The sequence below is a fragment of the Tamandua tetradactyla genome, chromosome 10 (genome assembly GCF_023851605.1).
Source record: "Tamandua tetradactyla isolate mTamTet1 chromosome 10, mTamTet1.pri, whole genome shotgun sequence".
NCBI classification, from domain to species: Eukaryota; Metazoa; Chordata; class Mammalia; order Pilosa; family Myrmecophagidae; genus Tamandua; species Tamandua tetradactyla.
The window spans coordinates 107,214,480-107,498,780 of NC_135336.1; the positions used below are offsets into that span (position 1 = coordinate 107,214,480).

The window sequence follows — 284,301 nt, forward strand, 5'->3', positions numbered from 1 at the left end:
CAGTGAGAGAAGTCTCATCCAGTAGTTGAAGGTCTTCAGGCAGGGCTGATGATTTCTGCGGTCAGAAAGAGAATTTCCATCTCCTTTGAACCAGCGTCTCCAGAAAAACCCATCCAAGTACTCTTTGGAATTCTCAACTTGTGGCTGTCCTACAGAATGCAGACTCGCCAATCACCGTAGTCCTGTGAGTCAATTTCTATAGTGAAATATAATATTACACACACATACATGCACAAGTATATATTTATGTGTGTATGTATATATCCTATCTATCAGGAGAACCCTGATAATACATCACTTTGGGAGGGATTGAAATCTTAATGTTTAGTCTCCCAATCTTTGAAAATAGAATGTCCTTCCATTTATTCAGGTCTTCATTTAGCAATGTTTTGTAGTTTTCTGTGTACAAGCCCTTTACATTCTTGGTTAAATTTATTCCTAGATATCTGATTCTTTTAGTTGCTTCTGTAAATGGAATTATTTCCTTGATATTCTCTTCAAATTTTTCATTAATAGTGTCTAGAAACACTGATTTTTGCATTGACTGTGTGCCCTGCCACACTGCTGAATTCACTTAGTATGTCGTTTTGTTGTGGAGTTTTAAGATTTTCTATATATAGAATCATGTCATCTGCAAGTAGGGAGATTTTATTTCTTCCTTTCCATTTTGGATGCCTTTTCTTTCTCTTGCCTAGTTTCTCTGGTTAGAGCTCCCAGTACAATGTTGACTGACTGTGGTGACAGTGGGCATCCTATCTTTTTCCTGATCTTAGAGGGAAAACTCTCAACCTTTCACCTCTGTGTACAATATTAGCTGTGAGTTTTTCATAATGCTCTTTATTATTGAAGAAGTTCCCTGCTTTTCTTAGTTTTCTGAGTGCTTTACTCAAGAAGGGGTGCTGGATTTTCAGATTCCTTTTATGCTCGTTTGAGTTGACCACGTGCTCGCTCCCCTTTGTTGTTACTGGACTATATGACATTGGTTGAGCCTCATGTGTTGAACTGCCCTTGCATTCCTGGGCTGCAACGCACGTGACTCAGGTGAATGCACATTTTAGGATCTCCCCTGCTCTTCAGTTTGCATAATCCACATGCAACAATTGCTGCGAAATCTGCCATCCCCAAGGGGAGAATGGTGCCTTTCGAGCTTTTTGTCTAAGTTTAGATCCTGACTTCATCCTATGAAGACAGAGAAACATCTGTGGCCGTTGACATAGTGATTGAAGAATCTTCCACTATCAGTGACACCCCTTAAGCTCCCACCAGCCACCACACTTAATCTTCTTGGGGTCCTTTACACACAACGTGTTGCTTTTCTCCTGCATCTTTCAGAACTCTCTCCTTGTCTTTGACTTTTGACAGTTTGACTACTGTGTGTCTAGGCATGGCTCTCTTTGAGTTTATCCTATCTGGGGTTTGCTGGGATCCTTGAATGTGCATATTCATGTGATTTGTTAAATTTGGGAAGTTTTCTGCCTTCATCTATTTGAATACTCCTTCTGCCCCTTTCTCACTCCTCCTTCAGGGATTCCCGTGTTGGTGCCCTTGATCCTGTCCCACAAGTTTCTTAGGCTTTGTTCACTGTTTCCTTCTTTTTTCTTTCTGCTCTTAGCCCTGAATCATTTTATTTTAATTGTGTTGTCTTCACGCTCACTGCTTCTTTCTCCTGTCACCTCCAATCTGCCATTGAGACTCTGTAGTGGAATTTAATTTCATTCGTTGTGGTCTTCAACTCAAGCATTTCTGCTTGGTTCCTTTTAAAGGTTTCTACCTCTTTATTTAGACTGTCATATTTTTTTTTCATGATACCATTAGTACTTCCTCCATATTTTCTTTTGTCTCCTTGAGCATATTGAAGTTCATTTTTTTTAGTATGACTGTATGATCTCATTTGCATGAATACATATAATAAGCAAGCTTCATGAGACAGGTCACAGGTTACCAGGGGCCATGGCGGTGGGGAGGGGCAGTGGGTGTGGCAGAGGGGGAGTTATTGCTTAATGGACACAGGGTTTCTGTTTGAGATGATGAAATAGTTGAGGTATGGATGCTAGTGATGGTAGCACAATACTGTGCCACTGAAAGTGGTTAAAATGAGAAATTTGAGTTGTACATTTGGTACTACAACAAACAGTACACAAGAAGATTAAAGTGAAAAAAACAGCTCTGTCTTCAGTTTTCCACCTCTCTTCCTGAGAGGTACATAGTGTGAGATGGAGGAGGTGTAACTGAGGAAATAGGATTTAACACGATTGTAACCCCTGCCTCACTGTATCGCTATTTCTTTTTAGTGTCTAGTGTCTTAGAATAACCAGAAGGAAGTTGTTGGGCTGTAACCCAGGAGCCCTGATCTCTGATGGTGCTTGTGTGACTACACTGAGAAAACAGTCAGTGGCCCACGTTGGCGTGGGTGTCCTGGATGCTTGTTCTGTTCGCCGGCACCACCTTCGTCAACCCTGTTGTGAGTCTTCAAGTCGGGCCCAGAGCAACGCCAGTGGTCAGTAAGGAGGGGGGAGCGTGGGGTGTTTGGGGTTTTCCTTTTATTTCTTTTTCTGGAGTCATGCTCATGTTCTATAAATGATCAGGTGATGAGCGCACAGCTGTGTGACCATTCACTGTACGCCTTGGATGGAGTTTATGGTGTGTGATCAGATCTCAATAAAATTACATTTATAAAAAAACGAGATGACCTGTGTTACCAGTTTCTTGAGTATCTTTGGAGACAAATTGTAGGCCTAAATAGGTGTCTGAATTTGTGTCCATTCTTCACATAAACGGGGGCACATCCTACTGTAGAAGAAAAGTCTTCAGGAGACTTCCTGAGTTGGCATACTATCTCTCCACCTTTATTGTGATTATACATTCCATTGTGGAACGGTACAGGTCTGTTATTTTGCAGAATGTCACTCAATTTTACATGTCTGGTGTTTCCTTATGATTAAATTATGCGCCCTTTTGGCAGTAATACCACAGGAAGGATGTCGTGTCTTTCTTAGATGCTTCGTATCAGGAGGGAGGCACCTCACCAGAGTCCCTGTTAGTGTTGATAAAGCAAATTTCAAACACTTGGTTAAGGTGGAGTCTGTCAGGTTTCTCCAATACAAATTTACCGATTTTCCTTTTGTAATAAATAAGTAATCCGTGGGTACATTCTTTGAGACAACACATACCTTGTTCTTCATAGAACGTTCATTTTGAGAGTTTTACATCCACTGATGATTTATGCCTGAATCAGTTATCACTGTGATGATTGAAAGTGATGCGTATTCGTTTTATTGTCACCGTACTCAAACTCTGCTGAACTCTAGATCCAGGCTGGGTGAGGAGAGCTGTGACGTGCCTCTTGGGCTTGTCTCTGCCTGCTGAAGTCTTGCTTCCCATTTCCAGAATGCTCAGAGGAAGAGTGCGTTCCCAGGCAGAGTGGGAAAGAGTTGGGTCTCCAGATGATGACATCTGATACCCTGAACTTGTTGCTGTGCCTGCTCCTGGCCTCAGGGAAATAGTTGCTAGTGAGGTTGGTGATATTTTGTGCAGCTTCTGTGCCTTGAACTCTCTCTTCTCAGAGCTCTTGTGCCTTGTCTTGTATTTTTTCCTGGCTCTCACCTGGTTCTCTTTTTCTCTGGACATGGAATCTAGATCTTCAGTTTTGAAACCAAATTTGGACCCTTGACTCTGAAACCCCAATTTTTTAGCAAGTCATTCTCTGGAATCCATCCCAGGGTCAGGGTTTTTCTTGAGTGCCTTGATGAGCGCACGTAACTGGGGAGAGGTACAGGTGATAAACACCGTCTGGCTTCTCTAACTAGCGTCTCTGCAGGGGCATCTGGCCTGTGGGCTTGGCTTGACCCAAGGCCTGCCCCGGGTCTGTCCTCTGGAATGAGTGTGTAGCTCTTCGATTCTGAAACCAAATCTGGATTCTAGGCTCTTCGGTGTTAATTTCTAAAGCCCGTTTTTGTTTGCTGGCATAACCTGGGTATAAGGTTTTTGGTTGAAAGTATGAATGAGGATTTTCAGCTGATCCGCTGTGGATTTGGAGCGACGGCGCCTCTCACGTGCAGCGATGAGCTTCTCTGTGAGGTTTTTGGGCCATGACGAAAGAGATTCCTGGTGTTTCAAACGTGGGACTAGGAGTTGAAGTTTTTTTTTTTTTTTTTTTAATTGTTTCTTGTATGTCCAGACTCTGGTCTTCCTCTTCAATGGTTTCTGGACTTTTACCTTGTTTCTTTGGATGGGCATGATTTCTGGTTCTCTTCGTGTTATACTCTTTTGCAGAGTGGACGTCTGAATATCTTAAAATGTTAACTCTGGGACTTGGTCCCTGAGCTGTCTGTTTCTTAAGTGTCTGTCCAGCTAGTGATATGATAGAGATTTCCTTGGGTTCCAGAAGCAAGGAAAAAAAGACCAACAAAGAAATCAAAGCCAATGAAAAAACAAAGCATCTCTCACAGACTTGGAAGAATGTCTCTGTTGTTAGTGGTGTCCTTCGGAGTTTAGCCTTTCGGTCAAGAAGATTAGCCTGAGCTGAATGTAAGGGGCGGAGTCTCTTTTCCTTTTCTGAGTCTTGTTCTGTGCTGTGCTTGTGTTTCCCTATTTGCAGGGATTCGAATGCCCCCTCCTCTCCGAATGAAACCGACCTTCTCCCCTCTGGGGGCTTTACTGTGTGATGTAAAGCAGCGACCCTTTGCCCCAGGCTGGCTTCACTTCCTGTTTCTTACACTGCTGCAGCTGTCTGCAAGCCGCTCTGCCTGAGGGCCAGGTTTCGGGGCGCAAACCTCAGACGTGCTTCCTGGTTTCATCTTTTAGGCTGCCACCGATAAATGGACCGACGTAGAGGCACCTTTGTGTCCACACAGGGGCCACTGTGCTCCCTCCGGAACAGGGCCAGGGACCCACAGAGGGGCGCAGGCCGGCTCCACCCTGCACGGAGGAGGGGCTGCAAGAACGCACAAACTTCTCCTACCATTTTATTAGTTTTTTAAAACTTTTTTATTGTATAATATAACATACATACAAAGCAAAGAAAGAAAAAAGTGATAGTTTTCAAAGCCTCTTCAATAAGTCGTTACAGCACAGATCCCAGAGTTTGTCATGTTTACCATATGATCTTAGATTTTCTCTTTGAGGTGCTTTAAACACTGGAGGCTAGAAGGAATGTATTTTTTAAATCCACAAAACTGATTTTTTTCCTCTTTTTTTGGTAAAAATAACATATATACAAAAAAGCAATAAATTTCAAAGCACAGCACAACAATTATCGTAGAACAGATTTCAGAGTTTGGTATAGGTTAAAATTCCAGAATTTTTACCTCTAGCTGCTCTAAGGTACTGGAGACCAAAGGAAATATCAATTTAATGATTCAGCAATCATACTCATGTGTTAAATCCTATCTTCTCTGTATAACTCTACCATCATCTTTGATCTTTTATCCCTCTCTTTAGGGTGTTTGCGCTACGGCCATTCTAATTTTTTCATGTTGGAAGGGGCTGTCACTAATATGGGGCAAGGAAATGGAACTAACTAGCTGATGTTCTGGAGAGGCTGGGCTAGGTTTCAGGACTTATCTGGTCCAGGGACCCATCTGGAGGTTGTAGGTTTCTGGAAAGTTACCCTAGAGCATGGAACCCTTGTGGAATCTTATAAATTGCCCTAGGTGTTCTTTAGGATTGGCTGGAATGGTCCTGGTTGGGGGCTGGCAGGTTATGACAGGTAGCAAGGTCTACCTGAAGCTTGCGTAAGTGCAACCTCCAGAGTAGCCTCTCGACTCTATTTGAACTCTCTCTGCCACTGACACCTTATTTGTTTCACTTCTTTTCCCCCTTTTGGTCAGGATGGAATTGTTGATCCCACAGTGCCAGGGCTGAACTCATCCCTGGGAGTCATCTCCCACGTCACCAGGGAGACTTTACCCCCTGGGTGGCATGTCTGACATTCTTCTACCGTTTTTTTCAGCTGCATTTTCTTGATTTGGCGGTCATCCAGTTACGACAATCCATTAACTGTTTTCTAAAGTTTTGACAAGCACGGCTCTGCCAGTTTTTGCTAGTTGTTCAAAACTCTTCTGTGGGGAACAGCCTCCTGGAGCGTCTCTGCTGCCGTCTGGCCGACTGGAAGTCAGCAACCGAAACATGGCGAAGTGTTTCTCACACATGGTGTGCGCGTCCCAGAGGAGAGCTGGCTGGCGTTGGCACGGGACGATCTGAGAGGTGCTGGCTGGTGCTCTGGAAGCTGAATGTGGGGGCGGAAGGTGGGAAATATGCAGCTCCCCCCTTGCCTTCTGCGGTGTCTACAGCCTGAGATAGAGTCCCGGGTGCTGAGGGGTCCCCGCGGCCTGGCACGGCCCTGTGGGTGGTCTGGGGTCACGACCCGCCCAGCCCTGATAGCTGCAGTTCTTACTGGTGTCATCGAGGATGGCGAAGAAGAAAGAAGGAAGGACCGATGGAGGACGCGGGACAGACCCCGTGGCGTCTCCTCTCTCACTGCTCATGCTTCTTGGAACAAGCCAACCGCAGCATCTGTTCTGCCTTTCGAGATGGTCTCTGTGATTCCCTGATTCGCAGGGATATTTCTGGCATAATCTCTAGGAACACAGAAGGATCCCGACATTGGAACAGAAGAGATGAAGAGGTGCGGGTGCAGGGCACGGGGGGGGGGGGGGCGGGCGACGTAAAGGCCCGAAGTTTCCAGGGCAACGTGGTGGCTCCAGGACGCGACCACCTCCTCCCTCCCCAAGCCCTTCGCAAGCACAACGTGCATAAGACACGGCTGAAGAAGATCGAAAGGAAAAGGATATCTTGTGACCTGAACGTTGCGGGACACTCCACCCTCAGTGTCCACACCGAGGGTTTTACTGGCACCCGGCCGGGCCCCGAGATGCGTCCACGCTGAGCCCGGGGCGAGCAGCTCCCGTACAGGCCCTGCAGCCTTCCTCACCATCTCCTTCTTAGAAGTTTCCAGATGCTGAGTTACGTGGTCTCTGTAGCCACGGGGCTCCCTGTGCCAGGCCAGGCCCGAGCTGGCCTTCCGGAAGGGCTGACCCAGTGTGGCGGCCAGCTGCGCCCACGGGGCAGCTGCCACCGGGTGGGCGGGCAAGCGGGCGCGGGGAACCTGTGGTGAGCAGGTCCGTGAGGCGGTGCCGCTGTCGGGGGCAGGAGACCCTTCTCTTGCCAGCGTGCTGGTCTGTGTCCAGATTTGCTCCTTCCTTTTTCTGATATGGATGCAAGATCCAATTGGGCGGGTTGAGGCCCAAAATGCCGCCTGCCACCCCCCCACGCAGCCTCTCCCAGCTTCTCCCCAAAACACCAGTGAAGACTCAGTACACCAGGGCCCTGGGGCATGAGAGTTATGTTAACAACCCTGTAATTAAAGCACAAGGAATTCCTGAGCCCAACGGGTCTGCCCCTCAGCTTGTCATAAAGGCAAGACTGTGGGGATTTAGAACCTAAGTCAAGAATTAAGAAGTAAAATCTTTCATATGGCAAAAAAAAAAAATCCCCTGCACAAAATAAAAAGGCAAATGATTTCAGGGCAGGGGGTTCATTTCATCTTTACGGAAAATTATGGTAAATAGAGTGAACACTGAACCATAAAGAGGGCTTTCGATACCGCGTGTGGGCACGGTCAGCCCCCCCTGTGCCACTTGCTGCCCCCCACCCCATCCTCGCAGCCCCCCCTGCCCCTGCAGCCCACGACAGCACCTGGCGGGAGTCGGTGCCGACACCTGCCCCCACCTCTCCCCCCCAGGGGTGCACTGGCTCAGCCCCCACACCTGTCATCTCCTACACTGGGCTGGTCATGGGGCCCCCAAATAAAAGTCACTTGACCTTGTGGCTTATTCTGGGGAAGCAAACTACGGCGCACCCCAAAATAAAAGTAGGCAAAATACCCACAGAGAGACACAGAAATGTTTAGGAAATGGACCTTCTGATAAGAGACCCTGCTTCCCAGGGAGCTGGTGAGGCTGGACAGGTGGACGAGGCTGGGCAGGTGGACGTGTCCAGGCCGTGACAGCCACACTCAGGCGTCACCTGGCCGGGGGAAGGCCCCGCTGTTCTGTGGCTGTGGATGGAGGTCGCAGCCTGTAAGACTCCTCTGCGGCTGGTCGGCCTGCGGTCAGCTAAGGGCTGCGCCTTCCGCCATGGGTGAGGGTTCATTGAATTAGCTGGGGGCTTAAAGAGCGCGGTCAGTAGTGAGCGCTGCAGCCCAGTGCACCCCAGCGCACCCCAGCGCAGCACCTGGAGACGCAGAGAGGCATCGCCCTGGGGAAAGCTGTCAGAGCCCAGAAACTGGGCCGGGAGCCCAGCAGGCGTCCACCATGTGCCTTCCATGCGACAGGGAAAGCTGAAGGAAAGCCTTTTGTCCAAAGAACTATAAATTTGTAACTAACAAGTTCCTTATTAAACGCTGATCCACATCTGGTGTGTTGTGCTCTCGCAGCTTTAGTGAACTAAACACGGCGCGCAGTGGCAGCCCAGGTCTTGGGGAGCAAGGCACAGCCTCGCCCTCTCAGGAAGCCCCTGGGACGAGCAGCTGGGGCTGGAAGGGGCATACATGTCTCCGCCACCCCAGGCCGTCCGAGGAGGGAGCCGGATAAATGCAGAGTCCCGGTGGGTGCACGTGTTCAAGGCAGAAGCCAGGACAGCTGCAAGACAAATGCCCAACAGCAACGGACTGTTTGTGTGAACAGTCGCAGTCTCCACGGTGAAATACCACGCAGGCATCACAAATGATGACCGAGTTCATGTTTGCCGACACAGGAAAATGTTCACAATATATAAGTGGAAAAAATGGGCGACAAAACAGGACATTGGGCAGTGACTGTAATGTGTAAATACTCCCATATAGATGTAGTTTTTGCATAGGAAAATGCCCAGGACAACACAGCAAACTTCCAGCTATTGCTACTGAGGAACGGCGGGGGCTCTGTAGTACTCGCTTTCTGCTTATCTGTTTCCTTTTTCATGGTAAACACGGATTAGTTTTGGGATTTTCAAGGCTCTGGCCTCACACCTGTGGGCAGGGGGATGCCTGCCGGCCGCCGAGTACTTCTCGATTTGCCTGTCCACAGCAGCCACGAGGGCCAGGCGCTTCCCACACTCACGGTGTGGCTTCCACACCCGTGGTCTGAGCCACAAGGCACAAGCATCCAGCGGCCGCCACAGGGACCCACTCCACCAGGCCGAGCACACTCGGGGTCAGGACACGCCCAGGCCTTTCCTCCCCTCTGCCCGCTCCACCCTTGGGGCTCTTGTGGCCCGAGTCCCAGGCGGCCAGCACCATTAGCCTTAGAGTCCCAGCCAAAGTCCCAGGGAAGATGCTCATTGGCTGGGACTGTGTCACATGCTCATCCTAAGCCAATCACGGTGGTAGGGCTGGGAGTGAAAGGCCCTGATTGGCCAGGCCTGGGTGCTGTGGCCGGGGTGGGGTCAGCCCAAGGGAGCCGAGTAAGGTGAGCATGGAGAGGGCGTCCCCACAGGGTAGCAGGGGGCTGCAGCCCAGAGCAGGGACTGGGCCTGGGGCAGGCCAGGCCACAGGTGCCGATGCCCATGCCGAGCGGATGCACCTCTGTCCTCTCCAGCCCTGTGAGTGGTGACACTGCTGCCCCATTTCACAGAGGGGGACGGCGAGTGGCAGGTCCTCGGGTGATGGCCTGAGGGACAGTGGGACCAGGGTCAAGCTGCCCTGCTCACCCTAGGAGCCGAGGCCATGGCAGGAGCTGGACCAGGAGGCAGAGGTCAGGGCCCTTGGCGAGGTCAGGGTGGCTGTGGAGACAGGGCAAGGACAGCCCCTACCTGGGTCACGGAGCCTGGCCAGTGTCCAGACGTGGGAAAAGGGACAGAGGCCAGGCCAAAGGGGTATGGATGGGGACGTGGGAGCCAGAGAGTCCCCTGGCCCCACCCCAGCTGCCACCCCAGCAATCTCCACTCCCCAGACCCTCCCCTCAGCCACACCACACTCCAGGGGAACACAGGAAGGTGGCCAAAAGCAAGCCACCGCTAGACCCTGCCGAGACTCGGTGCCCTGAACCCGTCCGCCCCCCAACACATGGGCACTCCGAGAACCCAGCTGGGCAAGCTATAACACCCCTGACTCAGTGCCCTGACCCCTCCAGACACACGGGGCACTGCGAGAATGCAGCTGGACACACCCCTGGGCTTGCGGGGCCAGGCATCTCTGGGGCCGAGACCCTAGGCACAGGCAGCCCCTTTGGGGCTCAGGTCCCTCCTGGTGTGACCAGAACACGCCCCCCCCATCATGCTGTGACACGGGACGGAGACACCAACGTAGGTGAAAGTGCTTGAGGAAGAGTGAGCCCCAAGTGTGCAGGAGTCATCCTGGCTTTACCCTTTGTGCAAGGTGCGGCGTCAGCTGGCCACAGGCCCCCACACACTTGCACTGCCCTTTCCCCAGGACAGTGGTGAAGCAGAGTGTCCCTGGGGCCCTGGCACCGCGGGGGTGGGGGGTGGGGGGCAGGGGGACAAGCCAGGCACACGGGGGTCTCACCCACCTGGCTCAGCGCAGCTGCCTTCTATCCGACCTTCTCTCCAGCCTTCTGTCTGGCCCCTTGACTGGTTCTCATTGCTGACTGCACGAGGTCATTTGGTCACTCTGGAGAAAGAAAGCCCTGGGCTGCAGGGAGCCAGGGGACTGAGACCGGGTGAGCGTCTGTCCCCCACCAGGCGTCAGGATGTCCCCAGGTCAGAACGAGGAAAACGTCCTCCAGGCAAACACAAAGACACAGCCTCACGGTGCACATTTCTTAAAACAAACTGCCTGTGCACACTGCACGCTCTCAGGGATGGCCACCTTTCTTTTCTTTCAGCAACAATAGAGAGAAACTCTGCTCCTACTTGGGGATGTGGCATCACCTTGCACCTGCCCTCCCCACCTGCTTGTCAGGCCTCTGAGTGCCTGTGTTTTAAATGCAGCAGGTGGGCTTGGTCTCTGGGCTCCCGGCGCAGGGTCCCGCAGGCAGCTGGGCAACCAGCTCTCACATGTGGGACCCTGAGGCTGACCGAGCCTGCGGGTGCTGTGGGGGCACTTGAAAACTGAGCTGGAGCTCCAGGAGGAGGGGAGACTGATAGAGGAGACTCCCCACCCAAAATGAGAGCCCACAGAACTACACCTGCTGCGTAAGGATTGGCTGGCCCCCCACACCTGCCTCCCGGGGGGCTGCCATCTCTCACTGCGGCAGAATGTAGGAGGAAAACGCTCCCTGGTGTTTGTAGTCACCAACTGACCTTCTTGAAGTTGGCATCCCACATTTACCTGGAGGGGTCCAAAAAGCCCCAAACCAAGGATGTAGTTTAATGTTGTCCTCAGCTGTGTCCAAGACACAGGAAATCATAGTGAAAACATCAGAAAATATACCAGGACACACACAGTGAGCTAAAAGACACAACAGAACATGATTCAAAAAGACTCTAACACTGGAATTTTCAGTGTAAAATATAAAATAAGTTAAATATGTTTAAATAAATAAAAAGGAGGTTTAAAACACATAGAACACTTGACAATAAAAAAAGAGATTAAACCAAATTGAGAGAGAAACAAACAGAACTTCTAGAAATGAAAAATAGAATGAATGAGAAAAAGCTCAATAGAGTAATTTAATCACAGTTAGATAGAGCTGAAAATAGAACTAGTGAAATGGAAGATTGATCAGAAGAGATTATCTGTAATACAGCTTGGAGAAATGAAAACACAGAAATGTGAAGAGCACAGGCTAAGAGCAGGGAAAATGGCAAATATCAACAATTAAACCTAAAAAAGTAGACTAGACTACATAGGACCATTCGAATACTCTCTAATGGGACTAGAAGCACCCAAGATAGAACTGAGATATAATGAATGAGAGCACATAAAACAGGGTAAGACTAACTTTAGACTTAGATAAGTAAAGTTGGAAAGTTAAGTAGCCAGTAAGAGACCAGAAAACTGTATATAACTTCCAAACAAGTTAAAGGTAAGGAGGAGGAGGGAAGGAATGAGAACAAAATAATCTATTCAAAGAAGCAAGAAAGAAGAGAAAAAGAAACATAGAGAAAGTGAGACAAATAAAAAGAATAAAATAAAAAGGCAAGGGTGCAAAGGTAGTTAGTTCAGTGGTAGGATTCTCATCTGCTATGCAGTTTCATTCCCAGACCATGCACTTCCCAAACAAATAAAAACCCAACCAAACAAAAATTGAGCAAATGGTGCTGCAATAAGGGGTTATGCACATGGAAAAACAATGAAATGTGACCCCCGCCATACAGCATACAAAAAATAAAATTAAAATTAAAAAGAAGAAATAAATCCACATATATTAAATCCAATAAATGTAAATTGACCAAATCCTTCAGGAAAAGACACAATTAGAAAAGAAAATAGGTACCTTGCTATAAAATGCCCAGCCCGGGCCATGGTTCACGATAATGGTGATTCATACTATGGGTGCCTTATTAGACCAAAGATGCAAGTTGGGTCTTTTTTTTAAGTGAAAAAAAAAACACCTTTTTTTATTGTGAAATATGACATATATATGAAAGAAGAAGAGGTAAGAATTTTCAAAGTACATTTCAACAAGTAGTTATAGAACAGAATTCAAAGTTTGGTATAGACTACCATTCCACATTTTCAGGTTTTTCCTTCTAGCTGCTCCAAAGCACTAGAAGCTAAAAGAAATATTACAGTGATTCAGCAATCATACACATTTGTTAAATCTTATCTTTTCTGTTATAACTCATCCTTCTCCTTTGATCTGTCTCCCACTCTCTAAGGATCTTTGGGCTATGCCCATTCTAACTTTTCATGTTGAAAAAGGGTGTCGACAATATAGGATGGGGGATGGAATTAGTTGATATTCTTGGAAAGACTGGCCCTCCTGGGTTTCATGACTTACCTGCCCCAGGAACCCTCTAGAGATTATAGGTTTCAGGAAAATAAACTTAGCACATGAGACTCTTGTAGACTCTCAGTTGGAGTCAACAGGAGTGGTGTTGGTTGGGGTTTGGCAAACCATGGCATTTGGCTCTACCTAACTGAAGCTTGCATTAGAGGGGCTTCCAGAAGGGCCTCTCCACCCTCCTTGAGCCCTCTTAGCCACTGACACCCTGATCCGTCACCCTTCTTTTGGTCCAGAAGACATTGTTGACCCCATAGTGCCAGGGCTGGGCTCGTCCCTGGGAGTCATGGCCCCATTGTCAGGGAGACGTTCAGCCTTGTCCCACACAGGGGGAGGGCAATGCTTTCACTTGCAGAGTTGGGCTTAGAGAGACAGGCCACATCTGAGCAACAGCAGAGGTCCTGGAAGTAACTCTTGGCCTTGTTATAGGTAGACTTAGCTTCTCCACTGCAGAAGTAAGTTTTATAAGGGCAAGCCTCAAAATCAAGGGCTTTGCTTATTTTCTTGGGAGTCCCTGATATTTGAAAGGGTGCTAGGGGTTTCCCAGATGGGAAGTTTAATAATTCCATATGTTTTCTTTGGGCCCTCAAGGGACTCTACTAATACTTTCATCAGCCCACCAGTCTGACAAGTATCCGGGTATTACATTAAGCTATGCAGAATTACAAGACCTCGTTTCCGTTCTGGGTTCCATGTGTTTGGGATGTTTAAATGAGCTAACCAGACAGGTTGATTTAAATTGTGTGTTACAGAAAATTTAGGATTCAGACATAATAAACCTCTCTGCCTTTGGTCTCATACAGTATGTGAAGGTCTAGAGTGCACACACTACCATCTCTTACATACTATTCTGATTTACCTTAGACCCAGCCAGATTGGCTCTGTTTTATCTCTAATTGAAGCCTGTCTCTCTCTAGTTATTTTACCTGTTATTGTTTGTAGCAATGCTGACTTTTAAGGGTGCAAAACGCCTGCTCTGAATCTCAGGTGTCGCAGAATTACAGTTCCAGGGAGGTAGCAGCTCAGACACACTTAGCTCGGAAATACACTTACAACTTCAGACTGAGCGTGGCTGCTACAAGACCTTACAATCTAGGCCACAATTTTCCTATAAATATATTCTGAAAGAGACCATGGCATATTTGTTCTTTAGTTTCTGGCTTATTTTGCACAACACATTGTCTTCAAGGTTTATTCAGTTCCTTGTGTGCCTCACGACATCATTCCTTTTTGTAGCTGCATAGTATTCCATTATATATATAGCTGAAAGGGAAACTGTGATATATATGTATCACAGTTTTATATATCACAGTTCGCCTTTCAGCTTTGCAATCATTATACCTTCGGCCCCTCCTTCCACTAGGCATCAGGGATAACGTCCAAAATAAACAAACCGTGTTGCACAGTGCCCTCACTTGGTTGAACAATTAGCAGTTCTCTCCATTTTAGACTACTTTCATTGGTCCAAAGAGACAAGAACTGACAAACACAGCCTCCCCCATTGTCAAATCAACACCGGCCCTCCCGCTTGTCCCTCCCCGATTATTTGCCCCTGGTGGTGCCGTGGTACTGTCGACGTCTTCGTCTTAACTGCAGGCCAGAGCATGCGATACTAGTTCCCCATCCCCCTCTATGATCGACTCTGTAAAAGATCCCACCTTCGAAGGAGTCCACGGGAGAACTTATTCATAATGTGGAGTTGGTCAGTGGGATACGTGGCACTTCACATCCCCTTTCAGTCATATACACCTTCAATATGACAGTGTTACTTATAAACCCACAGATTAGCCACCATCACTTCTATCTGTTCCCTCACATTTAAGTTCAACCTCACTGGGCAGCCTTTCCCCGTCTCTAGCGTCTGTGTCCCTCCAGGTCTGCTGTGTTCTGCAGTGAAACCTCTGACGTTACCTTTGCCAGAGTCACTCTAGTGAAGCCATGCAGTCTGTCCTTCTGTCTGAATTACTTCACACAGCATTGTGTCCTCCGGGTCCATCCACGTTATCATGTCCTCCAGGACCTCATTTCATCTCACTGCTGCGTGATATTCCGTCCTACGTCTGCCCCGCAGTTTGTGTGTCCTCTCGTCTGTTGATGGGCACTTGGATGGTTTCCATCCTTTGGTAATTGTGAATAATACCACTATGAACATCGATGTGCAAATGTCTGTTCACATCACTGCTTTCAGCGCTTCTGGGTATTTTCTGAGATTTTGTATTGCTGGGTTGTAGGGAAACTCAATATTTATTTTTCTGAGGAATCACCAAACTTCTTCCCACGAGCTTTGAATAAGCGTTCCTATTTCCCACGTCCTTGCCAACAGTTTGTAGTTTCCTGCTTATTTAATGGCAGCCATTCTTATGGCGTGAAGTGGTGTTTCACTGTACTCTTGATTTGCATTTCCCTTATAGTGTGTGAAGAAGAGCTCTCTTCATGTGTTGTTTAGCCATTTGTATTTGCTTTTCAGAAAATTGTCTATTCGCATCTTTAGCCCATTTTATAAATGGGTTGTTTCGCTGTTGAGTTGTATAATTTCTTTCTGTAAATAGGCTATCAAGCCTTATCCAATATGTAATTTCTAAATCTTTTCTCGATGAGTTAGCTGCCTCTTTGACAAAGTCTTTTCAGGCACAGAAGGTTATGATTTTAGGGAGTTTCCATTTATCAACATTCACTTTTGTTGCTTGTGCTCTGGGTGTAAAGTTTAAGAAGCTACGTCCTATTATTCGGTGTTGAAATGGTTCCCTACATTTTCTTTTAGGAGTTTTATGGTTCTGGCTCTTATATTTAGATCTTTAATCCACTTTGCTTTAATTTTTTTTGTATAGGGTGTAAGGTAGAGGTCTTCTTTCATTCTTTTAGCTATTGATGTCCAGTTCTCTGATGCTCATTTATTGAAAAGACTATTCTGTCCCAGTTCCGTGGATTTGGGGGCCGTGTCGAAGATCAGCTGACCACAGATTTGGGGGTCTGTCTCCATACTCTTGATTGGTCAATCCTTCTCTCTTGGTGCTGTTTTGACCACTGTAGCTTTATAGAGAGCTTCAAAGTCAGGAAATGTTCATCCTCCCACTTCACTTTTCTTTTTCAGGATATCTTTAGTTATTAGAGGTCTCTTTCTCTTCCAAATAAATTTGATAACTAGCTTTTCCAAGTCTTCAGAGTAGGGTTGTTGGAATTTTTATTGATAATGCATTGAGTCTGTAGATCAATTTGGGTAGAACTAACGTATTAACAGCATTTAACAGAGTACACATTTTCACACATGCAGAACAGAACACCTAATGAATAGAAAATTAAAATGTCTCAAAAAATCTCAAAGTATTGTTGTCATAGTGGCCACATACTCTGGCCACAACGAAATCAAGAAATTAGTAACAAAAAGACAAATATTTGGAAATTAAGAGAATGTATTTCTAAATTATGTGTGGGTCAGGGAAGAAATCATAAAGGACCTGAGAAAACATTTAGAACTTGATGATAATTAAAACACTACCTGTTTTACTTGTGGGATGCAGATAAAATTATGCCTGAAGGGAAATTTATAGCCTTAAGTACTCAGAATAGAAGACAGCCTGGAAATTTACGAGGTAAGCGTCCAATTATAGGAAACTATGGGCAAAAGCCAGTGAAACAAGACAAATATGCAATAGGAATCTATGAGGCCACAAATTGATTCTTTGAAAATGACTGATAAAACGGACAAACCTCTGGTAAGTCTGCTCAAGATAAAAGAGAAGGCACAAATAAGGACAGGACTGCAGTAGCATCAATGATTGCGATGGAGATATTATGAATGACTTTATACTAATATGCTTTAAAATTTGAATGAAGTTGATAAGACCCTAGAAAAACATAACTCACAGGAGAAGCCAGAAGAAAAATAACCTGAATAGTCCTTGTTTTGGTTTGCTAACGCTGCTGGAATGCAATCTCCCAAAACGGGTTGGCTTTTACAGTGGGGCTTTATAAGGCTGTTAAAATGTCCAAATTAAGGCATCAGCAGGAGGACCCCTTCTCTGAAGAAAGGCCGCCGGTCGCTCTGTCACACGGGCAGGCACGTGGCTGGCCCTGGCTCCTGGGTTTTGTTGCTTTCAGCTCCTGGCTCCAGTGGCCTCTCTCAGCTCCTCTGGGGGCTTTTTCTCTCCAAGCTCTCTGGGCGTTTTCTGTCATTTATCACTTCGTAAAGGACTCCACTAAGAGGTTTAAAACCCACTTTGCATTGGGTGGGTCACAGTAACCTCACCAAAGGTGCCCCACAGCAGGCCTGCACCCACAGGGATTGATTAAAAGAACGTGGCCTTTTCTGGGGGGCACGCAGCTCCAAACCAGCACGCTCCAGCCTCCGGGTCCCCCAAAGTTACTTCTGTTTGCAAAATGCATTCATTCCGTCACCATAGCACAACAGCTTAAGTCCTATCAGTACCAGTGTTAAGTGCAAAGTCTCCTCATAATCAGTCACAGGTGTGGTCTGACCCGGGGCAAAATCCCCCTGGGGCTGTGGACCTGTGAATCTTAGAGCAAGCTGTCCACTTCCAAAATAAAAAGGAGGGGCCACCACGGAGGGAAGCCTCCCAATGCCATTGGAATAAACTGGAAGGAAAATAGGGGTCACCAAACCCAAAAAGTTCCGAAAAGCTGCAGGGCACACTCCATGATATTTCCAGGCCTGAAAGTCATGTACAGAATGATGTTAGAGCCCCAGGGCTCCAGAGAGCAGCATGCCCACCCTTCCAAGGGCTGTGCCTCGGCCATGCTCTCTGCAAATGCTGGAGGGCGGGCTCAGCGTGAGCGTGAGACAGTGTGCTCTCGGCCCCACCCTCCCCAAGCATCTGGGCAGCAGGACTCTCGGCCATCTTGGGGCACACTCTCAACCCCTTAGAAGACTGGGGTGGTGGCCAGGCCCTCCCCAGTGCCTGGGAATGAGCCCCACCCTCTCTGAGGCTGGGGCCGTAGCACTGTTCCTCAGTGCCGGGGCAGAAGGCCAGTCTGTGCTCAGCAAACTCGGGGGCCAACACACCCTCTCCGCGTGCCCGGGGGTCCGTCTCCTGGCCCGAGGTTTCTTGACTGCACACCTTGCTTCCATGGCTCTGCCTTTGAAGTCATTTTGCCTTAAATCTGTCCCTTTTAGTCCAGGCTGGCAGTGCCTCTGTTCATACAGATCTCGCAAAACACTCACCGGTTTTGCATGCAGTGCACAGGGGACCCCGCTGTTGGCCTGGACTTCCCACAACTCGGTCCTGGGTGACTCCACTTCCAATGCCCACGCACACGGGATGGCTGGCCGCTGCCAGGTTTGGTTAAATCTTCCCATGGGGCCCTATTCTTTGGGGACTCATTTTTCAAAAGCTCAGTATTTCCCCAACTCTCAATTTATGGCTTCTTTGTGCCCTTAAAAAAGAAGGCTAAGGAGCCACTGGCGAGTCTCACCTGCCTGCTGTGAGCAGGTGTCTCTTGGGTCGTCCTGGGGGGGTCTGTGGCCCGGGACCCCTCTTTAGCTTCCGGAAGCCCACCTTTCAGTTGAGCCTTTGCAGGCCACGCTTAGTGGCGCTTCTGCAGATGTTGATGTGCGCCCTCCCCAAACTGGGGCTGGGCGCATTCTCAACCTTCCGAGGACTCCCCAAGGCCACAGGCACTCACCTCGTGGGGGGACCCCAGGGGCTTGAGCCATGTCCCCACAAGATGCGCCCCAGTCCTAGAACTGGGCCTGGTGGGTGGACTCTTGCGCGTGGGGTCTGCGGAGAGAGGACACAGAAGCCTCCCACTGGGGGAAGGGGGCGAGTTACTGGCCCCGTTCCCTCCCCCCCACCCCACCCACGCCCCGCCAGAGAGCCCCAGGCCTGGCCCCGCCCTCGGTGCTGGATGCAGCCTCCTCCCACCCCACCGGCAGTGCTCCAGGTCCGAGCGCAGCCGCGCGGGGCGCGTGTCAGGCAGCCCTGGCATTCGGTGACACGCGCGAGGCTGCCCGGCGGCCTTTGGGGTCAAGGTCCTGCTCGGGCTTCCTCCACGTGGGGGCCCCGCGGAGCCCTGGGCGGCCTGTGTCCCGCGCGGCTCCGCCCTCCCGACCTCGTGGCCCGCCGCCCCGTCCAGCTCTGCATTCTTCCCTCGGAGTCCTGGGGGAATTTCTGAACTCGCCTTCAAATTCCTTGGCGCGTTTTCCTGTGGTCACCAAGCTGCCCTTGGCTGCTTCCGCTGTGTCCTGGCGTATGGCCATCGCACCCACCCTGGCCGCAGTGCTCCCGTCTTAGATGGTTTCCTGCTTCAGGCCCAGGGCTCTTTACAGCCGCGGGTGCAAATGCGCCCCTCGCCTGTCACGTCCCCTCACTCTGCCGCTGGGGCCTGTCTTGCTGCCTCCTCCTTCCTGGACAGGGTGGCCCCCGTCCAGTCCCGTGTCCAGTCGAGCTGGGGAGGGGTGGAGCTGGTGGGTGTCCTGCCACCCTGGGCCAGGGCTGCCTCTGGCCGGAGCCGTGGTCAGCGGATGGAGTGGTGGGGCCTCCCCATGTCCTCGAGGTGGACAGCTTCCCCCTTGGGGGTGGCGCCAGGCCTGGGTTCCTTGCACTCAGGGCACGATGGCGAGTGGACCTTGGGGGCCCCTTGCTTTGCTCCCACTTCTCTGGTGGGTTGCACTGCCCAGCGTGGGTGGCCTCGGAGCAGGGCCGGCAGGCTTGGGGCGGGGGCGGGGTGGGGTGGGGTATCACCGCCCCTTCTCTTGGCCTTCCCGGGTGCTCTGTGGGCTCATCACCCTGGCACCTGTGGTCCCCAGTGGAGGGATGACGCGTCCAAGGGCTCCAGGCGAGGCGCCGAGCCGCTCATGGGGTGGGCTCCGACGCTGGGTGCCAGAGCTGGGTCTTGAGGGGCAGGTAGGGGCACAGGATCAAGCCCAGGCCCCCGACCCCTCCTGGAACGAGCGGCTCGGCCCACGCCCACAGGACAGACACGTGCCGCGAGGGGGGCGTGGACGGGGGTGGGGGCGCTGGCGCCGGACTGCCACGGGGTTCCCCGCCCTCCGGGGCCTGCGCAGGGGCTCGGCCCTCCCCCAGGGGCCGGTACTGGGTCTGCGGCCGCGAGGTTCTTGGCCCGGAGGCTGGCTTCTCAGGAAATGTTGGGTTGCACGTTTATTTTTGGCTTCTGGAATGCGACACTTGGTGCTATTTGGGTTTTTTAAGAGGGGCCAACTGAGAGCCACGTCCCTCGACCCACACCAGCCCCGGCGGCTCCGTCCCACCTCGCAAGGGTGAAGCTCGCCCTGTTCCTGCAGGGAAGCTGAGGAGTGGGGGGCCAAGGGTGCCAGGTCCACGGGGCAAAGGGCGTGCAGGGCCGGGCCCCACCCGAGGCCCCCCCCCCCAGGCCTGGGGTCCGAGAGCCCACCAGGGGGCCTCTCCATCGACCCTCAGGGTAGCCCCAGAGCCCCCCACCCCGCCGGACCACGAGGAGCCACCAGCAGGAGTGCTGCGGCGCCTTCTCTGCTGGACTCTGCCTTGAAGAAGGTTGGGTGTGGGGGCCAGCCTTGGGCGGCGCCTTGCGACCCGTGCGTGGGGGGCAGAGACGCCCCGTGGGACTGGCGCCAAGCGCAAGGGTCTTACGGTGCGGTGGGGGAGGAGTGGCCGCGAACCCCATCTCTGCCCAGGCCCCTCCCACCGCATCTCCCCCGCAGGCCGGGCAGCGTCGGCCACCCCAAGCGCCCAGGTCTTGTTTTCGGTGTTTGCATTTTCAGAGCCCGAGAGGACAGCAAGCCTGGACTTGGAGGCAGGGCCTGGCTTCATCTTGGCTCTGCCACTTAATGGGGTTTGGGGGGAACCCCATGTGAACTCCGATCCCCACCCCCTCCCCGGGGAAAAGCCTAAACGGGGTGGGGTGGGGGTGGTTCCTGGAACAAACAGGTAAGGCCAGGTCAGAACCTGGCAGGCTGTCCTTGGCCTCGCCTCTGCCCTGGGTTGGGGGCAATCCCCCTTCTCTGCCCACAGCTTTAATAAGACACAGAGTTACAGCACCTCCCAGAGAGCCAGTGGGGTGCGGGCCCAAGGCTCTGGGGTTTTGGGGGGCTCCCTCTGGCCTTCAGGGAGGCGGGGCAGGCTGGGGAGGACGGCTGCTGGACTACAGAAGAGTCTTTCCATCTGCCACCAGCTGCCACCACAGCACAGCCTGGCGCCGACTGTCAGGGCTGCTTGGCTGCAGGATAGGGTGAAGCAGCTGTGCAGGCTGGCGCGGTGGCCTGGCCCTGCCTCCAGGGCGCACACACACATGCATGTGCACACGTGTACTTCCATGTATACACAGAGATGTGCACACACAGAAGCATACATGTGTGCACATATATGCAAACGTGTGCAAGGCACACAGTGCACACACATGCATCCATTGCACACAGAGACATGTGTGCACATAGACATGGGTGCACACAGACATGCATGCACATGCAGACGTGTACACACACATGCACACATACACTCACACACACACGTGCCCAACAGACATGTGCATGCACACGTGCAAGCATGCACTTGTGTGCACAATGCATACATGCATGCACATGCAGACACACATGCACACACAGACATGCACACACCTGCAGATGTGCACACATGTACACACATAGATGCCGTTGGCTTCCCATCTCATGAAAGATCAGGTGATGTGGGGTCTCCGCCGACCCTGCTCCCTGCACGGGGCACTGCACCCTCCTGCCTCAGCTGGACTGTCCATGCGCCCTGTGGCCCATACCTCTTGTGCACTGGACGCCATCACCTCTGCCCTCCAGGGACCCCTGCCTCCCCGTGCCCTCCCTGCAGGAGGATTCTCCTGCTCACACACTTGGACGTGCTCTGAGAAGCCCTGTCGTGAGGTCTGGTCTCCACGTGCCGTCCCCGCCTCCTGCTTTCTGTTCTTCCCGAGCCTCCTTGGGCCCCACGCCTTCCATCCACCACAGCCTCTTGCCCAAACTCACCAGCCACCTCCCCGCAGCCACGTTCAGAGATGCCCCCTGCCACTCCCTTCCCGCTTCACGAGACCCTTCCTCGTCGCCTGGCTCTGGGGCACAGCAGGTTTTCCGTGAGGGGTTCCCCACGTGCAGGCTTTAAGAATGCAGAGTCTGGGACAAAGCCAAGACCGTCTGCCAAAGCCGTGACTCTTTTAGACCCAGGACACACACCTGCCGGCCGTCCTGCCCACCCCATCCCTGAAACTGCCTCATCAGCATTTGCGGCCTCTCCCAGGCCCCCCCAGCAGTGCCCTCATCGCGATGCCCATCTCTCTTCCTTGGCTTCACAGCAGGCCCTAGAAGGCGAGCCTGCCCTCGGAGCAGTTCCTCCTGCTTTGTGACCCCGTGTGCCTCTGCCCCAGCCAGGCTGTCCTCACAGACCCCAGGCTGGCCCTGCCTATGTCCCTGCACCTGGTGCCAGCTCTCCTCTGCCGGGGAGGCTGAGCACATGCGGGCTCTGAAAGCTGGCGCTTTGGGTCGTACAGCTGGACTTTGGTGGTGAGGGCCCTTTCTACTCGTTGGGGTTATCCATATTTTCTAAGAGCACCTGGGCAGGGGCACAGCAGGGCCAGGTTCGAGGTGGGCGGCCTGGAGTCTGTGAGGACAGCCAGAGCCCTGCAGGTCAGGGACTGCAGGAGGAGCCAAGAGGCGGGGGAGCCCTGAGAGAGCTGGGGGCCGCTGGGGTCCCCGACCCCGGGGCGAGGGGCAGTGGGCAGAGAGCAAGTGGCAGGGAGGCCACAGCAAGGGCCCAAGGGGCGGGTGGTGGGGGGCTTGGGGAAGGGGTACTTTAAGTGGGGTGGGGGGTTCCTGCGGGATTGGGTGCAGCATGATAGAGAGGTAGGCGGGAGGAGGCCTCCGAGGGTCTGGCAGGGTCCCTGGAGGGGCCACGCCATTCACTTAGTGGGAGAAGGGAGAGAAGTGCCCAGGGGGGGACGGGAATCTGCTGATATGCGGCCAGGTGTGTGGGTCCTCCAGCAGCCCCCCACAACCCCACCGTGGCTTGGGGAGGATGGAAGCGCTCGGGGCAGTGGGCAGCCGTGCTCCAGTGGCCACTCGGGGGCTGGATTCCCCCCGCCGGAAGCACCCCCAAGGCCTCACCAGCCCCTGTGTGCGGGGTGGGGGTCTGGGGCTGGGTCTCCGCGGAGTGTGCCGCCCTCCGTCCTCAGGCAGGAGAAGTGGCCTTCGGGGAGCAGCTCAGCTCTGCCCCGCACACCGCCCAGGAAGGAGCGGCCTCTGCTGCGGGCCGCCAGTGTTAGTGCTTTAGACAGGTAAGAACTTTCATGGAACCCTCAGGAACTTCCTGAAGACACCACAGTACAGGCTGCTCCGAACAAAGGAGCAAAAGAGGGCAAAGAGTTTTTTGAAATTTGAAAATAAAAGTTTAGTGGGAAGGCTGAGAGATATCGAGGGAAAAATCTTTAAAAATGCACAGAAAATAGACAAAGGCCAGGGCAGATGAGAGAAAAATTAAGAAGTATGGCGGCTTGATGCAGCTACCCCCAAAGCACCTAACAGAAGTTCCAGAAAGAGGAAAGAGAAAATTTAGGAGAATGAGCAGAAGAAAATTTCCCCACGTTGAAGAAGGGTGATCAGGCTGAAAGTCCAGAGTGTGTGAGATCACATGAGGGCAAAACATGCACACCCACACTCACACGGCACACACACACCCTGCACACACCCACACAGTGCTAGGTTGAAGCCGTTACGTACCCAGAAAAGGCCATGTTCTTTTATATATGTGTGTATATATATATATTTTTTTTTAATTAAGAAATCTTCACACACACAGAGTCCGTACATGGTGTACAATCAGTGGCTCACAGTATCATCACATAGTTGTGTATTCATCACCATGATCATTTTTAGAACATTTGTATCACTCCAGAAAAAGAAAAAACTCACACATCCTATACCCCTTACCCCTCCCTCTCATTGACCACTAGTATTTCCATCTACCCAATTTATTTTATCCCTTGTCCCTCTTATTATTTCTTTACTCTTTTTCCATATATTTTTACTCACCTGCCCATACCCTGGATAAAAGGAACATCAGACACAAGGTTTTCACAATCACACAGTCACACTGTGAAAGCTGTATCATTATACAATCATCTTCAAGAAACATGGCTACTGGAACACAGCTCTACATTTTCAGGTACTTCCCTCCAGCCTCTCTAATACACCATAAACTGAAAAGGGGATATCTATATAATGCATAAGAATAACCTCCAGGGTAACCTCTCGACTCTGAAATCTCTCAGCCACTAGCACTTTTTTTTGTCTCATTTCTCTCTTCCACCGTTTGGTCAAGAAGACTTTCTCCATCCCACGATGCCAGGTTCTGGCTCATCCCGGGATTTCTATCCCATGTTACCAGGGAGATTTACACCCTTGGGAGTCATGTCCCACTTAGCGGGGAGGGCAGTGAGCTCACCTGCCGAGCTGGCTTAGAGAGAGGCCATGTTCTTTTAATCCGTTCCTGTGGGGGAGACCTACGGGGGGGACACGTTTTGATTAGGTTATTTCTGTTGAGATGTGACCCACCCCATTCAAGGTGGAGCGTAATCCTTTATGGGAGTATGAAGGACACAATGAGCTGAGAGAGCTCAGAGACAAAAGATCCTGGAGGAACTGAGAAAGGAAGCCGCCGGAACCAGAGTGACGGCAGTGAAGCTCAAGAGAAAAGGACCAGCAGACGTTGTGATGTGCCTTCCCACGTGGCAGGGGAGCCCGGGTGCCAGCGGCCTTTCTCCAGAGACAGTAGCATCCTCTCGACGCCTTAATTTGGGACATTTTCATGGCCTTAGAACCATAAACTATAAGCTAATAAATACCCATTCTGGTATTTTGCCTTCTAGCAGCTTTTTTTTTTTTAATTTAATTTATTTTATTTTTTTAAATACCAAAAAAACACCAAATAAACGCAAACATTCCTAGTTTCATCATTCCTTTCTACATATATAATCAGTAACTCACAATATCATCACATAGTTGCGTATTCATCATCATGATCATTTCTTGGAACATTTGCATCTATTCAGAAAAAGAAATAAAACGAAAACAGAAAAAAAATTTATACATACCATACCCCTTACCCCTTCTTTCACTGACCACTAGCATTTCAAACTAAACTTATTTTAACATTTGTTCCCCCTATTATTTATTTTTATTCCACATGTTCTACTCGTCTGTTGACAACTTCCAGCAGCTTTAGCAAACCCAAACACCCCCTCACCTCACCCCGCACACCTCACACACCCACACTTCGCACACCCCACATGCCCACACTTTGCACACCCCACACGCCCACACTTTGCACACCCCACATGCCCACACTTTGCACACCCCACACGCCCACACTTCGCACACCTCACATGCCCACACTTTGCACACCCCACACGCCCACACTTTGCACACCCCACACGCCCACACTTTGCACACCCCACACGCCCACACTTTGCACACCCCACACTTCACACACCCACATGCCCACACTCACACTTTGCACACCCACACGCCCACACTTCGCACACCTCACATGCCCACACTTTGCACACCCCACACGCCCACACTTTGCACACCCCACACTTCACACACCCACATGCCCACACTCACACTTTGCACACCCACACGCCCACACTTTGCACACCTCACATGCCCACACTTTGCACACCCCACACGCCCACACTTTGCACACCCCACACTTCACACACCCACATGCCCACACTCACACTTTGCACACCCACACGCCCACACTTTGCACACCTGCTGGAATTTTGGAATATCACATATAAAGAGAAGAGCCTGACAGTTTGCCAGGAGGATGAACTATCACTAAAGACGATGTCTATGGAAAATGCCTTCAAGTTTCTGATTATAAATGATTTATTCTATACCCAGCCACAGAATCCATTGAGACAAAGATGACACTTTAGGATGTGCAGGAACTCAGAATGTGACTGGAAGTGAAATCTGAAAGGAAGAGGAAACCCTGGGATCTGAGACAGAGCGGCCCCACCCCGAAAGGCAAAGAGGAGAGAGGCAGGGCGCTGGCTGCGGCACAGCACAGAAAGCAGCTGTCTGAGTAAGGCAGGGGTCGGGCTGCTCTCAGGACTGCTTCAGACGCAGGTGGGGTCCTTTCAACAACAGCTTAGTAAGTGGGTGAAGGCATATTTCTGTCATTGAGAAAAAAAAATACAATTAGAAACTCCAAGATAAACAAAACTTGCACAAGCGATTCTAAGTCCAAATATGAAGCAACTAAAATGTGGCAATCGCCTGAGCCTTTGATGAGACATGTGCAATGAGGGAATCCACTTGATGCCAATGGCACATGCTCCATTTTTAGGATTTCATTTCTTTTCTACAAACTCGAATCAAAGCATGAAAGAAAGTGTACTTCTCGGGGTTATGGGTTTGAATGAGAGTAGAGCAAGCCCCGTCTTGAAGAGTGGGGCGTGCAAGGCTGAAGCGGTGAGCACACTTTGAGAAGGCGGAGAGTGTCCACAGGGAAAGCCTGGGCGAGGCGCCTGGGCCTGCTGGTGGTCTCTCTGGGGGTTGGCTGTCCCCTCAACCCCAACCAGCCCAGGGCAGGAGGTGCTGCGGGCAGCTGCGGGGCCTGCCACAGGGACGATGTGATTCCACAAAGCTGCCGTCCGGTGGCCGCTGGCCCTGAGAGGAAGGAGCGTGAGCGCCCTGTCCTCACTGGCACCCGGGCCAGGAGACTGTCCAAAGCTGGCCTGGATTTCGCGTCCACTGCAGCCGGCCGGCCAGGTTGGAGCTGCCCCTGCCCTCCGGGGAGCTGTCCGAAAGCAACAAGGAGACAGGGGCGCGCGTTTGGGAACCCCAATTTCCAGAAACAGAAATGAGGAGAACTGAGACTTTGGTGGCTGGAGGGAAGGGCTGCCAGCGCCCGGGGGGACGGAGAGAAGGTTCAGGAGCCCGAGAGGATGGGGGACGGCTCTGGAGGCCGCAGGGGAGACACTCCCCCCCATCTGCTCTCAGGCAGGGGGTTGCAGGGTCAGAAGGAAAATCAACATGCAGGAATAGCCAGGAACATTTTGAAGAGGATGAGTATTTAAAACATGTTATAAAGCCTCAATTTTCAAACAGAAAGAAGTGCTGAATAAAGAGAGAAACGAGGACATGGCAGGGGAGGCGGTCCAGACACTGACCCTGAAACCCATGGGGCCACGGGCTGGGTGGGGGCTGCGTCTCACACCCATAGGGGCGGAGCGAATGGGCTTGGGACTCCTGGACGGCCACACAGAACCCCAAATGCACCCATCACGTCGGAGCACAAGGTCAATCCCAAACGGAGCCAGGAGGTAATAGTTAAGCAATGAAATCTTAAAAGTATTTTCTAACATGCCCTGTCCCCTCCCCTGTTGCCCTCTAACCGGTTCCCTGTGTCTGCGGACTTGCTATTTCTAGACATCTCTAGACAAGACGTCAGGGCAACTGCCAGGCGCCTGGCTTATTTCACGGGCATCGTGCGTGCAGGGCTGTCCATGGGGCGGTCCATGGGGCAGCCTCAGCAGAGCCCCTCTCTCCCTGCTGGCCAGGGAAGGCCCGTGCTGTGTAGATGCCGCATTTTGTCTGTCCGCTCAACCACTGGCCGCTTCAACCTCTCGGTGATGGTGGACGACGCAGGTGGCCCGTGTCTCTCTGTGCCCCATCTCCCGCTCAGGGTAGCACGCTGGGGGCAGAACTGCCGGGCTCCCACATGGACCCCGCAGGACACGCTCCCGCAGGCAGCTGTGCCCCGTCCTCTCCAGCCATGCCGTGCCCCACAGACGCTGGGCCAGCAGCTGGGGCCTTAGGACCAGAGCTGCGTCTCTCTCAGGGCGGGCACCTTGTCGTCTTCTTTAGGACCGTTCTAATTTTTCTGACCTAGTCTTTCTCCTTTTTTCTATTGTCTTTTTCTTTTTTATTTGCAGAAGTCTACATGTTAGAGAATTTAGGCCTCTGTCTGTGAAAAGAGTTCATGTCCAGCTTCTTTTTTGACTTCAGTTATAGTCATCTTTGCTGTGCAGAAGTTGCATTTTATTTTTAAGGAGTCGACTTTGCCAGTTGTTCATAGCTTCTGGGTTTTGTCTCATAGTTTAAAAAGCATTTTCCCCTTCCAGAGCTTTAAGGAATTTTTCCATTTTTTAAAATACTTTGAATGCAGAGAAACTGGACCCCTCCGCTCCAGAAAGAGCTTTCGACGCTATTTGAAATCTCTTAGCTACTAAAACTTTGTTTTGTTTCATTTATCTTCCCCCCTTTTGGTCAAGAAGGTTTCCTTATTTCCCCAATGCCAGAGCCAGGCTCATCCCCTGGAGTCCTGTCCCACGTTACCAGGGAGATTCACACCCCTGGGAGTCATGTCCCACATAGTGGGTAGGGCAGTGAGCGTACCTGCTGAGCTGGCTTAGAAAGAGAGGCCACATCTGAGCAACGAAAGAGGTTCTCTGGGGGTGACTCAGGCATAATTATAAGTAGGCTTAGCTTGTCCTTTGCAGGAATAAGTTTCATAGGGGCAAGTTCCAAGATCAAAGGCCTGTCTCATCAAATTAGTCTTGATTATTGATGGTGATTGTATACTTATATAACTTTTATGGTGTGATCATCTGATTGTGAAAACTTTGTGACTGACACTCCATTGTATGGTCAGATGAGTAAGAAACTAAAGAAAAATAAATAAATAATGGGGGGGGCAAGGGGTATGGGATGTTTTGGGTCTTTTTATTTTATTTTATTTTTTTGGAGTCATGAAAATGTTCTAAAATTGGTTATGGTACTGAACTCACAACTATTAAGATGATACAGTGAACTGCTGATTGTATACTTTGGATGATTATATGGTATGTGAATATATATCAATAAAATTACATAAAACGTAACTTATGCTAAATAAAATGGCAGGAGGAACTCATGGCTCCACCCCCTTCCTACTTCGGTGATGAGCCAGCCGGCTGCCCCCGGGAGGGCCCTGCCCCTGTCCCAGAGGGAGAACGGTAACCGCTGGGATTCCTGTGTGTCGCATGGCAGCCTGAAAGAGTCAAAGCAGCCTGGGGCGAAGGATCACTGCTTTGCATCATACGATAGAGCACCCAGGAGGGGAGGAGGCCTGTTTCCTAGGGACTAGAGGGGACATCCGAATTCCTGCCAGTGGGGGACTTCACGAGGCCAGGAAAAGACTCAGGCTCAGGAAAGATGGAGAGGCTCCTGGCTCCACGTTCCCCGCAGCCTGTCCTTGACAGGAGGCCTGACTCGGCAGGGAAGCACCAGCCAGCACACAGCCAGTCCGCAGGGACAGTGAAAAGTGCCTTTTGCATTGGTTTATTACTTTTTGTTCATTCCGGGCACTCAAGGAAATCTCTGTCATACTACTAGTTGGATACAAGTTAAAGGAGGAGACAGCTTGGGGACTAAATGCCAGAGTTAACACTTTAAAATATTAAAATGCACAGTTTGCAACAAAGTATTTCAGGACAAACAAAAAACAGAAAATGATGGCTCCTTCAAAGAACAAGATAAAAATCCAGAAACCACCACCAAGAAGGACCAATTTTGGGCATATTGGACAAAGACTTTTAAAAAATGACCTTCAGTAGGCTGAAGTCTGTAAAAGAAACACATGGAAGGGACTAAAGGATATCAAGAAAGAATGAATGAACAACGTGAGAATTTCAGTAAAGAGATAGATACTGTAAAAAGCAGCCAAAAGGAAATACCAAAAGGAAATACCAGAGTTGAAGAAAACAATGACTGAAATTAAAATTTCCCTAAAGGGTGTTTTAGCTTCCCAACTGCTAAAACAACTATCATATGAAGGGTTAGCTGAAAACACGGCATTTATTGGTTTACAGATTTGAAACCAGGAGTCGTCCCAATCAAGGAATGCAAGGCTCTTTCTCCAAGAAGGCTGCGGTGTCTCGGGCCGTGCTGGCGCCCCTTGGCCCTTGGCATGTCCATCTCGTGGCAGTGCCGTGGGGGCGTCCCCTCCTGTCTCTCCAGCTGCTGGCTGCTCCCGGTGGCCTCCCTCTGTCTGATGTCCACTCTGCTTTACAAAGGACTCCTGCGAGCCACACGCAGGCCCGGCCTGGCTCACTGCAGCTGCATCCTGACTGAAGTAGCGCCTTGAGGAGTGAGTTTCTATGAGGGGTCCGCGCCCACCACGGCACAGTCCAAGACCAAGAACATGTCCAGACGGACGTCCAAATTCAGCCCACCGCAGAGGGTTTCGATAGCAGACTGGAGCCGGCAGAAAGCAGAGTCAGTGAGCCCAGAGACAGACAATTGAAGTGATTGAGGCTGAGGACCAGAATGGCAGACAACTTAACAAAAAGCAAAGACAGACCCATGCACGTTATGGGATTCCCAGAAGGAAAGAGAAAGGGGCAGAGGGAATATTCGAAGAAATCATAGCAGAAAAATACCCAAATGTAATGAAAGACATGAGTATGCACATTTAAAAAGCCCAGTGAACCCCTACAGGGTACGCTAGAAGAGAACCACGCTCTCATACATGAGTCAGACTGCTGAATTCCAAGGACAAGAATTCCAAGGACAAGGAGTGTTCTAAAAGCTGCAAGAGAAAAGCAAAATTTTATGTACAAGGAAGTACCAATAAGGCTAAGTTCATCAGAAACCAGGGACATAATATTTCGAGTGCTGAAATAAAACAATTGCCAACCAAAAAAAATCTGAGGGAATTTGCCACCACTGGCCTGCCCTACAAGCAATGCTAAAGCAAGTGCTTCAGACTGGAGGACAGCAGAGGGGATGAGGAATTACCACCAACCCCACAGGAATGAGGAGGGATGTGAGAGGGTGCTGCTCGCATCCTAGAAACACAGAAACTACCTACACCGACTCACAAAGAAACAGAAGATATCAACAGACAGATGGAAAGAGATCGGATCAATAATATAAGCTTCCTAACAAGAAAAACCCAGGAGAAGATAGCTTCATTGGTGAATTTTACCAAATATTCCAAGAATGAATATCAATCCTGCTCAAATTCTTCCAAAAATTGAAGAGGAAGGAACATCACTTAACTCCTATGAGGCAACATCACCCTAATAACAAAACCAAAGAAAGCACGAGGAAAGAAAATTACAGACCAATATCCTTTACAAATATAGATGCAAAAATCCTCAACAAAATATGAGCATACCAAATCCAACTGCACATGAAAAGAATCATGAACCGTGAGGAAATGGGATTTGTCCCAGGTATGCAACGTGGTTCAACATAAGAAAATCAATGAATTTAATACACCACATTAAGAGAATGAAGGGAGAAAAAACCCACATGATCATACCAATGGATGCGAAAAGGGCATTTGATAAAATCCAGCATTGCTTCTTGACAAAAACACTTAGAAACGTAGGAATATTAGGAAACTTCTTCAACACGATAAAGGGAATATATGAAAAATCCGCTGCTATTATCATGCTAAATGGTGAGAGACTGAAAGCTTTCTAAGACCTGGAACAAGATGAGGGTGCCACTGTCACCACCGCTTCACCTTTAATCTGGATGGTCTACCCAGAGGAATTAGGTGGAAAAAAAAAAGAAAGAAAAGAAGAAAAGGCATCCAAATTGGAATGGAGAAAGTATAACTTTCTCTATTTGTAGGTAAAATCATCCTATATATAGAAAATCCTGAAGAAGTCCACACCAGTGCTGCTAGAGCTATTAAACTAATTCAGCAAAGTGGCGAAGTGGTGGGGTGCAAGGTCAGTGTGGAAACATCAGTAGTGTTTTACACACTAGCTGTGCAGGGCCCCATACAGCTGAAATCTTGAAAAAGAAGGATGAAATCGGAGGACTCACATTTCCTGGTTCTAAAACTTCCTACGAAGCTACAGTCATCAAAACATCCTGGTACTGCCACAGTTACTGCCTACAGATCAGTGGGATGAGATCGAGATTTCAGAAATAAGGCCTCACATATAGAACGAATTGACTTAAAAATTAATTAAATTAATTGTAAAATTTACATAATCATCCCAACCATTCTGAGTGGAAAAGTCTTTGACGCTAGACACACTGACAATATTGTGTAACTTTCACCCCCATTTCCAGACTATTTCCATCATCCCGGACCCAGTGATTCCCCGTCCCTTCTGCCCCCATCCCTGGTAATCACTATTCTGCTTTCTGTCTCTATGAATTTGCTTACTTTAAGTTTTCGTATGAGAGAAATCATGCACTATTTGTCCTTTTGTGTCTGGCTGATTTCACTCAACATGAGGTCTTGAAGATTTGTCCACGTTGTGGCATATAACAGCGCTTCATTTCATTTTCTAGCTGAGCAGTGTCCCATGTTTCTCTGTAAACAATGTACCAAACAAACAAACATTGCAGCAAATTTTGTTTATCCATTCATCTGTCGATGGACACTTGGGTTGCTTCCACATTTTGGCTATTGCAAACAATGCTGCAATGAACATTGGTATACAAGTATCTCTCTGAGTCCCAGCTTTCATTCTTTTGGGTTTATAACTAGCAGTGGGGTTTATAACTAGCAGTGCAATTGCCAGGTTATAAGGTCATTACACAGCCACAGTGGGTGCACCATTTTACATCCCCACCAACAATATACAAGGGCTCCTACTTTTTTGCATCTTCTCCAAACACTTATTATTTTCAGTTTTTAAAATAATAGTCATCCCAGTGGGCGCAAGTAGTATCTCATTGTAGTTTTTATTTGTTTTTGCTTAGTGTCTAATGATGACGAGCCTCTTTACATGTGCTTGTTGGCCATTTGAATATCTTCCTTGGAGAAATGTCCATTCAGATCCTTGACCTATTTTATAATTGTGCTGTTTGTCTTTCTGTTGTTGAGTCGTAGTTGTTCTTTATATATTATGGATACTAAGCCCTTATCATATATATGGTTTGGAAATAGTTTCTCCAATTCTGTAAGCTCTCTTTTCATGTCTTGCTAATATTGTTTGATAAACAAATGTTCTTAATTTTGAAGCATCCCATTTTATCTATTTTTCTGTTGCTGCTTGTGCTTTTGTTGCAAAATCTAAAAATCCATTGCACTTATGCCATTACTGCCCTTTTTGTACTTTTTTAAATTTTGATTTCCTTTTTCTTTTCCTTTCATCTATATTATAAGTTATTTTACTAGTGGTTCCTTTGTAATTACAATAAATATCTTAAATTAATAACACCCCAGTTCAACTAGTGCCAATCTAGTTTCAGTGGCGCACATACTCTCTATCCCATGGATTTCCTTCCTTTCCTCTTAATGTTGTTTCTGTCTCAGATTACACCTTTATACATTATATGCCCATTAACATATAATGTTAACACATAATACGATGTCAGTTTACTCATTTGTCTCTTAAGTCATATGGGGGGAAAGCCGTTACAAATCACTAGTAGAATAATACAGAACGTTATCTTTGCCTGTTTCATTACCTTCACCAGCGTTCCTTATTTCTTCCTTGGCTTTGAACTACTGTTTAGTGTTCTTTGTTTTAGTAGGAAGGACTTGCTTTAGCATTTTAAAATTAATATTATTTATTGTTAAGTATAACATACATACAATGCAAAGAAAGGAAAAAGCAATAATTTTCAGAGCACTCTTCAACAAGCAGTTACAGCACGGATCCCTCAGGGATGATTTCTGGCAAATTCCTTTTTCTGCAAATGGGCCACACTTTCCTGCTTCTAAGTGTGTCTTTTAAGCTTTTTGTTTGGAACTGGGCATTCTGAGTATGACGTGGTTGTAACTCTGGAAGTCTGGTTCCCCCACTCCTCTCGGATGGCCTTTTTGTTTTTATTGCATTGAGGGCTGGACACGTCAATCCAGACTTTTCCCAACTGCTTTTGCTCCCAGTTTGGGAGTGGAGGGAGAAAAGAGGAAAACTCAGGACCTACCTCTTTCAGCCCCCTCTGCTGCATTTCCCTGCGGTGGGTGGAATAGTCACTGCGCCCAGAGAGACGCCCCCGGGATCTGCAGGAGCTGAGCTGAAGCAGCCGTCCGCGTTCCGAGCACTTGCTCCTGGATTTGGGAGAAAAGCCCTTACGGCCCCGCCTAGCACCCACAAGTGCACCTCACCCCACGCCACAGGCCCCTCGCTGTCGGAGGACAATGAGAGCCGCAGGGAGGGGTGGCATTGACTGATATTTACCAGACCTTTCCTCCAGCTCTCCCCTGGTGCCCTGCGGTGCCCCACGAGACGTTAGGATTTCAAAGTAGTTGAATCACACAGTTCCTACCAGGCCAATCGTTGTTTCTGTGGAGTGACTGGTTCCTGGGGTCTCTTATTATTCCATTTTCCCAGAATCCACCAGTTTTCTTTGGGGGGGCGTATCGGCTGGGAATTGAACCCCGGCTTCCCACACGGCAGGTGAGCTCTACCATGGAACCGCCCATGCCCCCCACCGATAGGTGTTTGACAAGGATGCAAAATCCTCTCCACGGGAAAGAAGAGTCTCTTCTACAAATGGTGGTGGGAGACCGGGATCTCCGTATGCACAGGAAGGAGCGTGGACCTCTCCTTCACAGCATGCGTAAAATTCACTCAGAATGGATCAAAGACCTACGTATAAGAACCAAAACTATAAAATTCTTAGAGGAAAACAAGGAAACACCATCAGGATCTTGTTTTAGACGATGGTTTCTTAGCCTTTTCCCAAAAGCATGAGCAACAAAAGAAAAAACAGGTAAATAGGATTCATCAACGTTAAAGATGTCTGTGCATCAAAAGGCTTCACCATGAAAGTAAAAAGACAGTTCACAGAATGGGAGAAACTACTTGGCAACCACATATCTGATAAGGACTTAACATCCAGAATGCAGAAAGAAATCTTTATACTCAACAACAAGACAAACAACCCAATTAACAAATGGGCAAAAACTTTGAATAGAAATTTCTCCAAAAGTGTGCAAATGGCAAAAAAAGATATCATTAGCTATGGGAAATGCAAATCAAAACCGCGGTGAGATGCCACTTTGTACCCACTTGAGTGGCTACTATTAAAATATAATGGAGGGTGCACGGGTGGTTCAGTGGTGAGAATGCCCATCTTCCATGCGGGAAACCCGGGTTCGATTCCCAGACCATGCACCCCCACAATAAAACAAAATAAAAAATAATAAAATAAAATGGAAAATAATGTGTGTTGCAGAGGATGTGGAGAACTAGGAATGCTTGCTCGTTTACGGTGCAGCCGCTGTGGAAGATGCTAGTGGTTCCTCAGGAGCTAAGGATAGAATTACGCTATGAGCCTGCAATCCCACTTCTAGATACAACCCCCAAGAACTTAAAGCAGGGACTCAATATTTGAAGTGTCCATCAACTGATGAGTGGATAAACAAATACGGTCCATCCATACAGTGGAACATTACTCAGCCATAAACAGGAATCAAGTTCCGATGCACGCCACAGCATGGATGAGCCTTGAGGACATCTGCTGAGTGAACTAAGCCAGATACAAAAGGGAAAATACTGTCTGCTCTCACTGATCTGAAATTATTAGAATAAGCAAATTCATGGAGTCAGAAACCAGAATACAGGTTATCAGGGAGCAGGGTGGCTGTAGGGAATGGGGAGTGTGATGGGATCTGGTGTGACTTCACCAGAACTTGGCCAGAGGGTGCTGCCCAGTGGTCTGGTCGGGCGCGCACTGGCCTGCCTGTTGCTGTGAGGATATTTTGTGGCTGGTGTACTTAACCGTCAGTCAGTTGACGGCCTCTGTGGCTGATCCCATCTGCAGTCAACTAAGGGTGGGTCTCCAGCAACGACAGCATCCAGCCATCTGGGTTTGATCCAATCAGTTGAAGGCTTTTAAGGGAGAAGAGGGAATTTCTCTTCAGCCAGCCTCTCCTGTAGAGTTCGTTGAGATGCTTCTTCGGAGTCGCCAGTCCAAACGGGCTGCCCAGTGGATTTGGGACCCCTGCATCCCCATGGCTGTGTGAGGCCCCTTTGTAATCTCATACTCACAGCTCTCTCCTGGGGCTCTGCTTCCCTGAGAGCCGAGACAATGCTCACTCGGCACAGGGATTCCATTTGGGGTGATGGGAGAGTTTTGGTAAAGGAAAACGGTAAAGGCTGTAGTGAACATCACTGAATTACTTATTTGAATGTGGCTAATGGGGGGAAATTTTAGGGTATTTACATGTTACCAGAATAAAAGAAAATAAACAAACAACCCTAGGCCTGAACTACACACACAGTGAATCTGCATGTAAACTATGGACTATATGGTTAATAGTACAATTAAAATAATATTCTTTCACCAATTGTAGCAAAGCTGCCACACTAATTCAAACTATTAACAAGGAAAACTGTATAAGGGATTTATATGGGAACTCTGTATTTTCTGCATGATTTTTTGTAAATCTACAGCTTCTCTAAAAAACTTAAATTCAATGAGGTGGAAACACTGTTGCATCAGACAATACAACGAAGGAACAGTAGTTGAAAAATATATTCATATGTATGTCGCTACTACAGCTGCGCCTTAGCCAGGCTCGCCGGGGAAGTGGAACCTCGAGGAGAAGGCTGTGACTGGGAGATCATGAAGGTGTTTCAGCAAGGGGGGGGAGCGTGTCCAAGGTCAGCAGGGCAGGCGACAGGCTGGCAGCGCCCACGAAGTCCTCAGCGGAGGCCCCAGGAGAGGCTGGCTGCAGTGACATCCTCTCTTCTGACCCTCTGTAAGGGCCTTCGGGGGACGAGATGACGGGCCACCCTCTGCAGTAGCCCCCATGGCCGACTGCAGATATGCTCAGCCCTGGACGCCACCAACGCGCTTGACCAGACAACCTGGCCCCATCCCCTGGCCGAGCAGTGTCACCTCCCCGTGAAACCCCACCCCATCCAAGCTCTGCTGCTGCATTTCGGGGCGCAGTGAGGCTCACCTGTGCTCATGTCTCCTGCATACCGCTCGCCGGGGTGGGGGCTGGGCCCTCCTGACCGACGTCCCTGCCTTCTGCTGCCTCAGGGACACACAGGCCACCTCCCCCGGACACCCTCTGGAAGGGGCAGGCGACCTGGGAGCGTTTCAGGGGTATGGGGTGGGGAGGAGGGGAGGAGCGAAGCCAGCCCAGGGCCCACTGCCCGGCATTGCCCTTTGAACCCCATATATATGCAGGTGTAGGATATTATCTGGGGGAAAGTTTTCTGCCACTAAGCATAAAAGTGTGAAGATCCTGACGCTACTGAGGGGCAGGGAGGGGGCTGGAGAACAGGGGCTGGGGGCTGGGACAGGGCCCAGGGCTGGGGTGGGGCAGGGCCGGGGTGCAGTGGGGGCAGGGTCGGGGTGCAGTGGGGGCAGGGTCTGGGGCTGGTGGGGGCAGGGCCTGGCGGGAAGGGGGTGGGTAGGGCAGCGGCCTGGGGCCCAGCCTGGGCCGGACGCCTCCGGGAGGTGGGGTCTGCTGGCCCAAGGGCACACAGAGCAAGCCAAGGACAAGTGTCCTGGGGGTTCTGGAGAGTTCCTGGGTTTTCTTCTCTTTAATGGCAAAGTCGGGAGCGCGTGGCCCTGGAGAGGCTGCTGCGGCGCCTGCCCCTGCATGTGAATCCGGTCCTTAAGGTAGGAAACCCGCCGCAGGCTGCAGAGGCTGCTTGTCTTGAGGATCTACCAATGGTTGTTTGCAGCCTGAAGTTTTCAGTCTCAATCCACATTTTACAGTTGAACAGATTCCCATTCGTTTTTGCATTCGTGTAGGGGGTGAATTCCTTTCCCTTTGGAAGCATCTTGGTTGTTTTGTTTTGCCCACAGAAGAATCTAAAACAGCTGAGACTTAACAGTTGAAAATGTCATGGGTTGGTCTTCTCTTCGAGTCCCCAGGGCAAGTCTGGGAGGAAAAAGGGAAAATAACAAAATTGTCAGTAGATTGAAAAACCTCTTGGCTGTGGTGAGTTGGGAATTCCACCAATGTTCTGAGCTGTCTCTGTGGCCAAGTTCTGCGGTGAAGGCAGCAGCTCCCGAAGGCCCTGCACGGGTTGAGGCGGGGCCCTGCAGCCCAGAGGAGAGACCCGCAGCTCCTGTGGCTGACAGCCCCCCACCTTCCCGCACTGCCGCCACAGCAGAAAGAAATGAAGCGAGTTCAGTCTGAGTCTGGCTCCTGCCAAGACGATGATCTGCTCAGGCTGCTGCTGGCTGTGTCGGGAAGCAGCCTGGGACTGTCACCAGAAGCTCCCGGGCTCAGAAATGGGGGGGCTGGGGAAGGGGGTGGTACCCGCCGGACCCAGCCTCAGGCCCAAGAGAAACCAGTGACACTGATCCTTGCTTGTATTTATCATTCTGATATCTTGTTCAGCATGGATTTTCTTTTTTGCCTTTTTAAAATATTGCATTAAAATATTATGTATCTAGATTCTAGCATGTTTGGAGCCCCCTTAAGTTTGTACCCAAAAGGAGTGTCACACCTGCCTCATCCTATTCTTGGCCCCAGTGGGTCAGAAGGTGGTATGGGAACTGTGTGTGTGTGTGTGTGTGTGTGTGTGTGTGTGTGTGTGGCGTGCATGCGTGGGGGGTGGGAGCGACAGCCTAGGGTGGGGCGGGGTCGTTGAGCGAGGGTGAAGCAAGGGAGTCGGTCTGAGTCTGCCTCGGTTTCCACTCGCCCTCACTCTCCAGGGTCTCCATCAGCGAGGTGACAAGCAGCCAACACAGGATGACAGGTGTCCAGACAGAAGGGAAGGGGTCTTGCTTGGCGGGGCAACGGCCCCCCCCACTACCACCTCACTGCAGGGCTGCGGGACAACACTTGTCCCCCCCCCAGGTGCCCTTCTTTCTGGGAGGCCACGGAGTGACAGCCGCCAGCTCCCTGGAGCCCGCCGGCCCCTGGGCTCCTACTCCCACCCACCCCAGCTCATCAGGGCCTGCACCCTGGGGCCTCCCTGCGGCCCCCTCTGTGCCCCATTGACCGAGGACACAGGTCCACAGGCCCAAACCCCAGACATCCCTGCACTGCACCTGCTGGGGACACTGGAGCCCAGGATGCAGAGGCCCCTGGAAGCAGAGAACGAGAACAGGCCACCGAGAATTTAATATAAACCTTGTAAATATACCAAGAAAATTAGGACCAGAGCGATCAGAAAAGGTCACAAAATCAGGCAGAAATGTTAGGTGCAAACATTTAACCGTTGAAACAAAGAGCAGAGCGGGTGGGACAAACGGAAACGACACAACTGGGGAGCGAATAGCGGGTGTGAGGCACGCTGGGGGGACGCCTCCCGAGAGCGGAACCAGGAAAGGAGCGAGAAACAGGACAGATGCGACAGAAGTGGAGCTGCCCACGTGCAGGAGACATGTCCCAGGAGAGGACAGTGAAGGTGGAAAAGAGGAAATAGAAGTAGAAATAATGTAAATGAATTTTCCAAAACCAAAGAAAGACCAAAAGGGCCAAAGGGGGTTCCTTTAGCTTCCTCGGCTGCTCAAGCAAATGTCAAGGAACAGCTCAGCACAACCAGTGCTCGTTTACCAGCTGTGGTTCTGAGGCCGCCGAGATGGCACATCAGGGCACCAGCTGCAGTGGGCTGGGGTGGCCGGAAGGCAGCTGGCCGGACATGGGTCGGCTTTTCCAATGGGATCTATTAGGTTACAAGTTTACGGTTCCAGGGCCATGAGAATGTCCAAATGGAGGCATCAAGAGGACACTGGAGCCAGGCGGTGGCGTCTGGGCCTGCTCTGCCAACTGGGAAGCATCTGGCCACATCTGCTGGCCTGGCTCCCGGCCCACTGCCCTCAGCTTCTGATTCCAGCACTTTCTGTCCATGTCCTGCGGGTCCTCTCTTAGTCTCTGGGACGTTTTCCTGTCTAAGCGTCCAGATGAAATTCTGGATTTCATCTCTTAATGCAGCATCTGGGGCATTTTCTGTCTCCAGGTGTCTGTGCTTTCTCCAGAATGCCTTCGTCTTAAAGGACACCAGTAAGGGGAGTGAGAACCATGCTGGATGGGGGGAGGGTCACATCTCCATGGAAGCAATCGAATCAAAAGGTCCCACCCACAGTATGTCCACACCCATAAGATGGGATTAAAAAAGCATGACTTTTCTAGGGTACATAACAGTTTCAAACCAGCACATTCCACCCTGTGAACCTCAAAAAGACATGTTCTTACCATACACAAAATTTATCCCATCACAATATCACAAAAGTCTTAAATCATTTCAATAACAGTACAAATGCAAAACAAAGTAAAAAAACAGTACAAAGTCTTATCAAACTCAGATACAGGCGTAGCTTGTCCTAAGACAAAGTTTTCCTCCAGCTGTCAAACTGTGAAACTCAGAACAAATTATCTGCTTCCAATATACAAAGGACAGACAGCCATAGGAAAAACATTCCTATTTCCATAGGGAGAAATTAAGAGGAGAACAGAGGGCAACAGACCCAAAACAATTCTGAAAACCTGCATGGCAAACTCCATTAGATTTTAAGGTCTGAGAGTCATTTATAGGATGCTATCTTAACCTTGGGGTTTGCAAGAGTAGCAGTCCCACCCTATCCAAGGGCTTATGCAGCAGCCTTGCTCTCTCCAAACTCTGGGGTGAGGGTTTTAATATTGGGGAGCATTGAGGAGACCACCTTGTTCTCAGCCCCACCTTCCTCAAGCATCTGGGTGGCACCTGGACTCTCTGCCGTCTCTGGGGCACACACTTGACCCCTTCAGAACAATGGGGTGGTGGCCAGGTGCCTCTCCCTCCTGGGGAATCTGCTTCAGCCTCTCTGAGGCCTGGGGCCCTAGAACCCTTCCTGAACATTGAGGTGAAAAGCCTGCCCTTACCTGTGGGGCAAACTCACTTTCTCCATGTACATGGGTGGAGCTGCTCTCCTGGCCTGATTTCTTGGTGCCACACCTTGGCTTCCATGGTTCTACCTTTGAAGTCATTTTTCCTTCAGTTTATCCCTTTTCTGTCCCTTTCAGTCAAGAGTGGCAGAGGTTCCATTCATACAGATCTCACAAAAAATTTGTTGGCTTGACATGCAGCATATAGGGGTCAAAATTGTCAGCCAAACCAATCTCTCTAATGAATACAGATGCAAAAATCCTCAATAAAATTCTAGCAAATCGTATCCAACAACACATTAAAAGAATTATACATCATGACCAAGTAGGATTCATCCCAGGTATGCAAGGATGGTTCAACATAAGAAAATCAATTAATGTAATACACCATATCAACAAATCAAAGCAGAAAAATCACATGATCATCTCAATTGATGCAGAGAAGGCATTCGACAAGATTCAACATCCTTTCCTGTTGAAAACACTTCAAAAGATAGGAATACAAGGGAACTTCCTTAAAATGATAGAGGGAATATATGAAAAACCCACAGCTAATATCATCCTCAATGGGGAAAAATTGAAAACTTTCCCCCTAAGATCAGGAACAAGACAAGGATGTCCACTATCACCACTATTATTCAACATTGTGTTGGAGGTTCTAGCCAGAGCAATTAGACAAGAAAAAGAAATACAAGGCATCAAAATTGGAAAGGAAGAAGTAAAACTATCACTGTTTGCAGACGATATGATACTATACGTCGAAAACCCGGAAAAATCCACAACTAAACTACTAGAGCTAATAAATGAGTACAGCAAAGTAGCAGGTTACAAGATCAACATTCAAAAATCTGTAGCATTTCTATACACTAGTAATGAACAAGCTGAGGGGGAAATCAAGAAACGAATCCCATTTACAATTGCAACTAAAAGAATAAAATACCTAGGAATAAATTTAACTAAAGAGACAAAAAACCTATATAAAGAAAACTACAAAAAACTGCTAAAAGAAATCACAGAAGACCTAAATAGATGGAAGGGCATACCGTGTTCATGGATTGGAAGACTAAATATAGTTAAGGGACTTCCTGGAAGATGGCGGCTTAGTAAGACGCGCGGATCTTAGTTTCTTCTCCAGGACACCTACTAGGGGAGTAGAAACGATACAGAAAGCGCCCAAAGCCACAACAGAGATAAAAAAGACAGCGTACCCCATCCTGGAACGGCTGGCTGGCTGAGAGAAGCAGCTCGGGTGAGATCGCCGAGGCGCGCGGGCCTTACCGGGCGGGGTGGCAAGCGGCCGGAGTTACTCCCTTCCCCCTTCCCGGGCCGGCTGGGAGAATTGGAGAGGCGGTCCCCTGAAACAAAGACGGCTGGCGCCCACACCACGCACAGCCCCCGGACCAACTGAGAGAATTGGATCGGAAACCCCCAGGTCGCGGAGAACGGTGACGGGTGGGGGAGGCCCCTTCCAAACCCGTGACTCCCGGGGAACGTGCACTCTCTCGGGCGGGCCGCTGCCGCTGGCGCCCTCCCGCCACGCTTGTTGCCCAGGGCCGACTAGGAAATTCGGACGGGCTCTTTCCCTGGCTGCAGCAACCAGCAACCCTCCCTGCGTTCGGACCCCGGGTCGGCTCAAGCCTCTTCGGCTAGCGAACCCCCAGGACGGCGAGAGTTTTCCAAAGTTTAAGGTCCCACAGCACCTTTTACTGGTGGGACCCGCAGACAAACGGGTGCCACGAGCGCCACCTACTTGGCAAGATAAGAAAAACAGAACCCAGAGATTTCACAGAAAAATATTACAACCTTGCTGGGTCCAACACCAAGAGAAATCTGAATAAATGCCCAGACACCAGCAGCAGAAGATAACTGTCCACGCTCAAAAGATTGAGAATATGGCTCAGTCAAAGGAACAAACCAATAGCTCAAATGAGACACAAGAGCTGAGACAACTAATGCTGAATATACGAACAGAAATGGAAAACCTCTTCAAAAATGAAATCGATAAATTGAGGGAGGACATGAAGAGGACATGGGCTGAACATAAAGAAGAAATAGAAAAACTGAAAAAACAAATCGCAGAACTTATGGAAGTGAAGGATAAAGTAGCAAACATAGAAAAAATAATGGATAGCTACAATGATAGATTTAAAGAGACGGAAGATAGAATTAGTGATTTGGAGGATGGAACATCTGAATTCCAAAAAGAAACAGAAACTATAGGGAAAAGAATGGAAAAATTTGAACAGGGTATCAGGGAACTCAAGGACAATATGAACCGCACAAATATACGTGTTGTGGGTGTCCCAGAAGGAGAAGAGAAGGGAAAAGGAGGAGAAAAACTAATGGAAGAAATTATCACTGAAAATTTCCCAACTCTTATGAAAGACCTAAAATTACAAATCCAAGAAGTGCAGCGCACCCCAAAGAGATTAGACCCAAATAGGCGTTCTCCAAGACACTTACTAGTTAGAATGTCAGAGGTCAAAGAGAAAGAGAAGATCTTGAAAGCAGCAAGAGAAAAACAATCCATTACATACAAGGGAAACCCAATAAGATTTTGTGTAGATTTCTCAGCAGAAACCATGGAAGCTAGAAGACAGTGGGATGATATATTTAAAATACTAAAAGAGAAAAACTGCCAACCAAGACTCCTATATCCAGCAAAATTATCCTTCAAAAATGAGGGAGAAATTAAAACATTCTCAGACAAAAAGTCACTGAAAGAATTTGTGACCAAGAGACCAGCTCTGCAAGAAATAGTAAAGGGAGCACTAGAGTCAGATACAAAAAGACAGAAGAGAGAGATATGGAAAAGAGTGTAGAAAGAAGGAAAATCAGATATGATATATATAATACAAAAGGCAAAATGTTAGAGGAAAATATTATCCAAACAGTAATAACACTAAATGTCAATGGACTGAATTCCCCAATCAAAAGACATAGATTGGCAGAATGGATTAAAAAACAGGATCCTTCTATATGCTGTCTACAGGAAACACATCTTAGACCCAAAGATAAACATAGGTTGAAAGTGAAAGGCTGGGAAAAGATATTTCACGCAAATAACAACCAGAAAAGAGCAGGAGTGGCTATACTAATATCCAACAAATTAGACTTCAAATGTAAAACAGTTAAAAGAGACAAAGAAGGACACTATATACTAATAAAAGGAACAATTAAACAAGAAGACATAACAATCATAAATATTTACGCACCGAATCAGAATGCCCCAAAATACGTGAGGAATATACTGCAAACATTGAAAAGGGAAATAGACTCATATACCATAATAGTTGGAGACTTCAACTCACCACTCTCATCAAGGGACAGAACATCTAGACAGAGGATCAACAAAGAAATAGAGAATCTGAATATTACTATAAATGAACTAGACTTAATAGACATTTATAGGACATTACATCCCACAACAGCAGGATACACCTTTTTCTCAAGTGCTCATGGATCATTCTCAAAGATAGACCATATGCTGGGTCACAAAGCAAGTTTTAACAAATTTAAAAAGATTGAAATCTTACACAACACTTTCTCGGACCATAAAGGAATGATGTTGGAAATCAATAATAGGCAGAGTGCCAGAAAATTCACAAATACGTGGAGGCTCAACAACACACTCCTAAACAACGACTGGGTCAAAGAAGAAATTGTAAGGGAAATTAGCAAATACCTCGAGGCGAATGAAAATGAAAACACAACATATCAAAACTTATGGGACGCAGCAAAGGCAGTGCTAAGAGGGAAATTTATTGCTCTAAATGCCTATATCAGAAAAGAAGAAAAGGCAAAAATTCAGGAATTAACTATCCATTTGGAAGAACTGGAGAAAGAACAGCAAGCTAACCCCAAAGCAAGCAAAAGGAAAGAAATAACAAAGATTAGAGCACAAATAAATGAAATTGAAAACATGAAAACAATAGAGAATATCAATAAGGCCAGAAGTTGGTTCTATGAGAAAATCAATAAGATTGATGGGCCCTTAGCAAGATTGACAAAAAGAAGAAGAGAGAGGATGCAAATAAATAAGATCAGAAATGGAAGAGGAGACATAACTACTGACCTCACAGAAATAAAGGAGGTAATAACAGGATACTATGAACAACTTTACGCTAATAAATACAACAATTTAGAGGAAATGGACGGGTTCCTGGAAAGACACGAACAACCAACTTTGACTCAAGAAGACATAGATGACCTCAACAAACCAATCACAAGTAAAGAAATTGAATTAGTCATTCAAAAGCTTCCTAAAAAGAAAAGTCCAGGACCAGATGGCTTCACATGTGAATTCTACCAAACGTTCCAGAAAGAATTAGTACCAATTCTCTTCAAACTCTTCAAAAAAATCGAAGTGGAGGGAAAACTACCTAATTCATTCTATGAAGCCAACATCACCCTCATACCAAAACCAGGCAAAGATATTACAAAAAAAGAAAACTACAGACCAATCTCTCTAATGAATACAGATGCAAAAATCCTCAATAAAATTCTAGCAAATCGTATCCAACAGCACATTACAAGAATTATACATCATGACCAAGTAGGATTCATCCCAGGTATGCAAGGATGGTTCAACATAAGAAAATCAATTAATGTAATACACCATATCAACAAATCAAAGCAGAAAAATCACATGATCATCTCAATTGATGCAGAGAAGGCATTCGACAAGATTCAACATCCTTTCCTGTTGAAAACACTTCAAAAGATAGGAATACAAGGGAACTTCCTTAAAATGATAGAGGGAATATATGAAAAACCCACAGCTAATATCATCCTCAATGGGGAAAAATTGAAAACTTTCCCCCTAAGATCAGGAACAAGACAAGGATGTCCACTATCACCACTATTATTCAACATTGTGTTGGAGGTTCTAGCCAGAGCAATTAGACAAGAAAAAGAAATACAAGGCATCAAAATTGGAAAGGAAGAAGTAAAACTATCACTGTTTGCAGACGATATGATACTATACGTCGAAAACCCGGAAAAATCCACAACTAAACTACTAGAGCTAATAAATGAGTACAGCAAAGTAGCAGGTTACAAGATCAACATTCAAAAATCTGTAGCATTTCTATACACTAGTAATGAACAAGCTGAGGGGGAAATCAAGAAACGAATCCCATTTACAATTGCAACTAAAAGAATAAAATACCTAGGAATAAATTTAACTAAAGAGACAAAAAACCTATATAAAGAAAACTACAAAAAACTGCTAAAAGAAATCACAGAAGACCTAAATAGATGGAAGGGCATACCGTGTTCATGGATTGGAAGACTAAATATAGTTAAGATGTCAATCCTACCTAAATTGATTTACAGATTCAATGCAATACCAATCAAAATCCCAACAACTTATTTTTCAGAAATAGAAAAACCAATAAGCAAATTTATCTGGAAGGGCAGGGTGCCCCGAATTGCTAAAAACATCTTGAGGAAAAAAAACGAAGCTGGAGGTCTCGCGCTGCCTGACTTTAAGGCATATTATGAAGCCACAGTGGTCAAAACAGCATGGTATTGGCATAAAGATAGATATATAGACCAATGGAATCGAATAGAGTGCTCAGATATAGACCCTCTCATCTATGGACATTTGATCTTTGATAAGGCAGTCAAGCCAACTCACCTGGGACAGAGCAGTCTCTTCAATAAATGGTGCCTAGAGAACTGGATATCCATATGCAAAAGAATGAAAGAAGACCCATCTCTCACACCCTATACAAAAGTTAACTCAAAATGGATCAAAGATCTAAACATTAGGTCTAAGACCATAAAACAGTTAGAGGAAAATGTTGGGAGATATCTTATGGATCTTACAACTGGAGGCGGTTTTATGGACCTTAAACCTAAAGCAAGAGCACTGAAGAAGGAAATAAATAAATGGGAACTCCTCAAAATTAAACACTTTTGTGCATCAAAGAACTTCATCAAGAAAGTAGAAAGACAGCCTTCACAATGGGAGACAATATTTGGAAATGATATATCAGATAAAGGTCTAGTATCCAGAATTTATAAAGAGATTGTTCATCTCAACAACAAAAAGACAGCCAACCCAATTACAAAATGGGAAAAAGACTTGAACAGACACCTCTCAGAAGAGGAAATACGGATGGCCAAGAGGCACATGAAGAGATGCTCAATGTCCCTGGCCATTAGAGAAATGCAAATCAAAACCACAATGAGATATCATCTCACACCCACCAGAATGGCCATTATCAACAAAACAGAAAATGACAAGTGCTGGAGAGGATGCGGAGAAAGAGGCACACTTATCCACTGTTGGTGGGAATGTCAAAGGGTGCAACCACTGTGGAAGGCAGTTTGGCGGTTCCTCAAAAAGCTGAATATAGAACTGCCATACGACCCAGCAATACCATTGCTAGGTATCTACTCAAAGGACTTAAGGGCAAAGACACAAACGGACATTTGCACACCAATGTTTATAGCAGCATTATTTACAATTGCAAAGAGATGGAAACAGCCAAAATCTCCATCAACAGAAGAGTGGCTAAACAAACTGTGGTATATACATACGATGGAATATTATGCAGCTTTAAGACAAGATAAACTTATGAACCATGTAATAACATGGATGGACCTAGAGAATATTATGCTGAGTGAATCCAGCCAAAAACTAAAGGACAAATACTGTATGGTCCCACTGATGTGAACGGACATTCGAGAATAAACTTGAAATATGTCATTGGTAACAGAGTTCAGCAGGAGTTAGAAACAGGGTAAGACAATGGGTAATTGAAGCTGAAGGGATACAGACTGTGCAACAGGACTAGATACAAAAACTCAAAAATGGACAGCACAATAATACCTAATTGTAAAGTAATCATGTTAAAACACTGAATGAAGCTGCATCTGAGCTATAGGTTTTTGTTTTGTTTTGTTTTGATTTTACTATTATTACTTTTATTTTTTTCTCTATATTAACATTCTATATCTTTTTCGGTTATCTTGCTAGTTCTTCTAAACCAATGCATATGTACTAAGAAATGATGATCATGCATCTATGTGATGATGTTAAGAATTAATGATTGCATGTGTAGAATGGTATGATCTCTAAATGTTGGGTTAATTTCTTTTTTTCCGTTAATTAAAAAAAAAAAAAAAAGAGAAGGGATAATTGGAGATGAAGGGATACAGACTGTACAACGGGACTGGATATAAAAACTCAGAAATGGACAGCACAATACTACCCAATTGTAATGCAATTATGTTAAAACACTGAATGAAGCTGCATGTGAGGTATAGGTTTTTTGTTTTTGTTTTTTTTGTTTTTTTTTCTTTCTATTATTGTTTTAATTCTTATTCTGTTGTCTTTTTATTTCTTTTTCTAAATCGATGCAAATGTACTAAGAAATGATGAATATGCAACTATGTGATGTTATTAAGAATTACTGATTGTACATGTAGATTGGAATGATTTCTAATTGTTTTGTTAATTCTTTTTTTAATTAATAAAAAAAAAAATCTAAAAAAAAAAAAATTGTCAGCCAATAGGACTTTCCATAAATCCTTTCTGGATAACTCCATTTCCAATCCTGGCTTGTACTGAAATGGCTGACTGGTTCCAGATTTGGTTAAATCCTCACATGGAGCATTATTCTCTGGGGAATCATTTTCCAAAGATCAGAATTTTTCAATCAATTTCTGGTTTCTTTGTACCCAAGAGTTCAGTTTGCAGCTTATCCCTTTCTTCATACAGTTTACTATACGCTGCAAGGAGAAACCAGGCTGCATTTTCCATATTTAGTTTGCAAATCTCTTCAACTAAATATCCTTGCTCATCACTTTCAAATTCTACTTTCCATCCAACACCAGGATTCAATTTTGCCAAATTCTCTGCCACTTTGAAACAAGTGTCACCTTTTTCCCAGTTAGCAATGCCACATTCACCATTTCTGTCTAAGGCCTCATCAGAAGTATCTTTAGAGTCCACATTTCTAACAAGAGAACTCTACAAAGCAATTCAAGCTTTTTCTATAATGCATCTCATAATTCTTTGAGAACCTTCCCCTTATTCATTTATAAAGCCATTCCAACTTGTTTGGTATTTGTAAACTGTGGCACCCCACTTCTCTGGTACCAAAATCTGTTTTGTTCTGCTAAAGCTGGTGGAATGCAATATACCAGAAATGAATTGGCTTTTACAAAGGGGATTATTAGGTTGCAAATTTACAGTTCTGCCAGCTGGGAAGACCTATGGCTGGTGTCTGCTGGTCCTTGCTCCTGGTCCATTGCTTTTAGCTGCTGGTGCCAGTGGCTTTCTCTCTGTGCCCTGCAGTTCTTCTCCTAGCGTATCTGAGACATTTCTCCTTCTAAGCATCTATGGGTCATCTCTTGGTTTTTCTAGGACAAACTCTGGATTTCATTTTTCAGATTAGCATCTCTTAGGGCATTTTTTGTCTCCAAGTATATGTGCTTTCTCCAAAATGTCTCCCTCTGAAAGGACTCCAGTAAGCAGATTAAGACCTATTGTGTCTACTTGAAATATTGTGTACCTCAGAAAAGCCATGCTGTTTAATCCTGATTTAATATTGTTGAGTGGGATATTTTTTATTGTTTCCATGGATATGTGACCCACCCAACTGTGTATGAGAACTTCTGATTAGGTGGTTTCCATGAAGATGTGTCCCCACCCATTCAAAGTGGGCCCTTTACTAGAGCCATCTAAGAGGGAATGATTTTAGAAAATGCTTCAAACCCAACACGAGACTCAGACATTTGGAGATGCGAAAGAAAACGCCCCCAGGGATGCCATTTGAAACTGGGAGCCAGGAGAGAAAGCTAGCAAACATTGTCATGCGCCTTCCCAGCTGGCAGAGAACATGAACATCATTGGCCCTTTCTTGAATCAAGGTATCTTTCTCTGGATGCCTTAGTTTGGACATTTTTATGGCCTTAGAACTGTAAACTTGTGACTTAATAAATTTCCTTTATAAAAACCAACATATTTTTGGTGTATTTAATGCATATCTGGCAGCATTAACAAACCAAAGCAGATTTTGCTACCATAGAAGTGGGGTACTGCTGCAGTCTATGAATACCAAATATGATGGAAGGGTTTTTTAAATGGATAAGGGGAAGATTCTGGAAGTGTTGTGAGGAGCTTGTTAGAGAAGGCCTAGAAGGCTTTCAAGAGACTGTTGGTAGAAATATGGACTCTAAAGATACTTCTGATAAGGCCTTAGGCAGAAGTGGTGCACGTGTTGTTGCAAACTGGAAGGAAAGCAATCCTCATTTTAAAGTGGCAGAAAATTTAGCAAAATTGACTACTGGTATTAAACAGAAAGCAGAATTTAAAAGACACTAGCTGGGATACTTAGCTGAAGAGATTTCCAAACTAAATGTGGAAAGTGCGGCCTGGTTTCTCCATGCAGCTTATAGTGAAATGTGACAGCAAAGAGATAAGCTCATGAGAACTGCACTCTTGGGTAAAAACAAACCAGAAATTGATGGTCTGGAAAATTCTGGGCCTCCAGAAAGGGAGGATAGTGCCCCACGGGAGGATTTAACCCAACGTGGACCCAGTCAGCCGTTTCAGAAACTGCCAGCACTGCAGCCGGAGTTATCCTGGAAGTGTTTGTGGAGCTCCTGTGCTCTGAAGGGATGATCTCAACCTCCTGCCCAGGAAACCAACAGCAGTGTTGTGGGATCTGCATAAATGGAACCACTGCCCATCTGGACATGGAAATATGTAAGAAGGTTAGAAAATAAAGTGTTAGAAAAGATATACTGGCAAATATGAAATTTGGTGTAGCAATTTTAATATGGAATAAGATAAAAATTCAGGGGGAAATATCGTAGACATTTAATACTGCTGAAATGAGCAATAAAACAGGAGGTATATCACCAAAAACATTTGCATCTAAAAATAGGACCCCAGCATATTTAGATGCAGGGAGAAATGGATAAATCAACAGTTGAAATAAAAACTTTACAGACCAATTTGGAAAATGATAGATCATCAGGCAAAAAATAAATATTGCTATAGAAGGTATGAGTTACAGGAATCCTAAGGCTAGGCCAAGTGATGGATGGATATTTAACTCAACACTCAATAAGCAGAGAGTAGTTGAGTGTTTTGAGAACATTTGGGACATTAATAAAATTTATTGTGTGCTAGACCCCAAAAGAAAGCTCAATAAATTCAATACAATCAAAATCATACAGACCATGTTCTAGGATGATGTGCCAGTGTGAATCTGTGGTGGACCCCAGAAAAGCCAAGTCCTTTAATTCTCATTCAATATTGCTGGCTGGGAGCTTTTTGATTGTTCCCGTGGAGATGTGACCCACCCAATTTGTGGATGGTAACTTCATATTAGATGGCTTACATGGAGTTTGAGTCCACCCATTCCAGGTGGGTCTTGATTAATTTGCTGGAATCTTTTAGAAGAGGAAACATTTTGGAGAGAGTTCCTTCTAGAGCCACAAGAGAGCCATGAGCCAAAGACCTTTGGAGATGAAAGGAAAACAACTCTGGAGGAGCTTCATGAAATAAGAAGCCCGGAGAGGAAGCTAGCAGATGTCACCATGTTTGCCGTGTGCCTTTCCAGCTGAGAGAGAAACCCTGAATGTCTTCGGCCTTTCTTGAGTGAAGGTAACCGCTTGTGGGTGCCTTAATTTGGACATTTTTATAGACTTGCTTCAACTCAGACATTCTCACAGCCTTAGAACTGTAAACCTGCAAGTAGAACAGATGATAATACACTAAACCCAGACATGGATAGCAAAAAACCTTTTAATAAATCCCATGTCTGAAAAATAAATACTATATTGCTAATTAGTCCATAGATTAAAGAGGAAATCATGAAATTCTTAGAATGGTAAAAAAAACATTCTCCTTTACATTTATCTTTAAAAGATCACTTTGGACTTTGTTCTGGAGAGTCGGGGAAGCAGGTAGAAGTGATTCTGCATCAGTCAGGGTTCTCCAGAGAAAGAGAGCTGGCAGTGTGTGCGTGCGTGTGTGTGTGTGTGTGTGTGTGTAAAGAGTTTGTATGCACACATTTACCCGAGTTGGCTTGTGGGAACATGCAGGCCATTGAGTTGAGACTCTGGAAACCGGGCAAAGGTAGAGTGGAACTCTTGAGTGCAAACCCCGGGGATTCCGGCAAAGTTGATGAAGAAGACTTGAGGAATTCCCGGAACTCAGAAGCCTCGGTTCCCTCTGCTCAGCCCCCCAGCTGGTTGGGTAAGAATGGCACAAGTGCTCTGCTTAAGGTCCAGTGATGGAAGATGCCAGCCCCCTCTGTGAAGTGTTCCTGCGGTGACGACAGGCCAGTGTTAGCCCAAACGGCGGCCACCCTGACCCCACCGAGCAGGCACAGAGAGTCACCTCACGGGTCCACGGAGAACCTCAGGCTGGCTCTGCCGGTTCCCACTCCGGGACCTGCAGCCACCACTCCTCCTTTCTGAAAACTCAGTCTGTCCTCTGGTTTTAAATGGGAATATTATTACTTGCTTTGCCTATATCCCAGGTTTTTTAAATCACTGAAATTGCATAGTTATATAGTTATATTTATTACTAAGGCGATAAATGTGTGGTCAAATTTTGTGATTATCATTATTTTCACATATTCATCCATATATTTATTTTCTGAAGTTTCACTCATAAAAAAAGAGGTTACGGTTTTTTTCAAGAACTAGAGCCAATAATAAACACCTGCTTTTTTGTGTTGCTTAATCTATAGAAAGAAACGTCAGTATTTTCACTTTTATTGAATGTTACTCCGATTTGGAAAACTGTTTATGTTCACGTCGCAGTGGTCAGGGAAAACAAAAGTCAAAATAATCTAAGAAGATTCATTGCAGGAATTCAAGGAAGGGTCAATACCAGACCTTTTCTGTAACCCGAGGACTGTGCCAGCATTGCAGAAATTTCAGAACAGAGAAGGACCCAGAGTCACCTTGCCGAGAGGCCTCTACCCACGCGGTGCAGCTGAGCTTCTCAACGGCCCCGCTCCGCCGCGTCTACACTCACCACGACGCGGAACGACGCGGAACGAAGGGAGCGTGCCAGAGAAGGGGTAAAGGAAGGGAAAACTGGCATTAATAGAATGAAAAATAAAAATCAATAGTTACACAAAAGCATTTGACAAGGTTCTAATGCCTGTTCATGATTAAAAAAACAAACTTTTTGTAAATGAGAAGTAGAAGGAAACTTTGTTAGCCAGAAAAAAAGTGCCCAGTACTTATGGCAAACATTACAATCAATGAGAAACACGTTCCTTTCAGGTTGGGGAGAGACCAGGAAGCCAAGTGTCACTGCATCTTGGAAACATGGTGCTAAGTCCTGACCAAGACTCTAAGGAGAGGAGAATATATGAGACATGTGACAATTGGAAGGAGACAAATGAAAGTCATATGCACAGGGGAATGGATTATCTAGAGAGGAAAGTTAATGGAATGCACGCACGACTATTCCAACTAAGAATCCATTCCAACAAGCTTACTGGACACAAGATCCAAAATGCAATAGAATTTCTCTCCATTGGCAATTAGCAACTAGAAAATACGAGTTAAAACATGGCACTCAAAATAGCAAAAATCAGGGTGATTCTAGGATTCTCTTTGGCCAGGAGCTTTAAGAAGAAAAATTTTTAAATTATTTAATGACATAAAAGAAAATGCAAACAGTCATTTCATGGTCTCGGATGGGACAACTTAATATGCTAAAGCCATCAATTCTCTGCAAATTAATCTATAAATGTAATACGATCACAATCAAAATTCTAGTTGAGTTTCTTTTGAATAAAAGTAATTCTTTCGTTTTCAAAGAAAGGACAGGGATCTACACACCTAAGCCGACCTTGAGAGAGAAGAACCGCAGCGAGGACTGCTCCACTGGACGTTGAAACAGCGACGCTTACGGGGGCCCCGGCCGAGGGACGCGGGAGGGAAAACTCCGAGACAGGCCCAAGTCGAGGGCGATCTGTAAAACCCCGGGCGGTTCCGCCTCGCCCAACGAGTTGCCCCAAACAAGGAAAGTCGGAGAAGCTGCCGCGGCCACGGGCAGCCTGAGGAGGCGTGGGAGTAAATGTCGTGCAGGCCCTGGGAGGGGAGGAGGACGGTAGGGGAAAACCGAGAGAATCGGACGACGGCTGGACCCGGGTTTCAGGATGTGCCGGAGGGGCGCGCGGGCTGCGGGACGGGGTCCCCTCTGGGTCCCCTCTGAGTGCGGCGCTGACGGGAACTCACTACCCTTGCACCTTTTCTGTAACCCGAGGACTGTGCCAGCATTGCAGAAATTTCAGAACAGAGAAGGACCCAGAGTCACCTTGCGGAGAGGCCTCTACCCGCGCGGTGCAGCTGAGCTTCTTGAGGGCCCGGCTCCGGCCGCGTCTACACTCACCACGACGCGGAACGAAGGGAGCGCGCCAGAGAAGGGGTAAAGGAAGGGAAAACTGGAGCATTTACCCTACTTTTCATACACGGGCTGTGCGCTGGGACCACCAAACGGAACAGCAGAAGCAGCTCTTTAGGACCCTACTCCAACCACAAGTGGGACAAGATGCAAGGAGGAGGACGTGGCTGCGTCGTGAACTCCGCGCTCCAGGAGACACACGCGATGAAGGCTGCATAGCTGCTGACAGCACAGAGCACGGCCTGCGAGGGTCACAACGGAAGCTGTCCCTGTCCCCGCACCCAGCTGTGAACTGCCCCATGCTTGTGCTCTCACACCACCCTGACCACCCTACGAGTATGTGCTCACATCACCCAACCTGCTCCGTGCATGTGCACTCACAGTGAGTGTGCACTTACACTACCGGGTTCATGTGAGTGTGCATCGACACAGTCCTGATGGGTGTGTGTGCTCACACAGCCCTGATCACCCATAAGTGTGCACTGACATTGCCCTGACCATCCGTGAGTGTGCCTTCACACCACCCAGACCACCCATGAGTGTGCACTCATGCCGCCCAGACTACTCGTGTGTGCTCACACTGTCTAGACCACCTGTGAGTGTGCACGTGCATTGACACAGCCCAGACCACCCATGAGTGTGCACTGACACCTCCCTGACCCACCTGTGTGTTCTCACTCTACCCAGCCTGCCTACGAGTGTGCACTTATACCACTCTGACTACCCATGTGTGTGTGCTCACAGTGCCCTGACTGGTGTGTGCGCTCACACCACCCTGAGCACCCAGTGTGCTCACATTGTCCAGACCACATGTGAGTGTGCACTGACACTGCCCTGACTGCTCATGGGTGTGTGCGCACATCACCCAAACCCCCTGTGAGTATGCATGGACACTGCCCTGTCTGCCCATGAGTGTGCACTGAGACTGCCCTGATCACCCATGAGTGTGTGCTCATACCTGGGGGCAAACCTGCTGGTTAGACAGCCCAGGGGGAGGGAGGGAAGGAGGGAGGGGGAAGGGGAGGGAGGGAAAGAGGGAGGAGTGGGAGGGAGGAGGGAAGGGGGAGTGAAGGAGGGAAGAGAGGGGAAGGGAGGGGGAGAGAGGGAATGAGGGAGGGGGGAGGGAGGAGGGAAAGGGGAGGGATGTAGGGAAGGAGGGAGGGAAGGAGGGGGGAGGGGGAGGGAAGGAGGGAGGAGGGAGGGGGGAGGGAAGGAGGGAAGGGGAGGGGGTAGGAGGGAGCAGGGAGGGGGAGGGAGGCAAGGAGAGCCGCAGTTCCAGACCGGCTCCGGGTGGCCACGAGAGTGAAGCGAGGCGGCGCTGTGGGCTGCCGGTGGCAGTGGTGAAATGAGACAGGACGCATGGGCCTGGCCGCGGCCGGGCAGGACTGTGCGTGGGTCAGGCGGGTGGCTGTGGCGGCAGCTCCTGCTGCCTCTTCTTGCCTTGGCCAGCCCTATGCCGGATGGGGCTCCTCTGGCCGCGCTTCATTTTACAGTAAAAGATGAAAAGGTAGGACAATCTTTCCAAAAACGGCAAAGGTGTAACAACTTTCCTTTTAACTAGAATATTTAGTTCAGTTAACTACCCCCTCCCAATTAAAAAAAAACCACGAAAATTGTTACATTTAATGAGTTTTATTTACATGTTGAAATTCCAGTTTATTTATTTATTAACTCTTTTCATTGTACAATATAACATATATACAAAGCAAAGAAAGAAATAAGCTGTAGTTTTTAAAGCCTCTTCAACAAGTAGTTACAGGACAGATCCCAGAGTGTGTCAGGGGCGACCACACCATCCTCTCAGATTTTAGCTTCTAGCTTTTCCAGAACACTGGAAGCTAGAAGGAATTTTTTTTTATCATCACAATCAACTTTTTTTTCTTTTTTGTGAAAAATAACATATATACAAAAAAGCAATAAATTTCAAAGCCATACCACAACAGTTAGTTGTAGAAAAGATTTCAGAGTTTGGTATGGGTTACAATTCCACATTTCCAGGGTTTTCCTTCCAAGCTGCTCCAAGACAACTGGAAACTAAAAGAAATATCAATGTACTGATTCAGCACTCCTACTCCTTCGTCAAACTCAGCCTTCTCTGTGTAACTCCATCACCTCTGATCTTTCTCCCTCTCTTTAGGGGTGTTTGGGTTGTGCTCATTCTAACTTTTTTATGTTGGGAGGGGCTGTCGATAATACGGGGTAGGGAGATGGAACTGTCTGATGTTCTGGAGAGGCTGGGCCTTCTGGGTTTCAGGACTTACCTGGACTAGGGACCCATCTGGAGGTTGTAGGTTTCTGGAAAGTTACTCTAGTGCATGGTACCCTTGTGGAATCTTATATATTGCCTTAGGTGTTCTTTAGGATTGGTTGGAGTGGTCCTGGTTGGGGGTTGGTAGGTTATGATAGGTAGCAAGGTCTACCTGAAGCTTGTGTAAGAGCAATCTCCAGAGTAGCCTCTCGACTCTATTTGAACTCTCTCTGCCACTGATGCTTTATTAGTTACACTTTCTTCCCCCTTTTGGTAAGGATGGAATTGTTGATCCCATGGTGCCAGGTCTGGATTCATCCCTGGGAGTCCTCTCCCACATCACCAGGGAGACTTTCACCCCTGGATGTCATGTCCCACGTAGGGGGCAGTGAATGATTTTACTTGCAGAATTGGCTTAGGCAGAGTGAGGCCATATCTGAGCAACAAAAGAGGTCCTCTGGAGGTGACCCTTAGGCGTACCTATAAGTAGTCTAAGCTTCTCCACCACCTACATAAGCTTCACAGGGGTAAGTCTCATGCTCGAGGGCTTGGCCTATTGACCTGGGTGTCCCTAATGTTTGACACAGTGTCAGGTTTCTCCAGCGGTGAAGCTTAGCAGTTCCATATTTTCTCTGCCGTCCGTCTCCGCCAAACAATTCAAGAAGTGCCTGGTGATGCTTCTGCAGAGTTGCTCGACTGGGCTTGGCTGGCCCTCCTTGTCGCGTCTCATGGGTCACACGCCTGCCCCAGCAGACACGTGCGGCACTGGTAGAGCAGCTGAGTCACGGTGCCCGAGGCTGGCTGTGGGCGTAGTTTGGGTGGGGGACCATCACCCCTGGACTCTGGCAACCCCCCTTTGTGGCCGACGGGACCCCGGTGGACCCCGCAGGGCAGCTGGGACACACAGTCGGGGCAGTGCAGTGAGCAGCAGGGGTCTGGGCACCCCGACAACCCCGGAGCCAGGGTGGCGAGGGGAGGCCATCCGCTTCAGGGGTTACTTTTCCGTGAACTTAACATGCGGCCAAGGAGGGTGCAGAGGACTGCAACGACCCTGGTCCATCTGTGCAGGGCGTGCATGCAGCCCGTCCCCCTGCCCTGTGGCCCCCGTGGCCCCTGCAGCTCCCGGCTGAGCCGCAGACCCGTCTGCTCTCCCCCTTGGCTAAACGTGCTGTGATTTCGGGGTAAATATAAATCAGTGAACTGTTTCCTAAATTAAAAACTAAGCTCCAAGCTGCCCCTGCACCCCTGAGGGAGACGTGCCGTGAAGATCCACGCAGCCTTGGCCGCCTCTCGGGAGGGTGCCTGGCCAGTGGGCCTGGTGGCCGTGCTCAGCCATGGTGTATGTGCGTGGTGTGCGTGGTGCGCGTGTGTGCACACGTATTGTGCAAAGTGCACATGGTGCGCATGGGTGTGCGTGGTATGCATGGTACGCATGGTGCACGGGGTGTCCGTGCTGTGCGTGTGCGCACGCGGTGCGCAGAGTGTGCGTGGTGCGTGTGTGGGGGTGTGTGCGTGGTGTGCATGGGTGCACGTGGGTGTGCGTGGTGCGCATGGTACACATGGGTACACGTGGGTGTGCGTGGTGTGCATGGTGCGTGTGGATGCATGTGGTGCGCGTGGGTGCGCGTGGTGCGCATGAGTGCACATGGACGCGCGGGGCCGGGGCTCGGGGGCAGTGTCGGGAGACCAGTGAACCGGGGCGCCGGGTGGACCTTGGAGCCTTCAGCTTGGAGGTGCCGCTCCCTGCAGCTGCTGCAGTTCAGGCCCTGTTGGCCGCCACTTTCACAGCCCCGTGCCCAGCTGGGCCGGCGGAGAGAGGGAAAGATGTAGGGGATAAGCCGCACCTCGGGGCCCGTGGGAAACACTCAGAAGCGCCCATTTAAAAAGAAAGGAGGAGGGGAGAGAAATAATGGCTGGAGACTCCCACTTTTGGTGAAAGATGTAAATATATAGATTTTTTTAAGAAGCTCAGCAGACGCCAAGCAGAACAGGTGCAAAGAAACCCCCGCGTCGCAAGTGGAAGCTGGAGGGAAGCGGCCCCCAGACGCCCGGAGGAAGGAAGGCTACCCCCACTCTCCTTCAAGGACCAGGGAGAAGTGAAGGAAGCCATCCACAGACAGCGGGAAAAGGAGAGAATCTGCCCCTGGCGGAGGTACAGGAAGCGGGGAGGGAGGCACGGCGCAGTGGGAGGTGACAGCGGAGAGAAACCCGCAGGGCAGGGAGGTTGGACAGCGGAAAACATCAGTGCAGGCTGGTGGAAAAGGCTGTTTCTCTCTGAATTTCTTGGACGTTCACATGCCTTTTAAAAACAGACAGTAAACCCCTGTGAGGTGGATTAATTACTCAGGCCGGCGTCAGGTGCCCGCGGGTCTGAGGGGCCGGTGGCCAGTCTCACGGCCACACGAGGTGGACACCCTGACCCAGCAGGTGGCGGGTTGACTGCTGAGGACTGACCAAGCAGAGACCTGGGCGCCCCTGCAGTCAGGGAGCGGGAGAAGGACATGCAACGGCGCATTCCACGCGCATCCACAATGAGCGGTCCCAGGATGGAGCACACTGGGCAAAGGTGGCAAAGTCAGAGGCTGGTCTCCTCTGGATGAGGAGAGACTGGCCGTGACCTGAGGGCACTTTCCGGGGAGGTAAAATCGCTCCACGTGGTGATGAGGTTGTGACCACAGGGGTGATTTGTAACAACTGGGTAGCAAAGGTCTGTGCACCTCAACGTCTATACAGCTACGTAAATGACTCTGAAATAACAGTAATTGAGTGCGGGGCGAGGACTGGGCCGAGACGTACATTACACAAGAATAGGAGAACAGTGAGACTGAAGCCGGAAAGTGGACACGCGGCGTTTTATACACAATTCTGCATACTTGCATATGTTCAAATTCTTCCATAATACACACACACACATTTAATTTTAAAAGAAAATGTTCAAAACACTCAGAGATTCAGCATGTGCATAATTGCTTCCCTGCTGGATAAAATGGCGCAAGTGGAATAGAGCAAACATTTAAACATATAATTCAAGGGTGTTCATAAATAAGAGTCAAACGGACAGGTTTTAAAAGTAACACTGGAGCTCAAGAAAAATGAACCCCGTAGAACTGTCAACACCAAAACATCCATGAAGTTCACCAGACTTCAAATAATTAAAGCATAGGTCTTTTTAGCAGCATGGCAAAAATTCAAGTAAACTATAAGGAGAAAACTCAGTCTGGCCTCTCCAACTCCTCCACAATAGCAATCACTATTAGAGGACCACGGGCCACACCTGCAGGTGTCAGGGTCTGTGGTGTGAGCACCGATTTTACATCCAGCTCAACTGTCATTTGAGTGCAAGGCGACTGACAAGCATTTTTTGCTCATGCAAAAGCTCAGGGCATCGTATTTCTATGACCTGGAGGCTAGACTTCAGCCAACTAAGAAACGAATGGAAAAACACTATAAAACAACTGGCAGTGAACTTGGAATCTACTTAGCTGTAGGACTGTTTAGTTTCCTTGGCTGCTCAAGCAAATACCATGCAATAAGTTGGCTTAAAAAATAGGATTTTATTAGCTCTTAGTTTGAAGCTAGAATTCCAAAATTGAGGCATCAGTAGGGCGATGCTTTCTTCCAGCGTTGGCGGTTCTGGGGCCCCTGAGCACGGCCGCCTCTCCGGCCTCACCCTCCTTTTCTGGGGCCACTGATGCTGCGCCAACTGGCTGCTCCCTCTGGCTTCCTCTCTCTGTCTGAACTTCATGCTCCTATAAAGGATTAAGACCCATCGTGGTTGAGGCTGAGCCACGCCGTGACTGAAGTGGCCCCGTCAAGGGGTCCTGCTCCCCGTGGGTTCCCCCCGCGAGACTGGCTGAGGGTTCAGAACATGCTTTTCTGGGGTACCTGGTTCCAAGTACCACAAAGACGGAGGCTAGAACAATGTAATGCATTTCTGACAACGCAGAAGTCATGAAGCTAAAAGCAGGTGAGGGCGAAAGGGAGAAAGGAGGCAGGGAGCAGGAAAAAGTCTGCTGGTTTCCCCATCTGTCCAGGGCCAAAAGAGATTATTTAAAACTGATAAGGCAAATGATAGAAGTACAAGCAAGCTTAGCAGTGGGTTCAGCACTGATGGAGGAGGGGAGGCAATGAGCCCTGAATCAGTGCTTGCTGCTGAAAGACAGGAGAATAAAATATCATAAAAGTCAAAAAATTAATCATTCGAATTAAAAAAATAAAATAAATATACCTCAAGTTGTTCTTTGAAAATACTAGGTGTTTATTTTATATGAACTGTGATGAGAGTAAGAAATATTGCCAGTATGTAGATATCCCTTTCTTGCAGGTCTTTTTTCTTTGTAGCCAAAAGGTGGGGTGGTTAAGATTGAGTAGTCAGAAGCTCCGCCCAAACCAAAACAAACCGAACGCTCCCACCTCGTGATTGCGCAGTGATATTCTCAGAGGAACTCAACAGAATAGAATTTTAGAATGGCTTCTTATCCCTTCACTGAAGATAATTTTTCTTATGCCCAAGTGATGTGGTGAACATTTAATATTTTCCTACAGAATACATTTCAACATTTAAAAAGTCCCAGGACTGAGAAATTGGCTGTTTGCTACACAAAATCCACGCTGTGGGTTTCTCAGATCTGGTTGTGGACTCAGGACATTCCACCATCCGAAGAAAGTAAGTCCCTAAAATAGATTCCCATCGCTGGATGACATATTTATGTGGCAAGAAGTAATTTACAAGGAGAATTCCATATTCAGTAGCTGCAGTTTGAAGGCCTATTGGGGGTTTTCTATACTAACAGACTGTTGGGTGGAAACGTCTGTCACCCCCCAAAGCAGTTGATTTACTTACAAGCCCAAATCTTCGTCTTCTGACCAGGAGAGCCGATCTGATGTCCCTTCGACCTGAAAACAGTTAGGTAAGAGGGATGGTTGCTTCTTCCTGGGAGAGTGTCGCAATTTCTGGGGTGACAACTGCGCAGCGGAGCCCCGGCTTGTCCCACCCAGGCCAGCTTCGGGGATCCTGGCGGCCGCTGGGCGCCCCCCGGCTGGCCACGGTCCAAGCATTGGCCTCCTGGCCAAGGGCCCTTTCGCACAGCTTTTGTACAAACTGAGAATGTAGTGTTCTGTTACAAAAGAATTTGGAAAAATAAGTGTGGTCAGAGGAAAGTTGTATGGGGATCAAAAATTATAAAAGCAGAAAACATCCCTCTAATGAAAACCAGGAAATTTTGTTTAAAAATATTTAAAGCCATTCAAAGATACACAGCATTTGTCATAAAAATTTGACATTTTTATAATATTGACATTATCTTTGGTTGTAAGAACCACATAGACAAACACTTTCAGTGATTTTGTGGGTCTAAAATTATGGTTTTCTGCATGCACATAAAGAATTATACTACATATATTTGCACATGGGGAAAACAGTTCACAGATGCCAGATTTGTGGGTTCACCAATGACCTTGTTTCCTGATTTTAATGGCAAATTTAAAGTTAACTGCTATGTTTATATGAGAGCTCTTCATGAATTCATGCCTTATGTCACTGCCAAATTCAAACTTTTCCTTCCTTCTTTTTTCTTTCTTCTTATTTTTTATAAGTGGTGGGTTTTTTAAGACAATCACGCATACAATACAAAGTTCCCACAAACTTCCCTGTGATTAACACTCTGCTTTAGTGGGGTGCATTTGTTACAATTAGTTTCTAGAAAGTGCTGTAACTTCTCAAATGTTAAAACAATCAACTATTACTTTTTAAGGTGCTTCGGTGCTCAGGTGGTGGAAACTGCTGGCGGCCTCCCATCTCGCGCCCTTTCCAGCCTCCCTTGCAGCTGGGTGGGCTCTGGCACAGCTCCAGCTCTGTGGGCACAGAGCGGGTGCCCACGACCTCTCCCACCTCTCCGCCCCCTGCACCCCGCTGGGACAGGAGGCACCCCCAGAGTCACCTGGGAAAGTGCTATGGGAGATGGTACAGCCACCATTAGCTGTACCCCTTCCCAGCTCACCACCCTCCCGGACCACCCCTCACCCTTCAATCTAGAAGCTCCTTCGATGTTCACATGAGCCGTAAATATGACTCTGGTGTTTAAGCCGTTATGCATTTTGGGTCTGTTTGTTACCAGTTAGCCTTCCCTTAATCAAAACAGCAGCAACTGCTAGGGTCTCTTTTCACTACTCTATTTTGCTAAATATGTTTGTGTTTTCTATTTCCCTCTTGCCATTCATTTCGGATCTGTAACTGGAAGTGCTTTAGAGACTCTCTCCCCAGATGCTGAATTTGTGTACAGCTTTGTTTCAGTGGGTTTCCGCTGCTTTCCCGAGGCTCAGCCCGCACTCGCCACACTTTGCCTCCATCCTGGAATGCGCAGTAGGCGTCGGTGCCAGAGCCCCGTCCTGACCTGCTGCTCTGAGTCCAGAACATTTTGTCCCTGGGGTGGGGAGGGTGGTGTCTGAGCACACCACAGGGGCTTGATGGAGGCCAGGTGACCAGTTCATCTCCAGCTGGACAAGGCAGAAACTCCAGCCTGTCGTGAGCTGTGGGTTCTTGCAGGGGGATCTTGCAGCCCCCCCACACCCCCACCCTGCCAGGATGCTCCGCCCCACCCTCTAGCAGAGCTGAGAGCTGCAGACAGCGGCGCCCCACACCGCAGGCGTGTGAGCTGAGTGGAGAAACCAGCTCTAGCGAAGGCATTCTAGGTAACGATGGGAAAGCATCTTCATCACTTATGCCGAACAAGTCATAACTATTCACCGCGCAAAGACACAGCATCAGTAAGGAGAAGGGCCAAAAATCACTCATTGCATCAGAAAGAAATGCCGACCCACACGGCTCTACGAACACACACCGCCGTGCCAACTGGGGCTCAGTGCGCCCGGCAGCGTGGGAAGGCTGAATCCTAGTGCACTATTTTCACGTGACAGTGGTCTCATTAGCACTTTCCAATGTCAATAAATGTAGATCTACTGGGTCATTTTAACAGAATGCTGTTGTTTGAATAAATACAACTTATTAATCAATCCTTTATGGCCACTTAGGGTATTCAGATTTAAGCTATTACAAAAATGCTCTGGAAACATGAAGGAGCATATATCTCAGGGCACATCGATCCTTACAACCTCAGGATGAGCTCTGGGGTGTGAACTTTTGTATAAAAATGCACACACTTTCAAGGTTTTCGATAGGGACAAATTATCCCACAGAAGCAAGTGAAAAAAAGCTCCGATGTTCCCTAACTTCTCCCTGCACCAGGAATGAGGGTCATTTTAGGATTTCCTAATCTGACAACCACAGAACCGTGTGTGGTTATTCTTCTAATTTACAGTTTCATTAATCACGTTGATGCTTTCCCTTCTCTCTTGTTACCTACCTCTTCTGTCCTTCCTCCTACTTTTTTTTTTCTTTTTTCTTTTTTTTTATTAATTAAAAAAAGAATTAACAAAACAATTAGAAATCATTCCAATCTACATGTACAATCAGTAATTCTTAATAACATCACATAGTTGCATATTCATCATTTCTTAGTACATTTGCATCGATTTAGAAAAAGAAATAAAAAGACAACAGAATAAGAATTAAAACAATAATAGAAAGAAAAAAAAAACAAAAACAAAAAACCTATACCTCACATGCAGCTTCATTCAGTGTTTTAACATGATTGCATTACAATTGGGTAGTATTGTGCTGTCCATTTCTGAGTTTTTATATCCAGTCCCGTTGTACAGTCTGTATCCCTTCATCTCCAATTATCCCTTCACTTTTTTTTTTTTAATTAACAGAAAAAAAGAAATTAACCCAACATTTAGAGATCATAACATTCTACATATGCAATCATTAATTCTTAACATCATCACATAGATGCATGATCATCATTTCTTAGCACATTTGCATTGGTTTAGAAGAACTAGCAACATAACCGAAAAAGATATAGAATGTTAATATGAGAAAAAAATAAAAGTAATAATAGTAAAATCAAAACAAAACAAAACAAAACAAAACAAAAACCTATAGCTCAGGTGCAGCTTCATTCAGTGTTTTAACATGATTACTTTACAATTAGGTATTATTGTGCTGTCCATTTTTGAGTTTTTGTATCTAGTCCTGTTGCACAGTCTGTATCCCTTCAGCTTCAATTACCCATTGTCTTACCCTGTTTCTAACTCCTGCTGAACTCTATTACCAATGACATATTTCAAGTTTATTCTCGAATGTCCGTTCACATCAGTGGGACCATACAGTATTTGTCCTTTAGTTTTTGGCTGGATTCACTCAGCATAATATTCTCTAGGTCCATCCATGTTATTACATGGTTCATAAGTTTATCTTGTCTTAAAGCTGCATAATATTCCATCGTATGTATATACCACAGTTTGTTTAGCCATTCTTCTGTTGATGGAGATTTTGGCTGTTTCCATCTCTTTGCAATTGTAAATAATGCTGCTATAAACATTGGTGTGCAAATGTCCGTTTGTGTCTTTGCCCTTAAGTCCTTTGAGTAGATACCTAGCAATGGTATTGCTGGGTCGTATGGCAATTCTATATTCAGCTTTTTGAGGAACCGCCAAACTGCCTTCCACAGTGGTTGCACCCTTTGACATTCCCACCAACAGTGGATAAGTGTGCCTCTTTCTCCGCATCCTCTCCAGCACTTGTCATTTTCTGTTTTGTTGATAATGGCCATTCTGGTGGGTGTGAGATGATATCTCATTGTGGTTTTGATTTGCATTTCTCTAATGGCCAGGGACATTGAGCATCTCTTCATGTGCCTCTTGGCCATCCGTATTTCCTCTTCTGAGAGGTGTCTGTTCAAGTCTTTTTCCCATTTTGTAATTGGGTTGGCTGTCTTTTTGTTGTTGAGATGAACAATCTCTTTATAAATTCTGGATACTAGACCTTTATCTGATATATCATTTCCAAATATTGTCTCCCATTGTGAAGGCTGTCTTTCTACTTTCTTGCTGAAGTTCTTTGATGCACAAAAGTGTTTAATTTTGAGGAGTTCCCATTTATTTATTTCCTTCTTCAGTGCTCTTGCTTTAGGTTTAAGGTCCATAAAACCGCCTCCAGTTGTAAGATCCATAAGATATCTCCCAACATTTTCCTCTAACTGTTTTATGGTCTTAGACCTAATGTTTAGATCTTTGATCCATTTTGAGTTAACTTTTGTATAGGGTGTGAGAGATGGGTCTTCTTTCATTCTTTTGCATATGGATATCCAGTTCTCTAGGCACCATTTATTGAAGAGACTGCTCTGTCCCAGGTGAGTTGGCTTGACTGCCTTATCAAAGATCAAATGTCCATAGATGAGAGGGTCTATATCTGAGCACTCTATTCGATTCCATTGGTCGATATATCTATCTTTATGCCAATACCATGCTGTTTTGACCACTGTGGCTTCATAATATGCCTTAAAGTCAGGCAGCGCGAGACCTCCAGCTTTGTTTTTTTTCCTCAAGATGTTTTTAGCAATTCGGGGCACCCTGCCCTTCCAGATAAATTTGCTTATTGGTTTTTCTATTTCTGAAAAATAAGTTGTTGGGATTTTGATTGGTATTGCATTGAATCTGTAAATCAATTTAGGTAGGATTGACATCTTAACTATATTTAGTCTTCCAATCCATGAACACGGTATGCCCTTCCATCTATTTAGGTCTTCTGTGATTTCTTTTAGCAATTTTTTGTAGTTTTCTTTATATAGGTTTTTTGTCTCTTTAGTTAAATTTATTCCTAGGTATTTTATTCTTTTAGTTGCAATTGTAAATGGGATTCGTTTCTTGATTTCCCCCTCAGCTTGTTCATTACTAGTGTATAGAAATGCTACAGATTTTTGAATGTTGATCTTGTAACCTGCTACTTTGCTGTACTCATTTATTAGCTCTAGTAGTTTAGTTGTGGATTTTTCCGGGTTTTCGACGTATAGTATCATATCGTCTGCAAACAGTGATAGTTTTACTTCTTCCTTTCCAATTTTGATGCCTTGTATTTCTTTTTCTTGTCTAATTGCTCTGGCTAGAACCTCCAACACAATGTTGAATAATAGTGGTGAGAGTGGACATCCTTGTCTTGTTCCTGATCTTAGGGGGAAAGTTTTCAATTTTTCCCCATTGAGGATGATATTAGCTGTGGGTTTTTCATATATTCCCTCTATCATTTTAAGGAAGTTCCCTTGTATTCCTATCTTTTGAAGTGTTTTCAACAGGAAAGGATGTTGAATCTTGTCGAATGCCTTCTCTGCATCAATTGAGATGATCATGTGATTTTTCTGCTTTGATTTGTTGATATGGTGTATTACATTAATTGATTTTCTTATGTTGAACCATCCTTGCATACCTGGGATGAATCCTACTTGGTCATGATGTATAATTCTTTTAATGTGTTGTTGGATACGATTTGCTAGAATTTTATTGAGGATTTTTGCATCTGTATTCATTAGAGAGATTGGTCTGTAGTTTTCTTTTTTTGTAATATCTTTGCCTGGTTTTGGTATGAGGGTGATGTTGGCTTCATAGAATGAATTAGGTAGTTTTCCCTCCACTTCGATTTTTTTGAAGAGTTTGAAGAGAATTGGTACTAATTCTTTCTGGAACGTTTGGTAGAATTCACATGTGAAGCCATCTGGTCCTGGACTTTTCTTTTTAGGAAGCTTTTGAATGACTAATTCAATTTCTTTACTTGTGATTGGTTTGTTGAGGTCATCTATTTCTTCTTGAGTCAAAGTTGGTTGTTCATGTCTTTCCAGGAACCCGTCCATTTCCTCTAAATTGTTGTATTTATTAGCGTAAAGTTGTTCATAGTATCCTGTTATTACCTCCTTTATTTCTGTGAGGTCAGTAGTTATGTCTCCTCTTCCATTTCTGATCTTATTTATTTGCATCCTCTCTCTTCTTCTTTTTGTCAATCTTGATAGGGGCCCATCAATCTTATTGATTTTCTCATAGAACCAACTTCTGGTCTTATTGATTTTCTCTACTGTTTTCATATTTTCAATTTCATTTATTTCTGCTCTGATCTTTGTTATTTCTTTCCTTTTGCTTGCTTTGGGATTAGTTTGCTGTTCTTTCTCCAGTTCTTCCAATTGGACAGTTAATTCCTGCATTTTTGCCTTTTCTTCTTTTCTGATATAGGCATTTAGGGCAATAAATTTCCCTCTTAGCACTGCCTTTGCTGCATCCCATAAGTTTTGATATGTTGTGTTTTCATTTTCATTTGCCTCGAGGTATTTACTAATTTCTCTTGCAATTTCTTCTTTGACCCACTCGTTGTTTAAGAGTGTGTTGTTGAGCCTCCAGGTATTTGTGAATTTTCTGGCACTCTGCCTATTATTGATTTCCAACTTCATTCCTTTATGATCCGAGAAAGTGTTGTGTATGATTTCAATCTTTTTAAATTTGTTAAGACTTGCTTTGTGACCCAGCATATGGTCTATCTTTTTTTTTTTTTTAAATTTTTTTATTAATCAAAAAAAAGGAAAGAAATTAACACAACATTTAGAAATCATTCCATTCTACAAATGCACTCAGTAATTCTTAGTATCATCACATAGATGTATGATCATCATTTCTTAGTACATTTGCATCGATTTAGGAAAAGAACTAGCAAAACAGCAGAAAAAGATATAGAATGTTAATATAGAGAAGAGAATTAAAATAATAATACTAATAATATATATATATATATATATATATATATATATATATATATATATATATAAAGGAAAAAGAAAAAAACAAAAACAAAAGATACAAACACACACACAAACAAACAAAAAACCATATTTCAGGTGCAGCTTCATTCAGTGTTCCAACCTAGTTACATTACACTTAGGTATTATTGTGCTGTCCATTTTTGAGTTTTTGTATCTAGTCCTGTTGCACAGTCTGTATCCCTTCAGCTCCAATTACCCATTATCTTACCCTGTTTCTAACTCCTGCTGGTCTCTGTTACCAATGATATATTCCAAGCTGATTCTCGAATGTCGGTTCACATCAGTGGGACCATACAGTATTTGTCCTTTAGTTTTGGGCTAGACTCACTCAGCATAATGTTCTCTAGGTCCATCCATGTTATTACATGCTTCATAAGTTTAGTCTGTCTTAAAGCTGCATAATATTCCATCGTAGGTATATGCCACAGTTTGTTTAGCCACTCGTCTGTTGATGGACATTTTGGCTATTTCCATCTCTTTGCAATTGTAGATAATGCTGCTATAAACACTGGTGTGCAAATGTCCGTCTGTGTCTTTACCCTTAAGTCCTTTGAGTAGATACCTAGCAGTGGTATTGCTGGGTTGTAATCCATTCTGCCATTCTATGTCTTTTGATTGGGAAATTCAGTCCATTAACTTTTAGTATTATTACTGTTTGGATAATATTTTCCTCTACCATTTTGGCTTTTGTATTATATATATCATATCTGATTTTCCTTCTTTCTACACTTTACTCCATACCTCTCTCTTCTGTCTTTTCGTATCTGACTCTAGTGCTCCCTTTAGTATTTCTTGCAGAGCTGGTCTCTTGGTCACAAATTCTCTCAGTGACTTTTTGTCTACAAATGTTTTAATTTCTCCTTCATTTTTGAAGGACAATTTTGCTGGATATAGGAGTCTTGGTTGGCAGTTTTTCTCTTTTAGTAATTTAAATATATCATCCCACTGTCTTCTAGCTTCCATGGTTTCTGCTGAGAAATCTACACATAGTCTTATTGGGTTTCCCTTGTATGTGACAGATTGTTTTTCTCTTGCTGCTTTCAAGATCCTCTCTTTCTCTTTGACCTCTGACATTCTAACTAGTAAGTGTCTTGGAGAACGCCTATTTGGGTCTATTCTCTTTGGGGTGCGCTGCACTTCTTGGATCTGCAAATTTAGGTCTTTCATAAGAGTTGGGAAATTTTCAGTGATAATTTCTTCCATTAGTTTTTCTCCTCCTTTTCCCTTCTCTTCTCCTTCTGGGACACCCACAACACGTATATTTGTGCGCTTCATATTGTCATTCAGTTCCCTGATCCCCTGCTCAAGTTTTTCCATTCTTTTCCCTATAGTTCCTGTTTCTTTTTGGAATTCAGATGTTCCATCCTCCAGTTCACTAATTGTAGCTTCTGTCTCTTTAGATCTACCATTGTAGGTATCCATTGTTTTTTCCATTTTTTCTTCTTTCTCCTTCACTCCCATAAGTTCTGTGATTTGTTTTTTCAGATTTTCTATTTCTTCTTTTTGTTCAGCCCATGTCTTCTTCATGTCCTCCCTCAATTTATTGATTTGGTTTTTGAAGAGGTTTTCCATTTCTGTTCTTATATTCAGCATTAGTTGTCTCAGCTCCTGTATCTCATTTGAACTATTGGTTTGTTCCTTTGACTGGGCCATATCTTCAATTTTCCGAGCGTCATCCATTATTTTCTGCTGGTGTCTGGGCATTTGATCAGATTTCCCTGGGTGTGGGACCCAGCTGGTTGAAAGCTTTTTCTGTGAAATCTCTGGGCTCTGTTTTTCTTTTCCTGCCCAGTAGGTGGCGCTCGTGGCGCTCGTCTGTCTGCACGGCAGTCGGCCCGGGAAACCGCGCGTGGAGGCGGGGGTCGCTGGCCGCCGCGGCTTGGGAGAGTGCCGGTCCTAATTGCCCACCTGGCCCGAAACGCCAAGCGTGACGGGAGGGCCCCGCTATCCAACGTTCCCAGTCAGACTGGGGAGCCACGTGCGTGGAGGGTACCCCAGTCGCCAGCCGCCCCGGCCGGGAAAACGCGCGCCCCTCGGGTATCTCACCGCAGCAGATTCTCCCTGCCCGTTCAGCTGTTCCAGAATGGGGTACGCTGTCTTTTTGGTCTCTGTCGTGACTCCGGGAGCTGTTTCGTATTGTTTCTGTTTCTTTAGTTGCTTTTCTGGAGGAGGAACTAAGACCCGCACGTCTTACTAAGCCGCCATCTTCCCATATGGTCTATCTTTGAGAATGATCCATGAGCACTTGAGAAAAAGGTGTATCCTGCTGTTGTGGGATGTAATGTTCTATAAATGTCTGTTAAGTCTAGCTCATTTATGGTAATATTCAGATTCTCTATTTCTTTATTGATCCTCTGTCTAGATGTTCTGTCCATTGATGAGAGTGGGGAATTGAAGTCTCCAACTATTATGGTATTTGTGTCTATTTCCCTTTTCAGTGTTTGCAGTGTATTCCTCACGTATTTTGGGGCATTCTGGTTCGGTGCATAAATATTTATGATTGTTATGTCTTCTTGTTTAATTGTTCCTTTTATTAGTATATAGTGTCCTTCTTTGTCTCTTTTAACTGTTTTACATTTGAAGTCTAACTTGTTGGATATTAGTATAGCCACTCCTGCTATTTTCTGGTTGTTATTTGCATGAAATATCTTTTCCCAACCTTTCACTTTCAACCTATGTTTATCTTTGGGTCTAAGATGTGTTTTCTGTAGACAGCATATAGAAGGATCCTGTTTTTTAATCCATTCTGCCAATCTATGTCTTTTGATTGGGGAATTCAGTCCATTAACATTTAGTGTTATTACTGTTTGGATAATATTTTCCTCTACCATTTTGCCTTTTGTATTACATATATATCATATCTGACTTTCCTTCTTTCTACACTCTTCTCCATACCTCTCTCTTCTGTCTTTTTGGTTCTGACTCTAGTGCTCCCTTTAGTATTTCTTGCAGAGCTGGTCTCTTGGTCACAAATTCTCTCAGTGACTTTTTGTCTGAGAATGTTTTAATTTCTCCCTCATTTTTGAAGGACAATTTTGCTGGATATAGGAGTCTTGGTTGGCAGTTTTTCTCTTTTAGTAATTTAAATATATCATCCCACTGTCTTCTAGCCTCCATGGTTTCTGCTGAGAAATCTACACATAGTCTTATTGGGTTTCCCTTGTATGTGATGGATTGTTTTTCTCTTGCTGCTTTCAAGATCCTCTCTTTCTCTTTGACCTCTGACATTCTAACTAGTAAGTGTCTTGGAGAACGCCTATTTGGGTCTATTCTCTTTGGGGTGCGCTGCACTTCTTGGATCTGTAATTTTAGGTCTTTCATAAGAGTTGGGAAATTTTCAGTGAAAATTTCTTCCATTAGTTTTTCTCCTCCTTTTCCCTTCTCTTCTCCTTCTGGGACACCCACAACACGTATATTTGTGCGGTTCATATTGTCCTTGAGTTCCCTGATACCCTGTTCAAATTTTTCCATTCTTTTCCCGATAGTTTCTGTTTCTTTTTGGAATTCAGATGTTCCATCCTCCAAATCACTAATTCTATCTTCTGTCTCTTTGAATCTATCATTGTAGGTATCCATTGTTTTTTCTATCTTTTCTACTTTGTCCTTCACTTCCATAAGTTCTGTGATTTGCTTTTTCAGTTTTTCTATTTCTTCTTTATGTTCAGCCCATGTCTTCTTCATGTCCTCCCTCAATTTATCGATTTCGTTTTTGAAGAGGTTTTCCATTTCTGTTCGTATATTTAGCATTAGTTGTCTCAGCTCCTGTATCTCATTTGAACTATTGGTTTGTTCCTTTGACTGGGCCATATTTTCAATTATTTGAGCGTGATCCGTTATCTTCTGTTGGCGTCTGCGCATTTAGACAGATTTCCCTGGGTATTGGATCCAAAAGTTTGGAAGATTTTTCTGTGAAATCTCTGGGTTCTGTTTTTCTTATCCTGCCCAGTAGGTGGCGCTCGTGGCACACGTTTGTCTGCGGGTCCCACCAGTAAAAGGTGCTGTGGGACCTTAAACTTTGGAAAACTCTCGCCGTCCTGGGGGTTCGCTAGCCAAAGCGGCTTGAGCCGGCCCGGAGTCCGAACGCAGGGAGGGTTGCTGGTCACCGCAGCCAGGGAAAGAGCCCATCCGAATTTCCCAGTCGGCCCTGGGCAACAAGCGTGGCGGGAGGGCGCCAGCGGCAGCGGCCCGCCCGAGAGAGTGCACGTTCCCCGGGAGTCATGGGTTTGGAAGGGGCCTCCCCCACCCGTCACCGTTCTGCGCGGGCTGGGGATTTCCGATCCAATTCTCTCAGTTGGTCCGGGGGCTGCGCGTGGTGTGGGCGCCAGCCGTCTTTGTTTCAGGGGACCGCCTCTCCAATTCTCCCAGCCGGCCCGGGAAGGGGGAAGGGAGTAACTCCGGCCGCCCGCCACCCCGCCCGGTAAGGCCCGCGTGCCTCGGCGATCTCACCCGAGCTGCTTCTCTCAGCCAGCCAGCCGTTCCAGGATGGGGTACGCTGTCTTTTTTATCTCCGTTGTGGCTTTGGGCGCTTTCTGTATCGTTTCTACTCCCCTAGTAGGTGTCCTGGAGAAGAAACTAAGATCCGCGCGTCTTACTAAGCCGCCATCTTCCAGGAAGTCCCCGCCTCCTACTTTTTAGTGAGTGTTTTCTTCTTTGAAACGTGAAAGCCCTTGAGCCTTTCAGGAAACCTCTGCCTTTCCTGTGTCCCAGGCATTTCCTGGGTTTGCCGTCTGAGTTTTGGCTTGGTTTCTGCCCCTCGCGCTGGCTGTCTTTTCTCTAGTGGCGCCCTGGGGGGCACAGGTAACCTGAGGGTGAGAGACCCCCCCAGGGCAGCCGCCTGTCCCACCACGGGCCAGATGCCCTCCCAAAGGCCCCAGCCCACGGACGCCCTGCCAGGTGCCCCCCGCGTGCCCTCACCGGGCAGTCAGGGTCCCATGGGTGAGTGCATGGAGGGCGCTTCCGGCCACTCAGGAAGCGCTGGACCACATGGCGCTGGACAGTCTGCTCCAATCTTAGGGCTTCGCTCCCCAGGCATGATTGATGCTTTCCACGCCCCTTAAACTCTCACCAGGGCAGCGCATCTCAGCAGGCCAGGGCTGGGCATCCTTCCTGAAACTCCAGCTGCTGTCTGACTTCTCCGCTCTGATGGCAGAGGGGCCCAACGGGAGTCCAGAGGCAACTGCTGACCTTCCCTTGTGGGTGGCCTGTGCCCCCCAAAACTGTTTACTGAAGCCGGACCGCCATCCCCCGTGAACGCGGCGTCGTCTGGAGACCCGGCCTCTGCGGACAGAATCTGTTGGGAAGACGTCATCCAGGATGAAGAAGAGGGAAATCTGGACACAGAGACGGACAGACAGAGGGAGATGACCAAGGGGTCATGGAGAGCTGAGCCATCACCTGAGGGCTGCCAGGGGCGAGGAGGCAGGAGGGACTGTGGCCACCCCCAGCTGGCAGCTCGGCACCCCAGCTAGAGCCCCCACCTACCTCGTTCCTGGCAGGGACTGGGGTACAGGTCTTCCTCCGGGGAGTGTGGGCAGCAGCACCCCTCCCTGCCAACTGGAGCCCATTCCTGAGGCAGGCTGGGCACCCTGTAGGCCGGATACCCCATAGGCCAGGCACCCCATATGCCAGGTGCCCCATAGGCCAGGTGCCCCATAGGCTGGGCTGTGCAGCCCTTGGGGGCTCCAGTGGCTACGTGGAGCCGTCACTTGCCTCCCACTGCTGACGGCCGAGCCAGACACAGGGAACCCCGGAAACTAACGCAGGTCAAGTCGTTCCCTGTGGAGTCTCCCCTTAGGCAGTCACAGTCGGGGTCCTGGGTGAGCCAGCACCCCAGGCTCTGTCCCTCCCCCTCCCCTGGCCCCACCCTGGTCCTCGCTCTTCTCTCCCAGGGACCACCCCCGGCCCCCGCCCCGCCCCAGCCCACCCCATGTCCCTGGCCCTCACCCCAGGACGAGGGTCTGTCCCCCCGCCCTGCCCATTATTTTCCTGTGTCCACCTCGCTCTGGGCAGAGGGGCCGACCCTCCTTTCCCCAGGCCTCTCTCCTCGCAATGGGCTCCTTTGCTGCGTGAGTACATCGTTAGCAGAGGAGAGTGCGGCGCGGGGCGGGGGCAGAACCTGCGGTGCTTTGTAGACGCTGGGGGCTCACCCCCGCCGTGCACACAGCCTTGAGGTCCCGCAGGAGGCTGGGGAGGCCAGACTGGGGGGCTCTTACCACCCCCCCTGTACGCGGTTCCATGTCTGGAACTAACTAGAAACTATGCAAACAATTAAGTTAAAAATGCTCAATTAAAAATTGAGACGAGGCCACCATGTAAGTGTGTGGACAGACACACGGGGGACGGTCACAGCCTCGGGTCTCTGGAAGGCGCAGTACAGATGGGGCGGCCACGGAGGGCTGGGGGGACGGATGCCGTGTGCATGCCCCCTCGCTTGGTGCCTGGCCCTGGGCGTGGGCGAAAGTGCCCCCGGGGGATGGAAACATGGATGTGGCTGTCCCACCCCCTGCCCGCCCTGTCCCCCCTGCTCAGCACCCATACGGGTCTGTTGAAAAAGGACCAGCCTGCCACCAAGGGGGATGAAAGAGAAGCCCTCTCAGCCTGCCTGTCTCGGGGTAACGTCTCCACCTGATGGCACCTGCCCAGCCCCCTGCTGCAGACCCCTCGGACAGCAGCTCTGGGACCAGGTCAGACAGGAGGGGCTCGGACAAAAACAAACACGGGGCGGTCCAAGGAAACTGAGCCAGAAAGTCAAGGTTGGGGGCAGGGGGCAGGGAGAGAATGTGGTGCACCTGAGCTGGGTCCTGTGGGAGACACCAGACACCTGAGCTGGGTCTGCTGGGCACAAGAACTGGGCAGATGTGCTGGGCAGGGGAGCCAGGCAGGTGTGCTGGGCAGGGGAGCCGGGCAGGTGAGCCAGGCAGGTGTGCTGGGCAGGGGAGCCGGGCAGGTGTGCTGGGCAGGGGAGCCAGGCAGGTGAGCCGGGCAGGTGTGTTGGGCAGGGGAGCCGCCCGGCAGGGCTGTACCTGGGTACATGTGTGTGAGCAGGGCAGAGCGAGGCAGTGCCGCAGCTCAGCCATCCGTGAGGCACATCTGGGAGATGGCTGCGAGGGAAAGGGAAGTGGGCAGCCCTCACAGCTGACTCTTGCTCGGCCCGTTAAGGCAGTGAACGCCGCATCTAGTCTAAAATTGTCCTGGAGCCAACTCACACTCGAAATCAGACAGCTCACTTAGTCATTCAGCAAACATCCTACTGAACTTTTGCCGTGGCCAACAGAGGGACGGCTGTCCTTTCTTCCGCACTGGAACGGGGCTCTCCTGCCGAGGCTGGCGTGGGGGCGGAAGGGGTGCTTGGCTGGGGTGAGGCAAGGCTAGGGCAGGCCCCCGGCCACGGCCAGCCCGGGAGGGACGGGCCTCGACCGGAGCAGTGCCCCGTGAGTGCGTGGAGGCCGGGTGGCTCCCTGTCGGTCAACATCGCACCAGGGGCCGCAGGGAGCTGAGCACAATCCCTGCCCTGGGCCTTTGGAAAACTGTGGGTCTGGAGGCTTGCCCAAAACTCAGAATAAGAAATAAAACAATAGGAATCAGAGGCTGACACTCCCGACCAAGACGGGGTTCCAGGGCCAGGCAAACCCTCTGCCCGAACCAACAAACAAAACCAGATGGAAAGACACGAACTGCGGGTTTGAGACACTGGGGCCAGTCCACGGAGGAGGGGTCTCTGAGGGGGGGTCCCTGAGGGTGGGCTGAGGAAGCTGACTCGGGCTGGTCCCTCAGCACCGAGGGTCCTCAGGGAGGGTCTGCAACCTTGGGGTCAGAGGGCCCAAGAGCTGCCACTGGCCAGGGCCGGAGCTGTCGGATGACTCCCTGACAGCATCTCCCCATCACCCAGGCGGGGGCTGCGGGGGCCACCCAGGGGCCTCCACTCTCTGGGGAGCACAGTTCAGGCCGGGGCCGGGCAGCCAGGCAGGTTCATTCTGAGGGAGCCTGGGGGGCAGTGCGCGGGACCCCCACCACCCCTGGGGAGGGCGGGCCAGGAAGCAGGTGGCGCCCACGACGGGCAGCGGTGGGCGGGAGGCGGCAGGCGGGAGGCCCGGGCGGTGAGCCCCTCAAGGCCGAGGCTGGGGCTGGGGCCGGGGGGAGCGCGGTGCGCCCTGACTGCAGTGTGGCCGCGAGGACCCATCGCCCTGGCCCTGGGGCCCCCGGTGCCCTTCCCTCCCCAAGGCTGCCCCACGCGCTGCGGGTGTAGGACCAGGAGGCACCCCCGAGGGCCCGGCTGTGTGCGGACTGGGAAGCTTGCGGGGAACGGGGCCTGTGGACTGGGTGCTGCCCACTATGGCCTGCCCACAGGGGAGCCCGCCCTGTGCGGCCCCTTCACACCCGGCCCTGATCAGCGGGAAAAACCCCACTACAGCCAGCCGGGCACCCCCCAGGCTGCATGGTCAGCGCGCACCTCTTCCTGCACCTTTCGGCCTCTTCTATTCCAGGAAGCCCAGGGTTGAGGGGGGTGGGTGACAAAGGAGCCGTCGGGCAGAGGGCACCGGCAGCTGCTCCAGAAACCTAAAACCTCAACCAAAGGTGTGGGCTTGTAGGAGACACACATCCAAGAAATTCCAAGAAGCATTAATTTGCTGAATGCTGACTCCAAGCCCGCAATTTACCTCCTTTGGGATTTGAAGCTCTCATGTACCCTAGAAAGTCCTTTAATCCTCGTTCGTATTGCTGGGTGGGAGCTTTCTGATTGTTTCCATGGAGATGTGACCCATCCAACTGTGGGCGGAGCTTTTGATTAGGTGGCTTCCATGGAGATGTCTCCACCCATTCAGTGTAAATGGGGTTTGCTCACTGGAGCCCTTTAAGAGGGAACCGTTTTGGAAAAAGCTTTAGTGCTTACAGAGCCCCAAAGCCAGAGACCTTCGGAGATGAGGAGAGAGAGGGAAACGCCCCCGGGGAAGCCTTGTGAAATGAGGAGAGAGACCTAGCAGACGTCGCCATGTGCCCTCCCAGCTGACAGAGTTATTCTGGAGCCATCGGCCTTTCTTGAATCAAGGTGTCTTTCCCTGGACGCCTTAGTTTGGACATTTTCATGGTTTTAGAACTCTAACCTTGCAACTTAATAAATTACCCTTTTTAAAACCCATTCTGTTCCTGGTATATTGCATTCTGGGAGCTTTTACAAGCAAAAACACCTGCTCCCAACCCTTTCCCCCAAAGCTCCCTGAGTGCCCATCAACCCTACTTTTCTCCTCTTGTACAGCTTTATCTGGTGTAGTGTGAGGGTGACGTTAGCCTCATAGAATGAGTTAGGGAGTGTTCCCGCTTCTTCAATTTCTGGAAGAGTTTGAGCGGGATTGGTACTAATTCTACCTGGAGTGACTGGTAGCATGCACTAGTGAAGCCATCTGGTCCTGGGCTGGCTTTGTAGGGAAGGTTTTGATGACTGGTAGGTTTGTTGGTGTGTTTCTAGGAATCTGTCCATTTCATCCAGGTTGTCTCATTTGTTGGCCTACAGTTGTTTGTAGCATCCTCTTATGATCCTTTTACCCACTTTACTTTTGCGGTGTTGGTAGGAATGCCCCCCTCTCATTTCTGATTTAATTTACTTGCACCTGCTCTCTTTGTTCTTTGTCAGTCTTGTTAAGGGCTTGTTAATTGGATTGATAACTTTGTCTTTTGTTCATTTTTTCTATGTTTTTTTAAATCTCAACTTAATTTATTTATGATCTAATCTTTGTTATTTCTTTCCTCCTTCTTGGTTTGGGGTTAGTTTTCTGTTCTTTTCCTAGTTCCTCCAAGTGTGCCATTAGATCTTTGATTTTAGCCCTTTCTTCTTTTCAATGTAGGCATTTATGGCTATAAATTTCCCTCTCAGCACTGCCTTTGCTGCGTCCCATATATTTTGATATGTTGGGTTCTCATTTTCATTCATCTCAAGATATTTATTGATTTTCCTTGCAATTTCTTCCTTGACCCACTGATTGTGCAAGAGAGTGTTATTTAACTTCCATATACTTGCGGATTTCCCAGTTCTCCACCTGTTGTGCTTCATTCCACTATGGTCAGAGAAGACGCTTTGTATAATTTAAATCTCTCTAAATACACTGAGACTTGCTTTGCGCCCTGGCTGGTGGCCCCTCCTGGAGACGGATCCATGTACCCTTGAGAGGAAAGTGTGCCCTGCCATTGGGGGTGCGGTGCTGTGCACAGGCCTGTTAGCTCAAGTTCATTTATCGTATCGTTCAAGTTCTTTGTTTCCTTATTGATCTTCAGCCGAGATGTTCCATGTATTGACAACAATGGTGTATTGAAATCTCCAACTGTTATTGTAGAGGTGTCTGTTACTCCTTCAGTTTTGCTAGTGTTTGCCCCATGCATTGTAGGGCGCTGTGGTAAGGTGGATGAGTAATTGTGGCTGTTATTTCTTCTTGGTGGGTTGCCTCTTTTATTAATATACAGTGTTCTTCTTTGTCTCTTATAACAGCTTTTGAGTTAAAGCCTGTTTTGTCTCATATTAATATAGCTACCCCAGCTCTGCTTATTTGCATGGAATGTCTTTTTCCATCTGTTCACTTTCAACCTGCTTGTGTCTTTTGGTCAAAGTGAATCTCTTGTAAACCACATATAGTTGGATCCTGGTATTTTTCTATTTCTATGAACTGCGTCTTTTGATTGGGGACTTAAACCATTAACACCCATTGTTGATACTGTAAAGGCAGTACTTACTTCACCATTTTGTCCTTTGGTTTATATATATCGTATCTTTTTTCTTTTTTTTTTTTGTCTCTCTCTTCCTTTATTGCATCCCCCTTTATGGTATTGTTGATTTTTTTGTGAAGTATCTGACTGATTCCTTTCTCATTTATTTTTCTGTATGCTTAAAAAAATACCTTCTTTGTGGTTACCCTTGTGTTTATGTCATACAGCCTACGTCTATAATTTACTAATTTGAAAAGATATCAACTTAGCCTAAAGGCTTACAGTTTCTCTGCTTCTACATCCCTGTTTCCCATCTTTATGTTGTTTTGTCACCCTTGACCACGTCACAGCACATTGGCAGGAAATGTGCCTTTTTCTTGTTCACTTGTGTGCTGATTCTCACGGGCTCGGATGCAGGGCTGTGTAGTGAGGGCCCAGCACCATTGGCTTTTCCAGTGGCCCTTTTAACCCTACTGAAGGTTCTCACCTCCTCACACTGCTCCCAGCAAGGCTGGCCTGTCTTTTCCGTTCAGTCTGAAGAACTCCCTTGACTAATTCTTTTAGGGTGGATACTTTGCTGATGAACTCTCAGTTTCTGTTCATCTGTGAATATTAAAAATGCCCTCATTTTTAGAACTTTTTTAGTATATAATAAAACACATATACAAAGCAAAGAAAGAAAAATGAATAATTTTCAAAGCACACTTCAACAAGTAGTTACAACACAAATTCCAGAGTTTGTCACGGGCTACCATTCCATCAACTTAGATTTTTCCTTCTAGCTGCTCCAGACACTGGAGACTAGAAGGAATATCACTATAGAGATTCAGCAGCCACACTCATTTGTTAAATCCCATTTTCTCTGTTACACCTCCTCTTTCTCCTTTAATCCTTCTCTCAATCTGTAGGGATCTGTGAGCAATGTCTCTTCTGACTTTTTATGTTGAGAAGGGGTGTCCACACTAAAGATATTGGGATGTCATTATTCAGTAATCCTGGAGAGGCTGATCTCTCTGGGTTTCAGGATTTATCTGACCTGGAACCCTCAGGAATTACAGGTTCCCAGAAAGCAAACCTAGTGCATGAAACCTTGATAGAGTCTGAGTTCAGTCTCTAGGTGTTTTAATGAGCCAACAGGAGTGACGTTGATTGGGGTTTAGCAAACCACAGCAGTTGGCAGAAGTTTGCATAAGAGTAGCCTCCAGAACAGCCTCTTGACTCCATTTGAGTCACTGATGTTCTATTTTATTATACTCCTTTTCTTCATTTTGGTCAGGAAGGCTTTGTCCATTCCACAAGAAGCCACGCCCCACATTGTCAGGGAGACTTTCACCCTGGATGTCATGTCCCACATAGTGGGGAGGGTAATGATTTTCCTCACAGAGTTGGGCTTAGAGAGAGAGAGGCCACAGCTGAGCAACAAAAGAGGTTTCCTGGAAGCAACTCTTACTCCTCGTTTTGGGTAGGCTTAGGTTTCCCCTACAGAAATAAGTTTCATGAGGGCAAACCTCAAAATCCAGGGCTTGGCCTATTTTCTTGGGAGTCCCCAGTGGTTGACAGGGTACCTGGAGTTTCCCACATGGGAGAGTTTAATAGTTTCATATGTGTGTGTGTATGTGTGTGTGGGTGTGTGTGTGTATATATATATTTTTTTTTTTCCCCTTCAGATACTCAAAGTACTTTACGAACACTTTTTAATTACCAGCCCACCATAGCCCACCATAGTCTGGGATGTATCTGGGTATTGCATTAAGGTACACAGAATTACGGAGCCTTGTTCCCGTTCTGGACTCCAGGAGTGTGGGTTTTTAAATGAGCTCTCCAGACAGGCTGATTAGATTATGTGTTACAGGAAATTTAGGTTTAGATATAATAAACCTCTCAGCCTTTGGTCCCAGTAGGTGAAGGTCTAGAGTGCACACACGACCGTCTTTTACCCTGTGTTCTGATTTACCTTAGACCCAGCCAGACTGGCTTTGTTTCGACCTCTAATTGAGGGCTGATCTCGTTTTTGTTTGCTTTAACTGTTATTCTATGTAGCTATGCTAGCTTTCAGGTCTGCAGCTCTCCATTTCTGGATCCCAGGTGTCACAGAGCTACTCAAGGTCCAGGGAAATGCCAGCTGATACACACGTAGCTCAGCATCTCAGAATCCAGAAATACATCCACAACTTCAGACCAAACGTGGCTGCCCCGACGGCTCACGATCCAGACTCCTATTTTTTAATAAGTTTTTTCTGAGCGAGACCTTAGCATATTCATTCTTTTGTTTCTGGCTTATTTTGCATAGCTCATTGTCACGAAGGTTTATTCAGTTTGTCCTGTGCCCCTCAACTTCCCTCCTTTTTATAGCCGCACCAAATTCCATCTTATAAACGTATCATTATTCACCATTGTGCTTCTCAGTTATTGTATCCTGCAGTTCCCTCCATCTATTGGGCATCATGGATAATGTCCAAAATAAACAACCAGGTCTTTTAGAAAAATAATTTTATTGATGAATCTTCACACAGATACAGTCCATTCATGGTGTACACTCAGTGGCTCACAATATCATCACATAGTTGTGTATTCATCATCATGGTCATTTTCAGAACATTTGCATCACTCCAGAAAAAGAAATTTTAAAAAATAAAAAAAAACTCATATGTGCCATACCGCTTACTCCTCCCTCTCATTGATCACTAGTATTTCAATCTGTTCAATTTATTTTACCCCTTATTCTTCCTATTATTTATTTATTTTTATCAGTATTTTTTTACTCATCTGTCCATAATCTGGATAAAAGGAGCATCAGACATAAGGTTTTCACGATCACACAGTCACATTGTAAAAGCTGTATCATTATACAATCGTCTTCAAGAAACATGGCTACTGGAATACAGCTCTACATTTTCAGGTACTTCCCTCTAGCCTCTCCATTACACCATGAACTAAAAAGGGATATCTATATAATGCATAAGAACAACCTTCGGGATAACCTCTCGACTCTGTTTGAAATCTCTCAGCCACTGAGACTTTATTTAGTCTCATTTCTCTCTTCCCCCTTTTGGTCAAGAAGACTTTCTCAATCCCTTGATGCTGAGTCCCGTCTCATCCTGGGATTTCTGTCCCACATTGCCAGGGAGGTCCACACCGCTGGGAGTCATGTCCCATGTAGCAGGGAAGGCAGTGAGTTCACTTGCAGACTTAGCTTAGAGAGAGAGAGGCCACATCTGAGCAACAGATGAGGTTCTCTGGGGGTGACTCTTAGGCATAATTTTAAGTAGCATTAGCCTACCCTTTGCAGGAATAAGTTTCATAGGGACGAACCCCAAGATCAAAGGCTCAGCCTATTGATTGGTTGTCCTCACTGCTTGCAAGAATATCAGGAACTCCTCAAATGGGGAAGCTGAATGTTTCCTCCTTTCTCCCCAGTTCCCCAAGGGGACTTCACAAATACGTTTCTCTTCTCTGCCCACATTCCTCTGGGATGTATCAGGGCATCACACTGACCTGCACACACTGACCAGCAAGCTCGCATGCCCTGTTCAAGATTCCATGTACTTATGGTGTTCAACTAAACCGACCATACAAGTTAAGTTAGGAAATGCACTACCCAAAGTATAAATTTTGTACCAAATAAACCTCTCTCCCTTTGGTTTCCACCTAAGTTGAAATTTTAAAATATGGACGATATCATCTTTTACCCAGTATTCTGATTTACCTTAGTCCTATCCAGATCAGCTTCATTCATATCTCTAGATAAAGTCTGATTACTTTTTCAACTTTTTAAACAGTTCCTATATGGGGTAATGCTGACTTTCATAGCTACAGAGCTCTAACTCTGAGTCTCAGGTGTCACATAAATACCCAAAGTTTCTGGGAACGACCAGATTTATACAAACAGCTCAGTGTCTCAGAATTTAGAAATAACAGTTACACCTCCTGAATATATGTGACTGCTGTAAGAGCTTACAATCTGGGACCCTTTACAATAGGCCCCACCCTGATAACCCACGCTCTCGACTTCAATTCACCAAGTTTGTACGTTATAGTTAGTCCACATGAGTGAGGCATGTTAACATTTGTCTTTTTGTTCCTGACCTTTTGTTCAGCACGCAGTCCTTAAGGTTCATTCACCCAGTTGATGCCTCACAACTTCATTCCGTCCTGCAGCTGCTCGGTAATCCGTTGTATGTACACACCATAGAACAAATCAGGTTTAATAGTATCTTCGTTTGATTGTACAATCAGCAGCACCCTCAGTTTTAGACAACTTTCATTGGTCTATAATGACAAAGAACCGAGAAACATATATTTCAGACATCATTTTGTCTTACTGCTGCATAATAGTCCATCATATGTAGATACTGCATTTTGCTTACTCACTTGTTTGTTAATGGGCATTTATGCTGTTTCCATGTCTTGGCAAGTGTGAATAATGCTGCTATGAGCATCAGTGTGCAAATGTCTGTTCGTGTCACTGCCCTCAACTCCTTCTAGGTATATACTGAGTATTGGTATTGCTGGGTCATAGGGCAACTCAGTATTTAGTTTTCTCAGGAATTGCCAAACTGTCTTCTACAGCAGCTGTACCATTATACATTCCCACCAGCAGTAAATAAGTGTCCCAACTTCTCCGCATCCTCTCTGACAATTATGGTTTCCTATTTGTTTAATAGCATCCATTCTTATACATCTGAGGTGGTACCTCACTGTTATCTTAATTTGCATCTCCCTTATAGCTAATGAAAATGAGCACTTCTTCATGTACTTTTTAGCCATCTGTATTTGCTCTTCAGAGAAGTGTCTATTCATACCATCTGCCCATCTTATAATTGGGTTGTTTGTTCTTTTGTTGTTGAGCTGTATAATTTCTTTATGTACACAGGATATCAAGCCTTTATCCAATATATGGTTTCCAAATATTTTCTCCCATTGAGTTGGTTGCCTCTTCATCTTTTTTAAAAATTCCTTTGACGTGTAGACGCTCTTGATCATAAGAATTTCCCATTCGTCTATTTCCTGTCACTGCTTGTGCTTTAGGTGTAAAGTTTAAGATGCTACCTCCTGTTACTAGATCTTAAAGATGTCTCTCTGCATTTTCTTCTAGGAGTCTTATGGTACTGGCTCTTACCTTTAGGTCTTTAATCCATTTTGAATGAATTTTTGTATAGGGTGTAAGCTAGGAGTCCTTTTTCAGTCTTTTGGCTATTGATATCCAGTTCTCCCATGTCTGTTTATTGAAAAGACTATTCTGTTCAGTGGATTTGGAGGCCTTATCAAAGATCAGATGACCAAAGATCTGGTGGTCTATCTCTGCACTCTCGATTCTATTCCATTGGTTGATACTTCTATCTTTGTGCCAGTACCATGCTGTTTCGACCACTGTGGCTTTATTGTAAGCTTTAAAGTCAGGAAGTGATAATCCTCCCACTTTGTTCTTCTTTTTAAGGATAGTTTTAGATATTCAGTGTCTCTTTCCCTTCCATATAAATGTGATGGCCACCTTTCCAAGTCTTCAAAGGAAGTTGTTGGGATTTTTATTGGTATGGCATTGAATTTGTAGATCAGTTTGGGTAGAATTGACATCTTAATGACATTCAAACTTCATAGCCATGAGCAAGGAATGTGTTACCTTGTATTTGGGTCATTTTTTATTTCTTTTAGCAAGTTTTTTTTTTTGTAATTTTCTGTATCTAAGTCCTTGGTATCTCTGGTTAGGCTTATTCCTAAATACTTAATTCTTTCAATTTGTTAAATGGGCTTTTTCCTTAGTTTTCACCTCAGATAGGTCATTGCATGTGTATAGAAACATTGTTGATTTTTGTACATTAATCTTGTATCCTGCCACTTTGCTGAATTTGTTTATTAGCTCAAGTAGCTTTGCCATAAATTTCTGAGTTTTCTAAGTACAAGATTATGTCATCTGCAAATAATGAAAGTTTTACTTTTTCCTTTCCTAGTTAGATGCCTTTTATTTTTTTCCTGTCTAATTGCTCCAGCTAGGACTTCTAGTACAATGTTCAATAATAGTGGTGACAGTGGGTATCCTTGTCTCATTCCTGATCTGTTTTAAGGGGAGTGCTTTCAGTCTTTCTCCACTGAGTATGATGTTGGCTATGTTTTTTTCCATATATGCTCTTTATGATATTGAGAAAGTTTCCTTTGATTCCTAACTTTTGAAGTGTTTTTATCAGGAAAGAATGCTGGATTTTGTTAAATATTGTTCAGCATCTATCAGTATGATCATGTGATTTTTCCCTTTCGATCTGTTAAAGGGCTGTATTATGTTGATTGATTTTCTTATGTTGAACCAACCTTGCATTCCTGGGATAAATCCCAGTTGGCCATAATGTATAATACTTTTAATGTGTCATTGGATTTGATTTGTTAGCATTTTGTTAAGAATTTTTGCATCTATGTTCATTAGGGAGATTGGTCTGTAGTTTTCCTTTCTTGTAGCATCTTTATCCGGTTTTGGTATTAAAGTGATGTTAGCTTCATAAAATGAGTTCAGTAGTGTTGCTTCTTCCTCAATTTTTTTTTGGAAGATTTTGAACAGGATTGGTGTTAGTTCTTTTTGGAATGTTTTATAAAATTCCCCTGTGAAGCCATCTAGTCCTGGGCTTTGCTTTGTGGGAAGATTTTTGAAGAGATTTTGATTAAATCTCTTTACTTGTAATTGCTTTGTTGGCATATAATTGTTCATAATATTCTCTTATGATTTTTAAATGCCTTCATGATCAGTGGTAATGACTCCCCTCTCATTTCTGATTTTATTTGTGTCCTCTCTTTTTTTCTTTGTTAGTCTAACTAGGGGTCCATCAATTTTATTGATTTTCTCAAACAAACAATTTTTGGTTTTGTTGATTATTTCTATTTTTTTTTATTGTTTTCCAGTTTGTTTATTTTGGTTTTAACCTTTATTATTTCTTTTATTTGCTTTGGGGTTAGTAGCTGTTCTTTCTCTAATTTCTCTAGGTGAGCAGTTAAATCATTCAGTATTGCTCATTCTTTTGTTTTTTAATATAGACATTTAGTGCAATAAATTTCCCTCTCAGCACTGCTTTTGCTTCATCCATGAGTTTTGATATGTGATATTCTCATTATCACTCATCTCCAGATATTTACCAATTTCTCTGGCAATTTCTTCCTTGACCCACTGATTACTTAAGAGTGTGCTTTTTATTCTTCATATATTTGTGAAAGCTCTGGCTCTTTGATGATTATTAATTTCCAGCTTTATTCTGCTCTGATAAGAGAAAATGCTTTGGATAGTTTCAATCTTATTAAATTGATAATGTCTCAGTTTGTGACTCAGCATATGATCTATCCTGGAGAACATTCCATGTGCACTAGAGAAGAATGCATGTCCTGGTGTTCTGGAGTGTAATGATTTATATATATCTATCAGGACTAATTCATTTATCCCATTGTTTAGGTTCTCTATTTCCTTGTTGATCCTCAGTCTTGTTATTCTATCTATGGTGGAGAAGGGTGTATTGAGGTCTCCCATTATTACTGTTGATATGTCTATAGCTCCCTTCAGTTTTGCCAATGTTTGCCTCATGTGCTTTAGAGCTCCTTAATTGGGAACCTAAACTCCCTAATTTTTGAAGGACAGTTTTGCCAAATAAAGAATTTTTGGTGAGCAGTTTTTGCTTTTCAGTACCTTAAATATATCATACCACTGTCTTCTCGCTTCCATGGTTTCTGATGAGAAATTGACACTTGGTCTTACTGAGAATCCTTTGTATGTGATTAATTGCTTTTCTATTTCTGCTTTCAGGATTCTCTCTTTATCCTTGGCATTTGATATTCTAAGGTGTCTTGGAGTAGGTCTTTTAGGATTTATTCTGTTTGCACGTACTGGACATGCATATCCATGTCTTTCATAAGCATTGGGGAATTTGGGGTCATTATTTCCTCAAATATTCTTTCTGCCCCCTTTCCCTTCTCTTCTCTTTTTGGGGTCACTCATGACATATATATTTGTGTGCTTCCTGCTGTAACTCAAGTCCCTGAAATGCTGCTCATTTTTTTCCTATTCTATTCACTATCTGTCCTTTTCATGGTATGATAGTTTGTCATGACTCATTCAGGACAATAATTATGTTCACTAATTATTTCTTCTGCCTATTCAAATCTGTTTCTGTATGCTGCTAGTTGTATTTTAAATCTCCACTATTGTGCCTTTAATCTCTATAATTTCTGTTATGTTTCTCTCTGTTTTTTTTTGTATGCTGCATGTCAGGGGCAAATTTCATTATTTTTCCATGTAAGTATCCCATTATTGCAGCACCATTTGTTGAATTTTTGTTTTGCTCTTATTTGTTCGTTTGCTTATTTTTTAGAAAGTGCATGGACCGGGAATCGAAACCAGGTCTCCTGCGTGGCAGACAAGAAATCTACCACTGAACTACCCTTGCACCTCTTGCTATGTTTCTCTTTATACTTTCACATTTTTTCTTTATGCTCACACATTGTCTTCTCAATATCCTTTATCCATATTCCTTCATCTCCTAAATTGATTTAGGAGATTTGTTTGAACATCTTTGATTAGTTGTTCCCTCTTCTGAGTCTCCACTGAAGTTTTAATTGGGTCCCATATCTTCCTTTCTCATAGCATGGTTGTAATTTTTTGCTGATGTCTAGGCATCTGATTATCTTGATGACTTAACTCTGAAAGCCCATTTCTCCTTCTTGTCTTGGATTTTATTGTTAAATGGCTTTATGTTAAGGCTCTCATCTGATACTTGGTCCTACTTATTCTAGACCTTTAGAATGACTCATGTTTGTTCAGATGTTCTCAGCTCTTCAGCATCTGATTCTTGCCCTAGATACACATTTCAGTTTTTGTGATTACACTTTTTGAGAAATTGCTTTGCCTCCAGGAGAAAGCTTCCTTTTGTCAGTTCTTCCTCCAGGAATCTTGACCTGTTCCATTTGTTTTTGTGCAGATTTTTCTCTCCAGCTCCTATGATTTGCTTAATTTCTCTCCTTCACTCACTGCCCTGTTTTTCTTATACTTTTTGGTTCTGGGACCCATACTAACTTACAATAGTTATCTTCTGCCTGGGGAGCCAGATGGGGTCAAGCCAGAAAGAGGGGCCCTCCAGAAATTCCGTGCTGCGATTTGATGGTCCAGCTCACTAAGCATGGATTAAGTGAGGGCACAACGGTTCATACCAGCATTTCTATCACAGTTTTTCTCTCTCCCCGACCCCTAGGGCCCCTTCTGTATGTAGCATCCTCAGCAGTTGTCCTTCCCTGGGTCTCTGCAGACCTGGATCCCTGTGCCTCAATAAGCATGGGGTTCCAGCTCACTGTGCGGGGTTCCAGCTCACTGTGCCGGGTTCCAGTTCACTGTGCCGGGTTCCAGCTCAATGTGTGGGGGTTCCAGCTCACTGTGCCGGGTTCCAGCTCACTGTGCGGGGTTCCAGCTCACTGTGCGGGGTTCCAGCTCACTGTGCCGGGTTCCAGTTCACTGTGTGGGGTTCCAGCTCACTGTGCCGGGTTCCAGTTCACTGTGTGGGGTTCCAGCTCACTGTGCGGGGTTCCAGCTCACTGTGCAGGGTTCCAGCTCACTGTGTGGGGTTCCAGCTCTCTGTGCGGGGTTCCAGCTCACTGTGTGGGGTTCCAGCTCACTGTGTGGGGGTTCCAGCTCACTGTGCGGGGTTCCAGCTCACTGTGTGGGGTTCCAGCTCTCTGTGCGGGGTTCCAGCTCACTGTGTGGGGTTCCAGCTCACTGTGCCGGGTTCCAGTTCACTGTGTGGGGGTTCCAGCTCACTGTGCGGGGTTCCAGCTCACTGTGCGGGGTTCCAGCTCACTGTGTGGGGTTCCAGCTCTCTGTGCCGGGTTCCAGCTCACTGTGTGGGGGTTCCAGCTCACTGTGTGGGGTTCCAGCTCTCTGTGCCGGGTTCCAGCTCGCTGTGCGGGGTTCCAGCTCACTGTGTGGGGGTTCCAGCTCTCTGTGCCGGGTTCCAGCTCACTGTGCCGGGTTCCAGCTCACTGTGCCGGGTTCCAGCTCACTGTGTGGGGGTTCCAGCTCACTGTGCCGGGTTCCAGCTCACTGTGAGGGGTTCCAGATCACTGTGCCGGGTTCCAACTCACTGTGAGGGGTTCCAGCTCACTGTGTGGGGTTCCAGCTCACTGTGAGGGGTTCCAGCTCACTGTGTGGGGTTCCAGCTCTCTGTGCGGGGTTCCAGCTCACTGTGAGGGGTTCCAGCTCACTGTGAGGGGTTCCAGCTCTCTGTGCGGGGTTCCAGCTCACTGTGTGGGGTTCCAGCTCACTGTGTGGGGGTTCCAGCTCACTGTGCCGGGTTCCAGCTCACTGTGCGGGGTTCCAGCTCACTGTGTGGGGGTTCCAGCTCACTGTGCCGGGTTCCAGCTCACTGTGAGGGGTTCCAGATCACTGTGCCGGGTTCCAACTCACTGTGAGGGGTTCCAGCTCACTGTGTGGGGTTCCAGCTCACTGTGAGGGGTTCCAGCTCACTGTGAGGGGTTCCAGCTCACTGTGAGGGGTTCCAGCTCACTGTGCCGGGTTCCAGCTCACTGTGCGGGGTTCCAGCTCTCTGTGCCGGGTTCCAGCTCACTGTGCCGGGTTCCAGCTCACTGTGCGGGGTTCCAGTTCACTGTGTGGGGTTCCAGCTCACTGTGCCGGGTTCCAGCTCACTGTGAGGGGTTCCAGCTCACTGTGCCGGGTTCCAGCTCACTGTGCCGGGTTCCAGCTCACTGTGTGGGGTTCCAGTTCACTGTGAGGGGTTCCAGCTCACTGTGAGGGGTTCCAGCTCACTGTGCCGGGTTCCAGCTCACTGTGCGGGGTTCCAGCTCTCTGTGCCGGGTTCCAGCTCACTGTGCGGGGTTCCAGCTCACTGTGCGGGGTTCCAGCTCACTGTGCGGGGTTCCAGCTCACTGTGAGGGGTTCCAGCTCACTGTGCCGGGTTCCAGCTCACTGTGCGGGGTTCCAGCTCTCTGTGCCGGGTTCCAGCTCACTGTGCCGGGTTCCAGCTCACTGTGCGGGGTTCCAGCTCACTGTGCGGGGTTCCAGCTCACTGTGCGGGGTTCCAGTTCACTGTGTGGGGTTCCAGCTCACTGTGCGGGGTTCCAGCTCACTGTGCGGGGTTCCAGCTCACTGTGTGGGGTTCCAGCTTGCTGTTCAGGGTTTCAGCTCACTGTGCAGGGTTCCAGGTTATTGTGCAGGGTTCCCCCTTGCTATGTGGGGTTCCAGCTCACTGTGTGGGGTTCCCCCTTGCTGTCCGGGGTTCCAGCTCACTGTGTGGGGTTCCAGCTTGCTGTGTGGGGTTCCAGCTTGCTGTGCGGGGTTCCACCTTGCTCTATGGGGTTCCAGTTCACTGCAAGTCACCCTACAGTCCCAGTCTGAAGAGGGAGGATCTGGGTCCTGCTGCCTCTACCACATCCAAGCTGAGTGGGCCGAGTGGGGAGGGGAGGAGTGGAAATGGTCCAGTGGCCCTGGACAGAACCTGAGATTTTTCTTTGTCTTTGTTTCCACATCTGTGGAGTCCATCTCCCGTCTTTACCATCCTCCAGAGCTCTAAGCAACTGGGATCTGTCCTCTAATTTGTTAAACTCCTGGGGAGGCTTTTCAGGATATGTCTTACGTCCCCACATTGATCCCCATGTGTGGTTTAGATGTGCTACAGTTGCTGTCTTGAGATTGTTAATACCTTTGTCCTTGAATTAGCATTTGTTTGTGACGACCAGTGGGGCATGTGCAGGACTCCATCCCAACTGGACGCAGAAGGCTGGCCCTCCACGTGGGCAGGGGCTGGGGTTTGGGCTGGAGGCCCTGTGTACCGAGTGTGGGGTGGACCCTGGATGTCTGAGAGTCTGCACTGTCCTGTGCATGCCCTGCACCCTGAGGAGCACAACATTAAATCGCAGCTGAAAAACACCATGGCTGGTGAAGAGAAACAAAGACCCAGATGCGCACGGACCATGGAGAAAGGAAAACATTTTCTCCTGCTTTTTGAACAAGGGGCCTGTGCTGGTTTGACGCTGTTATTTACCCTGGAAAAGTTGTTCCTAATCCAATCATGTGGGGGAAGACCTACTGTTTGGGGTGGGATCTTTTCGATAATGCCATTTCCACAGAGGTGTGCCCCACCCAGTTGTGGGTGGGACCTTTTGATTAGGTGGTGCCCATGGAGATGTGTCTCTGCCCATACAAGTGGATCTTAACCTGACTCCTGGAGACCTGTAAGAGGGAACAATTTTAGGAAAAGCTCATAGCCGACACAGACAGAGATATTAGAGATACAGGAAAAAAATGCCACTGGGGAAGCTGTTTGAACTAGAAGCCAAAGGACCAGCCCACAGGCCTTCCCAGCTGACAGAGGTATTCGGGATGCCATTAGCCTTTCTTGAGTCAAGGTATCTTTCTCTGCATGCCTTAGTTTGGACATTTTTATGGCTTTGGAATCATCACTTAATAAACTCCCTTTATAAAAACCAACCCAGTAAAACAATTAAAAAGATAAAAAAGAATGCTTTGTATTAATGAAAGGAAAATTCAACAAGAAGATATTTAAAAAAAAAACCCAACCTATTTCTGGTATATTGTATTCTGGCAGCATTAACAAACTAAAACAGATTTTGGTACCAGAGAAGTGGGGTGCTTTGGTTTTCAAATGCAAACATGTTGAAATGGCTTTTTAAATGGGTAAGGGGAAGATTCTGGAAGAGTTCTGAGGACCTTGACGGAGAAGGCATAGGACGCTTTGAAGAGACTGTTGGTAGAATTATGGACTCTAAAGATACTACTGATGAGGCTTTAGACAGAAATGATGAACATGTTATTGAGAACTGGAGGGAAGGTGACCCTTGTTTTAAGGTGGCAGAGAATTTGGCAAAATTAAGTGCTGGTATTGGATGGAAGGCATATTTGATAGTGATGATCTTGGCTATTTAGCAGAAGAGATTTCCAATCTAAATGTGGAAAATACAGCCTGGCTTCTAAGTATATATATCTAAAGCTTATAGTAAAACATGATAGGAAAGAGATAAGCTGAGAACTGAACTCTTGAGTACAAAGAAACCAGAAATTGATGGTCTGGAATAGTCTGGGCTTCTAGAAAGGGAGACCCTCGAGAATGATGCCCCGTGTGAAGACTTAACCAAACCTCACATTTAACCATGGAACTAGTCAGCCATTTCAGAAAAGCCAGAATTGGAAGCGGAGTTATCCAGATAGGATCTGTGGAATTTGTGGAGTTCCTATTATCTAATGGCGTGATCCATGCATACTGCACGGAAAACCAACAATTTCCTTGTGAGACCTGTATAAGTGGAACCCCTGCTAATCTGGACTAAAAAGGACAAATTGAAGGAAAAATAACTTCAAAGGCAGAACCACAGAAGCCAAGAAATCTTGGGCTAGGAGAGTGGAGCCAGCCAAGCATGTGGAGAGGGTGAGTTACTCCAAGGGTGTGGTCCTCCCACCTCGATGTTCAGGAAGCGTTTTGGTGCCCCAAGCCTCAGAGAGGGTAGCGCACACTCCTTGGGGATTGGGGGGAGCATCACTGCTATCCATCTATCCTGACGGGGTTTAGTGTGTACCCCAGAAGTGGAAGAGAGCCCAAACGCTGCCCTGATACTTAGAGAGGGTGGAGCTGAGAAAAAGGTTGTCTCCCCCAAATCCCCAAAGGTTGCAAGCCTTACCCCAGTGTTTGGGGAGAGCAGTGCAACCGCGTGAACCCTTAGAGAAGGTGGGACTGCTGCGCTACACTCCTGAGGACAAATGACTGACAGACTCTGAAATCTATTGGAGTTTGTCCTGCTGGTTTTAGGAACTGTTTGGGTCCAGTGACCCCTGTGTTCCTACCAATTTCTCTCTATAGAAATGGAGATATTTATCCTACAACTGAATCTCCTTTATATATCGGCAGCAGATAACTTGCTCTGAGTTTTCACAGGTCCAGAGTCAGAGAAGAACTTTGCCTTAGGGCAGGCCATGCCTGTAAGTGAAATTGATGAATTTTGTACTGTTTCTGACTTTGCATTGTATTTTTATTGTTACTGAAATGGTTTACGGCTTTTGTGAGATTCTGATGGAAGGAATGTATTTTGTATATGGATAGAGCTCTGCCACCAAAGTAAGCCATGCCCCAGCCCTCCCCACCTGCATTCAGCCACCAGGTGGCCCAGGCCTGTCTCTGGGTTTGTGATGAGGAGGAGGCAAAGTCAGGGGCTTTGGTTGACCTGGCCAGAGGGCAAACAATGCCTCCAGCTCAGCGAGTCTCAGCACAGGCCCAAATGCATTCAGGTAGAAACACTCAGGAATGCTCACTTCTCTCCCAGCTGCTGAGTGGAAGTCCATCAGGTAACAGGGACACACTGGGGAGATGAAGAGATCCACAATCACTTAATTAAGTCACAACAAAAAGGGAGAGGCAGATCCTCCCTGAAGAGAAAATAACAGACCCAAAGGTGGGTGGTTCTTGGGTTGGAGGTGATGGCAAGGTGACCAGGAAGCCAGGCTGGGTGGGAAGCTGTGTCCCCCGTGCCCTGGCACTCTTGGGCATGAAGATTTAAATGGCTTTTCAGGTCTTTTGCATGCCAGGCTGGCATTTCTTCTGAAAGCAGTGTCACGGCAGGCCGGTGACCCCTGCCACCCCCCACCCCTGGCCGGTCCTCTCTGGGTTCAGCGCATGTGGCTCACAGGGCCGGCAGCCCAGACTTGCCCAAACAAGAAGAAATAGAGAACTGAACCCGTCCACGGCCAGTGGAGAAGCTGAGCCCATAATTAACAATTATCCACAAAGCAGGCCCCAGGCGTAAATCCGAATTCAGTAGCTGATTTCAACAAAGCCTAAGAAAGACTTAACATGCGTCTCACACGAAACTCTACCAGAGAACAGCAAACAGGCAACAGCCTCCCTCTCACAGGTCTCGTGGGCCCTGATATTGAACCCTGATAAGGACATCATAAGAACAAATAGAGAGTGAATTTCTCTCAGAAACATGGATAGAAAAACCCTCATGAAAATATCAGTGAATCAAATCTCATACTATATATAAAAAGGATAAACGATCGTGCTAAGTTGGGCCTTCTCCAGAAAGTCAAGGCTGGTTTGATATTGGACTTCAGTCGGCACATTCACCATACGAACAGAACAAAGGAGACAAACGATACGGTCATCTCCAGAGCTGCAGAAGAAAACACGGACACGGTCCAACACCCATTCCTGAAAGCAGAGATGAAGGGACCGTCCTGGTCTGGTAGAGGATGAACAAGCCCCAGCTGCCTCCTCCCTGCTGGGCAGGGCTGGACGCCCCCCCTGAGGCCAGCGACGCAGAGAGAATGCCACTGTCACCACGTCCTGCCCGCGCTGTGCGGACAGCCCCGGCCAGGGAGGAACCAAGAAGGCAGTGAAGGAGAAGACAGGAGGGCAAGAAACAAAAAGTCGTTATTCACAGACAAAATGACTGTGTATGAATAAAATTCAAAGCACTCTACAGATGACTTTTAAAATTAAGTGAACCTGGAAAGATTGTTGAATAAAAGGTCAATGAACAAAAACCAATTGTGTTGTACAGAAAGCGGGAACAAACGGCTACAAAGTAAAAATAGATAATGGTTATAAGACCATCCAAAGCACCAAACCCTGAAGAATAAATGTAAGGAAATGAGCACAGACCCTCTACTGGGAAGAGCCCAAGCCATGGAGGAGGGAGGCGGGTGAGCTCGGGCTCTACCTGGGCTAGGGAATTCACCACCAAACTGATCTCCAGCCTCAAAGCCTTCACCTGCTGCCGGCCTTCTCCCTGCCTCCAGCCTCTCACCTGCCTCCAGCCTCTCACCTGCCACCATCCTCTCACCTGCCTCCATCCTCTCACCTGCCTCCAGCCTCTCACCTGCCTCCAGCCTCTCACCTGCCGCCATCCTCTCACCTGCCTCCATCCTCTCACCTGCCTCCAGCCTCTCACCTGCCGCCAGCCTCTCACCTGCCTCCAGCCTCTCACCTGCCTCCATCCTCTCACCTGCCTCCATCCTCTCACCTGCCGCCATCCTCTCACCTGCCTCCAGCCTCTCACCTGCCGCCATCCTCTCACCTGCCTCCAGCCTCTCACCTGCCTCCAGCCTCTCACCTGCCTCCAGCCTCTCACCTGCCTCCAGCCTCTCACCTGCTGCCATCCTCTCACCTGCTTCCATCCTCTCACCTGCCGCCATCCTCTCACCTGCCTCCAGCCTCTCACCTGCCTCCAGCCTCTCACCTGCCTCCAGCCTCTCACCTGCCGCCAGCCTCTCACCTGCCGCCATCCTCTCACCTGCCTCCAGCCTCTCACCTGCCGCCATCCTCTCACCTGCCTCCAGCCTCTCACCTGCCTCCAGCCTCTCACCTGCCGCCATCCTCTCACCTGCCTCCAGCCTCTCACCTGCCTCCAGCCTCTCACCTGCCGCCATCCTCTCACCTGCCTCCATCCTCTCACCTGCCTCCAGCCTCTCACCTGCCTCCAGCCTCTCACCTGCCGCCATCCTCTCACCTGCCTCCATCCTCTCACCTGCTGCCATCCTCTCACCTGCCGCCATCCTCTCACCTGCCTCCAGCCTCTCACCTGCCGCCATCCTCTCACCTGCCTCCAGCCTCTCACCTGCCTCCAGCCTCTCACCTGCCTCCAGCTTCTCACCTGCCTCCAGCCTCTCACCTGCCTCCAGCCTCTCACCTGCTGCCATCCTCTCACCTGCCTCCATCCTCTCACCTGCCGCCATCCTCTCACCTGCCTCCAGCCTCTCACCTGCCTCCAGCCTCTCACCTGCCTCCATCCTCTCACCTGCCTCCAGCCTCTCACCTGCCGCCATCCTCTCACCTGCCTCCATCCTCTCACCTGCCGCCATCCTCTCACCTGCCTCCAGCCTCTCACCTGCCTCCAGCCTCTCACCTGCCGCCATCCTCTCACCTGCCTCCATCCTCTCACCTGCCTCCAGCCTCTCACCTGCCGCCATCCTCTCACCTGCCTCCATCCTCTCACCTGCCTCCAGCCTCTCACCTGCCGCCAGCCTCTCACCTGCCGCCATCCTCTCACCTGCCTCCAGCCTCTCACCTGCCTCCAGCCTCTCACCTGCCTCCAGCCTCTCACCTGCTGCCATCCTCTCACCTGCTTCCATCCTCTCACCTGCCGCCATCCTCTCACCTGCCTCCATCCTCTCACCTGCCGCCATCCTCTCACCTGCCTCCAGCCTCTCACCTGCCGCCAGCCTCTCACCTGCCGCCATCCTCTCACCTGCCTCCAGCCTCTCACCTGCCGCCATCCTCTCACCTGCTTCCATCCTCTCACCTGCCTCCAGCCTCTCACCTGCCGCCAGCCTCTCACCTGCCGCCATCCTCTCACCTGCTTCCATCCTCTCACCTGCCGCCATCCTCTCACCTGCCTCCAGCCTCTCACCTGCCGCCAGCCTCTCACCTGCCGCCATCCTCTCACCTGCCTCCATCCTCTCACCTGCCTCCAGCCTCTCACCTGCCGCCATCCTCTCACCTGCCTCCAGCCTCTCACCTGCCTCCAGCCTCTCACCTGCCGCCATCCTCTCACCTGCCTCCAGCCTCTCACCTGCCTCCAGCCTCTCACCTGCCGCCATCCTCTCACCTGCCTCCATCCTCTCACCTGCCGCCATCCTCTCACCTGCCTCCAGCCTCTCACCTGCCGCCAGCCTCTCACCTGCCTCCAGCCTCTCACCTGCCTCCAGCCTCTCACCTGCTGCCATCCTCTCACCTGCCTCCAGCCTCTCACCTGCCTCCAGCCTCTCACCTGCCTCCAGCCTCTCACCTGCTGCCATCCTCTCACCTGCCTCCAGCCTCTCACCTGCCTCCAGCCTCTCACCTGCCACTGGATCTCACTTGCCACTGTAGGACAGTGACTGGCCTGACGCCTGCGTCACCCGGTGAGGTTGCACACGTGGGCTCCTGTGAGCACGAGCAGGGCTTCCCTGGGCCTGGACGAGAGCACGCACACAAGCCTTAGTCACCAAGGCAAAGACGGGCTGCAGTGGGCTGCTGTTCATAGTGGAGTGAGACCTGTACATGGGCTCGCTGCTCTGGAGGCGGTGTGGCAGTGAAGACACACCGGTGACCACAGCTTGCACACGCGTGGACAATGCCACGTGGCAGTGAGTGGAGGAAGCCAGGCATAGAAGGACGGCATTGTCCCACCTCTGTGTGCACAGAGGAAAGTGGGCGTCCCTGGTTGGGGTGTCGGAGGCCAGGACCGAGTCCGTGGAGGGGGCCGGGAGGGCCAGAGGGCGCTGGGGGCGGCCGTGCCCCTCTGCACCTGCACCCCACCTCTCGCGGGCGCCCCTTTCTGTGGGAGAGTCGGCTCCAGCCAGGGTCGTGTGCCCTTAAAGCTGGAAACTCTGAGGTCTGAAGGCTGGAAGCCGAGGCGTCCCGAGGAGAGGCTTTAAATAACCACCGGGACAGCTAATTTGTCACCACCCCGACTGCCACGCAGCACAGTTCAACCTCGGGTCCCCTCGGCCCAGTTCGGGGAGAGCGCCCCTCCCCCTCCCCTCCCCCTTTCACCCTCCCCTCCTGCCCCCCTTCACTTCCCTCCCGTCCCCTCCCCCTCACCCCTCCCCTCCCCTTCCCCTTCCACCCTTCCCCTCCCCCTCCCCTCCCCCTCCCCTCCCCTCCCCCTTTCACCCTCCCCTCCTGCCCCCCTTCACTCCCCTCCTGTCCCCTTCCCTTCACCCTTCCCCTCCCCTCCCCTTCCCCTCCCCCTCCCCTCCCCTCTCCCCTTCACTCCCTCTGTCCCCTCACCCTCACCCCTCCCCTCCCCTTCCCCTTCCACCCTTCCCCTCCCGCTCCCCTCCCCTCCCCCTCCCCTTCCCCTCCCCCCCCTCCCCTCCCCCTTTCACCCTCCCCTCCTGCCCCCCTTCACTCCCCTCCTGTCCCCTTCCCTTCACCCTTCCCCTCCCCCTCCCCTCCCCTCCCCTCTCCCCTTCACTCCCTCCGTCCCCTCCCCTCCTGTCCCCTCCCCTTCTCCCTCCCCCTTCCCTCCCCACCCCTCCCCTCCCCCTCCTCCCCCCTGTCCCCCCCCCCCCCCCCCCGTCAGCCTCTCAGAAGATACCCACACAGTAACTAAGATGCAGGTCTGGGGAAAGGAGGGCGGCCTGGAGGCCCTGGGCTAGCCTGGGGGTGAGAACAGCGCCCCCGGAAGCATGCTGACTTTGCATCTGATGGAACAGGAGACCCACCTCCATTCCCTGCCCAGCGGAGCTGCAGGTCCTGTTTGATCCGCAGGGGTCTCTACTCCCGCTTACGCCACCACAAACGCGGGGTGCTGGGCAGTGCCGGCGCCCGACTGCCGAGGACCGGGGCAGCTCTGTCCCCCTGGCCGGGGGGCGGGGCCTGCCTGAGCGCCCACCGGCTGACCTCCAGGCAGTGCCATGGCGGAGCGGCACCTCGGCCTGGGTCCCCGTTGCCAACTGCGGCGTGGCCCCGCGCGGGCTCGGGAGACGCCAGGCCAGAGCCCTGGGAGCGGGACGGCTAGTTCCAGACTGTTTTCCCACCCCCAGCCCCATGCCGCCCACACGTGCTCCCGGGGACAGCCCCGTACCCAGGCGCCCCCGCTGACCTGCTGCTTTAGGCTGAGAGTGAGTGTCTGTGACACGTCTGGCCTAGCGAGGGCCCTGAGCACACCTGACTAAGGCTGAGGCCTCCCCACCCTGGGACGGGATTTCCCAACAGAGAGTGGTGCCTCCCGTCCCCCAAATGCTCCTGGTCAGGAGATGGACGTATTACGTGTGCACGCGTGTGTACATATACACAGCACACGTGGACATCCACCTACACCCGTGCTGCGAGCTGACCTTGTTTCCAGGCTCCACGTTTTATTCCCAACATCCATCTCCGCTGCATGTGGCTGTAGCAGGTGGCAGCTCGCCTCGCTGCGTGTGCTCACGGTGTGCTCCTGGTGTGTGCCCGTGGTGTGCGCTCACGGTGTGTGCTCATGGTGTGTGCTCGTGGTGTGCGCTCACTGTGTGTGCTCGTGGTGTGTGCTCACGGTGTGCTCCTGGTGTGTGCTCGTGGTGTGTGCTCCTGGTGTGTGCTCGTGGTGTGCGCTCACTGTGTGTGCTCATGGTGTGCGCTCATGGTGTGTGCTCCTGGTGTGTGCTCATGGTGTGTGCTCCTGGTGTGTGCTCACTGTATGTGCTCATGGTGCGTGCTCACATGTGTGCTCGCAGGATATACTCATGGTGTGTGCTCATGGTGTGTGCTCATGGTGTGTGCTCACGGTGTGCTCCTGGTGTGTGCTCGTGGTGTGCGCTCACTGTATGTGCTCATGATGTGTGCTCACATGTGTGCTCGCAGGATATACTCATGGTGTGTGCTCATGGTGTGTGCTCACGGTGTGCTCCTGGTGTGTGCTCGTGGTGTGCGCTCACTGTATGTGCTCGTGGTGTGTGCTCATGGTGTGTGCTCCTGGTGTGTGCTCACTGTATGTGCTCATGGTGTGTGCTCACATGTGTGCTCGCAGGATATACTCATGGTGTGTGCTCATGGTGTGTGCTCACGGTGTGCTCCTGGTGTGTGCTCGTGGTGTGCGCTCACTGTATGTGCTCATGGTGTGTGCTCGTGGTGTGTGCTCCTGGTGTGTGCTCCTGGTGTGCGCTCACTGTGTGTGCTCATGGTGTGTGCTCCTGGTGTGTGCTCACTGTATGTGCTCATGGTGTGTGCTCGTGGTGTGCGCTCACTGTATGTGCTCATGGTGTGTGCTCACATGTGTGCTCGCAGGATATACTCATGGTGTGTGCTCATGGTGTTGCCCATGGTGTGTACTTGTGGTGTATGCTCACGTGTGTGCTCACGTGTGTGCTCGTGCATGCTCACAGTGTGTTCCCGTGGTGTGTGTACACGGCAGACTCCAGCTTTTCACGGTGAAGGGAGAGACAGGTACCGCGGCTGTGGTGAGGTCACACCCACAGGTGGTGCAGGTCTCCAGAGCACAGGTAAGGCTCCTTCCTGGGTGGGCCCTCATCGGGAGGTGCTGGGTGCTGGGTGCACACATACTCAGTTCAGGAGATGAACCGAATTGGTGGCCAAAGGGTTGCCCCAGTTATTCCCCACGAGCAGCGCTTCAGAACCCAAGTCTTGCTCATGCCCGCTGAGAGCCCTGCCCGTCTGTGGCTGTCACTGAGGCCCCCCCTGTGAGCTGTGCTTCTGTTTCCGGACTGAGCCCCAGCACCTTCCAGGTGCCCGCTGGCCAGCATGATCCCTGGTCTGTGAAAAGTCTGCTCGTGTTTTCTGCCCAGTTTTTGCTTTTTTTTTCTTTTGCCTTTTCCTATTGGATTTGTAGTTCTTCATATGCCTTGGGTACAAATCCTTTCATAGTCACAGTGTGTCACAAGTCATTTTCTCCCTGTTTGCTGCTTGTCTTTTTATTTTAGTGCATCTTTTGACGAAGGGAAGTTCTCAATTATAATATGGTCTTATTTATCAATCTTATTTTCGATGGTTAGCACTTTTTTGTACTTTTGGCAATCCTTCCCTCCCCAAGGTCATAAAGATATTCACACGCTTCCTATGAAAGTTTTTTAACTTCTGTTTTCCTTAATCCACTTGGAATTGACTTTTGCGTAGGTGTAAGGTACATACCTCACTATATATTTTTTTCCCAATGTGCCAACACCATTTATTGGAATCACTCATCTCTCCATTACTCTTTCACACGCCAACACACAGACAGCTCTGTTTCTGGACTTTGTTTTGTCCTTTGTTCCCTTTGCCCACCGGGGGCCAATGACGAAGGGCTTTGTTTCCTAGAACTTGGCAGTGGACCCCACCATTTGGTGGTGCAGATGCCCTGCCTTCCTCTTCTCTGAGAGCATCTCAGCTCTTCTAGGGCCTTTGCTTTTCCATAAAATATTTTAGAATCAGTCAGTCAAGTTGCATAAAAGTCCCTGGTGGAGTATGGATAAACATTCCACGGGTTTTAAGAACTCTTTAGGTGAATTTAGGGGACAAGTGGCACCTGTATGATACCGAGTCTTCTTATCCATTAAAATAATGTATCTCCAAAAATAAAATAAAGATGGCGTCTCTACATTTACTTGCTCTTCAATACATTTTTACAATTTTTTCTTCAATGACTTTTAATGAGATATAATCATCCGAAGTGTTTGATCAGTGGTTCACAGTACCATCAGATGGCCATGCATCCATCAGCACAACCGATTTTTAAACATTTTCATTACTCCATAAACGATAATAAAGTAAAGGGTGCACGGGTGGTCCCATGGTTAGAATGCCGCCTTCCATGAGGGAGACCCGGGTTCGATTCCCGGACCATGCACCCAAGAAGAAAAAGTAAAAAAGAGCACCCAAAACATCCCATACTCCCTATCCTCCCCCATCACTGTTTTTTTTGTCTCTTTTTCCTTACCCGTCTGTCCACACACTGGATAAGGGGAGCGCCAGTCACAAGGTTGTCACAATCTCACGGCCACACCTCAACAATCAAGGCTCTTGGATGACAGTTCAACAGTTTCAGGCATTTCCCTCCTGCTACTCAAAAACTAAAAAGAGACCTCTATAATCTGCATAAGAATAACTTCCAGAAACTTCTATTTGAAACCTCTCAGCCACTGAAATCTTACCTTGTTTCATTTATCTTCCCCCTTTCAGTCAAGAAGCCTCTCTCGGCCCCACGATGCCAGAGCCAGGCTGGTCCCAGGAGTCCCGTCCCACGTCGCCAGGGAGATTTACACCCTGGGAGTGGTGTCCCACATAGGGGGGAGGGCAGTGAGGTCACCTGCCGAGTGGGCTTAGAGAGAGAGGCCCCATCTGAGCAACAAAAGAGGTTCTCTGGGAGTGACTCAGGTGTAATTATAAGTAGGTTTAGTTTCTTCTTTGCGAGACTAAATTTCATGGGGGCAAACCCCAAGACTGAGGCCTGGTCCAATCGAATTGGAGGTCCCCAGTGATTGTGAGACCATCAGTATCTCCCCCAGGTGGGGAAATCTAATAGTTCCACCTTTTTCCTCAGTCCCTCAAAGCTACTTGGCAAACACCTTTACTCTCCCACCCCGTTACTGTGGGATGTATCGGGGCATCACACCAACCTGCAGAGCCAGCAGATCTCACCCCGTTCATTGTTCCCAGGAGCCTATAATCGCCTTCTTTGAAGAGCATATACTTCTTTTGTTGTGTTTATTTTTAACTCATACTTTTTGGTGCTATCACAAATTGTATCATTTTCTACCTTGTTCCTTATGTAAAGAAATCATTTTGTATGTGTGTGTGTGTGTGTCAACTTTATACTCAGTGATACTGTTACATTTTTAATTAAGCATAATATTTAAACTGTATATTATTTTGGATTTTCTGCATATGCAATCATTACCTGTGATTAGGTTTTGTTTCTTCCTTTCCAATCTTATGCGTTTTATCCCACTTTCTCTGTCTTGCTTTGCTGTGTGAACGCTACTGCAGTGCCACACAGAAGTGGAAAGAACAGCCGTCCTTGTTTTGCTCCAGATTCAAAGAGAATATTCCTGACATTTCTCCATTAAGCTTGAAGTTTGTTTGAGGTGTTCTCACAGACACCTTTTATCAGGTTAAGGGAGTTCCCTTCAAGTCCTGGTTTTGGAGGAGTGTGTTTTTGTAGACACAAACGATGTGAATTTCATGAAAAGTCTCAGTGCAGCTATCATGGTGGTGGCTCAGGTGTTCTTTGCTCTCAGGATCTCCTACATTAATAGATTTTTTAAGGTCAACCCACATCTGTATTTCTGGCTGCTAAAGCAAATGCCATGCAAAGCATTGGTTTAAACTATTGGGATTTACTGGCTCTTGGTTTTGAGGCCAGAAGTCCGAAACCGGGACGCCAGCAAGGCGGTGCTTTCTTCCTGAAGACCACTGTGGGACTGGCAGCTGGCGGTCCTTGGTTCCTGGCCTTCCCGTCACACGCAGTGCATGTGGCAGTGCCTCCTGGCTCCTCCAGGTTCCCCTGACGTCCAGCCTCCTTCCACGGGTTTCCCTCTGTGAGTCTGAATTTCATCCTAGTAACTCGATTGGGCCTGTGCGGAAAGAGTGGGCCACATCTCACCCGAGGCATGGATTCCGTTTAAGAACGTGCTTTCCTAAGGCACACAGCTCCAGGACACCACACTGTGTAAACCCAACCCGGTCATAATGTTCTTATTATCAGCTTGTGTATAGCTGGATTTTGGCTTGCTGAGTATTCTGCTTCGGATTTAATAAACTTAATAAACTTATTTGGGATTTTGTTTATGAACCAAGTGTTCTGCTTAGGATTTAATAAATGTATTTGGGATTTTGTTTATGAAATTAGCCCACACTCTTTGTGTCATTTTCCTGGAATTTGGACTCAAGCTTATGCTAACCTCCAAGTAAATTCTGTCTCCAACACTGCACTGAATTCATTTTCAAGGTCACCATGACCCCTGTTGGCAAATCCAATGGATTTTCTGTCCTACTTTATTTGAACTCTTATTTTACCTACCTGACTTATCTTTTCTTCCACAAAGCCACCACCACTCAGGGCTCTGATGCCAGCCCCATCCTGTGCCCAGCTCTAGTGGGTGACGGTCCTCAGGCCTTGGGCCCGGGCTGCCTCCTTCCCTCTCCCTCTCTCAGCATCTCGTCCATCCCCATGGGTCTCAGATGCACCCAGCCAGTCCCCAGAGCTTGACTGGGATAGGGCTGAATGTCTGATGGTGCAGACTTCTTCCCGTCATTTCTTTTTGGCTTCTCCCATCTCACTCTACAGAGCGCCTTCCTCCAACACGTGCCAGAATTCCAGGCCTGGTGCCTGACCCTTCTCGCTCTCTCCCCCTCCCCCCCGTCTAGCGAGTCTCTTGCCACAACACGCCTGAACCCTCCTCCGCACTTCTCCCCGTTGGCACCTGCTCCAGGCCACGTACTCTGACCGGTGTGCGCTCACTTCGGAGCAGACACTGCGAGCCCCAGCGAGCCCCGACGTGCCCCGCGCCCCCGCTGGGCACGCCCCGCACCCCTGCACCCCTGCTGGCCACGCCTGGACTGTGTTCTATGCTTCTTCCAGGCTCAGCCTGTGGACTGGGTGGGAGCTGGTGCAGCCCTGGCCGTAAGGCAGGGTCAGCGGACATTTTCCATCATGGGCCACGTACATTTCTGTCGCATTCTTTTTTCTTAACAAAGCTTTATCGATGTGAATTCTTAGTGTGTGGGCTGCACAAAAACTGGCCACAGGCCTGGAGTGCCCACCTCAGGTCCCACACCTTGGTTCAACTGTTTCCCGGTGGCTTAGGGACACAAGGTCAAATGGCCCAGTCGGGGTTTCTCCTGGCCTGGGAACTGCAGCGCTGGCCGCTGGCCGAGGGGACGCCCTCTCACCCGAGTCATGTGGTCTGCAGAACCTCTGCGTCTTCTCGGTCAGCCCCGCTGCCCCGGCCACGCGTCGTTCAGGACTCAGGCAAAGGCCCCTGTGCCGCCCGAGCTCCCCGTCTCTCCCAGCACAGCAGCGGGGCAGTCCGGCCACTCATGCGGGGACGCACAGCGCCCGGACCCTCTCCCTTGGGACTCTCCTGCACGCCAGCATCGGAGCCACCTGGGGAGGGGTGCGACTCCCCTAAAAGGTGCGCGACAGCTCGAAGAGGGCATACTTCTGTCACGTGGTGAGCACGCAGCAGGACCCCTGCCGGGCACTAATGCCTCTGCTTGAGGATGCTCCCCTCCACCTCCCCACGGGACCATGGGCCCCTGGTAAGCCGGGCGTCCCCCTCCCCGTGCTCACCCCACGCAGCCCACCCTGCCCGTGCACTGCCGAGCCACCCGCACCTGCTCGTCCCGCCTTTGCCTGTGAGCCCTGCAGTCTCCCCAAGGCTGGCCTGGCAGGAACCCTGGGTCTCGGCTCAGAGACCTGCTGTCCCAGTGCCACCCTGTCTTCCCAGGAGACCCGCCCAAGTCTGCCCTGAGGCTGCAAGCAGCAGCATAACCGTGTAGGTTCAGTGTGTGTGCACACGTGTGTGTATGTATACGTGTGTGTGCACGCTCCCCCTGCACACCGGGACCCACCACATGTGCTCAGAAAGGCTTAAACACCATCTGCGTTTTGCCACTCCATGCCTCTCATGGATTTTCTTTTTTTTTTTTTGCATGGGCAGGCACCCATGGAACCCAGGTCTCTGGCATGGCAGGTGAGAGCTCTGCCTGCTAAGCCACCGTGGCCCACCCTCATGGATTTTTAAAAAGGACAATTCCATGTCTCATAAATGATTGCAATATATTGATTACCTTTTATTGGCAGGTTTCTCTTCCTGACTTTTTAAAAAACAAATCAGCACTCAACTTTTAGACTACACTCTACACGTACCTGTGAGCGCTCTTTCTCCACCATACTTTCTCCAACAATGGAGCAAGTTAACATGTTTAGGTCACAGTTTGGTCGTACACAGGGACTGTAGGGAAATGGGCCTCAGGAGGACCAGAGGCTGTCCTTGGAGCCCAATGACAGACATCCAGGATTGAAGGTCGCAATGGGTCACCCAAGGGAGCAGACCATGACCGCGACCTGGGCAGGCCCAGCAGGCCAGCCGTGGGGCACATGGTGACTGAGCAGGTGGCTCGCCCGGTTAGGACAGCTGTGAGCACGGGGAGCGAGCAGGAGGGCCAGGGGGGCATGCATCCAGCTCAGCGACGCGGCCAGGGCACACCTTTCCATCCAGGAGTGGCTTTATACCCGAAAGCTTTTCCCCAAGTCCAGGGCAGTTCAGTGGCTGGGGGCTGCCCCCTTCACCCCCTCCCACTAGTTCCCAAAAGAGCTTCTGACCGTGGTCGAGGGTCCAGTTTGGACGTCTTAAGCTCTGGACTCTTCTGGAGGTCTCCCTTCCAAGGTCACCTGAGATGCCACAGGCCCTAGTAGTGCCTCAAGCAGTTCCCACTTGTGTCCTCAGCTGTGACACGTGGTCAGGCCTCCAGACCAACTGAAGAAAAAGTGCCCAGGGTGTGGACAAGGTCTGCCCAGCAGCTGGGGTCTCCCGTGTCACAGGAGACCCGCATACAGCATTACTGGAGACCGAGGGGGGTGAGCATGCTACCCTCTTTGCTAGGGCACTTACACTTCCCTTTTACAACTGGCATGAGTGTGAGCCTGGTGGGGAGACAGCACTGTGGGCACCCAGGACGGCCACGGGGCTTCCTCCAGGACTCAGCCCCCAGGTGCTGCGGGGCGCAGGCCCTTGCTTGCGACAGCACACAGATCTCGGCCTGGGTGGCTGAGTCCTGCGGGGAAGCCTCGTTGCTGCCCTGGGGGGCCTCCACATCAGCATGGAGGTCGGATTTGGGACTGTCCTCCTGAGTTGGGGAATGCACAAGGGAAGCTGTTCCTGTGGGAAGGTGGCTCCAAGGGCTGCACGGAAGGGGCAGTGGCAGGGTCCGGCTAGTTTCCGAGGGGCAGCGCCATCCTGCTCCACGGCTGCTCCTGGGAGAGAGGTGGGGACGCATGGAGTAGTGCCTGGGGAGAGGCCCTGAGGGCTGCACAGCTTTTCCCCTATATTAAACATAACGGCAACTAATGCCTGTGGAGACCCTCTGCAGTGCCCTCCTTCCTTGTGTTTGGCCAACTGAAGTGGCTGGAGGGCACTGTGCCCTCTCCTACTGCTTGGGGGTCCAAGAGGCCTGGACCAGCTGCCCTGGCTGGCTGAGCACTTGGGGCGCTGCGAGGCCCTGTCCCCCCCATAGGTGAGCGAGCCCAACCCAAACCACCCAGCACAGGAACACGAGCTGTTATACGACAGTTTCATGCCACCAAGGTTTGGGGCAGTTTGCTACCCGGAATGGGTAAAGTCCTCAGGCATACATCCGCTTACTAAAGATGGGCTCCTAGGAAGCATCCGAAGCCCTGATTTTCAGCCTAGCTGCTGAGCCTCCCCTTGGAGGCAGCACCCATGGGACCTGCCTGCCAGCTGCGGCACCTGGAAGCAGAGGTGGGCCAGCACAGCACCTCCCCTGCCCCTAACTTTTCTCCAGATCCCTGACCCCCGGGGCACCTGCGCCAGCCAGGCCTGCACCGGAAGCTGCCTGTCTGTCTGACCGAGGAGGCAGGCGAGGAAAGTGGAGCAAGAGGCTGGGGGTCTCAGGGCCTGAAGCCTGACTGCTCCACGCCCCCTGCCCGCCAGCCACCCCCCTCCCGTCACCAATAGGTGACGTCCCCCTGCTCCCAGGCGCTCCGGGCCTGGCCCCCCTTTGGCCTCGGACCTTCTATTCTGGACAAAGGTGCAGCAGGAGCTTAAGTGCGGCCGACACTCATCACCCGTGTACAGGTTTCTCGGTAAAACAAAAGAAAAGTCAGTAAATGTAAAAAGGGAAGGAGTAAATGCACTGTGGCACCGGAAAGAAGCCTTTGCTATCAAACTGAGAAAACCCCCCAGCGCCTGCAGGCCCGTGCGCGTGGCGCGAACGCTCGGGGACGCCAGACAAAAGCGGGGGCAGCTCTCCGCCGCTGGGGAAGGGGCGCTGCCACCGCCGGGTCGGCTCCGGTGATGTCGCCCGCAAATGCTCCTTTATGGGGGGGGGGCTGCAACCGCGCGACAGACTCCCCAGCTGGGCCCACCCGCCCCTCCTCGGGGGCGCCCCACGTGGCCGCGGGTCGCCTGGCTGGAGAGGGGCTCGATCGCCGCGGGGACCCCGCTCGCCCACCGCCGCTTCGCAGTCCAGGGGCCCCGGCCACGGCGCTCGCCGCGCGGGCAGGCTTTGACTCGACCCGATCCGCGGGCCCCACCCCGGGCGCCCGGGGTCACCAGTTAAACCGCGGTATCCCGGGCACGCGAGGCCGACGCGCGCTTCTCCCTCCTCCGGGCTTTCCACACGCACGACCGCGCCGACGGCCACGCGGAGGGGCCCCCGCCCGGGTCCAGACCCCGAGCCCCCAGCGCGCCCCGCCCGCCGCCTCCCGTTGCCGCAGGACCGGGGCAGCCCCTGCTCCCCGGGCCCGAGCGTGGGCTCCGGGCGCGGGCTCCGGGCGCGCGGTCCGGAGGGCGTCCGCAGGACCCCGCACAGACCGGCGCGGGAGTGCGCACGTCGCGGCGCCGCCGATCGGCCCCGCCTCCCCGCTGCGTGCGCGCGCCGCGGGGCGGGGGCGGCGGGAGGGGGCGGAGCCGCGGGCGGGGGCGGCGGCGCGGGAGGTCCGGGCCGCGGGAGGCCGCGCCGCAGCGCACAGGGCCGGTCGGAGCGCGGCGCGGGCCATGCGGCTGTAGCTGGGGCGCAGCGCGGAGACCCGAGCGTACCCTGCGCGCCTGCGGGCCGAGGTGAGGGCGGCGGGGCCGGGCGGGCGCGCGGGCTGCGCTGCGGGACAGAAGCGCTGGGGCGGGCGGCGGCGTTTATGTAAGCGGCGGCCGGGCAGGTGGTTGGAGGCCGGTGCGGGGCTGCGGGACTGCGGGGCGGGGGACTGCCAGCCGGGATTCGGGCCGGGACGACTGTCCCCCGCGGGGAAGCTGCACCCGGGACGGCCTGGCGTCCCCTTCCCGAGGGCGCCGCGTCTGCGCGGGATGTCCTGCGCCGGGGGAGGCGATGTGCGCCCCAGGGAGGCCAGGCTGCGCCCGAGGATGTGCGCCCCGGGGAGGGTATGTGCGCCCCGGGAGGACGGTTTGCGCCCGAGGATGTGCGCCTGAGGAGGGCAGCTGCGCCCTGGGGAGGAGATGTGCGCCCGGGGGGGGCAGGCTGCGCCGAGGATGTGCGCCCGGGGATGAGGTTGCGCCTGGGATGAGGCTGCGCCCGGGGGAGGGGAGGTTGCACCCCGAGAAGGGGCTGTGCGCCCGGGACGAGGGTGCGCCCCCGGCTGGCCTCGAGTCCCCTGGCGAGGGCGCCGCGTCCAGGCTGCTGTGTGCCGCGGGCGGCGGGGGCGGGGAAGATCCCGCGGGTGCTGGCGTCTGGCTTTTGGGGACTCGAGGTTAATTCTGACGCGCCCACAGCGGCAGTGGGGAAATGACGGCGTTGCGGCAGGTGAGTGGGAAGGTGCCGAGTGGGGCTGTGGACACTGGAGCGTGCTCGGGCCCCGATTTCCACCCCGGGACCCGCGTCGCGCGGTTGGTTCGCAGTTAATATTTTTAGCCAGCCGGCTTTGGTTGTGACTTGTGATAAGGGCATTTCATTTCCTTCCCCAGCAAACCGTAAGTATGGCAAAAAGTGGTTTGACAGCCAGTTTCCTTCTTGGGTTAAAGCGCTGTGATTAAGGTGATCCCAGGGCAATTTTTGTTGGGAATGTTGGTATTTATTTATTTCTCTTTGTTCCCTCCTAAATGTACCTTTGCCTTTTATTTCTTTGAAAGGTGTCACCAAAGTTGCATTTTTCAAAACCGTGGACTATTTTGGAGAGCATTGTTTAACAATGTAAAACTTAATTCTGGTCTGATGACTACTCTGGGAAAATTGCGGTGCCTCCAGAAAATGTTGAGGGTTTCCTGAAAGGGGGAAGGGAGGAGGAAACCAAAAGGCAAGAGGTTGGCTGGACCCTTTCCCCCGGGTTGTGAGAATGAACTGCGTCACTGCAGGTGTGCCCCCTGCCCGTGGCAGGACCCCTTGTGGCCCCCCAGGGGCTGGTCCTGTCCTGGCTGAGGTGCCCTTGTCCCCGAGGAGGCCCCGTTGAATGTTTGCCGGCCGCAGGGTGCAGGCTCGGTGGCTGCGTGTGTTCGGCCCGGTGAGCCCAGGTCTGCAGCTGTGCTTATGGGGGAGGGAGGAGGTCTTTCCGCAGGGGCAGTGGCGGAAGAGCCCTGGGCCAGCTCCGAGAAGTGGTGGCACGTGGGTCTGAGGTGCATGAAGTCACGCTGGGGCCCAGGGCAGGACGTGGCTTATGGGGGGTTACGTCATGGAGAGAAAGCGGCCTGGCTCCCGGCCCCCCCTCACTTTGTGAATGTACATGTCGCAAGGCCTTGGAACTGCTTCCAGGCTCTTGGAATAAGAAAATTCTTGAAACTTGCATTTGTCAAACGAATACAGAAAGCCAGGTTAATTCGTTCGGTCAGGACCCATCTCTGGCCTGATGGGTGCTGGGCACTCTGCGTCCAGGGGTGCTATCCCCCCAGAAGCCAGCTGGCAGTTGGGCAGTTGCATGTTGTTTCACTAACCTCTCCTAGTGTTAAGGTTTGTGGTTATGTGTTTAAAAAGATAAGCATGCGTGCAGCATAACTTCGGAGGAGGTAGGAAAGAGGGTGACACTTCACCCCAGCCCGTGCGCCTCCTTTGCCCTCCGAGATACAGATGTGGTTACTGTATTTTGAGAATATAAATACATTGCTTTTACTGTTTGCTGTGACAAACAAGCATTGCTGCAGTAGGTATTCTTATAATACATGGTGCCAGCCGGACCTGCTGACCATTTTTATCAATCACCCAAGTTATTCAGTGCCATGGTTGTGTTTTCATCAGTGGAAACCTGTGATGGGGTTGGGGATACTTAGGACCACAGGATGTTACTTAAATAGGCAGGAGGTAGTTGGGAAATACACCTTGGAGACGAATAGGTGAACTTATAAATTTACCAACCCATAAAAATCTGTGTAAGAAACATTGCCCAAATGCGGGGTGGAACAGAAACGCTTTGAAGGTCCAGTGTTACTGGAAAACTGGGTGGTTTTCTGGGTCGACTTTTTAAAATGGGACTAAGTCCATCATTAGGTGTGATAGGGATGGTGGTGTTCAAATAAACTTATTTGATGTGCCTGTGAAACGGGCGATGGTGGCGATGAAGCCTGAGGCCTTCACTCAGAGATGGAGCGGTGAGCCCGGCTGCTGCTTCCACAGTCCTGACTCTTCCCCACATTGTGTTTGAACCTCATCCCCTTCCCCTGGCAGGCTTATTTCATGGCTGGGACCACGGGGCGTCCAATTGTGAGTGGGTTATCTGCAGTTTAACAGCACACCCCGTGTGCCCTGTCCACCAGTGTGTTCACAAGATGCTCTCGGAGTGAAGAAAGCAAACCTGGTTTCGGTTCCACGCCTTTGTGCCGGGGCTAAGGTTACGGAGGGGAGGGCCGCTAGGAAAGGGACGACAGCGCTGGCAGGCGCCTCATGCCACAGAAAGTCCCTCAGTGCCACCCAGGGGCCAGGGGCTGTCCAGGCCGTTCTGAACTAGAGTTCTGGGAGGTTCTGGGCTGTTCTGGGTGGTTCTGGGTGGTTCTGACAGCTCTGGGCCGCTCTGGGTGCTGGTGACGTGGGCGAGTGTGCTCAGCGCCCTGCCACTCTCTTGGGGTTTGCACTGTGGGAGGAGGGAGCACAGCCCCTCGAGCCCTCGCCAGCCCAGGAGCTGGGAGGGCGCACAGCAGGTCTGGTGGGAAGAGGCCCTGGATGACCAGGGACTGTGGCTGGCTGGGACGGGATGCTTTGAGCAGAGCCCCTGGGTGACAGCCACGAACCTGGAGCACCCTGCGGCTGCAGAGATGAGAGGCGGGAAAGGACTCGGGGGGTCAATGGGGCAGATGGCGTGGGGCCTCTTGGCTGCAGCAGGAAGTTCAGATTTTAATCGAGGTGATGGGAGCCTCACGTGGCCTTTCTCTGCTGTTCCTTCTCTCTCTGTGGGGTTTTAATAAGGGGCTGGCATGATGCACTTATCTTTAAAAGCCCCTGCCCCGGCTGCTGTGCTACGGGGCGGATGTTCCCAGGGTGTGTGGTGGTCCACTATATCTAAAGGCCTTACGTTTAATAACTCGTGTCCTTCTCAGAGCCACCCTAAAGGGAGACATTGTTACTGCTATTCGCATGGTACATTTGGAGAAACCCAGGCACAGAGGGGTTAAGTGGTTTCCCCAAGGACACACAGTAAGCGGCAGAGGCAGGCTGGGGTCCGGGAGGAGGGGCAGGGAAAGTGGTCTGCGAGGAGGTTACTGGGGAGGTGTGTCTGGGGGAAGCCGGCCGGTGGCCTGGTCCAGCTGGAGGGGCTGAGATCAGAGTGGCTTTTCCGCCTGGGTGAGCTGCTGCCTGTTAGATGTCACATTGTCACTTTCTGTTCTGTTAAAGGGGAAGTGCTGCCAGTGGAGCTGTCGTGTTTGCTGCTCCCTGCACGTTAATTCTCGCGCGTGGGCGCCCTAGGCTTTGAGTGTAGAGGCCTGAGGTCGCGGTGCCTCTGGGCCTTCCCAAAGGAGGAAGACTGATGCGAAGCCAGGTCAATAACCTGACGTTTCTTCCCGTGGAGAATCAGGTTCTTCCGGACCACTGGTGCCTCGGCGTGGCCGCGCATGCCGCTGGGTGTGTGCCGTGCTCTGGGTGGAGGGGGCAGCGCCGTGCCCTCCTCCAGCTCTGACCCCGTGGCCTTGCGGGCGGCGCTGGGGTGGGCTTGGGGCCGCCTGGGGGGACTGGCCCATGGCTGGGCTGGAGCCTCCTGGGCCTGAGGTGCCCGCTAGGCTGGTGATGTCTCAGCCCCGCCACCGCCCCAGGAGCCGCGCCCAACGTCGGACAGGGACCAGGTCATGTGCCCACGGCTGGTCTGGCAGCTCTTCTGTCTGGCCCTGTCGGGATTTGCATCCCCGGGTCGCTGACCCGAGCTGTGGGCAGCCTCGTTCCAGTGGGGGGAGTCTGGGGGGGCCCTGTGGGGGGAGCCCATAGCGGGGAGGCCATGAGGAGGAGCCCGTGGAGGGGCCTGTCGGGGAGGGACTGTGAGGAGGGAGCCCGAGGGGGATGTATGCGGGCAGGCCCATGGGGAAGCTGTGGGGGGGCCTGGGGGTCCCGCGGGGGGGGTCCCGCGTTCAGGGTGGGAAGCGGGTGTGGATTTGGGGGGCCTGGGGGTCCCGCGGGGGGCCCGCATTCAGGGTGTGGATTGGGGGGGCCTGGGGGTCCCCGCGGGGGGGCCCGCATTCAGGGTTTGGATTTGGGGGGCCTGGGGGTTCCGCGGGGGGGGGTCCCGTGTTCAGGGTGGGAAGCGGGTGTGGATTTGGGGGGCCTGGGGGTTCCGCGGGGGGGGGGGTCCTGCGTTCAGGGTGGGAAGCGGGTGTGGATTTGGGGGGCCTGGAGGTCCCGCGGGGGGGGGGTCCCGCGTTCAGGGTGGGAAGCGGGTGTGGATTTGGGGGGCCTGGGGGTCCCGTGGGGGGGGTCCCGCGTTCAGGGTGGGAAGCGGGTGTGGATTTGGGGGGCCTGGGGGTCCCACGGGGGGGCCCGCATTCAGGGTGTGGATTTGGGGGGCCTGGGGGTCCCGCGAGGGGGCCCGCATTCAGGGTGGGAAGCGGGTGTGGATTTGGGGCGTGGCGCCTGGAGCAGCGTGGCTCAGTGGATTGACCCCGGTGGGCCCCTGCGGCCTCCGTCCTGCCCCTCCTGGGCGCGTGGCCTTGAGTAAGTTCTTTGATCCCCTGTGCCTCGGTTTCCCTCCCCGCAGACGAGAAGGGTGAGCGTGGCTTGTCGTGGGGCTGGCGTGTTGTGGCACTGCAGCTGCAGGCGGGAGGCGCAGCCCGAGGTGGGCTCAGAAGAGGCTGCGGCCCATCCGTGGACTGGGAAGGCGTTTGGGGAACAGGACTCGGAGCAGGGTCCATGGGAGGGGCCCAGCACGGCCCTGGAGCAGGCAGGGAGCCGGGAGCTGGTGTCTTGGGCGTGGGGTTGGGGAAGTCCCCCTGGGCAGCCCCCTCACCACTGAGGGACCCGGCTGTTCCCACGGGCGCAGAGTGGGTGTTGGGCCCCAACCAGCGGTTTCCCAAGGGCTGGGGGCAGGAGGGCATGGGCAGGTTTGGGGGGGCAGGCAGCTCCTCAGAGGGGTCCAGACAAGGGGGGGGCTGGGGTGCGGGCGTGAGGGCCACGTATGTGCTGAGGGCTGCGGCCTGTACGGAGTGGGGGCACATCCGTGCAGGCGGGGAGGGTGGGTGGTGAGGGCCCCATCCTCTAGAAAGGCTCAGGGGCTCAGGACAGGGGGCTCGACTGTACCCTGGTAGGACTCTGGGATCCACGGGAGACGCTCGCAGATTCTTAAAGGGGAGCTGAGGTCTCCCGGAGCATCATAAAAGACGACGCGCTTCCCTGGAACGGGGTGTGAACTGAATGTGGCTGTGTCCTCAGCCCAAAGCAGTGGGGACCTGGGGACCCCGTCTCTCACGTGTCCTCCCCGCTGACCCGCCTGGGCCCACCGTCAGAAATGCGTGTGCAGGGGTCATTTTCTAGGTTCACTATGCCTGAGAGTGTTGGCACTGTCACTGCCGGCGGCACCTCTGCTGGGGGCTCCTGGGAGCGCGGTCAGGACCCTCCTACCCGGAGGGTCCAGAGGGAGCGCCGAGGCTGCACCTGGCCCCCCGCCCCGGCAGGCGCCAGCTTTCTGTCCTGCCCCCTTGCATGGCCGGGCAGGCGGATACCCCAAATTCCTCTGAGCCGCTGGCCGGTGGGGTGTGCTTCTCTGCCCCGCGGTGCTTGCTTGGGGGGTCAGCTGGCTGGCAGGGGCTTGGGGAGGCCCCCGGCCTGTGGACCGGCTGCACCCTCTGTGCGTTGCTGCCATCGGCTGCAGGAAGTGACCTGTAAGTGGCACAGGTGCCTGCACGTGGTCTGGTTTGTGTTTGCAGCCGTCCGATTTTTTCTCAGGTTGGAGTTTTGAAATACGAGTTGCCTCTGACATCCAGCCAATGGGATGGCATTTAAGTGGCGTTTCCCAGACCCCTGCCTGTGCCACTGCGGTGGGAGCACGTCCACGCACGCCCACTTGGTGACAGCTTGCTGCCGCCTTCCCTGCACGGGGCGTGGAGACTGGGCGCCTGGTCAGCTCGGCCTTCTGCGCTCCCACCCCGCGGGGGACAGGCACACAAGTCACCAGGGAGGCAGGACCAGGAGTGACTGGGGGAGGCAAGACGCGGGGCAGGAGGCGTCTGAGAGGCTGCCGCCACCCGAGGCTGGGGGAGGACGCCTCACGGGGCCTGGAGGGAAGGACACAGCGCCCGCTCCAGCAGGACAGGACAGGCTGCCCCAGGCAGGGAAGAGCCACCCAATCCCCGCTTGCTGGTGGGACCAGGGGTGAGTGGGGCAGTGGGGCAGGGCAATCATTTGCCGTTGGGAGTGGTTGTGGGGTCCCTGCGGCCCTCGAGGGAGTGAGGGGCAGCCTGCCCAGCGACTGGCCCCTCTGCGGCCCTGTGGGGAATGGTGTGGGGGGCTGGAGAATGGGGGGCCCGTCGCTGGGGAGGGGGCACGCTTGGGCGGTCTTGGTAGTGGCTGGGGCAGGATCTGGTGGCAGAAGGGAAGTGGTGGGGTCTGGAGAGGCTCCTAGAGCTCTGGGTCACGATGGTGCTGTGTTCCAGAAGGATCCGGGGTGCCACGTGGTCTGCGTGTCACGCCGGCCCTGCCGGGCAGCATCTGTGTGCTCGTCATGCCGCCCGCACGTTGCTGAAGCCCGTCGACATGCGTCTGGTGTTTCAGGGGTGCGGCTAGCGCCCTGTGCCCTCCGTGGCTCCGGCTTCCAGGAGCTGCCTTGGGCCGCCAGGGACCTCGCCTGGGCAGGCCCGGGAGGGGAGTTTAATCCCACTGGGCCTGGAAGCTTGGACGCCACGCTCAGGCCTGTCGCCGCGCCGGCTCTGGCTGGTCCCAGTGGATGCGCCGGCTGCGGCGTCCCAGGTGCCTCTGTGGAGCTGGGGTGGGACAGCCAGGCCGCTGCCCACTCAGGTCCCAGCGCCCGCCCCTGCTCGGTGCTACCACCCAGGTCTCCAGGCCCGTGCATCCGGGGCCCTCTGCCCCAACACCCCTGGCTGCCCCTCTGGACCCCGTGTTTTCCAGTCCCTCCTGCCCCCCGTCCATCCGCACTGTCCTTCTGGCTCCACTTCTACCCTGCTCCTGCCCCCCGACCCTCCCCTGCTGCCCCTCCTGTCCCCCCCTCCCAGCCTGTCCAGCCTCTGGGCCTCGGCTCCAGCCATCTCGTGGGACGTCTCGTGGCCGTCCTGCGCGCACCCTCACCTCACCCCTGCCGCGCCCCCACCCCATTAGTTGTCACCCCCCAACTCCTGGCCCAGCCGGCGGGGTCCCAGTTCCCCGGCTCTGCCTGTGGTGGGGGTGCTCAGGCAGCGCTGCGCCGAGAGCAGGCACGTGCACGCTTGCGGATGACGGGGGGACTTGGCCTGGGTGCCTCCTCAGTGGCAGGACTGATGTGAGTCTGTCTGTCTGCCTCCAAAGACATGAGCCTTTCCTGCCCCCGTGCTCCTGCGCCTCGTGCTGAGCCGCCCCGCGTCGGTGCCCCATATGCTCTGTTATCCCCAGATTTCTGTGTTTCGCTCCGTAGGATGAGACGTTGACAAAACATGCAAAATTACCATGAAACCATAAAGGGCAACACAGCAGAGGAGTCTGTGGGAGCAGGAGCCCCGGTCCCGGGGGGTGCCACCCGCCGCCCACCCTGTGCCACTGGGCGGGGCTCTCTCCCTCTGGCCGGGCTGGGGCAGCCGAAGTCCGAGCACCGGCCACGTCTTCACAGGAGAGGGCATGTGGGTAACTCTGGGAGGTTTCTGGGAGGAAAGCTGCCAGAGGAAACGAAAACTAAATTCGATCCAAGTGTGGAGGCTTTAAAAGATTAAAAAGTGGAGCAAATGGGGCTCAGAACTGTGTGTGGAAGAGAAGCAGCAGGTTCCAGGGCTGGGGGGCGGGGGCTTCGGCCCCAGCCTGGAGTTGGCTGGACGCTGCCATCTCGCCGCTGCCCCTGCGTGGGCCCCGAGGGTGGGTGGGTCGGTGATTGCTGGGAGACTGTGAGTTGGGGATGAAGAGACAGGTCCCGAGAGTTGGGGGGCTCATCGTTCAGCCGATGCATGGGTGGCGGTTGAGGACCCGGCTCGGCCTGCGTCGAGGTGACCAGGACGTGCAGGGTGGGCTGCGGCCCCACCTCTCTGTCCCCTGGGGCTGTTGCAGCTGGTCGGGGCCGACCCGGGAGGGACAGCGTGGCTGTGACCCCCACAAGGCTCTAGGGGCCGGCGGTGGCTGCGCGTCTTCCCGGGCCCTCAGGACACTGGCCGCTGCCGGTTAGCCTGGAGTAAATTGAGCAAGGGCAGCTTTGCAGGCCCACGGCCTCTGGTTCTGCTACCTGCTAGGCCGGCGCCGCCATGGCTAACATCAAATTAGCTGCGCCTCTAGGGTTACCAAGCTGGGGGGCGTCGTCACGCATGGGTTACTTTGGGGTTCCCTCGTGCCCGGCGTCTGGTGTCTGGGCACTGGGTGGGTGGCAGCGTGGCTCGAGCTGCTGACCGCTCAGGGGTGGGCTGGCCTGGAGGTGCCCTTGGGGCTGGCGGGGGGCCCTGGCTGTTCCCCCCCGGCCCTGAGCGGCTGCCGTCCACACCGCTCTCTTCTGAGGTGAGGCCTGGGCTCTGTGTCAGGGCTCTGTGCCGCTCGCGTGCCCCCGGCTGCAGGGAGGCTAGGCAGGGGGTGCCCGTGCCCCAGGCCGCAGACAGCGGCCGAGCATGCCAGGCAGCATCTCGTTCTCTTCCACCTGCCCCCGTGATCCGGGCAGCCAGGTCGGTGCATGTAGTGTGGACTCAGTGTCCTGCTGTGGGGACTCTTCTGATGCTGGAGCTTTCCAGGGCCAGAGCTGCCCGAGGGGACGCAGGCGTCCTCCAGCCCAGAGACCGTGGCCCCTGGTCAGGCTTTGCTCTGGGAGGCTGGACAGGGCGGGCCCCGCTTTCGTCATTTGCTGAAACTTTATTTTCTCTGAAAGCTGTGTGAAACTCTGGAGAGCTTGTGGAATGCTTTCATTTTTCTAAAGTGACACTTCCAAGGAAGTTGAGGCACAGGCAGTGAACAGTAAGTAATTATTTGCTGCTTTGGGAAATTGAGGCTGAAAAATTTTAATTCAGGACGATCTGGAATTTGTAGAACGGGGCCGAATTCAGAGCGCAGTAATTTGAGATCACAGGCTTCAGTCCATTTTTTACTGAAAGGGGAGATATGACTGATAAAGTTTTTGACTCATTTTTGATGTGAAAAGACTAAAACTTCTGTCTTGAGAGTCCTAACCGGATGTTCTTTTGAACATGCAAAAATGTTTCCACCGAAAGACAGGGTTAAAGTCTAAATATCCTCATGCCTTCTCTAGACCCCCTTTGTTTTGGTGGCAGGCAGTGGGTGATTTCACCATGTGCAGAGGAACGAACGACATCTTTGCTTCACAGGAAGCCTCCTGTTTTAATTTTACCGCTAATGTAGCTGTGTAAGGGAATTGATATTTCCGTGGAAAAAGCAACTCGAGCAAACCTGAAAGATATCACTCAATGCAAAGCATCCTTCCCGTGCCTCGCAGTGGCCTCGTTCTGATGACTTTGCCGTGGCCGCTGCCCGTGGCTCGGGAGGGGACTGGAAGGCAGGCCCCTGCACGGCCTCTTCCCCCCTGACCCGGCCAGGACCGTGTTTGCCGTGTGTCGTGTTTGACGCCGCCTTGTGTAGCAGCTGTCGATGCTCCGTCAGGACCGGGCCCTGGAGGCAGCTCTTACCTCCTGCTGCTCGAAGCTCGTGCCATGCAGCCAGCCGCTTGCCTCGGGGGCACTGGATGGCACCTCGGCGCTGCGCGGGGCCCCTCAGCCAGCCGGTCACCGAGAGAAGGTGCAAAACGCACGAAGTGTGGTCCTGAGTGGACCGCCAAGGAGCCCCTGTGCCCAGCCTGGGGCCGAAACGAGGCGGGGCGTGTGCGAGCCGGGTGATGGCTGCATGTCTGTGAATGCCCCACGAGGTTGGGTTTTGAGGCAGTGACTTAGCCCGGTGCATGCGTGGGTACGGGCCGTGGGCATCGATCTGGGCCGCGCGTCGTCTCGGCCTTGGCTGTGTGTGCGGCTCTGGACGGGAGGCAGGTGGGCTTTGGTTCTGGCCACCACTGAGAGCCCTTGAGCAGGGAAGGGGATTTTTCTGGAGCCGGCGTGATGCTCGGGCACGGTCTGCTGGGAAAGGGCAGTGCTGCGTGGACGTGGCCGCAGCCGCAGCCGCCTGTGCGTCTCCACCTCCGAGGCCGGCCGCACATCCCCTGGGCCTGACTTACGTGGCGAGGGACTGCGCTCTGGGGAGGTGTAGGCAGAAAGGAGGGGCAGGAGCGGTACTCTGGGAGGTTTTGTGTTGCTTTAACAGCTCAGGAACCTGCCGGGACGGTGGCCCTCTGTGGCCTGCAGTGAGCTGAGCTCACTAAACGTTTGGGCTTGGGAGTCTCCCACGGCCCACTTGAGGCCTTCCCCAGGAGCCCGCGTCCTTGTCAGCGGCTCATTCCCGCCCCTCCCCGCGATGCACAACCAGCTGCTTCCGTCCCCACAATGTACCCTTCCTAGACCCTCCGCAGGGGACGTCCGGCGTCCGACTCTGTCCACTGCAGACGGCGTGCACCTGATCCGGGTTGTAGAAGGTGCCCGTGGTTGGCCTTTTTACCGCAGAAGAGCATTCTGTCGTGCAGAGCTGCTTTATCCGTTCTCTGCCTATTTTGGTTGGCGACATCTGCCAGCGTGCAATAGACCAGGAAAGGGCTGGCTTTTACAAAAGGATTTATTAATTTACAGATTTGCAGTTCTAAGGCCGTGAAAATGTCCAAATTACGGCAACAGGACGTTACCACCTCTGAAGCAGGCCCCTGGCGTCCCAGCTCATGTCACATGGGAAGGCACCTGGCTCTGTGTTGGCCTGTCTCTCCCCGTCCCATTGCCTTCACCCTGGTTCCAGTGGCCTCTCAGCTCCCTCAGCATTCTCTGTCCTTTATCCTTCCCCAGAGGACTTGGTAAAAGGGTTAAGGCCCCCTGGAATGGACTGGTCACGTCTCAGCTGAAACAGTGTAACTGAAAGGCCCCCCCACCGCGGGTCTGCACCCACGGGATGGGCTGAAAGGACACGGCCTTCTCTGGGGACAGCCCCGCCCCAGCCCCGCACACCCGCTGTGGGTTCTTGGGTGCTGTCCGCTCTCAGCGTGGCTGTGAAATGCGCCTTCCAGCCCCTTGTCCTCCTTTCCCTTCGGAGGTCCCTGGGTATGGGTAGGAGCTTTCCCATTGGGGTTCTGGGTGAGAACACATGCCCGTGATGCCGACAGTGCTGTGAGACCGTGTGTCGGCTTCGTGCTTGCTCTCGCACGGGCTCCACCGGGTGGACAGGGAGGGTTCTCCCCAGGCCCGGCCTGAGTGCAGGGTTTCAGGACCCCAAGGGTGGACCCTTTCTCAGCGTTGAGTGTTTCCTCCCCTCAGAGAAGGGACTCAGTGGGTGACGGGGCCCAGCTGCACGTGGCCTCAGCATGTGCCCAGTGGGCAGTGCCCGGGCATCTGCCCCAAAGGTGCCAGCAGCCCACGAGTGAGCAGGGGCCACGCAGCCCCCTGGGCCTCATCGCAGAACACAGGGGCTGGAGGTGCCCCCGGCTGGAGCCCAGTGACCCACCCACACAGCAGAGTTCTTGCGGAAGGGAGAGCCGCGGGTGCCGCGGTGCTTTCCAGGTGGGCGGCCCTTCTTGGGGCGAGAAGGGGAGGTGGGGAGAGGCACGTGCACCAGCTCACCTGTGCCCCAGGTGCCCCAGTGCAGGGAGGGCCCACCTGCCTGCAGCCCGCTGGGGGCAGGGGGACCTGGAGCGCCCTGCCCCTGCCCTGCCCTGCCCCTGCCCTGCCCTGCCCTGCCCCTGCCCTGCCCCTGCCCCTGCCCTGCCCCTGCTCTGCCCCTGCCCTGCCCCTGCCCTGCCCCTGCCCTGCCCTGCCCTGCCCTGCCCTTACCCTGCCCCTGCTCTGCCCCTGCCCTGCCCTGCCCTGCCCTGCCCCCGCTCTGCCCCTGCCCCTGCCCCTGCCCCTGCCCTGCCCCTGCCCCTGCCCTGCCCCTGCCCTGCCCTGCTCTACCCCGCTGCTGCAACCCCCGTGTGCCTCACACCCCCAAACAGAGCAGGTGATGAGGTCGGTGGGAAGGGGCCCTGAAATGGAAGATAGGCAGGCGAGGGGCCCTGCCCTGCAGACCGGACACTCAGCTGTAAGTGGGGAGCCCAGGACACTTTTGGATGCTGTCAGGCCAGACAGACAGAACTGTATGGGATGCTCTAGGCGAAGCTGTTTCCTTGGAGACGTGGGTGGGTCAGCGGGTGAACGCAGAGCGGCCTGAGCTCTGGACCAGTGCCAGGAGAGGTGGCCTCGTGGGCTGGAGCGAAGGCCCAGGGCAGGCCTGGCAGAGATGGGGTGCTCCAGGGTTTCTGTGGCCCCAAGACTCGGCGTGCACAAGTGCAGCTCTGGCTGCGGGAAGGCAGGGACGCACCTGCCGGCCTGGGGGTGAGTGGGAGCGGCTGGACCGGACAGTGTTCTGTATGTAGAGGGGGACGGGGTGCTGGGGTTTCCGGGGCCCCCCAGCAGTGCCCATGGCCAGTGCCAGTAAATGCCAGCGAGAGAATTGATTGGCCATAGTCCAGGCAGTGAAGTGGCAGCAGGATCTGGCAGTTGGTCGGTGCTGCACCGAGAAGTCAGGGGGCAGGGGCTCTTCCTTCACAGGGGTTCCAGCTGCAGACGCGACGGAACCAGGAGATATGCACAGAGCCAGGGAAATGCCACCGGGACTGTCGTTCAAGCAGGGCCCATGCGGGGGCCAAGATGAGGGCCCAAGGCCAGGAGAAACAGGATATTTGCAGAGCCTCAGAGTGTCTCTTCCTGCTACTTATTTATTGAAAAGGGAAAAGCAGTAACTTTAGAGCGGAGTGGCTGGCAGGCGCTGTGCCAGGGGGGCCCTAGGCCCACCTGCCCCCAACGAGCCGCACCCCCACCCTGCCCTGGACCTCTCACCCCCCAGGGCTGGCTGGCTGCTGTGACCTCGCTGCAGTCTGGGGGCTGCCTGGCCATCCAGCTTGCCTGCAGGGCAGTGTGCCCAAGCAGAAGGTGGAAAGGGGAGTGTGTCGCCGGGCTCGGGTGGCCTGTGGCGGACAGGGCCCGGCTTCCGTCCCTGTCGTTGGCCCTGGACAGAGCAGTGAAGGTCGCATTCGGCGAGGCGTCCTTTCACACCGCAGTCGTCCTGCTTGGTTGAACCTTCTGGAGAGGCTCTTCCCACCCTGTGGCCAGGAGGGTGTTGCTGTAGACAGGGGCTGGGCAGCGTGGCCTGCTCCCCAACAGCCTGTCCTGGCCCCTGGGAGATGGGGTGCTGCTTTCTGTCCCCAGAAGAGGGTGGGGGCTGCTGAGGGAGACACCAAGGTGGCCTTGGAGCCTCTGCCTGCCCACCTGGGACAGGTGTTTCCCTGGTTCGGCCTTGGTCTTTTAAACAAAAATGTATGTTTAGTTGCGGTGGTTTTAATTCGCTAAAGGTGTTAGGATGCATATATCAGAAATGGGTTGGTTTTCCTAAGGGGGATTTATTAAGTTACAAGTTACAGTTCTAAGGCTGTGAAAATGTCCAAATTAAGGCACCAAAGGTTACCTTCTTGGAGGACAAGCAGCGCCCAGCTTCCCCGTCACACGGGAGGGCGCATGGCGCATCTGCTCGCCTTGGTGCCAGGTCCCAGTCCTTTGGGCTCCTGGTTCCAGGGGCTCCCCCTGCTTCCGAGCATTTGAGCTCTTTCTCTCTCTCTTTCTCTCTCTCCCCCCACCCCCCCCAATTAAGGTCCACCCAGTGAGAAGGTCCCGCCCTACCGTTCCTGCCGCACGGGATTGGCTCAGGAGTAAAAGAAGGCAGCTTTTCCGGGGTGCGCACTGGTGAACACGCGTGACCAGACATCACTTTAGCCATTTTAAGTACCTCGACCGACCATGTACTTTCACCACTGTCTTCCCAGGTGATTTTCCTCGTCCCAGACACACGTGTGCCACGCCCCCACACCCCCTCAGGGCTTCTGCTTTGCTCCTTCTGGGGCTCCTGCTGGGCAGCGGCGGGCGCTGTGCGCCCTTCGTCCCTGGCCTGTGACCCCTCATGCTCCGTTGCAGGGTGGCAGGTGCCTGCCCTCCTTGCCGTGCGGGCGCGGGCTGCTCGCCCCCCGGCAGTTGTGCTCAGCGCCGCAGTGAGCACGGGTGCACAGGCGTGCAAACGCGGGAGTGAGGTGCCCGGCCACACGGCGACTCTGGGCTCATTTTCCGAGGAGCTGCCAGGCTGCTTTCCACGGCGGCTGTGCCATGTTGCTCCCACCAGCCGTGTCTCCGCATCCTCACCAACGCGGGTTTTCAGTTTGTTATGCAAAGAAATAAAACTAATTAAATAGCCATCCTCGTGGTGTGAAGGGGCATCTCATTGTAGTTTTGTTTGTTTTTGGGTGCGTAGTCCAGGAATTGAACCCGGGGCGCCCACGTGGAAGGCGAGCGTTCTGCCGCCGAGCCGCCCGGGCACCCCTCGTTGTAGCTTTAATTTGCATCTCTTTAATGGCGAATGATGTTGAGCATCTTTTCCTATATTCATTGGTTATTTGAATATCTTTGGAGAAATGTCTGTTCAAATCCTTGGCCCCTTTTTTAATTGGGTTGTCTTTTTGTTGTTGACGTGCAGGAATTCTGATTATATTGTGTATATTAAATCCTTATCAGAAAAATGGCTTCCAAATATGTTCCCCCATTCTGTAGGTTGTCTTTTCACTTTCTTGCTAATGTCCTTTGATGCCCAAAAGCTTTTTTTCCCCGCACACTAAAAGAGAAGTTTTAATAATTGATAAAAATGTACAAAAACGTTCAAATCAGAAATGCTTTAGAACATGTACCACAAAATCAGTACTTCTTTGTGAGTAGGGAAGGTAAAAGACTGCCACGATGGGGAAAAAAGAGCAAGAGAGATTAATTTTAAAGAAAATCATGGCAGCTCTTACAGAAAATGCTTAAGCCAACATTGTTTGGTTTGGCTTTTTAGGTATAGACATCGCAACTATTACTTAAAATGTGGTGGCGCATTCTTTAGTTTGTCCTTAAGGCAATGCATTTAAACTAATTTGTAATTTAATTTGATTTATTTAATTTATTTTAAACATAACCTCGAAATACATGTTCAAACTGATGCCCTTACTTCATTTAAAAAAATATTTTTATTGAGAAACCGTCACCCCTGCAGTCTGTCCATGGTATACAATCAGTGGCTCACAATATCATCACCTCGTTGTGTATTTGTCACTGTGATCATTTTTAGAACATTTGTATCACTCCAGAAAAAGAAATAAAAAGAAAAAACTCACACGTCTCATACCCCTTACTCGTCCCTCTCATTGACTACTAGTATTTCAATTTGCCCAATTTTTTTTTTTACCTTTTATCCTCCCTGTTACTTATTCTTTATCCTTATTTTTTTCTCATCTCGCCATACCGTGGATAACAGGAGCAATCAGACACACGGTTTTCGCATTCATGCGGCCTCCCCTTTTTTAGAATGCGTCCAGGTGTTTGGTAGAAAATAACTGGTGGTGTGCCCCCGTGCCTGAGGCTCCACAGCACCTGTTTCCCAGGAGCTCGTTGTCAGAGTTCACGTCAGCTTTGTCCAGCCAGGCACTGCACAAAATAGTCTTAGCAGCTGCTGGTGCTTTTTTGTACTATTTGTATATTAAATTCTTCATTATGTCTTCCAAATCCACCTTCTGTAAAGTAAATCAAATCACCTCATAACATAGACTTTAGGACGAAGTAGAGATCTGCAGTTCTCAGTGGCCCCCTGCAATGTACCCTGCAATGCCTCTGAAAGGCTCACAGACATGACCTTAAGAAAATGTGATTCTTGGTAGAGGATCAGAAGTTATTTTCAATTTCCTTTGCTCTTATAAAATCAAGTCCACAAAACAATACTTACATCCACTAAAATTAAGTTTGGTGAAGTCCCTTCAATTTTTTATTTTGTTGCTTGTGCTTTTGATGTAAAACCTAAAAACCCATTGCCTACTACAAGGTCCTGAGGATGTTTCCCTTTGTTTTCTTGTAGAGTTTCATAGTATCCACTCTTATATTTAGGCCGTTGATCCATCTTGAATTAAATTTGTATCTGCCTAGAGTTAGGTCCACGTTCATTCTTTGGCCTGTGGGTTTCCAGTTGGCCCAGCACCGTTTGGTGATGAGACGGTGCTTCCCACTGAGCAGGCTGGGTGTGTTGTCTAGAGTCGAGTGGCCACAGGCACATGGCCTCAACCCTGGACTCTCAGTTCTGTTCTGTCGGTCTGTGTGTCTGTCCTTGTACCAGGACCACCTGTCTTAATTACTGTTGGTTTGTAGGAAGTTTTCAAATCAAAACCATGAGTGTGCCAATGTTGTTTAGATTTTGAGTTTTTTCCCCCAGAGAGAATTTTACATGTTTGCCTGATCGCATGTATCAGTCTTTCTCTTTATGGCTTTTGGGTTTGCAGCACATTCTAAGAAAAATTTCCCTAGCACTGTAGCTATAGTCTTCTTTAATTGCTTCTAGCACTTTTATACTTTGTTTCTCACATTAAGCATACTAATCTGTACTAGATTTATTTTTGCGTGGCTTTGGGTGTGACTGGTCATTTTTCCAGTTGGCTAGCCAGTTGCCAGAGTGAGTCATCTGCCTTTGCCGGGCACCGGAAATGCCGTTTCTTTCAAAGCCTCGTTTCTTTCAAAGCCTCGTTCTCTGCAGTGACGCTTTCTACCTGCTTCTGCGTGTTGGGGTCCCCAGGTGGCCGTGTCCTGCGTGACCGTGCCCTGTGTGACCGTCCCCGGGTGGCCGTCCCCGGGTGGCCATGTCCTGGGTGGCCGTGTCCTGCGTGGCCGTGCCCTGGGTGGCTGTACCCTGTGTGACCGTCCCCGGGTGGCCGTCCCTGGGTGGCCGTGTCCTGGGTGGCCGTGTCCTGCGTGGCCGTGCCCTGCGTGGCCGTCCCCGGGTGGCCGTGCCCTGGGTGGCCGTGTCCTGTGTGACCGTCCCCGGGTGACCATGTCCCGAGTGGCCGTGCCCTGAGTGATCGTCCCCGGGTGGCCATGTCCTGTGTGACCGTCCCCGGGTGGCCATCCCCGGGTGGCCGTGTCCTGTGTGACCGTGTCCTGCGTGGCCGTCCCCGGGTGACCATGTCCCAGGTGGCCATGTCCCGGGTGGCCGTGTCCCGGGTGGCCGTGCCCCGGGTGGCCGTGCCCTGAGTGGCTGTGCCCTGCGTGACCGTTCCCGGGTGGCCGTGTCCTGCGTGGCCGTCCCCGGGTGACCATGTCCCAGGTGGCCATGCCCTGCATAACTGTCCCCGGGTGGCCATGTCCCGAGTGGTCATGCCCTGCGTGACCGTTCCCGGGTGGCCGTGCCCTGGGTGGCTGTGCCCTGTGTGACCGTCCCCGGGTGGTCGTGTCCCGGGTGGCCGTGCCCTGGGTGGCTGTGCCCCCAGCCGCCTGCTCCTGGCCTCACCGTCTCTCTTACCACCCACTGCGGCTGCTGGGGAGGGTTGAGTGTTATGAGGTGGGTGGTGGCCACCGGCGTCCTCCTGCCCTTAGCGGGAACGTCTGTCCTGCCCCATCACCGCATGGACACTCGTCCTGCCTGTCACTGCGTGGCCTCCAGCATGGACGTCTGTCCTTGGTCACTGCTTTCCAGGCTTCCCTGTTGCTAAGGCGCCACACCTTGGGGTGCCCCACGCCCCCCCAGCTCCTCCCCTAGCCCCAAGGGTTTCTCTTCACGACCAGTCTGACTCCCTGGACCTTTGTGGCCACTGCTGACCTGTCCAGGGCAGTCCCGCTGTGCACCCACCTCTCCTAACCACAAGGAGACGCCCCCTCCCTGGGGCCCAGCAGCTCCTGTGCGTCCTCCACAGTGGCAGGTCCTGTCCCCCAGGGGCCTGCAGTGCCCGGGCCACCCTTCCCACGTGCCCCAGCCCGTGCACTCGCGGGGCTGCCCATCTCCTCTGTCTCCGGCCCACGCTGGAGGGCAGCTGCCCCTGTGGGGAGCACTCGGTCCCGGGGTGACCCCCCCAGCCCCTGCGCTGCCGGCCGGAGCAGACCCCCAGCTGGAGCCGCGTCCCGGCAGGTTCCCACGCACGAGGCCTGGGCGCGGGGCTGGGACTCCGGACCCCCATGGCCACCGGTGCCCCCGGTCCTGCCTGCCGTCCACTGCGTGGGTGCGCGGGCGGCTGCTGCCCCTCGGTGGCCCCTCAGTTGTGGGGTGGCTGCCCTGCTTCCAGCCTGGGGCCCGGCAGGAAGGAGCGGGGGCAGGAAGGAGCAGCGTCGCCATCGGGCAGCAGGAAGCCTGTCCGGAAACGCTGAGCTGCCGCAGGTGTGCCCGCCTCTGGGCCTCCGGGCAGTCTGCGCCGGGCGGCTGCTTCCCGCGGGACGGGTGGCCTTGGCGGCACGGTGGATAGGGAGGCCGTGCTGGGGGTGCCGATGCCCGGCCGGGAGGGGCAGACAGGGGCCAAGCAGCCGGACCCACTGGAGGAAACCCGGACAGCGTGGCCAGCGCTGCCCTCCACCACAGGGGCTGAAGCCGCCGGACCCAGGTGCCCCTGCAGGGCCCGAGACCTGCCGGGTGGGCCACCCAGCCACCAGGTGGCCTGGGGGAGGGGCCAGGCCGGGAAGTGGGCAGCCTCTCCCGGATGCCCCTGCAGCCTGTGTCCACCGGGAAGGGCCAGGGAGCCGTGCTCTGCCCACGCAGAACAGGAGGGGCGAGGAGAAGCTCCCGCCCCACGCACATATGTACTGTGTGGAGATAGATTTGTTCGAGCTCATCGGAAGATGTCGGAGGAAAGGCCGTTTAGGGTGGACGCGTGGCCTTCAGTGTGTCAGGAGTTCAGACGCTGCCTTTATGCTCTCTGTCCTCGGTGTGCTGCTGCTCGTCCCAAGGCCTTGTCCCTGTGGTCTCAAGGTGGCTGCCACAGCTCCAGGCATCAGGTGCGCTCACAGCACCGTCCAGACACAGGGAGGGAGCGGTTTCTCCCCCGCCCCACCTTTTCCTCTAGCTGACTTTCATTTAGGCGCCGCTGGCCCAGGTGTTCTGTAGCGCGAGCTGGGCGCTGCAGAAAAGGGTTTTGTCATGAGGTTGCCCTGTGAAGGGGAGAAACGACATCCTCCAGTACAGAGCAGCCCCCTCTTTCAGGGCCGTGCTTTGCCTCTGGAATTACTTCTGGTGAGCACCCTCCGAAGAGAGCTGGAGAAACCTTTCTCCCGGTTTGGGGGGCTTGTTCTGTTAGAGAAGGGCCCGTCTGGCCGCCTAACCAGGGAGTGCGCGGGTGCGAGGGGAACTGCCTGGGAGGGAAGGCTGGGCTGGGAAGGACCGTCCTCTCCTCTCAGACGCTTCCAAATAGCTTCCTCTTCAAGTTCTGTTGATTTCCCCCATGTTCTCTGCAAAAATGCTGGTAACATCCTCTCTTTGTTAGCTGAGAACAAAAGAACAAATGCTGGGCAGCTGAGGTGAGCCTGTGAGCAGAGCTGGAGGTCCGCTATGCACATGAGGGGCCAGGGGAGTTTGGGGGCTGATGGGGAGACCCCCTCCCGACCTGGGCCCACAGCTGGAGAACTGTTCTGGACAGCAGGCGTATTCCCTGCCCAGAGGCGTGGGCTGCAGGCCCTGTGAGCCCTGGGGGCTCTTCGAGGCTTTATCCTAAGGCCAGAGGAAGCCAGATAAGGGCATGGGGGAGGGGCAAGAGTGCAGACTGGGCTTTGCAAGGTTCTGGGTGCTGGGCTGTGCATGGGGGCCTGGAGGCTGGGCAGGTGGTGGGGGGTGGGGAAGGAGTTAGGGCCTCAGGCACGTAAGCTTTTTCAGGGTGTCCAGCGGCATCCCTGGTCTGGCTTGGGCAGTGGGATGGAAGGGGGAGCCTAGACTGAGGGCGCTGGAGAGGTCGGCTGGACTGAAATGAAGCTCGGGCCCCACCTGACAGGCGTTTTCATCCGTGCCTTGAGAGGGCAGAGCAGGACTGTGATGAGAAATGTCCCTTCCCGTGGCGGCCACATGCCCACGTCATGTCTCAAATAAAACCACCACTGGCCGTCCTCTCACCAGGGTCCAGACCATAACGCCAAGTGACCACTCTCTTGACTCTGGCGTGCTCTTTGAGCCTTTTTATAAAAATCCCAGTTACGTTCAATGCAAATCCACTGTATCATTTGAAGTTATCTGAGTCAAAGCGCAACCACGAGCTGGATTTGCAGTGCCAGGCAGCTGCTCACGTGCCACTGCGGGAAAACCCTGGCTGCGGCCCCACCTGGGTCCTGGCCGCCTCCCCCGACTGGCCGATGCGGGGTCGGGGGCGGGGGACGATAAAGATAAAACCTACAGGAGGCTGAGGAGGCCGTGGGCCTTCCCTTCCAGATAGTCCATTTCCTTTATTTTCCCAGATTCTCCTCTTGGGTTCAGATAAAATGTGCATTAAAAAAGAGTTGCTTATCATTGTGAAAGGTATTCAGCAAACCAGAAAGGACAGAAGCTGCGTCTGAGGGTGATGTGAGATCCCAGGGCCTGAATCTTTGGAGTCAGGTTAAAGATGTTAGCTGGCGGTAAAGATGAGGACATGGATACCAGAACCAGTGTATTTTTGGTTTGTAACTTCAGTTTTTATTTCCTACAGGGTCTAAAAAGCAAATGCATAAAACAATGAGGAATCAGTGGTTTTAGACTCTTACTCTATAGAAGTAGTTTGTGACAAGAACGCATGAGGCGGGATGGAGGGGGCAGGAGCCCAGCGTGGGAAAACCACTGACGCTGAGCCGGTGTCCAGGCAAACGAGCCTGCTCAGTGCAGGGTGTTGAATTTAAGCCCACGGTAACCGCTAAGAAAATGTCAGAGAATCTGCAAACCCGCAGAGAGGAGATGCAGGTTACCAGCGGTGGGGCAGGGGCTCTGAGGAGGGTGCTGGATGTACCCCAGGAAAGCCATGCCCTTCTGATCAGTCTTGTGGGTGCAGACACACTGTGGGTGGGACCCCTGGATTGGGTTGTTTCCATGGAGGTCCCGCCCGTTCAGGGTGGGTCTTAATTAGTTTACTAGAGTCCTGAAAAGGGTTCGCAGAGAGAGAGAGAGAGTGAGCAAGAGCTCAGAGCTGACGCGGAGAGCAGAGATGAACCCAAGGCACCGACACTTGGAGACGCTGAGCTAGGAGCCAAAATTGTCCCGGAGAAGCTCAGTGAGGACCCACGGGCACAGGGAGAGGGGACACTGGACACAGGAGCAGAGGGAGTTGCTGAAACCAGAAGCGGGAGGGAGGGACTGCAGGTGGCCGGGGCCCTCCCCGCGACGGGAGCCCCGGACTCGATGGGCCTTTCCTGAGTGAAGGTGACCTCTTGCTGGCGCCTTGATGTGACATCTCCATGGCCTTGGAACGCGCACGTGTGGCCTCATGGCTCTTGTGGCGGCCAGGCCACTTCTGGTGTGCTGCATTCCAGCAGCTTTAGCAGACGGGGCCGGGGTGACTGCGAGGTGGGTGTGGGGTTCCTGTGGGGTGGAGAGAACATTCTAGTGGTAGAAGGTGAGGAGGGAGCGACACTGTGTGGGGCTGACCCCCCTGCATGGTGTGCTTGGCAGGGGTGGAAGCGACCGGATGTGCGTGTGTGCGTTTCCACACTTACAGACAGAAAGAGAACACAGAGGTGATGTGAACTAGAGCAGGATGTGGGACCTGAGGATGGAGGGAAGGGCTCAGAAGGATAAAAGGACGTGAACAAATGAAACAGAGTGAGCTTTATGGTGGCGTTAAGTTTCTTGATCTTGGCCCTGCCCCTGCGGTGGCAACAGGAGTGGGTGTCCCTGTCACGGGGTGCACGTGGCAGTAGAGGTGTGGATGTGTGCCACCTGCGCAAGGTGTTCAGAAATCGGGTAATGGATGACAGAATGGCATGGCGGGGGCGGGTCTGACCGTGGATCTGGGTCTAGTGGGCATGTGGGGGAGTTGTCTGTACTCGGCATCATTTTTACAGCTGTCCTGTAAGTTTGAAATTATTTCATGGTTGAAAGGTTAAATGACGGGGCAGGCTTGCTGCGTGGGAGTACGTGGGTACCCAAGACCAGGTGGGGTCTGAGGAGGAGCTGCTGTCCCCAAGTCGGGGCAGAGGCCCAGGGAGCGGCCAACCACCTCCCCACTCCCCATCACGGACCTTCTGGGCACAGCAGCCAAGTGGGTGCATGAACTCCGGGCCCCAGTTGGCTGTTATCTCATGAAGTAAAAGGGAAAACATCTGCTTTCCATTGCCAGGGAGGCTGTGGGCCCCCCCCACCCCAGCTGTAAACCCGTTTGGAGAGGATGGGTCCCCAGCACACCTGCAGGCAGTGCCGCCCCTCAGTCCAGGCACCCAGGGGTGCAGACGCCGCCCCTCCCCAGACCCACGTGGGCTCGCGGGTTCCCGGCCGGTTCGCATGGGCAGGAGGAGGGCGCAAGCAGCAGCCCCGGCATGGGCCGGACTGCTGAGACTGGGGAGCCGCCCCGCGTGGGGCACCCGGGTGCTGAGGCTGTGGTGCCCGGCGGGTCCACTCGGGCCGTGCTCTGCAGGCTGCCGACCCGCGAAGGTGGGTACCAGCCCGGCGCACACCGTGCGCCCTGCACCCCGCGCCCCCGCCGGCACCCCGCACCCCTGCCGGCACCCCTCACCCCCACCAGCACCCCGCACCCCCGCCCACACCCCGCAGCCCCGCGCACTCCCCCTCTCCTCCCTCCACGGGCCGGGGCGCTCCCAGGGTCCGCAGCCTCCGGCGCGGGGAGCTCAGGGTTAAGGCTCGCTTGGCCCCAGCTGCGGTTCTTTCCCGGAGATGGGAAACCTTTCCCCTAAAGCTGACCCGAGGGATGGGTTTCTAAAGCACCTCGAAATTACAGTTTTTCATAGGTGTGAATTCTTACCTGTGAATTAATTTAAAAATGCTTTGTTGCTGTTTCTCCAAAGTTTTGGTAAGGTATAACATTTCTCTCCTGTGCTGGAGTTTAAAGGATAACATCTCTCAAGTCAGTCGGGTTCTTCTTTGCTTTTGGAAGTTGTAATGAACTTTACCATTTTCAGAACTTTCAGACCTTTTTCTCCCTAAGCAGAAAGCATGTTAAACCTTCCAAATATTATGTACTTACTGCCTAAATATTTGAGTTTTCTGAATTCCTGTTCGGAAACAGGTCTTCCCGACTGTTAAAATGGGAGAGGATCGTGTGCTTCTTACAATTGTGTAAGGGAAGTAGAGTAGGAATAGCAGTGGGCATATTCACGTGGTTTATTTTAAAGTGAGTACACCTTGTGCTTATGTTTTTCTAAATCAAATTGTTAGTATTATTTTCCTTTACAGAGTTTTAGACCTTACTTGTTATTGCACAAGGGATGAAAATGATTCTCACTAAGAAAAAATGGTAAGAGCATCATCTTATCCCTGGAGGGCGCTGTGCGCAGTTTAAACCGGAGGTTCAGCCGTCCCCCTCTCTGTCCCCCTCTCTGTCCCCCTCTCTGTCGCCCCTCCCCCTCCCCATCACCCCTTCCTGACCCCCATTCCCACCCGCCTCCCCGTCCCCCCAGCAGCCCCGTGAGCTGCCCCACCCAGGCACTCCCTTCCTGCACATTTGGGGTACCCTTATCAGAAAGAGGGGGGTACAAGGCAGGCCAAGCTAGCCCCTACGCAGTACTTTTGTCCGGGTGTACCTGCGTGGTGCACAAGAAGGGGCATGTAAACTGTAAAGGGCCCCGGGAGGGTTGGTGGTTCGGACTGGGCGGGAGGAGACCAGGGTGAGCCTGGTCAGCTGCTGCCCGGGGTTGAGGGTCTCGGGAAAGGGGAAAACCCACCCTGATGAGGCCGCCTCAGGAACAGCTGAAACGGCTGGACAGTGAGGGATTGGGTGGACTCCAAGGGTAAAACAGGTGCCCGGGGTCCACGTTGAGGTAAATGGGTGCAGGGGACAAATGTGCAGGAGAACCCCAAATAATTTGCGGAGATCCTGCGCCTGGGAGGTGGAACCTCACTCTCGCTCCTTCACGTGCGTGGGGTGGGGGCTGGGGGCTGGCGTGGCGAGCCCAGGAGGGGCACAGCCTCAGGGGTCTCAGCCCCCCAGGGTGTGAAGTGGGGGCTGGGGGTAATGTTTGGGGGTGCGGCCTTGGTGGGGCATGGCCTCGCCAGCAGCACGCTGGTGTGGCGAGCCCAGGAGGGGCACGGCCTCAGGGGTCTCAGCCCCCCAGGGGAGCGTAGGCACAGCCCCTGACGTTCCCCAACACCAGGGACGAAGCCGGGAGGAGCCTGGGGGGCAGCGGCACGTGGGTCCCGGGTGGGGTCCTGGGGCAGAAAGGACGCAGGTGACTGCCAAGGAGAGCCGGGAGAGGAGGCTGCGCGCCTCGTGCCATGTGGGCTCCTGGGCCCCCAGGACGTGAGGGCTCTCCTGTCTGCACCTTCTGTACGTCTCAGACTGTTCTAGAAATAGTCTGTTTTAAAAAGATTAAGACCCTAGAAAGTGTTTAAAAACCCAGCATTTGTGTCCTCGTGCCCCCGTCCATTCTACCCTGACCTTTGGGTTAGTCCTTACGTTTTCTCGCACATCTCACTGTGGCCCGTTACCCTGAGCACTGCGCCCTCTGGTTCAGCAAAGTCCGGAAGCAATGCAAGCCAGTGTGCCAGGAAAGGGGGTGCTGCCCCCCGGCAGGCTGGGGTGTCAGCGCCTTCCTCTCCCAGGCCTCGGGGCAGCTCACAGGCCGCATGGGCCGGTCATCGTGGCGGCCGAGAGCGCTTGACCTTTGGTCAGCGAGGCCTGTGCCAGCACCTTCCACTTGGCCCCTGCCCCAGGGAGCTGCCCCGAAGGCAGTGGGTTCCCGGCCGGCTCACTCCTGCTTACAGTCAGGTCACACTTGTTCACGGTCACCCCTGGCTCAGGTCACACTTGATCAGGTCACACTTGCTCACTCTGCCCCCAGTGGGGTGGGACAGACCCGGTACTGGGGCCCGATGGTGCAGGGAGTGGTCGGAAGTGGTGGTGGTTTGGGGGCTGGGCCGCTGACTGATGGTCTCGTTTATGGGGGAAGCGTCCAAAGCAGCTCGCTCAGGATGGCAGAGAAATGTGAGTGCGTGGCTGGACTTCTTAAGAGGTTTTTGCCTTGCGTTTCAGTTTCCTCACGGATCCTTTGTGCTTTGGATATTTGTCATGTCTGGAGGAGTGTCCGGTTGTGTTTTGGCCTTTTAAACAGGCTAGGAGATGGACGTTCTTTTTTCTCTGGTTTCCCGGCTGCTGCTGGCCGTGCCTCGGCCCTCCTGCTCCTGCCAGGCTCGTGGCTCCTGGATCACGATTTATGAGTCTGATGCCCACGAGGGGCCCTAGGGATGATACAGAATGGCCCGGACCAGGGTAAAGGTCACGCAGCCTCAGTGCCCAGAGCTCTGAGGCTCTCGGTTCGCTCTTCCTGCAGGTGTGTGTGAGTGGGCCTGCCCTCGGTGTGGAGGCGGGCGGTGGGGTGGGGGGCTGTGAAGGGGGCCCCCGCCCTCCATCGGGCGTGTCCGACACCGCCCGGCCCCTCCCGGCTTGTCGGGCGGGTGTTCAGCTTTCTCTTTGCAGTGCGCCCCTGTCCAGGAATTTTGGCTGTGGTCCCCTTTGCTTTTTTGGTTGTTTTGTTAGTGACGACGAGGTCGGCCCAGCACCCTGGGTGCCACGCGGGGCCCCTTCCCGGCGGGCCTGGGGCTTGGTGTGGTCGGGAGGATTTCAGGCTTCCAAGCTGCCCCCCCCCCCCGCATTATTTCCTGTCTTTGTCTTTATCGCAACCGCGTCCTGTTATGGGCCAACAAACGCCCGGGGACCTTCCCCACAGCCCTTCCTGGCCCCCTGCGCTGGGAGCCCTCGTGGGATTAGCCGCAGCTCTCTGGGTTCTGGGCTGGGGCCGGCAGACATTGCCACCCGCGCCGGCCCGGGAGACCCCGTCAGCTCCGCCAGCTCACGTGTGGCTGTGCCCGGCGCTGTCCCCCGAGCCGCAGTGGCGCCCGCGGGCTGGCTGGAAACCGGAGGGACTCGGGCTTGGGGCTGAAGCCATACCTGGCACCCCTGCCTGCCCCTTTCCCCCCAAGAGGCGGTGACCCGGGGCCCGTCAAAGCCACAACGAACACACGTCAATAGTTCCAGCCCCTGTTGAGAAATCATGAGTTTTAGCCTGGCGCGTGTGACCGCGGCGCGGAGGGGGCAGCTCGGTCCCAGAGGGAAGGTGCCGTGGGGGGCAGCGCGAGAGGGCCGAGGGGGGGCGTGGGGCTGTGCGTGGGAGCGACCGCGGCACGAGCGCTCACAAGTGTGCCAGGTGTGCACTGAACGGGATCAGGGATAGGACCCCGTGTATTCTCTGCTTTATTTGGAGCTCTGATTTAAAATAACATTTAGAAATCTTGAGACTCTCTTTTTGGGACCCACAATGCCAGCCTTTTGGAGCTGTTAAAATGAAGGCGGGAAGATGCATCTCGGGATGCTGGTTTCTCTCACCGCCAGGTGAGCTCCTCCTGGGAGAAGGTGCCGCCCCCCTCCCATCCCCCTCCTGTCCTCCTGCCATCCCCTCCTGTCCTCTGCCATCCCCTGTGTCCCCTCCTGTCCCCTGCCTCCCCTGCTGTCCCATGCCACCCCCTCCTGTCCCCTGCCGTCCCCTCCTGTCCCCTGCCTCCCCTGCCGTCCCCTCCTATCCCCTGCCATCCCCTCCTGTCCCCTGCCTCCCCTGCCATCCCCTCCTGTCCCCTGCCGTCCCCTCCTGTCCCCTCCCTCCCCTGCTGTCCCCTCCTGTCCCCTGCCATCCCCTCCCGTCCCCTCCCTCCCCTGCTGTCCGCTGCCGTCCCCTGCCTTCCCCTCCTATCCCCTCCTGTCCCCTCCCTCCCCTGCTGTCCCCTGCTGTCCCCCAGGGCTCTTTGGGGCGAGGGAGCAGGAGACACGGTTCCCCTCGATGAGTGACTGTAAAGGGGTCTCAGGGCCCCCACCAGGCTGGGCAAGGGGCCAGAGACAGGTGAGCACTTTGGGAAAGCAGCACAGCCGCGGTCGCGTCTGGTCACTGAAGGTGGGTTGTGTGGAAGGCGTCCCAGGGTGCTGCTTAATGCACCCCAAGCCACGGCCCCCAGGCAGTGCAGGGCGGGCCTGGACCGCTTTTCCAGCGTGTGTTTTGGGGTCCCGTCTGTCTTTGCCTCCACTGAAGGTGGCCAGCACCCCGAGTCTGGAGGCCTTGGCTCAGCAGCGCTGTGGCCTTCAGACATCTGACGCCACATGGCCTCTGAGTCCAGATTTAAGTAAGTTTAATCGTAATCTGTGTCGGGGGGGGCAGGTGAGGGAACCCACGAGGTGAGGTGGGGGTGGGTGGGCTAGTAGGACCCCAAGCTAACCCCCGTGGCCCCCTGCGCTGGGCCCTGCAGCCACTTCCCACCCCGAGCACGAGTGGGCCCTCCCCGCGGAGGGGCTGCGTCTCCCTCGAGTGGCCCACAGGGACCCCTGCCCAGTCTCTGCTGCTCTGTGTGTAGCCCCCACAGGGCATGCTCCTGGGGACCCCAGCAGTGGGTGCCTCCCCGAGGCTCGGCTGCCCCGCTGTGGTAGCTGCCGGCATAGGTGACGTTTCAGGGAGGAGCCCCTCCCAGGGGGTTTGGCCACAGCTGGTGGCTGCAGTGGGCACACAGTGGGGGACACATTTGGCGGGGGGCACACGGCAGTGGGCACATGGGGGGGCACATGGCGGGGGGCACGTCCCCGCCTTGGGAAGGTCCCTCGCAGTGTGGACGCTGCTTGTTGCCTAAGGGCTGTTCCCTGGGCCGGAGGGTGCTCTGCCTGCTGGAGGCCCCTGTGGATGCCACTTCTCGGCTCGGCTCAGACAGGCTTGTCACAGAAATCACATGCTTCCCTGTAGATGTTTTGGGAATGGAGTCAAGGACCAAGGACACAGAACCAGGCACCCTGCTGCCACCCCTCAGCACAGAGAACTGGGCTGCCCCACTCACCCCACTCGCCAGCGGGCTCCTGCAGTCTGGGGGTCTGGGGCACCCCGTGCCCACGCCTCCCTTCCTGTGCCCTGGAGTGCACGGTTCTGAGCCCCAGGGCGGCATCTCCTACGCAGCCTCAGCGGCCCGCATGTTGTGCCCCCTCCCTGGAGGGTGGCCCTCGGGCAGACAGACCCGTCACAGCCCTCGCGGTCCTCGGCTGCCTGTGAACACGTGTGTCCAGGTGTGTGAAGACTCGGCACCACCGGCCTGTCCCGTGGACCCTTCTCAGCCACGGGCGGTTCTGGCCGGCGGAGCACTCTCTCGGGCCTGGCGTGTGCGGGGCCCATGCTCACCCGGACCCAGGCCCCTCTGGAGGCCTGTTTTCTCGTGGTTTCACGTTTCCCCTCCTGGCCACCTTCGGGGCACCGTCCCCCCTTTCCCACGAGCTCTCTGCTCCCCTCGGTGCATTCGGTGCTGGAGTGTGGGCAGCACCCACACGTGTTTTCTGAACAAGCAAATAAGCATCCTGTAATATTTTTGACCTGTTAATGCCCTTTCTGGGTGTTTTCCAGGTTTACTGTTAAGCCAGTGCTTTGCTAGGTCTCCTCCTGTGCTGCTGTGACACGCGTAGAAAAGCCACCTGAAACAGGGTTGAGCGAAAATGGTTTCTTTGCTCCTGAGACTTGCTTTGGGGCGCCGTGGTAGATCATTCCGCACATCAGTTTGCCCGTTGGTGCCCGTCTGTGGCGGAGCCGCTGTGCCGTGGAGGGTTTTCCTTCCCCCTCTTTTTGTAGAGATTTTCGTGCAAAGCTGAAAGCCACGCAGCCGCTAGAAGTGAGATACGAGTGTGTATTTTTACCTCCCAGCTCTCTCTCCTCCAAGTGCTGACCTCTTTTATTTTTAACTTCTAACTTTCTGCGCTGTTAGCCTGGCACACAGTGCACAGAGGCTCCAATTAGTCAGTTTTGCTTTGTGTTTATTTTTACTTGACCTTTTCACTTCCAAAATTTGAGAAGAAATGTGAGATTCTTTTCTCTGCATAATTTTCTTCCTTGACAAGAAGCCATTTTCAATAATAGACTTTCAGAAAATGGGTGAACTCCAGGGCAGCACGGTTAGCATTTTTAATCCATGGAACAAACTTTAAAATGTTAGTCCTCATCTATTAAATAATTGTTATTTATTTTTCCAACTAATGTGTAAAACAGAGACTAGCTAGGCCAGTGATGCTCGTTTTCCAGCCATGGTTGGGTTTTCAGTCTCGAAGAGGATGTCCTTAGAGAACCAGATAAGGCAGAAATGGGAAGAATTAGTTTATTTGGTTTTTATTTATTTATGTTTCTGCGAGAATTGAACTAAAGAATTGTCGATGGCCGGCAGGAGTCTGTTTTAATCCCAAGGGGATTAAGCTTTCTAACCTCCTCATTCACAGCACTTTGAGGAATAACCCTATGTAAGCACCTACCCTTCCCTTTTGAAATTCTGTTATTCAAAGAGACACTAGCATTTATTGGATTTTTAGTTTTTCTAATTATACTTGCTGTTAGGATTCATTTTATTTTGAATACATAGCTTTTTGTCATTATTTCCAAAAATAAATGCACATATTAGATCAAATCTTGATTCCTGTTGTGCTTTTAAAAGCAATCAATTTTTCCGTTTTGATTTTTGTCTTTCTGGAAGCTACTTCTAAATGGATGGCTTCTGCTTCTTGATCTCGCTCGCTTTAGCCGTTCCTTTGTGCCTCCCGCATTCCTCTCCACCTAAGGCGGCCTCCTGTGCCCTTGCGTTTCCCACACTCTCGTCTCCCAGCTTGTCAGCACACTCACAACTCTAGTGTTTTCGCTTTGTTGTTTGGCAGCAGTACACAATCAGAGGAGTGCACGGGGCGGAAGCGTGCCATTCCCTGAACTGTCTGGAAGCACGCTCGCGTGGGACTTCCACCCAGGTCAGTGTGCAGGACGCACCCGGCCGGCCCCGGCCCGGTGGCTCTCCAGGAAGCTGCCCGTCTCGGGACGCTGGCCAGACCTCAGCACCATGCCGGGGCCGCTTCCGAGGCGAGGTGGCCAGCGGGAAGCACTGAACGCAGCCAGTGGGCACTGGCTGTGCCCTGGCCGGGACCCTTGTTGGCCAGAGGTGGGCTGTGGCGGGCGGGCAGCATGGCCTGTGCAGCACGGTGCACCGACCTAGCCGGGCGCCTTGACACTGCCCTGGTCAGCAGGCAGTCTGCCCCACCCCGTGGCAGCGCCCTGGGGGCTGCAGATGCCTGAAGCAAGAGGCCCTGGCAGCCTTCCTTCATGCGGCCAAAAGCAGGTGGCCCTCCAGGATGGGCGCTTGGCGGCTGCCCCTCAGCCATGTGCCCGGCTGGTCATGCTCCTGAGCCTCCAGCTGAAAGGGGATGAGTTACTGTGCAGCCTGTGGGTGCCGGACGGCATTTAGAGTCCATCCCAGAGATGCACAGTGACCTGTAGACGTTTGGCCGCGTTGGGGCTGGCTGGGAGGAAGTGGTCCCCTTTCGTCCTCGGTGAACTGGGTGGTCACCGCGGGAGGGAAGCAGGGCCCTGCTGGGGCTGAGCTCTACCTCTGTGGGGGCGAGAGCAAACCCATGAGTCCTGGCAGGGCCAGGCACAAAAACCGCAGTGCTCAGAGTGGATTGCTGACCTCACGCTGGCCATGCATGTCCTTGCTGAATGACCGCTCCAGGCGCAGCCCCTGTGGATGCGTCTTCCCACGTTGGTGCACCCCCTTTTCCTGCACCCTCTGGTTGGGAACTTTGCATATTTACTGTGTAAATTGAGCAGCCTTTTTTCTTTGTGTTCGACAACCCCCAGGATTCAGGCAGAGCCGTGTGCTTTCCCTGATTTTCTCCGCAATGTGTCAGGAGTCGCTGCGGCTGCATCCCAGAGGCCCACTGAGGCCTGCGCTCTGGACCACGGGACCCGGGTGGGGTCAGTCCAGGCCGGGAGAGCCGCCAGCCAGATGTGTGGCCGCGGGGATTTTACTTCATTCGTCTCTGCGAGACTGGAGCTGAGGCCATCCTGGGGCTGGGCTTGTCCCCGCAGGTGCAGGGCATGGGGTCAGGGTCAGCTCAGGCCACACTGGACATGGCTCATCCCCGCAGTGGCCAGCGCTTCCAGCCCCTCTGTTTTCACTGCCGAGTCTTCCAGAGACACTCAGTGCATTGCTGTTTCTTCCTTAAAGATGTACTTTTTATTCGAGACTAGATTATGCTCCTGCGGACTCTGGTGAGAGATGCAGAGCTAAGGGGAAGGGGCTCTGCCCTTGTACTGCTGACCACGTGCTGAGCTGCGCTGTTTCCCCTCTCCGGTATGTGCTGGTCAGCTGCGCTGTTCCCAAAGGCTGCATGGATCTCTGGGATAAATGTGGAATAAAACGACCAGGGAGAACCGGCCCCTACAGGAACTTTAGTTTCGCTGTGTGATAGTGTCCCCAGAATAGCCTGAGGGCAGGTGTCCCTGTGCTTTCAGGTCCCGTGGAGCCGTGCAGTGTGTGTGCCTTGGGGTCCCCCCACAAGGGCGGGAGAGAGGGGGCTGCCTGCTGGGGTCTGGTCCTGGTCACCCCCTCTTTGTGGGGACCAGGGGCTCAACCCTCTGGGAGAGCGTGGGGATGCTGCCCCCAGCCCCCCATTCCTCCTGTGAAGTCTCCACTGGATTTGGGGGGCAGCGGGAAGTGCTGTTGGGTGAGTACTATCAGGGGTGTCTGAAGACAGACAGACAGACAGGCAGGTGGGGTGATTCCATTTCTCTTCCTCTTAACCTTTTTCTAACCTGTCGTTACCCTGTGGAGTTGAGTGACAGCCTCCTCTTTGGAGGACTTACGTTTTATGTATATATTTCCATAGTAAAAACGTCCCTTTAAAAATCCTGATTTTGTGTCAGTAACCTAATGGTCATAACCGCTTCACTCTAAATAGTGAGGACACAAGATTCTGCTACATGAATGTGTTGTAATTATTGAATAAATACCCCGTTAATAAGGGTGTCCTTTTAATTTAAATATTTAAAGAAACATTTGTAGTTTTACCAGCATATGCTAAAAAAGAAAATCAGAACCGTAAGAAGTGTGAATTAAAAGTCAGTTTCCTTCTCTCTCCCATCTCAGAGGTAAACAGTTTGCAGAATTTGCGTCGTCTCCCTGTCGTTTTCGGTTTCCTTGAGGTCAGTGTCTTAACTTGAAATCGCGTTTGCATGGCTCCTGCCTCGCAGACCGTCGGGCAGGGGTTGGGTGCTGCGTCTGCGCCCCAGGGTCCCGGGCGGGGGCACGCCGCGAGCCAGGGCTGGGCTGCAGCGCTGTGGGCCCCGGGGCGCGTGGGGACTGTCGTGTTTCGCCTGCAGTGCTCTGCGTAGATGCACAGGTGCCTTTTCTGGTGCAAACGTGCAGAGCGTTAACTGATCTCAAAGAGGCCGGCACCCGAGGGGGAGGTCCCAACCCAGCCAGCCCTGGCTCTCACCGGCACACCTGGACAGCCGTTGCTTTCCTCTCACCCCCTGGGCATGGCCGCCCTTCCAGGGGTTGTTGGGCACTGGCATTGGGAACTCCTAGCCTGAACTCAGAGTTTCTAACGGTCACTGTGGTCTGATTCAGTTCCGGGACCTCCCTGACCTCGGCGGTGTCCACGGCCCAGTCCCCAAGCACGCCCAGAGCCGTGAGGGCCGTGATGGACGCTCCCCATGCGCCCCCGTGTGCAAGCCCGCAGGCGCTCAGCACCACTTCCTCACTTCCTCTTTAGTTTAATATAAGTGATTAGGGCATTTTCTGTTTAAAAATTATACTTGGCACCCTTTATGTGAGAAAGCAAGGAGGTAATAGATTTCCATCAGAAAGGATGAAAAACGTTCTTTAGATGATCCAACGCCTTACATACGAAGGCAGATACATTTGCTAGATGAAATAGTACATTAATTTCTAGTATTTGGTAAGTAAACTTACTGAATGCTTTAAAATTATAATAGTACTTAAAGAAACGGAGATACATTCTTTTGAATTTTAATTGAGAGCTTCTGAAAATGTGTTGCTTTGTGACGTGAGTCTGAGAATAGAAGCATCTTGTGGTTTCTGTCACACAGGTGTGCGAAGCCAGAGTGGACGGCGGCTGCTCCCCTGTCGTGACACCAGCCTTACGTAAGTTCAGGAATTATTCATTGTTTCGGAGCTGTAAGCTTCTCATCAGCCTTGGCTGTCTCACCTGCCCGGGGCCAATGTTGACAGAGCGGGCTGTCATCTAGGTTTCCATCAGTTTTCTGGAGTGTTCTAATTGATTTAGTCTCAGATTTTTATTTTTCAACTACAGAAGGTGTCTTCCTTTCTGTTTGCATTGGTTTCAATCTCCCTTCAATTCTCCTTTTATTGCCTGGCTTTTGTACTTTAGTCTGCGTAGAGATTTTTGGTTTTCTCTGTACTTCTATAAATCTCTTCCAAATTTGTTTTGGGAAAAGGCGAGTGCAAAATGCAATTCACATTGACGAATTCACTCATCAGTGCCGTGACTGCCGGGGGTCTAAAATGGCAAGTTGCTCCTCGAGCTGCTGCAGGGTACTGCGGGGCCCAGGTGCGCCCCCACCCTCCACCGTGGGGGCCCGGGAAGCACGTCTCGGCCTCTTGGCTGTTCGCTGTAACTGACGAAATCAGCCTCGATGTCAGGCCAGGAAGAGAGCTCAATAAAGGCAAAACAAAATTACAAACAAAATGAAATCCCCAACAGAGTAAAGCAGCTCGCCGAGCATCTCTGTCAGCTAAAGGAACTCAACCCACGCATCTCTGTTCATTCTGTGAGGCAGCCCCGAGCCTGGCCCGGCTGCACCTGTGCACGAGCGCTGGCGCCGCCCTCCGCTTCCCCTGCCCGGGGCCACCGACTGGTCATAACGCGCCCGAGGAGGGGACGGAGAGCCCCGGTGGCCTCAGGGCTCGGCTCCTCTCCCCACCCTCAGGCCGGGCCTGGGCGGTCTCCCGAGGAGGGATGGACGGCAGCCCTCCACACAGCACGTTGCCCCTGCCGTCCTGCTGCCCGTGCCCGGAGTCATGGCTGTCCCCGAGCCGAACGAGGGACCCTCGGCTGCCGTCGGGGGAACTCAGGGCTGGTGGCTGGTGTCTGAGGCTGCCCTGGAGCCAGGCAGCCAGCGGGGGAAGCTGTCCATGTATGCTCACACTGACAGTTTTCCCCAGGGTCAAAAATAATTTCCGATGATGTTCACTAATTCACTTTAAAAAAACGAAGTGAAGGGTTTTAAAATAGAAAACAAAATGGTTTTCAACACAGGCTCTTTGAGGTTAATCAATGTTAGGTAAGTTTGAGATGCCAAGACCTTGGCCTTGGCCCCAGGAGCTCGTGGGCCCTGGGGTCCTGGGTCCCGGGCCCCACGCAGGCAGCCACCCTGCCTCTTGCTGTCACCTGTGCGTGTGCTGCAGTCTCCGCGCTCTGTGTAAATGGAAGCAGGCGGTCTGTTCTTTTCCTTGTGGCTTGTCCCTCACGCAATCGTCTTGAGATTTGTCCAAGCTGCATCTGTCAGTAGTTTCATTCTAAAGTAGTTTTTCTTCCAAGGGGAAATACGTGGAATACGCTTAATTCAGAGTAGACCAAATGACAAAGTACATTTTGATTGGTCAGTCAAGATGGGCACCTGTTACTTTGAGTTTACCTGGCTGTCCCAAGGTCGTGCGTGGACATTTATTTAGTTGAGTCTTCAAGACTCAGATAGGTCAAGTTTTCTTGACATCTGATGCAAAACCATTTAGTCTAATGAAAATTTACATTTAGGAGCAATTAAGAGATTATGGTTATTTGATCATCATGGAACAAAATGTGCTATATAAACCATTTCCAAACTTGAATTTAAATAATCCAAAAAATATTTAAATCACGACTCGTAAAAGGAACTTTAAGGGCTATAAATTTGCTTTCTCCTACATCTCCTGTATATAAAGCTGACAAATGAAACGAAGGTTAATGTCCATCCTGTGTGTTTTAAGCATTGACTGAGTGACAGCAATTCAGTGGCTGATTTCCCTCCTCTTGGAATTTCTCATCTAATATTCGTGTGTCCTTGCATCTAAATGCTCAGTGCAATGCTCTGTGCAGAGCTTGTCCCTCTCTGCGTGGTCATCTGTAGACTAGAACTGACCTCATCCCTGGGGAGCTTTGCTGAGCAGCAGGGTGGCCGTGTGGGGTGGGGGGTGGGACACCCAGCTTCTGAATCTCCTGCTGTCCTCTGGTTTTACCCCGTCAGCAGCTGCAGATTCCAGCCCTGTGCTGAGCCCCTTCCCTTGTGCCCGCTGGGAGCTGCATCCAGGCCCCTGGACCCCATTGTTCCCGCTGCCCCCTGCCCCCAGCGGTCTCCCCCACGTGGCCAGAACTCTCCTGGCAGCACTGACAGCCTGGCCCTTCGTGGCGGCGTCTGCGTCCTTTGGGGCAGGTCTCCTGCCCAGTGCCTGCCCGCTTCGCGTCCACCCAGCCTCCCATGCCTCCCTCTGTCTGGGCTCAGCTCCAACCATGAAGACCTGGAGGGCCAGGCCCAGACCTCCGACTTGGTGCCAGCCCCCCGTGGCGGGCAGTGCCTGCTGAGCCTGCGTCTCCTGGATGCCACCGGGGTGAGAGTGCCCATGGGGGTAAGGGTGCCCAGGGAGGAGGGAGTGGGCCAGCGCCTGGGTACAGTGTCTGGGGGTGCAGGACGGATGCCCCATGGCCGGAGGCTGTGCGTAGCAGGTTCACCTCGGTTCCCTCTGAGGCCCCGCGGTGACTGCCCTTCACGTGGACTGCGTGCGGCCCGCCACAGGCCCTGCTGATCTCTGCCGCCAGCATCCTGGTTTTCAGACTTTCCACGTGAAGCGCCCCTTGGTGCTGAGACCCCACTCCCGCGGCGCGGTGGCGGCCCGCACAGCTGCCCTTTCTTCTTGAACTCGTGAATCCAGGCGTCGGCGCGTCGCTGTGAGCGCGTGTGCTGGGCTGCACACTCGCGGTGCTGCTGGGTTTACACGCCTACAGCGTGGGAGTGGGGCTCCCCCAGGCCGGGCACAGCCCTCGTTTCCAGCCCGATGGGTTCAGTGATAAGCGCGGCTCGGAGACGAGCCCCGGGCGCCGCACGTGTTCTGAGCCCCGCGTGGTCCTGAGCCTGCGGGGAGAAGCGCCCCTCGTGCTCACAGAAGCCCCTCCTCCGCGGCCGTTCTCCGCCCAGGGCTCCGGAAAGGGGGCCTGAGCGCCGCCGCACCTGGCGGGAGCGGAGGGGGCGCCCCGGGCAGCCGCGGCTCTGCCTGCGCCCGGCCTGGGGTTCCGCGGCAGCCTTTGGGGTGCCTCCCCTCTGCCCGGCAGCTTCTCCGGGGCGGGAGAAAGGGGCCCGGGACGCCCGCTGAGCCCTGGCTCACCCCCTCGCTTCTTAGCGCCCCACACCCGCCCTCCTTGACCCCAGGCCCCTGCTCTGTGCCCTAACCGCTGCCCCTCGGGCCCCCATCCGTGTCTGCGCGTGCCTGTCGCGGGCCAGCCGCCTGGAAACCCGCCTCCGCGCCGGGTGGACGCTGCCCTGTAAACCCTTTGTCCCCGACGGCGCCGCCCGCTGCCTGCTTGTCCTGCCTGTCCTCTGCGTGGTCACCCCGGGTCTCTCCATCCTGCCGCGGGGAGCTCCTCGGAGACGCACCCCCACCCCCTGGGCCCAAGCCCCCCTACGGGCGCAACCCTCCCCACGGGTGCAGCCCCGCCCCATGGGCACAACCCTTCCCCGAGGGCGCAACCCCCCCCACGGGTGCAGTCTCACCCCCCGGGCCCAAGCCCCCCCACGAGTGCAACCCCTCCCCACGGGTACAGCCCCGCCCCACGGGCACAACCCCTCCCCACAGGCACAACCCCTCCCCACGGGCGCAACCCTCCCCACGGGTGCAGCCCCTCCCCACGGGCACAACCCCCCCCACGGGTGCAGCCCCTCCCCACGGGTGCAGCCCCCCCCACGGGTGCAGCCCCTCCCCACGGGTGCAGCCCCGCCCCACGGGCACAACCCCCCCACGGGCACAACCCCCTCACAGCGCAGCACCCCCTCCCCGCCCTGGGTTTCCATGATTCCGCCCGGGTCTTCTTTGGACTTCGGCCAGCCAGCGGGCAGCCACAAGCAACGCACTTTCCTGTGATCGTGCTCTAGGCAGGGGGTTATTGGGGTGTTCTTTTGTGTCTCTCTTGACCTAGGAAGGTGGTGGATTGCACTGACATGAATTAGTTTTCGTTAAATTTCCTTGCATTCCTGTCATAAACCCAACTTGTACACACTATATGATTTTAAAAAACGTTTAATTTTTTTATTTTGGAATAGTTTTCAAACATAGAGGACAGTTTAAAAATCATAGAAAGCCCATACAGAGACCTCAGCGTTCCCCATCCCCCGAGGCACCCAGACCCACCCATTTTAGCATTTTGCCTTGTGGTTGGATCCATCCGTCTGTCAGTCTACCCATCTGCCCATCTCTACTGTTTTCTGGGCACTCGAGTGTAAGTGCACACACAGTGTTTCTTAAGAGCACTTACTACTGCCGTGAGGACTTCCCGAGAACAGGGATATTCACTCCTTAACATGCCTTAAGTGCAGGTTTGAGAAATTTAACAGTGATATAAAACTTAGTGTCTATTCTAGTTTTTTCCAGAAGTCCCAATAATGTCCTTTTGAGCCTTTGCTCCATCTGGTCTCATGTATCACCCTGAATTGCCCTTGTCTCTCTCTTTGCACTCGTGTTTTCTGTCATGGGAACACACATATACACACCAGGGACACACCCGTCCCCTGCCCACATTCAGTGGGATTAATCACAGGCACAATACCGCGGAGCCCCCTCACCTTCTGTTACAGAAACCTCCCCTCTCCCTAAGTAGAGCCCTGCACCTCCTGTGCGCTCACCCCCACCCCGTACCCCACAACCTGCTCTCTGATTTCTGCCCCTAAAAATTTGCATATTATCCAGTATTTTCTCTGTAGTTTCCATGGGGCTTAAATATAAGAATTTAAGTCTGTAACAGCCTCGTTTACGTTGACACCAGCTCAGCTACAATAGTTACGCAGCCATGTTCCTGCACCCTCCGTCCCCTACTTTATGTCTTTCTCACAGGTGGCGTGTTTATGCGCTGTGAGTCCGACGCCACTCGTCTACCGTTCCGTCTTGTGCACTTACCTCTTAGGTCCTGTAGGAAGTAAAAAGTGGAGTTGTAAACCAAAAGTACAATAGCCCTGGCGTTTATATTTAGCCCTGGCAACACCGCCACTGGAGATCTGTTTCCTCGTGCGGCTTGCCCTGTCATCTTTGTCGTTTCCTTCCCACCCACAGGACGCCCTTCAGCCTCTCCTGGAGGCCGGTCTCTGGGGACAAGCTCCTCAGCCTCTGTTTACCTGGGAGGGTCTAATTTCCCTCAGTTCTGAAAGACAGTTTTCCAGCATATAGAATTCTCGGCAGATTTTGCTCTTAGCCCTTTGGATGTGTTTTCCTACTGCCATCTCGCCTCCATGGTTTCCGACGAGAAATCGGCATCTCATCTCGGGAGGCTCCATGTGAGGACGCCCCTCCTCTCCGGCAGCCTCCGGGACCCTCTCACCATCCGAGGCAACCAGCAGTTTGTGCGCAGCGTGCGGCGTCCTGGGGCTTATCCTGTTTGGAGCTCATTGAGCATCTTGGGAGTATTTATTCATGTCTTTTGTTAAGTTTGGGAAGTTTTCAGCCATTATTCTCTGGATAGTCTCTCTGCCCTTTCCTCTCTCTCTCACTTTCTGGGACTCTCACAGTGAGGCTGCCCACCAGCTCCTCAGACTCTGTTCTCTTTTCTTCATTCTTTCTTTTGTTCCTTCGATGGAATAATTTCACTTGTCCTGTCTTCAGGTTCACCGATTCTTTTTTCTATCAGTTCCAATCTGCTGTTGTACCCCACTAGGGAATTTTAAGTTTCTCTTTCTTTTTCATAATTTCTGTCTCTCCGTTGATATTCTCTTTGTGTTCTTGTGTCATTTTCCTGATTTCCATTTGTCCTTTTTCCATTTTTTCCATCAGCTCTTTGAGCATATTTAGCACATTTTTAAAAAGTATTTGTCTCGAAAGTCCCAGGTCCGGTGTTCTCACTGATGGTTTGTGATGCTTTCATCTTCTCCTTTGCCTGGGCCATCACTTCCTGTTTCTTTGTATGTTTTTAAATCTTTTGTTGAACTCTGGACATGTTCATATTTTAATTGATGCTCTGAGGCCTCTACCCTTCAGCTCGTGTCCGGCTGATAGAAGCACAGAACTTCTGCTGAATGGCAGGGACTAAGGACAAGGAAGAGAGGGAAACCACCTTCTCAGTCTCTGCAGCTGGACCTGTGCAAGTGCTTCCTTCAGGGCTCGTCCCTACGATGAGTTTAGAGAACAGCTCCAGGCCAAAGCACAGGGGCCTCCTGGTCCTTCCTGCGCATGTGTCTTGTCTTGGGCATGTGTGAGTGGCCCTGGGGATTCCCCCGTTTGTACACATCCGGATGTCTGTCTTCCCTAGGACGCAGTTTCCTCCTGGCCCTGGGCCCTGCACTGCTTGTCCTCAGCCAGCACCCCCCTGCCCCAGGCAGCCCCTTGCCCACCGTCCCGCAGCATCATGTCCTGTAGGAGAGCTGGGAGAGCCACCTTGACAGCAGGGCAGTGAGTCACACAGACCACCTGAGACAGACCAGGCCGGGACCCCTGCTCCCCGTGTGTGCACAGGGTCACGCTGCCTCTTCCAGAACCGGAGCCAGGGGTCCGCACTGGGAGGGCAGGAAGTCCTGTGCCCAGCCGAGGGCATGTGGAGCAGCTGGGGCACCCTGAGCTCCCGCTGCTTTCCCACGGCCTTTTCCTTAGTTTGGCACTCATGCTGCCTTGCAGTTACTTAGCTGCTTTCTGGAATGTGGAGAACGAAGGATACTTGTGCCTGTCCTTGCTGGCTGTTCAAACTTCTGAGGGGACAGATCCCTGAACCCTCTCACTCCACCATCTTGACGGGGTGTGCCTCATAACCTTTAAAAAATACTATGGGGTTGGGGCTACCCCCGGTTTGTTGAGGAGTTTTACATCTGTGTTCATGAGTAAGCTCAGCCTGTTTTCCCTTTCTCATCATTTTCTTGGCAGAAATGTTCCTGTAGGAGGATTTTTCTTTCCTGATTCAGTTTCTTTAATGTTTATGATATAGTCAGACTTTCTATTTCTTCCTAAGTCAGTTTTGATAAGGGGTATTTTCGTTGGAATCCGTCTGTTTTGCCCACGCTTACACACTGTTGAGATGGAGTTCGCAATACCCGCGTATCTTTTTACCGTTGTGGTTGCCTAGCAACCCACCTCAGAGCTTTGTGCATGAAACAATAACCATTTTATTACGCTCATGGCCATGTGGGCCAGGAATCTGGGCTGAGTTCTCTGGGGACGGCTTGTCTGGGCTCCTGGGCTCTGGGCCTCTGCCTGGGCAGCACAGATGGCTGCAGGGCCAGGATGGCTGGCCTGGAGCCCACTGGAGCTCTGGGCCTGGCCGTCGGCCGGGATCCTGGTTCTTCTCAAAGTCACATCCGAGAAGCTCCTTCTGCGTCACGTCTGGTCCTGCCTTGGAATGGTGGGAGCAGCAGGGCCGGCTGGCAGCCTCCTCTCTGCGCGGCCTCTCCCTGCGGCGAGCCTGCAGCACCTCGCAGGTGGGCAGACATCGTACCTGCAGCACCTCGCAGGTGGCTGGACATGGCGCCTGGAGCTGGCCTCCCAGGGAGAGCCTCCTGAGAACCGGGAGGTGGGAGCGGAGAATCTGAAGGCAGGCCTGGAAGCTGGCCGTGCCCCTCTCTGTGTTTCTTTGGTTGAAGTGTCGCAGAGCTGCCAGGAACCGAGGCCAGAGGGGGAACCCCATTGCTTGATGACAAGATTGCCGGGTAATTTGGGGTCCTCTAACCCTCCACTGTCCCTTTTTTCAATTCTGAGTTTGGCTGTTCGGGCCTTTTCTCTCAGGAGCTCTGTGTGTGTTTTGATTATTCTGGCCAGAGATTGGTTCACTGTATTTGTCTTTTCAAAGAACCAACTTTTGTCTCTGTGTACCTGCTGTTACATGCAGTTAGTAGCAGGCTTAGTTTCTCATTGATTTCTTCTATTTTCTTGGGGTTTATTATGTTCTTTTCCTGACACATCGTTATGGGCACTCGTGAATTTTTTTTCATCCCTTTCCTTGTGTGCAAGTGATGAGGCTATGACTTTCCATCGGAGGCACTACTTTATCTGTATGTCACATATTTTGATATGTACTCTTTTTTTGTTTTTAACTTCTAAATGTTTTCTGTTTTCTGTTGTGATTACTTTCTTTTAACCATGGATTATTTAGAAGTATGCTCCTTAATTTTCACACAGACAGCGATTTTTCTAGTTATGCTTTGGTGATTAGTTTCTAGGTTAATTGCACTTTGGTGATAGAATCCTCTGTCCGAGTTGTCGTTTGAAGTTTGCTCTGATTTGCTTTCTGACCCAGGATATGATCTGTTTTTATAAAAGTTTCATGTGTGCTTGAAAGTTGATGCATTTTTTATTTACTAGAACAGAGAACAGAGTCACTTTAAAGTTTGTTAATTCTTTTGTTTGGATCTTTTGTCTCTCCACTGATTATTTCTTTGTCTGCTATTCTCATTTACTGAGAAACGTACTTAAAACCTCCTGCCGTGGCTGTGGAGATGTCTGGTTTTCCTTGTTTTTTTTCAGTTTTTACTTTGAATATTTTGCTGCTAAGTTTTGGAGTTGCCTGTCTTTTACGTCATGAAGCGACCTTCTCTCCTTGGTAATGCCTCTACAGTGAAGTCTGGGTTGTTTTGATATTTCTGAAAGCATCACCAATTTTTTTATGGTTAGCAACTGCTTGTTGTACCTTTTCCTAATGTTTGGCTTATAGTCGTCCTGCATCTTTGTGTTTTAGGTGTGTCTGTCACACGTCAGCATATAGCTATGGTGGTTTTAAATCCAGGGTGAAAATCTTTAAGAAGGGTCATTTAGTCCATTTACACTGAATGCAATTATTGGTATTTTGTGGTGTTTTAATAAAAGAAGCTATTTGTACATGGACCGTGTGTGAATGTCAACATTTTAATTGGATACTTCTAGTAACATGGTATTTAATAAAGATTTTGGTTATTTCCTAGAGTATATTTCATTTTCAGGATTCTCTAATTTAACAAAAAAGAAACATTTTTTCCTGCTCGTATGTGCTGTGACTCTGATGCTAGTTAGTTTTTCATGAAACTTTCTTGTTAGGTTGGTTTCATGAAATACAAACTTCACTATTAACTGAAATATGACGAAAGCTCAAGAGTTGGAGCATCAGAGTCAAACATGCCCCGTAGAAATTCCCTCTCACCAAGTGGCGGGCGCTGTGCGGAGACCTGCCTCTGGGAAGCGTGTTCTTGCTGGTGCCCCGTGCATTTTCTGTCGCCATGTGAACGTTTCCTTCCAGGAATGATCTTTTCTTCAGATTCTGTGATGTCTTCTGAGGGCCCTTGGTGGGGGGGGGGGGGCCGTGTCCCGCCACGCCCCAGCCCTGTGGGTCACCCCACGGCTCTGGCCTGTAGAGAAACTTCTTTTTGGCCGATTTGGCGAGTGATGGAATGTGAGGTTTGCTCCTGGGTCAGTTCCCTTTTTTGAGATGCCCCATCTGTGGATGTGGCCACCTGTGTGGCCAGGCCTGGTCCTCACGTCTTCCCCTGACCCTCGCGTGTGCTTGGGCCTTCACCCTCGCAGCCGCGGGGACGGGACTGCACCCAGCTGCCTGGTCTTGCCCTGCCTTCCCTCCTGGGATGTTTGGGTTCTGGTGTCATCTTGGCCAAGCGATGATGCCCAGTGGTCTGGTCAGGCAAGCACTGGCCTGACCGTTGCTGGGAAGATATTTCGTGGCTGGTTGATGAATCTGAAGGCTGGGGTATCAAATCAACATCAGGTGATGACAGCTCTGGCTGATGACATCCGCGGCCACCTGAGGGGTGTCTCCACAATGAGATAATCCCACCAGGTGAGGGCTTTTGAGAAAGAAGAGAAACTGTCACGGCTTCCTCAGCCAGCGAGCCTCTCCTGTGGAGTTTGTCCAGACGCTTCATCGGAGCCGCCTGCTTCACAACCCGCCCTGCGGATTCTGGACTCCTCCATTCCCACGGCTGCGTGGAACACCTTTATAAACCTCGTGCACGCGTCTCTCCTGCTCTGTTTCTCTAGAGAACCTGGTCTAACACACCTCCCAACATGCCGGGAAGCTGGCAGCTGGTCAGACAGTCCAGGGTGTTTGGCCGTGTCCACGCTTGGTCTGCCTGTCAGGGGCCGGGCTCGGGTAGCCCGTGGGTCCCAGTGTGGGCCCCAGCGCCCCATTCCCTGCCTCTCGGTTTCACGGTTCTTCTGTTGGTCAGCGGACTTTCCACGCCTGAGGTTCTAGGCGCTCTCCTCCTTCCCTGGCTGCTCGCCATGTCTTCTTCCCCACTGCCTGGGCCGCGAGAACCATCCGGCCCTTGGCCACGTGGGGCCTGCTGTGCCCTCGCTTGTGGCTTCCTGTAGGCACGGTGGGCTGCGTGGAGCCCCACGGCCTCGGGGGGGCTCTTTCAGTGTGGTCCCAGCCCGGGCACCGGGACCCACGGTGGGATCTGGGAGCACCAGTGTGCAACGGTCAGCAGTGGGGTCAGCACAGGCTGCCAGCTCGGGAGCCCCTCTGCTGCGCGGGATGGTGAGGTGGGGATCTCGGGCCAGCTAGCCTGGCCGTCAGGTGTTTGGACAGTATCACCTGCATGTGGGGGCTCAGGTGAGACGTCGAGAAGCCTCTGGAAGGCTGGCCGGCCTCTCGCCCTGCGGGTTCTGTGGGGCAGGTGGGTGCTGGCGGTTCCTGGGCCTTCGGTGTTCCCAGGTGTGTGTGTCCCACCTTCAAGAAGGTGAGGCTGGCAAGGGCCTGGCTGGGGTCCCACAGCCCAGAGGGCGGCCTGGGCCCCCCGAGGTCTGGAAGCTGCTGGACAAGACCCCCTGCCGGGACAGGTCAGCGGGGCGCGGTGGCTGGGTTCCTCCTTAGACCTGCGTGAGCGTGTTGGGAAGATTCACACTCGGCTCCCACAGGTAGACGTCTCGCGGCCGTAACTTTAATTGTAGACAGTCACCTGACTGCTGAAATGGGGAAGCAGTGTTCGATGCTGAATTAAGGTAGCGACAGCGATGGAGGCTGTTGCAGAGAGAAGTCACGGCTCCTGGGCGCAGGGAGGGCCGTGGGGGGCTCAGCCGCCTGTGGGGAGGGGCGGGTGGTCCGGGCCGGAAGCGGGGGCGGGTGATCTGGGGCAGGGGTGGCGGGCGGTCCAGGGCGGGGTGGGGGTGGGGGTGGGGTGGGGGGCGGTCTGCCTGGGAGTGCCGTTCCCCGATGGGAGCTGCTGGGCCAGGCCTCGTGCTTGCCTTTCGGTGTATTTTATGCCACAGTTTCCAGCCTTGAGCTTTTCTTGTGGCTTGTTCAGCCTGCAGCTGTGCGCCAAGGCCCGTGCGCCACTGCCCTCTGGAGGTGTGCGAAGCATGTGGCTTCTCTAGCTCCCGTACCCCCGGCCCCGGCGTTTCCCGAGCTGCCCCGCATGCTGGGCACGAACCTGGAGGCGTGTAAAACCCTTTGCTGGAAATGGTCATTTTCTTTGCGGTGATGAATTCACAAGAAAACTTCTTGAGTGCCCAGCGCCTGCTTTTGCTGACTGCTGGGAGCCTCTGCCTTTGGGAACAGCCAGGATGCTTGCCGGGACCCAGGTGAGGGGACCGTGACTGAAGGGCCTGTCCTGGCCCGGCAGCGGCTGGCTTGAGAAGCCGAGTTTAACCCCCAGCGCCCTCTCCTCCTGTGCTCGCGGGAGCAGGGTAAAGGACAGGAAGGGGACGTGGAGGGCTGCTGGGTGTGCGCTTACCTCTCAGTTTGTTTAGCAGATGCTGCCAGCACCTGCGTCTCCTGGGCACCCTCCAATGACGAGCAGACCAGACCCGTGTCCCTGCCCTCATGGGACTTATATTCTGGTGGGGGGACATGAACAATAACCAGAACAAGTGAAGGATGTAATGCTTCCTGGCAGAGTGAGCACTCAGCAGGAAGGCACATCTGGGGAGCAGTTGTGGGGTGAGGGGTTGGGGGTCTCCCGGGGACAAGGGGACCTTGCTGAGAAGCCAGGAAGCAAGGATGGACTGCATGTTCTAGCCTCAGAGGCCAGGCTGGGGGCAGCCCAGCAGGGTTGGGGGTGGGAGGAGCTCAGTTTGAAGTGAAGCCCGCAGGGGAGCAGCGTTTGGCTCACCTGATAAGCAGGTGCGGAAGTCGGGGAGCCCTGGGGGAGGGGCTGAAGGGCAAACGTGGGGTCCCCAGGGGGCATTGGTGGCCAGGCCTGTTGTGGTCAGTCCCCGAGGGTCCGGGAGGGCAAAGGGCAGCCCGTCCCCACAGTCAGAGGCGTGTCCACCCTGCCCGGAAGGCCCACTGCCAGCTGCCTCCTGGGGGACCTTCCAAGGGAAGTCCTGTTCACTCTGCCGCCGGAGACTTTGGTTTTTCCTCTTGGGCCCGTGGGCAGTGGGGCGTGGGGAGGGCAGAGTCAAGGTTGTGGTCACCAGGGAGCACGCTTCTGGGGTGCAAATGTATTTTCAGCCATGGCTCCCCTTTAGCTCACTTAACGGGCAGAATCAATTTCTCTGTAGCCAAAGTTTATTGAAAGACTGGGAACCCCAGACCTGGCCAGTTCTGAGAGACGCTGAAGCTCAGTACGGCCACGTTTCGTCTGAATCACGAGCGCTGGAACTGCTCATGCCACAGAGGTCAAGATTGTATTTATTAGCTGAGCTGCATAAGGGAAATATCGAGCATTCTTATATAGTGTGGGTGTGCTTTGGGGAAATGAATGATTTATAATTCTCTGCACAAATAAATTGATCTTAAAGGCTAGGAAATGATCTGGCCCAAAGGAGAGAGCCCTCCAGGGCATGTGCTGAGAAAGCCAAACGAGAGGGCTGGAGACAACCAAACGTCCCCCGTGATGGATGCTCTCCTCCACTGGTCCTGTGTTGTTAGATGCGTGCTGTGGAGTAGCGACTTTCTCTTTCTTTCCTATTATAAAACAGGAGCTAATTTTGGCAACAGACCAGGGTGTTTTTCTTATCCTTTCCTTTTCAGAATGCTTTCAAGTAAAAAAAGCACAAATGTACAGTTTTTTGTCTAAACCGTCCCTTTCTTGGCTGGAGCCCAGCTGCCTGGGCAGTGCCCGTGCCCCTGACTTTCCTTAGACGCTTCGTGGCTCTGGCGCCATGGCAGTGCCCGTGGGCTGGGCCTGTCCTGGGCAGCCCCTGGGGCACCCACTGCCCACGTGCGGGGTGCCTGTGGAATTGGGTGTCGCCTGCGCTGGTAGGCGGCTCCTGAGCTGGCACTGCTGGCATCCACCCAGCCAGGGTTTACTCACGCCCCTCTAGTGCTGCAAAGAAACTCACAGGAGGAACCACCAAGTGGTCAGGGCGGCTGTTGAGGCAGAAGGGTGCCCGCCACCTGGGTCAGTCTCCCAGGCTCGCACCCAGGTACATGGGGGCAGTGGCGTTGCCAGGACATGCCCCTGGGGCCACAGGACAGTGGGGTGCTAGCAGTGACGCCGTGTTCTGGGATGGGGGCCCTCCCTGCTCGGGGGCTTGGCCCAGGTCCAGGCCAGCGGGACCGTCTGCTTGGGCCTCGGTCCAGTCCCCTTTGCCCCCGATGTAACCAGTCACGGCATGAGCCCCCGTCCTGGTCACTTGGCCCACCCTCCGGGGCAGGGGTCTGTGCGGGCCACCAGGGAAAGCCAGGGCCATAGCCTGGTTTAGCATCAGCCTCCATGGTGCAGGAGGGCCACCTGGGACCCAGGGGTATCGCTGCGTGGGGGTGGAAAGGCTCGCCCAAGGTCTCCCGGGAGCCATCCACTTGGGGTGGGTGCTTAGGCCTGTCTGTCGTCTTGTGTCCACGCTGACACCCTGTCCCTTGCGTCGGGGGGGCCGAGGCAGGTGGCACCCAGCCGTGGGGGCTCCGCAGGGCACACCTCCCACCAGCGCTGCTGGGCAGGGCCTTGGCATGGCTGCAGGTGACCCTGAGGCCCCTGGAGGGCCGAGACCACGCACCTTTGACCCACAGCGTCCTCAGGCAGAGTCCAGGAGGGGCTTCCTGGAGCTGACCACGTGCTGCCCAGACGTCAGAGTCTGTGGATGAGTTGGACACGAGTGGGCATGCCGAGCGTCTGCCCGTGGGGCAGGAGCAGCGACACGGAGCAGTGAATCCCTTTGCTCTCCCTGTCAGGCCCTGCTTGCCACGCCCTGCCTAGAGTTGTGGGGTCTCAGCCTCAGCCTTTAGCTCTGTGACCAGGTCCCCATTAGTTTGGGGTAGACTGCGAGGTAAGGTTTGGGTTCAATTTTTCCCATGTAGATTTTTAACCACATGACACGGCTGTTATGAAAAAACTGTTCTCTCCACATTTAAACACCTTGGCACTTTTGCCAAAAACCTCTTGTCCGCCTGGGGCTGTCCTGGACTCTTGGTCCCTAGTCTGTGCATCTGTCCTTTCGCCAGTGCCCCGTTATCTTGATGACTTAGCTTTATGGGAATTCCTCAAAATCAAGTGGCGTGAAGGCCGCCCGTCTTGCTGCCCACCTTCAGAGCCTCTTGGTCTCCTCGGCCCTGCGCTGTGAATGTGCTTGGTTGGCGGGGGACAGGGGCTGCCCCACATCACCTTTTGGGTTTTTGATTGGAGTTGACTGGAATTCGTCGACGTGAGCATCGGTCTCGGGAGACACGGCCCCTCCTAAGATGGGGGTTCCTGGGTGTGCTGCGGACAGCTTTGTTTCCAGGGCTTTTCACATCCTCTCGGCAGCGAGCTGGTGTTTTCGGGTGCACGTCTCACACATACCTTGTTAGAAATACCCTCAGACTTTCGTGGTTTTCTGGTGCTATTTTCAGTGATATTATTATTATTTTTGTTTGAATTGCATTGAATCCCACAACTGTGCTTAACTCACTACTAAGAGTCTTGGGGTGTAGGACAATTTAATTCTTCCTTAAATGTTTGATAGATTTCACCAGTGAATTCTGGACTTCGAGTTTTATTTGTAGAAAGGTTTTTCAAGTGTAAATCCAGTCGCTGTAATAGATACACACGTATTCAGGTTTTCTATTTCTTCTTGTCATTTTTAGAAATTTAAGGCTTTGAAGTAATTTCTTCATTTCATTTAAGTTAAATTTATTGGCATAAAATGGTTCATAATGTACCCTTGTTGCCCTTTTGATGATTGTTGGGTCTAGAATGAGGACCCCTTTTTCATCCCTGATGTCGGTCATTTTCCCTTTCCCTTGATCAGTTTAGTTACAGGTTTTATAGATTTGATTTTTTAACAGCCAACCTTTAGTTTAACTGATTTTTTTCTATCTATTTTCTAAATCATTGATTCCCAATCTGCTGTATTTTTTCTTTCTTCTGCTTACTTTGGGTTTAATTTGTTCTTCTATTTCTGGCCTCTTAAGATGGAACCTTAGGTGATTGATTTTAGACATTTTTTTTCCCTAATGTAAGCATTTAAAGCTATTAAATTTCCTGTAGGCAGTGCTTTTTAAGAACATGTTACAAATCTTGAAGTGTCTTTTCATTATTCTGTCCAAAATATTTTCTACATTGTATTACAATGTCTTCTTCTACTCATGGGTTCTTTGTAAGTCTAACGTTTAATTTCCAAATATTCTGGATTTTCCAAATATCTCTCTGTAAATTTCTAATTAAATTCGATTGTAGAGAGAGAGTAGACTATGGTATTTCAGTATTCTTACCGTTATTGAGACTCCCAGCAGCTGTCGTTTTGGTGCGTGCTCCCTGTGCACGTGAAAGAAATGTGCATTCTCTGCTGCTGTTTGGTTAGGGGCTGTGACACGGCGGTGTTAGTTCTTAGTGTGTTCCAGTGTTTTACGGTTTGATCTTCTCTGTCTCGCTTTCTGAGAGACGGCCGCGTTCAGCTCTCCAGTGGTCTGCATTTGTTTAGCTTTCCTCTCACTTCTCTGTTTTTGCTCCCCATACCTGTTATTGGGAGCTTACACCTGTGGGGTTCCGTCTTCCTGACCCTCCGGCATTAGGAAACGTCTCTCTGGTCTCCGGTAGTGGTCCCTGTTCTCAGGTGCACAGCGCTGGACACCACAGCCCAGCTTAGCACGACACGCATCCGCCTGCTGCCGCTGGGTCCACCGCGGGCTTTTAGCCTCTCTGTGAGTTTGCACCTAAAGGGTGTTGGGCTGGACGGTCTGTACTGCGGTGGGCTCCTCTTTCAGTCTGACCATCTAGACCGTTTAAAGCATCAGGGCTTTGTTCCAGAAGGGTGCTGTCAGGTGATCCCTCGACTGGTTATCTTAAGAAATGTTTTCGAAAAAATCAAAGATTAAAGTGCTGCTAGAACTCCTTGGTAAAGTAAAACAACAGCTACTCCTATTAGCCAGTAGGGAGAAGGTTTGTGGTTTGGGTAAAGATGATGCATTTGTCTTTTCTTCTTTTTCTTCATCAGTTTTGTTGGGGCTATTCACACGCCATATAATCCATTCAGAATGGGCACATGGTGTGCCCAGTGTCGTCATGGACTTCGCATTGTCACTGTGCTTCCTGGTCATAGTGTGGCCTGAGGGTCACATTCTGTAGAACTGTTGGCGGGCGGCTGGGGGCACTGAGACCCAGCTTTAGGCACAGCGGGGCTGCTCCAAGACCAGGCCTGGCAGTGCAGGGCCCCCTCCAGGACCCCAGGCTGTCTTGTCTCGTGGCAACCTGTGCAGGTCACTTTGCATGTTAGGACAGCAGATGGCACTACAGGACAGCGTGCTAAGGACACACACTGCCTTTCACTTCATGGGCACAGGTTTCCATGCGGCCCTGCAGGCACGAGACCCGGGCTGGGCCTGTGAGCTGAGGCTCTGCCCGCTCCTGACTTCAGCGTCCGGGCACCAAGGCCTGGTTTGCAGACAGGGTCCTGTTCATTGAGCAACTGGGCCTGTCAGTTGGAATTTATGAGATACTGCATGAATTTGATCTAATCCCCCGAGTCTGACAGTCCCACTGCTCCCTCCCCTGTGTCTCATGTCCCCTGCGCGGGTCGGTGCGCTGCACTGTGTTGCCCTGCGCTGTGCTGCCCTGGGGGTCACCTGCGGCCTCGTCACCCCCCTCCCTGCCAGGGCCGCTGGTGACCTCAGCACCCCCCTCCCCTACCAGGGCTGCTGGCGTGTTGGGGGCCAGGGGCTCGCTCATGTCCCACCCGCCCCCCACCAGCCACAGAGCCCTCGAGTTCAGAGCCAGAGGAGTCCTTGGGCAGGCTGCTGTCCCTGGTCAGAGCACGGGGGCCTGCCAGGGCCCTCCTGCCTGGGGTCTCCTGTCCACCAGCTGCCTCCATGCTCCTCGGGGCCCAGGGACCCACCCAGCACCAGTGTGTGTGCTGCATGTGGGGGGGGACATGTGCGTGTGTGCACACGTGTGTCCACATTTATGTACATGTGTGTGTGAATATGCGTGCATGTGTGCTGCATGGTGTGTGTGTGTGAAAATCCCCTGGGGGAGGCCTGCCTGCCCCGGGCTGCTCCAGCTGTGCTGTGGTTTGGGTGCTGGCGTCCAGTGCTTGTCCCATGCTGACCCCCCACGCAGAGGTGCGCCCACGCACACCTGGGACCGGGGCTGGAGTACACCAGCGTCCGCCGAGCTCTTTCCCAGGCACCGGCCGCCTCTGGTTGGCTCCGGGGCAGTGGGCAGGGGCGGGGCTAGGCGGGCTGCCCGGTGCCGGGCCTCGGCCCCAGGTAGACTGATCGGGGGCCGCGGCTGTGCCATCCTGATCCCTTGGGCGAGGAGCTCTTGGCCCAGCTTTGCTACGGCAGCGGACTCGCTGCGGAACTCGGGGTGGCTGCGGGCCTGGGCTCGGGAGCTGCCCCTCCGCTCGCTGCAGACAGCAGGCCCCGGGCCCCTCGGGGGCTCCGGCCAGGCACCGGGGGTGTCCGCTTAGAGGGTCCGAAAGCTGGTGTGGAGAAGGCCCCTACCCCAGCGTGGGGCTCGTGATGGCGCGGGCAGGGCGTCCTTCTGGGCGCTCTGGCCGCATGGCCTCCGCATGCTGGGTTTCCCGGCCCCACTCGCGACGTCGGGGCAGTTGTGTGCAGTGCCTGGCGCTCGGCTGCGTGAGTGTTGGCTCCTCGCTTGTTATCTAAGCGAAGCGTTTGCTTTGTTTTCTTGTAAATATAAGCAAAGGGCTAACTTGCGGCAAGCTTTATGGCACTTTTAGTCTTTGTTCCAAAATCCAAATAAAGCTTTGCTGAAAACAAGGAAGGTTTGAGAGTGCTTGCTCTGGAAGAAAACTCCCGACATTCCAGGCGAGGATATGCTATTTTGAAGTTAACAGCAAAATAAGAGAAGTGCTTACTTTGGCAGTCTGGAGTGGAAATGGATTCAGAAGCTTACCTTCCTGCTGTAAGGTTCGCAGTTTCTGTTTTCCTGTAAAGTGGGTTATAAATACCAGCATGCATATAAATCACTGTTTAATCGCGCTTCCCTTTCACAAATAATCCAGTAAATTCCAAGGTGCGTGACGAGGGCTCATCTAATAATTTACTTGATTTTGCAGTCAGTCCTTTTCCTGTAAATGTGAACTCACTGGAATTGCTTTTTCATAATATGTATCCCTTTTATCTTTATTTTTGTCTGATGTTTTAGATGTACCATTTATTTTATTGTCTGTTGTATTAAACTCATACCTCATCATTTCTCCCTCTGGTGAGATGTGCTAACCCCTCATTTAAGGAACAACGTGGGACTAATGTTTGATTTCTTCCTGTAACTCAGATATCCTTGTGTTTCCTGATGTTTCAGTTTTTTAACAACAGAAATTTGTAGATGACAACAGCTGGACAGGGGATCCGTGGGTCTTACCGCCCCTGACGCGTAGACTGAGTGGCATGTCACTGCCCCAGGTGGCATGATGGAAAGGGCCGCACTGCTGATGCTCTCCCTGTTTTGGTTAACTAGTTTCTCTTCAATAAAAAGTAAAATATTTGATTGAAAAAGCTGTGTGCTCTAGTGAAAACATCTTCCTTCCATCCAAGTAGCATACAGTCCCTGCCTAGATGTATCATTTTTCTTGTGTATTTTCCAGAAGCTTCCTATGCATGTGCAGCAGAGATAAAGCACACATTGATGCAAAAAATAAAATTTCTTCTGTGCAGTGCCGTTACAGGTGGTAGTGAGTTGTCTTAAACCATTCTGTGCAAATGTTTGTAGATCTTTTTTAACAGCAGAGTGTTCCATTTTATTATTAGCATTCCTTGGTTTATATAACTGGTTCTTTGTGAAGGCTCACCTAAGTTATTTGCAGTTTCTTGTCTTTTTGGCAGTCCTTTGATTTACTCAGCAGGTGTTTGACGAGTTCTTCTCCTCTTGCTGTAGGCACTCAGGACACATCCGTTGACAAAACGAGGATTTCCACCTGCTGTGGGCTTACCTGTTGGTTGGAAGGTATACAACAGGTGGTAAATAAGAAATGTAATGTGTGATTTTGTGATTAGAAAAAAGTGCTTATGGGAAAAAAGAAACCCAGAGGGGTTCAGGAAAAGGGGTGGAGGGGTAGCTAGGTGATGGTGTAGATGGGTGACAGAGGAGGGCTTTGAGAGAGACCTGACAGATCACTGGCTTTGTCGTATGACAGCTGGTGGGTCCTTCCAGCCCCCTCGTCCTCCCCTCCCTGGTCATGTGACAGCTGGGGGGGGGGTCCTTCCAGCCCCCTCGCCCTCCCCTCCCTGGCCATGTGACAGCTGGGGGGGGTCCTTCCAGCCCCCTCGTCCTCCCCTCCCTGGCCATGTGACAGCTGGGGGGGGTCCTTCCAGCCCCCTCGCCCTCCCCTCCCTGGCCATGTGACAGCTGGGGGGGGTCCTTCCAGCCCCCTCGCCCTCCCCTCCCTGGCCATGTGACAGCTGGAGGGGGTCCTTCCAGCCCCCTCGTCCTCCCCTCCCTGGTCATGTGACAGCTGGGGGGTCCTTCCAGCCCCCTCGTCCTCCCCTCCCTGGTCATGTGACAGCTGGGGGGTCCTTCCAGCCCCCTCGCCCTCCCCTCCCTGGTCATGTGACAGCTGGGGGGGGTCCTTCCAGCCCCCTCGTCCTCCCCTCCCTGGCCATGTGACAGCTGGGGGGTCCCTGCAGCCTCCTCGTCCTCCCCTCCCTGGCCATGTGACAGCTGGGGGGTCCCTGCAGCCCCCTTGTCCTCCCCTCCCTGGTCATGTGACAGCTGGGGGGGGGTCCCTGCAGCCCCCTCGTCCTCCCCTCCCTGGCCATGTGACAGCTGGGGGGGGGTCCTTCCAGCCCCCTCGTCCTCCCCTCCCTGGTCATGTGACAGCTGGGGGGTCCTTCCAGCCCCCTCATCCTCCCCTCCCTGGCCATGTGACAGCTGGGGGGGGTCCCTGCAGCCCCCTCGTCCTCCCCTCCCTGGCCGTGTGACAGCTGGGGGGGGTCCTTCCAGCCCCCTCATCCTCCCCTCCCTGGCCATGTGACAGCTGGGGGGTCCCTGCAGCCCCCTCGTCCTCCCCTCCCTGGCCATGTGACAGCTGGGGGGTCCCTGCAGCCCCCGTCTGCCGTCCGCACTGTGTGCTCACTTCCATGATGCGCTCCTGTGAGTGGAGTCGCTGGGTCCGGGGTCTGTGTGTTGGGACCCTGGCTGGGCCCTTCCTGACGTCCTCGCGGAGTTCGCTCCAGCCGAACGTGAGAATGCCAGTTGCTCACACAGATGGACTTTAAGAATGGAATTTATAAAAACCAGAAAATGGGCAGAAGCTGTGAGCAGGCATTTCGGGGTAGGAAATGCTGATGACCTGTCAGTAAGTGAAAAGCTGTGCGCGCGTGTCTGTAACCGGGGACGGTGGATGGAAGTCGCAGGAGAAGCCCCCCGCGTGGCTCGGTGGCTGACTTGTTCCAGTGCATTCCAAGGGAGTAATTCATAAAGAAACACGTGGAAGTCCTGGGTATAGGTTTTCTTTTTTACAGTTTTATTCACACCCCATACGGCCCATCCAAAGTGTGCAGTCAGTGGCTCTGGTATACTCACACGCGTGTGCATTCACCACCAGGTACGGGTTTTAAAGCAGTAAGTTACTTTGTATCATAATCAGGTCCAGAAAGATTTTCTTCTGTCTACATTTTTTTAACATTTTTTAATTGTGAAATATATATTCAAAAAAAGCAATAAATTCCAAAGTGCATTGGGACAAGTAGTTATAGAACAGACTTCTGACCCCAGCTTTCCAGGTTTGGGGTTTGCCCGGGAGAGGATTGCCCAGGAGCCCGCTCGGGGGCAGGGGTGCGACTGCCTGCCGCGTGGGGAGGCGGGGCTTGCTCTCGGGGGATGCAGGAGTTCCTCCACCAGGGAGGGCAGGCGTGGAGAGAAGCCCCAGTCTCTGTGCCCCTGTGCTGGTGGAGGGCTGGCAGGGCAGGGCTCCCACAGTGGGACGTGTGCCCAGGCCAGCGCTGCCCGCTTGGCAGGGAGCGTCCCAGCAAGCTGCCGTGGGGCTCCATGGAAACCCGGCCAGGCAGCCTGAGCAGGTGCTGCAGGGCTCGTTGCATTCACCTGGAAACAGCTCACAGGGCTTTTCCTTAGCTGCCCTTCGCAGGCCAGCTAAGGACCCCGCCTAGCAGTGGGGAATGGCGCAGCGTGGGTGGCACAAGAGTCCCCGCGACGCCGAGGGGCCCAGAAGGAGGTCTTGTGTGACGAGGTGTGCCTGCCTGGGCTCCTGGAGCCCTGGGGCCACCTTGGTTTCCTGCCTGAGCCGGGCAGGGAGAGGCTGAAGGGAAACGCAAAGGGGAAAATACGTGTGGGACGGGTGAGGACCTGTGTGTATGTGCACCTCCCATGCATGCACACACGTTTGCACACACACGCTTCCACCACAGAGCAAGCCTGTCGCATTTGCACACATGATATAGATGCACTGCACCGTGCACATGTCACACGTGCACACAGCACACATGCACACACGTTTGCACACGCACGCTTCCACCACAGAGCAAGCCTGTCGCATTTGCACACATGATACAGACACACCGCACTATGCACATGTCACACGTGCACATGTTTGCACACACATGCCCATGATCACTCAGGCAGAGGGGGAGGGAGGCCATGGCCATGATGCCAGGGGCTGTGGGACTGCAGCCACGCCCAGGCCAGGCCTCCTGTGCGGGCGGTTCACAGGCACGGGTACGGCCGGGCCAGGCGGGCACACATCGTCTCCGCACGGCAGTCCCCCGGGGGTCGGACCCTCACCCTTTCCCCTCACTGCGTCCAGCCCCGAGTCCAGGTTGCTGGGTGACCCCCGAGTTGACCTTCTGGCCGGGTGCGGGTCTTTGCTGGCCAGTGGCCTGTGAGCAAGATGGGACACTGTGATCTCTCAGGAAAGTGGGCGTGGGGGCCTGGCAGCCACCGGCCTGCAGCAGGACCTGCGTCTACCCTTCACGGGGGCTTTCCTGACGACAGGCCAGTTCCTCTTGGGGGGCCTCCGGCCGCGTCCTCCTGCCGCTGGCTTTGTCCTCCGAATCCTCTCCCGCCTGCACCTTGGGGACCCAGCGGAGGGCGTGGGGTTCTGCGGCCCCTTTCCACCCTTCAGGCTCGGGGTCCCGGGAGGGGTTTTAAGGCCCGAGCAATCCAAGCCTGCTGGTGTCCCAGCTCGGAGTTTCTTTGGCACAGAATTCCCTCAAGAGCCCAGCCAGCTTTTAGTCACTTTCCTTCCCCATGTCCATTGATATGCTGGTGACTCCACCCCAAATTCTTTCTGAAATGGAACTCTCGAGCCTGACTTCCTTCCTCAGACCCTTCTCCGTGTCTCCCCTGCCCGTCACTCTCTGCCCTGCTGCTGCCCCACCCAACTGCCAGCCAGCGCGGCCCCTCTGGCTTGGCCAAGCGTTTGCAGGCCCTTCCGTGCCCCGATTTCTGGACCCTGTTCCTTCCGTGCTCACCTGCAAGCCAGGACCTCTTTCCCGCATCCGTCTCTCTCCTGAAACAAGGTGAAAGCAAGGGTGCGTCATCACCACCCCTCAGACTTCTCCGCCCCACTCCTGTGTGCACACCAGCACCTCCTGTGTGCACACCTGCACCCCCACACCCCCGCATCCCACTGCACAGCTGCACCTCCCCCCCACACCTGCATCCCCAGACCCCCCCCCGCATACCTGCACCCCAGACCTCACTGTGCAACTGCAACCCCAGACCCCCCCGCATACCTGCACGCCCAGACCCCACTGCACCTGCACCCCCAGCTTTCCACCATGTGTGAGCGTTTGCACCCTGTTCAGAACACAAGTCCAGTTGTGCTGGCAGCTGTGTCTGTGCCTGCAGGACCACTGGGCGGGGGCCCTCGTGGGTAGCGGGCATCCTGGGCTGCGGCGTCCTTGGCTCTGGCATCCGGCAGCTGGAGCCTGAGGGCTGGGTTGGCCCCTTCCAGGCTGAAGGAGGGGCGCAGCGGGTGTGGGGGAGTGGAGGCCAGGCCCCCTTGTCTGGAGCCCAGGGTCTTGTGATGCCACGGCAGAGGCTGGGACAGGGAGTGCCCGGGGACTCAGGAGGCAGAGGAGGGTGGGCAGTGGGCAGCAAGCAACTCCCATGGCCATCTCTGCCCGTGGTCAGGGTGCTGTCACAGCACGGGGCTGGGACACATTAGGGGCCATCCCTGCTGTGCATTGTCGTCCAGCCTAGGGAGACAAAGACTCAGACAGGCGTCCTTGATAAATAACACAGAGCAGGAAAGCAAATTGTCGAGAGCTTTAAAGCATCCTCTTGTTATATGGTTGACAAAGGAAAAGAGAAGTGACCAGAGGCCACAGCTGGAGTTGCAAAGCCACGGGCCACTCGGGCTGCAGTGGGGGCAGGGTCTGGGATGTCACCAACTTTCTCCTTAGGTGTCTGCATGATTTCACTTTTCAGCTGAAAATGTGAAATGAGTGGGTTTACAAAGTCGATTTCCCATCAACTGTTACAATGTTGCTGATGTTTACTTGTTGGTTACTTTGTTCAGTCAGATTTTACATTTCAACTAACATTTATTGAAAATGTACTATGAGCTCAACACGCTTATACCTTGCCTAAGGCTCACAACAACCCAGTGAGGTGGGTTTCATGAACAGCCCATTACACAGATGACTCCTGTTGTACAGATGAGAAAATTGAGGTCACACAGCCAGCAAGCGGTGGGACCGGCAGAGGCTCTGCTGTCGTGTTGCTTTCAGGGGCCCCTCCCTGCCGTCCACCCTGACGTCCAGAGAGGAGCTGCTGTCCCGTGGCCGAGTCGGCTGTGGACACCACAGGGCATTGTACCCACCCTCCAGTTGGGGGGCCCTCAGGGCGGTGGGAGGAGGGCTGCCCTTCCCCCCACGTCGCCCTCCCCCTCCCCACTCTAAGGAGCCGTTGCTCTTTCCGCGCCTTCCCAGAGCCCGCCGACCCCTGCCGCTGTGTCGCAGTGCCTCTGCCTGCCTCGCGGGCTGCTCCCTCGGAAATTGCGCCGCAGTCTGCGGACACATCCTCGGTGGGATGGAGGGAACATGGGCTGCAACTCATTTGCTGTCTGAGACGAGACTGCAGAGAGCCCCCCTGCTTTGGGATCTTGCTTTCCCACGAGGTTCTGCCCGGCCTTTCCCAAGCCCTTCTGGAATTGGCGTGTGTGTAAGTGGGTGCACGAGGGGGAGTTTCAGTTAAAAGTGAAGTTTTTCTTGTGAAAGTAATGCGTGTTTGTTGTAGAATTAGAAAATGTAGATACAAGATAAACTCAATTCAAAGGCAGGATGGCAGGCTGTTCTAGCTAAACCTCTGAATGTGGTCAGCCTTCACTGTTTCCTCCTGCTCTGAGATCTGGCACGCCAGCTCGGGGTGGAGTGGTGGTGGGGTTCTTCGTGTTTGGTGGTGTCATGGCCTGGAGCCCAGCAGTGCCTGCCGACTGCCTGGCTGCCACACGGGGACCCCGAGAATGGATGAGAGAGGTGGCTGTGCCCAGCCTCAGCTGCTGGCTGCCAAGCCAGGCAGGCCCCTCTGTGTGCCCAGCTCTCACCTCCCTGCGCCCTCTGGAATCTCAGGGTGGCCTTCTCCCCCAGGGAGACTGTGCAGATGGGCACCCCGACAAGGCCTGTCCCCCTGGGTGGCAGGAGCCCTGTGGCCATCTTGGGCTCCCTGACCAACCTGCTGGCCCAGAGAGCTTGGGCTGGGGGATGGGCTCAGGATCTGGGGGGGGGCTCGGGCTGGGGGAGGGGTGCAGGGCCAGGAAGGTGGGAGGCTTGAGCCGTGGGAGGGGTGCAGGGCTTGGGGCGGGGTCTCGGGCCGGCTGCAGGGGCGCAGGGCCTGGTTTCCTTGGGGCCTGGTCGCCGTCAGGGTAGCTGCTTTGTCTTCTGGTACTGCCCACAGCCGCCCCGGCCCAGCCTCTTGTTCGGCCCGAGCATGTAGTGCCCACCTGGGCCCCTTCCTGCCCAGCTCCGCCCGTCCGTGCAGCACCCCCGGGCTGTGTGGCCGTATCTGCCAAGGGGTTTCCCGGAGCTCCATGGTCCTGTGGAGTGAGCACCAAGTATCGTTAAGTAAATAAGCAGAGCGTGGCAGACTTGCGCCTCGAGAATCCTCGCTTACTCAGCCCCTCCTGGGGGGACTGTGAGCCCCCGTCGTGGGCTTTGCATGGGGGGCGTGGACTGTGTTTGCCGCCGACCTCTGGCTGCAGTGGATGCTCCGCCGGGAGAGCACGCGCTGAATCCGGTCTTCACTCCTCTTGTCCTGATTTCCGCAAATCAGGCTGCCGCTTGTCTGCCCCTCTCTGCTGTGGTCCTCGTGCTGGTGGGGACAGGCCCCACGGCATGCGTGTCCTGATGGCCGTGCAGCAGCCGGGCCCGCGACTCTGGGAAAGCTGTTCGGTCCCGGGTCTCGCAAGGTTTGCGGCCCCTGCATCATCTCTCTGCACCGGGCTCAGCAGATCTGTGTCCTGGGGTCGTGCGAGGTTGCAGGTCTGATGCCAGAGTGGCCGCGGGCCAGGTGTCGGGGAACACGCGGGCTCCTGAGGACCGCACGGAGAGCTGTGGCTTCACGCAGCCAGATTGTTTCTCAGGAGCCCACCGGACCTGTGGGGACCTCCCAGACCACACCCCCAATTCGTCTCCCACTCTGCGCCTTGAGGAGCCCTGCATGGCCGTGGCAGAGCCCGGGGGGTCCGCAACCACTTGTGGGAGCCCTGCTGGGGGGAGGGACAGGTGGCGGCCGTGGGGTGGGCTCACCCGGGGAGTTCTCCCTGCCCTCCCTGCAACCCCTGCTCCCGCCCCGCCTCGGCTCACCGGTCAGCAGAAGTGGGGGGTCCGGGGCTGTCTCCTGGTGGGGTCCCCATGGTGTGACAGCGTGGCCGACGTTGCGGGCAGTGGCGCCTGGGGGAGTGGCGGGTGCAGTGGGGCTGAGGGAGCTCAGATGCGGCAGGCCAAGCTTTAGGGCCACTGCCTGGCCTGCGGGGGGGGTGCAGAGGGGCTTCCCTAGCTGGGGTCGCTGCCCGGGGCCCGGGGTCCAGGGCCCAGGGCCCAGCGCCCAGCAGGAGTTCAGGAGACGGGCGGAGGCAGCAGGCTGGGCTCCCAGATGGGTGCACAGGCGGCGGGGGGCAGGGGGACGTGCCTGGGCCGGACGTCGGGGCCTCCTGGAGGTGGTGGGTGAGGCTGAGCTCTCCAGGCGCAGTGGCCTGCAGGGAGGGCACCAGGAGCACGGCGGGCCCCGGTTGGAGGGCTGCTGGAGCAGCCGGAGTGGCCAGAGTGGGACGAGCTGAGCAGGTGGACCGGATTGTGTGTGTGTGAAGCACTGAAGGGATTGTGCGTGTGTATGTGTGTGTGTGCGTGTGTTGGGAGCAGGCGGGGAGGGTTAGGGGGTGTTTCCCATTATGGTTGAAAGCGTCTCCCCGAGGCTGGGGGGCCACATTGGAGACCAGGGCGAGGCCCCTGTGAGGAGGGCGGCCAGGTGGGCCTTACCTGAGTCTCAGGTGGGGGCAGAGCCCACAGGGCTCCCTGTGCTGCTGCCGCTGCCGGGGTTGGGGCCAAGGGAGAGCCAGGGGACTCGCGGGCCTCTGGGGGCTCGGGGTTTCTGGCTGGAGCAGCTGCTGTGGGGTCCGTGCGCCCACCCCACTCCCTACTTGCCGTTCCCACACCGAGGGGACCGAGGGCCTCAGGCTGGAGGGGGAGCTGCAGCCCCCCTTCTCTGGCTGTGCAGCCCCCTTTCTCCGGCTGTGCAGACCCCTTCTCCGGCTGTGCAGACCCCCGTCTCCAGCTGTGCAGACCCCTTCTCAGGCTGTGCAGACCCCCTTCTCCGGCTGTACAGCCCCCTTCTCTGGCTGTGCAGCCCCCCTTCTCTGGCTGTGCAGACCCCTTCTCTGGCTGTGCAGACCCCTTCTCCGGCTGTGCAGACCCCTTCTCCGGCTGTGCAGACCCCTTCTCCGGCTGTGCAGACCCCTTCTCCGGCTGTGCAGACCCCCGTCTCCGGCTGTGCAGACCCCTTCTCTGGCTGTGCAGACCCCCTTCTCCGGCTGTACAGCCCCCTTCTCCGGCTGTGCAGCCTCCCTTCTCTGGCTGTGCAGCCCCCCTTCTCTGGCTGTGCAGACCCCATCTCTGGCTGTGCAGCCCCCCTTCTCTGGCTGTGCAGACCCCCGTCTCCGGCTGTGCAGACCCCTTCTCTGGCTGTGCAGCCCCCCTTCTCTGGCTGTGCAGCCCCCCTTCTCTGGCTGTGCAGACCCCATCTCCGGCTGTGCAGGCCCCTTCTCTGGCTGTGCAGCCCCCCTTCTCTGGCTGTGCAGACCCCCTTCTCTGGCTGTGCTAGCGCACCATCTCTGGCTGCAGAGCCCCCCGTCTCCGGCCAGGCAGACCCTCACGGCAGGCATGCCTTCTCTGCGTGACCTCCTAGGCACCAGGGGCCCATGGCCCTGACCTCATGCTGTCCTCCTGACTCCTCCCGCAGGTTTTCATTTCTCTGGCTCTGTGGTTTCTTCTCTAGAGACCCAGCCCCATGTAAGAGCCCCTGCAGCCCAGCATTTTCCCGCTTCTTTTCCATGGAAACGTTAGAACCAGCCTGTCTCGTTCCACTGACACTGTAGGTGGAGTTACACTTGGGACCAAGTTAAACTCAGTTGCAGGTCTCAAACCCTGGTCGTCCTGCACCTCGCGACCTCCCAGTTTTGCTACTTTATTGCTGTAGGGGCGTCCTAGAGGTGCAGAAACTATTTTGAATTGCTATCAAATAAAGCTTTTCCTTAATTGGTTGTTCCAGGAACACGGCTCCATGGGGGATTTTTGATGGGGTTTTAATTGTTCTGTGTTTGTAGTTAAGGCCATAGGAGGTGCTATTAAAATTGAAAAGGAAACAGCCGTGTGAAATGCTCAAATGTGCTTGCATTTCATTCTCTTTTTGCATTGTTTTATCACCTTTGGTACAGAAGTTGGCATTTCATTGCTCAGCTTCTGCTCTGCAAGAGGTTGCTGGCCCTTGTGCTGATGCAGGTACCTGCTGTGCTGCCTTGCATGGGCAGCTGCTCCCACCGTGAGACATTTCCCGTGGTCTTCACTTGGCCCTTAGTGGGCAAGGGCAGCAGAGCAGGCCATGCCAGGGTCAGGGCTCGGCTGGGTCGGCACATGCCCTGCCTCGCGGAGTTGACCCTCCCTTTCCCCACCTGTGGGAAAAGTCGCCCTTCCCAAGCGACCCCTTACAGGCTGATTGTGAGTAAGAGACTGTGGGCCTCCTGCTTGGTTTTTAGTATAACTTTGTATTTTGAGGCCCTGTGGATTCGCAGGCAGCTGTCAGAAGGGCTGCAGAGCGGCCCCCAACCCTCTGCCCAGCTTCCCAGTGGCCTCGTCATGTCCGTCGAGCCGTGGCACCATCAGGCATTGATGTGGCCATGACAGGATGCTCCTAGCCACACAGGACTGCTGTCCTGACACCGCCATACCACCTGCCTCCCCCATGGAGGGCCTGTCTGGCAGGGCTCCATGGACTGTGGGGGACATGTGCCCCACCCTGTGGGGACGAGCCTGAGCGTGGGGCAGGTCCCTGGAGAGCTGGGACACTCTTCTAGCCACTTGCTGATTTTGTCTCCGTCCCTCATTGAGAGCGGGCGACGAGGCTGCTCCGCCGTGAGGTTTTTCCTGCAGGTCTGTGGGTTTGTTTTCACGTATTCCACCTGTGCTGCTGCCTGGCACACGGACGTCAGGGTTCTCGTCCTCTTGGCAGCTTGACCGCTGTCGTTGTGCAGGGCTCTTCTCTGCCTCTGTCGGAGCCTTTACGCTGTGTTAATATGGCCTCTGCTCCTGTCCATTGCCTGCCTGCTGTCCCTTCCCATCCTTGCCTCCCGGCCTGCCCGCACTGCTATATTTGCAGTGTGTCTCTTGTAGCACCACTTCCTACTTTTCTCCCACTTTGACATTTTTTCCAACCTAGAGTTGGAAAATGTAATTTTGTCATGGTTGTAATCTGCATTTCTCTGATTACAAATGAGGTTTACTATCTTCTCCTAGGTTTCGGCGCCATCTGTGTTCCTTCCACTGTGAAGTGGCTTTTATGTCTTGTGCCATCTGTTCTTTTAAACTATCTGTTGCCACCTTGTTGACTCATAGAAGTACTTTATATATTCAAGATACTAACTCTTTTAAAGTTGGGAGTATTACAAATGAATTTTCTCAGTTTGTAGCTTTTGAAATTATTAGTGCGCTTTTCGGTTTTTGCTAAGCTGATGGGTAAAAGCAGTTGGTTCTCGATTTAGTCTTTGTTCGTCATCATTCAGTCCATCTGTCCCAGAGCCCAAGGACACAGCACTGAAAACGACATCGTGTGGGGTTTCCGTTTGAGGGCGAGAGGGATGGTGGTTGAAAAGCCCCAGAGATGAGTGAAGAAGGGGTGAGAGCATAAGGGGGCTGCAGCCGGGAGGGCAGAGGGTGCCATCTCATGTGGGTGGTTGAGGTGGCCCCATTGTAAGGCAGCAGGAGTGCAGACGGGGCCCCTCAGCCATCAGGGCAGGGGCCCTCCTTGGGGGGCCGTGGGAGGCCAGGCCGGGGCTGCGGGGCAGGCTGGCCGTGGGGCCGGATCTGGTCAGAGCCTGCATGATGGTGTACTCTGGCCAGGGCAGCCACAGGAGCCCACGCAGTTGGCCATGGTGGGGTGGGGGCCGATGGGTGCTGGGTGGATGTGGTCACCCCCGTTGCATGGGGTGGGGTTCGATGGGGGTGTGAGGATGAGGGAGTCGGGTGGTGCCCAGGCCCCCTCTGGATGTGGATCTGGTCGTGTTGATGCCTCTGCCCGTGGCACCCCCCACCCTGAGCATCCACAGCCCGGCCCCACCTCCTGCTCTGCTCATCCACCCCATGGCATCTGTGTGCTTTTCAGCCGCTCCCAGACACACCTGCAGCCAGTAAGCAGCGTGCGTTTCAGGGGAACTGTGAGACACCCTGTGGCGTGTGTGGGGAAGGTGGGGGTCAGCCCACTCACCCCACGCATCACCCCCTCCCCAGACCGCCTCTGACCTGCCTTCTGCACTGCATTTTCTAGAATTTCATAGAGATGGAATCATGCAGCCTTTACCCTTTCTAAGGCCTGGCTTCTCTCAGTTGGCATCACTATTTTGAGACTCACAGACGTTGTGGTGTGTGTCGACAGCTCTTTATTCTGTGGCTGAGTCGTTTTCCAGTCTGTGGCTAGCCCACGGCTTGTTTGTCCGCTTGCCTGTGGATGGACAGTCCGGTTATTTCCAGGTCTTCACGATAACTACTAAGGCTGTAAGAGCATTCACAGGCAAGTCTGTTTGGACATGTGCTTTTGTTCCAACTGGGAGTGGGATGGCTGGTCATTTGGTAGGCATAGGGTTAACTTTCTAAGAAACTGACCGTTTTCCAAAGTGGTTGTACCAGGTTTCATTCCCACCATCCTGGACAGAAGTTCTAGTTGCTTCACTCCTTGCCTGGTGTTTTAGTTGCTAAAGCTGCCGGAAAGCAGTAGGCAAGAAATGGAACAGCGTTTTACAAAGGGGATTTACTAGGTTACAGGTTCACAGTTCAAAGACCATAAAAATATCCAAATTTAGGTGTCAACAAGAGGATGCCTTCACTCAAGAAAGGCTGATCGCGTCCAGGGCTCCTGTCACATGAGAAGGCATGGAAGGCACATGGCCACGTTTGCTGTCCTTCTCCTGCGCTGTTTCCCAAACGACTCTCTCAGCTCCTGTGGGTCCTTCTGGCTTCTCCTGGGCATTTTCTAAGGTCTGTGGGTCCTCTCTTAGCTTCTCCAGGCAAACTCTGGATTTTGTCTCTTAGCTTAGCATCTCCCAGGGCATTTTCTGCCTCCAGGCATCTGTGTTTTCTCTCCAAAACATCACCCTCTGAAAGGACTCCAGCAGGCAGGGTAAGGTCCACTTGAAAGGGCGGGTCACATCTCCATGGAAACCTCATCAGAAGGTCCCACCCAGCCGTGGGTCTGTCCCCACGAGACTGGATGGAAAGAGCATGGCTTTTCTGGGGTGCATACACTTCACACCAGCACGGTACTATTAAGGTGTTTTCCTGTTTCACTTACTAGTTGTTCAGTTCCAGCATATAGAAATACAGTTGATTTCTGTGTACTGCTCTGCTCTCTGCAATCTTGCTGCAACTTTCTTCATAGATTCGATCAGATTTCATACATAGCAGTCCTTGTCTCATAGAGTGACGGACGCAGCCTGGAGCCTGACTTCTTTGTCTTGCTTTACGTCGCTGGATGGACGCTCACGGTGATGGGTGTGCGTGGGGAGATGGGACCGTCTCAGCCCCGTCCTGCTCCGAGGGAGACATTCCTTCTGCCACTGTCAAGAGCGACATCCGCTGTGGGTGTCGAGCGGGGTGGGGGAATTCTCTTCTGCTACTAATCTGCCGAGGGTTTTTCTCAGGATTGAGTGTTGTTGGACTTTGTCAAATACATTGAGGTGGTTTTCTCTTCTGGTCTGTGAATATGGTGAATTTCATTAGTATCTGAACAGTAAAACATGCTGCAGTTAACCATTCCTGGTCGTCATGTATTATTCGTTTGATGTGTCAATTGAATTTTATATTTTAAGTTTTGATAACATTTTCTGCATCTGTGTTCATGAGGGATGTGGACCTGTAGTTTTCTGTTCTTGAAGTTCTTACATGATTTTGGTAATAAGGTGATGCTGATCTTAATATGAGTTGGTAGGTATTTCTACCTCTTCAAATTCCTGGAAAATTTTGTGTAAAATATGTATTATTTGTACTTTAAATGATTGGTAGAATTCTCCAATGAAGCCTTCTGATCCTGGACTTTTCTCTATTGGAAGAATTCAGTTTCTTTAATAGATACAGGGTTATTGAGGTTATCTATTTCTGCTTGAATGGATTTGGGGAATTTGTATCTTTCAAGGAATTTGTCCATTTCATCTAACTTATTAATTTTATTGGCATAAAAGTGTTCACGATATTCCTTTAGACATCTTAGTATTCATAAAATTTTTAGTGGTATCACTTCTCTCTTTCCTGGTATTGGTAATTTTTATCTTCTCACATTTTCTTGATCACTCTGGGTAGAGGTTTATCAATTTTATTGATTTTCTCAAAGAACCAACTTTTGGGTTTGTTGAGTTTTCTCTACTGTTTTTGTTTTCAATTTCATTGATTTCTTCTCTGATATTTATTATTTCATTTATTTTTCTTATTTTGGGATTCATTTGCTGTTCTTCTAGCTTCTTAAGGTAGAAGCTAAGGACATTGATTTGAGACCTGAATTCTCTACTAATATGGAAATTTGGTGATATACATTTCCTTCTAAGTATTGCCTCAGCTGTACCCCACTAATTTTGTTATAATCTGTTTTCATTTTTATTCAATTCAAAATACACTTTAATCTGCCTTTTGTTTTCTTCATTAGACCATAATTTATTCAAAAGTATGTTATTTAATTTCCAAATATGTGAGATTTTCCAGAGATCATTCAGTTGTTGGTTTTTAGTTTAGTCTCTTCATTTCCAGAGAACATACTTTGGATGTCTTGCCTTTTAGATTTATTGAGACTTACTTTATTGCCTGGAATTTGGTCTGTCTTGGTGAATGTTTCATATGCATCTAAAAAGAATGTATATTCAGCTTTTAGTGGAACAGAGGGCTTTCTAAATGTCAGTTAGGTTGGGGCAGTTGATGGTTTTAAGTTCTATGTTCTTGATGATTTTCTGTCTACATGTTCTATTAATTATAGAGAGAGAGTGTGAGAATACCTGGCTATAATTGTGGATTTCTTTTTTCTGTATTCAGTTTTGTGAAGTTTTGCTTCACGTATTTTGAGGCTCTGTGATTAGGTCCACCGATGTTTAGGATTGCCACGCCTTGATGATATTCCTTATGAAATCCTCTGTATCCTTATGAAATGACCTTCTTTATCCAGGTGATATTTTTCTCTCTGAAACCACTTTTGTCTGTTATTAGTATATTCACATCATCTTTCTTTTGGTTAAATTTAGCATGATATGCACTTTTCCTTCTTTTTACTTTTAAACTACTTGTGGCTCCATATTTAACATGGACTTATTGTAGGCAGCATATGGTTACATCATTTTTTCTGCCCAGTTTGACATTCTTTATCTTTTAAATGTAGTGTTTATACCATTCACATTTAATGTGATTATTATATGGTAGGGTTTGGATCTCCAAATCTTATTACTGTCTTTGTATTTTTCACATCTGTTCTTTGTTCTCCCTTTCCTCTTTTTCTGCCTTCTTTTTTGGATTGAATAGTGTTTATCTCCTTTGGTGGTTTATTACCTATAGCTTTTTGTGGTGTTATTTTTGTGGCTTATTTATTGCTTGTAGTATATATTGTTAACTTATCACAGCTACCTTCGGTAATATTACTGTATACTTCATCTACAGTGTCAGAACCTTAATCCTTCAGCTTCTTCTCTTCCATCCTGTGTTCTAACTTTTGTCATCCACTTTATTTCTACTTAGGTTATAAATCCCACAATACATCGTTGTTATTTTTGGCTGGAAAAAGTCAGCTTAAAAGCTGTATATACTAGATGGCTTCACTGTTGATTTTTACCAGATATTCAAAGAAGAATTAATAACAATGTTGCTAAAATTTTTCGAAAAAAAGAGGAGGGAACAGCCCCTAATTCATTCTATGAATCGAGGACCACCTTAGTACTAAAGCCAGATAAAGATATATAGAAAAGAAAATTGGAGACTGTGTTAATTTGCAAGCTGCTGGAATGTGATATATGAGAACTGAAACATTTTTATAAAGGAAATTTAATAAATTACAAGTTTATAGTTCTAAGCCTATGGAAATGTCCAAACTAAGGCATCCAGGGAAAGATTTCTTAATTCAGGAAAGGCCGATGGGTCTAGAACCCCTCTGTCAGCTGGGCAGTCACGTGGCTGGCATCTGCTGGGTCCCTCTGCTCCTGTGGGGGTTCCTCACTTTGCTTCTCCAGGGCTGGCTTTCATCACTTGGCTTCCCTTGGCTCTCTCCAGGTTCTGGCTTGCTTAACATCTCATGGTGATGGCTGCTGGTCTCCAAGCTTCTCCAAACATCCGTGTCTCTCTTCTTCACATGTCTGCCTCTGTATGATCTCTACTATGAAGTTTCTATTGGCTCTAAGGCTTCTGTTGTTTCGGACTGTCTCCAAAATGTTTCCTCTCTTAAAGGACTCCTGTAAACTAATCAAGACCCACCTGGAATGGGTGGAGTCACAGCTCCATCTAATCAGAGGTCACACCCACAATTGGGTGTGTCACATCTCTGTGGATATAATCTCATCAAAATATTGCAACCTACAGTTTTGAATCAAGATTAAAAGAAACAGCTGCCCTCAGGAGATTGAATCAAGATTAAAATATGACTTTTCTGGGGTACATAATATTTTCAGAACAACACCAAGACCAAGGTCTATTATAAGTATAGATGCAAAAATCCTCAATAAAAATCTAGCACCCCAACGTACCGACACACTGAGAGAATTATACTCCATGATCAAGTAGAATTTATCCCAGGAATGCAAGGATAGTTTAAGATAAGAAAATCAATTAACATAATATATCACATGTATTAGTTAGGCTTCTCTAGAGAAACAGAATCAACAGGAAATATTCATAATTATAAAATTTATAAAAGTGTCTCACGTAACCATGGGAACTCAGAGTCCATAATCCGTAGGGCAGGCTGTGAAGCTGATGATTCTGGTGGAGGCAACTCCACAAAAGAGGCTTGCTAGCCAAAGCAGGAGCAAAGCCTGTCTCTTCTGACTCCTCCTTAAAAGGCTTCCAGTGATTAGATTAATCATCACAAAGATGACACTCTCCTTGGCTGATTACAAATGGAATCAGCTGTGGATGCAGCTGACGTGATCATGATCTAATTCTATGAAATGTCCTCATTGCAACAGACAGGCCAGCATTTGCCCAACCAGACAAACAGGTACCACCACCTGGCCAAGGTGACACATGAACCTGACCATGACAGTCCACCCCTTGTCAACTTGACAGCTATATATATCACCTTAAATCATACATAATTTCTAAATATAAACCAATAAAACACACATTTTTTTCTTTCATCTAACAATACTCAACTGTCCTGTCAACCGGAAACACATTAAATCTCTCTAGAATAGGGTGCAAGTCCTTGGGTAATATTCACTCTTAAACTTGATATCTTACAACTTAAACAGCATAACATGAACAAAACAGCATCACAGTCCTCATTTCTGTAACTGATCATGTGGTCATAGTTCATATTTATCACTTCCTTCTTCCACTACCCATTCCATGTTCCCTTTGCCCTCAGCAAGCACTTCAGCTGGCCGTGGTTCTTTGCCTGGTGGGGTGACCCAAGCCTTCATTCCTGAAGTTTCAGAGCCATTGGTAGTCCTGCCTGGATTGTGTTTTTGCAGTTTTCCATTGATTTTAATCAAAGGGCATGGTAGTACTAAAAGACACCTTAGGGTATCTCATATATTCCAGGAAAACTATTCTTTACCTCCATTTTGTTGTTGCAGTCCGATTTCCCCCTGATAGTCAGAGTCAGTCACCCCAGCCTGTAATGTAATCTCCTTCTTGGCTTGTTGATCCAGGGGCATGAATAGCCCAAAGTGACCAGGTGGCAGTCTTAGATTCCAGTTCAGTGGAATCATCGTTGTTTCTCCTGGGGGAAGCACTCCCCCTTTTGGAACTAGAACCTGTAGACCAGCAGAACTCAGGGTAGCAGGGACAGGAAGCAAAAATTTTCCTAGTGGATCACTAGGAGTAATAGTGAGTGGCACCACACCCATTTCCACCCCTTGTTTCTTGGACCCATGGATCCTGGCTATGGGAGAAACAGCACCATACAGCGGACGCTGATTCAGAGCATACACAGCTTCCTGGAGAACATTACCCCAGCCTTTCAAGGTATTGCCACCTAGTTGGCACCGTAATTGAGTTTTCAAAAGGCCATTCCACTGTTCTGTCAATCCAGCTGCTTCTGGATAATGGGGAACATGGTAAGACCAGGGAATTCCATGAGCATGTGCCCATTCCCGCACTTCATTTGCTGTGAAGTGTGTTCCTTGATCCGAAGCAATGCTATGTGGAATACCATGATGATGGATAAGGCATTCTGTAAGCTCACGGATGGTAGTTTTGGCAGAAGCATTGCATGCAGGGAAAGCAAACCCATATCCAGAGTACATGTCTATTCCAGTTAGAACAAATTGCTGCCTCTTCCATGAAGGAAGTGGTTCAGTGTAATAAACCTGCCACCATGTAGCTGGCTGGTCACCTCGGGGAATAGTGCCATATCGGGTGGTGCTGAGGGTGGGTCTCTGCTGCTGGCAGATTGGGCACTCAGCAGTGGCTGTAGCCAGGTCAGCCTTGGTGAGTGGAAGTCCATGTTGCTCCCATGTATGCATGGGAGTCCATGCATAACCTCCATCCCTACCGCCATGACCACTTTGTTCATGTGCCCATTGGGCAATAACAGGAGTTGCTGGGGGAAGAGGCTGACTGGTATCCACAGAATGGGTCATCTTATCCACTTGATTATTAAAAATCTTCCTCTGCTGAAGTCACCCTCTGGTGCGCATTCACATGGCACTCAGAAAGATCTATCCACATACTTCTTCCCCAGACCTCTTTGTCACCAATTTTCCAATTATGGTCTTTCCAAGTCCCTGACCATCCAGCCAAACCATTAGCAACAGCCCATGAGTCAGTATACAGACGCACCTCTGGCCAGTTTTCCTTCCAAGCAAAATGAACAACCAGGTGCACTGCTCGAAGTTCTGCCCACTGGGAGGATTTCCTCTCACCACTGTCCTTCAAGGACACCCCAGAAAAGGGTTGTAATGCTGCAGCTGTCCACTTTCGGGTGGTACCTGCATATCGTGCTGAACCATCTGTAAACCAGGCCCGAGTTTTCTCTTCCTCAGTCAATTCACTGTAAAGAACTCCCCAAGAGGCCATAACTCTGGTCTGGGAAAGAGAAGGTAATGTGGCAGCAGGAGTGGACACCAAGGGCATTTGTGCCACTTCTTCATGTAACTTACTTGTGCCTTCAGGACCTGCTCTGGCTCTATCTCATGTATACCATTTCCATTTTACAATAGAGTGCTGCTGTGCACGCCCAACTTTATGGCTTGGTGGGTCAGACAACACCCAACTCATGATAGGCAACTCAGGTCTCATGGTAACTTGGTGGCCCATGGTTAAGCGTTCAGTCTCTACTAAGGCCCAGTAGCAGGCCAAAAGCTGTTTCTCAAAAGGAGAGTAGTTATCTGCAGCAGATGGTAAGGCTTTGCTCCAAAATCCTAAGGGTCTGCATTGTGATTCTCCTATAGGGGCCTGCCAAAGGCTCCAGACAGCATCTCTGTTTGCCACTGACACTTCCAGCACCATTGGATCTGCTGGATCATATGGCCCAAGTGGCAGAGCAGCTTGTACAGCAGCCTGGACCTGTCGCAGAGCCTCCTCTTGTTCAGGTCCCCACTCAAAATTAGCAGCTTTTCTGGTCACTCGATAAATGGGCCAGAGTAGCACACCCAAATGAGGAATATGTTGTCACCAAAATCCAAAGAGACCAAGTAGGCGTTGTGCCTCTTTTTTGGTTGTAGGAGGGGCCAGATGCAGCAACTTATCCTTCACCTTAGAAGGGATATCTCGACATGCCCCACACCACTGGACACCTAGAAATTTCACTGAGTTAGAAGGCCCCTGCATTTTTGTTGGATTTATCTCCCATCCCCTGATAACATTAATACCTTACCAGTAAGTCTAGAGTACTTGCTATTCTCACTCACTAGGTCCAATCAGCATGATATCATCAATATAAGGGACCACTGTGATGTCTTGTGGGAGGGAGAAATGATCAAGGTCCCTGTTGACAAGATTATGACATAGGGCTGGAGAGTTGATACACCCCTGAGGTAGGACAGTGAAAGTATATTGCTGACTTTGCCAGCTGAAAGCAAACTGTTTCTGGTGGTCCTTACTAACAGCTATTGAGAAAAAAGCATTTGCCTGATCAATAGCTGCATACCAGGTACCAGGCGACATGTTGATTTGCTCAAGCAATGATATCCCATCTGGAACAGCAGCTGGAATTGGAGTTGTCACCTGGTTGAGCTTATGATAATCCACTGTCATCCTCCAAGACCCATTTGACACAGGCCAAATAGGAGAATTGAATGGGGATGTGGTGGGAATCACCACCCCTGCATCCTTCAAGTCCTTAAGAGTGGCAGTAATCTCTGCAATCCTTTCAGGAATCCAGCCTTGCTTCTTCTTTTTTTTTTTTTCTAATTTTTAAATTAATTTTAAATAAAAAAAATGACAACAAAGAAGCACAAACATTCATAATATATAATCATTCTGTTCTACATATATAATCAGTAATTCACAATATCATCACATAGTTGCATATTCATCAACGTGATCATTTCTTAGAACATTTGCACCAATTCAGAAAAAGACAATGGAAAAAGAAATAAAATGAAAACAGAAAAAAAAATTATACATACCATACCGCTTACCCTTCCCTTTCATTGATCACTAGCATTTCAAATTAAGTTTATTTTAACATTTGTTCCCCCTATTATTTATTTTTATTCCATATGTCTACTTGTTTGTTGACAAGGTAGATAAAAGGAGCATCAGACACAAGGTTTTCACAATCACACAGTCACATTGTGAAAGCTATATCATTATTCAATCATCATCAAGAAACATGGCTACTGGAACACAGCTCTACATTTTCAGGCAGTTCCCTCCAGCCTCTCTGTTATGCCTTAACTAAAAATGTGATAACTATTTAATGCCTAAGAATAACCTCCAGGATAACCTCTTGACTGTTTGAAATCTCTCAGCCCTCTACATGGGACATGACTCCCAGGAGTGTTATTTTTTGCTGGCGTCTAGGCATTTAATTACCTTAATTAGTCTATTCTGGAGATTGCTTTCACTTCTTTTATCTAGGGTTTTCCTGCTGGATGAATTTGTTCTCTATCTGTTGTTTGACATTCAGTTCAGCTTTTTCTGGACCTCTAGCTTAGGTTTTGTTTAACAGAGGAGAATTTTTCAGTTCTTGTTTTCTTGTTTCTTGCCCTGCTTGTGTGGTGCCTTCCCCACACACACACACTTAGGAGGGTCTACTTAGATATTATAGACCCCAGCCAGATTTTCCCAGACCAAACTGGCCTCCTATCAGGAGGTATGAGTCACCTGCATCGGTTTTCCTGAGGGTGAGACCCAGCAGGTTGAAAGACCTTCCTGTGAAGTCTCTGTGTTTTTCTTATCCTGCCCAATGTGAGGTGCTTGTCTGCCTGCAGGTCCCACCAGCATAAGATGATGCGGTACCTTTAACTTCAACAGACTCTCCCTGCTGGGGGCGTGGTGGAGACAGAGGAGAGGTTGTAGGCTGGTTTTAATGACTTCAAATTGCCAAGCCCTGGGGTCTGAGTTCCTTGAGGGAAGGATTCCACCTGGGTGGGGCTTTACCCCTCCCCTGGGGAAGGCACAGGCTCCAGACGAGCCCTCAAACGAGCTTGTTTCTGCCTATGCCTGGGGCAGTTGCAGCCTGAGAAGTCCTGCCAGTGTATCCAGAGGCAGTCAAGCCTTTGTAGAAACACAGCCACAAAACCTCTGTTTCCTTTTTTTTCCTTTTTCCATCAGCCCTGCCCCCTTGGCCAGGGCAAAAATGAGCGACCCCCGCTTTGACCAGGTTCACCTGAGCTGGGGGCCTATTTTTAGTAGTCAGAATTTGTGAATTAATTCCACAATTGGCATTTGGTAGTGCTCAGTCCCTGCTGCTGGTAAAGTTCCTTTCCTTTCCCCTCTGGGAAGCAGCCTGTGGGGGAGGGGCACTGGCCACCACGGCCTGGGAACACACGGTTCTAGGGGGGCTCGCAGCTGGTCCAGACTGGGATACGCTGTGTGTCCAGGCACTGATGTGGCCCTAGGAGCTGTTTTTTTTACTGTTTCTGGTTATTTAGTAGTTGTTCTGGAGGACAAACTAAAATGCGCACCTTGCTAAGCCGCCATCTTGGCCCAGAAGCTCCCAATATTGCTTCTGATTTCTATTTTCCTATAAAGGGCAGTTCTAGTGGCTTCCACTTGGCCTTTCCCACCATATTAGCCCTCACTCCATGACTTAGAGAGCCAATGTGGGGATTCTGCTAGTTACTTAGTATGTTTATTCCAGTTATGCATTCTGGAACTGGGGAAATAACTACTGAATGGGTCCAGGGGCCAACTGGACCCACGTGAGATGAACTCCATCGATCACCTGGCCTCCATAAGCCCCCACTCTGATGGGTGGACCAGAGTGACGTTTTGGGTCCCCTGGAATTAATGTCACTTCTTAATCAGTGTCTAATAATCCCCGAAATATCTGATCATTTCCTTTTCCCCAATGCACAGTTGCCCTGGTAAAAGGTCATCGGTCTCCTTGGGGAAGGCTTGGAGGAAGATTAACAGTATAAATTTGTGGCAGTGTAACAGGGTTCTCCCCCAAAGGGACCTGGCCTCCCCTTTTGTGCTGGCTTGAAATGATATATGGACCCTAGAAAAGCCATGTTTTAATCCTAATCCCATTTTGTAAAGGCAGCCATTTCTTCTAATCCCCATTCAGCATTGTATGTTTGAAACTGTAATTAGATCATCTCCCTGGACATGTGATATAATCAAGAATGGTTGTTAAGATGAATTAGGTGATGACATGTCTCCACCCATTTGGGTAGGTCTTGATTAGTTTCTGAAGTCCTATAAAAGAGGAAACATTTTGGAGAATGGGAGAGATTCAGAGAGAGCAGAGCAGAACGACATAGCCATGAGAAGCAGAGTCCACCAGCCAGCGACCTTTGGAGATGAAGAAGGAAAAGGCCTCCCAGGGAGCTTCATGAAACAGGAAGCCAGGAGAAGAAGCTAGCAGACTCTGCCATGTTCGCCATGTGCCCTTCCAGATGAGAGAGGAAGTGTGACTGTGTTTGCCATGTACCTTCTCACTCGAGAGAGAAACCCTGAACTTCATCAGCCTTGTTGAACCAAGGTATCTTTCCCTGGATGCTTTAGATTGGACATTTCTATAGACTTGTAATTGGGACATTTTCTCGGCCTTAGAACTGTAAACTAGCAACTTATTAAATTCCCCTTTTTAAAAGCCATCCTGTTTCTGATATATTGCATTCTGGCAGCTAGCAAACTAGAACACCATTTATCTGACAAAGGACTGATACATAGAATATGTAAAAAACTCAAAATTCAAAAGTATAAAAATAATCATGTTTGTTCAAGGGGCTCTGGGTCTGTAAACTGTTTCAAGTCTGGAAATTGATTAAGGGGCCGTGACTCTGTGTTTTTGTAATTCAGGTTAGACTTCTGTTCACTTGACCTAGAACTCTTTTGTTTATACAGCTTGAACAAGAATTTAGTAGACTGCCCTTCTATTGTATTTCTAGGTACCCCATGATTTACTAGCCAATGCCACAAATCGCTGTGAGTCATAATTTTAACTCCTGCTTTGAGTTTGTTGTCTATTATAATAACCACATCCACCCTGTCTTTGGCGATTAAGTGCTGCCACCTGGCTTCTGCCAACTCGGGATCCTGTCATCCCTATTGTGTTTAAGGATTCCAGCTCAGTGACAGCAGTTCCCACAGTAATATCTGACCTACAGAGAAGTGCAACCACAGAGCTCTTCAGTGAGGATGGCGTTAGTCTCACAAATTTATTTTTCGCTGTTCTGGTAAAAGGTTCATCCTCCGGACATTCCTGGGGTGTAAGAGCAGTGTTTGCATGATAAATCCACTCTAACATTCCAGTCTCTCTAAGCCTCTGGATCCCCTCATCTACATTGTACCAGGGCAGTTCTGGCTTTTCAACCTCAAGTAATGTTGGCCACCTTTTGATCCATGTTTCAACCAACCATCCAAACAAACTGTTAATACCTTTTCTAACCACTTGAGCTATAACATCGAATGCAGAATCTCTGCTTAGTGGGCCCATATCAATAAATTCAGCCTGATCCACCCTTATATTCCTCCCACCATTATCCCACACTCTTAAAATCCATTGCCACACATATTCCCCTGATTTCTGTCTATATAAATTGGAAAACTCACACAGTTCTTTGGGAGTATAATGTACCTCCTCATGTGTGATACTTTGTACCTCACCTTTAGGGGCCTGTTGGGACTTTAGTCTAGTTATAGGTCTGGAGGAAATGAGGGGTGGTGGGGGTGGGTCATGAAAAGAATTAGAAATATCTTCCAAGCCATTTGCTTCAGGGCCTTCATTTGCAGTTTCATCTGGTGAAACAGGATTAATCACTCTAGGGCTAATCCCTTCAGCAGGAGGTTGGGTGGCTGTTCTAGTTTGCTAGCTGCCAGAATGCAACACACCAGAGATGGATTGGCTTTTAAATAAAAGGGGATTTATTTTGTTAATTCTTCAGAGGAAAGGCAGCTAACTTTCCACTGAGTTTCTTTCTTACGTGGGAAGGCACAGGATGGTCTCTGCTGGCCTTCTCTCCAGGCCTCTGGGTTCCAACAGCTTTCCCCGGGGTGATTTCTTTCTGCATCTCCAAAGGCCTGGCCTGAGCTGCAAGGACTGAGATGAGGAATGCTGAGCTGCTTGGGCTGTGTGTTGAGCTCTCATTTAAGCACCAGCCAATTAAGTCAAACTTCATTCATTGCAGCAGACACGCCTCCTAGCCAACTGCAGATGTAATCAGCAACAGATGCGCTTCACATGCCATTGGCTCATGTCCACAGCAACAGAACTAGGTGCCTTCACCTGGCCAAGCTGACAACTGACTACCACAGTGGCCAACTCTTCAAGGCAGGCAGGAGGTGGGGTGGCTATGTCCTCAGGGCAGACTATTAGACTATTACAGGGTTATCTAGAGAAGACTTGGCATGACCGAGGGTTTCAACCTTGCCACCGACATCATTATCAGTTCATATGTCACCATCCTATTTTTCAGGGTCCCACTCCTTTCCAATCAGTGCCCTCAGTTTAACAGCAGGTACCATGCTAGATTGAGATTTCAGTTTATATTGTAAAGTTGCTACTCTAACAATAAGATTCTGAGTCTGATTTTTGGAGATCTCAAGTCTACAGCTACAGGAAATAAGATTTTCCTTCAGGACATTCATAGAAGTGTGTACAGCTGTCAGATGGCACATAAGCTTCTCATTTGAAGTCTTAAGCCCACCCCTTTCACTCATTAACGTACCCGGTATATCTAGCGACAACTCTATGCCTCTTATTTCCACAAAGCTCCGTAAAGCTGTCAAAAACATTATCCCCCAGAGCCTGGCTTCATGCAGGCAAAGCCTTAGAAGAATCAAATGGTGATGTTTTGACTATCTCTTTTGCCAACTCACTCCATGGACTGAATGTCATTCTGATTATGGGAATCAGAGGCCTTAGTGCCTCTGAGCCCAGTCAGAGTAGAAAACCAATCGTAAAAACCCCTTTTTAGGATTCTATTCCTTAAGACCCCACTCCTGTATCAAGTTGTATTAGTTAGGGTTCTCTAGAGAAACAGAATCAACAGAAAATATTCGTAAATATTTCGTAAAAGTATCTCACGTGACCATGGGAATGCAGAGTCCAAAATCCACAGGGCAGGTTGTGAAGCCGACAACTCCAATGGAGGGTCTGGACAAACTCCACAGGAGAGGCTCACCAGCCGAAGCAGGAAGAGAGCCTGTCTCTTATGAATCCTCCTTAAAAGGCTTCCAGTGATTAGATTGAGCATCCCTCATTGCAGAAGACACCCCCCTTGGCCGATTACAAATGGAATCAGCTGTGGATGCAACCAACGTGATCATGATTTAATTCTATGAAATGTCCTCATCTCAACAGACAGGCAGGCACTTGCCCAACCAGACAAACAGGTACCACCACCTTGGTCAAGCTGACACATGAGGCTGACCATGACATCACATTATGATGTTATCATGCCTGATAATTTTTTGTTGGCACTGGGAATTTGACCTTGTTGGGTGATGGGTAGATATGGAATTCTTAGAAATGGTCTTGAGCTTAGCTCTGGGGCAACACAGCCGAGTTGCCTTGAACAGGTTTGTCCTTTCAGGTTATGTTTTAACCCTCGGTTAGGACACAGGTGTGAGCTCTGTGAGGTGTGTGTATTCCCACGCCTTCATGCTCCTATGAGGTTATGAGAGAACAGGCACTGTCCCCGGCCCTGTGTGAGCCCCAGGGGCTGCCCATGTGTCTTTCCAGCTGCGGATCCCTTCCTCAAACCTTCGGCGTTCTAACTGGTGCTCAGCTGAGCACCTGAGGCCCTGTGACTTCTGGGTTCCCTCTCCTTTGGCCTCTGTGGCCTGCGAACCGCAGATGCTTCCTGTGCTCCTGTTTCCATCTCAACTCGTGCACGTTCCCAGCTTCAGTGGGCGTGGCCCCCCCAGTCGTGGCCCCCCAGCCTCTGTGAGGTGACACCCCCCAGCCATGGCCCCGAGCCTCTGCTCAGAGACCTTCCCTCCCTGGCTGTGGCCTGGGAATAGGACTCGTCTCCCTTTTCATCTTGGCACTCGCATCCTCAGCTGCCGAGTTCCCTGCCGGCTCTCTGCCTCGGGAGGGAAGGTGAGGTCAGGCTCTCGTGCCACCTGGTGGAGGTGTCAGCACACCTGCTCGGACTTCAGTCATTGTTCTGTAATTAATCTTTATCTTCAGATCTGAAATTCTAGTCCCCGTGCAGTGTAGGTGGAAACGTTAGAAGTAGCAGTCGTATCAAACTGAAGACTGAATTTGTTTTTGGACAGTGAGGGTGAGGATTTTGCAGGTCCTCTCACGCACAGAGGCCAAAGTGCCACAGCTCGGGGGCTCGAGTGGGGAAGGCAGGTCTCAAGGCACTGCCTTCTGTTCAATAAGTGAGAGCCCAACTGCCCTCCTTGGCTGCCTTTTCCCGCCAGGCTAAAGCTGCCTCTGGCCATGAGGACCGCAAGGGAAGGCTGCACCACGGACTGGCCGTCACCCTTCCCTGCACGGAGCTCTGCAGGGGCTGAACCCCTTGACTTCTGCACCCGGGTGCCTCGTCAGAAAAGGATGTGCCAGTCCTAAGTGGTTGCATCCAGTGCAGTGGAAGGAAGGAAAATTGCAAGCGTTTAAAATCAAGTCAAAATTGTTTTACTTGTCATGAGTCCTGGAAAGGGCCGAAACGTCTTCCCTGAAGGTGGTGGAGACTGCTGGAGCGTGCCTCGTGTGTTATTCCTGCAGTCAGCCGGGTTCCCGCTCCCATGGGCGTGTTGAGCGCTGCCTCTGCACTGGGCCGTGCTGGCGTGGGCCCCAGACGGCCATCACCAGCAAGTGGACATGGTTTTAGGTTTAACCATTTCGCTTCAATTTCACGCAGACCTGTTTTTTAGCTTTACCCATGAGAAAGCTGAGACCAAGGAAGAATAAGAGACGCCACAACCCTTGTGCAGAGATGCTGCAGCGTAGCTTGGAAAACCATGTTTCAGAAGCAAGCTAGTTTATGTCCAGCAGCCTCCTGCTGGCTGCGGAGCTCGGTCCCTGCAGCTCGGGCTCCCTCACCTGCCGAGGGGGAGTAAGAACAGCACCTGCCCCCCGGGGAGGATGCGGGTGGCGATAATCACGATAGTAGTAATTAATCATCCTTGGTTCGCACTAGGAGAGGCGCGGCGTGTCAGCTCAAGGCTCGGGGGTTGCTGTCTGCTCCCCGGTCTTCATGCCCATCCCACCTCCTTCAAGAAGCTGCTTTCACTCTTCCTCAGACGGGTTTTGCTGTTCCCGGAGTGATGTCTGCACCTGTCTTCGGCACCAGGCAGTTTAGCACGTGACTAACAGGTGTCTCTCCAGGCCAGTTGCGCCCGGAGCTCCAGGAAGCGCTGAACCTTGGGGCTTGCAGTGGCTGTTCAGAATCCACGTTAGTTTTTAGGTTTTTAAGGAAGGGCTGTGTTAAAGCGCCTGTGTCAGCTTTGGGGAATGCATTGGACCTGGAACAGCCCAAATAGTTTCTAAAAGAAGTAAAAGGCTGGAGGGCTTATCCTGCCTGATTTCAAAACTTAGAAAGCTACAGCGTTGGTGTAAGACGTGACACGTCAGTGCGTGGGACAGAACTGGGAGCAGAAATAGACGCCAGGCTGCGGCCAGTTGGCTGTCTTCAGCAGCGCCAACGTGGGAAGGGTCACTTTTTAAATAAATGGCACTGAAATAGTTGGGTGTTTGTATGTTAGAAAAATGACCTTGATCCTCACTTACTAAAGTGTGCAAAAATTAATTTGAAATGGACACAGACGTGAACATAAACATTTCCGGAAGAAATCACAGGTAAAAATTTTAGGCAAAAATGTTAAATGGGATACAAATAGCACAAAAAAAAAAAAAAAAAGAAAGAAAATAGTTCATTTAGATTTCATGAGATTTTACAACTTTTACTCATTTAAGTTCACGATTAAGAAAATGAAAAGGCAAGCCAAAGAGTGGGAAAACATATTTGCAAGATATCTAAGCAAGGAATATCTAGACTATAAAAAGAACTTTGGCAACTCAATAATTAAAAAATCCAATGGGCAAAAGATTTTTCCAAGATCTTCTGCAAGATCCCCACCTCCTAAAAATAAATTCCAAGAGGCGTGAGGATGTGTCAGCACGAGCCAGGAGGGGGTGTGTGACACACAGGGCACACACCGCCCCAGCTGGAGGCGAGCCACGGGTCCTCCCCGGCGCGGTGGGAGGGGCGGGCTGCGGGTACTCGGAGCTGCACGTGGGGTCTCCGCGGCCGAGTGCCGGGGCAAAGGGGCGTGCGGTAAAAGACCCGGCGTGCGGGTCCGTCTGTCCGTCTGTACGAGGGGGCAGGTGGCAGATGGGGATTCAGGGGCAGGACGGGACTTTCGGGCGATGAAAGTGTTTTGTGTCTTGGTGTGGCTGCGCGCCGTAATGAAAACTCACCCACCTGAACACTGTGGGCGGGAATCCCACTGCAGATGGCCCGTACCTGTCCAGGCAGGTTTGTAACCACGGCCAAAGTGGCGGGAGGAGGCGGGCCGGCGCACGTGAGCATGCGGTGATCGCGGCCAGAGCACCCGGCCGCTGGCGGTGGACAGGGCAGGGCAGGGAGGCCACCGTGTCCACGCATCCCCGCGTTCCTCCCCCCTCAGCCCCTGGTTTCCTCGCAGCCCCAGCAACAGCAGGAAGATGGTCCCTCACTGCCATGTTCACCAGCCGCCTGCGAGCCAGCTCCCGAGTGAGCCGCGTGGCGTGGCTGCGGCACCCAGTCACTGGGCCTCACTGACTTAGGGGTTAAAGAGCAGCAGCAGGGCGGGTCACCGTGGCTCAGTGGCAGAGTTCTCGCCTGCCGTGCTGGAGACCTGGGTTCGATTTCTGGTGCCTGCCCATGCAAAATATAAATAAATGGCATAACATATGAAATAAAATAAAAAGCAGCAGCGGTGGCTCTAGGTTCCCACCTCCACTTGCCGCTTGGCGGCTGTGGGACCTGGTCTGAGTCAGGTTCTTTCGCCTGGACTGGGCCTGCCCTTTCACCCAGGGCTCCAGCGTGTGTCTCTCGGCCTCAGTAGTTTAATCTGCAGAGAAGCATAGCAAGCTCTGGCCCTTCCACTTCACAGGATGACCGAGGGCCGAGGGCAGCTGAGGCTCAAGAGCAGGTGCAGGGTGCCCCTGCTGCCCTGGCGGGGGCTGGGTTGCCGTCTCTGCCCTCTCTTGGCTTTACATGACATGTGTAGTGTGCCCTGTGATGGGCTTGGCACATAACTGGTGACCTGCCCAGCAGACTCTGGTTCCTGCCGTGTGTGTCGCAGTTGGGCATGTGTGGCTTTCTGTGAAGGCCTTCCTCATGTGCACGCTTGTTCAGTTCCAGGCAAGGAGGAAAAGGCCAGCCCATGGTGTCCAGCTGGGCCCAGTCACAGGGCACGTGACCCCTGAGCAGTGGCTGTGGCGTTGCAGTGCGAGGGGGGTGGGGGGCACTGGAGAACTGGGCATGGTGGGGCCTGGCCGTAGTGTCCCCCGGACACGGTATCTCCAGGCATGCGGTGTCCCCTGGGCGCAGCGTCCCCTGGGTACACAGTGTCCCCCAGGTGCGGTGTTCCCAGGCCCGATGTCCCCTGGGCACAGTGTCCCTGGGCACACAGTGTCCCCCAGGTGTGGGGTCTACCGGGCATGGGGGGCCCCTCATCCTCAGCTGCCCGTGCCATAGCTGCAGCCAGCAGGTGGGCACCCCCGAGGTGTGCCGGGCACTCTAATCCAATGTCCTGCTGTCTTTCAGTTGGACGCCCCTCTCCGCCTGTCAAGAAGCGCCCACAGGCATCCTGCCATGGATGGAGAAGGCGAGGAAAACCTGAGTAAGACCTGGGCCTCCACGTGTCCCCCACATAGCCTAAAAGCTTTGCGTTCTGTGAAGTCGTTTAAGGAGCCCGTCTTGGGGAAAGCGATTTTTCCAATGCTGTGGCATGTTTTTACCTGGTGATGGTGGCCTGTGCGGTTGGCATGGCATCGTGCCTGCAGCCTCTGGCATGGCCGTCCCCGCGTGCCATTGCCGAGCACCGTGGCTGGTGCCCTGTGGGGAACCGGGCCCAGGGTGGCCCCAGAGGGCATGGCACCATCCAACACACCACCACGGCCACCTCGGCGCCTGCCCTCGCCCCCCTCTCCTCCAGCCGTAGCCGATCTTTGAGGCTGGTTGAAATGCCTGCTCGTTTGGGATAACTAGACATTTTCCTTAAACACAGTGGGCTCTCCCTGCATCATGAGGGAGAGGCTCACATTAGCTGAGACCCTCAGTTCCCAGAGTCTCTGATGAGCCTGAGGACGGTGCAGGCCTCTCCTCTCCAGCCTTCCTACTTGGGGCAGGGGATGGAGAGCCCCAGCCCCCCTATTTCAATGCTCCATGCCGTCCTCCAGGAGCATGCCCGTGGATGCACCGCTTCCTCCTGTTTTACCCCAGACCCCAGAGAGCGATGCCTCTAAATAAGGTTTAAACATTCCAACAGGGGTAGGAAGAGCCGAGTAGGGAAATGACAGCGAAGACACCCTTTTCTAACTAATCGACTCATAATTTGCATTCTCTCTGATTTGTCTCCGGAATGTTTCCTTGAGCTTGTTGGCAGTGGGAACTCCCCCGGGCTCCCCTGGGCACCCCCGAGCACACACGGCTGAGCACAGGTGCTGCCTCGGTCCCTGCCCCGTGAGCTTGCCGTGTGCCCCTGAAGTGCGCTGGTGCCTCTGTGGCTGACCTGCACCTGACTGTCCCTCCTTTGGTTGACGTCGGTCTTGGGGTTCAGCGTAGGAGAGCGGGGTACCCTCTCCCTGAGTGCTGCATGACCGGCGCGCCCTCCCCCACTGCCCTTGGCTGCCTGGGCTCCTTTCACACTGGCTGCCCCATCGCGTCCTACCCGGAAGATCTTTTTAAAACCAGCTGTGTGTGTTTTTACTGGCTGGTCCCACTGTCCCTTTCCAGCTTTGCCACCATGTTGAGAAGAAAGGGCGTGCCGCCTGCCTTGTCTTGGAAAACGTTCCTCCAGGCTGCCGGGTGGTGCTGGGGAGGGGGGCGGGAGGGGTCCTCCTGCGTGTCCCTGGCCGGCCCCGAGGGTTCCCGGGGGGCCCCTGGCTGGCCACAGCCTCTACCCATCTTGTGCCAATGACGCTACGTGGAGATTTTGTCAGTGAAGGAGTTTCCCTGTCCCCAAACCCGTCCGTGACAACCTACCAAGATAAAGCTCCCTCTGGGTAGGTTTTCTGGAAAGATTAGCTCATAGTTGCAGCTGTAACTTGGAAATGCTGGCCCTGTACTTTCTATCATTTTAAAGCAGCCCGAATTTATCATGATTAATATTTACATTCATGAAATATTATAGCATGATATGGAAAGGGTAATGAGTCATTATAGTGGGGTCTCCAACTTTAATATCCTATTTTCCTTTACATAGTTGCAGTTTTCATAAGGCTGAATGTGAGCAGTATTTCATTGCTTCTGAAGTGAATAAGAGTATAAGATTTATGTGAACTGCATTCTAGAAAGTATGTATTTCTTATGATCTCAAGATTATTTGTTAATCTATTTTTTATTTCTAAAAGAAAGTATTTGGTTGTCTCAGAGTTTTAAAAATTTAATTACAAGCATGTCAAAATACATTTACTACGATTTGAGTATCTATAATTGATAAAGAATTCTATATAGCAATCAAGTTAAAATGTAAGTAGTAATCTAACATGTAATGTTCTTACTTCATCTGTTAACCTATGGATTTTGTCTTGGCTGTACTTTTCTTAACCTTTTGTTCCCTTTGAGCACCGAAAGGAGTAACCTATTGAGCTTTTGCTGGAGGATGTTATAAATGGAAATTTAGTGACTATTCCATCGCTTTGTCAACTGGGAGAGTGTGGTGTGCAGGGCTCCTCCGAGGCGTGCTGTGCCGAGGGGGCGTTACCAGGCCCCCGCATCAGCCTTCCCCCAGATTGCGTTGAGCCCAGGGTTGTTTTTACCGCCTCGGAGAGGGACGATTGCCCCCACATTAGAGCTCTGTCCTGAGAGGTCCCAGCCGCCGCGCTGCAGGCGTTTGCCCAGTTTTCTCAGCACGCCCGCACAGCGAGCGCCCACCTGCCCGTCAGGCGCAGGAGTGCCCGAAGCCACCACGTCTGGGCACTGGTCATTGGTTTTCAGTTGTAGAAAATACTTTGGTGGTTTAAAAGCCTGCCTGTGGATTTTCACAAGCTGGTGGCAGAAGGTCTTGCAATACGGCCACATCGGCCAGTGATAAACTCCTGTGCCCTGGGCAGCAACCGGCCTCCTCACGCTGCGCCGTACAGAAAGGAAGGATTTCCTTTTCTCTTTTTAGAACAAGGGAGGATCCGATCCTTTTTGTTATTCCCCTTTTTGAAATCAAAATCATGTTTGCTTATTAATTTTAAATATCATTTACCTTTACAAGATAGGATAACCAAAGTCTCCCTGAAATCCATCCAACATTTACTTCGTACGCTTGCAAAAAAAGGACAAAGTTGCCAGCCTTGGGTAGGGAGTGCAGACAGAGCCTGCAGCCACAGTTTCCCCTCTTGTTCCTTTTTCTTTCCTCCTGTCATGGAATGTATTAAAGGTTCAGAGGGAAATCAATCCCAATAAATAATGAAAAATCTTAAATGAATGCTAGAAGTAAAGCTATCTCCTCTCAAAATAATTTTTAAGAACCAGACTATTTTTACATAACATAAGCAGTTTTCGAAGACTGATTCAGAACTAAATCAGATAATTGCATGTTGATTGAATATTTTAAACCCCAAAATTTCAAAACATGTGAATGCCTGTTTTAACATAATGCTTTCAATTCCGGAAGATGCTGCAATTCAGAGCCCATAGGGAGTATTGAGGGTAAATGAAGTTCAAAAAAAAAATTGTCTTTCCTGGAATTAAATTGTCATTTCCTTAGACCAATTTAAGGTTTTTCTAGGTAAATGTATCAACCCATATTTTGATAAGCCTGAATAAAGTGTCTCTGGATCTTCAGAATAGTTCAGTAGGGAAGGAATTATTTAAAAAAATTAAAAGCAGCTGGTGGTATGAGACAGAAAATGCACCGGCTGTTATTCGCAGCCCGCCCCGCCCGAGGTCCCCGCGCGCCCCTGGCTCCCTGGCCGAGTTCCTAGTCCCGTACCCACGCGGCGCGGAGTAAAGCGCACAAGCACGCACCACTCGACCAGTCGCAAAGGCAGATAAAGGAATCTATAAATTTTGCATTTACAAGGTCCTGCACCGAAGGCGTTGTAAGTTACTCTTTCTGGGCACCGCAGGTTCCGGCCCCGCCGACGCCAAGGAGCACCGCAGCGTGGACGCGGTGCCGCCCCGAGACGGCGGCGCGGCGGGGCCCCGGGAGGGGACGCGGCCCCCGGATGGGGGCGGCGCGGGCAAGAAGCGGCCCCTGGACGAGGGCAGCAACGGCCACGCCAGGCTGCGGCTGAAGCGGCGGCGGCGGGCGCCCGGACCCGTGCTGCCCAAGAACGCGCTGATGCAGCTCAACGAGATCAAGCCGGGCCTGCAGTACGCGCTGCTGTCGCAGACGGGGCCCGTGCACGCGCCGCGCTTCGTCATGTCCGTGGAGGTGAACGGGCAGGCCTTCGAGGGCTCGGGCCCCACCAAGAAGAAGGCCAAGCTGCACGCTGCCGAGAAGGCGCTGCGCTCCTTCGTGCAGTTCCCCAACGCCTCCGAGGCCCACCTGGCCATGGGCAGGACCCTGCCGGCCAACGCCGACTTCACGTCCGACCAGGCCGACTTCCCCGACGCGCTGTTCAACGGCTTCGAGACCCCCGACAGGCTGGAGCCGCCCTTCTTCGTGGGCGCCAACGGCGACGACGCCTTCAGCTCGGGTGGGGACCTCAGCCTGGCGGCGTCGCCCGTGCCTGGCGGCCTGGCCCTGCCGCCCCTCCCGGGGCCGCCGCCCTTCCCACCGCCCAGCGGGAAGAACCCCGTGATGGTCCTGAACGAGCTGCGGCCCGGCCTCAAGTACGACTTCCTGTCCGAGAGCGGCGAGAGCCACGCCAAGAACTTCGTCATGTCGGTGGTGGTGGACGGCCAGTTCTTCGAGGGCTCCGGAAGGAACAAGAAGCTGGCCAAGGCCCGCGCGGCGCAGTCGGCCCTGGCCGCCGTGTTTAACCTGCACTTGGACCAGACGCCGTCCCGCCAGCCCATCCCCAGCGAGGGGCTCCAGCTGCACCTGCCGCAGGTGAGGGACCCTGGCAGCGCGCGAGCGCGGGGGGCGCCGAGCTGGGGGGCACGACGTCCAGGTCCCCCACGTTCCCTCCCCCTGCACTGTGTCCTCACCAGCACGAGTGACCGTGAGGGTGGCTCCAGGTGGCTGCTGCTGGACGCCTGGTGGCGGTGTGTACAGGGGCCAGCCTGGCGCTCAGAGACTCACACGGCCGGCCAAGGTGGGGGGCCCGGAGCCTCCGTCTTGGGCAGCGCCTCATGCCAGTGCAGCCCCCCACATGTCCCTTCCAGTCCTTCCCCCTGCACGGATCCGCATCCCCTAACAGGACGTTGGCAGGAGAAAGGGCAAGGGGGACCCCACGTTGGGACCGCACCCCCTGTTCAGGCTTGTTTCCCTCCAGAGGGCTCATCTGGAGAATGGGGGATGCTAAACCCCCAAACCTGGCCTGTGGCATCTGGGTGTCACTCCAGCACTGCTCCCAGAGGGGACGTCGTGGGGGGACAAGGCAGTGAGCCCGTGCAGGGTGGGGCCGTGGGGAAGCCATGGGAGGCCATGGGGAACCCGTAGGGGGTGTGTGGGGGGCTGTGGGGAGACTGTGGGGGGCTGTGGGGAGCCCATGGGGGGCCATGGGGAACCCGTGGGGGGCTGTGGGGAGACTGTGGGGGGCTGTGGGGAGCCCATGGGGGGCCATGGGGAACCCGTGGGGGGTGTGGGGGGGGCTGTGGGGAGACTGTGGGGGGCTGTGGGGAGCCCATGGGGGGCCGTGGGGAGCCCGTGGGGGATGCAGGGGTATGGAAAGGCCATGAGGGGGCCGTGGGGTGCTGGTGGGGGGTGGGGGGCCCATCAGCCGCACCTGTGGTCGACCAGTCCCTCCGCACCAAGTCACCTCTCACCTCTCTCAGGCGGGAAAGGGCAGCCCCCCTAGTTTGGTCTGGAGACCTCTCCCCATTAAATCAGCGTGAAGAGGGACAGAGTTCCAGGGTTGGCTCAGGTGCTCAGATGGAGGAGGACGAGTGAGGGAAAAATGAATTTTTACCACCTCCACATTCTAAACTCTTTGACTATTTATTGCCTCTTTTTTTGGAAATACAAAATTCTCCCTGTCTGATGTAAAAAATTAGTCTTCAAGGGAAAAAATCAGACTCCCTTTCTTCTTTTTTGTGAAAATGTAAGCCAACCTGAAGATAAAACGTAGACTCCATTTTATCAGAATAAACGAGGGGCTCGGAGCTGGTGGGAGGGTGGCGTGCACCCCTCAGCAGACTCCGTGCGGCGCAGCCCTCAGACAGTAACAGCCTCCGCACTGGTCATCTGGCCCGGCCGGTAGTTCTCTCAGTCTTCAAAGAAAGAAATTGTTTTTCTTTTGCTTAAAACAACGTGCATCAATATAAAATAACATGTTCAAAGTATTTTACCGGTTTTCTTATAACTAAATAATTGCTTCCTGTATCAGCCGCTTGGTAACACTCCCCATGAGAACTGTCCGTCCGTTTATAACTCTCAGGCCCGTGGCCCTGGATCCCGGGTGGTTTCCTTTACAGGCTTCACTGTTGGCTGAAATGTCCAGCCCAAGTCAGTGACCTGTCCTCCGCGCCAACCATCAGCAGAGCAGGACTGTGATCAGATGCACACTGCTGGGGGGTTCCCTCGGGCCTGGGACCCCGGGGGCCGCAGAGCGGCCGGGACCCTCGTGCCTGGGGGCCCTGTGATTTCTGGGTGTTGACGGCACCCCTTCCCTCAGCCTCTCGCAGCTCCGAGCCCGTTTCCAGGGCCCTGTCCTTGGGGAGCTGCCCCCCCACCATTCTCTGGCCACAGGGGCCCTGCGCCCGGGGTCCTCGGACTGGGTTTTAAGGTGGATCTTCTAGAACGGGTGACAGACCCCGCCCTCCTCACTTAACCCTCAGGGGCTTAGGGACCCCCAGGCTGGTCTCCCCATGGTGCTCGGTGCAGCCTTCGGGAGCCGTACGATGAGATGCCAACCCCGGATGCCCTGCAGGCTCGGCGGGCCGAGCTGTGTGGAGCTCCCCAGGGGCGTTTTCCTTCTGCGCCTCCAAACCTCTCCTGGCTCCAAAGCTTTTCCCAAATGGTTCCCCCTGAAGGGCCCCACTACGCAACCCCATCTGGAATGGGTGGGTCCCATCTCCATGGAAACGATCAGAAAGCTCCACCCAGCAACACTGAGTGAGGATTCAGGGACGTGGCTTTTCTGGGGTCCACAGATTCAAACCCGTACAGGAGCCTGTACCCCGGGGTGGGTGTGGGAGGCGCACGTCCCCGAGGGGGTCTCCTGGGGAGGGCGGGGAAACAGGGTGGACGGCAGGGGTGCAGTGCCAAGACGGGCCCTTCTGGGCCGCAGCCAGAGCCCGGCCTGTCCTGGCCACGTGTTTGCCCTTGGGGGGAGGAGCTCACGCCCGTGCCGTTGGTCACACTGCCGGGCGCGTGTTGGAGCCGTGGGGACAGGGCACGGTGCCCGCTTGCAGCTGCAGGTTCCCGGGGCGTCTCTGACGCGGGCTCCTGTACCCTAGGTGCTGGCGGACGCCGTGGCGCGCCTGGTCCTGGACAGATTCAGTGACCTGACGGACAACTTCTCGTCCCCTCACGCACGCAGAAAGGTGCTTGCCGGGATTGTGATGACAACAGGTACTTAACCCTCTAGCCCCCGGTTCCCTGTGGGTGGGCGGGCGGGGCTGTGGGTGTAAGTCAGGACCCGACAGGAGGCTGCCCCCGAGGCCCGCGGTGGCTGTGCCTCAGGGAGACGCTGCTGCTTCCCGTGACGTGTGGTTCCCTCCTTTCTGCCGTGGGCTCGGCTCCAAGACACAGGACAGTGCCTGCAGGAGGCTAATTCCTGCTTTGACACGTCGCATGGGTCAGTTCATGCTGTGAGCCCGAGGGGTGATGGTGGCGCTTCTGGAGAGGAGAAAGCTTTAGAGAGAATAGAACTCAGTGGGGAAAGCACATTTCAGGGGCAGAAGCGCCTATGAAATCTGGTTGGAAGTTCCCGGTGAGAGAGGACCCCTCCCCAGAGCCCCTCCCGCCCCCAGAGCTGAGAGCTGTGGGCACTTTACTCCTAGGGGAGAGAGCCCCCCTGCCCAGGCCCAGCCTGGGGTCCCTGGGTGGGGGCGGGGAGGGGCAAGGGCTCAAGGAGAGGGTCTTGCCGCCCTGGGGGCCTGGGCTGGGCCCCCTGCCCCAGCCTCCTGAGCCTCGGCCAGAGAAGGAGGGAGCCGGGAAAGGTTTACCTGTCCACACCTGCGGCCAGGGCCTGGGGAGGTGGCTGGGGCCTGTCACAGCCGAGGCGTGTCACCGGTGTTGGGTCAAGGAAAGGAAGTGATCCCGAATCCCCAAGACGTCCTGCTTGCTGCCCTAGGATTGACAAACTGTTTTCCTAACAAGCATTTCTGTGTCCAGACGCCTCCCCTGTGGCCCAGGTAAGTCCGTCTGAGGGTAGGGTGAGGTGTCGTGAACACCACCACGCCTGCTCGCTCTTCTCCCGCCGTCACCTTACCAGGGTTGTTTTCACTGGAAGGAGAGCTCAGGTGGGGTCAGGAGGGCCTCCTGGAGGCGGCGCCCCTGCCAGCTGCAGGTAGCAGAGCTGAGCACCTTGGTTTGCTAAACCCCACCCAGCGTCACCCACTGACTCTTGAGAGCACCTGGGGCTCGAACGGAGACTCTGTGGAGGTTTCATGCTCTAGGTTTGCCTTCCTGGAACATGTAATTCCTGGAGGGTTCCTAGGTCAGAAAAATCCTGAAAGCCAAGAGTTCCAGCCTCTCCAGGATTATCAGCTTATTCCACCCCCCTGTCCTTTAGTGTGGACCCCTCCTCAGTGTGAAAGAGTCAGAACAGGCATTGTCCACAGATCCCTACACGTTGGGAGAGGGATCAAAGGAGGAGGAGGTGTAACAGGGAAAATGGAATTTAACAAACAAGTGTAGCTGCTGAATCTCTGTAGTAATATTCCATCCAGCCGCCACTGTTTGGAGCAGCTGGGAGGGAAAATCTGAGCTGGTGGAAAGGCAGCCCATGACAGACTCTGAGATCTGTGCTGTAACTACTTATTGAAGTGTGCTTTGAAAATTATATGTTTTTTAATTCTTTGCTTTGTATAGTTGCTTTTTATAGTAAAAAAAAAAATTTTTTAAAGGCGAGCTAGGGCCCTGCCCGCCCCTCTGGCTGAGTGAGCAGGTGGGTCTCGCGCCTGGGCCTCTGGGCCCCTGAGACGAGGCATCCTGCCTCCTGGGAGCCGTCGGCATCTGGCTGTGCATTTCCCTTGGTACCCTCTGCCCCAGCCAGTGTGCGGCCCCAGTGCCTGCACAGGTAAGGCTGCACGGCAGGCCCGAGTGTGTCCGGCCCAGGTGGCCGTCCCCCGCGGGTCTCCCAGCTCGTGGGCCTCAGAGGCCACCAGGGGTGTGAATGCAGGGGGAACGGGTGGCCGACACGGGGCACGGGCCATTCGGGGTGTTCGCGTCGTGCTGCGGTGGTGGGTTTATTACACTAGACAGTGTCAGAAATGTATTCCCCGGAGTTCAGCAGCGCTGATGAGTTCACTTTCCTGCAGCCAGTCGGGGCAAATGCCCGAGCGCTATGGGTGCCTGCACCCTCATCTTCACGCCCCCCTCCCCCGGGTTGGATGTTTAATATCACGATGCGCCAGCCTGCGCCCAGTGTGGGGTCCCCACTGTAGCCTGGAGGTGACTGCCCAGGGGTGGCCTGCTGGCAGAGGAAATGGCTTCCTTAGCGCAGAGTCTTTAAGCCCACGAGCGAGGGAAGTAACTTCCCAGAGGTGTCACCAAAGGAGCCTCAGGGAGAGGCTGCACCCCGTGCCCTGCCTGCCCCACCCAGGCCCGTGTGGGGACGGGTGCCCTATGGCCAGGGGCTGACCTTGGGGCTGCAGCGGAGACCTCCAGGCGGCGGCCGCTGACCCACCCCGCCCTGCAGGCACAGATGTTCAGGACGCCACGGTGGTCAGCGTCTCCACGGGGACCAAGTGCATCAACGGCGAGTACATGAGCGACCGCGGGCTGGCGCTGAACGACTGCCACGCGGAGATCATTGCCCGGCGCTCGCTGCTCAGGTTCCTGTATGCACAGCTCGAGCTCTGCTTAAAGTAAGTCAAGGGCACCGATTTCGAAACCCTCCCATCAGACAGCGAAGCCCCCGCTGCCCCGTGTTTGCGGATTTTCTGCGGCTGGCATGCCCGGTCGGCAGCACTGGCTGGCCCCGTCCTCCTGTCACGCGCAGGCCTGTCCCGAGTAGGGCTGGCGGAAGTGCTCGCCTGGGAAGCACGACGCAGCCGTGGGCTCTGTGTCGGGACGTGGCACGGGTGTGGCGAGCACCCCTGGGTTGCCTCGTGAACGCAGTCATTCTCCTGGTTGCTGCTGAGAAGCCCTGACTGGGCGTCTTGGCCGCTGCCCTCGCCGAGAGCCAGGCCGTCCCTGTAGAACAAGCAGCGCCGGCCCGGCCGGTCCTGGCTGTGTCCAGGGCTCTGAAACAGGCTCCTCTGCCCCTGGAAACCGCTTTAGGCTGAGCTAGATGACAGGTTCGGCTGCATACATACAGCTTCAAACTTTATTTTTGCAACTTGTTTCCTTTCAGTAACAAAGATGATCAAAAAAGATCCATCTTTCAGAAATCGGAGCGAGGAGGTTTTAAGCTGAAGGAGAATGTCCAGTTCCACCTGTACATCAGCACGTCTCCCTGCGGCGACGCCAGGATCTTCTCACCCCACGAGCCGGTTCTGGAAGGTATGACACGAGGCTTTGTAAGTCAGCACGAGTTTCCCGAGAAAACTCATGATTATAGGATAACAGATAAAGGAGAAACCTACATTTGTGTCCTTAGTATTATTATTTTTAGTTCCAGCTTTGGATGTGAATCTGCTAAGACTCTGTATAAACATTAGGTTTTCTTTCTCAACTACTGAGTTCGTGAAGAAACTGTAAGGAGTGAAAAACATTTATTGTAACTAGCTAAGCAACAAGAGCGGAGGGAGAATGAGTGGGAGTTGTCTCCGTACGCGGGTTCGGATGATAGGAATCTCTAAGCCGAGACCTGAGCTACCTCCCCCTTTCTGATGAGTTATAACGTAATTAGGACGTTATGGGAGCGTTGGCCACACTTCTGAAGGGATCGAGTCTAAGAAGGGTGAGACAGCTTTTGCTCTCAGGTGTTCGCTTCTTCCTCCTTTCCATAGAGGTTTGCATATGTGTCCACATCCTCTTTCCTTACCTTAAGAATCCTCTAGCCCAGATAGAACCTTGGATTACATAAAACAGAAAACTGCTGAAACATTTTTCAAATGTACGGAAGAAAGTGAAAAATCACCCAGTTCCGCATATAGGATGTTTTGACATGCTTCTTATACATTTATTTCTTCATCACTCTAGATTCTAAAGTTTTGAAACTTTAAACATACAGAAAATTGTAACAACCCCCCAAGTGTCCATCTCTGGGTATCAGCACATGTTAGTGTTTCGTTATACTTACTTCGGATCTTTTTTGTTTTTGTTTTTCACATGGGCAGGCCCCAGGAAACACCTCAGTTCATTTTTAATCATAGGAATAAATCATTTCAATTAAACAGGAGCTCCCTTTTCTCCACATTCCGAGGAGACCACTTTTGTGAGTTTGGTTTCCGTAAGGTACGCTCCTGTCCAATTTTGCACACGCACACCGTGGAGGTAGGTAGGCGCGCGCACGCAGGAGCCGCGCCTTACCGTGAGCTCCGGGCGGCCGGGCGAGCTTTGAGGGCCTTAGGCGGAGCCTCTGCCAGGGTCTGACCTGCTCTTGCTCGTAGAACCGGCAGACAGGCACCCGAACCGCAAAGCCAGGGGGCAGCTGCGCACGAAAATCGAGTCCGGCGAGGGGACAATCCCCGTGCGGGCCAATGCCAGCATCCAGACATGGGACGGCGTGCTGCAGGGGGAGAGGCTGCTCACCATGTCCTGCAGCGACAAGATCGCGCGGTAAGGCGCTGCGGACACCAGGTGGGGGAAAGGGGGGGCTGCCACAGGCCACATGGCCCTGGATGGACGGGGGATCCAGACAGGGGCGGCAGGGGCCACTGAGGGCATGATGGAGCCCCTCACCAATCCTCCTTCCAAACCAGCGTCACAGCTTTCACCACATTTATAGGCGGGTGCGTTCTACTTGGTGGGTGATGGCCTTGTAAGGGGACCTCCACTGTGGTTGGTGGGTGATGGCCTTGTAAGGGGACCTCCAGTTGTGGTTGGTGGGTGATGACCTTGTAAGGGGACCTGCACTGTGGTTGGTGGGTGATGACCCTGTAAGGGGACCTCCACTGTGGTTGGTGGGTGATGACCCTGTAAGGGGACCTCCACTCTGGTTGGTGGGTGATGACCCTGTAAGGGGACCTCCACTCTGGTTGGTGGGTGATGACCCTGTAAGGGGACCTCCACTCTGGTTGGTGGGTGATGACCCTGTAAGGGGACCTCCACTCTGGTTGGTGGGTGATGACCCTGTAAGGGGACCTCCACTCTGGTTGGTGGGTGATGGCCTTGTAAGGGGACCTCCACTCTGGTTGGTGGGTGATGACCCTGTAAGGGGACCTCCACTCTGGTTGGTGGGTGATGACCCTGTAAGGGGACCTCCACTCTGGTTGGTGGGTGATGACCCTGTAAGGGGACCTCCAGTTGTGGTTGGTGGGTGATGGCCTTGTAAGGGGACCTCCACTGTGGTTGGTGGGTGATGACCCTGTAAGGGGACCTCCACTGTGGTTGGTGGGTGATGACCCTGTAAGGGGACCTCCACTCTGGTTGGTGGGTGATGACCCTGTAAGGGGACCTCCACTCTGGTTGGTGGGTGATGGCCTTGTAAGGGGACCTCCACTCTGGTTGGTGGGTGATGACCCTGTAAGGGGACCTCCACTCTGGTTGGTGGGTGATGACCCTGTAAGGTGATTTGCAGGGTCAGTATTTATGCACCAAATGCCCAGTACTACCCTCTTTCTATCTCCTGATAACCTGTGTTCTGAACTTTCTCTCTCGAAGTTCACTCATTAATGTTAGTTCATGACCATACAATATTTGTTGTTAGGTTTCTAATTTCACTTAACATATTGTACTCAAGGTCCATCCATGCTGTTACATACTTCATAACCTTATTCTGTCTTACAGCTGCATAATATTCCATCGTATGTATATACCACAGTTTGTTTAGCCACTCGTCTGTTGATGGACATTTTGGCTGTTTCCATCTCTTTGCAGTTGTAAATAATGCTGCTGTGAACATTGGTGTGCAAATGTCTGTTTGTGTCCTTGCCCTCATGCCCTCTGAGTAGATGCCTAGCAATGGTATTGCCAGGTCATATGGCAATTCTATGCTTAGCTTCCTGAGGAACCACCACACTGCCCCCGGAGCGATGCACCATGTTACATTCCCACCAGCAGTGGATGGGTGTGCCCCTCTCTCCACATCCTCTCCAGCACTTGTCTTTTCTGTCCTCAAATTGACTTTACCTCTGTTTGTGTTTGGGCCCTTAGCCTTTCTACTGCTCATCCACCAGACAGGCCAGCAGCCCTGGGGAGGCAGGTGCTGGGCCTTCCTTCGTCCCCTCTGTGTTTCCAAGGCCGCCTTTAAGAATGACCACTGTTATTTGAAGTAATAAAATAAAGATAGACTTGCCTGTTTTATTTTTCCAACTAGTTTCCCACAAGAGCCTTATGTGAGGCCACTGCCCGTGTGCTCAGCACTGCCCCTCCACGGTCCGTCTCCACGGGGCAGATCACACCGCAAATCGCTCCACGGCTGCAAACAGATTTTCAGCCCGTGTTTCCATTCCCGGCAGGAGCTGCTGGATGAGAAGTGTTGACCTGCTGGTGTTGAGTGGCTGTGCTTCCCGCGGCCCGCGCAGTACGGCTGAGCCCAGGGTGCCGGCGTGTGCTGCCCGCTGCCGGGCTGCCCGGCGCTCAGTCTGCGCTGTCCTCCTCCCCCAGGTGGAATGTGCTGGGTGTCCAGGGCTCGCTGCTCAGCATCTTCGTGGAGCCTGTCTACTTCTCCAGCATCATCCTGGGCAGCCTCTACCACGGGGACCACCTGTCCCGAGCCATGTACCAGCGCCTCGCGGGCATAGGGGAGCTGCCGCCGCTCTACACCCTCAACAAGCCTCTGCTCAGCGGCAAGTACCTTCGGAGGGGCCCCGGTGCCTCTTTCCTGTCACATGTCCCGCAGCGACTGGTCCCCAGGGAATTAGACGATCGCTGCATGGCTCTCGGGGGCGTCAGGGCTGTCCGGCTCCGGGACTCCCAGGTCCCTCTGCAAGGTGGGGCGGCTCTGAGGGTGGACGCCTTGCCCCCAGCAGACCCCAGGCCCCTGTGGCGCTGCCCCGGGCTCTCCGCGGGGGCTGTGCATTCAGGTCCCCGGGTCACAGTGGCAGAGGCCTGGGGGTGCCATGAAAGTGGCGAGAGTGATGGCATCCCGGGGCCCACGTGGGGCTGGGCTTGCAGAACGTGCGTCCTGTTGAGAGCCCCCGTGATGGGGCCCCACCCTACAGGTCCCCGGAGCCCACTTGAAGCCCCTCGGGGGCCCTGGGGTGCTGTGACGGGCCGTGGTGTAGGCGCCCTTAGGGCAGCCGTGCACTGACATTCGGGGCTTCTGCACCCACTCTTTATGCCCTTTACTACTGTTTGTGTTTTTTTTAGAATTTCGGTGGCTAACAGTAAAGTGCACAAGAGCTTTTGAATTCCAGGGTCCTAACTCCTGAGCTCATCCTTATTTAAAAGGACACAGTTCAGGTATTTTTACCATTTTAAGACTATTGTTTTATTTATATTTTTTAAGCTCAAAACTAAAATCCTAATCCTAAACTAAACTGCGCTGCTGTTTGGCGCATGACCTCTGCTCTGCCAAGAGTGCCCACTCCCAGCATGCCTGGTCCGAGGCCGCGGCCAGGGGCCCTGCCATGGGAGAACTTAAATTACATGGGATGGGGGAAAATTCTTCTTGGATCTAATTTTACAGCCTCCTGACCCTAACCGTTATCATTACTTTTTAATAGAAAGGCTCTGAAACAATTTGGTGGTGGTTAAATGGTTGAATTAAAGTCGTAGCATCAGTTCCATTGGCATCGTCAGTGGCCGTGGAAGGAAGGGGGTGCATTTTATGGTACGCCGGTGGGTGAGCTCCTCAGAGCCGGGAGTGCTCCCTATTTATTCTCTACATCGTGCACGTGCAGGAGGGCGTTGGAATTGTGTCCCGCTGTCCTGGCCTTCTGTGGTTGTGGACGGAGGTTTTGTGTGAGCTGCGCGGCACGTGGGAGACGCCCCGAAGGGGATGGGCTGCGTGTCGTGCCTGGGTGGACGCTTGTCCCTACGCCATGTTCTTACGTCTGCAGACGTGAAGTCTGGGAGGACACAAAGTAGAACTCATTACAGAAGTCAAAGGCATTTTTAGCCTGTGGTATGTGTAGGAAGTTCACACTCACACACACACGTGTCACGACTGCTGTTTATGAGATAAAGACTCTCAGGTTCCCAGACCCCATATTTTTTACAAGTATGCACTCTCACAAAACTCAAGAGCCCGCCGCCCCCTTCCCGGTGCGCTCCCGCCCAGCAGCCTAAAGCAAGCAGGGTTCCTCTCTGGCCAGGTGAGCCCCAGGCTTGTGGGCTCCACCCGCTGCCCCCACCCCGGCCTGCCTCCCCTTCTGTACATGTCCATAACGGGGCAGAGCCGGGCCCGAGGTGCCCTAATTCTCTGAGCAACAAGGAGCAGCACTGTGGCCTCAGGAGCTGGACCTTCCTCGAGGGCCGCCCTGGCATTTTAGCCTGTTTGAAAAGTCAGCTATTTGAGGTCTGTTGTTTTGGATGTGTGCTCTATTTTGGACACACCCTGAAGCAGCGATGTTTGGGGTTTGCTTCTGTGTAAGAGAGCTCCAGCCAGCCGGGTGCATGGAGGGGCCCCTCTCCTGAGGGCCACCGGGCAGTGGCCACGGTGGTGCTGGGGCACAGGCCCCCGCAGAGACAGGGTGTTGCCACAGGCGAAAGGAGTGGGCGAGCGGAAGCTACCGGGCAGACTTGGGGGCCACACTCTTCAAACAGGCCCCCAAACAAAGGCTTGAAGACTTTGTTAAAACCAAAGCCCTAACATTTCCTGAACGTCCTGGAAATAGAGCGGTGGGACATCCGGGGTCATTGCCTTCCCGTCTTCAGCTGTGCACACGCAGGGCGTGTGCGTGTGTGTGCTGCAGTTTGTGCCGTGCTTATTATACTCTTCCTCGCCTCGCATCTTAGCGCAAAGATCGTCCCATGTTAGCTGAGCGTGAAGCCCAGTGATGCCGAGCGGCTGCCTCCTTAGGGAGACGCAAAAACGACACGTGGGCAGCACAGAGAATTGGTCACTTCACTGCAAAAACTAAAGCAAATCTAAACATCATCTGCTTTAATAAAAATCTAGCAATCGGCTGTCTGTCTAAACAGCCAGGGTTACAATGAGGAGAATTTGATTTTTGGTTCAGCACGAAGAATACATTTTTACGTTAAGACAGCATTTCTCAGAGGTGAGCCCCTGAACGTGGGAGCCTTTGCCGCGGTCGCGTCTATGGTGCTGGGAACGGATGCTTCACGCTCCCTCGTATCTGACCTTCCAATCCTTTCCAAATCCAGGTCTGGCCCCCACCCCTGGTCCTGCCTGAGCCCCCGACCGCCCTGTCTGCCATCCAGCTGGCGCAGAGCTCGGCGCTCGAGTGCGTGGGCACCAAGCTGCCCTGGGGTCCCCGACCGCCCTGCCTGCCATCCAGCTGGCGCAGAGCTCGGCGCTCGAGTGCGTGGGCACCAGGCTGCCCTGGGGTCCCCAGCCGAGTCTCCCGCCCAGGTGGGCTTAGGGCCACATGTGCATGTGGTCAGCTGCGGCCAGCAGGCCAGCGTTGGGGGGTCAGGCAAACAGGCCCCGTCGGACGGGAGCACCTCCGGACGACCTCGGAGGCAGGGCAGGAGCAGAGCATGTGCGGGAAAGAAGTGGAGGGCATGTGCATGAATTCTCCTTTGGGTCTTTGTTTTTAATCCAGTTTTATCGAGATGGAGCCACATGCCATATCATCCGAAGTGTGCGATCACTTGCTCACAGTATCATCACACAGTTGTGCATTCATCACCATAATTGATTTTTGAACAGTTTCATTACTCCAACAGCCAAGTTGGCTGAGAGAGAGGCCCCATCTGAGCAATAGAAGAGGTTCTTGGGCATCATCGTAAGTAGGCTTAGCTTCTCCTTTTCAGAAATAAGTTTTATAGGGGTGAACCCCAAGATTGAGGGCTCGGCCTGTTGAATTGGTTGTCCCCAGTGCTCATGAGATCAGGAATTCCCCGGGTGGGCACGTCTAATATTTGCCCCTTTTTCCACAATCCTTCAAGGGGACTTTGCAAATACCTTTTATTTTCTGCCCAGATTACTCTAGGATGTATCAAGGCATCACACTAACCTGTAAAAGCTACGGGAGCGCACACGCTATTCCAGACTCCGTGTGTTTCCAGTGCTCACAAAACTGACCTTACAGGTTAGATTAGCTCGTGTGCTGCAGACAATACAAATTCTGCACCAAACACACATCTCTTCCTTTGGTCTCGCAGAGAAGATGAAGTTTAACACAGTAAGCGTCATCCTCTACCCTTTAGTGTGCTTTCTCGTAGTCCTAACAGATCAGCTTCGGTCCTGTCTTAACTGAGGACTGAGCTCCGTTTCAGCTTCTCTGAGGCACCTTTCTGGGAGCTCCGACTCCAGCCTGGGCCTTTACTGCCGTTTCTAAGTACAGAGCAGCCCAGCTCCGAAAGGAGAGCTGCCTCCCGTACCGCGTGCAGCGCGCAGCCCTGATTGGCGAGATAAAACGCAGGGAAGGGAATGGGAGGGTGTGCACGCGCTTTTGGGAAGGACAGCGTCCTGTAGGAGGGGACGAGAGAGGGACCGCAGCGCTCGGCCGCCCCCGTGTCCAGCAGAGGGAGTGACCTTGGCCTGTCCCCTGGGGCAAGAGGGACGCTCACTCGGCGCCGCGTCCACGCCGTCCTTTCTCCCGGTGGGCACGTCCCTGTCCATTACACTTTATGCTGTATTTTTTCTCCCCCTTACTTGGATTTGATGAGACTTCTCCCTTTCTTCTCACTCTCTGTTTGGAAGGTCCGAGTCTGCGTTCTGCCTTTCCAGTGCTGACCGCTAACTTTCTTCTCTTCTCTTTTCCGCATGGGCCGGCTCCGGGAATCACACCCGGGTCTCCGGCATGGCGGGCGAGAACTCTGCTGCTGAGCCACTGTCATGCCGCCCTTTTTTACCATTAAGTTTTAAACAAGCTTGTTTAACCCACTGTTTGAAACAGTTCAGTCTCAAGAATTACCCGTCTTCATAAAGATCCAGCGCTGGGAGGCTGAAATCTTTGGCCCATTTTTCTCTACACCCTTCCCCTCTCAGCCACCTAGATTTTGATGAAATCATCTTGTGTGTAAAAACTCTTCCAATGTTATGCTATTTCTTTTAAAGGCTTTCTCCCTGAGTCCTGTGGCCGTATCATCAGTAATTATTTAGACAAAATGTTAAGGGCCAAGGTCTCTCCACCCATCTCTGCTTTATCCCCCCCCACTCAGTTTATGTTTCATTTTGCCGGAGTGCGTCCTTAATCTGGGTGCCTGCGTGGGTGCCTGCGTGGGTGCCCCCAGCCCCAACCTGGCCCCACCCCCACCTGCTGCCTCACTCCACGTGGAACCAGCTTTTCCACAGCTCCATGGCCCCCCCTCTGCCCCCACTTTGACGTCTCTCCTTTCTCTCTCCCTCTCTCTCCAGCTGCATTACATTTATCTCTTTCCTTTAAAATTCAGAAATTTTGACAGATACACCTGGGAATGTGGCCAGTGTTTTTTCTCCTGCTTAATACCCTGACCCCTTTGACCTGGCCAATCAGGTGGCCTGTGCGGATGGACCTTCTCTGGCTTTATCTCCCACCACTGCTCTCCCACCTTCTCTTTCTGAGCGGTGCTCAGGGTTCTCCTGCCAGCTGCCTGCTGGCCCTGACGTCCATCTGTCCTGCTTCTGGGCAGGCTCCTCCTGCCACGGGGCCCGGCTTCCTGTGGAGCAGAGCAGCCCTGACTGTGAGGTGAGGCCCCTGGGAACGGGCGTCCAGGGTGCTGCGTCCACTGCGTCCCCACCCTGTCCCCACCTCATGGTGGAGGCAGTTCTCAGTTGGTCAGTCTGCAGCCTGCACACTTGGCGCTCTAGAAGGACGCCCCTGAAAGGGCCGGGCACCCCTGCTGGAGCGGGCGGCCGCTCCCACGATGGGCGGGCTCCAAAAGGCCCCTCTCAGCAGCTGAACCAAGTGCCTGCTGCAGCTCCGGGCCGTGCTCCCGGGCTGCTTGCCCATGGGGCGTTCTGTGGGTGACACCTCTGACGGTCTTCCAGCAGCAGCAAATGTCATGACCTGTCACCCAGCTGGGCTGGACCCGTGACATCCCCCTGCAGGTGGACATGACGCCCATCTGCCGGGCTGCACACGCCCAGCATGCCAGGAGCTCTTCAGAATTCGAACCCGGGCCCGAGTCTCCCCTGCCCTCTGGGTTCTCATTAGGAATCAGTAGCTCCATCTTGGGACCCGCCCAGTCCCGTGTCCCCGCACCCCGGCTGCCCTTCCCTCTCCTTGCTCTCAGCAGGTGGGGAGGGGCTTGCATTAAACCCGGGGCTGGGTTGCTCTCTGTGCCACGTTCCGGGCAGCAGCCCTTCTTGATTAGGGTGGGGGGCGCCTCTCCCTGCCCCAGGCCAGGCTGCCAGCACCATGAGCAGGTCACTTCCCAGCACTGCCCAGGATGGCCACCGTCAGGCAGACCCCCACCCGCCCTGGCCGAGCCCACTCAGCCTGGCAGGTCAGCACCTGGGTCATCTCAATGAAAATCAAAGCAAAGGTCAGCGAGGGTGCCAGGGCCTGAGGCCAGGCGCAGGCTCCAGGCAGCCGCTGCTGTGGGGTTCGGGTGCCGGACTCGTGGCCCCCACACCACCACTCATGCCACTGCCGGTCGCCTTGACCAAGGAGAGGCCGGTCTGGGGAGAGGAAGCCAGAGCTGCGGTTGGGAAAGGTAAGCTGCTCATTTTCCCTGATCCGTTAGTGAGCGACTCACTTCCCCAGTGCAAACCTAGAGTCACCCTAAAATGCCCATTTCTGATCATCCTGCCTAATTCATTTCAATCACCTGCAGATACTAAGCACCTATTAAGAAATACCTTTAAGGTTTAGAAATAAGAAAAAGTACTGGTGTCAGTCTTTCCAAGGTTTTGATTTGTATCCGTTGTTGGGCGAGTTCACAGTTTCTGATTTTTGGTGTAAGGGTTCCGACTCGGCACACTCAGTTCCCAGCCGTAGAGGAGCTCTGATCACCAGCCAGTGGCCCGGCCGCTCCGTGACTGCGGCCCTGGAGACACGGTGCAGTGCCCACTCGGGGCCACCTGGGGGCTCCAGCCCAGAAAAGCCTGTGACTGGTGTTGGGACCCTGAGGCGGGTTGTGTTCTATTTGCCTCATTCACTCCAGTTTTGCTAAAGGCGCGACTTTACTTAGCTTGAACAAATCTTAAAAACTTTATCACGTATTATCACTGTCTTACTTTTTCAGTGAACTATTCCTCGTTTCTGTGTCAGAGTGTTGTCATTCTAAGGTTTAAGTACCTCTCAAGAGTAATCCTTTCTCTCGATTTTGTCATATAAGGTAATGGAATCGCAAAGAAAGATGATGTAATATGTGCATATTCATTTATTCAAAAAAGATCCCGTTCCACTGTGGCCAGAGTCCTCACACACTGCGCCCAGCGGGCCCCCCACCCCCAAAACCTCTCTCCGGGGACAGCTGTGGTCAGTGCAGACCCCTGGGTGTTGCCTGACCAGCCTTGGCTGCCCCGACTCCCCACCCGAGCCGCCACGAGCTGTCTGTGGATGAGATGCCGAGCAAGTGGCGAGACGCGCTGTGGGGCCCCTGAGGGGATGGAGGTACGTCCCGAGCCCATGGGACCCGGCACTGCCATGCGGGTCCTCGCCCCAGGGCAGCCAGCCTGGCCCGGGAGCAGCAGGACCCACCCGACCCCCTGGGAAGCCAGGCAAGGGCTCTGCTGACCTCTGCACCCTTAGGGACCACAGCCTCCCTCCAGGCTGTCCCCAGGTCAGGTGTGTGTGCAAGCAGCAGGCAGGCACACCAGGCCGCACACCTGCACACACCTGAGCGAGAGGCGTTACACACGAACCAGCAGCCACTATCAGACACATGAGGAAAGTAGACAGCCCAGAGGGAAGGAACCATAGGAGAGAGCAGAACAGACTCCAGAGGAAATAGAAATAATTTTGAGAGCAGGAGATAAGAAAAAAATCACAATTAAACTTATTAGTACGTATAGAGGATTCAGTAAGTGTTGAAATCAAATATTAACTTGAAGGTCAAGAAAATATTTATTCAATGATCAGCTGCATGCCTCTGTTTACCAGGCATCCTAAGGGGTGCGTGGATGTGGGGGGGCGTGGATGTGGGGGTGCGTAGAAGTGGGGGGCATGGGTGTGGGGGGCGTGGATTGAGGGGGCTGTGCGGATGTCAGGGTACATGGATGTGGGGGGGTGGGTGTGGGGGCCCGTGGATGTGGGGGGGGCGTGGATGTGGGGGGGCATGGGTGTGGGGGCCTGTGGATGTGGGGGGGGCGTGGATGTGGGGGGGCGTGGATGTGGGGGCCTGTGGATGTGGGGGGGCGTGGATGTGGGGGGTGTGGATGTGGGGGCCCGTGGATGTGGGGGGGCGTGGATGTGGGGGGGCATGGATGTGGGGGCCTGTGGATGTGGGGGGGCGTGGATGTGGGGGACTGTGGATGTGGGGGGGCGTGGATGTGGGGGCCTGTGGATGTGGGGGGGCGTGGATGTGGGGGGGCGTGGATGTGGGGGGGCGTGGATGTGGGGGTATGTGGATGTGGGGGGTGTGAATGTGGGGGGCCGTGGATTGAGGGGGCGTGGGTATGGGGTGCATGGATATGGGGCTGTGCGGATGTCAGGGTACATGGATGTGGGGGGGTGGATGTGGGGGGCCCGTGGATGTGGAGGTGTGGGTGTGGGGGCCCGTGGATGTGGGGGGTGTGGATGTGGGGGGCCGTGGATGTGGGGGGCCGTGGATGTGGGGGGGTGTGGATGTGGGGGCCCGTGGATGTGGGGGTGAACAATTGCAAAAGTTCCACCCTCGTGAAGCTGACATTCTGTGAGGTACAGGGGAAGTTAAAGTCAAATGAATCTCAGGTAACTTGCAGCAGAAAGTATAAAATGTGAGAAAAAAGGTAGATTTGAAAAGTTAAACCAAGAAAACCAAAATCTATCTAGTAGGGTTTCTGAAAGAGAAAATAGAGAGGAGAAAAGAGAAGAAAGTTTCTCAGTACTAGATAAAACACAAGTATGCAAGTTGAAAGGAGACACCCAGTACTGAGAAAGAAAAAAATAAAAAAAATAACCCATGCCTAGAGCATCCTCATGGAATTTCAGATCACCAGTGGTAAAAGAGAAGATTCTAGAAGCTTCTAAGTCACTGAGACTAAATCAGATTTATTTAATATTTATCGGAGACCCTGGAAGCCCAAAGTCAGAAGAAAATACTTCTATTGTAGAATTTTATTGTCAACCAAATATTAAGCATTAGGACAAAGTGATAATTTTTAGATTTCAAGGACTCAGAGAATTTATCTCCAATGCATATTTTTAAACAATGTAACAACTTGAGGATACACTCCAGCAAAATGAAAAAGATACCTAAGAAAGAAAAATATGGAATCCAGAGAGAATAGCTTGTAAGTCCGAGAGTACAATGGAAAAGGTAACTCAGCATCAACCCTGAAAGCATTAGATCCCAATTAGAGTAGAACACCAGATACGAGAGCACTAAAGATTGTTTTCCGGAAGAAAGTGAATTTATTTTAACAAATACCTAATTGAGAAGCTGATGGTCTGAGCGACAGGGTGAAAGCAAAGAATGACAGCAAATAAAGTGAAAACTCCAGGATACCCCCCGCCCCCCCAAAGCAAACCAAGCCATAGAAATGAACAGTTCAACCATAAACCAAACAAAAATGAGGTATAATTTTGGGCAATTGGGGCGTATGGGAAAAGATTCCATTTGCACCTGATGCTTGGAAAAGTTCTGAGCCGCTCCGACTTGGAGAGATGAGCATTTCTCTTCTCACACTCGCCACCCTCCCCAGCTCTGCAAAACATGGTCCCTGTCACGAGTGCTTCCATCCAAAACTCACTCGGTGTGCAGGTTACTTTAACTTGCTGCAAGGCATTAAAACTGAAAGCTAGCTACAAAGGGTGAGAATTAAAAAGCAAAAATGCTCCAGCCATGTGAAACCTGTACTTTCTTAAATAATTATTAGATCAGAGAAGAAACCAGAAAGTGAAAGGATGGCAAAAATACTCCACGCAAATAGTAACCAGAAGAGAGTAGGAGCGGCTATGCTAACATCAGTATCGTATACTAATATAAAACAAAATAGACTTTAAGTCAAAAACTCTCGAAAGAAACAGAGGACACCAAATTTTGATTAAAGGATCAATTCATCATGAAGATATAATAATCATAAACATATGCACCTAACAGTAGGGCCCAAAAATATATAAAGCAACTATTGACAGATTTGAAGAGAGAAATGCACTGTTCTACATTAATAGAAGGCGGTTTTAATGCTTTAATACACCACTCTCAGTACATGCATTCCTCATTTTATTGAACTTCACTTTCTCGTGCTTTGCTGATACTTTGTCTTTTATAAATTCAAGGTTTGTGGCAACTCTGAGACAAGCAAGTCTGTTGTGGCCATTGGTCACCTCCTGTCTGTGTGGCATTTTGGTGGTTCTCTCAATGTTTCAGACTTTTCCGTTATCATATTTGTGTTGGTGATCTGTGGTCTCTGATGTCACCATTGTAATTGTTTTGGGGTGCCACCGACCACACCCACATGGACTGCGAGCTTCGTGGTGCACGCCTGTGTGTGCGTGTGTATGCGTGTGTGTGTGTGTCTGCTCCACCACCAGCTGACCCATACACTCCCCTTGACCGCCCTGGTCCCTGAGCCACAACAGTGTTGAAATCAGGCCAGTTAATAACCCTACAGTGGTCTCTGAGCGCCCAAGTGAAAGGAAGAGTCGTTTGTCTTTTGCCGTAAATCAAAACTTAGGAAAGATAAAGCTCGGTGAGGAAGGCACGCCAGCAGCTGAGAGAGGTGGGAAGCTCGGCCTTGGGGCTGCTGGCCAAGCTGTGAACACACAGGGAAAGTCCTGGAGGGAAATGTAACGTGCGACTCCAGGAACACAGGAGTGATGAGACAGCGGGACACACTGCTGCTTTGGAGGGCGCTTTAGTGGTCTGGATAGAACAAGCCAGATACCACAGCCCCTTAGCCAAAGGCTCCTCCAGAGTAGGGCCCAGCTCCCTTCAATTCCACGAAGGCTGAGCGAGGTGAGGAAGCTGCCGGAGAAAAGCTTGACGCTAAGAGGTTGGTCCATGAGGTTTAAGGAAAGAAGCCGAGCATCTCCCTGACATCAAAGTGTGAGATGAGGCAGCAGGTGCTGCTGTAGAAGCTGCAGCAGGTTGACCAGAAGACCTGGCTAAGGTCATCAATAAAGGTGGCTACACCAAACAACAGGTTTTCAGTGTAGGAGAAACAGCCTTCCATTGGAAGAAGATGCCATCTAGGACTTTTACAGCCTGGGAGAAGTCAGTGCCTGGAGTCAAAGGACAGGCTGACTCTCTCGTTAGGGGCTGTTTGGGTTTGCTAACACTTCTGGAGTGCAGTAGACTAGGAATAGACCCGCTTTCGTAAAGGGGATTTATGAAGTTGCAAGTTTACAGTTCTAAGGCCTTAAAAATGTCCAAACCAAAGCATCCAGAGAAAGATACCTTGACTCTTGAAGGTCAAATGGCATCAGGATTTCTCTATCAGCTGAGAAGGCATGGGGCTGGCCTCCGAGGTCCTTGCTTGTGGTCCAAGGAAAGGCTGATGACAGCCACGCAGAGTGTTAGTTTGGAAGCTGCCAGAATGCTATATACCAGAACCAGAATGGTTTTAATTTAATAAGTTATAGGTTTACAGTTCTAAGCCCATAAAAATGTCCAAACTGAGGTATCCAGGGAAAGATGCCTTCATTCAAGAAAGGCCAGTGGTCTAGAACACCCTTCAGCTGGGAAGTCATGTGTCTGGCATCTGCTGGTCCCTTGCTCCTGGGTTCTGTTGCTTTCAGTCTCTGTTCATGTGGGGGGCTCCTCACTTTGCTTCTCCAGGGCTGGGTTTTATCTTTTGGCTTCCCTTGGCTGTCTGCAGGTTCGGGCTGTTTCACTTCTCATGGTGACATCTGCTGGACTCCAAACATCCATGTCTCTGTTCTCTGCTTGTCAGCTCTGCTCTGAAGTTTCTGTCAGCTCTGTTGTTTTTGTCATTTCTGGCTCTTACCAAAATGTTTCCTCTTTTAAAGGATTCCAGTAAACTAATCAAGGCCCACCTGGAATGGATGGAGACACATCTCCCTCTAATTCAAGGTCACACCCACAAGTTTGCGTGTCACATCTCAGTGGAGATAATTTAATCAAGGTTTTTGCCCTACAATATTGAATTAGGATTAAAAGAAATGGCTGCTCCCACAAGATTAGATCAGAATTAAAACAGCTTTTCTGGGGTACATAATACTTCCAAACCAGCTCACACAGGAAGGAACATGGCTGGCATCTGCTGCTCTTTGTTCCAGGCTCCGATGCTTTGTGCCTCTGATGCCAGTGGCCTCCTGCAAGGCGTGTCTCCGGGTCCTGGCTGGCTCAGCATCTCATGGGAAGGCGCGTGGCGACATGTACTGGGCTGTGCTTTCTAATAGCTCTCCAAGCATCTGCAGCACTCCAGGCAGCTCCAAAGTGGCATCTGTGTCCAGTCTTTCTCCCAAAGTTTTCCCCTTTTCAAGGACTACACTAAACTAAGACCCACCTTGAATGGGTGGGGTCACAACTTTGGAAATAATCTAATCAACAAGTCACATTGGATGTGTCACATCTCCATGTAACAACCCAGTCAAAGTGTTCTGTCCTAAACAATAGGTCTGCCCCACAAGACTGGATCAGGATTAAAAGAATGTGGCTTTTCTGGGGTGCATAACAGTTTTAAAACAGCACAGAGGGGGCGGGCCACGGTGGCTCAGCAGGTAAGAATGCTTGCCTGCCATGCCAGAGGACCCGGGTTTGATTCCCGGTGCCTGCCCATGTTAAAAAAAAAAAAAAAACAGCACAGGAGCTAATGCAGCAGGTGACTTTAAGTTGAAGCCGATGTTTATTTACCATTTAGAAATGCTGGGGCCCTTAAGGATTATGCTGGATCAACTCTGCCTGGGTTCAGTAAACGGACCAACAAAGCTTGGACAACAGCACATCTGTTTACAGCATGGTTTACTGAGAGCCACTGATGAGATCTTCTGGTCAGAAAAAAAGATTCATTTATCACTGTTCATTGACAACGCACCTGGTCACCCGAGAGCTCAGATGGAGATGAATGTTTATTCAGGCTGCAACACAACATCATTCTGCAGCCCGTGGATCAAGGATCTCAACTTTCAAGTCTCATTATTGAAGAACTACACTTCGTAAGGCTGTAGCTGCCCTAGATCGTGATTCCTCTGATGGAGCTTGGCAAAGTCAACTGAAAACCTGGAAAGAATTGACCATTTCAGATGCAGTGTCCTAGCTTGCTAGCTGCCAGAATGCAATATACCAGGAACGGAATGGCTTTTAAAAAGGGGAATTTAATAAGTTGGTAGTTTACAGTTCTAAGGCCGAGAAAATGTCCAATTAAAACAAGTCTACAGAAATGTCCAGTCAAAAGCATCCATCCAGGGAAAGATACCTTGGTTCAAGAAGGCCGATGAGGTTCAGGGTTTCTCTCTCAAGTGAGAAGGCACATGGCAAGCACAGTCAGTTTCTCTTTCATCTAGAAAGGCACATAGCGAACACGGTGTCATCTGCTGGCTTTCTCTCCTGGCTTCGGGTTTCATGAATCTCCCCAGGAGGTGTTTTCCTTCTTCATCTCCAAAGGTCGCTGGCTGGTGGACTCTGCTTCGTGGTGCTGCAGCATTCTCTGCTCTCTCTGAATTTCCTTCATTCTCCAGAGTGTTTCCTCATTTATAGGACTCCAGAAACTTCTCAAGACCCACCCAAATGGGTGGAGCCATGCCGTCACCTTATCCAGCTTAACAACCAGTCTTGACTAAATCACATCTCCAGGGAGATGATCTCATTACAGCGTCACACATACAGTATTGAATAGGGATTATTCTGCCTTTATGAAACGGGATTTAGGTTAAAACATGGCTTTTCTAGGGGACATACATCCTTTCAAACCAGCACATGCAGGAAGAACATTCATGATTTGTGGGAGGAGGTCAAAGAATCAATGTCAACAGGAGTCTGAAGACGTTGGCCCCAGCCTTCATGGATGACTTTGAGGAGTTCAGGACGTCGGTGGAGGAAGTCGCTGCAGATGTGGTGGGAACAGCCAGAGAACCAGAATGAGAAGTGGGGACTGAGATGGGGCTGAATGGCTGCAATTTCATGATAAAGCTGGAATGGATGAGGAGACACTTCTTATGGGTGAGCAAAGAAAGTGGTTTCTTGAGATGGAATCTATGTCTGGTGAAGATGCTGTGAACACTGTTAAATGACAAAGAATTTAGACTATTACATCAACTGAGCTGATAAAGCAGTGGCAGGGTTAGAGAGGATTGATCCCAATTGTGAAAGGATGTCTGTGGGTAAAATACTATGAAACGGCACTGCGTGCTACAGAGAAATGTTTTGCAAAGGGAAGAATAATTCATGCAGCAAACATCGTCGTCTTATTTTGGGAATCTGCCACGGCCAGCCCAGCCTTGAGCAGCATCACCTGCTCTGTCAGCAGCCACCAGCACCGAGGCAGGACCCTCCACGGGCAGCACCACCTGCTCCATCAGCAGCCACCAGCACCGAGGCAGGACCCTCCACGGGCAGCACCGCCTGCTCCGTCAGCAGCCACCAGCACCGAGGCAGGACCCTCCACCAGCAGGAAGGTTGCAGCTCACCGAAGGCTCAGATGATGGGTAGCTTTTTTTTTAGCAATAAAAGATTTTTAAATTCGGGTGCGTTGTCTCATAGTTATAACGCTGTTGTACACTAACGAGACTACAGTAGTTTAAACATAACTTTACATAACCAGGTACCCCATAAATCTGCGTGCCTCGCTTTCTTCTGATATTTGCTTTATTGTGGTGGTCTGGAACTGAACTTTCAGTATTTCCGGGGTGCGCCTGTAATACATAAAACATCTAGACAAACTAGCAAGAAAAGAGGGCTTTAAAAGATGGAATATTAGATGTGAGTGGGCTCTGTGGGCGGTGGTGAATCTCACTTACGTGCTTTAGGGGAAAGTGCAGTCATATCAACGACCTGTTTGTATGAAGTTCAGAGTGAGCAATGCTGATCGGTGAGATTGGAGGTGAGGGCGTTGGAAAAGGAGGTTTCCCGAGGGAGACTGGGGGTGCCAGCTGCTTGCATGGTTGTGTTCACGTCACTCTGAAAACTCATCAAGCCACACACTAATGTGCTGAAACTAACTTTGCTGATGGCATGCTTTGGTTCAGGAAACATGTTTATGTGAAGTGAGATAATGTAATGCTCCTGCCTTGGAATGGAGAAATAACAATTTAATGGTTCAAGAATGCTTGACTCGGCCTGCAGCACAGGCTGGCTCTGGCCAGCGGGTGCCAGGTGGCGAGAGTAGCCTTCAGGTCTCTGAACTGGCAGCTGGAGAGGTGAACGCCCCATGCACTGAGGCAGGGAGGTGGAGGAGGCTAGGGGAGAGGAGGGGGGGCAGGGGAGGGGGTGCTGCCCGGAGCTGAGCCGGGCTCCGGTGTGGGGTGCTGGGCTCCTGCAGACAGCTGGGCCGGCGGGCGTTTTGCACAGAGGTTGAACAGACAAGCCTGGAGCTTAGAAGTCGAGCTGGAGGCAGCATTCTGGGAGCTTCTGGCTCTAGAGACATTCGCAAGCCAGCCCCGTGACGGGCAGGAGTGGGGGCCTTTCCTGGGCTGTCAGTCGTGGGCGGAAATGGGAATCCCCGAGGGTCTGGCCTGGGACTCCGTGGAGCTGGGACGTCCCAGGGTCACCTGTCAGTCTCCACGGGGTCTTTTCCAGGGTTCCCTGGAACAGCCGCTCGCCAGGGACGCGCACTCCCCAGTGGTCAGAGGTGGCCTTTGCAGCAAACCCAAGGGTTGTGTTCAACTAGAGAGGAGCACAGACTGGTCCGTTTGTGGTCGGAACAAGTAGCGCATGTATGCCGTTTGACTGTGCTTGTCCTGCAAGTCGTGTTTTCAGTGTGTCCCGCCTAGGGTCCACCTTACGACTCATTACGTGATCTGCGGGTTAGAGAAATGCCCGTCTCCGAGGAACAAGCTGCTGACCACGTGAGCCACACGCTGTTGTGGGCAGGTGCTCCCACCTTTTCTTAAAGGCGCTCCCCGCTTGCCTTTCTACCACCCCGAGGCGCTGATTCTGGAAAAGAAGTGGGGAGGGCCTAGGAATGTTCCAGATGCCTCTTTCCTTTCTTGGAAGGAGCAGCGGGTGAGACGGGCAGCAAGTCTGACTGAGGCTAACGTCTGCCCTCGCAGCACTGCCCAGCTGAAGCGGCCTAGGACAGCACTTTTGGTGGTTTCAATTAAAAAGTTTCCATCGCCATGAGGTGGGGGTGCTGAGGGCTCCCCTCGGCTGGTCTGGGGTATGTGGAGACCACCACCCTTCCCACTCAAGGTGTCCTGAAAGCTCTCCTCTTCGAAGAGAACCTTTAGTTGAGACAAGATGGCGAAATACATGAGAAAACACATGTGCACTTTTTTGGAATCATGACTTGTTTCACTTTGGGGCTGTCACAGGCGGCCCCTCAGTTCAGAGGTCCACCCCAGGGGCTGTGAGTGCCAGAGCCAGGTGTGACCCACACCTTGGGGTCCGCCTGCCCTCGACAGTGGTGCCAGCAGCACGTCCTAGCTGGGGTGGGGCCCCAGGCGCCTGACGAGTTCCTGTGCACGAGGCCTCCCCGGGTCCCATGGGCGGCTCCTGGTCTGCACCGCGGGTCTGCCTGTCCCCCCCACTGCCCCACGCCCCTGGCCGGGCCTCACCCGCATCTGGTCCCTCCAGGCATCAGCAACGCAGAGGCCCGCCAGCCAGGGAAGGCGCCGAATTTCAGCGTCAACTGGACGGTGGGCGACGCGGCCATCGAGGTCATCAACGCCACGACGGGGAAGGACGAGCTGGGCCGTGCGTCCCGCCTGTGTAAGCACGCCTTGTACTGTCGCTGGATGCGCGTTCACGGCAAGGTACTGCGCGCCGCCCGCGCCCCGCGCCCGTCTCCCAGCCGGCCCTGCACCCTCCCCGCCCGCACGTGCCCCGTGCCCCTGTCCGCCCTGCACCTTCTCCGCCCTCACGTGCCCTGCACCCGGCGCCCGTCTCCCTGCCTGCCCTGCGCCTTTCCCCGCCCGCACGTACCGGGCTCCCCGCGCCCGTCTCCCTGCCTGCCCTGCACCCTCCCCGCCCTCACGCATCCCTCTCCCCCGTCTGCCCTGCGCCCTTCCCCGTCCGCACGTGCCCGGCGCCCTGCGCCCGTCTCCCTGCCCGCCCTGCGCCTTTCCCCTCCCGCACGTGCCTGGCGCCCTGCGCCCGTCTCCCTGCCCGCCCTGCGCCCTTCCCCTCCCGCACGTGCCCGGCGCCCTGCGCCCGTCTCCCTGCCTGCCCTGCACCCTCCCCGCCCTCACGCACCCCGCTCCCCTGTCCGCCCTGCGTCCTCCCCGCCCGCACACGCCCCGCGCCCCTGTCGGTACTTAACCCCGCACTTGTGTCGTGTGGATGTTATTAGCTTACAAGTCTGGCCCTGGCTTCTCAAATCCTAAAACGGTCTCCAAGGCGGCGTTTCCCCTCCTGCCTGGAATCCGAGCGCCGCCGCCCAAGGGCCCCTGTCCGTCCGGGGTGGGGACCTGGCAGTGTCCGCACCACCACCCCCTCGCGCCCCTCTCAGCAGCACGCAAAGCGGGCGATTTCACTTAAGCCCTTCTTGGCGGCAGGACCCTATTTTCCCGAATTGAGACTTACCAGGAAATCGGTGTCTTCTAGTTCTCGTTTACTTTTAGTCCCGGCTGCGGGTTCCCTGACAGGAAGTCCGCACTGCGCGTGCGCGCGCGTCCCTGGGGGCGCCCGGTCACACGAGCCTCAAGGTCTGCACCCAGCCCAGCTACCACGAGCTGCTGGGTGCACAGGCACCCCGCGGACAGCGCGCCCCGCCGCCCAGTGGCCTTCCCTTCTCGGAGCCGGCGCCTGCTGGGCGCCCTGGCGTGGCTGTTTCACTCTCCGCGCCCTGTTCCTGCGTAAACAGCCGCGCTTGTTCTCTGTTCTTTGCAGGTTCCCCCGAGCCTGCTGCGCGCCGAGACCCCGAAACCCCACATGTACCACGAGTCCAAGCTGGCGGCCAGGGACTACCAGGCGGCCAAGGAGACTCTGTTCAGGGCCTTTGCCAAGGCGGGGCTGGGAGCCTGGGTGGAGAAGCCCACCGAGCAGGACCAGTTCCCCCTGGCGCCCTGACCGGGCCGGGCCGGGCCGCGGGCAGGGGGCTGCCCACAGCTCCCCCAACCTCTGCAGCCACGTCCCCCCATTCAGTTACCCAGCAACTGCTTCTCAGTCCATGTTTAGAAATTGAGTTCTACTGAGTAGGGCTTCCTTAAGTTTAGGAAAATAGAAACTACGTAGCGTGACATTCTTGAATAAATAATTTATTCAAAGTTAGGGATGTGGTTTACAAAGTAAGAAGTAACCGGGTCAGGTCAGTCTCAGGCCGTGTTGTTTTAAGTGCAACAAAAGCTTTTCCCTGTGGAGCGGGCGGGGACAGCAGGTAGCAGGTGGCTGCGCTGGTCTCACACGTAGGTTCCGAGAACCTGGCCGGGAGGACCCTGTCCCGCAGGACGCAGGGACGCGGCCGCGCTTCCCGCCTGCCGGGCCCAGGGAGGGCATGTCCCCGAGAGAGCGAGACTCAGATCTTGTGGCCACCAGTCCCTCTAGAAGCTTCTGTGTGCCGTGCGGGCTGCATCTTGGGAAGTCTTGGTTGACGTCTCTGTAGTCAGGGACAGGAGCGTGGCTGTGACCTCCGCTGCCCATTCCACCTGGGGCTTCTAAGACCCCCTGACTCTGTGGACAGCCAGAACCCACGGGCGCTGCGCGGATCAGCCTGTTTCTTCCTCTTAGCCACTGGGGACAAGGACAGCCAGAGACCTGCACAGGAGGGAAGTAAAATTAAAATGAGTTAAGTTGATACCCATTCGTGGGAAGCTCCACGGGAGGCGTCCTGTAATAGATATTCTTTCCGCTTCTCAGAGACCCGTTTGAAGACCAGAAAGTGCCAAGGCTTGAAAGCCAGAGGGCAGGAGAGCAGCCGCGGGGGCTGCTGGTGCTCCCAGGGCCTCCACCCTGCGGGCATGTCTGCAGACACGGGTGACGCGGCAGGGAGGGGCGCTGCGGTGTGGGGTGCCCCCAGGGCTGGCCCCGGGTATCGGTCGTGGCAGCGAGGAGCTCTGGCCCACACCCCTCAGCCGAGTTCCCGGGGTAGAACTAGGTGCCTTGTCGCTTCCACTCAGGAGGAGAGATGTGGAGGGCACCAGCCCTCGCCAGTTAAGCACACACTGGTTGGTCCTGCCCCAGGGCGGACTCTCCAGACCCTAAGACCTGGCACCCGTCCATGGCCAGCGTTGAGGAGGGTGGCTGCTTGTGTGGCATCAGCTGCATCCTTCACAGGTTTGGAAACACAGTGCAGGAGCTGAGTGGTCACTGCTGGTCAGCCAGGTCCCCAAGAGTGCATGGTGGCGTTAGGTGGTGTGTCCTCGCTTTGCAACCACAGGCACGCATGTGCCTGTCATGTGGTACCAGGAGACCCCCATGTCCTCACAGGCACCCTGTGGCTTGTGCACTCCCGTGAAGGCGTGTCCTCTCTGTGAAAGTGTGTGCTCTCCACGAAGGTGTGTGTTCCCCTTAAAGGTGTGTGCTCCCCTCATGAAGGTGTGTTCTCCTCCATGAAGGTATGTGCTCCCCTTGTGGTGTGTGCTCCCCTTGTGGTGTGTGCTCCCCATGATGGCGTGTGCTCCCCTCATGAAGGTGTGTCCTCCCCCATTAAGGTTTGTGCTTCCCTTATGGTGTGTGCTCCCCTTATGGTGTGTGCTCCCCTTGTGGTGTGTGCTCCCCATGATGGCGTGTGCTCCCCTCATGAAGGTGTGTCCTCCCCCATTAAGGTTTGTGCTTCCCTTATGGTGTGTGCTTCCTTTATGGTGTGTGCTCCCCATGACAGTGTGTTCTCCCCTCATGAAGGTGTGTCCTTCCCCATGAAAGCATGTGCTCCCCATGAAGGTGGGTGCTCCTCTCATGAAAGCATGTCCTCCCCGTGAAGGTATGCACGTCACATGAAAGCAAGTGTTCCCACAGGAAGGCATGTCCTCCTCATGAAGGTACGTCCTTCCCTGTGAATGCATTTGCTACCTGTGAAGGTGTGTGTTCGCTTCATGAAAGTGTGTCCTCCCCGTGAAGGCGTGTGCTCCCCGTGAAGGCATGGTCTCCCTATAAAGGCATGTATTCCTCCATGAAGGTGTATGCTCCCTGTGAAGGTGTGTCCTCCCCATAAAGGCATGTGCTCCCCATGAGGTATGTCCTCCCCATGAAGGTATTTGCCCCCCATGAAGGCATGTCTTCCATGTGAAGGTGTGTACTCTCTGTGAAGGCAGGTGCTCCCCCATGTAGGCACATCTTCCCCCATGAAGGCGTGTGCTGTCTGTGAAGGTGTGTGCTCCTGTGTAGACGCGTCATCCCCCGTGAAGGCATATCCTCCCTGTGAAAGCATGTCCTCCCCCATGGAAGTGTGTGCTCCCCCATGGAAGTGTGTGCTCCCCCATGAAGGCGTGTCCTAGGAGGTGGAGGCGCTGTTTGTTGTACTGTGCATCTGCACATTTAGGAGGACTTGGCCTGGCCCAGAGAAATGAACATCGGCTTAAAACCAGCATTTTCCCTCCCGCTGAGGGAGGGGCCGTGTCGGAGGCAGAGGTGTGTCCTCAGGCCCCTGCACACATCAGTGGGATCTTGTCTTACTAAACTTTGGTGTTTTCTTTGCACCTGGAGTGGAAGGGCCGGGCGCGTGCTGCCCTCCCCCGGGCTCTCACACGCTCCAGGAAAGTGTCTTGGGGATGTGAACACTTTAATTCTTGTCTCTGTAAAACTGTATTTGTGTTTCTAGTGGGTACTGGGAGACAGGCTTGGTTTTTAAAAGGTAATAAGGCATTGGTTAGAGCCGAGAGGAAATGTGTTCCTTGTCGGGAGAAAGGCTGGCTGGCGTGTGTGCCCCACACTCCCGCATCCAATGCTGGTGGAATGGAACGAGCACAACAGCTGAATGCCTTAGTGTGAGTGTGTGTGCGCACGTGTGCACATGCGTGTGAGTGTGTGCGAGTTTGTGGGCGTGTGTGCGCGAGTCTGTGTGCGTGTGTGCGCATGCCCTCTGGGTAGAAGGAGGGTCCTCTCCTCCACTTGCCCAGGGTGGGTCCAGGATGGCCGGTGGGTGCTGCCCACGTGGTCAGGGAGCCTGGGGCGCAGAGGGGGCTGGGCCAGGGGCTCCGCCTCTCAGAGACCCCTCTCCGGTGGGGGGACGGCAGCACAGCCCCCCTGCTCTCCATGTCAGGACGAAGGAAATGTCAGGTCTTCGTGGAGCCGACAGGACAGCAAACAGGAGCTTGGCCCTTATGCGCCTTCCTTGGGCCTCGGTTTTGCATCCAGTGTCCTTGGTCTGCGCTTCAGAGACTTAGTAGGAAACTTGGCACAACCAAGGACTTGATTTTTTAGAAAAATCTTCCGTTTTGAGGGAATTTTGCTGGGTGGAGGAGCGTGGGTGTTGGGGCCCCTGGTTGGCCCTGAGGCTGCCTTTGGTGCCGGAAAGTTCCCGCCCTTCCCTGGGGGGTGAAAAGACCTGCCCCACCCAGCATGAGCCCTATCTAACTTCTCTTGTTTCGGAAAGTTTTCTGTAAGTTAAAACAATTTTATTTAAAGTGCGTGATCCGGCATCTCGCGAGGCACTTCTCTCCCTGGCCTTTGTTTCACACGGGCAGGTTTGGCCCCCGGCAGTGTCCGGTGTTGCCGCTGCTCCCTGTGGCACGGGGGCCTCCTGCAGGAGCCGTGGCCGTCTGTCCACACGGTGTCCACGGCTGTGAGCCCAGGACGGAGGCGGGAGGAGGGGGTGTAGGGGGCTGCCTGGCCCACCCCCTTTTCTGAAGAAGAAAAGAAAAGAAAAATGCAACCGGATGCATCTTTTTCTCCAGGAGGGAAAGGTTACCCCAGTCACCACCTTAACCCCACAAGAGGCAAAGTTAACTGACTTTTCCATCTCGAAATTCTATGGAATTGGAGGATCCCTTGAAAGACTGGTTTTTATCGATCCCAAACGACACAGATGGAAAGGGCAGAGCTCCAGCTCAGGGGTGCCCTGGGCACAAACAGTGCGTGACGGTCTCGCTGTGAGTGGGCGGGGGGCTCCCTACCACGGACTGGCCCCCCGCCCTATGCCCCGGGTGCTAGGGGGGCTGTGCTCCCCCAGAAGTGTGGGGGGCACCCCTTGTGGGCCAGGTGTGTGGGGAGCTCGAGGAGGTCAGTTTGACCTTGACCTTTCGTTGAAAGAACCTGTTCGCTCCTTCTGTTCCACCTGGGAAGTTTCTGTTCCAGCTGCCCTGGGGAGGAGGGGGCAAGCCAGGCTCCACACACTCGCTGCTCACTTGCTGCTGGTGTGCAAGGGCTGGCCGCCATTCTTCCGACAACGAACTCAGAGACTGAAGCACAGTTTGTGGAACTTGCTGGAGCAAGAAGCCCTGAAGTCATTTGCTTTTGCAGACATTCTGTCCCATGCTTCTGCTCCGACTTTGGGATTCGGGGAACTGATGGGAATATGGTTCAGCCGGGGACCCGGGGGTCCGCGCACCCCCGCCTCCCGCATGAGCTGTTCCCGCCCAGGTGGGGGCTCCAGCCCGCGATGCTGTCCCATGTAGACAAAGAATTCGACTTGTCCTCAATAAAAAATAGGATTTTCACGACCAGAGCACCGCGGAGGTTTTATTTCTCTCTCTCTCTCTCTCTCTCTCCTTGGCTGCGCAGTGTCGGGCCGCTGCTGTGGGATCTGTCAGCCATGAATCCCACCCACGGGGTTCCCGGCGGGACGTCTCCTCCCCCGACCCCACCCCCGGTGTCTCCCCGAGGGCGTGATGACCACATCCCTTCCGATGAGGCCATGCCCAGGCAAGAGGGCGGTCATGCAATGCCCCTGCGTGTCCCTGTCCACAGAAGGGGTGTGGGGGTGCAGTCCCGCTCTGTGGGGGGTGGGGCACAGTGGGGGTGCAGCCCTGCCGTCTGGGGGTTGACGGTGCAGTCCCCACTGTCCCTGGAGGTGGGGTGCCGGCAGTGGGGCGTGGCATAACCAGGAAGAAGTGAGACCCTCAGCTTGGGGGTGGCCGGGACCACCGGGAACTGGACACACGCGACAGGGCGGCGCTGAGTGGCCACGCAGAGCCCAGCCCCCATCAGTCCCAGGGCTGCGCATGGTGAACCGGGGAGATGCCCCCCCAGCAGCGCTTCCTGCCCCCAGGGTGATGCCCGTGGCCCACGGCCACACGTGCTGAGCAGTTTGCAGGGCGTGGGGTTTGGTGGTCTCTGGGTGAGGGCGTTGGGAGTGTTTTAAATTCTATTTACTTTCCTTTTTTAACCTAATCTCTTCTACGAATGTGATTTAGAATTAACTGAAGAACAAACGTAGGCAATCACTCTGGAAAGTCAAAGGAGCCATGCAGATACAGAGCAGCGCTGTTAGAGCCAAAAAATTTCGATCTCTTTTGCCTCCATTTTGTACCTATTATTTCTTTTACCACAGTAAAGGGAACATTAACATGAAAATACGTGACATGAAGAAGATTTAATTAAGTTTCAGAGAGAACAATGTGGGGAGGGCTCCCCATCAGTTTAATTCCTGGAAGAGCTGGTGGCAGAATGTGGGTGGTCACCATGGAGAAAGTGAGGCAGGACAGCTGAGCAAAGGCCCTGAGGCTGCAGGCGGGGCCGGGAGACACTGGGAGGATCAGCAAGGCGGGAGAAAAGGGGCGTGAGGAAGAGCTGGAACTTCGGCCGTAAGGGTCAATAATCAGTGTGACCCCTGGGACGTGTGGCTGCAGGCTCGGCACCAGCGGGACAGCCTCAGCGTGACGAAGTGCAGCGGATGACCGGGCCGTGCACCCCCAGCTCTGCCCTAGTTTCGCCCCATACTGGGCCCCACCCTGGGCCCCGCCCCGCCCCAGGTCCCGCCACACCCGCCCTGGGCCCACCACTCACCCACGCTGCGCCTTCGAAGCTTTCCTTTCCATTACACATTTCATTAGGAAACTGGATCGTCATCTGTAACAAATTATGTGCGAGGAGCTTTTTAAAATGATTTGTATGCTTGGTTCATGGTGTTAAGCTCCTGGGAATAAGGTTCCCACGCTATTTATTATGCATATTTACACACTTTATTTTATCATTCTCGCTTTTAGTAAATGGCATGACTTTGTACCTACTAATCCAATTATATTAGATCTACATGGTTACATCTTGGCTTCCCTCAGTAACTTACCCATGTAGTCTGTAATTTATTTCATCAGTTTTCTTTTACCATACCCTGGAAAAAGCTTGTTTACCGTTTTATTTGAATTGAAAAAGTAGGTCAGACTTTGGTTGTTGGTTGACAAGATTGGGTCACACGGAGGGTGTGTGCCTTAAATAGAATGAGCTAAATCTGTAACTCCAAGGTTTTGGTAAAAGTACACTTAAAATAATGGTATAATAACAATGTTTTATCAACAAATATTGAATCAGCAAAAAATAATTAAATTAACAACACTTCTGTGTCCTCACGCCCCTCAGAGGGTGTCAGGGGCCCTGGGGCAGAATCACGTAAATCACAGACTTTGGCGAGTCAGGTCAGTCTCTGGACATCCCAGAACGAGAGTGTCCTGGTAAGAAATCCTTTTGCAAGTCAAGGCGCCTCTGATCCTTTGTTTGCAAAACAATTAATGAAAACTTAATTGAACTGACAGTTGACGAAGCCTTAAAACAATTTGCTAATTTCCGATGGCCCCTGACTCTTGGAATATTACTTAGCGTCCAGCAGTGGAGGGTGCCCTGGCCTCAGCCGGAAGCTGCCCGGAAGCTGCTGGCCACCCCCAACCCAAGGGAGCCCCGCTGCTCTCCCGCAGGGCTCTGCCTCACCTCTGGGAGGGGCCTGTTGGACCAGGAGGCGTGGCCAGTGGGGCAGGCCTTATGGACCCAGAAAATAAGTTCAAGTTTTGGTTCCTATAAATGGTTGTGGCAGAGGAAGGGGCGCGGGGGGCGGGGGACTCCGAGGCGTGCACAGTGGCCTGCGTGCGGCTGAGGAGGAAGGCGGTGCTGGCACGTCTGACCTCCACGGATCTAGGATGGTGAACTCGTGTCCCTTCCATGCTGAATCACACGCGTTCCCGGGATGAGGGAGAATCCCGCCCTGCGGGGTGGGCCAGGCAGTGCGGGGAGCCGAGGGGAGCCCCGGCGTCGCGTCAGACCAGAAGTTGCCCTTCGTCCCAGGTTGTGAGGGGAGGACTCGTGTGTACGCGGAGAGGGTATGAGGGGCTCCGGGTTTGCAGGGCTTTTCAGGGGTTGGGGAGCAAAACCGCAAACCGGCCCCGAGGCGCTCCTCTGTGAGCCCGTCCCCAGGTCTCCTGGCCCAGCCCGGCCACCCCAAGGGGTCACGTGTCCAGTGCACCCCAGGGAGCCCAGGGTGCGTTACCCCACGTCGCCCTCCCAGTTCGTCCCCAGGACGGGGACAGCTCTCACCAGGCCTGTCTCGGCCGACCCCTTCGCTGCCCCCAGACGCCCCGCGAGGACCAAGTGATGGGCTGCAGTGCCGGCAGCAGGTCCCAGGGGTGTCCAGCCAGGCGCGGCTGCCGTGGGCTGTGGGGACTTGTCCCCTGGACCATCTGCTGTCCCGGAGGCTCGTGGACGAGGTGAAAGCACGTCCTCTGCAAGACAAGTCCCAGCATGCGCTGGCGACAGCCGGCCTGGCTGCTTTAGAGCTGGCTTCCGCTCGGGGATCAGAGGCGGCCCCTCGCACAGGTTTTCCTGCCTTGCCCAGGACCAGTCGGCGCCGCGGGGGGGCCGGCGAGGTGGGGCCGTCTCTGTCACTCGTTTGCCTCCTAGAAAAGAAAAAGGCGGTTTGGGCCGCTGTACCTTCTTTCTTCCAGCACTTTCCCTGAGCAGCCAGCTCCCGCCAAGGAGCCCCGTGGGGTGAATTTTGAGAAAGTCCTTAGCAGGGTGGAGTGGAGGTGGCCTCTTCCCTGGGGTCTCTGGCCCGCTCCTGTCCGTTTGTCTCGCCATCCTGTGGACGTGACCTCGGGGGAATGACCCCAGCCCACAGTTGCCCCCGCACAAAAGCTGCTTCCCCGGTGGGGGTGGGCGGGGGGCTGGGGAGGGGCCAGGACAGGGGGATAAGGCAGAGGGGCTCAGCTGGGAACCCGGGAGAGGGGAAGGGCCGAGAATTAGGGGCCGGGAGGCTTAACACTCCCTGAGGACCTGCTGGAAGCCAGCGCGGGCCTGCTGTGGCCGGGGGTGCAGCCCTGGCCTGGGGGGGGCGAGCTTCACCCACCCGGGGGTGCAGGTCGCCTCTGCGGCCACAGACAAGCGGGTGGGAGTCCTGGGGGGACCCCCAGCCCTCTGCATGCCCCTGCAGAGGGTGGGCAGGCGGGAGGAGGACGGGCCTAGTCCCAAGCCGGAGCCTGTCGCATCAGCGCATTCCCGGCCGAGCCACGGCCTCCGCCATGCGGAAAGGGGAGGTGCTGGGGGGCAGTCAGCCAGCCGAGCCACCCACCCGTGAGCAGAGGATGGCCCCCCAGGACAGGACACGCGGGCGCCACGGCGGGCAGCTGACCCCGTGCCCGGGAAGAAGCCAGTGTGGGGGCGCCGTGCCCCCTACGCTGTCCTCACCTGACAGGAAAGGGCCCTTCAGGACGACGAATACCAGAAAGCAGCCCCCACCGGGACCTGTTTGCAAAACAAACTTGGAGCAGCATCAGCGGCTCTAAAGAAGGAAGGAAGCAGGCTAGGCAGAGGGGAGGAGGGAAATAAGGACATGTGCAGGACGAGCAGAGGGACAAACCTCACCTGCAGCTCCTCCCCGCAGGAATTAGCCTGTAGCAAGACAAAGTGCGAGTCCCAGGGAGTGGGAGACGCAAACCGCAGGCAAGGAGGGCAGCAGGCTCACAGCGTGGGGTGGGGGCTCGCCGTGGGGTGGGGGCCCCGCTCCCTCACGGGGGAGCCCTGAGACTCCCTGGGGCGGGGCCGAGGCTGTGCGCTGGGCCTGGCCGTCAGTGGTCCTGTCCTAGAGAGGACCCACCCGAGACCTCCGGCCCCCACCCGAGGGGCAGCCTGTCGTGTCTCAGTGAAGCCGACTTAATAAAATGTCCAGGAGAGAACGTAATTGAAAGAGACGAACAGGCCACGGAAATGTAACAAACACACCGTTGGACCCTCAACCAGAAGGAAAAAATGGACGAGAATAAATACTGAAAATATGAGTCAAGAATGCCTGCTTGAGGGAGGGCAGTGTGAGACCACTGCAGACCTGCTCCCCGGGGAGACGTCATGGCTGGTGAGAATTATGGAAAAACAACAATTTGGAGTCTCTGGAATTCATCATAAGGGCATAGAGAAAATGAAGAAATGTTCAGTTAAGAAAATCTACAAAATCTCAGCAAGAAGAGTCTGTGGCACCTAAACTTGGGCCGTTCCCCCCTCTGCCCCCCCAAGGCATGGCAGATGCCGCCAAGGTGACTGTGGCCAGCACCCCTGTGTCCCTCTCCTTGGCTCCCAGTCGGGGGCAGACCCCGCCGGGGCGGGGGGCCAGCATTGCCCAGCCGCAGTTGCAGAGGCTAAATCAGTGCGCATGCCTGCGGGGGGGGGGGGGGGCCCAGGCACAGCAGGCTGGGGATACGGGGGTGCTGGTCGCCTCACCCAGCCCACGTGCAGGTGGAGGGTCCGCACCAGGAGAGGCCCGCGGTCCTCCCACTCAGAGCCCCCTCAAAAAAAGGCCGCCACTCTGAGCGCAGCAAGTTGCTGACCCTGCCCCAGCTCCAGAGCAGGGCTGGGGGACTCTGTCCAGGGATGAGGCAGTCCATAAGAGCAGAACCGACTTTATTTGACATTGCATGTGGGGAAGCTCAAGCCTAGAGGCGCTCCCAAGATCCATGGCAATTTTGGTGATGAGCCAAGTTCCAGGTGTCACCTGGCCAGGTGAGCATGCCCAGTTGTGTTGCTGTGGACTTGACTCATCTACGGCTGATCACATCCGCAGCTGGCTAAGGGCCGTGCCTTCCGCAGTGAGAGAGGTTTAATTTAATTAGCTGGAGGCTTAAAGAGAGCGGGCGGAAGCGAGCTCAGTGTGGCACAGCCCAGCAGCTCAGCATACCTCATCTCAGCACTCGCAGCTCAGCCCAGGCCTTTGGAGATGCAGAAAGGAATCGCCCCGGGGAAAGTTGTTGGAACCCAGAAGCCTGGAGGGGAGCCCAGTGGGTGTCTCATGTGCCCATTGACAGAGAACCCAGATGGAAGCCAGCTGCCCTTCCTCTGAAGAACTGTAAATGCTTAACTAAATAAATCCCCTTATTAAAAGCCAATCCATGTCTGTATGTGTTGAATTCTGGCAGCTTTAGCAGACTAGAAGAGTAGGCCAGAAGTCTGATCTAGGGAAAAGACAGCTAAGAAGAGCCATCCACATCAGAACGAAGAACGAGGACTCACTTCAAAAACTCTCCCTGCAGAGGAGCCTGGGTTTAATTGCCCAGCGGTTCGTGCCACAAGACATTGTCGAGAGCAGTAGGGGATCAGCTGCAAACAGCCACAGTCGTGCAGGGAGGTTGGGGCAGGCAGTCCCACGGGCACCCAGGGCGACCGTGTGCTGACCCCAGGCCGTGGCCACCAAGGGAAACACTCCTCACCAGGCGTCCAGCCAGGTCACTAGTAACCAGCAAGCCATGGGAGTGGAGGGGGTTGTAGCCAGATTTGCTGCAGTTTATCCCCTAAGATGTCCAGTTTTCAACACCAAAAAAGAAAAACGAGGAATGCAATGAAACAGGAAAGTGTGACACACGTGCAGGGGAAAATGCAGCAAGAGACACGGCTGTGAGAAGGCCCAGCTGTTGGTTTACCCACAGAGCCTTCAAAGTAGCCATTTTAAATGTGTGCAAAGAACTAAATTATGGTATAATATCACATCAAACAGAGACTGACAATAATATATGAATTGTTTTAAAAGAAACATGGAAATTCTGATGTTAAAAATGCAGATAAGTGAAATGAACATTCACTAGAGGGGTTCAAACAGTTTATTTGAACAGGCAGAAGAAGGAACCAGTGAATTTAAAGATAGATCAAAAGAGATTACGCAATCCGAAGAACAGAGAGGGAAAAGAAGAAAGAAAGACACAACAGCTCCTCAGAGAAATCTGGAGCAGCTTTATCCACCACAGGCTCCATGGAAGTGTCAGGAAGAGACAGAAAGGAACAGAAAAATATAATGGTTGAAATTCTCCAAATATCACGCAGAGCAGGAATCTGCGTGTCCAGGAATCTCCACCACCCCCAGATGGAGTAAATAGAGAGAGGCACGTCCACCACACACTGTAAAAATGCTGAAAAACAAAGACAAGATTTTAAAAGCAGCAATGAAAGTAAAAAGCTCTCAAGCAAAATCTTGTCCAGAAAATATATCTTTCAAAGTTGAAGGCAAAATAAAGACATTTCCTGATAAACAAAAACAAATTTGTTGCTAGCAGACCTCAGTACAAGAAATGCAAAAGAAGGTTCTTCACGCTGAAGGCAGTGACCAGAGAGCAGCTAAAATCCACCCCCACCGCCACGATGAGCGCTGGTAAATGTAATTGTGTGATCACACAAGGCAGTAAAATGCCTGTTTATTCACTTTTATTGTCTTAACTGATTTGAAAAGAAATTGCATAAAACAGTGTGTGTCTAATTGTAGTAATGGGATGCTGGCATATTGAGATGCCATATATTGAACGATGATGGCACAAAGGAAGTGGCTGGGAGCAAAGCTGTGCTCAGGTAAGGAAACGTCACAAGATAGTCATTCAAATCCACAGGAACAAGTGAAGAGAACCAGAAATGTTGATTTTTTAAAAAAGCTTATTATAACAATCTCTTGTTTTCCTTTTTTCTCTCAACTTCTTTAGAAGACATAAAATTGTATGAAGTGATAATTATGACAGTGTCGTTGCTGGGTGTTTATTAGTTAGGGTTCTCTAGAGAAAGAGCCACAAGGAATTGTCTGTAATTATGAGGTTTTCTAAAAGGGTCTCACGCAACTGTAGGGACATACGAGTCAGATTCCAAAGGGCAGACCGCGCGCGGGCTATTCTGGTGAAGGTCATCGATGAGCTCCAGGAGAGGCCTGCTGGCTGAAGAAAAATCGTGGAAGTTCTCTCTTCTCCCTTAGAAATATTCAGCTGATTGGATTAAATCCACCTGCTTGGATTCTGCCACGTGGAAGATGCTCGCTTAAGTGATCATAGATGTAAATCAGTCACAGGTGCCGTCGACTGACTGACGATTTAATAAACCAGACTTCTGGTTTATCAACCAGCCACGAAATGTCCTGGCAGTCACAGGCCAGTGCCTGTCCGACCAGACAACTGGGCACCATCACCTGGCCAAGGTGACACATGAGCCTGACCGTCACAGTCCACCCCTGGTCAACTTGGTAGCCACACACTGACCTTAAACCATGCTTACTCTCTAAGTAGAACCCGCAACAGTCATGTTTTGCCTGACAATACTCAACTGTCCTGTGTACAACTGGAAACACACAAAATCTCTCTAGTTCTTGGCTAACATTCACTCTTAAACTATATCCTATAACTTAAATATACAACACCAACAGTGCAACTTATGTCATATCTTACTATTATAAAAAGAAAACAAGATGATTTCTTTATGCACAAATACAAACAGGGAGGAAATAGTCATGCCATCGCAGTCCTCATGGCTGGAGCTGGCCACGTGGTCAGAGTTCATATTTATCACTCCTTCTTCCACTACCCATTCCATGGGCCCTTTACCCTCAGCAAGCACTTCAGATGGTCTTAGTTCTTTGCCTGGCGGGTGAGCCAAACCTTCATTCTTGACATTTCTGGACCTTTGGTAATCCTGCCTGGATTGGGTTGTTGCATTTTTCCATTGACTTTAATCACAGGGCATGATAGTACTAAGAGGTGCCCTAGGGGAGCTCCTCTATTCAGGAAAACTCTTCTTTACCACCACTGTGTAATTGCAGTTCTTTTTCCTCCAGATAGTAAAGACCAATCAGTCAAGACAGTAAGGTACTCCCCTTCTTTGCCTATTGATTCAGAAGCGTAAGAAGCCCAAAGTGGCCAGGTGGCAGTCTTAACTTCCAATTCAATGGAATCATTGGTGTGTCTTCTTGTAAGAGTGCTCCTCCTTTTGGAACCAAGACCTGTAGACCAGCAGAGCTTAGGGTTTCAGGGTCAGGAAGCAAAATTTTTTCCAGTGGATCACTAGGGGTGATAGTGAGTGGTGCCACTCCCATTTCCACCCCTTGATTTCTGGACCTGTGAATCTGGCTACGGGAGAAACAGCACCATAGAGTGGGTGCTGACTCAGAGCATGCACAGCCTCCTGGAGAACAAGGTACTGTGTGCAAGGTACTGCCACCGAGTTGCCACCTAAAATCACTGGCACTGTAATTGAGTTTTCAAAAGGCCATTCTACCATTTGAAATCACCCAGCTGCATCAGGATGATGGGGAACATGGTAAGATCAGAGAATTCCATGAGCATGTGCCCATTCCCGCATTTCATTTGCTGTGAAGTGGGTTCCTTGATCAGAAGCAATGCTGTGTGGAATACCATGATTTACCATGACAATGGATAAGTCACTCTGTAAGCCCACTGATGCCAGTTTTGGTGCGAGCATTGCTTGCAAGGATGGTACACCCATATCCAGAGTATCTGTCTATTCCAGTTAGAACAGCTCACTGCCCCTTCCATGATGGAAGTGGGCCAGTGTAATCAACCTGCCACCATGTAGCTGACTGGTCACCTCAGGGAATGGTGCCATATCAGGGGCTGAGTGTGGGTCTCTGCTGCTGACAGGTTGAACACTCAGCAGTGGCTGTAGCCAGGTCAGCCTTGGTGAGTGGAAGTCCATGTTGCTGAGTCCATGAGTAACCTCCATCCCTACCACCATGACCACTTTGTTCATGAGCCCATTGGGCAATGACAGGAGTTGCTGGGGAAAGAGGCTGACTGGTATCCACAGAACAGGTCATCTTATCCACTTGATTATTAAAACCTTCCTCTGCTGAAGTCACCCTCTGGTGTACATTCACATGGGACACAAATATCTTCATGTTTTTAGCCCACTCAGAAAGGTCTATCCACATGCTTCCTCAGACCTCTTTGTCACCAATTTTTCAATCATGCTCCTTCTAACTCCCTGACCATCCAGCCAAACCATTAGCAACAGCCCATGAGTCCGTATATAAACGCACCTCTGGCCAGTTCTCCTTCCCAGCAAAATGAACAACAAGGTACACTGCTCGAAGTTCTGCCCACCAGGAGGATTTCCTCTCACCACAGGAGCTGCAATTGTAGTCACCACCTTTAAGGACACACCAGAAAGGGGTTGTAGTGCTACAACTGTCCACTTTCAGGTGGTACCTGCATATCGTGCTGAACCATCTGTAAACCAGGCCCGAGTTTTCTCTTCCTCAGTCAGTTCACTGTAAGGAACTCCCCAAGAAGCCATAGCTCTGGTCTGGGAAAGAGAAGGTAATGTGGCAGCAGGAGTGGACACCAAGGGCATTTGTGCCACTTCTTCATGTAACTTACTTGTGCCTTCAGGACCTGCTCTGGCTCTATCTCGTATATACCATTTCCATTTTACAACAGAGTGCTGCTGTGCACGCCCAACTTTATGGCTTGGTGGGTCAGACAACACCCAGCTCATGATAGGCAACTCAGGTCTCATGGTAACTTGGTGGCCCATGGTTAAGCGTTCAGTCTCTACTAAGGCCCAGTAGCAGGACAAAAGCTGTTTCTCAAGAATAGTTATCTGCAGAGGATGCAAGGTCTTATTCTAAAATCCAAAGGGCCTCCATTGGGATTCTCCTACAAGGATCTGCCAGAGGCTCCAGACAGCATCTTTATTCACTCTGATGTTTCCAGCACCATTGAAGCTACTGTATCATATGGCGCAAGTGGCAAGGCAGCTTGCACAGCAGCCTGGACCTGTCACAGAGCCTCCTCTTGTTCAGGTCCCCACTCAAAACTAGCATATTTTTTTTATCATTCGGTAAATGGGCCAGAATAGCACACCCAAATGAGGAATATGTTATCTGTAAAATCTGAAGAAACCAACTAGGCGTTGTGCCTCTTTTTTGGTTGTGGGAGGGGCCAGATGCAGCATCTTATCCTTCACCTTAGAAGGGATATCTCGACATGCCCCACACCACTGGACACCTAGAAATTTCACTGAGGTAGAAGGCCCCTGTATTTTTGTTGGATTTATCTCCCATCCCCTGATAACATTAATGCCTTACCAGTAAGTCTAGAGTACTTGCTATTCTCACTCACTAGGTCCAATCAGCATGATATCATCAATATAAGGGACCACTGTGATGTCTTGTGAGAGGGAGAAATGATCAAGTTCCCTGCAGGCAAGATTATGACATAGGGCTGGAGAGCTGATACACCCCTGAGGTAGGACAGTGAAAGTATATTGCTGACCTTACCAGCTAAAAGCAAACTGTTTTCAGTGGTCCTGACAGCTATTGAGAACAAAGCATTTGTTAGATCAATAGCTACATACCAAGGGATGTATTGATTTGCTCAAGCAATGATACCACATCTGGAACAGCAGCTATAATTGGAGTCACCACCTGGTTGAGTTTACGATAATCCACTGTCATTCTCCAAGATCCATCTGTTTTCTCACAGGCCAAATAGGAGAGTTGAACGGGGATGTGGGGGGAATCACCACCCCTGCATCCTTCAAGTCCTTAAGAGTGGCAGTAATCTCTGTCATCCCTCCAGGAATCTGGTATTGCTTCCGATTTACTATTTTGCTGTGTAGGATCAGTTCTAGTGGCTTCCACTTGGCCTTTCCTTCCATAATAGCCCTCACTTCAAGAGTTAGAAAAGCAATTCAGGGATTCTGCCAATTCCTGAATATGTCAATTCAAATTATGCATTCTGGAACTGAGGAAATGACCACAGAATGGACCCAGAACCCACTGGACCCAACTGTGAGACAGACCTGAGCTAAAACTCTATCAATCACCTGATCTCCATAAGTCCCTCCACTGACTGGTGGTCCAGAGCGGTTTTGGGTCTCCTGGACTTAATGTCATTTCTGAGCCAGTGCCCAATAATCCCCCAAATATCTGATCATTTCCTTTTCTCCTGTTCAAAGTCACCCTGGTAAAAGGCCATGGGTCTCCTTGGGAAAGTCTAGGAGGAAGGTTAACACTGTAAATTTGGGGCAGTGTAACAGGGTCCTTCCCCAAGAGTACCCAGTCCTCCCCTCATTCAAGGGGCTCTAGGTCTGTAAACTGCCTGAAGTCTGGGAATTGATTAAGGGGCCTTGATTCTCTGTTTTTTGTAACTTAAGTTATTTGTTCACTTGACATAGAACTTTTCTGCTTATACATCTCAAACAGGAATTTAGCAGACTGCCCATCTGTTTTACTTCTAGGTACCCCATGGGCTACTAGCCAGAGCCACAAGTCTATGCAAGACAGAGTGTTCTGACAGATGCTTTGTGTCTGCTGTCCTTTATGATAGCCAGCCCGCCTTGTCTTTAGTGATTGAGTGCTGCCACCCAGCTTCTAATTCGGGATCCCGTCATCCCCATTGTGTTTAAGGATTCCAGCTCAGTGACAGCAGTTCCTGCAGTAATATCTGACCTACAGAGAAGTGCAACTATAGAGCTCTTCAGGGATGATGGTGCTAGTCTCACACACTTATTCCTTGCAGTCCTGGTAAAAGGTGCATCCTCTGGACATTCCTGGGGTGTAGGAGAAGGCTTTGCATGATAAATCCACTCTAACATTCCAGTCTCTCTAAGCCTCTGGATCCCCTCATCTACATTATACCAGGGCAGTGCTGGCATTTCAACCTCAGGTAATGTCAGCCACCTTTTGATCCATGTTTCAACCAACCATCCAAACAAATTTAATGCCCTTTCTAACTGCTTGAGCTACAACATTGAATGTGGAATCTCTGCTTAGTAGGCTCATGTCAATCAATTCAGCCTGACCCAACTTTATATTCCTCCCACCATCACCCCACAGCCTTCTATGACACGCAGAAACAAAAAGCTCTTTCCTGACAATTCAGAACTGAATTCACAAGGAAATCCTTCAAGTCAAAATTTATACTACCAGAATCACATGAAAACACCTGAACTGAAGGATTAATGTGGCAATTTGATCCAGGCCATTGTCACCCTGGGAAAATCCCAATAATCAACATACAAAGAGATGCTCACAGAAGATATTAAGGCCCCCTAAAATGAGCCTACAGAACAAAGTATAAAACAATGAGGCTAAGTAGACAAATAGAGCCCCCAAAACTGAGAGAACAACAATCTTAAAGAAAATGCAAAGTTGATATTTAATATGATTAAGGACATAAGAAAAGGCATTGCAATTCTTCAGAAAGTATACAAAACTATAAAAGAAAGGGATATTAGACAAAAAAGCAGATGGAATTTCTAGAAATGAAAAAAATTTATGGTATTTCTAGAACTGAAAAACAAAGGCAGTGGGTTAAGCAGAAGGTTAAATGCAGTTAAAGAGAAAATTATTGATCTGGAAGACAGACCTGAGACTTTACATTGCAGCTCAAGGAAAACAGCAGGATAACATCACAGACTCAGAGACCTGCAGACTGGATTGAGAAAGCAAAAAACACATTTACACACACAGGCAAAGAAGGAATCATTGAATTAGGGTGAACTTATAATTTAATATACCAAGAAGGACATTTTCCTGCATGAAAGAGGGCATCAAAAAATGTGAAATTATACATTTTAAGTGTTTATTTTATTTATTCAAAGATATAGATAGATGAAACTATAAAATAGTTCTATTTAAAGTATTTTCAAAAGAAAATTATCACTAAAAATTAAAATAACATATCTATGTAAAAATTAAAATATATATCTGTACATTAAAGAAAAAAGTATATTGATTATGTAAACTTTTTTATTAATTAAAGAAAAAAAGAAATTAACACAACATTTAGAAATCATTCCATTCTACATATGCAATCAGTAATTCTTAACATCATCACATAGATGCATGATCATCATTTCTTAGTACATTTGCATCAATTTAGGAAAAGAACTAGCAAAACAACAGAAAAAGATATAGAATGTTAATATAGAGAAAAAATAAAAATACTAATAATAATAAAAAAGAAAAAGAAAAAGAAAGAAAAAAAAACAAAAGACACAAATGAACAAACAGACGAACAATAAAAAACTATAGCTCAGATGCAGCTTCATTCAGTGTTTTAACATAATTACATTACAATTAGGTAGTATTGTGCTGTCCATTTCTGAGTTTTTGTATGTAGTCCTGTTGCACAGTCTGTATCCCTTCAGCGCCAATTACCCATTATCTTACCCTGTTTCTAACTCCTGCTGGTCTCTGTTACCAATGACATATTCCAAGTTTATTCTCGAATGCCGGTTCACATCAGTGGGACCATACAGTATTTGTCCTTTAGTTTTTGGCTAGACTCACTCAGCATAATGTTCTCTAGGTCCATCCATGTTATTACATGCTTCATAAGTTTATTCTGTCTTAAAGCTGCATAATATTCCATCATATGTATATACCACAGTTTGTTTAGCCACTCGTCTGTTGATGGACATTTTGGCTGTTTCCATCTCTTTGCAATTGTAAATAACACTGCTATAAACATTGGTGTGCAAATGTCCATTTGTGTCTTTGCCCTTAAGTCCTCTGAGTAGATACCTAGCAATGATATTTCTGGGTCATATGGCAATTGTATATTCAGTTTTTTAAGGAACCACCAAACTGCCTTCCACAGTGGTTGCACCATTTGACATTCCCACCAACAGTGGATAAGTGTGCCTCTTTCTCTGCATCCTCTCCAGCACTTGTCATTTTCTGTTTTGTTGATAATGGCCATTCTGGTGGGTGTGAGATGATATCTCATTGTGGTTTTGATTTGCATTTCTTTAATAGCCAGGGACATTGAGCATCTCTTCATGTGCCTTTTGAACAGACACCTCTCAGAAGAGGAAATACAAATGGCCAAGTCTTTTTCCCATTTTGTAATTGGGTTGGCTGTCTTTTTGTTGTTGAGATGAACAATCTCTTTATAAATTCTGGATACTAGACCTTTATCTGATATGTGATTTCCAAATATTGTCCCCCATTGTGTAGGCGGTCTTTCTACTTTCTTGATGAAGTTCTTTGATGCACAAAAGTGTTTAATTTTGAGGAGCTCCCATTTATTTATTTATTTCTTCAGTGCTCTTGCTTTAGGTTTAAGGTCCATAAAACTGCCTCCAGTTGTAAGATTCATAAGATATCTCCCTACATTTTCCTCTAACTGTTTTATGGTCTTAGACCTAATGTTTAGATCTTTGATCCATTTTGAGTTAACTTTTGTATAAGGTGTGAGATACGGGTATTCTTTCATTCTTTTACATATGGATATCCAGTTCTCTAGGCACCATTTATTGAAGAGACTGTTCTGTCCCAGGTGGGTTGGCTTAACTGCCTTATCAAAGATCAAATGTCCATAGATGAGAGGGTCTATATCTGAGCACGCTATTCGATTCCATTGGTCGATATATCTATCTTTATGCCAATACCATGCTGTTTTGACCACTGTGGCTTCATAATATGCCTTAAAGTCCAGCATCGCGAGACCTCCAGCTTTGTTTTTTTTCCTCAGGATGTTTTTAGCAATTCGGGGCACCCTGCCCTTCCAGATAAATTTGCTTATTGGTTTTTCTAATTCTGAAAAATAAGTTGTTGGGATTTTGATTGGTATTGCATTGAATCTGTAGATCAGTTTAGGTAGTATTGACATCTTAATTATATTTAGTCTTCCAATCCATGAACACGGTATGCCCTTCCATCTATTTAGGTCTTCTGTGATTTCTTTTAGCAGTTTTTTGTAGTTTTCTTTATATAGGTTTTTTGTCTCTTTAGTTAAATTTATTCCTAGGTATTTTATTCTTTTAGTTGCGATTGTAAATGGGATTCGTTTCTTGATTTCCCCCTCAGCTTGTTCATTACTAGTGTATAGAAATGCTACAGATTTTTGAATGTTGATCTTGTAACCTGCTACTTTGCTGTACTCATTTATTAGCTCTAGTAATTTTGTTGTGGATTTTTCCAGGTTTTCGATGTATAGTATCATATCGTCTGCAAACAGTGATAGTTTTACTTCTTCCTTTCCAATTTTGATGCCTTGTATTTCTTTTTCTTGTCTAATTGCTTTGGCTAGAACTTCCAATACAATGTTGAATAACAGTGGTGATAGTGGACATCCTTGTCTTGTTCCTGATCTTAGGGGGAAAGTTTTCAATTTTCCCCCATTGAGGATGATATTAACTGTGGGTTTTTCATATATTCCCTCTATCATTTTAAGGAAGTTCCCTTGTATTCCTATCTTTTGAAGTGTTTTCAACAGGAAAGGATGTTGAATCTTGTCAAATGCCTTCTCTGCATCAATTGAGATGATCATGTGATTTTTCTGCTTTGATTTGTTGATATGGTGTATTACATTAATTGATTTTCTTATATTGAACCATCCTTGCATACCTGGGATGAATCCTACTTGGTCATGATGTATAATTCTTTTAATGTGTTGTTGGATACGATTTGGTAGAATTTTGTTGAGGATTTTTGCATCTATATTCATTAGAGAGATTGGTCTGTAGTTTTCTTTTTTTGTAATATCTTTGCCTGGTTTTGGTATGAGGGTGATGTTGGCTTCATAGAATGAATTAGGTGGTTTTCCCTCCACTTCAATTATTTTGAAGAGTTTGAGGAGAGTTGGTACTAATTCTTTCTGGAATGTTTGATAGAATTCACATGTGAAGCCGTCTGGTCCTGGACTTTTCTTTTTAGGGAGCTTTTGAATGACTAATTCAATCTCTTTACTTGTGATTGGTTTGTTGAGGTCATCTATTTCTTCTTGAGTCAAAGTTGGTTGTTCATGTCTTTCCAGGAACCCGTTCATTTCATCTAAATTGTTGTATTTATTAGCGTAAAGTTGTTCATAGTATCCTGTTATTACCTCCTTTATTTCTGTGAGGTCAGTAGTTATGTCTCCTCTTCCATTTCTGATCTTATTTATTTGCATCCTCTCTCTTCTTCTTTTTGTCAATCTTGCTAAGGGCCCATCAATCTTATTGATTTTCTCATAGAACCAACTGCTGGTCTTATTGATTTTCTCTGTTGTTTTCATGTTTTCAATTTCATTTATTTCTGCTCTGATCTTTGTTATTTCTTTCCTTTTGCTTGCTTTGGGATTAGTTTGCTGTTCTTTCTCCAGTTCTTCCAAGTGGACAGTTAATTCCTGCATTTTTGCCTTTTCTTCTTTTCTGATAAAGGCATTTAGGGCAATATATTTCCCTCTTAGCACTGCCTTTGCTGCGTCCCATAAGTTTTGATATGTTGTGTTTTCATTTTCATTCGCCTCTAGGTATTTACTAATTTCTCTTGCAATTTCTTCTTTGACCCACTTGTTGTTTAAGAGTGTGTTGTTGAGCCTCCATGTATTTGTGAATTTTCTGGCACTCCACCTATTATTGATTTCCAACTTCATTCCTTTATGATCCGGGAAAGTGTTGTGTATTATTTCAATCTTTTTAAATTTGTTAAGACTTGCTTTGTGACCCAGCATATGGTCTATCTTTGAGAATGATCCATGAGCACTTGAAAAAAAGGTGTATCCTGCTGTTGTGGGATGTAATGTCCTATAAATGTCTGTTAAGTCTAGCTCATTTATAGTAATATTCAGATTCTCTATTTCTTTATTGATCCTCTGTCTAGATGTTCTGTCCATTGATGAGAGTGGTGAATTGAAGTCTCCAACTATTATGGTATATGTTTCTATTTCCCTTTTCAGTGTTTGCAGTGTATTCCTCACGTATTTTGGGGCATTCTGGTTTGGTGCGTAAATATTTATGATTGTTATGTCTTCTTGTTTAATTGTTCCTTTTATTAGTATATAGTGTCCTTCTTTGTCTCTTTTAACTGTTTTACATTTGAAGTCTAATTTGTTGGATATTAGTATAGCCACTCCTGCTCTTTTCTGGTTGTTATTTGCATGAAATATCTTTTCCCAACCTTTCACTTTCATCCTATATTTATCTTTGGGTCTAAGATGCGTTTCCTGTAGACAGCATATAGAAGGATCCTGTCTTTTAATCCATTCTGCCAGTCTATGCCTTTTGATTGGAGAATTCAGTCCATTAACATTTAGTGTTATTACTGTTTGGATAATATTTTCCTCTACCATTTTGCCTTTTGTATTATATATATCATATCTGATTTTCCTTCTTTCTACACTCTTCTCCATACCTCTCTCTTCTGTCTTTTCGTATCTGACTCTAGTGCTCCCTTAGTATTTCTTGCAGAGCTGGTCTCTTGGTCACAAATTCTCTCAGTGACTTTTTGTTTGAAAATGTTTTAATTTCTCCCTCATTTTTGAAGGACAATTTTGCTGGATATAGAAGTCTTGGTTGGCAGTTTTTCTCTTTTAGTAATTTAAATATATCATCCCACTGTCTTCTAGCTTCCATGGTTTCTGCTGAGAAATCTACACATAGTCTTATTGGGTTTCCCTTGTATGTGATGGATTGTCTTTCTCTTGCTGCTTTCAAGATCCTCTCTTTCTCTTTGACCTCTGACATTCTAACTAGTAAGTGTCTTGGAGAACGCCTATTTGGGTCTATTCTCTTTGGTGTGCGCTGCACTTCTTGGATCTGTAATTTTAGGTCTTTCATAAGAGTTGGGAAATTTTCAGTGATAATTTCTTCCATTAGTTTTTCTCCTCCTTTTCCCTTCTCTTCTCCTTCTGGGACACCCACAACACGTATATTTGTGTGCTTCATATTGTCATTCAGTTCCCTGATCCCCTGTTCAAATTTTTCCATTCTTTTCCCTATGGTTTCTGTTTGTTTTTGGAATTCAGATGTTCCATCCTCCAATTCACTAATTCTAGCTTCTGTCTCTTTAAATCTACCATTGTAGGAATCCATTGTTTTTTTCCAGCTTTTCTACTTTGTCCTTCACTCCCATAAGTTCTGTGATTTGTTTTTTCAGTTTTTCTATTTCTTCTTTTTGTTCAGCCCATGTCTTCTTCATGTCCTCCCTCAGTTTATTGATTTGGTTTTTGAAGAGGTTTTCCATTTCTGTTTGTATATTCAGCATTAGTTGTCTCAGCTCCTGTATCTCATTTGAACTATTGGTTTGTTCCTTTGACTGGGCCATATCTTCAATTTTACGAGCGTGATCCGTTATTTTCTGCTGGTGTCTGGGCATTTGATCAGATTTTCCTGGGTGTGGGACCCGGCTGGTTGAAAGGTTTTTCTGTGAAATCTCTGGGCTGTTTTTCTTATCCTGCCCAGTAGGTGGCGCTAGTGGCGCTCGTCTGTCTGCGGGTCCCACCAGTAAAAGATGCTGTGGCTCCTTTAACTTTGGAAAACTCTCGCTGTAGGGGAGGGTTGCAGGCCAAAGCTGCTTGGGGGAGTGCCAATCCGAATCTCCCAGTCGGGCCGGGGAATCCGCGCGTGGGGAGGGTCGCCAGCCTCCGCGGCTTGGGGGAGCACCTGTCCAAATTTCCCAGCCGGCCCGGGGCGCCAAACGTGGTGGGGGGGCGCCGGCCGCCATGGCTTGGGGGAGTGCCTATCCACCGTTCCCAGCCAGACCGGGAAGTCACGTGTTTGGAAGGGACCCCGGTCGCCGGTCTCCGCGGTTTGGGGGATCTCTGATCCAATTCTCCCAGCTGGTCCGGGGGGCCGTGCGTGGGGGGGGGCGCCAGCTGCCGCGGCTTGAGGGGACCACCTGTCCAATTCTCCCAGCCGGCCCGGGAAGGAGGGAGGGAGGGACTCTGGCCGCCTGCCGCCCTGGCCCCGGGAAGCCCGCGCCCCTCGGCGATCTCACCGCAGCGGGTTCTCCCAGCCAGTCAGCCATTCCAGAATGGGTTACGCTGTCTTCTTGGTCTCTGTCGTGGCTCCAGGAGCTGTTCTGTACCGTTTCTACTTCCCTAGTAGCTGTTCTGGAGGAGGAACTAAGACCCGTGCGTCTTACTAAGCCGCCATCTTCTCCCTGATTATGTAAACTTGAAGAAATAAAAGCAGAAGAGTCATTTTGTACATGTTCTTATGAACTGTTTCTTAGCCCTATCTATCTCTAATACTTTCTCACTAGTGTTATTTTCTGGAGTGTGTGCTTTTTCAATATTGTATTAATTTAATGTTTTTATAAAACTACCTGAATATTCTTCAAAGTTGCATTTCATGGTTAATGAATTTGAAATTGTTAAAACCTCCAAAAAAGATCAGGAAAACTTGGATCTACAGATGTAAAGGGCACTCCAGGATCAAACCAGTCCTGAGGCGAAGCTCGTTGGTTTGGGTTTGAGCCGCCGGAACCCTCTACGCATCTTTGACACGGTCACAGAGGGAGAGCAGCTGCCGTCTCCCTCCAGTTAGTCTTGGTGGCTGCGGCCTGTGCCTCTGCTGGTTTTTCTTTATGTTGTCTGAGGCTGTGCTTATTAGGTACGTGCAAAGTTAGAAATGTTAGATCCTTCTGGTGACTTGAGCTTCAAAAATCATTCGATGGTGAACTTTCTATAATAGCTGCTCGTTTTAAACGCTTATTTCATGTTGCATTGATGGGAGCCCCACGGCCTGCTTTTGATTTGTTTTCCCTGGGTCTCTGTCCACCCTGGGGCTTGCGGCCTGCCCGGGCCTCACTGATCATGCTGGGAGACGGGCACAGTGCCTCTGGTTCAGCCCAGGTGTCACAGTTCGCGAGCTCTGGGCACCGCCCTCGGGTGACAGCCATCTGCCCAGTGTGGCCCTGCCCTTCATCCACGGCCACTGCCTGGAGAGACCAGGTCGGGGCCGTCCACACACCTGTCCACAGCACCCCTGCCCGTGGAAAGTCACACGCATCCGTTAAAGCCGCACACCTCGTCCCTTCTTTGTGACCAGGTCACCGATGCTGCCAAACACTAATCAGGCTTACCAGGAAGAAGGGATTCTGTGGCCAAACACGTTTGGACTCCTGCACATTTAGTCACCACCCCCCGCTCAGGGAAGCCTTGAGATAGCGAAGCCAGTGGACCACCGTGTCCTGAACGTGTGAGCCGACCTCTCCGGGGCCGTGGCCTCTGTGTCTGGTGGCCTCGGGCGCCGTGCAGGCTGTGGCCACACCAGCGGGCAGTGTGCAGAGAGCCGAGTCCCCGGCACCCACACTCTGCCCACCCCTGGACTTCCACGCTGCCTGACCTGGGAGCCAGGGCTCTGCGTCCATCAGGAAGGCTGGGGCAGCATCCTCATGTCTGGCCCTACCAGGAGGCAGCCGGCAAGGCAAAGCTATCGCAGCGGCCTGGCAATGCTGACCGACAGGGAATGTGCTTCCAGCAGGCAGTGGTTGTTTACAGGAAGTCGGAGGCCCAGGGGAGCCCCACTGCCCGCTCTGTGGTGGGGCAGTGGGGTGGACGGGCCAGCACGGCACCTGGCACATCCGTTCCCTCGGGCGCCGCGGCCCAGGCTGGCAGTGTTTGCCGCCCGTGTTTTGCAGACCGACGCTGCAGTTCACCTCTCCTGAGCCGCCCTCGGCCCCGTGCTGGGAGGTGGATGTGGCGGCTGCCGGCGGCTGGGAGAAGGCGACATGCCCACAGAGTCTGGCTGGAGGATTCCTTTAGTGGGGAAACTGCAAGGCTATGCATCCTTCTGGATCATAAAAGGTGCACAACACACCATGCAGAACCCAGAGCAAGTTTATCTCTAGAGGCATCTTGATGATACCAGTGCAGTCATCCGTGGGCACTGTTTAAGTTACTTGCAACTTAATAAACCCAGAAATATTAAAAACAAGCTTAAAAATTAGCTAGTTGTCCACACACACCAATGTCTCCCGTTACACTGAGTCCCTCACAGAGACGGTCCTTGTGCCCTTTCGTTTTCCTTTTTGCTTTGCTTCGACTCAAATGCTTTTCTCCTCCTGTGGAAGGTTCTCGGGGCTCTGAGGACCCCCAGGCTGGACATGGAAAGTTAAAGGTCTCATAAAAGAACAAATGGACGCAGCGAGCAGTGACGCTTGGTCCGTAGGCTGTGACGCCTACACACTGGCCACGTGTCCCCTCTCGCCACAGTTGACTTGGTTCTGGACAGAAGATGCGCAAACGTCCTGTGGCCGCCGTTCCGCCACTGCCATCGTCGGAGCCCCTCCTGCGCTGGGCGCCGCGTGCTGCCGCCGGGACGCGCCACTTTTGGGGTGGGCTGCAGGCGCTGGCAACAGCAGGTGTGGAGACCGCCTCAGCTACTCATCGTCCTTCGGGGGCACCGGGCCGGGGGGCCTGGCCCCCCGCCCTGGGGCGCAGGGAGGAGGCCCCACAGTGCCCGGGCAAGCCACACCCCCACGCCGCGGGAGGGCCTGATGGGCGGCACCAGCCGACTGGCCGGAACAGAGGCGACGGCCTCTCCCCGACCTGGAGGAACCGCGTCCCAGAGGGAGCACTCCTCGCGGCTGAAGAATTCGACTGTAGGTTTTCCTCCCTTTCCATGGGAATGCGGCCAGGCAGCAGTGGTGCGGGGTGGCCCCTGGCCTGGGAGCCCTGCGCCCCACAGTGCTGGGAACAGGAGGTTGCCGGGCCTTGGGGGTGAGGGCTGAGGGAAGCAGAGGAGGACCCAGCGGGGGGTTCTCGGAGCCAGAGGGAGCACGGGAAGGGGGGAGGCGGGGCTTGAAAAGGCTGGGCTGGAGACTTGGCTCCCGTGGACACACGGCTGCGGGGCGGCGCCCACACGAGCCTGTAGGAGCCACAGCAGCCAGGTGGAGGCCTGGGCACAGAGCTGGCCCCTGTCCCCAGAGGACTGGGCTGGTGGTGCGGGAACTGCGGCAGTCATGGGCGTGCCTAGGACTTGGAACTGGCCCCTGGCCCTGCGTGTGGACCTCGGCTCCAAACCATGATGTGGCGAGTCGCCCCATGGGGCCTGGCCTCCCTCGTTCTTGCAGGGTGGACCTGACGGCTCCAGCCACCCCGACAGGCTTCACGCTGCAGCCTGCCAGGCCAGCCCTGTTGGGCCAGGCATACGCATGGACAGGTGGACAAGCCATCGTGGGGGTGGAGGGACGTTTCCAACGAGCACTTTGAGGTGCTGCTCTGGGCGCCTGCCCACTCGCCAGCTGCTGACGCAGAGGCCACACGCGCGGGCTCTGTCTCCACCGCGCCCCCCGCACCCTAGCTCCTAGCGGTTCCTCCGTCTGTTCCCCCTCCCCCAGCTGCCTCAATTCTGCCCCTGACACCGCGCTCCAGGGGTCCACACCCCCAGAATGCAGGACAGGGCCACCCTGGGGTCACAGCCAGGCATCGGGAGGTGGGCAGGAGGTGCCGGGCGTGTGAGAGAAACTTCCAGCCTCCCCACCGGCCCCAGCGCCGCCCCAATAAAGCAGAAGGGAGCGGTGGAGAATTAAGACCCAGCCTGAGCACAAATGAGAACAAAAGGTCGAGACCCTGGGGAACATTTAATTAAGTGGATTTATCTTCTGCCACATTCCAAGAAGGATTTGCGCAGTTTATAAGAATGAGTACAATGCAAACAGAGGGAGCAGAGAGTGGCGAGGATTTGGGCAAAGGGAGAGCAGCAGCTGGAAGGCGGGCCGGGCAGGGGCTGGCGCGGGCTGCGGGTCCCTGGAGGGGTCTGGGCAGGGGACGTGAGGAGGGAGCCCTGGGGTCTCGGGTTGCTGCCCAGCCCAGGGGGCTGGATGGTGAGGTCCAGCCAGCAGTGGGGAAGGAGGCAGGGGTGTGGGGCTGGGACTCGGGGACAGGTGGGGGTCCAGGGGGAGGGTGGCAGAGGGGCAGAGGTTCCCAAGCCCCCGTAGGTGAGGGGGTCTGAGCCCAGCTGGTGGGGGGGCTTCACGGGGGAAGGACACTGCCACCCCCCCCCAGAACACATGCTGTTCTCTGCCGGGCTGTCTGAAGGAGGCACAGTGTCGCCCAGGGGCCCCCGCCCAGCGCCTGTGGAGGTGTAAGAACTCTCGAGAAAGCTCCAGAAGCACCCTCCGAGAAGCCTCAGGCCTTACCTGGGTTCCAGCTGCCTGTGGGACCCCAGACTCAATATGCACTGGGTCTACCGCAGCCCCCAGCTTCCCGGGAGGCCCCGTGAGGACACGTGGGAGCGACCCCCTCTCTGCAGCCCCGTCCCCCCGGCCATCCCCCGCCTCTGGGACTCCACGGCCAAACCCTCAACAGCCTGAGACGCGACAGGACTCCACTCCCCCTCCCCCTCACGCCTGCGCGGTTCGGAAGGACAACGAGCCACGTGCGATGGTGTCAGGCTGGCGACGGCACAGCCCAGCGAATGGCCAGGTCATCGTCCCCTGAGCAGGGGCCCGGCTTAATGACGTCGACAGGGGCCGGTGGGGAGGGGCCCGGGGACGGCACAGCGCTCCTCTCTGGGTCAGTCCTGCTCGGCCCTAGGGCGCTGCCCTGGGCATCAAACTGCCCACCACTCCCAGGGGCAGGTCCCGGCCTCCGGCCACGGTCCCCAGCTGCTCTAACCGGCCGCTCCCAGGCAGGGAGAGATGAATTCACCAAAGTTCAAACGTCCGCCCTTGATGTTCCCCACTTTGTTTCTGAAGGGTTAGATGGAGACGGTTCTACAGGGTGACTGCAGGAGCTGCTGCCTTCCCCGTGTCACTTCCGGCCATCTCCCCGAGGACAGGTGTGGTCACCTGGCGTCCTGCTGTCGGGAGGGACCCTCCTCGGGTCCAGGGAGGACGGCCACTCCCCGTTTCGGGGGCCTGGAGCGAGCTTCCTGCATGGCACGAGGGTCCCCACGAAAGGACGCAGGGGCCACCTGGAGGGGCTGCCTGATGGCGGCGTCACGGGGAGGAAGGGGTCTGCAGCGCCTCACCTCAGGGTGCAGGAGCCTTGTCCTTTAGGCTCCTCCCCGCGCTGTGGACGGGGCAGCTGGAAACCCGGGTCAGGGAAGAGGAGGTGCAGACCCGCGGGAGGGGTGGGGAGAGGCCCCAGCCCCAGGTTCCGGACCCCCTGGCTCGTCCCTGGGAGCAGAGGCAGCTTTAACACAGGTGCCCAGGTCACCCGCGTGGCAGGAAATGCCAGACCCCTCCCACCCCGCCAGCTCACACACTGGCCCTCACTGGCCCCCAGAAGCTGGACGGTCCGACTGCTCTAATTCCAACCCCTGGAGCCATGGAGCCAGCCACGCACAGCCAGGGCGGGGCCGACGCACTGCGCTGGGGCAGGGGCGGGAGGGGGAGGGGAGGGGGAGGGGAAGGGGGAGGGGCCACCCCCAAAGCGCTCACAGAACCTCCTCGAAGCACAGAAGCTGAGGTGGAGGCCGGCTAGTAGCCACGGGGGCAGGGGAGTGGGCAGTGTGTGGCCGTGACAGGGGCATCTGTGAAGGCCCCTCCTGCTGTGGAATGTGGAGGAATCACAATATAAACCACGCAGAACTAAATGCACACACACACACACAAGCACACCCAAACACGCATGCATGCACACATGCACAGGCACACATGCATACATGCAGACACGCACAGGTCCACACAGACACACATGCATGCACACACACACAGGCACACATGCATACATGCAGACATGCACAGGTCCACACAGACATGCATGCATGCACACATGCACAGGCACACATGCATACATGCAGACACGCACAGGTCCACACAGACACGCATGCATGCACACACACACAGGCACACAGACACACATGCAGGCACACATAGGTATGCAAGGCACTGCATGCACACAGATACACACAAATGCACACACACACAGGCACACACAGGCACACAAAGACATGCATGCAGAGGCACACACTGACACGCACAGACACACAGACCCATAAATGGACAGACTCACATGGACGAACTGCTGCCAGGCTGGCCCACTTGCCCCACATCACCCACACCTGAGTCACCCTCCTTCCCCTTGCTCAGTGTCTGGGGGTGCCGGCTCTCGCTGGAGGCCACGGTGACCAGCTCCACAAGTCCCCGGATTTCCCCCGCACCCCAGGAGGTGTGGGCCTGCCCGACCCGGCCCTGCTCCCACCCGCCCTTGCTGAGATACGTGTGGGAAGGTCTGCAGCAGCCGTCTCAGTGTGCCAGGCTGCGTAACAAATGCCACGCACAGGGTTAGGTCAACGGAGATGTAGTCCTCAGCTCTGGAGGCTGGGAGCCAAAGTCCAGGTGTGGGCAGGGCCACGTGCATGCCACGGCCCCAGGGGCCTCCCTCCGCCTCCTCTAGGTCTGGGGGTGTCTGGCCCCAGATCCACTGCGACAAGAGCAAGCTTGCCACAGGGTGGCCGACAGGGAAGACGGAGGGAGCCCACGCCTCAGGTCGTGGCTGGAGTGGGTTGGGAATGGCACAAGTGAGAGAGTTGTCCAGCTCAGTGGCCACCAGCAGGAAAGGTGTGACATATTAAAAGGGCGAACTTCAGCTATACAGAACCTTCTCTCCTGGGGAGTCCCTCCTCCCCACAACACAGAGGTCATGCACCCCTTGTTTTGCTCAGGCTAAAATTACACTGAGTTTGCTCCCCTGAGGGTGTCCTAACCCCAGGCTGTGCCCTGTAAGCTGTCCTTCACCCCAGAGGGGCCGGCACAGGGGTGGAGGGATGCAGCGGGACTTGCCAGGGGGTAGGGTGGAGACATAGGGGGACACAGAGGGCACACAGTGGGGGGTATAGGGGAAGCAAGGAAAGCAGGGGCCACGAGACTTGCAGGGGACGAGGGGCTTGGGGGCACGCGGAGGGCCCGGGTTCTGGTCCGTGGTTCCTGCAGCCCCTCGCGACCCTGGGCGTAGCACAGGGGGACTTGCGGCTCCTTCCCAGGCCTCAGGGGCCCGTGGTCGCGCCCCTCCCCACGGACCCAGCAGCCCTCCCTCGTCCTGCAGAAAGGGCCTGGCCACTGGACAGCTTGACGAGGGAGGCTGAAGCGCCCATAAATCAAACGCACGGTGACTCAGCAGGCAGGTAATGACTTTCGGGGCTGCTGCTCCCTCACCTCCAGCCAGGAAAGGCGGCAGCGCTGCAGGCCTCTAGGGTCTCTCTGGGCTTGGGAGGCCCCGCAGGGTGATCAGCGTGAGAAAATCAGCTGTGCTGGCGTCCCTCACTTGGAACCTGGGGCCAAGGCCCCGAGCAGCGTGGGAACAGAGCCCTGCACAGCGGCCCAGGCCTGGCTTGTGGACAGCTCAGGTGTGCACCGTCACCTCAGTGCCGAGTCTCCCGGCAGGCACAGGTGCATGGCTCTTGTGGCTCTGCGGTGGTCACTGAGCACAGGGTGGGGTCATGGGGTCTGTGGGCCTCGGGGCTGAGGGCTCAGCGCCTCCTGGACAGGCGGCCTGGGCGGGGGAGGCCACGGGTCCCTGCCAGTCCTGAGCATCCCCAGACCCTTCCTGCAATCTGGGAGCTCAGTAGCCATATGGGTGCCCAGGCGTCCATGGTGACAGATGACAGCCCCAGCTGCGATGCCCACAAGGCCTTGCCGAGCTGGACACGGCTGCTGTCTCTGCGGGAGCAGACCCTGTCCTGCAGCGTGGGGGCCCACAAGACCCCGGCTCCACATCTGTGCTGCCGGCTTTGCACGCCTGAGTGCCGCATTCCCACCCAACGCAGCTCACCTGCCCTTTGCCCTCAAGGGCTCAGCCAGGCCTGGGTGCTCTTTAGGAAGTCGCCTTCTCCCAGGTTTGCCCCTTTCTCGGCAAGTGGGCCGAGCAGGACTCCATCTTAGTTCCTGTCCGCATGGCTTCACCCCTGACGGTGTCCGGTGGACCTGCCCTAGGCGCTCCCGAGTTTGGCCTGCTGCCCGCACGCTCGGGCCACACAGAAACCTGGTCCCGGAGGTGATGGTGGAGGAGGGGGACATGGCGCCTCTGGTGCCTCCAGCGGAGAGGGACGAGAACGTCCCCTGTGAGAAACGGAGAGTTTTTCCCAGGGGAATGTTCGGGTGGTTACGGGATGGGGAGCAGGGCAGGCATAGTCTCTGGGGACAGTTGTGGCCAGTGTGCTTGCCACAGCGTCCAGAGACTGTTTCTCTCCAGGATGGACCTTATGTCTGTAGGGTAAGACTCAAGGGCACCAGGATCTGCCTACTTCTCACCAGCCCTCTGCCCCGGCCACAGCCCCAGGCCAGGCCAGGGTCTGGCACAGAGCAGGGGCTCAAGAAAGACCCGTGGTATTTCCATACACTAAATGCACATGTGAGGGGTGTCCACCTGCTGCCGGGCTTGCTCCTCTGCCAGGGTTGCACCAGGGCTCCTTGGCGCACAGAATCGCCCCCTTTCCCTTGTCCTTGGGAGAAGCACTGGTCTCGGCGTTCGCAGGGCGGATGTCAAATGGCCGGGGAGCCGGCCGATTAGGGCTTCTCACCTCCCAACAAAACCAGCCCAAAACATTTGACTTGATGGATGGAAATATATTGAGTGACACTCGGCCTAAAATGTGTAAAAGCCAACAATGCTCACTAGACTTGGGACTGGATTGGCCAGCTCCGGGCCAGGGGCCTGGGCTCTGCTCAGAACGAGCCAGCTCAGAACACCCACTTCACTCTGACCATGCCCCATACCCTGGCCACGCCCACAGCATTGGCCACACTCACAACACCGACCACGCCCACAGCACTGGCCACACCCATAACACTGACCACGCCCACAGCCTTTCTGGAAGCCGCTGCTTGGGGCTGTCATTTTGCTTTACCAATGAGATGTGACTTTCTTAAATTCTTTTCTGATAATTTCATGAAAACTTCTATGAGTAAGGCTGCCCAAAGGCCAGCAGATCTGAGAGGGTGACAGTGCCCCCAACCCTCCCCACCGGCAGCAGCAGCTGAGAGGGCCCTGAGGGGCTGGGGTCGAGCAGTGCCTCCCCTTGGGGCCGACAGGTCAAGGGCACCTGTGGGCAGGTCACGCACCTGGGGTACTCACCAATACTCCTCTGGGCCTCCCTGCTCATGATTTGGGGCCACCTTTCTTGCCAATGCCGATGTCTCTGCCTGACACCCCCCCCCCCACCCCGCTGCCTTGGTTTCTCCACCGAGGAGCTGCTTCCATTCCAGACCCGAGTGTGAATGCTGGCCCCTGCCAGGAACCTCCTCAGGCCGCTGCACAGCACATGGGGCTCCCCACTCCCCTCTAGCCGCTGAGACCCGCACCAGCACAGCAGGGACTATTCCCCTATGTCCCCCACTGACACCCACAGGCTCCCTCCCGAAGTCCCCAGGTGACCTCTGGCCTCACCTGGGCCATCACGAGAAACTTCACCACCAGCTTCCAAGCTCTTCTCCAGTGGCCAGCGTGGTCCCTTTCTGGCAGCCTAACAGCCCCCTGCCCAGGCCCTCGAGAGGATGCCACCCCCTGGGCTCCCACCACGTCTCCCAGCACCCCTTCCCACCCCCGCCACTGGCCAGCTCCCTGCTGCTGAGCCCCCAGGCGGGAGCTCCTTCGCTCTGCCCCTGCATTGGTGGGTGCCCAGGCTGCACCACCTTTAATCCTGCAGGGCTAGCGCCCCCCCCAGCCCCTTACCCCGGCACCCCTTGCAGGCCCTCCCCACCTCAGTCTCTACCTGCCAACTGCTCTTTCTTCCTGCTCCTTCTTTCCTGTGAGCTGTAAGCCCCTGAGGGCTTTACTGCCGCACCCTTGGTGCACAGCAGATAAGAGAGAGGCTCTGCGATGCTACAGCACAGAATCCCTTCTCTAGGAGCCCCACGGGGGCGTCCGGTGGAGCTGAGTGGCTGTGGCCTGGGACAGCTGCTCACCAGGGACGGCCAAGTGCACCACTAGGCCCGGGGGCGCGGTACAGGCCAGCCCTAGGCCGCACATACTTGCCGCCCCCTGCCCCGGCGCGGCATCTCAGCAGCTGCAGACACAGGCAGCTCTGGCAGCTCCCCGGCGGCAGGCTGGGGTCGGGAGAGAACAGCATCACCAACCACCAGGGCTGCCCTCAGCCCACAGGCACAGGAAGTCTGCACAGCCCTTAGCCCAAAGGATGCTCAGGTGTAGGAAAAGGGCACACGGGATTCCAGCTTTCTAGAAAATGTATTTATCTTTGAATGTACAAATGGAAAAAGAATAAATATTTTCACTGTTGTACCCTGCACAGCTTTGAGGGAACCCCCAGAAACCCATCTCATGTCACCGGCAGTGAACACAACGGGGCCATCTTTAAAAAGCTTGGGGAGAAAAGGCGAAGGTGCCAACGCCAGCGCCACGCCCTGCCGGGCCGCGCAGTGCCACAGGACCTGCCCCTTCCCCACCCGGTGCTGGGCGGGCAGAGGCTGGGGAGGGGCTCTCGAGTCCCAACGAGCAAGCACCTGTGGCCTGTGCTGGGGAGGGCAGCCGGTTCAAGGGTTGGGGGGGTGGGTCGCAGCTTGGGGCAGGTGCGGGTGCGGCCATGTCCCCACGGCTCTGAACCCCAGGCTCGGCGGAGCCCACACTGCGCTCTCTCTGGAGGGACGCTCCCACAGAGGCGGTGCAGGCCACATACAGTGTCTTTAAAGTGGCGAAAGCACGGCTATCTACGGTGACGGTGGCCTCTGGAGCTGGGGCACTTCAACAGGGGGGCCTGAACCGGTTTAGGCCCCCCCAGCTTTCTTGCTGCTGTGTGGCCACAGGGAGGACAGGTTTGAGGGTGACGGCGGCAGCGAAAGCCAGAGCTACAGAAGCAGCCAGCCGGGTGCTGGACGGAGAGCGATGGAGCCTCCTGCAGACAGCGCGCTGAGGACTCTTCTTCCTTCGCAAGCGGAGCAAACCTCCACAGACCCTGCCGTGGCATTTTCTCACCCTCCTGACATCTGAGGACAGGGGAGTCCCAACGCTCTGAGGCTACACCCCACATGTACCCACACTGGGTGGAGGTCAGGGCAGAATGCAGCAAGCTGCTTTGGTTGCTATGGCAGAGATGACAGATCATTCATCCAGACTTAGAGTTAGACCAGATGCAAAGGAAACGTCATGCCGTGTCGGGCCTCTGTGCCCACACCCCAAGGGTCCCTCACGTTCCACGCCTGGCTCAGGTAACACGGGATAAAAGGGCCCCAAGCTGACCCAGGAACACAATTCTCTCTGTCCTTCCTGCATCACTTGGGTCTTTTCTGCAGTGCATCCAGCTAAAAGCACAACTGAAGCCCCCAGGAGAAGGGGGTGGAATGGACACGGCACAACGCTGGGTGTGGGGGTGCTGGTGTCGTTCCCTGTGGGACCCCTTGGAGCTGCAACCCTGAGGGAGCTGCTGGGTCTGCTGATGCCAGGCCAAGATGGTGGCGCATGGGGGATGCAGGGGGATCGGGGACGTCAGGGGTATGTGGGTCTATCCTGTGCTGAGATGGGGGCAGGGGACCCCACGAGGGAAAGGGGCCGCCAGCTGCCCCTGCCGGTGCCCGCTCCTCAGTACGCGACCCTCCAGTGGGTGGGCTGCTCACAGGCCTTCTCCTGGTCGCCGCAAAACCTGTTGTATGTCGTCCTGGGGTCCAGGCCCAGAATCTCTCTCTCTTCGTGAATCCGGAAGGAAAACGTGGAGACCGACGTGCCGATAAAAAACCTGCAACAACACCAGGGCTACTGGAGCTGCACGGAACCACCACCACCCACCTGTCAGATGACATGCTGAGCCGGCCTCTGTGCCAGCCCCCCACTCAGCCCGTCCCCCCCAGATAACCACTCAGCCCCCCAACTCCCAGTCACTGCCTCCAGCCCTTCCCTCAACAGCCCCACAACTCCCAGAGAGGACCCAGGCGGGCCACCCCCTCGCTCAGACACCCTGACCACTGCTCTGTGTCTCCACCTGGGGCTTCGGCCCCATCCCCCACCACTCCAGGTGCCCCCAAAGGGGAGGGGTGCTTGGTGGAGAGACACCTCGCCCCTCCTGGGGTCTGGCCTGGCTGGGCCATAATGTGGGGTCCAGGGGCCACTTGCCCCCAACACCGAGTTGCCTCATCCACACAGCCACGTCATCACGATCCCCAAAACTGCACGCGCAGGACGTGCTGAAGACAACATCCTGCGTGCGGGAGGCACCCACAACACACAAAGGCTCAGTCTGGGACCCGAGACCTCCCCTGATTTGGACTCTGCTGGGGGCAGGAGGCTAAAGAACTCCAAGAAGCAAACCTCCAAGCCTGAGGGGAGAGCTCTGCCAGGTCCTCGTCACAAACCCAGAGGGCACGCCAGAGGCCCAGGGGTGAACTAGAGGTGGACAGAGCCCATCACACCTGCCCCACAGCACCTCAACGATCGGCCTGGACAACCAGCCCTTCCCCCGGCCCACTCGCACAGGGAAGGGGAGCCTCCCTCTCGGAGATGCCACGCAGAGCCACTACGATTGACACAGTGCCAGCACTCAACAGACAATAACCAGACACGCAAAGTGGCACAGACAGAGAAGCTAAGCACAGCTCAAGCGGGACACAGGCACCTTCCACTTGGGTAGAACACCAAGAGGGGATCTAAGAGTTGATGTCTTAAGTTTCGGGCAGTTCTTGGCCATTACCTCATCAGCTATTGTCTCTACCTGCAACTGTTTTCTCTTCCCGACATTTCAATTACAAATATGTGAGACCCCTGGACTGTGCTCCACTTCTCCTCTATCTGCTCCACTTTCCAATTTCCTTTTAATCTTTGTGCTTCAGTTCGGATATTTTTTATTTATCTGTCTGAGTTTACATCATCTCCAAAAAGCCTTCAATTTCAGATCCTGCATTAAGTATTTATATTAGGTCAATTTGATTCTTAATAGATCCTAATTCCCTAGTGAAATTCTTCATCTTTTCCACTTCTTTGGCAAATTCATCAGTACTATTTTACAGTCCTGATCTGCTAACTCTGATACTTGGGTCCTCAGATGTCTGCGTCTCTGACAGTCTTTTTCTCTTAACTGTCAGTCATGCTCCTGTCACTTAACATATCCAGGTGTTTTTACTGATTCTGGACACACAGTAAGTCTCTAGGCAAGCTGCTGGTCAGAGGAGCCTGTCACGCCACGAAAATCTATTTTCTTACACACTTTCAGTGTGTGAGCTTTCTGTAAGTACATTCCATGACAATGAAAATATCAATATAAAATGAGAAAGATGGTTTAATCCCTTGTAGGTCAAGAGGTGGCCAGAGGTATGCCTCCTGACTCACCAACTCCTTTAATATCTGATTTAGTGAAAAAAAATCTAAATCAAAGACAAAGAAACCTGAATAGTTAAAAAGCACATGAAGAGATGATCAAACTCATGGCAGAACTAGAAATGAAAATTAAAATGAGATAGCACTTTCCCCCAAAGCTGGCCATCCTGGAAAGTTGGGCAACACCCAATGTTGGCTTTGGGATGGGAAGTCAGGAAGGCTGGCTCACAGATGTCCTTGTGCCCGGAGCCCCATCTCTCAGCGTCCCGAGACTGAGTGACCACCCTCTGACCAGCTGCCCCTCTCCTGCCTGCGCACCCCAGAGCAGCACGCTCCCTGGTCCATAAAGAGATGTGCACAGAATGCTCACTGCAGCCTGGCGGGAGCAGTGACAGTTTCTGTCTCCAACAGTTCGCTTAAGTGGGGGTGTTGGGTGGAGTCACAGATGGAGCCCAGAGCCCAGTGGTGAAGGTCAGAGGTGCAGCCAGCGAGAGGCAGTGCCACAGACATTTAAGACGCGCACACGCAGCACTGGGGAGCATCTGAACATCCTGAAAACAGAGAAGTCATTTCCTGTGCTGTGTTTCCGTCTTACTCAGTGTTGGGACCTGACCCCAGCCCTGGTCTCCTGTGGCTGACGTGCAGGTCAAGTTTCGAGGAGCACACGCCCAGGTCCGGCTTGCACCGGGCCTCCTCTCCAGGTGAGCATCCCACGGAAATGATGGCACAAAAGGCCACAGGCGTCCAGACCCAGGACGCCCTGCCTACTGTTCAACGAGACATCGCCCCAAAGACGTACACCAGAGTGGACGGGTCAGGAGGGGTGGGGAAAATGGGCGTGGGAACTGGGGGTGAGGGAAAAAGACGGAAAGGAGGGTCTTCATGAAGCAATGACGGAAGCATGCCACAAAGCACCTCAGCCAGTGAGCACCAAAACACTAAAAGGAAAATGGGCATTGGCCCAGGAAACGCCGCGCTGAGTGTTAAAGGAGATGAGGTAAAAGGATGCCGCAAATGACGGGGTGGCGAGCTGAGGCGCACGCACGTGCCCGCCCACTCTGACTTCGAGGCACCCTCTGAGAAGCAACCCGATGCGGCTCGCAGAGCGCGGGCGACACCTGGCATGAGAGCAGATCCACTGGTCGATGATGGCTATGCCCCCGTCTTTGTAGAGCTCCAGCTCCTCCCAGGTCGGCTCAAATCGCACTATTTCAGGCAACAGTTTCTTCAGTTCTTCATATTCTGCAAAGTAGGGGGGGGCGCTTGTTGAACTGGGGTCCACCGCATGAACAAACACGATCTGCTCAACAGCAGACATGTCAGCCCGCTATGGCCCACCCGCCAGGAAACGGCTAAAAAGGTGAAAAGACAGTGACAACAACCAAGGTTCAGCTTTGTCCTACCAGGAACGGCAGGAGGTGAGGGTGCCTAGGCCCCCAGAACCAACCCGGGCTCGGAGAGGGACAACAGAAGGCGGAAGACAACCCTGTACCCTTGCGAACCGCGTCGGTGGCCACAAAGACCCTTGTGAGCTGGTGGGCCTCCATCAGGCTGCGGATCTTGCTGGCGGCCCCCTCCAGGCTAGGCACGTCCTCTCGATGGCCCCAGATGAAATCTCTTCTTCTCAGGTGAACAGCAAGATACGGACCGCCCAACGAAGAGCCCAGTGTGACCTGGCAGAGCACCAGGGCACACTCAGAGGAGGCCCAGCGTGACCCGGCAGAGCACCAGGGCATGCTCAGAGGAGGCCCAGTGTGGCCTGGTGGAGAGCACAGGGCACACTCAGAGGAGGCCCAGCGGAGAACACCAGGGCATGCTCAGGGCACGCTGAGAGAAGGACCAGTGTGGCCTGGTGGAGAGCACAGGGCACACTCAGGGCACGCTCAGAGAAGGCGCAGTGTGGCCTGGTGGAGAGCACAGGGCACGCTCAGAGGAGGCCCAGTATGGCCCAGTGGAGAGCACAGGGCACGCTCAGGGCACGCTGAGAGAAGGACCAGTGTGGCCTGGTGGAGAGCACAGGGCACACTCAGGGCACGCTCAGAGAAGGCCCAGTATGGCCTGGTGGAGAGCACAGGGCACACTCAGGGCACGCTCAGAGAAGGACCAGTGTGGCCTGGTGGAGAGCACAGGGCACACTCAGGGCACGCTCAGAGAAGGCGCAGTGTGGCCTGGTGGAGAGCACAGGGCACGCTCAGAGGAGGCCCAGTATGGCCCAGTGGAGAGCACAGGGCACGCTCAGGGCACGCTGAGAGAAAGACCAGTGTGGCCTGGTGGAGAGCACAGGGCACACTCAGGGCACGCTCAGAGAAGGCCCAGTGTGGCCTGGTGGAGAGCACAGGGCACGCTCAGAGGAGGCCCAGTGTGGCCCGGCAGACATCACCAGAGCACACTCAGGGCACGCTCAGAGGAAGCCCAGTGGCTCCCCCTGGGAGTCTCAGTGTCATTTGGAAAAAAAGGGACCGACTGGATAAACGAGAAAAAGTTTCTCCTAATGCCTGACTTTTTCCAGTAAAGATTATCCAAATGACCTAGAAATTATTGCTTGAAAAATGCCACTGGAAACAGCGTAAACATCCCATAAAAGAACAAACAGGTAAAGTGGTGCCTCCTTTCCACAAGAGTATGCTGCTAAAATAACAGACCATCAAGGGAACTATAATAACTACACTGGGAATGCTCAAAAATCATGTCAAAACGTTATCTGTTGAGAACACGTCACAGGAAAAACCAGCCTTTCAAGCAAAAAGGATGCAGCTAAGCCCACATAGCATTAATGGTTGCTTCCAGGTGGGTTGGGTGGGCTTTGCTTGTTTTCTTTAATGCTCATTTATTAGAGGGGAAGAAACAGTCAACATGGCTCCAATCACCCCCTTTTCCTTCTCCTTTTTTATGTGCAGTACACTACCTGAAACACAACCTTGCCCGGTTGCTAGAACACAAACTTCCCCATTTAAAAAAGAGAAAACCCCATTGAGCTTTTCCCTGACATAACGGAGACTGGGGGCCCCTAAGGGTCCGCAGAGGGCTGAGGATATGTGAGGGGGTCAAGGGGCCCCAAAGGGGTGCAAGAGGTGAGAGGGACCCACGGTGGTCCACAGGGCTGTGACAGGGTACGAGGGGTCCTGATGGGTGCAAAAGGGTCTGTGGGGGCGTGAGGGGGTTTGAGGGAGACTGATGGGCTACAAGGGGCCCAGAGGGGATCTGGTGGGGTACGATGGGGTACAAGGGGTCCCACAAGGGTATGAGAGTGTCTAAGAGGGCCCGAGGGGGTCTGTGGGGAAGCGATGGGGTCCGAAGGCTGAGAGGGGTTCCGAGTGGGTCTGAGGGCTCAGAGGGGTCTCCAGGGAGTCCGAGGAGCCACGCCGCCCACTGCCACACAGCCGGCCCCACGCAGGGGGCTCACACCTGTGAGGGCCTGAGTGGCGGCAATGTCACGTGCTGGCCACCTCACTCTGGCCCTCTAAGCGAAGGCGCGCCTGTGGCCTGGGCGAGGCCCCGTTCCCACCCTGATGGACACTGGTCTACCTTCATCTTGGTCCAGTCCTCCTGGAAGGGTATGCGGTCAGCTTCGTTGGTGGAGTTGAGGTGTCGGCTGCGGAACTCGTCTCCCACTGCCCGCAGGTGCCTGGCAAACACCATGCTGCGCCGTGTCTGCAGAGCACACAGGGCCCTGAGCCCCTACCCCACATGGCGGCTGCGGTGACCCGGGCTGGGTGGCAGCTCCCTCCTGGGGGCAGGATGCCCTCCCTGACCGCTGCCCTTCTGGGGTGGCCCACAGTGCCCCCTCACGGCCACTCACTGGAGAGCCTCAGGGAGACAGCGGGCAAGCCCCACTGGGAGGCCAGACTGGCCGAGGTACAAAACCAGTTCACTGAGTGGTCTAACAGACTCAGGGGCTCTCAGCTGTCCACATCAGACACCACAGGCTTGGGGACGAGGAAGGGCCAGCCCCACCATGCTGGCGAGCCTCGGCCACGGCCTGGGTGGAGGTACAGCCAGACGGGCCCTGGGAGGACAAGGTTGCCCTCAGAGGCCAGGGGCAGGGGCATAAAGATGCCGAGTGTGGGCAAGACTTCCACACTGACAAGGGTAAGAGCAGAAGGGGACATTCACTGAGCACGTGACAGTCAGGCCTGCTCCCGGGAGCTCCCAGTGCCAGGGACGCATCGAGAAGCAGGACATCTCTCGGGGTCTCCTGCCCAGGTGCCAGGCACCCCCCCCCCGCCCCACCTCACTGTCCTGGACAGGGTTCCACCCATCCCCAGGCTGGAGGGCAGGGTGACAGTCACCATGGCAGCCCTGTGACGCCACCAGCCCCTGCAGCAAATGACCGCCAGCAGCCTGCGCCTCGCCCTCCCTCACGTGCAAAGCACAGAGGTCCTACAGCGTAAAGTAAAATCCCACCTCCTGTTTCCCAGAACTCAGCCACCATAAAAAACAAGCCAAGAGCTTAACGCCATGGGAGGGGCTGGGCACCTCTAAGGCTGGCAAAACACACTGGCTGCTGGGACACCCGGGTGGTCTCAGCCACGGGCACCACGCCCGGCCCACTGCCCATGCACCGCCCTGCCCGCCCCAAACCATTCTGCGAGTGAGATGAGTGGTTCTGAACAAACTGTTTCCCCAGAGGGGGCCACCCCGAGAAACCATGGGGTTTGGGGAGCATGTCCGCCTCAAGGCCCCTGGAGGACCAGGGGTGGACAACCCAGGCTGCAGCGTTCCAAGCAGCAGCAGCCCGCAAGCATGCTGGGTGCACTCGGGGCCTGCTCCCCTCTGCGGCTGTGCCTTCCTAGGAACCGACAGCTGTTTACCAAGCATGCTGTCAGCATACCTTCAATACCCAATTTCTTCAGCACTAGGGTCCTGGGCAAGACGGGGGCTGCACAACCCACCCCTGGCACCCGAATGCCCTCCCTGGACGTCCTTCCAGAAGCACGGGGCAGAGGCTCCCGCGTGCTTCATGCCAGGCAGGCAGCCCTCTGGGCCTGCACCCCTTCCAGCCAGGCCGTGCCCTCAGCACACGCAGGTCCTGCTCTGGGGACCCCACGGCCCGGCCACCCCCCCCCCCCCCGTGACCCTCACAACACATAACCTTAAGTTCTCTTCATTAGATGTTTTTTGTTTTTGCCAAACTGAAACCACAGCACTAATAGTCTTGCTCAGGCAGTGGCTGAGCCCCTTTTTCCTCATCCCACACCTGCCTTATCTCCTGTGACCAGCAACTGCTCCATTCACGGGCAGCAGCCTCTCTGCCTGAGTCCACCGCAGTGCTGGCACACCCCCAGCCACAGCAGAAATCAAGCCCAGACTAAGGGCTCCTCGGAGGAGGCGTCCCCCATTTTAAAGCCAAGGACTGATCCGTGCTCTGACCTTCGCTTCTTAGAGGGGGTGAGGACGAGACATGCTCCTCAGGCGAGGAAAGGAGGGGGCCTGGGTCACCCAGAGGCAAGGTGCCCCAGAGACCGCTGCTGAAAGCATCAGCGGTCTAGCGGGTGCCTGAGCACTGTGTGGCAGAGCCCCCAGCCCCACGGTGCCTTGGAGTCCCATGCCGTCTTGTAGTCCCAGCCCCTAGGAGACCCCAACCCCTAGGAGACCCCAGCCCCACAGCATCCCCAGCCCCTCGGAGCCCCCAGCCCCCAGGCCAGAAGCCTGTTCCTGGAGCAAACAGGCACACATGTGCCGAGCACTGATAAGCAGAACTGATGTTAACCTGTGAGCGCCCAAGGCATGACTTCCAAGGCCCATAGGCTCTGAGTCAGCAAGGCTGGAAAAGACGTGCCGACTGCCTGTGACTTTAACTCTGTTTCAGTTAAACAAACGCAACGACAGGCCCCGACTCGGACGGGGCTCGCGAGGCAGCACTCACGTCCCAGTACTCCTTTCCCCCGTAGTGGTCGTGAAGCAGGTTCTCGGCTCTGTCCAGCATCACGGACCTGCATTTAAACAGCAGGAAGATGAGGTTACGGGAAGCTCTGAAGCCCCTGCTGGGGGGAGGACGGGCGAGCACGCAGGGCTGGTGAGGGAGGAGAGGCCTTCCTGGGCCACCTGGGGGGCAACTGACGGCAAAAAGCCCCAAGAGCAGCTCCTGGCCACCCCGCCACATTCCTGAGCCTTCCGATCTCCAACCCATCCGCAACACGTCTTACATCTCTCTCTTGCTCTGGGCACTGAACTGGGTTACACAAACGTGCTTCTGACTAACCACGAAAAAAATCCCTAAAAAAATAAAAGTTAAAAATGGGTAACCTGAAGCCTCCCTTCAGCATATTAGGGAACAGAAAGTGTGGGACGTGGGGCGGGCCTGGGAAGGCGCATCTGCATGGGGACCCGCCACCTGGCTCCCCAGTCACACAAGGCAGAACCAGAGTTCTGCTTCCACCTTTAAAACTCTCCCCACGAAAGCAGGACAGAGCACAGAACTCCCGGCATTTTTGCCCCCTTCCTGGCAGGACCGTCTGGAGGCACCAGGGAGGGGAGGGGGCGGGGAAGGGGAGGGAGGAGTGGGGAGGGGACGGGGAGGAGACAGGGCGGGGAGGGGACAGCCAGGCCAGCTCACTGCAGCATGAACCCTGGGCGGCACACAGCAACGTGAGCGGTGAAATCATGAGAGGAGACGTAAAAGAAGTTTTAAGACTGCTGGGATGGTAAAGGCAGGAATAAAAAAAGGCAGAATTCTTTTTAAGAGACTGATAAATCTTACTGCAAAAGTCAAAATTTCCACGGAGAAAAAAACACCAGCAAAAGATATAAATTGATACCTCATGAAAAAAAAATTTCAAAAAGGCTTTTAAACACGTTCTTACCCTTAACAAAGAAATACAGACTCGCAGATCAAAGAGCCCAAAGGTGAGAGGTGGAGGCTTCACACCTGCGGCCACACTGGGGCGCCTCCCACCGCCGGCCCTGGACAAGAGGGGCGGCTCTGCAGTGGTGAGCCCTGGGCGAGTGGACACCGGCTACTTGCTTGCTGCCCCTTCAGCCCAGCCTGCAGGGCGCCTGCTGTCTCCGCTGCACAAGCAGCAGCGTGCCCATATTCCTGGCGGGCCCCACATGCTGCCTCCCAATCCCCTGGAGAGGAACGGGGGTTCTTCTGGGTTGGGGCAGTCGCGAAGATCCCCAACACGAGGGGCTGAGGCGCGGGGGCGGGATCTGTTGAGTTACAATTAACAAGCCCACATGGCACGAGGCGCGCAGCCTCCTCTTCCAGCTCTCTTTGGAGGTCACACCACGTCCTTTCTGCCTCAGGACCCCACTCGGACCCCAGATGGCCTCTTCCCCCCAGGCTCCTCCCAGCTTCATCCCTGGTGTTGGGGACCTGGACAGCCCTGAAGTCAGGGGCTGTGCAGGACGTTCCCCTGGGGGGAGTGCCTGGTGCTTTACTCAGGGGTCAGTGGGGCTGAGGGGGTAGGGGGAGACCCTGAGACCACGCCCCTCCTCAGCTCACCATGCCAGGGTGCTGCTGGCCAGCCAACCCCCACTGAGGCCGCCCGCAGCGACAGGGTTCTCCTGGGAACCTTCTCTTCTCTCCTTTCCCCACTGTCCTCCTCAGAAGAAGCCGGGCTCAAGGAGCCCCTCCTTGAGGGCAGAGCTCACGCGGGCAGCTGAGAACGACCCCACCTTGCACACTGGCAGATTGACAGCAAAACCACTGGGCTGGAAGTTTCCTTGATGGGAAGACTTCTAATAATTCATTGCCTCCAGCAGTGTTTTCTTTTTCTAGTAATTTATTCATTTCCTGCATCTTTTCAAATGGTACGGAATTAGAACGTCATTCTGTCTTCTGTTTCCCATCTGCAGTACGTGTAGTTCTTTCCCGGTTTTCAGGCTAAATAGTGGTTACTTGTGTGTCACTTCCTCCTTCTGACTTGACGACTGTTAGAAGTTTTCTGGTTTTATTCACCTTTTTCAAAGAACACAACTTTTGTTGATCCTTTTTATTTCATTAATTTCTTCTATCTTCTTTTTTTTGTTTATTTTACTGTTCTCTAACTTCTTCCCATGAATGCTCGTTAATTCTCATACTTTCTTCATTTCAAAAGGACTGATTAAAGCTACACATTTTTCCCTAAGCACTGTTTCACTTGTAACCCACAAGTTTTAAAATGTCATTTTGTTATTGCTCATTCAAAATAATTTCTAACTTTCATTATATGTCCCATAGGTTATTTAGAAACGCAGTTTTTAGTATTCAACTTACGAGTATTTTCTAGTTATCTTTTTCACCATTGATTTCTAGCTTAATTCATTGTCTTCTGAGAAAACACGTTAAATAACTCAAATCCTGTGAAACATGTTGGGGCGTGCTTTAAGGACTAATATATTCTTAAAGGAGCATTCTGAACATATTCTGCAACTGTGGGGTGCAGTGTGCAGATACTGTGGGGTGTAGTATGTACTAACTGTGGGGTGCAGTATGCACTAATGTGGGGTGCAGTTGAGGTACAGTACACGGAAATGGTGGCAACTGGCGTGCAGTGTGTAGCAACTGCGGGATGCAGGACAGGTGAGCTGTGGGGTGCAGTACAGACTGGCTGTGGGGTGCAGTACAGACTAGCTGTGGGGCTGTACAGACCAGAAGTGAGGTACAGTACAGGTTAGCTGTGGGGTGCAGTACAGACCAGCTGTGGGCCTGTACAGACTAGCTGTGGGGTGCAGTACAGACTAGCTGTGGGGTGCAGTACAGACTAGCAGTGGGGTGCAGTACAGACTGGCTGTGGGGTGCAGTACAGACTGGCTGTGGGGCTGTACAGACTAGAAGTGAGGTACAGTACAGGTTAGCTGTGGGGTGCAGTACAGACTAGCTGTGGGGTGCAGTACAGACCAGCTGTGGGCCTGTACAGACTAGCTGTGGGGTGCAGTACAGACTAGCTGTGGGGTGCAGTACAGACTAGCAGTGGGGTGCAGTACAGACTGGCTGTGGGCTGCAGTGCAGACTGGCTGTGGGTGCAGTACAGGTTAGCTGTGGGGTGCAGTACAGACTAGCTGTGGGCTGCAGTGCAGACTGGCTGCGGGGTGCAGTATCCCTCACTTTCGTTAGTCATGGGGTCCCTGGCACCCTGTGCTCTCACTCAGTGAACTAAGAACTCTCCAGGTCTGATGAGGCGAGGTCAGCCCCACCCCCTAATCTGAGACCCAAGGGAGGCTGTGGGGCCCTAAGGACGGGGCCTGTGATGGCCCTGATCCATCCCAGGGCCCCAAGGCAGCTGGCACATTAGCCCCAACCACAGCAGCTGCTGAGCACTCAGTGGCAAGTCCTGAGGGCACCACCGGGATTTGAACCTATCTGCTGGCTGCTGCACCCGCTGTGACATGGCCCAGGCCCAGAAACAACATAGCCCCATGCCAGAATGGGCCACCAGCATGGCCGTGGCTAAGGCACTGACTTCCCAGGGCGGCCCACAAGAGCCCCCAGCCTCCCCTCGGCCTCCACTCACACTCAGAGGAGCGACAGGCTCCCGGTCCCATAGAGGAGGCCCCCAGGAGTGCTGCAGGCTCGGCAGGGTCTCTGCACAGTCAGGACCATGAGTGCATGGGGGCTCTCTGCCACACTGCAGCCTATGTGCAATCCTGCGCTCCCCTGGGGGGCCCCGGGCTGCTGCTCGGGGTCTGTGGGAGCCAAAGGAGTTCCTACCCCCAAGTCGCAGTCACAGAGTGGGAGACCCACATGCCATCCTGTGCCCGACGGAGGAGACAACACGGCACTGCCTGGGGTGGGGGGGGCATGCACTGCCCAACTGGAAACGAGGCTGCTGTTCCCAGGGGTGCAGGAGTGGGTGGGCAACTCCTGCGCAGTGAAGAGCACAGGCAGGGGAGGGGTCAAGGAGAACCCCCACCCTGACAGGCAAGAGTGCCCCAAAGAGAGGCCTGGTGTACCCCGTCCCTCCCCACGGACCTCTGTCACCCCATGGTCTCTTCCATCCCCCTGTGGACCTATTCCCAGGGACCTCCCTCCCCATGGAGCCGCCCCCCATGGCCTCTCCCCACCTCCCTCTTTGCACTCCCCCTCCAGGGTCCTCCCTCTCCATGGAGCCGCCCCCCATGGCCTCTCCCCACCTCCCTCTTTGCACCCCCCGTCCAGGAAGCTTCCTCCCCATGGAGCCGCCCCCCATGGCCTCTCCCCACCTCCCTCTTTGCACCCCCCGTCCAGGAAGCTTCCTCCCCATGGAGCCACCCCCCATGGCCTCTCCCCACCTCCCTCTTTGCACTCCCCCTCCAGGGTCCTCCCTCTCCATGGAGCCTTCCCCCATGGCCGTTCCCCACCTCCCTCTTTGCACTCTCCCTCCAGGGACCTCCCTCCCTGTGGACCTTCTTGCTTCCCCAACTGGTCTATGCACAGTAGATTGGCTGTGGACTTGGACGTGGACGCGGTGACCGGCTGTGATTCTGGGGTCCCCTTCAGAGTGGGGTGAGTGCATGTGGGGCTGTGCAGGGGGTGTGAGAAGAATTCGCCAAGGGGAGGTGAGAGTTGGTGCTGGTGCCCACCCAGCCCCTCTGCCCTCAAACTGTTCACGACCCCTCTCCTCTGGAGAGCACCGACACTGCCTCCCACACTGAGACCTCGAGTCAGGCCCCAGACTCCCCTAGGGAGGGAACCGCGGGTGCTGGGTGGCTCCAGGGCTGCCCCTCCAGTGCACAGATGTGCATAGCCATGCCCCTCCTTATACCAGGTACTAAACATCTTCCCAGTGGGCGCGCCCTGGCGTCAGTCCCAGACAGCTGCACGGAAGGCGCAATGAGCCTCCCCTCCCACTCCCGGACCTGACCGACCTATTTGCCTCGAGATCAAATCTGCCTCCACTCTAGTCTGTCCTTTCTCTCATCTCACTAGTGAACCAACGCAGGGAAATGCAGAGCAGCCCCCGCTGCCCGGAGCCCCAGCAAGCCAGGAGGGACGGCCGCTGAGATGCACCACTGCCCCAGAGCCCTGGCCGGGTCTGCTCCTGAGACCCCAACTTCATCACAAGATGGCCTTGTCAGACAACTCTGCGAGAGCTGGACCACAACAACCCTTTGAAAAGCCTGTCTGTTCCCTCAATGACCTCGTGCTTCCCCTTTCCTGCATGTGGAAACTGACCCCCCACCGGCCCGCGCTGGCCCACAGCCGAGAGGCCAGGAGTGACGGCACCAACTCGCTGACGCGACTCTGACCAGGGAGGGAGGGGTGTGATACTCTGGCCCCACATCATGCGTGCCCCACGGCAGCCCAGAGGACCATCCCGCTGCTGGGCGCTGTGCAGATGGGGTCCAGGGCCTCCTGCGGAGGGTCCAGCAGCACCTGCTTTAGAGCCCGACAGCCCCTCCTAGTACCTCCGGAGGGAAACCGAGGAGAGCAGGAGAGGTTGTCACCGCTCACCTGACACGTGCTGCGCTGCACTGAGAACGTGGCCCCCATTGCTGGCCCAAGACTGCCCTGCCAGTGTGGACGCTGCTCCCACCAGCCGGCCTGCCCCCTGGTGGCAGGCAGGGCAATGGCACGGCCCACGGGGCGCAAAGAGTCCCAGGCGCATGGGGCCGCGGCCTGCCCCTCCGGCAGGGTAAGCGAACTCCCAGCGCCAAGGCCTTGCCCGCCAGCCTCCTGGAAGTCAGCCCAGGTGATGCAGATCCGGGGGCCTCGATGGGCAGTCAGCCAGGCCCCGCAGATGCGTCTGGGGAGGTCAAGCGGGCAGGATCTCATTTCCAGGCACCGGGGCCGCCTGCCCCCAGTGGAAGTGCACACAGCCCCCACCCCACCCCCAAGGCTGGCCCACGTGCCCCAATGACCCACCACCCACCAGCCACCACGCGCCACTCCACTTTGCTCCACCTGCGCCTTCCCTGTTCCGGCCACCACCCCACAGCTCTGGGGACACCCGAAAGCCACATGGGCCAGTGAAGCATCAGGTACGACCCAGGGGGAGTGAGTGTGTAACCCTAAAGCTCCCTGGGACTCCCCACATCCCCACAGCAGAGAGCATTGCCCAGCCGGCCTCACCTCACCCTAACCGCTCCTCCCCGCAGAACAGCACACACCCGGGCTCCGTCCTCCCATGAGGGCTGCCCTCCGACCTCTCCTTCGTAGCCTTCCCAGGCCCTGCCCCTCCCAGACAGTCCCGTGCACACGCTCTGCGGGTATCCAACTCCCCAAGGGGCATCTGCACTGAGGAAGCACCAAACATTTCTTAAATCAAATAAAAATAAAATTAAAATAGCATAAAAAACTCCATTAAGGGGAGTGTGGAAAATGTTTTCCTATTACCTTGAAAACGTTTTACTTGAAGAACGAATCCTAACAACACAGTGTGGAACAAAAAACCGCTGCCCAGGAGACCAGCAGGCTCGTTCAGACACTCCTGTGCCTCAGAAACACTGTCCATCTGTCCTGAACCCCAGGCTCTGTTGGGGCGTCCTGCATGGACACACACGGCCTCCTCCTGAACCCCGTTCCCCAGCTGCAGACAGGAGAGCGTCACCCTCTCCAGGTGTACCTGGGCTTGGGGACATGTGTGCCACCTCAGGCAGAGGTCTGACGCCGGATGCAGAGTCGGATGCCCAAAGAAGGAGGGCGCCCGCACACCCACGGCAGCACCACCAGGGAGTAGCGCACGGCACTTACCGTGCTGACGTGTTCTTCAAAAGGATGGGCGCTATGATGGAGGCGGATCCTTGGACGGACAGACAGGAAACGTTTAATCCCCTTGTTTCTTCATAACCCCAAAACCATCCTCTGGAAACAAAAACCCACAGTACGTTCTATTAATTTGTTTTGTACAGCAATAGATAAGATCTAAATTCACACATACATATACACATGGTTCAATCTTTAGAAAACTTAGCTATTTCTCTTTAAAACTTAAGGATTATCATTTCAGGTAGCAATGTTCTTATGAAATACCAGAAAGTAAGTCATACATTTCAATTTGCTTTGATGAGACCACTGGAGCCTTTTTCATGAATTCTGGACAATAATCTTGACTGGGAAAATCAAGAAAACAGTCCAGAAGAAACCTAGCAGAAGTAACCCTTCACACTTTAACTTTCACGTGGTTTTGACAGAAACTGTCACTGGAAACACTGTGCTCTTCTATACAACGCCTCCCACACCCAGGCAGGAGCTGCCTGTCAGGTGTTCGGGCTGGGGCCCAACCAGGGCTCGGCACTGGGGGCTGCTGGCCAGATGGCCGCTCCATGGAGGGTCCTGGTGGCAAAGCCTGGATGGCTGCTTAGGTTTGGGATTGATGAGACTGCATTTCCATGACCACAGGGCCTCCATTTGTTCTGCATGGGGAATAAACAAAATCTAGATTCACAAATATGTGGCTCAGCCTTGAGAAAATAAATGCACTAAAAAGTGTGGCAAAAAGGTAAACCCCTCAATCGGGTCTCTCCCAAACAGCCTCAGCCTCCTCCCCTGAAACCGAGGATGAGCGCACTCACCTCGGGGAGCCAAGTGGCAGGAGAGCCGACGTGAGACTGAGAGCAGGCCTGGCCTGCAGAGGTGTGTGGGGAGACTCGCTGTTGCCAGGGCCACCCAACAGCCCTCACAGGGAGGCCAAGGGCAGGGCCGCAAGATGGACATGGATGGGGGTGGTCCCGTCTGCCAGCACCCATCGAGGACACAGGGTGGACGTGGCCAGAGAAGTTCTGTCTGCGAACCCCCAGGGGACATGGCCTGGGAAGTTCGTCTGCTGCCACACACGGGATCAGGGCAGACGTGGCCAGGGAAGTCCCACCTGCTGACCCTCAGGGCTTTACCTGTAATACTCGTGCTTGTCCTGGGAGTACAGGAGCTGGTCAATGCACGGCCTGTCATCAACCTTTTCTTCCCAGGCCCCATCCTTCCATCCTTCTGCATAACTTTGCAGGACATAAACCTGGTCGATAAAGGGGCCACCAGACTCTGAAAAAGACCGAGAAAATGTGGCAGGGTAAGGGTCAACAAGAGGCACGGGTCTGGACACCTACTGGGCGGCTGCTATTTCAGGAGACAGGTAGCTTCTATGAATTTACTCCTTGCCACCTTATTCCCAAGAAGGGCTGGAAGAAGCTTATGAAAGCAGAGACAGGAGAGGCTCACAGTCACCAGGGCTCAGGGTCCCCAAGGGGGCGAGTGGTACTGCCTGGGGGTGGGGGGATACCGAGAACTCGTTAAGGACTCCAGTTGCCTCCTCTCGGGGGTATACCCATCACTTCCCTGACTTCTTATGGCTGCAGGCACCCAGCTCAGACCCCTTCTCTATTTTCCTAGTACCCTCATTTTACTCGGGCCTACCCAGTCCTCCCAATGCCCCAAGACTCCACAGGCTCGATTCTGTTGAGAGCACTGGCCCCTTGAGTACATCCCTTCCAGACCTTGTCATTCCACAGTGCTGCCCCCAGGCTGGCCACTCCCCTCCCTGGCACTAGCACTCAAGCTGCTGCCTTCTCAGGAGACCTTCTCCGCACAGACCAGCTGACATGTGCCCTCACCTCCAGCATTCCACACCCCCCGCCCCTGCTCCAGCACTCTCTGGCCTCTGGCCTCACCTAGAGCCTGCCCCTTCCCGTGCTCTGCTCCTCCAACACTCCACACAATCCCTTCCCGTTTAAATTTTCCTCTCAGCACTCTGCATCACCTCAACACTGCACAACAGCTCACTTGCTTCCTCATTTATCTCTCTCTCCTTCTGGGACACATGAGCTCCAGGAGCAGATGGGAGATGCTCCAGGGCCTGCCACCGGCCCACTCCCACAGCAGTGCGGGCCGTGTATGAGGTGCTCAGGCAGAAAAACAACCCAGCAGCCAGAGAGCCTAGAGGAGGTAGGAGTCGTTCTCTTTTTCACATCCCCGCACACCTAGGGGCTCAGGCCTGCGTTGCTGAGTGGCTCCGAGGCCAGTGCAGGCATCTCCCCTACACGGAGGCCAAGGTGAGACTGAGATTTCACTGAGATACTGCATTACTCACCCTCCAGGTGCAGGGCCCTCTGGGGGGGGGGCCTCTCCCAGGAACGCCGAGGGTAGAACCCCCTCCCCTTCCCCTTCCCAGGCAGGGAGCCGAGCTTAACCAAGACCCAGGCATCTGTGGCCTCCCAGTGCAAAGCACTGGGTCTCCCTGGGCCTGCTCCACCTCGAGAACTGCGGGAAACAGAGACCTCACCTGCACATTCTCGTGCTCAGACAGCTGCCAGTCTCTAAGGTATAGGTCAAGAAGCTGCAGGCCCAGACCCTGCTTCTCAGCCCTGACAGGGTGCCCGGCCCTGAAGGGGGTAAAGGGAGCTCCAGTAACTCGACTCCCTACACATCAGGCTAAGGACACCCTCAAACACACTGCTCATTTCCAAGGGCTCAGAGATAAAAGTCAAAGTGAGTTGGGAAAGGAGGGTGCATGCCAAGAAAGCGTTCACAAGTTTCAGATTTTGCTTCTTCAAAGCAAAAGAAAAGATTAGAAGATACTCCCTCGGTTGTCCCATGCTCACACACTCACACGGAGGTTTACTCTGACACAAAAGCATTTTGCAGTGACAAGACCTCAGGTGCCTCGAGAGTGGTGCTGAGAAATGACAACCAGCAGGGAGGAGCTATGTTCCTTCACCAGGAGTAGCGAAATCTAACCTTCCAGGTGGTCTTTGTAAGAATTCAGTGAATATTACAAAGTATCAGCCTCTTAGAAACTTTAACTTGTTCTTTAAGGCCTCATATGCAGCTGGAAAAAAAGTCCCTTATTTTTTGGTTCCTCTTCTAAACAAAGCAACAATGAGCTCTACGGACCTTTGTTCAAAGATACCATAACAGCTCTCTTATAAAATAAAATGGAATAATTAGACAGAATTCAATTTAAAAAGTGTGTATTTACAAGTCTTTGTCAGCACTCTTGCGGAACAAATCACGTGTGGTTTGGGAATGTAAAGAGGGAGCCCAGTCTTCCTTATCGCAGCTCTAAGAGGCTCTAACTGCTCTGAACCCAAGGACCAGGCTGCTATGCTTTTCAGAGGGAGCGGGGCACACAGCTCCCAAACCTCAGATCTATCTCCCTAGAAAAATTACGGAAAAATCACTGGTAGGTGTGGGAGACACAGGCAGGGCTTCTGAGCAGAGTAAACACTACAACCAAGCTAGAGAAAGGAGCGACCCGGTCAGGGACTCTACGTGTCAGGGGACAGGACTGCCTGGCCCCACCCAAGGTGCCACGGCCTGCAGAGCTGTGCCATGCCTCACCTGCAATGAACTGCTCATACTCAATGACGGGGATGTTTTTGTTGAGACTCGGAAGATCAAAGAATTCCGACCAGGGGATTCGGACCTGATGGATGTCAGGACTCTGCCAGTGATAGAGGCGGCCCCAGGGGGGCAGCACCAGCACCCACTCTTCAGTCTTCAGCAGCGTCTTCAGTAGAGATGCGACGCGGATGTAGACATCCCTTCGGAGGTTGAAGCCTTCGGGGGGGTTGACGTCGTACAGAAGGTACCTGAGCAGGGAAGAGTGAGCCAAGCCCTCTCCAGACATCTTAGCATCCCACGACCAATGATTAAAAACCAGGACAAACAGAACCTCGGCGGACTCACACCTTAAAATCAACTGGTCCAAGCCAGTTCTCCAATGATTCTCAAACCCTGTGGTCCAAAGATTCCCCTACATTCTGTAGTGTTTTGACTAATGTCCCTACCAATTCACATCCACCCAGAACCTCAGAATGTGACTTATCTGGAATAAGGGTCTTTGCAAATGTAACAAGTTGGAATCTCAAAAGGAAACTATCTTGCATTTAGGCCCACCCTAAATCCAATGACTGGTGTTGACACAAGAGAAGAGACTGAGAGATGTAGGGCAAAGGCCATGAGGGACCAAAGCAGAGGGCAAGGATGCAGCTGCAGCCAAGGTAGGCCAAAGACCCCTAGCAGCTACCAGAAGCAGGAGAGGAACACAGAACAAACTCCCCTCGAGCCTCCAGAAGGAGCCAACCCTACTGACACCCTGAGGGTGGATTTCTGGCCTCCAAATCGAGGAAGAGTAAGTTTTTGTTGTCCTAAGCCATGAAGTTTGTTGTAATTTGCCACAGGAAACGAATACATCCTCTTAACAATTATTGAGGACCCCCAAAAGGCTTGTGTTTCTGTGGGTTAAAGCTATCAATAGTTCTGCATTTTTAATTAAAATGGGAACTTTAAAAAATATTTATTTAAAAATGACAATAAACCCATTCCAGGTTAACACTTTTATGAAAAGTAACTGAAGCTTTCATATAATTAGCGAGAAGAGCAGTAGTGGTTTTCACTTTTGTAAAGCTCTTTAAGTTTTAGAGATTCTCAATTCCCTTATCTGCTTCTGCATTCAATCTGTCAGGCTGTCACAGGTCAGCCAGCCTCCACGGGGCCCTCGTGAGAAAATGAGAGTGAGAAAGGCCAACGGTTTCTGTTATTACCGGAGGGAACTGGGTCGAAGCAATGTTCTCTGTAAAGCAGCCGGGAGGGATCTGCCAACTTCTGTTAAACAGAAGATGCGATCCTCACCGCCCCTCCTCTGTGCAAGTTTCCTTTCACAGACTTGCTTCTTAGGTACAGAGGGCCCTATGCTGTGATCCCCCAAGACTGCCAACAACTGGAGAATGGGCCCACCTCTCTATCACCTGCACAGCCCGGGCCCCCAGGCCGGCTCTGCTTTTATCAGGTTCTCCATGATTGTCCAACGGCCCTGAAGACTGTTTTTTAATCCCTAAGACTTATCTACAGAACCTTCAACCTCTGGACAGAAACAGAACAGTCCCTGGCAAATAAATACGGCTGGCTCTCTTAAGAATCATCCCAGCCATACACTGGATTCTGGGTCTCCTCGAACCCAGGCCAGGGAACCTCAAAATCTATGGCGGGGTGGGGGGCCCTCCAAGACCTGCGCCTTAAGGCTGGACCAGAGCAAGCGCCAGTGGTCCTTCCTGCTGGGTCCAGTGCCCCGAGGGTGGGGGTGGGATGGGGCGACCCTGCCTCGGGACAGCGGGCCCAGGAGCGCCCGGGGGACTTCAGAGGATGCAGGGCCCCGGGCTCGCCCCGCCCACTGCCACCTCAGCCCGGCCTCCGCCCCTCCGCGCCCTGGTCCTCCCAGCCCCTGCCCCGCCCACGCCGGCCTCAGCCCCTAGCATCGCCGTCGGCGCGGAGGGCGCGCTTACCGTCTGCGGGACGCCACTCCCGACAGGATGTCGGCCGCCGACTGGCCGGGCCAGAACTCCCCGCCCGAGGCCGAGGCCGAGACCGGCGGCCAGGACACGGCCCCCAGCAGTAGGAAAACGACGCCGAGCGCCGCCATGGCCCTGGCGGCCACGCATTTCCGGCGCCCGCGACCCGGAAGTGCGTCACCGCCCCCTCGCCGCGCGTCCCCGGCGCCACGGCAACGCCACGAGCCCGGCCCCGCGCATGCGCCCTGCGCCCCCCCCACCCCCGCGGCCGGGCGGCAGGTGGTCCCGCGCGGTGCAGGGGTCTCGGGGCTGCGGGCCCGTGGCGGTGGGGGGGGGTCCACGCGGCACGCGGAGGGGCTGGACAGCCTGTGTCCCGCGGCAGCCTCGGGCCCTCGGCTTGGCCGCTGGCTGGCCCCGCGGAGGGCTGGGTGGGAGTGGCGGGCGTCGGCCGGCCGTGCGTCCCTCCCGAGCAGGCCCGTCCCGCGGCGAGCCCCGGCCCTGGGTCTCGTGCACCCCGAGGAGCGCGGCGCTGCGGAGGCGCGGGGCGCGGAGCGGAGACGGGGCCGCGTCCGGACAGTCGGGCGGGAGGAGGGGCGGAACGGGAGGTGACCAGGAGGAACCGGTGAGACGGGGAAATCCCTGGAACCGGGAGCTGGCTCTTTGAAAAAGTGGACAGCACCGAGGGGCTCCTTGTAAAGCCGGACTGACCGGGAAAGGATACCGGCAGGGGTCACCAAGGAAGGGTCAAGGAAGGATCATCTGGCATACTGACCGCGTTAGACAAAGAAACTTGACAACTACGATGAATGCGACGAGTTCCCTGAAGAACACGAATTTACCGAACTAAACACACCCACCCCCGAAACACAAAATATAAATAGAGTACAAATTGGTCTTTAGCTGTTAAATTGGATTTGTCATCGAACGCCCTCCCCACCCCCGCAGACGTGCAGGCCCGGAGAGCGAGCCTGGAGTGCGCGCGAGGAAGTGACGGCCCCGCAGGAACCGGTCAGCGGAGGGAACGGAGCGCGTCAACTGGATGGTGGCTTGTCCCGGGACCGAATCTGCAAGGACGCGGCGAGAAAGAAGGACTCCAGCGGATGGCCTTCCTTAGCAGCGGCATGGACCCTTAAAGGGGACGTTAGCGAAGGGAATCCAGACACCTATCCTTGTATTTAGATGCGCTAAATGTGGGAACCAGTCTAACTTTGCACCTGTGTTTTCTATGCCCCCAAATAGTGGAAAAATAGTGTACCACAAAACCCTTATTGAGGTGATGCTGTTTCTAGCCTCACAAGGAGTTGCTTTGATCATAACAAGCAATTAAGGAACTATTTTCTTTTTCCGTGAGGATTTCATGGCTTCATATGTATATTTTTTTATTCTTCATTGTTGGCCAAACTGAGGATTGGGTGTAGAAAAACGAGAGCAAAGGTTTAAACGCCCTTTGTCCTATACGTCTTTTAAACATTCCTTATTTTAGAAAAGACATGCAAATGGGGTTAACGGGTTAAAGCCCTGGGGGGAGGGGGCGGTACATTGAACCATGTGCCCAGCAAGCACCCTTTCACCTAACCCACCTCTCTGTGAACGCGAGCCCATCGCAAGCCAAGTGCATATAGACCTCTTGGAAATGCTCGTTTAATGCAGGTGTAGTCTGAGCGAGGGCGGGCCTCAGACATATTACTGGTGCCCTTAGAAAGGGAAGTGTTCTACTTTGCTAGCTGCCAGTATGCAATATAGAAGAAACAGAATGTCTTTTAAAATGGGGAATTTAATGAGTTGCTAGTTACAGTTCTAAGGCCAAGAAAATGTCCCAATTACAACAAGTCTATAGAAATGTCCAATCAAAGGCACCAGGGAAAGATACCTTGGTTCAAGAAGGCCGATGAAGTTCACGGCTTCTCGCTCAAGTGGAAGGCCACATGGCGGACACAGTCAAAGTTTCTCTCTCATCTGGAAAGGCACATAGTGAACACGGTCAGGGTTCCTCTCATCTGGAAGGGCACACGGTGAACACGGCATCATCTGCTAGCTTCTTCTGGCTTCCTGTTTCATGAAGCTCCGCGGGAGGCCTTTTCCTTCTTCATCTCCAAAGGTCACTGTCTGGTGGACTCTGCTTCTCATGGCTATGTCGTTCTGCTCTGCTCTCTCTGAATCGTCGTTCTTCAAAATGCTTCCTCTTTTATAGGACTCCAATAAACCAATCAAGACCCACCCAAATGGGTAGAGACATGTCAACACCTAATCCAGTTTAGCAACCACTCTTGACTAAATCACATCTCCAGGGAGATGATCTGATTACAGTTTCAAACATACAGTATTGAATAGGGATTATTCTACCTTCATGAAATGGGATTTTGATTAAAACATGGCTTTTCTAGGGGACATACATCCTTTCAAACCAACACAGGAAGAAACTCACCGGACGAGGCTGGACATCCGCAGACACGGGACGAGCTGACAGGGAAGAGCGATGGCCGTGTGTCCAGAGGTGCCTGCCAAGCAGCAGCGCCAACGGACTCGGGAAGGAAGCCAGCCTTCCAGCTTCCTGATGCCAGACTTGTAGCCTCAAGGCCACGAGCAAATAAATTCTCGTTGGAGCTAACCCATCGTGCGGGGCTTACCGTGCAGCGGCAGGCTGAGACCAGGTTCCCTACTCGTCAGCATGGGTCCACTTTAATTTGCTGTCCTAAACTTCCTGTTTGGAAGTGCTACCCTACATCCCTTTACACTCGAATCTTAAAAAAAAATAATAGCCGCAGCCATTCCCAAGTCAACTAGCTGAAAATGCCCAGCCGTGTGGGGACGGTGGGGCCCTGGACGCCTTGGCTTGCTGAGAGGCACCGTGTCCTCTCCTGGCCAGGTGACGGCTCTGGGGAGCGAGGAAGGATTCCACGGAAGGCCGTGTCCTCGCTCAGGGAATCCGTCTTGAAGGGCCCATATATGTGGTGGAAGGTGTGTCCCCTCCTGTCCTGGGTCATTGCGTTCCCTGCAAGACCACACTTCCTAGGAGCGGGCGCGTCCCCTTTACTCAGCGTGGACCATCGCCTTCCCCAGCACGCAGCATCCCGCTCACCTTGTCAGGGCGCGCAGTCCCGTGTCCCCAGGTGAGCAATTCTCCCTTAACTTGTCCCCCTGCACCGAATACCCTGGACACTCATGCCCCAGGGTGTGCCTGGCCGCAGCAGCCCCGTCCATGTGGAGCGCGGGTCGGTCCACGTAGCTGCCGCTGGACACTCTTCCCGGCCGTTGGATGGGGGGTCCCCGGAGAGGACTGGCCTTGTGGGGGCCCCTGCGGCACCTTCCTCCACTGGCTCAGGTGGGGCCTCTGCAAGTTTTCAGAATTCGGGGGCCTCGTCCTTGGCGACTTCCTCCCGCTGTCTGCCCCACGCTTCCGGTTTGCACCCAGACCCCCACCTGTCCCAGGGCTCTCGCTGTCGGATCCTCGGTCAGTGCCTCCCCGGAGGCTGCACCTTCCTGCCCGTGTCCTCGGCCCTCCTGGTGCCCCCATGCGAGCCCGTCCCAGAGAAGCAGGTTCTAGGAGGGGTTGCGGGCTGGGGCTGCCCTCGGGGAACCGCTGCATCAGACCCCGCCCTTGTGGGTGCTTCTCTGTGCAGGCCCTGGAGACCCCGAGGGGCTCCCCTTCCTTCGGGGCTCCTCCTCTCCGTGGTCTTCTCCTTTCCCAGCCAGGCACCCGGCAGGGTCTGCAGGGCCCAGGGGTGGTGTGGCTCATTTCAGCTCGAGGCCGTGTGCCCCCAACGCCTGTGGGCACCTTCCCAGCGGGGACGTTGTGGCCTCTTCCCTGCATGGCCCCTGGGTGGGTCCCCAGCCCTCTCCACTCAAGTGGCCCTGGCACCCCCGGCCCATGAATCAGGGACTCGTGTCTCCTGGGGTGGCCCCTCAATGGTTTGCTCTGGGGGCACCTCTCTGATGAGAGGAGCACAGAGCGCGGGCAGCACCAGGGGCAGGAGGGGGTGGGGGTGGGAGGGGGTCCTGGGGACGGGGGTAGGGCATGGGGGGATGTGGGGGAAAATGGGGGTGTGGGGTGTGGCTGGTGGTGTGGGGGTGCATGTGTGGTATAGGGGTGGGGTGTTGGGAGACTCTTGCTCTGAGCCCCCGCCCTCTGCCGGGTCCCGTGGGAAGGGCTTGGCCTCTGTGTGTCCGGCCGCGGGGTGACTCTGGCCTCCTTCCCAGATGCAGGCAGCCCCCTTCTGGCTTGGGGGGCCCTGTGGCGGGGGAGGGGGAGGAGCGTCTCACTAAGAGAATTCCTAGGGAGGGGCCTACGGGATGGGCGCGGCTGCATCTCAGCAAGGAGCCATGGCTGGGCTGGTGACTTGTACACGCGTGGGGGGGGCCCTGCAGGGACCCCAGGGCCGCATCCACAGGCAGCGAGACCACCACCAGGGGGCAGCCACGGGCTTGAGCAGGAGGAGCTGTGCTGCCTCGGATAGCGCACCCGGCACCCAGCGCCCGGCCCTGCTGCACCCTCCCATGGCTGCCAAGAACTTTGGGGTTGCCAGGGTGGAGCCGGGGTGCCGGCAGGGCTGGAGGCAAGCCGAGTGCGTGGACCCACCCCGGCCTGCAGGATGCTGCATGTTCGGGGTCCCGGCCGCGTGCACCCGACTGGCAGAGGAGGCCCCTCCCCACCCTGCAGCAGGCTTGGGGTTCCGAAGCTGCCAGGCCCACTGCTCGGGGTCTCAGGGCTGCCAGAGCAGATGGGGAAGAGCGGGGGGCCTCCTCTCTCCTCTGTGTCCCCATTCCTCCCACCTCTGGCCAGGCCCTGCGATGGCACGTGCGGCACCCCTCTCAGGGCCTCACAAGAGCCCTGTCCTGAATAGGGTCAGGCTGACAGGGGCCGGGCCAGGACCTGGGGTCGCGGGGCTGCCAACCAGATGCCACCCAAGGGCCCTGGGAGATGGGCGGGAGCTGACGTCAGGTCCAGGCCAGTGTCCCAGGAGACCTGCTCGGCAGAGACCAGGGACAGCCCCGCCGACCAGCCCTGCGCTGCCCAGCGGACGGCCCAAGCGGGAAGCCCACAGCCAGGCTAGGGGTCCCACTGGGCACCCCCCAGAGAGTCTGGAGTCCCCGACCCACATGGCAGGGTGGGAACAGACACCCGAGATTGGCCCAGACACCCCGGTGGGATGGTGGGGAGCGTGGGGCAAGGGGCCGTGTCTCAGCACAGAGGGGGAGCTGGTTGCCTCTGCCCCCAGGTGCCTACGGGTGGGCCATCCAGGTGGTTCACTCATACGGCCGCTGGGGGGGCGGGGTCAGAGGGGAGGGCGGCCTCAGGGAAAGGGGGAAGGGGCACGGCCGGCTGGGGGCACCCAGGGACCCATGCAAAGCTGTGAATCCGGCCCGTGGGGCAGAGGCTGCCTGCAGGGAAGGTGGTCCGCGAAGGGGCCCTGGGGTCCAAAGTTCCATCTCAGAGAAGCTGGTGCCCCCCCACCCCAGGCCTTCCCCAGCAGTGGAGGACTCATCTCCAGGGACACAGGGCGGGTGGGCCCCGCAGCAAGCTGCACCGAGAGCGTCCCCAAGTTCCTGGGCACCCCGCTTCGGGCGCTTGGTGCTCACCCTCGGAGGAAGGCCCGGGACCACCTGGGGACCCTGTGGCCGGTGGAGGAGGGAGACTGCAGGGTCCTGGCAGGGAAGGTGGAGGGAGGGGAGCTCGGGATAGAGGGTGCGAAGGGGAGTGGGAGGAGCTGGGGGAGGGGGTCTGTGGTCAGGGAGAGCACAGGGCAGGGCTATGCAGGCATCTCAGAGGCTGGGGCACACGGAGCTGGGGGTCAGGGGTGCAGGGGGCCTCGGGTCTCGTCCTTGAGGGCGGAAGGAACGACACTTGGGGAGGGGAGCAGTGGGGTACCCCCGTCTGGTGGGATGCAGGCCTCTGTGTCCAGACACCCTGGCATAGCTCAGGTGGCCATGCAGCGGCCGCAGCTCACCCCACTGAGTCTGGAAAACGGCCCTTCCCAATAAAAACAGGTAACCCCCGGCCGCAGACATTGGAGCAAACCACTCGCTCCTGGTCAGTGTGGTGTGGATTTACAGGGAACCCCGAACTCCAGGGATGGGAGAGGCGATGAAGCCCGTGGCACCCAGTACAGGGAGGGCAGGACTGGGTCGGTCTCTGGGGAGCTCCTGGCCACTGCTGCCCAGCTGGGGTGACTGCCCGGGGCCCATGTATGGGGACCCCTGCTGGGAGTTGCCCCCCTCGGCTCCAGTACTGGGGTACTGCCATGCCTGGTTCTGGTTTGCTGGTCCCGTGGCCCGGCCACATCTCAGAGCTGGGACCTGCCCTCCCGGGCCGTGGGGGACAAGGCCACCTGGTGACCAGGATGTGCCGGCCATCTCCCCACCCCCACCCCATGACCCACATGTCCTCCCCTCCCAGGGCCCTGGGCTCCTGCTCCTGTGCCAGCCACCTTGGGTCAGCTCAGGGGAGGGGAGTGTGGGAAGCTGGGGAGGACAACAGAGGTTCCGAGTCCAGCGAGGCCAGGGGGTCTCGGGGGCCAGCAAGGATGACGGGGAGCTCCAAATCTGGGGAGGCCAGGGGGTCTCTGGGACCAGGGAGGACGGCGGGGGCTCAGGGTCAGGGCGGCCCGCTTGCCCCACAGCCGGGCCCTGGCTGATCCGCAATGGGTGGGACGCTGCGGGCTCGGCTCCCCGGGTGGCCTGGTTTTGCGGCAGACGCTGAGACAGAGGTGGGGGGCGGGCGGCCCTGGGTTACCTTCTTCAGGGGGAACACAACCTGAGCTTTGCTGGCCCCCAGGCGGCCCCGCCCACCCCGCTCGGGTGACATCTCTGCCCGCTCCTGGGTGCACCCCGTCTTGCGGATGTCGGGGGGCCAAGTAAGGTTCATAGACGGAGCAGGGGGCTGCGGGCTGGGGTCGCCCCGGGGCAGGCAGGGGTGCAGGACTGGGGCTGGGCCCTGCTGTCAGCTCGGGAGAGCCTGGCAGGTCCGGGCGTCTGGATGGGACATTCCCGCAGAAAGCCCTGTGCCCTGAGCGCCCCCGTCGTCCACTGCTTCATCCCATCAAGGAATTGGTGGAGGGCTCTGGGGCCTGGCAGGGCAGCGAGGCTCACAGGTCACCCACGAGACCCCCGGGACAGGGGGAGAGGGACCTCACCGCCTCCAGGGCAGGGGTCGGGGCCCAGCTGTGGGCAGAGCAGGGGCGGGGGCTCGGGGTTGGGGCGGGGCCTCGGGGTCACAGGCAGAGGCTCGGGGTCACAGGACACATGCGTCCAGAGAGGGCGGCAGGGCGGGGCGTGCACACACGCACGTGCTTGCACACACACGTACTTACACACATAAGTGGACTTGTCACAGCTCAGTATTGTTTTTAAACTTGCACAGATTCAACCCATAAAAAATGACACCTTGTTGCCATTTTAATTCGCCAATCCCTGATTTCTATGGAGTTTGAACATTTTTAATCTGTCGGATGTTTGAATTTCTTCTGTGATTTGTTCTGCAGTCTCTGCTGCCGACTGTTTGTTTCATCGTATGAGGCACTATTTGTATTCTAGCTGTTTGTCTTCGTCGGCTATTCTGGAAATATGCCTGCCCATCTGTTGCTTGCCTCTAACTTTGTTTTTTAGTAAATTAAAAAAATTTTAACAACAAACGAACAAAAACACTCTTAATATATGAGCATTCTGTTCTACATATATAGTCAGTAATTCATAATATCACATAGTTGCATATTCATCATCATGATCATTTCTTAGAACATCTGCATCAATTCAGAAAAAGAAAAAGACAACAGAAAAAGAAAGAAAACGAAAACAGAAAAAAAAAGAGATTATATATACCATACCCCTTACCCCTCCCTTTCATTGATCACTAGCATTTCAAACTAAATTCATTTTAACATTTGTTCCTCTATTATTTATTTTTATTCCGTATGTTCTACTCGTCTGTTGACAAGATAGATAAAAGGAGCATCAGACAGAAGGGTTTTCACAATCACACAGTCACATTGTGAAAGCTATATCATTATACAATCATCATCAAGAAACATGGCCACTGGAACACAGCTCTACATTTTCAGGCAGTTCCCTCCAGTCTCTCCATTGCATCTTGGATAACAAGGTGATATCTACTTAATGCATAAGAATAACCTCCAGGGTAACCTCTCGACTCTGTTTGGAATCTCTCAGCCATTGACACTTTGTCTCATTTCACTCTTGCCCCT

At 52.8% G+C, this 284,301-nt stretch overlaps 2 protein-coding genes and 1 long non-coding RNA gene across 7 annotated transcripts; 1 reads left to right on the forward strand and 2 right to left on the reverse strand.

Annotated features, from left to right (window-relative positions):
* Positions 1-107,798: 107,798 nt before the first annotated feature.
* ADARB1 (adenosine deaminase RNA specific B1) lies at positions 107,799-221,145 on the forward strand. 5 transcript variants are annotated; one of them, XM_077119158.1, is made up of 10 exons: positions 107,799-107,889; positions 189,983-190,058; positions 193,501-194,429; positions 196,940-197,054; positions 199,348-199,516; positions 200,005-200,153; positions 201,206-201,374; positions 203,364-203,545; positions 219,597-219,775; positions 220,851-221,145. In XM_077119158.1, exons 2-10 carry the CDS (start codon positions 190,031-190,033, stop codon positions 221,028-221,030), a joined length of 2,100 nt encoding a protein of 699 aa, XP_076975273.1. In that variant the 5' UTR covers positions 107,799-107,889; positions 189,983-190,030; the 3' UTR covers positions 221,031-221,145. The 5 variants fall into 5 exon arrangements, with proteins under 5 accessions (XP_076975273.1, XP_076975274.1, XP_076975275.1 ...); XM_077119159.1 differs by lacking the exon at positions 107,799-107,889 and adding an exon at positions 140,511-141,361; XM_077119160.1 differs by lacking the exon at positions 107,799-107,889 and adding an exon at positions 145,248-149,103.
* Positions 211,631-220,613, reverse strand: LOC143648776 (uncharacterized). The gene is made up of 3 exons (XR_013158756.1): positions 220,545-220,613; positions 219,578-219,727; positions 211,631-217,085 (listed from the first exon to the last, which is right to left on the reverse strand). It is a non-coding gene; the product is annotated as an uncharacterized LOC143648776 (long non-coding RNA).
* Positions 221,146-254,892: 33,747 nt separating the features above from the next.
* Positions 254,893-276,259, reverse strand: POFUT2 (protein O-fucosyltransferase 2). Its single transcript, XM_077119168.1, has 9 exons — positions 276,098-276,259; positions 274,155-274,405; positions 271,715-271,859; positions 270,576-270,686; positions 263,850-263,916; positions 261,509-261,634; positions 259,476-259,656; positions 259,102-259,225; positions 254,893-256,412 (listed from the first exon to the last, which is right to left on the reverse strand). Exons 1-9 carry the CDS (start codon positions 276,232-276,234, stop codon positions 256,259-256,261), a joined length of 1,296 nt encoding a protein of 431 aa, XP_076975283.1. The 5' UTR covers positions 276,235-276,259; the 3' UTR covers positions 254,893-256,258.
* Between the last annotated feature and the right edge of the window lie 8,042 nt (positions 276,260-284,301).

Bases quoted from the DNA above. Each gene is read 5' to 3' on its own strand.
- ADARB1 (XM_077119156.1), top strand. From the start codon at position 186,187: ATGGCCCCGAGCCTCTGCTCAGAGACCTTCCCTCCCTGGCTGTGGCCT. The intron at 186,322-189,982 runs GTGAGGTCAGGC...GCTGTCTTTCAG, and splicing joins TCTCTGCCTCGGGAGGGAAG to TTGGACGCCCCTCTCCGCCT. The intron at 194,430-196,939 runs GTGAGGGACCCT...CCTGTACCCTAG, and splicing joins TCCAGCTGCACCTGCCGCAG to GTGCTGGCGGACGCCGTGGC.
- POFUT2 (XM_077119168.1), bottom strand. From the start codon at position 276,234: ATGGCGGCGCTCGGCGTCGTTTTCCTACTGCTGGGGGCCGTGTCCTGG. The intron at 271,860-274,154 runs GTGAGGCATGGC...GGTCTTTTTCAG, and splicing joins GTATGAGCAGTTCATTGCAG to AGTCTGGTGGCCCCTTTATC. The intron at 259,226-259,475 runs GTACAGGGTTGT...CCTACTTTGCAG, and splicing joins CACCGACGCGGTTCGCAAGG to AATATGAAGAACTGAAGAAA.